The sequence below is a fragment of the Equus asinus genome, chromosome 11, assembly GCF_041296235.1.
Source record: "Equus asinus isolate D_3611 breed Donkey chromosome 11, EquAss-T2T_v2, whole genome shotgun sequence".
In the NCBI taxonomy this organism is placed as follows: Eukaryota; Metazoa; Chordata; class Mammalia; order Perissodactyla; family Equidae; genus Equus; species Equus asinus.
The window spans coordinates 27,973,561-28,248,466 of NC_091800.1; the positions used below are offsets into that span (position 1 = coordinate 27,973,561).

Here is a 274,906-nt window from a genome sequence, read left to right on the forward strand (position 1 = left end):
TTGGACAGAAACTAGATATATCACTTAGCTTCCAGATCTTAATTTATAAAAACAGGCCTCCTTGGAGAAAATGCTGATTCTAGCGCTGGGGCAGGCATAAGACTACAACATCTTGCTGCTCCAGAAAGTAAGAAATTGTTCAAAGAATGATGAAAATATGTCAAAAAAAATGGGAGCCGCTGGCAAAACCTGGGACAATTCGAGCATCAAAATAAATCATCTTAGTAATGGATTACATAATTCATTGAATAATAAAAATGCATGAGTACATTCTGAGATAGATAAATAAATGAATGAATAAATAAACAAACAAATAAATAAGGGAAAGCTCTTCCTTACAGTAGAATGTCAACTAATAAATATAGAAGAAATAATGGAGCTACAAAAGCATCAATGAATACTAAAACTAGTGCATAAGAGCTTGATAAGAACGAGGAGACCTACTCTGGTGGATGCTTGATGTGCTCTCAGATCCCAGTGTGGGAATTGAGGACTTTTCACCCCAGCTGCTGGAAGTGCTGTGAGCAGGCCTGCCTCCAGCTCTCCCTCAGCGGCCTTTGGAAACTGCCCCAACCAATGAGACCCATCTCACCCAAGGCCAAATCTTTTTTCCAGGGCACCTGACAGCCAATACCTAATCAATACAAAGGTATAAAAGCCCAGTCCTCTCGCTCCAACTCAGGACAGCTCTCAAGAGTCATCCCATCTTCAGAACATCTTCTGGGATCCTCTGAGGCTTCATTTGAGACTGTGTTGCAATTCGACTTCTCTCTGCCTGGTCCTGCATCCTTTCCTTCCTTTCCACAGATATTGTCCCAAGAGCATTCTCTGTTAAATCTTTTACATGCTAATCTCCATCTCAGAATCTGTTCCCCCAGGAACTCAATCTATCATATTTACATAGTCTCAAAGCATAAATTATTTCTTAAATGCCAAAGTAAAACTGTTAACTTTATAATGGAGAAACTTGGTGAACGCCAACTTAACCAAGGGATCAACATTAATCACCAGTATTGGAATAAACAAACACTACGTGTCTCCTGAAATGATGCACTGAGGATACAACTTATTTCAGAATTAGTTCTGCCAAAAAACAAGAACAAGAAAAAAGCCTGAATATCATTAACAAAATCCAAATTAAAGGATATTCTGACACTAACTGGCTTGTATTCTTCAAAAATATCAAGGTCAAAAAAGACAAAGAAAACCTGAGGAATTGTTCCAGACTAAAGAAGACTAAAGAGTTGTGGCAACTAAATGTGTTGTCCTGGACTGGGAGGGGTAGAATGCACACACACACACACAAACACACACACACTGAATAATCAAAGGGAAAATTGACAAAATTTAAGTATGAACTGTGGATTAGATAATAGTGCTATATCAATGCTAATTTTCTGATTTTGATAATTCTACTAGGTTATTTCAGAATTGAAGTATTAAGTGGCTTTGATAGAGCAAAAGGCGTAAAGAATGTACAGTAGTTCCTTGAATTATTTTTGCAATTATTCTATAACTTTTAAATTATGTCATAATAAAATGTTACCCAAAAATGATTATCCCAAACTTGCCGAAATTCCTTTAAAATTTTTTCTACCACTCTTGCGATATACCTCCATGAGACTGGTTTCTCCACTGTGGTGCTATTAAAACAAAACATAAAACCAGTTTAGATGTCCATTAACGTCCAACATGTGGGTAACATGGTTATCAATCCATCTTAGATTAGATAAAGTAACACACAAGAAGAAAACTCATTTGTCACATTGAAACTTTTAATATTGATATGCATCATGTTCATTCAAAGTATGCATGTATGCGTTTTACATGTGGGAATCACTATTTCATTCAAGTCTTAGTTTACCTATGATTGTGGAATAAAAAAAATTACTAGTGATTCTCTCTATTATTCACTTATAGGAACACATTCAAGAAACAACATTTTTAATAATTATTTTATTTTGTCCTCTTTGGTTCTGATTGTATTTCCTGAAATGTAATTTATATCTGTTAAATCTAATAATTAAAAATCAGAACTTGTATTTTTGCCTTTGTGGCTTTTTCATTTCACTTTATTAGAAATTCATTTTCATTATACTGGTCCATGACATTGGAAGTTATATATGCATAGTGATTCACCAGGCAGTTTCAGAGGCACTGGCTAAAGGACTGATTAATGCATAAACAACCCAGCCTCCCAAGGGTATTTGCTTTCTGAAAGAACCTGATCTCTTTCACTAAAAGAAGAAAGCATCCAATAGCTTAGTAGAGGTTTTCGTTTGTTTATTTGATTTGAACAAGTATTCCCAGTATGACTGAATTATGCCCATTTTAAAGAGTGGTACTAAAAGAGCCCAAATATGTGGGTTAAATCTTTGAAAGGATCAGCTACGCTTACTCACAGAGAAATCATTCAAGATCACAGACTGCACACACGCCTCTACAGTCATCTCACATATGCAGTAATTATCAGGGGACTGTCCACTTGGCTCAGTATTTCAGGAGCTAGGGAACGGGAAGTGGGGCACTGTTAGAAGGTTAAAATCACAGACTATTTACATCCAAATGGAAATTTATTTTTAATTTTGTTTAACTAGAAAAGCTTTTCTTCTTGCAAGCTCTCACTGAAAGTCTTAAAATTCCATCTCCAGTGGTACTACGCTAGGCCTTTCACCTGGCAAGCTAAACCCACACGATTCCTTATCCCTAGAAGTTACCAAGCCCAGACATATGACACCACTATAGGGACAAAGTACCGAGCACACTGATTAAATATATACTGTCAGAGACAATTATTTACTGCTGAGAAAAATTTCCCAATACTTGGAAACAGGCAATTACCAGGAGTCCCGTCAGTGGGGATCCGGCACTGTCTAAAGAACTCTCTGGGTATTATCTGACTCCATGGGATGTGCATCTGTGATGTTCTATTGACTAGGCTACTTCACAACTCTGTTAACAGTAGAGGTTAAGTTATAGAAAACTTACAGCAATGCAAATGATTCCAGTTAATAGCAATGCAAATGATTCTTATTCATAGTGATGCAAGTTAATTCTATGTAGCAGAGAATATAAATCTCTGTAACTCAAGTCCCCATTTGAACTAGTTTTAACACCTTACTGGTCTCTCACTTAATTAATGAGTTGAATAAAATCTTTGATTTATGTGCACTTTTTATTTGTATAAGCATCCTGCACATAACTTTTTAAAAATTACATTTAACAGTACCATGAGGTAATCGGTATTTCCTCTAAGAAAACCAATGAGGCAACATGGTCAAAAGAGGAGCAAGGGGTGACACCTTCATCAGTAATAAGAATTTCCTTGGAGAGCAGTCAGGCTTGTGGAAGGGAATGACATAGCCTAGGCACGTGTTGATCAAACCTCCACAGGAGGATGTAAACCCAGAAAGATAAAAAGTGAGAAGTATTTGTGAAATTTTGTGAAGAAAAAGCATTAGGACTTGTCAACTGACTGGAGAGGTAGAATAAAAAGCAATCAAATATAAAATTGCTTGGAGTTTTTTGTTTGAGAAACTGAGGATACCATAGTATTGAGACCTAAGATAGCCATTAAGGAAACATGAACAGGTAAGGACTTTATTAACAAACAAAGATTATGATGGTGTCTGATGCAAAGGGAACGTGACCAACAGTGAACTAGATGGATATTTCCCAAATTGTATTCCAGATGACACCACAAATCTATCAGAATGTTCTAAGACCAATACGGTACTCTATCCCTCAAGGGGAGATTCAGGAAGCACACTAGCACCTTAAAGATTCAGTGAAGTTTTGTGTTTAACCCACCATTCCCACCTTTAATCACAAAAACATGAATCTAAATAATACCCTATGGAATTGAAGTTTCTCAACAACACTTTCAGAAATGTGGGACAAAATTTATAAAGAAAGTCCATTTGTTAACCAAGTTTTGTCAAGTGATGGTAGAGTTTAAAGTGAGATATAAATTCTTACGTGAGCTTTGACTTCACCTAAGTGTATTCCTGAAAATCCTAGTCTATGGTTTTATATAACTTGTTTACAAAAATTCCAGAAATCTGGCAGTATTGCATGACCTTCTGTATACCAAGCAATCCAAATATAATAATAAAATTATCACTATTTTCCTTACCATTTCCAATAAGTTCAAAATGATCTTGGCATTTTCTTCCATTCCTTTCATTTTGAATCAAGTTCTGGTCTATAAAAATCTCTCTTATTCACATAGTTTATTCTCATATTATTCTTATTATCCACTAACTCATTTTACTCATATTTCAAAAAAATCTTCTCTCTCTTTCCCTTATTGATTCCAATAAAAACATTTTTCAATCTGGCTCATAACTGTTGTGTCCTACTCACAACATAATGCTTCTAGAGTGTTTATATAACATTTCTTACTTCCAGGTTAACTTAGTAGGAGGTAGATTGGAAAGGACCAGAATTTAATAAGAATCAGGAGATATCGGCTATTCTCAAGTTCAACTGAGCTAGTCTGGACTGAAAGCAATGGTCGTTTACAAACACTTATCAGATTCCAGTCTGTGGGACAGATGTTGCCTCTCTTGCAGATGTTGGTCTGCTCCAAGGAATTAAATTCACTCAGTGTTTGGGTTGGAACCAGATGACTTGGAGTCATAGCTATCTAACCTTAAACTTTTTTTCCAGCTGTGCCAATGCCTTGACTCAAGTCGTTTATCCTCTTGTGAATCAGTTTGTAACATGTAAAGACCAAATTAACTTTATCCAAAAACACTTGATTCTGATGAATTAGTATACTGTATAAAGGTTTGCTTTACTGAGATATAATAATATTTTTTCATGATTTTAGAAAAATTTGGCTCCATGAGCATAAACTTGGATTTGCCCATTTCTGTATTTCCAGTATCCAGAAAAGTGCCTGGTATCTGGTAGGTAAACAATAATCATTGGTAGATAAAAGAATGGATGAATGGATAATGGTATAAGTAGAGATCCAGAAAGTATGGTAAATGAGTTTACTTTGCCTAGTGATGCAAAATAAAGTCATGTCCTTACACCTATGTTTTATATTTCTAAAATCAATTGCTTATTGTTTTCATAGTTATAACTTGAAGATAACATTGATTCATTCAATCTAGAATGCTTTGATAGCAAAAATAAAGTTGAGCATCAATATCTTCCTCCTGACTGTTATTCAGAGGCGGTATGGATTAATGGTTAAGCACTCAAACTCTAGATCCCAACTAATGGGAACTAATCCCAGCCCTGTCACTTACTAGCTCTTTGGTTCCATGTTAAAGAAGTTCTCCGTGTTTCAGTTTCCTCATCTACAGAAACATAAACAGAAAAGTACCACTCTCATAACCTCATGAGTTAACGCACGTAAAGCACTAAGAACAGTACCTGCCCATAGCAAACACTATAGAAGTGTTCACAATTATTAGTGAACACCATTATTATTAACATCTGCCCTGTTAGCCTTCTTTCTTTTACTCAAGGACACCAAGTCCAAGCTCAGGGTCCTTCCACTAGCCTCACCCTCAACCTAGAATGGTCTTCCCCTGATCTTTACGGAACTGGACCATTCTTCTCAGTCTGATCTTGGCTAAGATTTAGTCTCCTTGGAAGCCCTTCTCTGACCAATGCTTCTCAGGTAGAGGCTTACTACTATCTCCCCTACTTAATTCTCTGATTAGCATGTACAACTAACTGAAATTTTCTCATTTGTGTACTTATTTATTTTTGTTTTATTTTCTGTCTCCTCCTTCTAGAATGTAAGTTTCATGAGATCAGGAATCTTGCCTGCTTGGTTCATCAGTTTATCCCAAGAATCATAAGTGGTACAGAGAAGGAAGTAGATAAATATTCATTGAATGAATGAAGAAGTGACTGAATAAACTTCAAACTCTTTGAAATGACTCATTGCTAAAGTCATGGGTAACTTTTATTCTAATTGTCTCATTTCTTGAAACAACATTTTTGAGAAGGGAATTACTGTTTAATTAGCTAAAGTCAGAACTGATTTTACACAGTTCATAAAACATTTGTGGAAGGGACATCGAATTAACTCAGTAGAAAAATAAATGTACATGTCACTATGAGACGTGGATCCTATTTTCCCATGATATTTGGAAATCTGACCAGTCTTCCATGTAACATATCAAAGCAAACATTTAATAATAGAAAGACAAGATCCCAAACACAGTAATGTTTCAAAAGTATAGAATCAGAGACACAGATTATTTCTGAATGTCAACTTACAGTTGCTTGATCTGTCGTCTTTATAAATGCAAAATGTTAAAATGTGCAAAACTCTAATTTATAGCTAGTTCTGTTATAAAAGAATCCATTAGATATTTCATTAAATATACTTTATAAAAACAAAATTAGATTAAATCTAAAATAAAGCCTTTGATTACTCCCAAATTTCTATCTTTTGCCAGGCACAGAAAGGTTAATATAACTCACATGCTAATTTTTAAACTGCTTCTAATGCATACACAAAAAATTAATATATATTTAGCTCAACCCTCAAATCATCTATATTACTAATGAAAGATATAATTTTTATCAATTAATTTATAATTTGACCTTCCCTCTTCATCTTCTAAAAATGATTCAAGGTAGATTAATTGCAGGAAGCGCTAAGCATTCCCAGAAAAGAGAGAAAAATAAGAAATAAAGGAAGAGAAAAATGTTATATTTAAAAAAATCTTAATTAAAGTGAACAATGTTATAGTAACCGGGTAAAACTTAGTTCTGATCATCCTAAAAATCAGGACAAAGAAGGAAGTACAAGACATAGCTCTCACTGATGGACAGAAGTGTACTAGTGTTTTGGGAAAAACAAACTTTTATCCAGATCCTTAGTGCTAAGAGAAATACTTAAAGGAGACTTTGTAAGAGGGTATTGAACTGCTTTATAAATACTATATGGAGCCATTTCAAATGTTACATGTTTTCATTTCAACTATTTATATAAGAAAATAATGCCAAAGCATCATTCTGTAAATGCAACTATAGTGGGGGCAGGAAGATGATGACAGGTGGTACAGTCCAGGTACTGAGTTTTCTATTTTCTTTAATACATGGTATGCATCAAAGAGATACTGCATTCATCAAAACATCCCACTCCTAAAGAATCATACCTAGAGAGTTATTCTATGTGATTTCTGAGTTCATATTGGAAATTTGTAGTGAAATGTGCTTCAGGTTATACATTACAAAATGTAAAGCGTCCCACTGTTGAAGAACCTTCCTAATGAAAGGAGCAGAAAAAGAGAATAGGACATGTTGATGGAAATATAAAATGGCATAAATATTCTATTTTGGCAATATGTATCAGGAGGCTTAAAAAGGAGAATAAATTTTCACTTAGCAATTCCACTTCTAAGACTGTGTCCTTAGGAAATAATGAAGAAAGTAGGCAAAGCTTTACTTATAAGAACATGCATCATCAAATTTTTTATAATAATGAAAAATTAGGAACAATCTAAACACCCAAACAATACAAGAGTGGTAAAATATATTACATGGAAAATTGTTTATCCATTAAAAATTCCTTGGTAGAAAAATATTTTTATCTTGGAAATATGTTAAAATACAGGTTAGTGTTAGAAAAGGGATAAGGAAATAGTTTCTTTCATATGCTAGAGGGCACGTAAATTTGGCAAAACCTTGTGGGAAGGATATTAGGTAGATTTATCAAAATTCTACACATGCATACCCTGTGGAGCAGCAATTCTACTTATGGTAAATACACCCCGTGGGCATCCTTGCTGTGTGCACCCAGATATATGTATGTTCACATTCATACTGCTGCATGGTTGTTGTGAACAAATCCCGAGATGGTCTGAATGTTCACAACAGGTGTAGTGCTTTTAAAATACATCCACAAATTCTTTGACACTTCTCCCACCAAGATATGAGGTCTATGTCTCCTTTCCTGAAATCTAGGTAGACTTGTGACAACTATGACCGATGGAGTCCAACAGAAGTGACATTATGAGTACTTCCAAGGCTAGGCCAGAGAAGCCTATGTAGCTTCTGCAAGGTTCTCTTGGGACATTCACATTTAGAGCTCTCAGCCACCATGTAAAAAGTGAAACTATCCTCAAGCTGCCATATTGTGAGGAAGCTCAGACCACATGGAGGGGTAGGTGCTCTAGACAAGAGCCAACATCAACCACGAGGTATGTGAGTGAAAATATCTACCGATGATTGCATTCCTCAGTTGTTAATTCATCCCAGCTGTTGGGTCTCCACAACCGAGGTCCCAGACATCATGTATCAGAGACAAGTCATCCCCACTGTGCTCTATCTGATTTCCTAACCCACAGAGTGAGCATAGCAAAATGGTATTTCTCATGACTAAGTTGTAGAGTAGTTTTTTATGTAGCATTAACCAGAATAAGGCATTGACTAAATAAAATATGGTACACCCACAGAACAAAACACTTTACAGCTATGAAAAAGTAAAAGATGGAGTAGTTTTAGAACAATACATATAATATGACCCTAGCATGCTTTTTATTTATTTTTATTTTTTCCAACTTTATTGACAATTATGACCCAGTTTGTGAAAGGGAGAAATAAAGGTAAAAAAAACATGGCACATTTTGAGTCTTACAAACTCTCTAGAAAGCAATTTGGTAATATATTTCAAGAACAGTAAAAATATCCAAAACAGTTGACCCAACAATTCCTCTCATAGGAATGTATCTTAAATTTACATTTTAAAAACTCATATGTAAATCTAAAAATTGTTCTTTGAAAAGGCCAACTGAAAAAAATCACCTCTGAATGAAAGAATCAAGCAAAAAAAAGAAAGAACACACTCAACACAAACAAGGGGAAAAGTGTGATAACTGCAGGTATGGAAATTTTTATTTTTTTAAAGAAAATGCTACAAAAAATATAAAATCTGGATAAAATAGATTACTTTTTTTGGAAAACAGAAACTGCCAAAATTTACCAAAAAGGAATTTAGAAATCTAAATAATCATTTTAGAAAGTGAAAAAAGTTTCACTGCTGCTTGCAAAAAAATTGTCAGCACAAAAAGTTTCACAGGCAAGTATTTTTGAACCTTAAATGAACAAATGACCTATCAGAGAAATTAAATTAAATTAAATTAAATTCTCTCTTAAATAGTAGGATTATTGGTGATTTAATTTTCTTTTTGCGCTATTCTATAGCTCCTGTGTTCTATTTCTGAAATATTTTATATTAATATAATTATTATATATAATATAATTAAAATTTATTAAAAATTGGGATGAATCTAATTGAAATCATGAAAGTGGGAATACCTAATTTTTACTTTATGACTCTTTGAAACCAGTGAAAGACAGGCAAGGAGAAGGTGGTATTAACTTGGGGATGTTGAGATCTTTAGAAAGAGATGAGAACAGAAATGCAGCCTGCCCTTCAGGCCAAAGCTGGGGGTGTATTTCAGTCTCTTTCTATGCAGTGCCCTGGGGGTGGGAGTCTGGCACTGTGGCCTCCAGAGCCAGGTGATCATGGGGCTGCAGGGCATCCCCTGGGCTGCAGCCACAAAAACCAGGCCACTAGACCTTTGTAAAAGCTCCCCTTCAGTAGTTACTGGTGCTATGGGTGTGGCAGAGAGTGTGAAGACCGTGGCTGCAGAGAGAGAGAAAAAAACAAAGGAAAAATGGCGCCCTCCAGGTTTAGCTAGGCCCTGGGAGAGTGCAAAACTGGCACCCACCAGAGTCTCGGTCCTGGGGAGAATGCCAACAGGCCCCTGCCCCTCTGGCTGTGATGCTTTAAGATTAAAACGCATCTCTTTCACACAAAGTCTGTGCACTTTAGAAAGGGCTGCTTCTGCACCTTGGGGCAAGTGAGTCCTCCTGGGAGCCCTTTCAGGGCCCATTTCTTAGCTCCTCCAGCTCTTTGTGTGTTGCAGATGCGGGCCCTGTTGGGGGCCTCCTTTCTGAGGTGCAGGTCTTAAAAGTTGGGGTGCCTGACATGGGGTACAAACTCTTTGCTCCTCACGGAGAAGCTCTGGGTTTGTGAGTTCCCTCCGGATTGTGGGTCCCTATGCTGGGGTGGGGTTTGTGGTGGTCTGCATCTCAGCCTCTCCCACCTGCATGTGGCCTTCTTCTTGTGTGCAGATGTGAAGCAGCTGCTCAACCAGTTTTCAGGTCTTTCAGAGGAAATTGTTCCATGTGTAGCTATAGATTTAATGTCTCCGTGGCAGGAAACAAGTTCAGGATCTTTCTACATTGCCCTCTCGAACCACCTCCCAGGATTTTTTAATTTTATAACTGGAAGTTTGTATCTTTTGATCACCATCATCCATTTTGCCCATACCTCCCCCACTACCCTGGCCTCTGGCAACCTCTCATCTGTATCTATGAGCTCAGAGTCTTTTGTTTTTGTTTTGTTTTTTTAGCATTGTAGGGGATCAGATTTAGTCACCCCAAAATGTTTCTCTTTGGCTTGATTATTTTCAAGGACAGAAGACCTTTCCCCTAGCTGCCCAAAAGAATTTAAGGTAGAAGCCCTGTCCCAGGACAGGCCATCACCATAGATAACTCTAGGATGACAGACTGGGAGGATCCTTGCTAAGCCTGTTTTCATCAAAGTTCTCTCTCTCTCTCTCTCTCCTGTCACATTGTCTATAGATGGCCCAGCAAACATTTGTTTACCAAACATTTGCTTTTCCATCTCTGTGTGAATTGCCCTCCCCTTTGAAGTCCCAAACCACTACACCCAACATGCTCCTTTGTCTTTAGCTGAAGATGGTATTTAAGGTGATGACTTTGGCCATCGTGGCGAATTACTTGGTTTTCCTGGGTTTAGCCCACATATACATGTTATTAAACTTTGTTTTATTTTCTCCTGTTATTCTGTCTCATGTCATTTTAATTTTTAGACCAACCAGAAGGACCTAGAGGGTAGAGGAATAGTTCTTTCTCCCCTACAGCATCTACATATAAGTGACATCATATCATATTTGTCTTTCTCTGTCTGATTCATTACACTTAGTGTAATGCCCTCAATGTCCATCCATGTTGTTGCAAATGGCAAGCTTTCCTTCTTTTTTATGCCTGAATAATATTTCATTCTATACACACCACATTTTCTTTATTTATTCATTTATCAGTGGACAATTAGGTTGTTTCTATGTCTTGGCTATTGTAAATAATGCTGCAGTGAACATTGGGGTGCATATATCTTTTTGAGTTAGTGTTTTCATTTTCTTGGGATAAATACTGAGGAATAGAATTGCTGGATCATATGGTAGTTGTATTTTTAATTTTTTTAGGAACTTCTATACTGTTTTCCATAGTGGTTGCACCAATTTACATTCCCACTAGCAGTGCACAAGGGTTCCCTTTTCTCTATATCCTTCCCAACACTTCTTATTTCTTGTCTTCTTTATAGTAGCAATTCTAACAGGGGTAAGGTGATACTCATTGTGGTTTTGATTTGCATTTCCCTGATGGTTAGTGATGTTGAGCACCTTTTCACGTTCCTGTTGGCCATCTGTATGTCACTTTTGATCTTTTTGAGACAAATAAGAAGCAACAGATACTATGAATCTATGATAGAAAAGAAATATGGGACTTAGGATTTAAGAAAGTTAAAAAAATTGGGAAATAAAGTGGAAATGAATCTGTAAAACTTGGACATTTGTTAATAAGTGTGAGACTTAGTCTTTGCTAAGGCCTGTCTGTACTCATTCTACTGCGCTATGTGTTTAGCATTAAGATCACAAAGTCAAGATGGGACTCTGGAACAGGGCTTTAAATTTGCAGTACTGGGTTGAGTCCCCATTATCCAAAATCTGGTCCTCAGGGGCACACATTCAAAAACTCAATTTTATAAGGTGAATATCACATTCAGGGGTGACCAGTCTCAGAGAATGAATCACCCCAATCAGATTCCGCAGAGACTAATGCATAATTAACCTAATAATAACCTAAACCTAAGTTTCTGATTTATTAAATAACAATGGAGGCTATTCTTTTCTGAAATGTCACTAGATAAGAATAGAATTAGAACAGAGTTTTGAAGAATGTTTATCTAGGCCAGAGATTCTCAAAAGGGGGCAGTTCCCCCGACCTGCAGCGGACATTTGGCAATACCTAGAGACATTGGCTGTCACAGCTTGAGGGTAGGGGGAGAGGAGGAAGTGCTATTGGTATTTAGCAGGTATACAGCAGGAGTGCTGCTAAGCATCCTACAGTGCACAAGATAGCTCCCCACAGCAAAGAATTATTTGGCCCTAAATGTCAGTAGAGCCAATTAAGAAACCCTAATCGAGTCTGTGGAAAAGCCACAGGAAAATTTCTCAAGTAGCACAGTGCTGATTTCCATTAGATTATATCATTCTTCAGGTATGGTGCCCTTTCTAGGCTCTCTAAAAATTATCTCCCTTCCCACAGGCCTTAAGCAGAGTTGAGTTTTTCTCACTTTCATTACATCTCTTTATCACCTCCCTAAGATTACATACTACTTAGTTTAGTTCAAACTGAGAGTCCCTAAATCTTCTCAGCCACGTACTTACAGATAATTTTTGAGCTATTTCTTCATCCATTTTTTACTACTAGTTTCATTATTAGAATCAACCTTAATTTCTGATTTCAGCTTACTTTGCTTTCATGCATATATATAAAATATTTTTAAAGAAGAAACAAATTTATTGGGTCTATTATAATTTTATTTATACTGAGTAAAAGAAATTTTAGCTCTAGTTATTATCATACTGCATTAACACAAAAACCGCTTAGTGAAAGACTTCATGTTCACAGTCATTAACTAGTCTGCACCCCACAGCAAATCAATTTTTAAATAAACACCCTTTAACTTTCTTCAAATATTTCCTATCAGTTCCAAATTACTTGCAAACCTGGGTATTCTATCTTAGTTGTGAAACTTAGTTTGAAGAAAATTCACTTTTCAGTGATTTATATTTTAAAATGGTAGAAAGTAAAAAGAATCTTTCACTTCAATGCTTTCTCAGAATAAAAACATTATTTTGATTAGATAAACATTATCTTCAGGTGGAGTCCCAATCGATCCACAGGTCCAAAGGTTCAGTCCACAGGTCACTATGGTAAAATGAGCCTGGGCCACAGGACAGATTCTGGCATTTATATTTATAATGTCGGTTCTTATAGAGTCATTTCACCTACTATTCCTTTCAGCATGATCAGCCATACAATCTGCAGGGCTCAGTGCCAAATGAAAATATGGGGCCCTTTGTTCAAAAATTATTAACAATGTGGCACAGGAAATAATTAAACCAAGTGGGGAATTAAACCAAGTGCAACGTCCTTCTGAGACAGGGACCTGGTCTACTGCACAGGCTACACGCCCATGAAACTAGCCCTGCCTTTCAGATTATGTCATTTACAACCTATCAGTAAAGCTGTTGGTTAAAAAAAATTTTTAAGCTTTTTTGTAATCAGATTTAATTTTCTCAACAAGCAAATACACTCACAATCAGTTCAGTTAAATCAAGTCACACCAAGGGAAGATTTGCTGTAAGTCATCAACCAGCAACTATTAATTCAGCTAATCTATATTGAGAGAAGGGAGAAAAAAGGACCTTGGTGGAGCTCTTCCTATGTGTCAGTCACTGGAGATGTTAAAATAACCCTTGTTTTACTCCTGCTACCAAGCAGGCGAATTGGAAGGATTTAGGGGGTGGAGGGGTAGACTTGATATTGTGTCCTGGTTTCTACGTAATTTCAAAAAGTTACTTGAAACCCTTTTCATGAAGTAAGTGGGGCAGACCTCAGGTTTATTCAAGCTTTCTGCCTTATCCTCCGGCTTCTGGGGAGAGTACGTGCCACCAGGCAGCGGGTCCTTGACCAAGGAACCCGGCCCAGAAGCAGGAGGAAGAGGTGCCCACCTGCCGGCTGCGGAGAAGCAAGAGGTGAGGGGGGGGGGGGCTGTGGGGGCGGAGCCTTCGGGGGACGGGACTGTAGGAGGGCGGAGCCGAGGACAAGCGGCTCCGGCGTTAGGACCCGAGAGTGGGCGGGCCCGATGGAGGGTGAGCCCTAGAGGGGGCGAGGCCCAGGCGGTGGCACCGGCGGCCATCTTGAGGCCCCGCCTTCAAGTTCCCACTGCTTCTCTTTCCGCCGCGGCCGTCGAGGTAAGACTGGGCCTGGGCAGAGGCCCGGAAGTCCGCGGTCCCCTGGGTCTCGGGCCGCACGGGAGACACCGCGGGTCCTGCTCCGGGTGGACGCTGAGGCCTACTGCGAGTTCCGCAGGCACGAGCACGGAGACAGCGGCCGCGTCCCGCATCCCTGTTGCCCACTGAGCTTCCTCGAGCGTGTAACCCGGGGGCGCGCTCTCCAAGGGGAAGCTGCGCGTTTCTCACGTGCCCGCTCCGATTATCTAGCTCTGTCCACCTTACGCAGACTCTTCTCGCCCTTGACCCCGCCGCGACTAGAGGTGTGTCCCGGTGTCCTGAGGAGACAGGCCCGCAGCGGGGGCAGCTCCCCGGGCGCCGGCGCTGTGGAGCGGGCTCGGGTGTGAACGCCGGGTCGGGGCTCTGCAGGGGTCTGCGGGTCGTTGCCGAGGGGGTCGTCAGGGAGGTGGGGTCTGAGCGGGCCGTGGAGGAGGGCGTTCGAGGTTGCGGAAATACTAATAGGTAATGTTTGAAAATGGTGCGTATTGCCGGCCGTCTTTTAAGCAGTTCGTAAATTAACTCCTTTCAAGCCGGAGCAGCCCTATAGAATTGGTCGTATTCTATCCCCACTTTACAGACGGGGAAATGAGGCTTGAAAGATTACGTAGTTTTCCCGAAGTCATGTAGTACGTGGGGAAGCCAGGATTGGAACCCGAAGGGTCTGGCTCCAGAACCTTCTCTAAAACCGTTATCCCACAGCATTGAGTGAAGACATCCCGTGGAAACATCCAGGCTATTCTAGAAGTATACGTAATTGAGTTTGACTACCTTAAGATGATACCAAGTGAGGCCAGAAAAATACTGTGGGACCATGGAAGACAATTTTGAGAGCCAAGTTGAGGTGTTTGGACTTCATGGATGCTATGGTTTTTTTCCCCAGGGTGGATTAAAAATTCATATATGGGCAAGCCATGTGAGTTTTTATGAAGGAAAAGAGACTATGCTTAGTACACAGTTAAAATGTGGTTGAAGTATATGTGGCCTTTTATTCATCCGTGTTTATCTTTTTGTCAGTTCTCCGTAGTTTCTATTTTAGGAAGTTTTAATGGCATCAAACTTGAAAAACTTATACCGCACAGTATAATTAATTGCATTGCTTTCCGTTTCAGCTACTAGCCTGACAGCGCAGTGGGATTAGCTCTCTGCACCTGTAGGAGCAGCCTGGAGGTGGTCAGGCATTTCTCATCTGTTGGTTAATGTGGGCAAGCCAACTATGTTTTGGTTTTTTTTTTCTTTTCCTTTTTTTTTTTTTTTTTTTTTTTGAGGCATATCAGCCCTGAGCTAACATCTGCTGCCAATCTTCATCTTTTTTGCTGAGGAAGCCTGGCCCTGAGCTAACATCCATGCCCATCTTCCTCTACTTTATATGTGGGACGCCTTCCACAGCATGGCTTGCCAAGTGGTGCCATGTCCGCACCTGGGATCCGAACTGGAGAACCCCGGGCCACTAAGAAGCAGAACGTGCGCACTTAACCACTGCACCACCGGGCCAACACCCATAACTGTATTTTAACACCACTGAACTATATGCTTAAAAATGGTTAAGACAGTACATTTTGTTATGTGTTTTTTTGTCACAATTTTTAAAAATAAAAAACATAACGACTAACAATATCATGTCGGCCATGTTGTGCCTCAAGATGTGAATTGTATGGGTATCCATTGAGCAGTACGTCAAATAGATTGAAGCCTTGGGCTTCCCTGCGGGATTGGTTTTAGTGGAAGGAAGGAAACAAGGTAGCAGGCTAAGTTTTAATTTCTTGTGTTTAATTAGGATAGTGGCAGTGGGAATTCAAAGAAGGGGTAACTTTAAGACATTTCAGACGTAGATTGGGTAAGATAAGCATGGGTGGAAAGAGAGGCAAAAAAGGAAAGAAAAAAATGGTTCGAAGATAGGAGATAAAAACTTAATTTTAGATGTGTTGGGTTTTATTAGCCGGTAGCATATTTTGTTAGAAGGGTCCAGCAAGAAATTTAAATTCTGGCACAAATGCTTGAAAATGATCTCGAGATGCAGATTTTGATTTTTCCACTCAGAAGATGTAGTTGAAACTAAGAGTTAGGAGTTAAAGTGTGTGTGTGAAGAGAAAAGGAGAGGGAGATGGGAGGAGAAAGAGAAAGAACGGAAGGGAACTCACATCCTGAGTTTTCACTGAGGAGAGAGTTTGAAGAAAAAAGCGTTGGTCAGCAGTGCCGTGATCCCGAGATGTTAGGGAGACCTGTGTAGGTTGTTAAGAGCGAGTGGAGTGGGACCCAAAATGAAGAAATGGATCAAGTGCAAGAAGTCTGAGAAAATGGTAACAAAAACACAGGCAGAGAGACTCATCAGAAAGAAGGAGGAAAGAATGGGTAAAAATACAGAGAACACAGATTTCTGGAGGTGGATGACATTTAGCTTCAATAAGCAAAGGGAAGAAAAGTCAGATTTGACCATTTGGCCTTTTGGGGGAGTGGACACTTTGTGAATAAAGCTGACTTTGTCTTTGATAGTTTATACCTGATTGGCCTGGCACGTACCATGCACTGAGAGAACCTTTCTTTTCTAAAGAATATTGATGTTCATTGTATTGATGCTCGAGGAAAATTGTGTAACTCGCACTGACACTGAGATTGTTCTGGATTTTTCAGGGCGGAGTGGGTGTTATTCTCCCCTCCTCTGTCACTCCATCTCTCACACCATCTCTCTTCTAGAACCTAAGTGAAACATCTGTCAGACAAATGACGCTTATAAGTTTCTATTTATTTAGTGTATCAGTCACTTCAGTGTCATTCATAAACTCAGTTTTCTCACCAGTTCATCCTTTCTAGCCAGTCAACCCAGTATTCCTAGGTCCTCGTCTCTTCCCTCCTTCTTCCTCCCTGCATTCCAAGTTTGGTCTTCACGCCTTCGTCAGGCAGGTCTAGGCTTTGTATCTCTCTCTGCTTTTCTAGTCCCCACTCCTGTTTTCTTCGCTCTCAGCAGTTGACCATATCTCATACTTCCAAATTACAGTTTAAAACGTTTTTAAAATTTTTTTTAAAACAAAAACTTTCTTCATAGGAATCTTACTCCAGCAAAAGTTTTTGAGCAACCACTAGGCCTTGTGGCAAAATGGGTCTTCGGGTAATTAGCTTAAGGGCCAAGGTGAAGTGGTGATGCTGTTCCCTCAGCTGTGTTTTCCACGCTGCCATATCCAGGGCAGACAGTCACCACCCTCAAGAGAAGATGATGTCTCTTTTGAGAGTGCGTAGTGTACTCTACATGTGTGCATAACCTTTGTTGTGAAAAGTATGTCCTGTTTATAAAGCATTTTTCTTTTTCAGGATCATCTACCCTTTGGTGCAGACAAAAAAAGGCAGTAGCAGTTGGATAGTGTCTTAGTGTACCTTATTATGTGTTTGAAAGTTGAATGAAAAAATCTAATAACTTGGTTTAAAATGTTATTTTTCACATAGAAAAATTTTAGTGAGAAAGGTAATCAGCTAGTCCATCATATCATACATATCTCATAGTATATCTAGTTGTTAGCTTATGTCATATTTTTTATTGAACCTAACTTTTTTCTTGATTTATAGTTGAAGGTGGTTTCTAAAATGGATGGTTGGGGGAAAAAACTTTAAAAGCTTTGATTTTATGTTTTTAGTTCATCCTACCAATTTAAAAGACATTATTTTAACTTTGTTTTCTTTGGCCACATGGGAAGTATTTGGTTTTAAATTTTAATTAAAGAACATTCAAAGAGCAGAAGAAATAGGCTAGTTGTGGTTTACTAATTTAGATGAATAACAAAATATAGAAGAACAGCAATAAAGGAGAAGCTAATTTTTAAAACTTTCATATAATTGATGGAAGTTAAAAAAATAAATTATTCATTAATTCAACAAGTAATTATTAGGACCTCTTATGTACTAGATATGTATTCATTGTACCATATTTTGGGAAAGCAGACATAGTCCCTGCTAGGTTTAAGAAAATAGGATTTCCTTGTAGAATAATTCAGTAAATAATTGTATTCCTTGGTCTCTTGTGTATATATGTTAAAATTATACATGTATCTCTGTTAGTTCCTTTTTAAGAAAGAATCATGAACAAGAATAGCTGAAATTTGTATTCAATAATTAATAACATCTTGTGAGCAATTTGTTGTTTAAGAATTGATCTTTTATAGATTAAAAGCATAAACCTGTGAATAGAAGGTAATTTCTCTGTGTGTAATTGAAATCCCCTAATCCTGTAAAATTAGTTAATCTTAAGAGTGTCTGGGGGAAAAAAAAGAATATTTAAAGACCCTCTGGGAGGCAGGAGAGCATAGCAGCAAAGAGTAGGGGCTCTGAGGTCAGATTTTCTGGTTCAAATCCCAGCTGTCACATGCAAAGCTGAGTATTTAGATTTATTGAGGAGATTACTTAAACATATGATTGAAACTAATCTTATTTAGAATTTTGCAAAGACATTTCCAAAATTAGCTTTTTAAGATTATTGTTACATATCTTTTTAGAGTAACTCTAACATTGCAACTCATCAGCACATGGTAGAATATTTCACTGAGAAGAGCACCAGAGTGGTAATCCCTATTCCTGATTATCTGAGGATTTTTTATTTAGTGTATACAGCTTACTGATTTTATAAGGAGGGGAAGGGAATCAGAATCAACAGATACTTATGATAAAGATGGTTTTCCAGGGGTTTTTTTTGTATGTATTATAAAAAATTAATGTGTGGCATTTTAACATTTAAGTTTAAATTATTTATGAAAATTTAAAAGATTTGTTGAAGAGAAAATAATTACCAAAATCGAGAATTTTCCAAGGACAAGCGGCACCTGCAATTCACTTAAAACAGCCTTATGTTTTACTTGTTGGTTTGTTTTAAAAGGAGAAATGTTGATCTGAAAGTCGCATATCACTTTCTCTGAAAAACTCATAGAATGAGAAATTCGATCTGGTTTAGCATATAGAAAAATGCCTGTCACACTGTAAATGTTGGATAAATATTATGTTATTATTATCAAAATCATTATTATTGCACTCCCATTTTCCTCCCATTTTAAAATCAACCGTAATCAGTCATATCAATTCCTTGACTCCTTTGTTACAGTTTACAGGTAAACTATTAACAATTTTTAATCTTCTAAGCTAAGTAATCAGTTAGTTACTTATTTTATTCTGCCTCTTTCTAAAAAGAATTTGGGGCAGTCCACAAAAGGAAAAAAGAAACTTTTTAATAAATTAGTGATAACATACCAAAGTACTAAAGGTTTCTAAAGTGAGTAACAAGTGTAAGTGTGTGTATGAAAGTTTCTTAATATTATTTATCAGAGAAAATTAACATGTGAAAAAATATTGTAGGTGGAAAACAGTTGTATGTTTGGATAAGTTGTCTGAAAACAGTTAGTTTTGTTTCAAATTTTTCAGGAACTAATTCTCTAGAAATTAATGAGATTAATCTTCACTAATAGGAGAAGAATGGCGTTGAAACAGATTTCCAGCAACAAGTGCTTTGGGGGATTGCAGAAAGTTTTTGAACATGACAGGTAACTACCAACAAGATAGGATTTTAGATGTATCTCATTCTGCTTCCATCTATTTGATTCTCTAAGCCCATGAAAGATCATTGTTGCGTGAATTACTGTTTACGTGGAAAAATTCCTGTGGTTTTATCAAAATTACCTAGTCGTGATATTAGTGATTGTAATAAGATATTAGTGATAAAGAACAAATTAAGGATGTGGTACATTTCAGTGCCCATTAGCAAACATGTAATTTAAGATCTTTAGAATTCATTTTTTCTAAAAGCCAATTTGTTATTTCATTCACCTCTTTAGAAATGGACACAATTTTTCTTTTAATAATATTAGTGCTACACTGAGGACATTGCATTTGTTCTCTTACTCTGCTCAAAATGACTATGTGCCATGCAGAGTATAGGCTCAGGTTGCTTAATAGATCAATATGCTAAATTGGCCGCATTCCTTCTTTAAGGGCTAAGGGATATTTCTTAAATGTTGGTAGAATCACTTATTCTGGACATTAAATCACTTATTTTATGTTTCCCTCTTGACTAATGAGGGGCATTGATTTTTTTATTGTGGCTGTTAAAATTACAGTGTTGAACTGAACTGCAAAATGAAATTTGCAGTCTATTTACCACCAAAGGCAGAAACTGGAAAGTGCCCTGCCCTATACTGGCTGTCTGGTAAGTGTTATGCATTTGAGTTTTATAAAGGAATTTCTTTTTCTTTTATCTTACTCTTTTATTTTGACTTATTGGTATGCTTTCTGAGCCATTTATAAAAGACTTTAGGCACCTGTCGTACTCTACTCTTACTTTATCCTGAGAATAATTTCAGACCTACTGAATTACATTTATTTCACTTCTTCTAAAATTAGACCAAGTAATTTAGCAGAGAATCTAAAGTTCTGGACTCAATGGCAAAAACTTAGAAAAGTTGTTTACCTATGTTGTACCTACTCAAGAATTTCTGGACTTTACCACCCAAATAGAATAATATTAGGTAAAACCAGAATACCATGATACACTAATTAGAAACCACAGAAAGTAACTTCTTATGGTCTTCTCTAGAATATTTTAATTGGAGTCCATGGATCTTCTCTGGCAATGATCTAGAAAATCACAAAAACATTTAACCTAAGACAGTTCTTAGATTAATACTGTTATAAATCTTATGAGAAAGGGAACTTTAATGTCTTCAGAATTATTTCTAAAAAAAAAAAATTTAATACCAAGCAAGCTTGGTTTTCTGTATTATAAAATGATGAGACTTTATAAATCATTCACAGTATAGCATGAGATAACAATATTTTTTATCTTCAGGTTTAACTTGCACAGAGCAAAATTTTATTTCAAAATCTGGTTATCATCAGGCTGCCTCAGAACATGGCCTTGTTGTCATCGCTCCAGATACCAGCCCTCGTAAGTGTTCTTGTTCCAGAGATCCTTTGTACAAATCTAAATCTTTAAGACTAAGTTATAAGTGGTATAATAGATACACTATATAATTCAGTTCATATTTTTGCTATTATCTCAATCTTTCAAGTGACATCATGACTCTAGAATACCATGCTATAATTTTTCTCACTGAACTTCACTCATGACATCTCTTAGGAGGGAACAGTTTTGCTATTCCCATTTTGTAGATTAAAACACTTGAAAACAGAGATTGAACAACTCAATTAATACATCATATTGGCACTAGTGTCAAAATAGCACTAAATGCATAAGAAATTTTTCTCTTCCATAGGTAAACTGTCTTGTCATATGGTAATTATGTCTTTTCTCGTCTCTGTTCACCGTCAATCAACAATCATAGTTAAAGTTTTAATATAAATAATTAGAATGTTTACATTAGAGGGATGAGAATATCCTATGTTTAAGAACTCAACCCATTAGAGAGTTAAAACTTATGTTGTGACTATAGAAGTGTCAGGGAATGGAATTTAAATGGCAACTAAAATTAACTGGAAGTTAAATGGCTGACCTTGGGAAGTAGTGCATTTTCTTTCACAAGCCATATTATACGAAAGTAAAACATGTCTCACTAGAAATGTAATAAAAAGCTTAATTCAAAATAGCATCAGAAATATAAAATGCCTAGGAATAAACTTTAAAAATATGAAGATTTATTTATTTTTTTTAAAAAAACATGAAATTTGCTAAAGATTGTAAATTCTGAAGACTTGAAGAAATGGAAAAATGCCGTGTTCCTGGATGGGTAGACGGAGTATTATGAAGAGGTCATTTCCCTCATATTACTCTACATATTACTATAATTGTATTAAAAATCCCAATGGTTGACTTTTTAACTATATGCAAGTGTATAAAATAAAACCTAATAAAAAAAAGAATATAACAAAATCTCGTTGGGGAATGAGTAAATAGGGGAAGTATGGATGAAATGATATTAGAGTACATAAGAAGACGTTTCCCTTTCAAAATAGTGAATTGAGCACAAGCATTTGTCTCCCTTCCCTTCTAAGACCACAGTGGTAAGGAGAATTCAAGAGGGTTGATGATGGGGGAGGGTCATCAGAGAAGGAATCTCAACACGTTTCTGAAAGATGAAAAGAGGATATAAGCCCTTTGACAGGTAAAACAGAGTGAGGGCACATACATCCAGAGTCCGTACGAGGGCACTTCAACAAAGAAAGCCAGTGTGCCTTTCCTTGACAGTGAATACCCCAGCCTGGAAGGGCATTCCCTTTCTCACCTCATTGAGTAGAACTACTCACATGGCCCCATTCAAGAGGGCCAGGACATAATGCACCCCAAAAGGCAGAGAGCCCACAATATTTGGTGAACAGCCCTAATGCAAATGAACTTTCAGGTTCATTTAAAAGTGTGTTATTAAACATGGGCCATCACTATCGAGTAGATGAAACCACAAGATTTTTCCTTGGTAGGTGGCTGCAATATTAAAGGAGAAGATGAGAGCTGGGACTTTGGCACTGGTGCTGGGTTTTATGTGGATGCCACTGAAGATCCTTGGAAAACTAACTATAGGATGTACTCTTATGTAACAGAGGAGGTAATTTAATTTAATTTTATTCTGTAATTATTAATTGATGATTGCCAGAAGTTTGATTTTGGACACAAAGTCCTTCCAGTACTGAGAATTTTAAACTAGGCTTTGGTGTTGTTGAATCTATTTGGTACATATTTATTAATTACTTTAGTGAAAATTCCTAAGTTTACTAGTACTATAGTCTTTTTTTACTGCAATTCAACTTAACATGAAGTACAATTTTAAAGAGTTTAATAATTATATCGATACCCATATGTACTACCCAGGTTATGCAAAGAAAATAGTATATGAAAAAACTTACATTTCTCTGGCAGCTGGTTCATTCAGACATATTTTACAGTGATTAACCAAGGCTTAGTCAGAAAGGATAAGTAAGTGATAAGCATTGCTTCTTTCAATAATATTTATATTCAGTTTATGCATTTTTCTAAATTTTATATGATTTTGTTAATTTTATGTGATGTTTTGTATATCATAAAATCTCAGAAACAATAATATAAAATTTTAATTACCCATAATTCTATCAACTCAAACAACAACTATGTTTTGTATGTTTTAGTATAGTCCACGCTTTTTTGGTATGACTAATTTTAATATAATTGTAAAACTTTTTGTTGTTCTTTTTTTAATTGTATAAAATATTTTCAAATCTAATCTATCTGTAACAGCTTTAATAATTGCATAATATTCTGTCATATGCCATAATTTACATTTTCCTAATGTAGGATATTTATGTATATACATATATTTTTTACCATAATAAATTTTACTGCATTGATTATCTTTGTGTATAATTTTTTTTCTATTCCAAGGACTTTCCCCTTAGAATACATTCCAAGAAGTGAAATTGCTAGGTCAAAAATTCAGAACAATTTAAAGGTTCTTTCTGCATCATCATCTTAAGTTGCTTTCCTAAGGAGGATTTACCATATATTCTCCAGTGATATATTAATAATCATGGTCTACCGGAGTTTTTTTTATCTTTACTAGTTCAAACTGTTGTAAGACTGTGATTTAGAAGTGTTAATTCTGTAATTATTTTATATGACTTTGTAAAAGTCTCAACTTATTTCTCTCATATCTTTTGTCACACTGTTAAATTCTCTCCAGCTTCCCCAACTCATAAATGCCAATTTTCCAGTGGACCCCCAAAGGATGTCTATTTTTGGCCACTCCATGGGAGGCCATGGAGCTCTGATTTGTGCTTTGAAGAATCCTGGAAAATACAAAGTAAGATTACCTAAGCTTCTTGTAATGAATATTTCTCTTTGATAATATAATATTAGGAACTTTCAAAGATTGAAATTAGGATATTATTGTTTTAGTATTGGGAGTAAACTTTTCTACTGTTGGAATTTCAAGGTGTTGTGGGGGAAGACTATTAAATTTGACCACACAAGGTATAATACAGAAGTAGGAACTCTATCACAGTGGTCTACTAGAAATATTATAAAGCAATTTTTGTTGCTTCTATTCAAACTGTAATTTTCCAGGTATTTTTTTTTCTTGAAGGTTATTCTTGGTGAACGTTATGGTGGCAGTATGTATCATTTACTTATATTTTTATTAGGAATATCTTTGTAAAGTTGACTGACGTTCTCGGGTACAAGAAGATATTTATGATTTGTAGAAGTTTAAGAAATCTCTGATCTTAATGCCTCTGATGAAAATTGGAATGCAACTTGATTGAAAAATATCACTTTCAGCCTTCTCATTCATTTATTTGAAACTTTATAGCTTTACATGTGTTTAATGAGCCACGTTGGAATAAGCACCATATGTAGAATGTCATAGTGGACAGAGCAGCATGCCATAGTGTTGAAAAAGGAAATGTTGAGGCAATGATTATCTTAGGGTTGCTTCTGTCTTTAAAATCACAGGGCTATCAGAAACCTCAAGATTTTTTTAAGCCATTTCCTTCCCTTAGGAACAAGTTCTTAATCATTTCAGGTGTGCCACTGAGAAATGAGAATATTTCTCATAGCAGTTTCTTGCTGTGGCACCAAATATTTTTCTTTGGTAAGGGTTATTATACAGTTAAATTAATTCATGGGATGACAGTGGGTTTTCAAAATAAGAGTTTATTTCCCATTTTTTTTATGTAAGGCAATCAATTTGTTGTGTTTGAGGGAGAAAATCAAATTTATTTGGAGTTTTTGTCCTTTAAGAAAACTATTAGACATTAGTAAACATATACATTGATAAGAACTCTGAAACTGAGAGTCCATCTCTGTACCTTATCCTGTAAAAAACAACATTGCACAGAACATAAAATTGGATTAACAGACACTTGATCCTGTCCAAAACGATTTGGCATAGACCAATATGTTCATGGACATTTTGAGCTGGACAAAATGTCCTGCAAGGGAAAATTGTATTAAAAATTCTGCCATATTTAAGCACTTTTCTCAGTACTTTCTTTGCACTAAGAGAAATAATGTGTCTCGGATTTAATAACGTGTTCACAAAGGTAGGCGTGAACTGTTTTATGTTACTATTCATCAATTTTAAGTGGAAAAAATGAGTAGAAAGTCTGATCATAAACTTTCATTTGTGCCTTATTTAATGAAAATGTAATGTATTGCTTCATATTATTTTAGCACCTAGAGTTTATTAGCTGTCTTAATCGAACACACAGAAGATGTACCTTGGAGAGGCCTACAATCTAAGCCTGTAATATAGCAGAAGGAAAATTGTTCACAGGGGTTTTCATGGCAAGTCAGAGTTTATAAACAAGGTCAAATAAACTTCTGAGTTTTTAAGCAAGTTGCAAATATCTGTTCACATTTGATTTAGCAAAATATAACTTGTTTTTAAATTTCCTTTGTTTCTGAAGTCTGTGTCAGCATTTGCTCCAATTTGCAACCCAGTGCTGTGTCCTTGGGGCAAAAAAGCCTTTAGTGGATATTTGGGAACAGATCAAAATAAATGGAAGGTATGTACTGGGTGGCTGTCTTCATACTCATTAAGTTTTCAGATTTGTTGAAAAGCAACAGACTACAGATGTGGTATTCCTAGCTCACTCAGGTTAAGGATCCAGAGCTAAAACTAATTAGCAAAAGTGTATACATATAACAATAACAAAAAAAAACATTTTCCAATTGAATTATGGCAGATATTCTGAGGCTACATTTTTTTTTCTGATAATGATTAATTTACATGTTTATTTCTAAGTTAACATTACCCAGAAATACCACTTATTATTACTAAATTTAGTTTTGCCTCTTGTTAAGTATGTGATCAATTATACAGTAGGAGCCACAAGGCCTGACTTTTTAATATTTGTGTGTCTGTTTCAAAATCCAGCATCTCTCAGATTTAGATTTTAAATTAAATAAAGACTTTAAAAATAGATATTGTGTAATGTATGTTTATATGAACATTCCCAGTGTCAAGATTGCTTTCTCAAGCAAAGGAGCAAATGCTTCAAAATGAAAATTAAAATGTCCCTTTCTCCTGGGACTCTTTTTACTCTTGTGCAGAAGTGGGCTATTTGCAAATTCCACCAAGAGTTTGAGTATTTTGCAGATGAACTCCTCATCACGTGCATGTTAACAAGTAGAAGATATTTGAGTGGAAAAATAAAACCTTTTTTTGTCTTATTGTTGTATGTTTAAGATTATTTACACATGGACTCCCATTTTATTTAAGATTGGTCACTGAAATTCTAACAGACTGGAGGGTTAATCCTTTAGTCACTAGATTAGAGTTTTGTTTTGGGTTGGATTTTTATTGTATTGGAAGAATGCTGAAAATAATTACTATTGAGTACTTTGAGAACTGACAGTGCAGGTATATCAGTGTTTTGAGCCCTCGCATGTGCAGAGTCTGTGAGGGGTTCTGAGACTTTATGTCATGAAGGTGATGACCCTTTCTCATCCACACGGGACTTATGGTCTAATGGTAGAGTTGGCTAAAAGACCAACTGATTGGAAGAGGGAGGGGAGAGGTAGAAGCATGGGTAACCTATAAAGGAATCTCATTATATAAGTTTTCTCCAAGTGACAGTAGATTCTATTATTTTATGCTGTGTTTAGGCTATTATTTAATTTACTGTTGGAATAAGGAGGCTATGCAGAATTATCAAATCAGAACTTAGAACTATTTGGACTTTAAAAATCCCCTTCCACTGTCCCCTTTTAAAATTAAAGAAAGCAAGTCGTAAAAAGCATGATACTTTAGAAGGAGAAATTTTTTGGTTTTTGTTTGTCTTGATTGATGCATCAAAGTTGTGGTTAGTGAATATATATGAATAATGAAGAATATTTAAAGATGGATGGTAAAATGTGAAATTTTAGCTCCTCAGATTATACATTTGAGGAATTGATAATATTATTCAGATTATTCAAATCAAGTCTTCCTGAAAGCTCGTGGCAATAGCAGAGTTTGGTGCCGTTCAAAAGACTGCAGAAGAGAGAGCTGAATGTGTTTATGTCTGGAATTAGAGCCAGAAGAAAAGAGGAAAAAATAAAATAAACTGTTTATTTGAAATAGAGAATATGTAGAAATAGAAAAAGCTAATGGAGTTAAAAGAAATAATTTGTGGAGAGATTTACAAACAAAAAAATTATGGGTATTTTTGGAGTTGAGAGGTGATTAAGAACTTTAAAGGTTTAGAAGAAAAAAGACTGTACTCTGAAGAATGCTTGAGATACAGAATTCTTGCCACTGGGCTACGACTGCTTGAAAGTGGGGAAGAGGCTATAATTGGGAAATAGAATTCTGAAGACCTTATAAATAAAAACCAGGCAAGCCAACGTAAAAGCATATTTCCAATTTAATCAGCCTTAGAGCTTAAATGACTTTAAATCCCTATTTGGTTCTAGTCTAGTATGTTGTGGAGTGGACACTTTTAAATTTTTTTTCAGTATTTCTCCTCTTTTTATAGGCTTATGATGCAACCCATCTTGTGAAGTCCTATCCAGGTTCTCAGCTGGACATACTAATTGATCAAGGAAAAGAGGACCAGTTTCTTTCAGATGGACAGTTACTACCTGATAACTTCATAACTGCCTGTACAGAAAAGAAAATCCCTGTTGTTTTTAGATTACAAGAGGCAAGTACTAGGAAACCTTAGCTTATTATAAATAACTAAAAAAGCAAGATTCTGCTGTACTTTCTTAATTTTATTTTAGATTTAGCAAGCCACCTCTAGTAAGATATTTTTTTAATTATAATAAGACGCTTAAAGTGAAAGCTTTCGTATTAAGTTAATGATACCTAAGAAGAAATTCCATAGAAATAGGAAAGGTTTGGGTATTGAAAAGTATTTACAATTTTCTGTCCCACTATAAAATCAGTGAATAAGAAATTTAATGCTTCAATAGTACTTGATCTTCAGCATTACTAGATATATCTTTCTTTACACACGCAGCTATTTTCGCAGTAGAATAAAAAGGACAAGCTTCCACCTTAACTACTCTTCACTTTATGTACACAGCTCACTTAGCCTCACACACACATATGCACTCTGTATTGTTTGAGTTAGATGCTAATCTATCTCTTGTGCTACTTGGTGTTTCTAGTTGTTTAAGAATAATTACTGAATTTTCATTTTAAATTTTCCTTAACTTAGGACTATTGACTACTACTCACCAGACTCTATGCTAATACAGTTATAATTAAAGAAATTCTGCTTTTATTTTTTAAAAGTTATTTATTCATAACCTTTAGAACATAATATAAACAAACTATTTCAGGATAAAAAGTGAACACAAAATTGTACATGATGGTGATTTTTAAAAACATTTTTATTTATGTTTAAGGGTAATGTCAAGCACGTTGATCTAAAACATGTAATTATAATGATAAATATTCAGAGTAATCTAGATCAATGTGCAATGTGGTACCTTTCAGTTTACAAAATGTTTTCACAGCATTAGCTCATTTTATCCTTGTATGACCAAATGAGAGACTGAATTTCCGATCCTGTCCATATGTTTTTTTTAATTCAACTTTTTTTATTATGGTAAAACACGATATATAAAATTTATCATCTTAACTATTTCTAAATGTACACTTCAGTGGTATTAAATATATTCATAATGTTGTGCAACCATCACTACCATCCATCTCCATAACTCTTTCCATCTTGTGAAATTGAAACTCTGTACCCATTAAACACTAACTCCTCATTCCTACCTACCCCCAGTCCTTGACAACCACTATTCTGCTTTCTGTCTGTATGATTTCGACTAGTTTAAGTATCTCATATAAGTGGAATCATACAGTATTTGTCTTTTTGTGACTGGCTTATTTCACTTAGCATAATATTCTTCAGGTTCGTCCATGTTGTAGCATGTGTCAGAATTTCCTTCCTTTTGAAGGCTGAATAATATTCCATTGTATGTCTATACCACATTTTACTTATCCATTCGTCTCAATGGACACTTGACTTGCTTCCAAATCTTAGCTGTTGTGAATAATGCTGGTGTAAACGTGGGTGTACAAGTATCCGTTCACATCCCTCCTTGCATTTTTTTTGGGTGTATAGCCAAAAGTGGAATTTCTGGATGAGATGGTGATTCTATTTTTCATTTTTTGAGGAACCTCCATACTGTTTTCCATAGCAGCTGTACCGTTTTACATTCTTGCCAACAGTGGACAAGGGTTCCAATTTCTCCACATCCTTGCCAACACTTCTTTTCTTTTCTTTTTTTGATGGTAGCCATCCTAATCGCCATGAGGTAGTATCTATCTCATTGTGGTTTTGATTTGTATTTCCCTGATGATTAGTGATGCTGAACATCTTTTCATATGCTTATTGGCCATTTGTTTATCTTTGGAGAAACGTCTAAGTCCTTAGCCCGTTTTTGCATTGAGTTGCTTTTCATGTTCACGAAGTCCAGTTTCACTCTTGTTGTTGCTTGTGCCTTTGGTGTCATTTCCAAGAAATCATTGCCAAGTCCAGTGTCATGGAACATTTGCTATACGTTTTCTTCTAAGACTTTTATAGTTTTAGGACTTAACATTTAGGTCCTTGAGCCCTTTTGAGTTAATTTTTGTCTAATTTAGGTTAGCTTAAGGATCCATTCTTTTGCATGTGGATATCTAGTTTTCCCAGCACAATCCGTTGAAGACTGTCCTTTTGCCGTTGAATGGTCTTGGCACTCTTGTCAAAAATCATTTGACTATATATGCAAGGATTTGTTTCTAGGCTTGCTGTCCCATTGATCTCTGTGTCTATGTATGCGAGTACCACACTGTTTTGACCACTGTAGTTTTGTAGTAAGTTTTGAAATCTGGAACTATGAGTCCTCCAGTTTTGTGCTTCCTTTTCAAGATTGTTTTGGCTATTTGGGGTCCCTTGAGATTCCACATGAATTGTAGGATGGCTTTTCTATTTCTGCAAAAAATGTCAGTGGAATTTTGGTAGGGATTGCATTGAATCTGTAGGTTGCTTTGGGTAGTATTGATGTCTTAACAGTATTAAGTCTTCTAATCCATGAACATGGGATGCGTTTCCATTTATTTGTGTCTTTAATTTCTTTCAGCAGTGTTTGTAGTTTTCATTGTACAGTCTTTCACCTTCTTGGTTAATTCCTAAGTATTTTATTCTTTTTGATACTGTTGTAAATGGGAGTTGTTTTTGTGATTTCCTGTTCAGATCGTTTGTTGTTAGTGTATGGAAATGCTCCTGATTTTTGTGTGTTGAGTCTGTCTTGCTGCTTTGCTGAATTCATTTATTGGCTCTAACAGTTTATTTTTGGAATCTTTAGGGTTGTCTACTATAAGATCATATCATCTGCAAACAGATAATTTTACCTCTTCCTTTCCAAATTGGGATGCCTTTATTTCTTTTTCTTGCATAATTGCTGTGGCTAGAACTTCCAGTTCTGTGTTGAATAGAAGTTGCCAGGGGCTGGTTCAGTGGCATAGTGGTTAAGTTTGTGCACTCTGCTTCGGCAGCCTGAGGTCCCAGTTTGGACCCAGGTACAGACCTGCATACTACTTATCAAGCCATGCTGTAGCAGGTGTCCCACATAAACCATGGAGGAAGATGAGCATGGATGTTAGCTCAGGGCCAGTCTTCCTCAGCAAAATTAGGAGGATTGGTGGCAGATGTTAGCTCAGGGCTAATCTTCCTCAAAAAAAAAGAAGTTGCTGATGTGGGCATACTTATCTCGTTCCCAAACTTAGAGGAAAAGCTTTCAGTATTTTACCATTAAGTATAATGTTCACTGTGGGTTTTCATATATGGCTCCTGTTGGTCTGTTTTACAGATGAGGAGACAGGCTCAGAAAAGAACCTACTTCTCTAAGGTCACACAGCTAGTTTATGGTAGAACCAGGACTGGAAGCAAGGTCATTTAACTGCAAATACTGTCCTGCTGTCATCTATTTAACTGTTCCCAAGCACGGTGGAGGAGTGCTCCTGAGGAGCAAAGGGATGGAATTAGAGCCAGCACAGGGAGAAATTGTGCATGGCCTGCTATCTGTCTTATCTTTTGTAGCAGATCTAAGCAATCTCCCTGTTTTTTGAATCTCCCTGATATTTTAAACATGTAAACAATATGTATATCATGTGGAAAAAATTTCAAAAACCAATACATTCTATCTACTTTGTTGTCTCTGAGTATCTATCCTTAAATAAGAATTTTTTTAGATTAATGTGAACATTTATCACTAGAATTACGTTTTAGATCAGTAACCCACTTTGAGAATCCGGATACCAATTTGATTATAAATACAGCAGTGGGTTTAACTATGGTAACTATAGCTCTATGTGAGGTAACAAACCATATTTTTTCCTAAATGACTTAACTTCTTGGCACTAGCAGTGTCAGATGCCTCTTCTGCTTTCCTCAAGGCTGTACCAGGAAGTTCTGTTGTTGCTACCAACTGCAAAGTTTCAGCTGCCAGCAAAAGACTGAAAGGTTTCTAGGGTTTGTCATAAAAATGCTGTAGAGTTAGAACACTGTTGAAATTCTTGGAAGGAAAAAAATAAATCAACTTTTTATTTCTAGAATGCTTATATCCCAAGCAACTAAAAAACACAGTTGGCTATACTTAATGAGGAATGAAACAAAGCATTCAATTCTTTTTTAAAAAAGTGAGAAAGTATTGACATCACTAGTCACAATCTTTAGATCAGGCACAAGTTTTCAGTCACTTTTGCTCCAGCAAGGTCAGGTTAAGGATGAACTGCACAATCTGAAGCAGATCGTGTTTAGGTTTGTTGTGATTGAATGAGAAACTCTGTGGACATGCCTGGGCAGGGGCTGCAGAAGGCTGCTTGCAGATCTTCAGGCCAGCTTCCACCGACTTCAGATTGCTCGGGGCTGAGAGTCTTATCATCTGCTTTATCATTTGATTCTAAGCACAGTATAGCTGTGTTTCTTTCTGAAATGGGAGCTGTGAAGAATTAAATAAGCTGAAAATAATAGAGGGTATATATAAGTAAATGATCTGAGGAGAAAGAAAGAAAATTAATACAACTATGTACATGGTTTACCCAACTTCATTCCTTTACCTCTATTTAATAGTGTTAAATGTCCACAATCTATATTTATACTGTCAAGTGTCAGAAAAAAATTGAGAGGGAGAGGTAGTGCATAGGGATATTTATTTGGTTGTTACTTCATATAATTTTTCTGTTTTGGCTTTAGTGAATCTAAATTGAAAAGCACTAGGTAGTAGAATTCTGATAGCTAATACGCAAAGATCCAACGTTAGTCTGAAGTGGAGAGGCCTAGTATGTCTTATTTTTAGTTATTGAAGTTACATAGTGAAGGAAAAATTTTAGTGACCTAATGCTAACTTCTAGAAACCTCGAAACAAGGCTGTACTACCTCCTTAAGTATTAGGCCCTTTTTGAAGAATCACAGATTGTTTTGGCCTCTGGGTCTGCCTGTTAGAGAAGAGTAAGAACATGGCACAGAATTCCAGAAATGCAGGGATCTCGCATTCATTTCTGTATCTTCATGCTTAGCTTAATTATCTAGCACATAGACTCTCCAGAAGTGCTTATTAAATAAGCAAATGAAGACCTTTCACCAATCCTCTTCTTTGTCCTCGAAAAGACTTGGTAACTGGGGGATTCATATTTTAGCTCTCCTAATTGAATCTGGAAAATATGTGGGAAAAGACTGCCTGTTAGAATAAATGCTCATCATAACTGCTGGAGCATTGCTGCTTTTTTGAGAATTGAGTGAAGAATAAAAGAATGCGTTCATTTATTTTTATACCCTAAGAGTCAGTGTTTTGCTACTGAGGATTTTTCCATTTCCAGTGTGAGGTAGAAGAGGAAAGTAGGGCCCTTTCAAGTGTCACTAAATAGACATAATTGCACAAGCCACTTAATGTACCAAACCAACTCAAAGAATTTAATGAAGGCAGCTTCCCCCATTTAATAATATTGGTAAATAGAACTTGAAACTAGTCAAGAATGACACAATTAGCTTTAACTATGTAAGCGTCTTCTGTCTACCAGAATGCCAGTACTTCAGATGTGTTCTCTTGCCTTTATGTTGACGTTTTAAAAAATCTTTCTTGGTCCCTCATGACAAGCATTTTCTATTTTCTCGTAAAGATGGATCTTCCGTTAAATATCATCATGGAAGTTAAGGACATTTGACTTGTATTTTAGATAAAATGCACTGTTATTCTTGCAGTTCACCCCTGAGAGGTCAAAACTGTCACTTTGGTTTAAACTGGGACTTCTCTAATATGATAATAATAATAATAAATAACAGTAATAATGGTGGCTACCCACTATGTACCTGAAACTGTGCAAGGCTCTGAACCTTCGTGAAACTAAGCATAAAAATACAGCATACTCAGTCACATTAGAGTTTTTGTTCCACAGGTGTTTTGAGGCATCTGTTTTCTTGCATCTGTGCCTATTTTCAGATCCATCTTTTCATGTGTGAAAAATGACAGGTACTACCTGGTAGTATATTTCACAGGTTTTGTGGCCTGAAAATCATGGGCCTGTTTAACTTCTTAACAATGCAAGAATTACATGAGTGAAAAATGTTTTTCTTCAAGTTTTTCTTTCTTTCTTTTTTTCTTCTTCTTTTTTTTTTTTGCTAAGGAAGCTTCACCCTGATCTAACATCTACCAGTCTTCCTCTTTTTGCATGTGAGTTGCCACCACAGCATGGCCACTGACACACAGGTGGTGTAAGTCCGCGCCTGGGAACAGAACCCTGGCCACTGAAGCAGAGTGCACTGAACTTAACCAGTAGGCCACTGAGTCTGGCCCTTCAAGTTTCTTTCTTTCTATAAGAGACTGTCCTTCAGCTCTAAATTTAATTAACTGGGACTGGTCTAATCACTGAGAGGTGTGAAACCAAATAATTCCAAGGCTCAGCCTTAATTTTGACAGTGTTCCCGTCAGATTCACTTCTGTTTGGTCACGAAGAAGAGGACAGATTGCTTTTAAGTTACTTTGATGACTTTAAGCCAGAACTCTTTATTAACTGCTGTTCCCAAGACATACATTGCATACCTCTGAAAGTAAGAGGTTGAGAACATTTACTGATTCATCAAAAACCTTAGGGATTTGCCCCGTTCCCTGAAACCCAGGTAATGTTTTTATTAGGTCTATTTTTGTTTCTTAAGTGCTTAGGAAAATGTCCGTTTTCTCCCATCAGAGACCATTCCTTAGATTAACATAAAACTTTAAAAATTTTTCTTAGACTTTTATTTCAGTCTGTTTCACCTTGTGTTTTAATTGTTTGGGGAGGTGAGGGGGTCCCAAAAACTATCTGTGTTTAACACCCTTACATTCTTCTCACCTTAACTTTTTTTTCTTTTTCCTTTGGAAGCTACTTGTTATCTGGTACTCAGAGGACACCCCAAGGAAGGATTGCCCCTCCATTTGCCTGTGTCAGGGGTTTTAATTGACTAGATAGATTGAGATCTCTTTCAGCTCAACTGCTTGGCACATTACGTCTTCTCTCTGTTACATGGTAGTTTTCAAAAGAATTTACTGACTTTTTACCCAGTTTGGTTTGTGGCTAAGGAATGTCAGGGTTTAATGAATTATTCCTTTTTCCTCAAAGATATGATAATACTTTTACTGTGTAGGAGGTGGAATTCTTAATGTAATTTATAATAGCTGTGTTTGACTTCCTGAACAATGGTGAAGCATTTTTGAGTTCTTTCTCTGTATTGTTAAATGTGTGCTTTTTTGTGTGTTTTGATGTTCTCTATCTTACTGATGTTAGTTTCTTTTGTGAGTTGGAACTTCTTGCCCATGTTTCTAAGCTCTCTAAATTCTGAATCTTTTAGTTCTTACTGATATGACCACGTTTACTCTGTGCATTTAATCATTGTGTTATTTCCTCTCTTTGCATGTTAATGGCAGCATGTAGAAACTAGGCTATGCAGAATGTTTAGTTTTTCTTCAGTTTTTGCTCTTCTTTTAATGTTCAGTGAAAATGTTGAAGTATAAGTATAATCTTGATTTTGATTAAAACCTTCCTCATAAGGTTTTGACTATTTACAAGCAAATTAAGTGACATGAGAGATATTTAATGTCCCTAATATTGATGTTTCTGAATGGTAGATAAATGTCTCACCATCTCTCTCTTTTGTCTTCTAGGGTTATGATCACAGCTACTACTTCATTGCAACCTTTATTGCTGACCACATCAGACATCATGCAAAGTACCTGAATGCATGAAAAACTTCAGATAAAAGAGTCTTTTCAAGATGATAAAATTGTAGTAAACATAATTGCAGGGGGAAAAGATTTCAAAACATTGGATTTCATACTGCTGAAAACGCTTCACTCAGTAGTTGAATCACCTTCTGATATAGGAAACCTGATTCTGATTTAAAAAGTTATTTTACCAGTGTTCATAAAATACTTAATACTTTACAGCTTTTTTGAGTTCATTTGGAAATCATTGTTATATTGACCTCAGGTCACAGAATATGAATGTAATCCCATTCAAATCATAGAATACAAACTCTGGAGCAGAGGGTTTAAAAGTAATTTAGCCTAAACTGCTCACCTTGCCAGACTTTAACCTATGAAGGCATAGACTGTTCTTCGTCATGTTCATTGTTATGTATAATCTCTAGTGTCTAGCAACTGCTTGGCTTCTAGTAGGCATTTAATTAAATATTTGTTAGTTGTTGAATAAGGAGGTAGGTTCAGGAAGGTTAAGTGAATTCCCCATCATTATACAGGAAATGGAGTTATTTGTGGGATGGCTAAGATTAGAAGCCAGATTTCTTAAACCCAATCCAGTGATATTTCTCTTCTTATCTACTTCGGTCTTATATATTGAGCCAAATAAATTTGTGGACATTGTTTTTGAGCATCTCTCAAGAGACAAAAATTAAATAATAAGATTCAATCTGATCATAGCTGGATGAGAAAATGTTTCATATGTTACTATAAACACAGATTTTTTTCCTTTAGTTACACACAGAAATTTAGCTCGATGAACACGCCAAGAGTAATCATTACAAAAGTAATCATTACAGAAGAGATTTGTAAATATCAAACTGTGTTCCTTTAAGAACATAATTGGCAAACTTTTGAAACACAAATAAAATCTGATTGTTTTAAAGAAATGTATTTTTCTGTTAAACAGCACAAAGGTTATACATTTTAAACATTACATAAGAATGCATATTACGTGGAAATTGAAGAAGACGTCAGGTTCTTAAAGTTATAAAACTAGTACTATTTAAATGTTAATTGGATTGTACTAAAAAATTGAAAATGAGTATGATTTAAATAGCAGTGGTGGAGACTGAGCCCTGTAATGAGCTCCACGCGAAGGGGTCTAGTCTAACCAGTCTGTGTCCTCTAAGAAGGAAAACCGCTTATGAATTTTTTGCATGTTGTTGGTAATCCTTTGTAAAGAAAAACATTCTGGTCCTGAGATGATTGTGTTAATCAGGGAAGAACTAGTAGGAGATGCATACATTAAGAGGAGTTGGCTCATGTGAGTGCAGTAAAGACAGAAGCCTTCAGTTACAACGCAGAATTGACTGCCAAGGATATCTAGGAGGCCAGTAAATTTGAGTTTGCTTTTCTGTGCTGCAAATACTGGCCTGGGCGGACATGAATTCTTACATAGGTCTAAGTGTGTACGATGTTTTCCCTCCCAGAAAAAATTCTCTCTCAAGGTCTCTCATGTTATAAGGAACCGTCTCAACAACTTCATAGTAAACAACCACCTAAGAATGACCTCCCCATACTAGTTTTGTCTGCTTCTGAAAGTCCCCTGACAGAATCAGGTATGAAAGGAGGTAAAGGAATTGACAGATTTCCTGGGTTATAAATGTTGTAAAACCCTCTTTAAGATCTCTTTAAGAAACAATACAATACAGTAAAGCCACCATTAAGAGTAAGAAGGCCAGCCATAAAGTGGGTGGAGATGCTTACAATATATATATCTGACAAAGAACTTGTATCTAGAATATATAAAGAACACCCACAAATTCACTTAAAAAAAAGATAAACCATCAGAATGAGCAAAAGATTCAAATGGGTACTTCACAAAATAGGATATAAGTATGAGTAATAAACATGAAAATGTGCTTAATAAGACCAGGGAAATACAAATAAAAACTGTAGTAAAATGCCACAACACACCCACCTGAACGGCTAGTTAAGATAGCAGAAATCCCAAGTATTAGCAAGGCTGTATGGTGACCTGCTAATGGGAGTGTAACTGGCAGGGTCTGCTGAGATGGAACACACACATACGTCTAACCCAATGATTCTCCTCCAAGGTAGGCCCAACAGAAACATGCATATAAAACCAGTACGAGAATGCCCATAGCACTACTCATAATAGCCAAAATCAAGAAACATCCAAATATCCATCTACAATTGAATGGTAAAATTGGAGTATATCCGTACATTATCCATACATTGGGACAGTCTACGTTAATGAAAATGAACACACCACAACTAGATGCAGCAACATGGAGGGGTCTCAAATATAATCCTGAGTGAAAGAATCCAGGCCAAATTATATACTGTATAAATTGTTTTATACCATTTCATGTAAGGTTCCAAGCCAGGCAGAACTGATCTGTGGCGTTAGAAGTCAGGATGGTGTCACCATAGCAGGAGGAGGAGTGGGGCCCTAGGGGAGGTGATTGCAGGGCAGCATGAGAGGCCCTTTGGGGTACTCTTCATCTGGGTTCTTATTGTATGAGTGTCTTCACTTTGAAAATTCATCAGGCCATAAACTTAAGATTTATACACTTTCATACATGTTAAACTTCAGTGAAGTTTACATTAAAAAGTAGTTATGCTGTGGAGGTCATAAATAAACTGCATGAAGAAGAAAAGATCCTGATGTTCTAGAAGGGGTACTTATTTAGGGGGATAAAATTTCCAGTGGCCACATCATTTACAGATTCAAGTAGTGTATCTCACTTAGACCAGTTAGAAGTGAGAGTGAGGTGTGATGCTTCAATAAGTGGCTCATGGAGCTGGCCTTGTGGCGTAGCAGTTGAGTTCCTGCACTCCGCTTCGGTGGCCTGAGGTTCACCAGTTCGGGCTCTGGGCATGGACCTACGCACCGCCTATCAAGCCACGCTGTAGCAGGCATCCCAATAGAAAATAGTGGAGGATGGGCACAGATGTTAGCTTAGGGCCAATCTTCCTCAGCAAAAAGAGGAGGATTGGCGACAGACGTTAGCTCAGGGCTAATGTTCCTAAAAAAGGAAAAAGTGGTTCATGATGTCTCTAATTTTCAAGATGTTTATGAAAAGTTTGAATAAAATTATTTCATGAAATCTTACAGTGGAAAATTCTAAATTGACATTTAAAATATATTTTTAATGTATATGTGTAATAAGCTGTGACAAGTGGACATGAATTTTGAGGAGTTCATAAACATATATCAAAATAGGCAAATAATTTTTTGCATATTCTCATCAGAACAATGCAGATCCCCTATTCAGGGTTGTCTTGTGTTTGGGCACGTTGGACATACACAGTGTATAACATAGGTTACATTGGTTTATGAAACTTCTGAAACCAAAATCACTTTATTTAAAACAAAACAAGGCCAGGTTTCTAAAAAAACTTTTGTTTCAGGATTGGGGTTTGAGTGAAGAAAGGAAATGCCATTGGTGGTGCTTCCATGGTGAGGATGGCAACAGCAACAGCTCCAAAGGAATTGGCAGCGGTGATGGAGCACATAAAGATGCAGCGACAGCCACAGAAGTGCAGGTGACCGTGAGGACAGCAGCTGCTACATTCAAGAGGGTGAACAGAGTATTCGAATCAAGGTCAACATCTCAAAATTAGTAATTTTCCTTTAAGCCTATAAATATCTAACAAAAAACTATAAAAGGAAAACGATCCCATTCATAGCACCAACATAAAACATAGGTACCCAGAAATAACCCGAACAAAAATTGTATAAAATTTTAACTACAGTAAGCCTTAAACAAATGAAGAGCAATATCATATTCATGGAATAAAAGGCTAAATATTGTAGAGCTATTAATACACCCCAGATTAATCTACAGCTGCAATGCAATCTTAAAATCTCAATATTTTTAATAGAAATTGACAAGCTAATTATAAATTTATATGGAAGAATATGCCAAGACAGTTTTGAAAAAGAACAAATTGCTTTACCAGGTGTCAAGACACATTATAAAGCTGTGATAATTAAAACAGATTTGAACTCAGAATTCTGAGTTCAACAGATCAGAAGTCGTGCTACAGACTCATGCAGGAATTTAATCTATGCTATTGGTAGTCTCTGAGTCAGTGAGGAAAACATAGGCATTTCCAGAAATGGTACTGCAAAATTATTTTTCAGCAGCTTCATGGAGAAAGACAGAAAATGAGAGCTGGGCAAGGATGTGCATTGCAGCACTGTTTGTAATAGAGAAAATATGAAAACCACCCAAGATATTTAAGAATAAAAGTAAGCTGCTGAGTAATGCACATAATTCAATACTGTTATATTTTAAAATCATCAAAACAATATGTATATTTTTATAGGTACAAATATTTCGTAGGAAAACATCTGGATGAAAATATTGGCTGTTACCTCTGGGAAGGAGAAGAGCTTTGGAATTGAGGATGATAGTCAAGGAGTTTAATTTTGATAGGTGATGTCATTTTTACAAATAAGTTATTCATGTATACTTTGAGGTATAAAGCATTAATTTTAAACATCAGTGTTTAGTAAAAGTTGAAAGCCAGGAAGAAAAAATAGTGCTTACATCCATGTGTGTCAAGGTGCAGACATGTATCTTCTTACTTTCTTTATACTCCTGGGAATTTAAGTTCTAATTCAAAAATGCTTTTTTAAAAAAGTAGAATTATCGTAATGTAGTCTGAGATGAAATAGAGTTTCTGAAGAAGAAAACCTGTGATGAGTACTGCCTTCATAAAGTATCTTGGGCAGGTCATTTCATCCTTATAAGCCTGATTCCTCATTTGAAAATGGTGTAGACAAGAGCCCCTGCACCGTCTAACTCACAGGCTGTGGAGAAAGCAAAGAAGATGCCCGTATGAAATCACCCTCCTGTCCTGTGGACGACCAGGTGCATTAATGCCAGTGGCTCCCAAGTGGAGGCGTGCTCTTCTCAGGTGCACCAGACCGTCCACTGGAGTGTGGTAGGGCTCCTACGTCTGTTATCATTTGATCTCCTGTTAAAATGTAGATTTTTATGCATGTCTTATATATAACATATTGATGCGATAACAGTTCATATGCTGTGGATGCATGTGCCACGTGTGAGACCCCTAAAAGTCTCCTACCACAACTTTTTGAGTAATAGAAAAGAATTTGTGAGGACCAACACACTGAATATCCGTGCTGTTAATTCGTACTCTGCCTGTACCCAGGCTGGTTGTCTGTAGAAATAAAATATCTTCCTCCCAGAGAACATAGTTTGTAAACTTGTTCACATCTTTGGTAGCCCTGGCCAGGCCAGAAGAAAATGTCCTTTTGGTCTTCAGAGAGAAAATAAAAAGAATCTCTACCCTTGTAGTATTTGGCCTGAGTCCAGGACTCCAATCCAAGAGCATTGAATTTCCAATTTCACTCACATCTCTTTGATGCCAGGTGTCAGCCTTCTGTCACTGGTGACGATGAGCAGTTCACTTTCTGGTAATAATCAGTAAAGAAGAGAATCCTAGCATTTCCTCTTTTGGATGATAATGGTTTATACTCAACCCATCAAACTAACATTTTCATTTCATTGGGTTTATTAGACAAATTCAAATACCACTGAAAATGAGGCATGGAGGTGGGAGCTGAGTGAGGCAAGAGATTTTTTTTTCTTTCAATTTATCCAGATAGTATTTTGGGCATTCTGGTTTGTGTGTGTGTGTGTGTGTGTGTGTGTGGTTAAACACTGCATGTAGAGTTGGGACATTGAGCACAGGCTGTTGGTGGACTGAAGGCGTACTGCGTTTTTGGTCAGTGCTGGTTAAGTACGATAATTACTGTTCTCAGAAGACTAAAGCCTGCTCCTTTTGAGTCTCTTCCGAAATCATTTCGGTAAAAATACTGCCATCCAGTGTCTTGATTAGGACAAGCACAGTAGACCACATACTCTAAAAATAAAGTTTTCCAGAATAAGTAGCAAATAACTCATTTTCTTAGTTATATGCGAATAAGGCCTGACAGACTGTAGAACACTTCCTGCCTTAAACGTGGACTGATCTTGCCGTATCTTGCTGCATAGTGAGAGAAGCTATCCCAGCTGTTGGAATGATCCTTTTGATTTTTAAATATGAATCCTAAGATAATCCTGCTAGTATTCCAGCCTTATTCAGTTGTTCTGATTTGGCTCATCTCACAAAGTCCAGCCTGAGGGATTTTCACAGTTTGGTTCCTCCCACAGCCTTTCTGCTGCAGTCACGTCCCACCCACCCCCCAAGAACTGATCTCAGGAACAACTCAAAACACCCTTATAAAGCAGCTCCCCGGTGCAGGGCCCACATCTGGAGAAACCTGTGTCCTGTGCCCCACCTCGGGAGGGAGAGGAGTTCGTTCCCAGTGCAGCACCTCCTGTCTGCCCTGCCACTCCACAGGCCAGGAACTCGGGGCTCAGGAATACATCAGACACCAGGCCCCTGAGTCAAAACTCCAGGGAACACACATCAGGTTTTCCAGATAGTTCTTCTGTGCCCATCTATCTAGGCATGAGGTAGAGCACCCCTCCCCTTTCCCAGGGCAGGGCAAGGCTGGGGAAATGCATGGCACCACAATATCTTCTCTGAAAACTTTTGGCCTCCGCAACTCTTCTTACACTCCTCACAGAGGGTGCTGGACAGAATTGGGTTTTGCATCCATCACTTCGTCATTTGTGTCTTCATCACTTAGTTGTTTTCTTCGCTTGTCTTCTTCATCACTTGTATCTATGACTACTGTTACTAGTAAAATTTCTACAAGAGAACAAATGAATTATTGGGGGTCTTTTTGTGGCCTTTTCCCTATTGAAATTATTGTTTTGTCCAATATGAGCTTGATAAAAGAGGTTTATTGGGAAATGAACATTCAAATATAGCAGGGCAGATTCTTTTTTCAGGAGTACCAAGGAGGAAGAGATAATCTGGAGGAGGTGGGGAAAGCATCACCAGAAAGGAAGGCATTGGCTGTAAGTCTTGAAGGCTGGGTAGCATGTCACAAAGTCAAGAAGAGGTGAGAGGACATTCCAAGCAGCAAGTGTAGCACAGGGGGACAAAGACGTCAGAACACCTGGCAAAGTGCAAGAGAGAGGAGACTGCAGTGGCTGAATCAGAGCCTGTCAGCAGTAAATTGTTAACATATTGGAAAGGCATGCATGACATCGAAATCTACTAGACAAGTAATAGTGAGGTACTGAAGGTGTTTCCAGTAGGGACAGGGCATGGTAAGACGTGTGTTTTATAAATATTACTGTGGTAGCAGGGGGAGGATTGTAAAGAAGAGGGAGACAGGGAGACCAGATGGACCATTGAGCGCTCATCCCAGAGAGAACTGATGAGGGCTGGTACTGAGGTGGTGGGGACAAAGAGTAGATACTGGGGCTGAGAGATGTTTCTGAGGGAGGATCTACATGACTTGGTGATCAACTGAAAGGGACAGAGATGCATCAGTGATGATCCTACAGTGTCTAGCTTGGGAGGCCAGCAAGGTGGTAAAACCATTGAATCAGGAAATGCATGAGAAGAAGAAGGGGGTTGGGAAGGTGGAAAGGGAGTTCAGTTTCAAATACATTAAGTTTGAAGCTCATACAGGACCTCCAAGTGAAGATACTCAGAGCTACATCATTCTGGATCTCAGAGGGGAAGTATGATCTAGAATCATGAAGATATCTAGATTTTGTAAGTCACTCTTACTGGTGGATACCATGAGACATCTTCAGCATGGATGGAAGAGTGCCAAGCACTCCTTCTAAAAAAATTAAGGAGGAGACTTTTAAGAAAATGGAAAAGGAGGGACTGACCTGGTGGTACAGCGGTTAAGTTCACACATTCTGCTTCGGTGGCCAGGGATCCACCAGTTTGAGTCCTGGGTACGGACCTATGCACTGGTCTTCAAGTCATGCTGTGGCAGGCGTCCCACATAAAATAGAGGAAGATGGGTACAGATGTTAGCTCAGCGCCAATCTTCCTCAGCAAAAAGAGGAGGATTGGAGGTGGATGTTAGCTCAGGGCTAATCTTCCTCAAAAAAAAAAAAAAAGAAAGAAAGAAACGGAGAAAGAACATGCAGAGAGATAAAAATAGCACCAGGCGAGAACTCGTGGGTTTCAAGAAGCAAGTGTACAACCATCCCAAATGCTACAGGAGGTCAAATAGAACAAGGACTGAAAAGAGGCCATGGGGTCTGGCGATTGGGATGGGACCCATAACTTTATTATGAGTGCTTTTATTAGAGTGGTAAGGATAGAAGGGAAAATGAGTGGAAAGTGAAGGTATTTGTTCAACAAATATTAAACACCTATTATATAGCCGGCACTGTTCTAGGCCTTGAGTATACAGCAGTAAACAAAACAAAGACCCTGCACTCATGGAGTTTGCACTCCAGCATTGCTTATAGAATTTACTCTAAAGAACATTCACTAAGGATTTGGGAAGACAACTAAACAGTGTTTTGAGGGGAAAGGTGATGTCAAGGTAAGTGTTTCTTACAGGCTGGTAAGGCTTGTGCTTGTGGCTTAATCACTATAGACAGAAAGGAGAGTTTGGAGGAGATGAAGGCAGGGAGGAAGGAATAGGGACAGAGACAGAGTAAGAGAGTCAGAGAGAGACCAGTAGCACAAAATCTCCCCTGAAGAGTGGAGTGGGTGTTTGACTTTGGAAGGGTAAGGGGTCATCTATTTCTCCAAGACAGGAAATAATTTGACAGTTCACATCTGATGGCCCCCATTTTCCCTGTAAATTAAGAGACAAGCTGAGAACAGACTGAAGGAGATTTGAGACAAGAATTTGAAGAACTGAAGCAGGAAGTAGGAAAGAGCCAAAGGGCGCGAGGTCAACGTTACTTTCCAAGCAGAGTTGTATCCAGTTAAGCAATGAAAGTATGTGACAGGGAGTCAGCTTAACTCACCACCGACACAGTCATCCCCTCAAAGGCTGTATGGTGTCTTCCCCAGGCGCTAGATAAGCCTTCTCCTCTGTCCGCATCCCCCGACTTTTGTGACCATAGCAAATATTTATGTGGAGATGAAATTCCAGGAGATCCAACACTTTCTTTTACTTCTCAAAAAAAAGCAATAGTTGTTAGGGAGAGCTTATTGGCCAAGTACTGAATCTATTGACTCTGGCATTTCTAATCACAGTGGAAAGCAGACAGCCCCCCGGACCTACTTTTCCACCCCAATCCCACACCCACCCAACCCAATTTATCTCACAGAAATACCAGCGAGTCTGCCCTGTTCCCCTCTATAAATCCTCAGCAATTTTTTTCATGTTGCTCAAGCAATCAACCTCTAAGTCTAGCATTCAAAAAGCACAGAGAATGGTCAGATGGATTTTCTAGAGTTAACTGCCTCCCATTCCTTTGGTCTCATCACCTCTTTGACCTTGTCAGAAAATGCCTCTTTATCTTCTTCCTTAGGATGTTTGTCCTGCGTTCTCAATGACACTGTGCTTAATGCAACAATCCTCAGCTCCAGACCTGCCTGACAGCACAGCGTCCTCTGTCCATACATACGTGTACTTCTTAACAAGATCTTTTGTGTGGACACAGCTGTCTTGGCCCTGGGTATATATTGACACAGATTTACGGAACCACTAGTGGAAGGTTCTGCTTACCCATTTAGATGGTCCTCTTTAAGTGTCTTTAATGAGCAGAACGCTTGTCCATTAGAGGGTAGGATGGAGAAGCCTGGGCTCTGATGACCAGGGGACACCTGGTCATGACCAGGCAACTCATCTCAGCCCTGGCAACTCCCCTCTGGTCTGAGAGTTTTTTACATGGAAGAAAAATAAATTTCTGTCTTGTTTAGGCCACTGCTACTTGATTTTTCTGTTATATGCAGCCAAACTTAATCCTATCTGACCATTTTTGTCTGACGTTAACACAGCTATATTGGCTTTCTTTTCACTTATATTTGTGGTACACAAATCAATGTGTGGTGTCACTTTCCGTCCTTTGACCTTCAACCTATGTTTTTTATTTTATTGTGTCTGTAATCATCATATAGTTGGATTTGTAAACCTGCCTTTTAGCTATCTAGTTCATTAATATTGATTGTGACTGCAGGCATATTTGGGTTTATTTCTACTCTGTCATTTGGGGCCTGCCCCTTACTCTGCTTCTTCTCTCCACTCCACTTCCGTCACTTCTGGAAGAGACTTTTTAACTTCATATTTTCTTCTTTACTGACTTAAAAGCAATAGACTCTCTTTTCTTTACACTAAAATTTTCACATTTGCATTTAACACAGTTCTACCTTTCTCCAAAACAGTACAAGGAACTAGAATATTTGAACTCCCATGATGCCTTCTCATCTTGTGTGATAAATGGCCAGTAATTTATTTCCACTATACTTTTTTCTTAGCAACCTCTACCTCAAATTAGACATTAATGTCATCATCCTACAGCCGATGTTCATTTGGATATGCCCACATAGTTATGTCTTTATTTCTTGGCCATTCTATTTTGAATTTTAGAACTTCCTTCTCCCTGAAATATATAAATCAGTGAATGTGAGCTGATGGTAAATTCAGTTTTTATCTCAAAATATTAATAGTTATTTTCTCTTGGTGCTTTACAGAGATACTCCACTGTCTGTTGGCTTCTGACTGTACTGTTGAGAAGTCTGCTGTCAACGTAATTGACTTTTTTTCTTTTTTTGTGTGTAATCTGTCTTCACTTTTAGGATTACCTTTGTCTTCATCTGCAGCTTCACTGCAGATATAGATATATGTTTACTTATGCTGCTTGAAATTTGTTGTGCTTCCTGACTTTGAGCATTCAAATGCTTTCTCAATTCTGGAAAGTTCTCAATCACTATCTCTTTATATATTGCCTCTCCTTTATTATATTTTCTCTCCTCTTAATAGTCACACTAAGAGGATAAATAAATACTTGAAAAGCTTCCTGCCAGTTCAGATCAAGTCTTGCTACCAAATAAGTTGCAAAATAACTTTCAGTCTTCAAGTTTCAGAGCTTATTTTATAATTGTGCATAGGAAGTTCCTGTATGGTTGAGTGTAACCCCAGGGAATCTGTGAGGCCTGAGTGGTGGGTACATTCCTGCAGTAAGGAATTGCTTTTTTTTTTCTCTGGTATCCTGGAGTGTGACCAACCTGAGACACTGTAAGTAAATATTCTTCATCTTGGGCTTTCCCAGACCACACTTGTAGTAGAAAGTCAAATCATAAATCTGTGGAAGATGAGACCTGTAGCGACAAAATCGCAGAAGATAATGTTTTCCTATCTACCCTCGGCCAAGGATGACAAGTTTCCTTGTCATCTCCCTTTGCAGACAGGCTGATTTTTCCCTCTATCCTCCCAATGAAGATACAGCCCTTTACAGATCCCGGCTTTGTGCAGAGATTTCAGATCCAACTCAGGACCCACCTTGAATAGGTCCATGTACTTGTCTCCATCACAGGGAGCTCATTAATACACCATCTTGTGGTCAAGAAGGTGGATGAATGCTCCCAGTACAGCCATGGCTTCACTTTCGTCTTATCTTTCTGGTCTCCAGCTCCTTCTCAGAGATCCTGGGGATTTCCTTATTTTCTTATGATACCCAAAGCATTTACATGTGTATGTCTATTTTTTTTAAGCATTTCTAGGCATGTCATTGAGGGAGGGTTTACGGGGATGTAAATACTTCAGTTCCCTCTTGGGAGTCTGGCTGGGATAATTCTGAGGTGTGAGATGTTCTACATCATTTCCCAGAGTTTCCTCCAGGATTGAGCTTCAGTCTTTCACTGTGGAGCTGGTTTAAGAATGCACCCCCTGTTGGCCACCTCCTCTTTCCAGCGGCACCTCCCAATCTCCCTGCGAGCTCCCTGTGCCCACCAAAGACCTAAGGGCCTTTATCCTTATTTCAGGCCTTTCTCCTTCTTTTCCATATTGCCCACCTAATACCACATGATTCTAGGAACTGGAACAAGCTTCTAGGTGCTTCTAGAGGAGGCTTCTAACACATCCTGTTAAGTGCCTGTCCAGTGAACTCCACTTTTTCTTTCAGCAAACAATACTATCCTGGGAAAAATGCACATACTCTAACATTAGCAAGGGAAAAAAAGCCAGTATATAAAGTTGTACTATGTAAAAATACATAGGAATGTCTCAAAGAAAATATTTCCAAAGTTTAACAGTTCCCAAGTAGGTAGGATTATAGGTGATCTTCCCCAACCTGTTTATAGTTTTCGAAGTTTCTGTGATGAACCTGTATCGCTTTGATAGACAGAGAGAAAAATTCCACAATTAAAAAAAAAAAGCAGTATTTTATTAAATTGGGAGAGAGAAATGGCAAGGAATCTGGAGGCTTCTCCCCAGACCTCATGTCAAGTGAGGCATTATTCCTTGCCACTGTGTCTGTTTTGTAATCTCTTTTTTTCTTCTCTCATTGCGCTGGCCTTCATCTGACTTAGCTGGCGTTTCAACTAGTCCCCATATGCTCAGCTTATTGGGTTTTATCACACCAATATGCTTTCTTTCGTAACTCTAAACATCCTGTTGTCAAGGACATTTTTCTTTAACTCTAGAAACTTCAGTTGGGTCAGCTCTGCTGGGAAGCCCATTGGTACAGTGAAAAGGACACAGGCCTGACATAGCTGAACTTGACTGCCTCCCTCTCTGTTACCTGCTGAGACCTTGGACAAGTTACTTGAATACTCGGCATCTCAGCTTCTCTTTATTAGTTTGCACTCTTAGAAGCGATAAGAAGCCCAGCTCGAATTGATGTGATGCAAATCATAGCCTCTTGGAAGTCCTCAGGGAAGGTTTGACTACACAGCTTCAGAAATACAGAGTTCTTTTACTACTGGCCCCAGAATGCAAACACCAGGGTTTGCTTTGCTGTCTCTTGTCCCTACTTCTTTCTGCATGTCAGGTTTATCTTCTACATCTTTTCCAAGTTTTACATCTTTCATCTTCAGTCACCTGGGAAAGAATCAAGATCCTGGGGAAGAGACTTATTGGTCGATTGTGAATAAAGTGGCTGCTTCTGAACCAATAGACAATAGCCAGGTGTGCAGCATCAGGTAAGAACCACAAAAATCTCATGGTATATGAGGCAGGGTTAGTTCCTAGATGCATGTGGTATTAGGTGGGCAACCCTGTAAGTGCCCACTCCAAGTCCCTTCCTGATAGCATTTTGGTAAGAATTTTTGAGAAAATGTGTGTAAAGTTCATTGATTCTTCTAACTGGCATCTCTTCAGTGCCTACTACATGATAAGCACTGTCCTAGGCAATGGAGAATCAAGAGAGAACAAAATCGAACAAGCAGCCTTGTTTTAACGGAACTTATAGTTCAGAAAAAACACTTGACCCACAGTAGCCACTCAGTAAAGACTGACCATTCAGGTGGTCCATTAGTGTGTGCATGTGGGGAGTAAGATAGTGGTTTAGAGTGGAACCTGGCTATACACACATGTCCCATGCTCAGGGAGTACCAGTTACAAAGATAACTCCCTGAGTTCATACGACCCAGACCAGTCTCCATGGACCTGATCTCTGCCAGCTGACCTCCTTGTGTGGAAGACAGGAAGATTAGATAAACAGCCCCATGGGGTCGTTGCTGCCTGGATCTCTCAGCCTCACCCAGGAAGAACTAGAAAGCCCCAGATGCAGCTGTTGGCCAGAACTCAGTCCCTGGGACAATCTCCAGCTGTGGCCAGTGCCACATGGCTGAACTGCATGGATGAGCATCCCCTGCGGGGCTCCCCCCAGTGCTCCTGCTCCTGCTGCCATCCCTCCCCCCTTTGCCCTCCACATGTTCCCACTTTCTACAGCCAACATGCAATGCTAAGTGTCTGTGAAGAGCTGGATTTCTGTTATGTGCACAAGGCTAAGATGACTAAGATTTTGGAGCTGGGCACAGCAGCAGCATTCCCAATTAGAACATATGGGCCACGCAGGGCTTCTTGACTCGGCAGTCACAAATCTTAAATGAAGGGCTGTGACACTGTCCCTGTAGTCCTTGCTCGGGCTATAGGACTCCGGGGCTTGTGTGCTGTGTGTGCAGGTTGGGGAAAGAAGACAGGAACAGTCCGTGACTATTTTCACTTGAATTCCTCAAGGCAGCTACTCTTCTACCAGAAGGAGGCTGGACCTGGGGGGAAAGCGATAACACTGGTCTGGCTCTATCGGAGGGAGGCGTAATCAAGGCAGCCACTTCAGTCTCTGAGTGTCAGATTCCACAGGAGGCAGTTGCGGAGGGAGGACCAGACCCTGCGGTTTCACAACATACCCTCAGCCCTTAAGGCTTCCTCAGAGACGCTCTGGAGCCACCATTCAAGGGATAGGTGGGGGATCCCGAGTCTACACCGCTGCCCCTCCCCCCCCACCACAGCAACTCTGCCTTTAACTGCTCTATGTTCTGTGGGTCCAGGTAAGATTTAGTTTGGAAAAAAAATTGTCCTGAGGTATGAATATATATATATATATATTTCATTTCCCTAATTTTATGTATATATTCATTCTCCTGATTTTACACACACATATATACATCCATACATATTTTAGGTATAGACATATGTATACACACACACACATATATATTTACACTAGATGATTGCTACAATCTGTTTCAGCAACGACACCTATAGTTTCTTTTGTGACCACAGTCAAACTTTGCACCAGACAGGTTAAGTCAATCAGAAGAAGGTTTGTACAAATTCCAAGTTTTAATGGCTGTTAAATAATAAAAGGAAGGATATTTGCACTATGTACATTCTGTCCACTTATGGTACTGTCAGCTGGGCATGCATGTTTTATTGCACATATAAACAGTGTACAAGGATCTGGAAGACGTCTTAGCCATACAAGGACTGCATTTAAAAGGAAAAAAGCCATTTTACAAAATATTGAAGCCATTTGTATTATACAGCCAACTTCAAGAAAATACTGAAAATTAATATCAAAAGAAATATTTTAATTTTGAAAAAAATCTCTCAAAACAAGGATTACAGAGCTTCATGTTGACATATATACATGTAAAAAAATAGTTCAGGACCCTGCATTCTGAATGCCCATCAAGGGGCAGCAATCGAAATTCCTATCTCTATAGTCAACCTTTGAATGTTGCTTACATGGAATACGCTCTTTGTTCAAAATGTCTTTCTTCTTTACACCATTACGCGATTTGACCAAACAGGCATTTATGCAGTACAGGAAAATATTAAAATATATTTTAAGTTAGGTTAAAGTGCACAGTACATTTGATAGAAAATAGCTGCTAGCTGCCAATCCAAATGACCATTTTCAGTCACCCCTCCCTCTTGCCTAGAGCTGGGGGCAGCGTTGGCATTGGCTGGTGTTAGTCTGTGTTCAATGTACACCGTCCTCCTGGTGTCTTTTCTTTTGTGTCTACCTTTATATTTGTCTGACAAATTGTGGCTGCTGCTCTCTAAAACTTATAATGGCTTTTCACAGAGGTGAGGATGCAGTCAGCATCCACAAGACTTTGAAAGATGAGTGACGGGGAGATCTGTAACAGTAGGGCCAATGCACACGCGTGCACCTGCCTAAAACAGGCTGTTGTGTCTGTGAAGCCTACGTGAATCTCTCAGACCCACACGGCTCCCTTTCCTTCGCTGGCTATTCTCTAGTCATTCTTTTGTTTGAACTTGCTCCTTCCTAGGCCACTCAGCCTCACAAGGGTCACTTACTTAACCTTCTCCTGAGCCCGCCTTGGTGTGGCATGCAGCTGCCCCACCAATTTACAGACTCACTTCTGCGGTTTCACACCAGAGACCATGAATCATGCAGTGTTTTATGGACTACTCTGAAAGCCACCAAGTAAGTTACAATAAAACGATCATGTCTGCATCTCAGAATCATTTCCTCTTCTAAGTGGCAGTTGAAGAAAGTGCTGGTTTCCTGATCCAGGTCCTACATGCCTTAAGTAATTCTTGATCACTCTCAGTTGAAGCTGCCCTTAAAAAACTTTTTGGTTAAACAATAAACTTTTTATCATCTCCACTTTCCTATACCATTTCCTTATTATCTACCTTTGGTGCTAGACTTTCTTTAATTACCCAAGTCACAGTGCAAAATTATACTTCAAGACACTTCAAGACACATGATGCTAACACTTATTACTTCTTCGTGTTAAAATGTGAATGTTTTGTGCATAGCAAAATAAGTATGAATCCAAAAAAATACTTGTTCACATTTGATCTTCAAGTTTAATATGTCTTTTTTTTTTCCATCACAGCTATTTACAAGTAACTTTGGGGTGCTCTCTTGATTTCAGTCAGTTCATTATATCAGAGGACAACAGGGCTGATGGAATGTAGGAAACCGGATGGAATGCAGAAATATAAGTAAGACCAATGTCTCATAAACCAAAGTGTAAATAATGCCTCCCCAGAAAACAGTTCCTGTCACAGAAGCACCTGTTTTTTGTTTAATTTTTTTTCTGAGTCATGTACACCAGAAAACATGATTACTGAGACCTAGAACTACTTGCACACCAAAGAGGATAGAAAATAACTCAATATTTATAATATTAAAATAAAGTGTTTAACCACAAAAAAGCAGTAATAAAATAGTTTCCTAATTTACAATTTGCATCCAAAGGATGAATAACAACTCACTAATAAATAATATTTATATAAATATTTTGTATGTCGAAAATAGTTTTTTAAAAGGCAATGGTCTCAAGAAACTTCTTGAAAAATTTGGTGGTGAAAAACCTGACTGAGTCCCCCCTCCCCCCCCACTAAATACACAATGAGTCTGGTTTTAATAAAACAAATGCATCTTGCTGTAAAATGGTTGTGCTTGGTGTTTGGTAATGGCAGTGGGTGAGTGTGGAAGGGATGACGGAGGTTGTACAAGGCATTGATGTGCTGTTCGGTTCTTCATGGCCAGCTCCCTCACTGGTTTTACGATAAATACCTGTCACGACTTAACGTCAGAGGTCAGTTCTGAAAGGTGGAAAATCTCTTACGTCCTTCCTTCAATTCAACTAGAGTCGGGGAACTGACAGGCAGTGAGTGGCTGGGGGGGACAGGTGCCGAGAGCAGAGTTCAGGATCTCTGATGGGAGAAGAGTCTGAGCTGACCCAAAGGAGAGGAGTTGCTTTCATGTGAACAGAGCCTTCGTTACACTTATGTCTAGTAACGCTTGAACGGTCATGCCCACTTTGACCAGGCCTTTCTCTTCAAGGATGTGATGTGGTAGGCACAGCTTGCCCTAAAAAGAAGAAGAACAAAACATTGATTTTTAGATGACCGGAATCTAATCATAAAGTCTTGCAACACCACTGACAGGAGTCAAGTAGAGCTCTGTCGTATGCCTGTCTGATCATCTCAGACGGTGCTCCCTCCCTTGCTTTCCACCCATTGCAAAGACCTTTTCTGTGTCTGCAGAGAAAGAATGACTTTCCACAAGTGAGAGATGTTCCAAAGATCCTGAAATTTGCAAAAGATCTAAACATTTTAAAAAGTTTTACACTAAATAACTGAGCTACACAGAGTCGGTTGGAAACCACACACCAAGGACATATTAGCTTACATTATTACAAAGCAAAATTACAAATAGCCTCTCACACATTTTAAAGGAACTCAAATACTCATTTATATAGACCACACAGTCTTCTACTGACCATAAACTTTGGTTTAATTCATTTTATTTCCTGTGATCTCTGGAAAGGAAGCCTGCTGTGGACTGGTATCCTTTCTTCACGGTTTATGAACAGCCTTGTAAATAAGTCATTTTAACCATAGCCTTTAATAGCCTCCCTTTTAAGACTCTTTTATAAAAGTGTCAAAGACACGAATGTCCTGCTACTTTCTCATGCTGTATTTTTGCTCTTGAGAATGTCCAGCACATACTAGTCGAGGAAAAAAGTCAATGCGAGTCACTCTCTGAGGGCAGCACCTTGCACACTCAACCCAACAGTTACACAAGAACATGATGAAACAATTTTACTCCTTTGTCATTTAACCCTGGTCTGATATAGGGGAATCTCCTTCCAGGGTGTGTCTCCTTGGCTGGGAAAAGACTCCCTGGCAAGCACTCCCTCTTGTCTACATGATGAGAGTGTGTTCTCCACAGCCCAACAACCGCTGTCTTTAAGGAGAGTTTAAGTGGGATCTGCTTCCAGCCCCAGGTGATGGACACAGTGTTTAAGTGAAGCTAATCAGGGCCTTTGGACAGAACTGCTTCTCTTGGTGTGACTCTTGCTTGAGGAACCAGATCTTCCTGCTGCCTCAGTGAAGGACTCTCCATAAGTTACCACAAATACAGGCATTCTTCTCTTAAAAAGATCTTTCAAGGACAAAGCATGACATTTCCAATAACCTGTTCCACTACCTCCAAATGTCAGTAGGTTCTACGTTTCCAGCATCTTGCTATCCCCTCTTCCTCCCACTTCCCTAACTTGTGGTGAATTTAGAGTGTCTCAGACTCTGATTCCAGACCTTATGAAATGGCCACATGTCAACATAAGACAGCCCATTCTTTAAAGAGCAATTTTAACCATTATTTCAAGTGGCTGCTGTGTATCATTCTGTGCACAGAATGTCACTGCATCATCTTGTCATCAATGGTATTTTAGGGGGGCATGAAGTTTATGCTGCTTGTCAACATACTAGCCAAATGTCAACCTGAGAAAAGGATGGAAAGTTCTGTCTGGGTTGTGAGTCATGAGCCATGCACGAGGCAAGGATGGACGGTGCTTCCTCCTTGTGCCACAGCCAGGTGTCAGTGTGTATCTTCCCGACACCATCTGCCACGGGCTTGTGAAACAACCTGAATCACATTTCATTGCTAAGCTGATTCCATGCGGGCAGGGACATGTTTTCCTCATTTTTAGGGCTCCTGCAGCACCCAAGTCCATATCCAGCTTGGTAGGAAATTATAAATGACTACTAATTACGCTTAAGCTCCTGGTACAAGACATTACTTAGGGGAAAAATAAATCTTCACTTTATACCATATACTAAAATCAGTTCGAAATGAAGTAAAGAGTTAAATGTTAAAAAAGCCCAAAACACCCTTCCCAATAAAATATAGATGAATATTTAATATTTTCTCTGATAAATGGATGGGGAAGGATTTTCTAAGCTAAAAAAAGATTAAAAAATCACAAAGGAAAAAATAAAATCAATTGATTGCCTAAAAGTTTAAAGCGTCCATGTGTCAAAAAACCCCAAATTAATTAAAAGATAAACAACAAACTGAAAAAAAGTATTTGCATCAAATTACAAAGGGTTTTATATGACACATAAGCCCAACAAATCAGTGAGAAAAACACTGAGATGCCAATCGAACACTGGGCGAGGATCTTGAATGGAAATTTAGCAAGGGATTTGCCTGAGGCATTTTGAACAAGACATTTTGCTTTTCGATCTCAGTGTTTACTTAGGTTTAGTCCCAAATGTTCCCGAATTCTGGTACTAATATTTGCACAGAGCCTAAACGCTGTGTACAACATGGTTTTTATGGGGCTAGGTGACCCATCCTGAGTCCTGTTTGAGAGGCAACATGTTTTCATTAGTGACAGCCCCAGTCCCATTGACGAGTGGTGGCTCAGTGGTCTGCAGAACTGAGGTTCCAAGCTAGTCATGGTCAGGAAGGGCTGCGGCTCCAGAAAGACAGGGATGGGAAGGTAATGAGGCCTCAGCCTTCTGCTAACAGGATGTTTGGAGATGTCACACACTGAATTAGCTTAAGGTCATCCTTTCTCCCAGGCATCTCACCTTCCTGGTCTCCTCATTCCTAAACCAGGTGCAGAGTCCAAGATTCTCCCTTCCGCCCTTACAGCTGGTGATGAGGAGTAAACAGAAGACATGAAAAGGTACCCTTTCAACCTTTCTGCCTTTATCTTTTTTTCAGACCCCCCAAGAAGCCCAGTCGTGCCTCCAGATTACTTTTGATGAGGTTGGAGGTACCTAAGAAGACTAGCCTAAGATAATAAAAATCTTAAAAAAACATGGCAGTTCTGGTTATTCCATCACAGGACTGGGATGCAGACTGATAGGCGCTGGTGAACAGGATGAGCAAGGAGAGCCTGCCAGAAATGAGGAGGGGTATTGTGGATGGCCAGAAGGCCACTGCCTATCACACTAGTCCTGTCACTGCATATCCCACAGCAGAGGGAAGCCCTGAAATGAGCTAGAAGTTGGGATGGGGAAGGAACTGCTATAGATTTATAGCTGGATGAGAAATGACAGAGAAGGGCCCCCTACCTTGTATATAAAGGATTAAAGCAGAGATGGCTGTACATTTACACTGACTTCAAATGCATTTAAATTTCATTGTTAGAGGATCTTAGTGGCTTTCACTGAGAATGTGGCAGCAGACTATTCTAGTACACCCATGAGCCCCTTTTAGTCGTGTTTCTTTTTAAGGCACAGAGCAGGGTCTGTCTACAAAGTAGTATCTTGCGTAAAAATAATGCTTCTGATTCCCTCTGGAGAACTCATGCTTTGCACTGCTTCTCTGATGGTGGAATCAATGATTTCCTCATATCCCCTCACCCTCTCCTCTTCTGAGCCACACCAAACAAGGCTGGAAAAGGCAGGCAAGCCATAAAGACTAAATCTTAACCCTGAAAGACTTCTGAGGCCCTCCCACATGCCTGGCACCAATGCTACAGATTTCTCTTGCTTATTTCATCATGACAACCTTGCCGTGGAGATATAATATCTCTATTTTACAGATGAGAAAACTGAGATGTAGAGAGTTTAAGTAACTTTGCTAACTTCACACAGCTGGTAAGTACTGGAACCAGGATTTGAACACGTTTCATCTTAGACCTGGGCTCCTTCCACATTATGCTGCTTTCCATAAAGTCCTTGATCTACGAGCAGGTCTGTTTCCTCTGTGCCCAGCAGACAGGAAGAGGCCCCTGGACCCTCGGAGTCCTATCCAGGTAAGTCCCATCAAATTCAACGTCAGGTGGAGATCAGAGAACCCTCAACTTGGTGAAAGGTGTTGGCTCTGCCACTCAGCTCATTTGGCTTCTCTGTGTAGCGAGGGACAGACATCTTGTTTTGGCAGAAAACGCCTCGCGGCAGTGGCAGATCACCACCACTGCCTGCCTCTCCTCTTTCTATAGTTTCTTATGCTCCCAAACAGTCACAGGCTTACTTCCAGGCCAGCTGCTGAACAAAAGGAAGTCCCTCAGGTCAGCACATTTCATTTTGTTCGGTCTGTTTCTAAAATGTCAAGTCCTGGCACTAAACTGATCTGCCACTAAACAAACTGTCTGCATTATTTTAACCTCAGAGAGCTTCAAGTTCTTGCTCTGCCAGCTGGGCACTCTGAGAGCCCATTTCTACCAGTGTAACATGGAGACCATGTCAAACTCCTACAGACCAGGAGGATTTCTTGTCACTCTTCATTTGATGCTCTGCTTTCCAGCCATGTTACCTTCCAGCCCTTCTTCTCTCAAGAACACTTCGTCCTCCACACACATCTACCCCTTCTTTCACCTCCCTAACCCGTGCCCCCTTCATCTGGCCCTTCCCACGCATCTCTTAGGTCTATGTATAAACATCACGTTCCAGGAAGGCTTCTCAGACCATCCGCTCCCCATAGGGTCAGGTCTTCGGTCCATGTATTTTAAAGAATCTTGTTTCCGATCAACTACAGGTCCTTATCACACTGAATTCCTCTCTTTTTGTCCACTAGAGCCACTAGATCAGGAATCCAAAAACTACAGCCTGCAGGTCAATCCAGCCCAAAGCCCGTTTTTGTAAAAGTTCTGTTGGAACACAGCCACATCCATTCATTTACAAATCGCCTATGGCTGCTTTCACACTACAACAGCAGAGTCGAACAGTCATAACAGACACTGTATGGCCCACAAAGCCTAAAATGTTTACTATCCGGCACTTTACAGGAAAAGTTTGCCAACTCCTGGTCTAGAAGGCAAATTTTTGAAGACACGGTTACATCTCATGGTCACCTTTTTCTCCCCAAGGCCTACCACGGGGCCTCGCACAACGAGTGCTCATTCCATATTTGAGGAATGAATGAATGAACCCAAGTGTAAACAAAAACAGTGAAAAGCCAAGGAACTAGAGCCTGACAGTCTTAAAGAAGGAAAAAAGGGCACATTCTATGTACCTAACTGATTATTTATCAAGAACTAATTTCAAAATCTGAAGCCTAATTTTAACAACTTAATCTCCTGAAATAAAATCACATTAAGATATTTTTCACCTAATTCAAAATCACTTCAGGCTCCTGAAATTTTAATCCATTGTTTGTTACTTTTACCATGTAGTTGAAACATCCTTTGTCCTTATGACTTCTTGCCCTTATGACAGGGACCAGCACGGATTTTAGAGAGAGGACTCTAGCCACCCTGCACTAAATTTAATTTCTTACTCACAAGTAAATGGCATCAAGAGATCAAGTCCCTTTCTTTCTCTACTCTCATTGATGAAATTCCTACTCAGCTGTCTTACTTTTGAATTCTGAGGAGCCCCTTTCCACCCTTTCGTAAGTGTATCTCCCCAAGGATGGCGAGCTGCCTAGGATCCACAAATCCGTAAATAGAAAGAACTAATAGATAATACTTAGTTGTCATATATTTTGGAAATCCTGACATTGAGTGGAAAGTTGCCACCAACTGGAAGAACCAGAGAAAGGAGAACTTTCTATTTCAAATGGACTTTTCGATTTTAAAAAGAAAATGTAAATAAAGACGTAGTTCTTCTTATCAGATATTGGAAGGAAGTACTGAAAAGGCGGGTTTTCTTGTGAGAGGAAGGAGATTTAGAATGCACGTATAAATCACACAACTAAATTCCTGACCACCTTTCAGACGACAACCACGTCCACCAGGGGTCCCTGGTCTCACTGGAACAGCAGGCGTCGCACTGGCATGTGAGTTGGTGCGTGGGGACCTTAGGGAAGAACCGGGGAGAGGCTTAATATTCTGAGTAGAAACCAACAGTTTGATAACGGGCAAGAAGGTTCATTCAAAGTTTTGCCTCAGGGTCTGCATTAATTGTGTTCTGCTAGTTAGCATACTACCTGATGAAAAAATCCCATCCAACAGATCCCAAGAGGAGCAGCACATTAGGGCACAGAGACATTAATGACACGAGAAATGAAAGTGCATCCAAAGAATCCTTCGGTGCCAGAGTTGAAACACGAAAGTCGCTAGAGAACAATGACAAGTCAACACTGAAAATTAAATCTGATCTCATATAATTGTTCTACACAGTTTTTATTGATAGAATTTTCTTTCAAGTGGCCACCCAGTAAGTCATCTCTCTTCTTCCCCATTGCCCCCCATAAAGAAGAAAATAAAACAAACAGTGGTGACCATTAAAGAGAAGCCTCAATGCACCACAGAACTGGAGGGAAATGCTGAGCACTGCTGTGAGTACACACAAATCAACGTATTCATGGCCCAATAAAAACTTGGACTAATCACCCAAAATGTGTTTATTAAGCAATTTATGGCTCAGGGTGCTCGTATGACATTGTACAAAGGGATTTTATTGTGTTACAGATCGAGGAGTACAAGATAGCACCAAAGGCAATCAGTACATCTGTGGGTTATTTATACACAATTGAGGTTAACTAGCTAACTTCCATATACCCTGCATTTCACCAATCAACACAAAATCAGGAGGAAAAAGCTCAGTTAACTCAAGATATTATCACATAAAGAATGTTTCCTGTTTTAGAATCTGATCTGATTCAGCAACAAAGAATCTTTATAAATATACTCTTCTAACTATGTGGGTTTTCCATATTGTCAAGTCCCCTGGATTCATGGAATTGTTCAGAAAAATAAAATTATCTTCGTAGTAGCCATCTGTGAAGACTGTCTGCATCTCAGTAAACTAGACATGTATCTTGAGGAAGTTAACTCCATCATCTCCCCAACTTAACAAACAATATCTGGCAACGAGATGTAGATTGAAGCACAGAGACTGACTTAATCTTGGAGCAGGGCCTTCTCGTATTGGAAAAAGACATTCCAGAACCAGGAATATCTTGGCCTAGATAAGATTCTAATTTTTTTTCTTTTAATTACAAATTGATTACATTGTTCCAAAAGCAGATACAGTTAATATATAATCCTTTAAGCTTATTTAAAAATAAAAGCGGCTTGCTAATGTTACTGGAAATCAAAGGTTACATGGAAATTTTGAGTCATTAGAGAAACTACATTCTTCCAAAATAAGAGAAATCTTACTGGCTCCTGCCATAGCAACCCAAGCACCAGGACCAAGAATGTTCCATGACTCATGGCTTTATTTGAAAATGAACACAGTCAAATCCAATACATTCTGGACCTGCAGTTATGATGTGATGCAGCAAAAAAGCAAAACAACCCATTACACTATTTAAAAATAGAAATCCCTTCTAGAAAACGTTTTTGCTAAGAGCTTCGGAGTAGACCAAACAAGGAGTAAGAAGTAAAAACACTATACGGACAGTGGCGTGCAAGTGAGTCCTCCAGGTGGCTCTCTAACAGCGATGGCCCCTTGCTCCACCAGCTCCCCAGCGCCCCTTCTGCACCCCTTCCTCTCCTGCAGCAGGGCAGAGGGCTGGCTCAGGGGGGAAATGGAGAGCAACCCTCCTGGGTGCCCTTCATGGCTCCCACTGTGGGAAACAGGGAAGAATCCAATCAAGGGACCAGCAAAGCAGTCATTCTCCAGATGGTATTTTTTAACTTGGTCAATAATGGTATTATTAAAGGCTTTTACAGACCAATTTGGGCCCCAAATGCTAGTTTTCTGTCTCCTCTGCAAGGTGGCCCCTCTACAGCTCAATTGCCCAGTCCTGAATTAGGATTTGACTTAAATACTGACCCAAAGAAAAGACTTCCATATGCTAAATCCCCTCTGCTCCTGTTCTGGAACCTTCCTCCACTCTACCCAGGGCAGCAAAGCTCACTGGGTAAGAGCAGAGAGGAACTGCATAGCACTGCTGCTGGCACCATGTGGATGAGGAAGCATGAGGTCTGGATACACTCTGTTGTCAATGTTTTTCAGTAAGTGAGAGAAATCATTTAATGGGAACTGCATTATATTTATAAAGTTTGTGCTTCTGGAAAATCTGATTTGTAAATGTTCAGCTTCAAAACTCAAGAGAGTAGAGATGCCAGGGATGGAAGTGTGCAAGGCAAAGGCTCAGATGGAGGAAGGACCCTGTAAGGGGTCAGGTGACAGAGCAGAGCGTCTGGAAGCGCACGCAGGCCTTACGCGGACAGAGCACTCCAGCGGTAAGTGATATAGATCAGCACTATAAAGAGAATATGGACAAGACAGAAGCTTATAAGGTCCCTGAAGCGGAGGGCAGAAGTTGGTTGTGGGGGTTTCTCCCCGAGTGCCAGCAGAGTGTCAACAGTCTTTCGAATGTGATGAAAATCCAACTGCAGGATGTCATACGGAGAGCAGAGGTCAGCCTATTCCGAGGGCAGCCATTAGAACAGAAAGAGACAGTGCATACAATTAAAAATACACAGAAGAACAGCTGGAAGAAGCACACATTTCTGGTTACTAGCAAACGGCAAGAGTAACCCCTTATTTTTAAGCAGGTATAACCCATTCCACCATCAAAGATTTTTTAATTCTTTACAAAAGAAAAGTAGCATATCTAGCGTGTTCTATGCAAACAGGACAAAGAAATCTTTCACCCAAAATCTCACTATTAAGGAATAGAATGTTCTGCAATGTATATGTCACTCTGGCATTCAAACAGTTTTAATATTCAAGTGGTATCATGTGCTCACCAATGGCATTAAAACAAGAGCTTTTCATTTGGGACTTTTAGGCGTTAACCTTACTAAAGGAAAAAATATAAACTTTAAAGTTGAATGCCCACCTTTCCTCACCATTCTCTTAATGCATTTTTTACTATGGTCTATGAAGACAATATAAAGTATTTCCCTCTGAAAGGTAATACATACACCTAATTTATCTTCCTTTTAGGGTTACCGATAAACTCCGAGGAACGACAGTTCTGATTATGTCCCTATATGTGTCAAAAATACATTAAATTTCACATTTTTGCAACTACATATAAACCAAAAGACTAGAGGAGGCTTCTCAGCCGTGTAGTTAGAATAAAGCACTCCCACATAGAGCTGTCATGTAAATTTCTTCACCCCTAAACAGGTATGGTTGGGGGGCACGGGCCTCCATGTTTTGGCTTCTTGACAGTCACATGTAAGGAGGCAGAATTCCTACTTCATCAACTAAATGCAAAAATAAGATACTCTGTCTTCTGAGCTGATGTCTGGATGCCCATCGCTGTCAGGAAGCAAATGGTTTTCTGATACACTGAATTCCTGAACTAGAAATGACCAGGGCTTAAAATTAATGGTGATTATAATTGATATGTCACTATGCAAGAAAAGTTGTGGCTTTGTTCCCAAACGGAACAAGGATTGAAAATATTTGTGACATATTGCATAAATGCAGCTTTATTTCCAAACTAGGCAAAGCATTTTAAAATATATATATAATATATATTTTATAACACACTTTGTTACAATATTGTCCTTTGTTTTAGCCTCACTGCTAAGCAGATGCAAATCACAGAGCAACTGAAAGATGATTCTAAGACTGAGGTTTTTTTCTTGCTTGTTCCCTCTGAAGGTGAGCTTGATGTCTTCAGGTGAGCAGGAATGCTACAATATCAAGTGAGTTGAATAAGATAACCATTTTAATCTCATTTTAATTTTTGAAGAGATACTCTTAACAAAAGATTTTGTTGTTGTTGTTGTTGTTGTTGAGAAAGACTGGCCCTGAGCTAACATCTGTGCCAGTCTTCCTCTATTTTGTATGTGGGACACTGCCACAGCATGGCTTGATGAGCAGTGTATAGGTCCACACCCGAGATGCAAACCCCAGGCCACCAAAGTGGAGTGTGGCAACTTAACCACTATGCCACCAGACTGGCCCCAACAAAAGTTTTTTTAAAGATATTAATAAATCATGTTATAGCTATTCAGATCATGCATCTTTTCTCAGTGGATTTGGAGGAACCAACCTACCACTGTTATTTTCCCAAGAATTACAACAGCTACTGGTAGACTGGATTTCATTGGGAGAGAGATGCTGGTCAAGGATTAACAGATTGGGAAACATCTAAGAGAAGAGGTTTCCCATTGCAATAAGAACGATTATTGCAATGTTGTGTTTAACCAGTGAAATCCAAGCGAAGCAGACGTAAGACAGAAGGCATCCGCAAACTGAAATGTGATTTTCACAAAAGTGGTATTTCCTTGTTAAAAGCAAATCATTCTATCTCCAGTCTATATTTTCCTAGAACCCTATGGAAAATGTCTGGTCTGCTCCCCAGCAACTCCATCAAAGAACTTGGGTCAGATCCTCTTTGCAGTTTTCAGTGTACTAATTTAGTACTGCACTTCTCACGTAAGTGAGCAACTTAGACCATTCTTCTCCTTCCAGAAATAATTTCATGATGCCACAGATTCTGGGCTTAATTCAGTTAAAGTGGACAGGGCCTAGATTCACAGCCCATGGTGGCTGGTTTAAATTAAATTACAATTCTAAAGAAAAAGGCATGGGTCTAAGATTGTCTGGTAGGCAAAAATCTGCATCACCATAATGTGTGGAGCACGGGCTGCTGTGGCTTCTGAGAACTGCTCTCTCATTCTACCCCGTGTCACCAGCCCACAGCCTCACAGCAGCCCCCGGCAAGGATGCTACAGTGGGAACCAGGGCAGAAATTGCTAGGGGAAACTGGGACCTTTCTGACCCTGTGCTTTCCAAATTTGAGTCTTAATGAGAGGTACTTAGAGATTAGACTTAATTTTTTCTTAAAATCAAAATAGGGAAATACTAAAACGGAAGGAAATTTAAAGAGGCAAAATTTCACCATGTGCTTACAGGACATTAGTAATTATCACAAGGCATTTGAAAAACACAGTTAATACAAGGACAGTCCCCAGAGGCAGGTGCAGATGCTGTTTCCCACCACAGTGAACAGAAATCCCAATCGCCAGAGATCACCTGATTCTCTTCGAGTCAACACAGGAGTGTGTGTCCTAAGGTTACTACTCAAGACTGGCTCAGGTTCCCCAAATATTACAGATACAAACAGAAACGCAGACAGACTTGGCAAAAGCTCTAATTTATAGGTGTTCTGAGTGTAACACAGACTAAATACTAGGAAATTTAGAATATATTTAATTTATTTAAATATAATTTTAACTTTGAAAGTCAATATGCTTACCAAGTACTTTTTTTAATCTAGAATATCATAGCATAGGAATGTTCGTCATTCTGAAAATTTAAAGCCCTAACTGACAGGGCGTAATGTAGTGGAGAGTGGACTGAAGCATGAAAGGGTTTCCAGAGTTTTCTCCAAAGATATAAAAACTATCGCCAATTTTATGGACTTGGAGGGTAACTTTAACATCGGTAAGCTCGTTTATCTTGAAATGTAATTTAAAACTTTTTGAAGATGCTGCTTCTAAAGTGTTTATTCTCAACCATGCATATACAGAAGGCCATCAGGGGTGACTCTGCCACCAGGAGACACACAGTGGCAAAGGATTCCTACATGAATGGTAAACACCTACTACCTGTTACAGATGATGGACTGATTTTACAAGCTAGAAACTGGCTCTTTTTAATAAATTAGGAATTTAAAAATTGATGTTGTTAAAACAATAAACATATCAGTTTTCACTTCTGGTTATTCAACCTCAGAATTAACCAATATAAGTAGAAAATTAAAATTAATTCATAATAAAAATCTCAACCCCTCCAAATGTGTTTATTAGTTATAATTTAAATTCATACTAAGTCATTGATTTGGGAAAGAAAAAGAGACACAAGGCTCAAAGAGGAGAAGGAACTCCTTTCTCCTATCTCAAGATTAAAACAACAACAAAATAGTAGCTTCAATTTACAGAATGTCTTTCAATAACAAAAATTCAGATCAGTTACATATGTATAATTTCCTAAACCTTCACAACAGGTGTAAAGTAAGAAACTTATTACTATTATATTCAAATATAATATCTCACTATAAAAGACAAGAAAATGCAAATTTTACAAAAGGTACTGAAAAGAAGACTCAGTCCTAATTCCACTTACATCAACACAACTCTTGTTAGCGTCTGAATGTACCTTAGGGTTTTATTTTTAACCCCATTTGGCTGACGCAGAAGCTGAGGGATTCCAAGTGACCTGTCCTTATGGACACGGAATGAAAACCCTCCACTTCCTACATTCCTGTAAGGATCCCAGGCCTCTGTGCTGCCCAGGGAGGCAGAAGTGGCCCTGAAAGGCCAAGGTGTCTACCACTGTCGATGGAGAAACTGTCCTTAATCCTCTTCTCTATTTTTTCTCTGGAGACAGTAATGAATATGAAGGGCTGGGCAGCAGGAAAACGACACGCATTTCCAGTCTAAGTTCCCTCCTCATCTAAGGAGGGCAAGTGTGTTAAATTAAGAACCTTGCTCCTTACAGAGGTCTGGGGCCAAGGCTACTTGTTTAAAATCGAGTAGAAAAATTTCCCTGGTAAACCAAATAAATATCTATTTTCTAATATTTTTGATGCTTCATAAATCAGAGAGTTCTCTCGACCTGAGACAATAAGAGCCCTAAAATAGCCCTAAATTTGGATCAATTTGGAAACCCCCAATAGCCAAACATGAATTCTCTACATCAAGGTCAGAAGCCAGGAATGGCCAAGCTGACTCAGAGAAGGCAAAGGAAGCCTCGGTATGTCCATAAACAGCCTCATGACCCAACGCTTAACTGGACTCAGATTCTTGCATGAAACAAAAAATATATGGTGAAGAATTTGGAAGCCCACCCAGGGTAGGGCTGTCTTCAAGATCAAGTTGATGCTTGCACCAGAGGTCACAGACAACTTCAGATTCTGACCACCAGCATCAACACCACAGGGGGCTCTGGGATGGTGCCAGCAATATCACCCAATGCTCAGATTTTCCAGGGTGCCATGATGCATGGCTGTGTAGCTGATGAGGGGGGAAGGCAATTATGGAGCTGCAGGAGGTAACTGAGTTTTCATGGAATATTAGAGCTCAAAGAAACCTTAGGGGTCCAGTGATTTGCAAACTATGTTTAGCAATAGGACACATTTCCATCCCCCAAAGGAAATCTTAGCTGGAAAGCCAATATATGCCTCAGGCAAAAGAGAAACTGCTCTGGCTGAAGCAAGGGGGTAGGAGTGATCTGTAGCCTTTCCACCCAGCTTTCCCTCACCTCCTGTGCAGGCCATTCAAAAGAATCAAGGGCTCTGGAGAATGGGGCTTAAATCCACTGCTTACGTCCAACACCCTCAGTTTGCAAAGCAGGGAACTCAGTCCCAGGGAACCTATGCGTGTGCTGGAAAGAGGGTGGGCTCTTGATAATACAGACCTGGGTTCAAATGCCAGCTTGGCTGCTCACCAGGAAATTGTTTAACCTCTCTGGGCCTCAGTTTCCTCATCGTATGGTAATGAAACATTTATTTCCAATTCTCAACAGTGAGCGTTTGTGATGAAGCATGTGTAGGAAGTTCTCAGTAAATGGTTAACTGCTCCTAGTTTTAGGGGGTTTGCCTTGGGGCACGGAACTAGTTAACAGCACAGGTGGGGCTAATTCACCCCAAACCTCTGCGTCCCCTCCCCCTGCTCACAGACACTCTTCCCTCACTCACTCTCATGCTGATTCCCGATTATGTTCACTCAATTTGTGTCCCTTTAGTTGGGGAATTGGCCCCAAACAGAAAAACACCAAAACAAAACCAAAAAACCAAAGCACTGGAAATGGGCAGCAGGAAAGGGAAGCAACCTGTATTGAAAGAACTATCTGAAGAAACATCATCCCCCACGCTGAAAGAGAAACTTACCAGCGAGTGCCATTTCTGGTTTGTTTTTAAGGATCTTTCACTGGTATTCTCATTAGCAAACCTCTCCCTCATTCCAGAATCCCTCACAGTTGATGCTAACTAGGCCTGCTGTCACTCTAACAGAATTGCTCCAGAACCCCATCATCAACTTCTTTCCATCAGTGGCGTCTGCTGTTCCAAAGCCCGTCTATTTCCCTGGACTAAGATTCGAGGGCATGGATCCAGTCTTATCCAAACATCACAGTAACAGACAGAGGTCTAGAGTTACCCTACTTGTCTAGTACATACTCCCATCTTCTGCATAGAAACTAGGCTGCTTCTACTGTCGGCAGTTCTGAACACAGCCAGTTTGAAGAAGCCACCTTTATAGGTAAGCCACGCCAGAAGCACTCTATAAAGCACACAATAAAATGCTTCATGAACCTTACCAAACCCGAGGCAGACACCTGGCATTGTGTCCAGGGGGACTTCTAAAGAAAATATAATAAACTATAGCAATTGGAACAATTTTAAAATTGCTTCCATCCCATTGTATTACTTTACATGTAATAATCTAACTAAATCTGCTCAGCAACCAAATTCCACCCACAGGAACTTGATAAAATCATATAAGCTGCCGACCCTGACTTTGGCTTGTAGTTTCAAACGGTGATTCTATTACAAGGGGCAATAAACTTCAGCTTAGAGCACAGCTGTGACTTTTCAGGCTCTACAGGATGATTCATCATTGTCAATTAGATATTTAGCTTAAAAAAATACAGAATTCAAGATCTCCATGACTTATGAGTGTATGCAGATAAGTTATAGATGGAGAAGAAAGCAGGAAAAGTTGGCAAATTAGGAGGAATTAACTATTTTTGTTACTGGGAAATGAATGAATGTTTTGTTACCCAAATATTAAGTTTGATGCACATAAGAAAATGTAATGTTATAAGGGTCTCTGTTTTTAGGTACCAGGCTTTCAAAATATCTGATTGCAAGTGGAGAATTTCCGCAACTAGATTTGTGATATAACTATCTTTTTAGTGGAAATATCAACTGTGGTGTGCCACATATACACTCAAAATATCAACCCTCTTAACTAGTGATAGAAGAGTAACTATCTAAGTGAGGGGAGTCATTTCACCCCCTCCCCCAACTTAGCAATGTGTTCCTAGATGAAAACATTTCCTCATTTCCAATAACTTATTCCCCATGCATTCTGTGAGATGAAAGCATGCTCCTCTGCGCATACAGAAAGATTTGCCAATTGCCTTCCAATTGGCAATTTCTGGTTTACCACTAGAATATTCCTTCCTTCCTTTAACATATCTCATTAAACCAGTTCAGCTGCTACCTAACCAACAGACTTTTTCTAGTAGCAATGAATTAATGTAACTCTAGTCACGAGTAAAATACCATTGGATTGCCCATCAGGATGGATATAGATGTATACACACACACACACGCACCCATATAGACACAACACAAACTTGAAAATCACCTTGGATCGTACAAATAATTTCAAAAATAGCCTAAGTGATATAATTCTGACTAAGCATAGTTAAGTGGGACACGAGCAAAAAAGGTCATTTACCCCTTGTAATTCAACCTTCTCAAGAATTATAAATTGCTTACTAGTGCTAGGGGCATAATTCAGAAATCACGGTAAAATTTTCTCTGCATTTTTATGGTAATTTAATTTCCTTTTCCTCACTTTAAAAGGAAATTATAATTACCAATCTTTACTCACAATAAATGCCTAAGGGCATTTCCATTTCATTTTGTATCACCGTAAGCCAAGAAAACTTCGATGAGTTTAAAAATATCACAGGGAATTAGGTCATAACTCATCGGTGTTTTCTAATACAGACATGAATAATTTATCCTCTGAAACCTGGGATGATAGCTTTGAGTCACACATGGGAAATCTTATTAGCCCATGACAGAGTCAAATCATTAAAAAACGTTTGTGTGTAAGAATTTTCACAAACATTTGAAGCCAAGAATGTATATGCAATATTAAAATGTACACATACAATATACACACACAGATTAACATTGTTGAAAGACATTTAGATTGATCACAAAGACATTTAGTCCATATATAAAGATAATGCTCTTTTAAAAAGTGAACTTATAAGCTTCTTTTTATTGGCGAAGCTCTGACTTAAAGATGCTTTAATAATTTTCTCCTTTTCTTCAAATAAGATCGGAAGCCCACAGCTAACTCCTCCCCTTCAAAGGTCCCAAGCTAAAAAACAGGAAAGAAGGAAAGAAGGAGGAAGGAGGAAGGATAGAGAGAAGAAAGGAAAGAGAGGAAGGAAGGGAGGAAGAGGGAAAAGCCTTTCTCACTTCCAATAACTAACACCTATACTGAGTAGAATTATGGGGAAATGTAATTCCTCCACATACTCAAACACAGCATCTCGTGATAAAGTTTGTAGTTACTATACTCCTGGAACATTAGAAAAGATAGAAGACAATTACAAGAAATAGAATTTCTATCCACTTCCATTTATCACATTGATGATACACTTCTCAACTTACCCCCAGATTTTGAGTGGATTGGCTTTTGTCTCCCTAAGAAATAATTTTATGTTATTAATAGCACAGTCTTCAAAAGCCCAAAATCAGCCATCTGGCTGAGGATGAAGATGGGAGAAAGAAAAAGTAGCAAACTATAGTCGGTCTGGCTACAGGGAATTGACAAATAGGTGTACAGTGGACGAAAGGGGAAAATGTAAATGCAAATAGTTAACAAACCATAAAGCAACATACAAACATTGTTATTATTAATAATGATGAATGATAATAATAACAATCATTACAATATTTTCAATGTTGATTATTTTGATCCACATACCCAAAATGCAACTACAGGGAATGGAAATCAACAAGTGACTAGTCAACTATAGGTCTGCTTTGTGTAAGATCTTTGGATAAAGAAAACCATCAGCTCCAAAATTCTTTCCTGTGGAACCTAACAGAAGGCTTACGGAACCCTCAGTAATTTCTGCCTTTGGCGTAGAGAATCAAGCTGACTAAATTTTTTTTTCAAGTTTGAAATTTCACATTTATTTCAAAACCTTAAAGAAATTATATTCCCTTTTTCCTCAGAATTGAACATACTGGTTTAAGCTACTTTTATTTCACTGTAATAGAGCAATTTAAACTAAAATTTTATATAACTTATTTAATATTATTCCTCAAGAAAGACTGAGACTAAAGAAGTTGTACAAAGCTGTACATCTATTTACTGGGTTCAAACAGATATATTAAAGAAAATCTTTACTAAAACATAGTTATTGGGACAAGCTTAACGTTACCTCTGGTACTCCTAATTTTCGGCATGCTTCCAAAAAGTTTTCCACATTTCTTCTGCACTTGGCCATGCTAAGTTTGGGCTATAAATGCAAATATACAGAAATAATGAATTATTAAAAGAGAAATAACTTTAATAACAGGTTAAATTCTAAACGTTCTAATTTTTAAATGGCACAAGTAATATATTTTATTGAAGAAAAACACATGAGCAAATAGAAGACAATAAAAACATATCTAGAAACATCCACCTATAGCTAAGAACTATTAATATTTTCATTATATTTTTCCAGACATCATGTGCGCATGTGTGTGCATATACAAAGATATACATATCTATGTGTATACACAGATATGTGTATATATGCAAAGTTTCTGCATGTGTGTGCATGTATATCTGTATCCATGTATATACCCGTATGTGTGCATATGCAGAGTTTCTGCATATGTAGGTTAGTGTCTGTACACACACATGCACACACATATACATACATACAATTTTTATGAGATCACACTCTTGCATAACCTGCTTTAGTTCACCTAAAAATACACCACAGGCATCACCTTTTCCCATCAGCAAATATATTTCTAGATGAAGGGATAAATTCACCAGGCCAATTAATCTCCTTCCCAGCAAAGCAACAGGTTTAATTAGAAAGAGGCATCATGGAGGTAAATGACCCCGAAAATGGCGGGACTTAATCAAGAGCCTCTCATGATCGAGCTGATCCTGGCTAGGTGACCTCTAAGGTGTGGGATGGATAACAGGTACCTCTGACTCACATGTTTTAATTTTCACATGGTAAGTTTTAAAAGCTGTGCACATGCTAAATTTTAATATTCCACTATAAGTTCTTTTAAAAAGGGAAGCAAGAAGCATGACTGACTCCAACAGCCTAGGGGCAGGAGCAGTGTTTCATAGACCGACCTTACCCTGTTAATGAGCATGAAGCGACCCTTATTCCATCTTACAGGGAACCACACCAAATCACCATAAAAACCTAAATCTGCACAATATTTATTAAAAAAAGGGACTTTCTCTATGTCTCCCCCCACCCCACCCCACACAAAAAATAGAAAGAAAGAAAGACTGCTGATGTGGAACAATTTAATTTAGAGACTAAACAAACATTCTCCGTGTTGGCTAAAGTGGAACTGGTGCCGCTCAACACGAGGCCTGCAAAGGGTGGGCAAGAAGCTGCTTGGGTGGCTTTGCCCACCCCCTGCAAGACCACTGCATTAAGCCTCATGCAAAGAGAAGGAACACTCACAGGTAATGTGACATGGGGATAACGGAAATAGGTCCCAGCCTAGAAGATAGGGCACCAAGAGGCATTTCATCATACTGAGACCCTAACATTTGTCTCTCTGATCCTCTAAGCCATTATCTTCCTTCATCTACTCATGATTTAGGAGAGTCTGTTCTTAAATTCCAAAGATGCCCAACATCATTCAAAATATTTAGGTCAGCCTAGTAAAGTCAACATGTTTCAAGCTACATAAAGAAAATTTCCCATCTCTGGAAGTGAGGGAGGGCCCATTCTAAGATTGTTGCCTACTTTGAGTTAGAAAAGCGCTTGTTACGAATACAATGACTTGATTCAACCTCACCATTGGTCAACTAATCAAAAATTACAGCAAGTGGACCAATGGGATGCCAGTGTTCAGCTTACTAAACTGTCAAAGACTGGGGAAATCCAACTTAAGAGACTGTTCCTTAGCATACTGACAATGATAGTGATTCTGTTTATGACTACCTTCCCTTAGCTTGGCACAAAAAATGGACAATATTAGTCTCATGAATGAAAAATGAGAATGCTTAACGCTGGCCATAACCCAGGTAGAAAAGGCACTCTCATCTACTGCTGATGGTGCAGATATGACTGTGTTTAAGTTAAAGGAGATCATAGTATAGTATAGTATATAGGTCTTAGTTGAGGGGAGGTTGCTATAGGAACGAAAAAAAAAAAAGAAAAGAATCCAACTCAGTGCTAAGAATGGCTTGCCTCTTGTCAACACTAAAGTAGAGGAGAAATGGGAGCTCGTGATGCTGCAGGTGAGCAGCTCTGGAGGCAGGTGGGAGCCGCCCTCTCGTGTCGAGAGAGCAGCCTGTGCAGACACTGGGGTGGAGAGTGATGGCACAGACCAGAGACGGGAGCGGGTTCTCCCGCCGCAGCGTGGCTGGGCCTGGTCACTGGGGGCTTCTAGACGCTCGCTGAAGAATTTCTGAGAAGCAGACATCTAAAAACAGCCTGCATCTCTAAAAAGGAAAACTACAATGTAATGACATAAGCTAAAATGTTAGAATCATTAAAATGGATATTTATGAAGAGTTTTAATGATGTGGGAGAATATTTAGGTCTTAATAATAAATTTTAAAAACAACTAAATAGTATATAGGAGATGCCCACAATTAAAAAAAAATGCAGAAAGAAGGCTAGTAGTATAGAAGACAAAATGTTGACAGTGATTGTCTTTGGGTGGTGGGGTAAAGGATGATTTATTTTTCTTCTGCATTTCTCTATTTCCTCTTTTTCTCCAATCAGGCGCTATTTCCCATTCTATTTTCAATTAAAAAAATTTACTTAAAGAAGAAAAAAAGCGACAACCAAAGGATTTCTAAAAGAATGTATCATTTTCCCTGAAGAGCTAATAAGATATACAAATGTGTACAGATGCATGATTCATAGCATCCTATCACACCTTGTAAAATGATAACTGTTCATTCAAATTGGAGGCTGAGGAGTCACAGTCGCTCTCTTACAATTCAGGAAAAATTATTAAATGGAAATTTGGCACACGGCTCAGACAACTTCATAGCAGTTTGGATCCCATTCATAATTGGGATCCCATTTATAATTAAATACTGGAAAGTTTCACACTGGATTATAGGACAAAATTTACTGCTCAAACTAAGGCAGTTACAGACAGATTTGAAGGAGAAGACAAATTGATCTTCTTTCCCCTATGTTTTCTGAGGCAAAAAAGGGGTCCGACTTTTCAAAGGAAAAATATGTTCCATAGTATAGACAGGAAACAGACAGTCGAAATGGGATCATCAGCTAATTTTTCCTGCTGCCAAGAGAAAAGAAACTAGGACAAACGATGTGAGGCGTTCCTGAGGGGCAAGGGAGGGTGCAGAGGGACTTCACTGAGCCTTTCACCCGACACACTCATTACCAGATATGTATGAACATCGTACCTTGAGCTTAGCGGTTCTGGCTTTTGAAAATCTGCTCTATAAACTAATGATAATAATGGCTTACATTCATGTGTCTATCACGTGTAGTACCTCATTGCATCCTCATAAGAATATTTCCATCGCAAAGAAGAGCAAAGCAAATTAAAGAGAGGTTAAATAACTTGCCCAAAGTCGGACGGCTTATAGGAAAATCTGAGATTTGCATCGAAAACCTACTTTTTTAGCCCCTAAACTCTTCTGCCTCTCCTAGCAAAAAGCAAATAGTGTGGAGAGAAACTTCTTTCTTCTCTGCTTGTCTGAACCCGACATAGGCTTCAAAGACAAGCTTGTTCCTGATTCCCCCACCCTCATCTGAATGGCCATAAAACTGACGCAGTGGCTTTCTTCTGGATGGTAACACGCTCCATGACATATAGGAAGAGGATCACAGCATACGTGCCAGCTTGTCCCCCAACACAGGGAAGATGAGGATTTTTAGGGCATTAATGGCAACTCTCTCATCTCCACTTTCCCCATTGTTCCCCCAGTATCGCCAACACACCCTTGAGAACAGTGAGCGATCAAGGAATTGTTGAATTAATGGCTGGCTGAGCAACCGCTGGCCTGATTGGTTATTAATGATATTTCACAAAGAATCCACATCTTTTCAGCACTCTCCTAAAATCCCCAATGACTGATAAAGGAAAGAGAGTCCATTTAGAAGGGAAGCCACCAATCAAAAGAAGCTTTCCGAAAAGACTTCTCACTGTTCAAATAACACCTTGTGGGAAGTGAATCTTTATGCCCCTACAGTCTTAAAGTTAGCACTCCAACCAGTAATTTTTTCATATGATTTGCTCTATATCTGAAATCAATTCTTTTTCTGCCATTTATACCTTTATTTAAAACAGTCTCCCTTTTCCAGTGAAAATGTTGCTTCATTCAGACCTGTGCCTTTTTTGCTCTCCTAGGTGTCTGGGGTCCTGGTGATCCCACAGGCATCTTTAACCACCAACACTGTCCCAAAAGAGTTTGTTTTATGTCAATTAGTTTCCCTGTCTATGGCGCTACTTACAACTGCTGGCGAGGGGACGTGGATGCTGGCAACGGATCGCGGGCGGATGTGATTGACCAGATGGCAGAGGACGACGCCGTCCATGAGCGCGGCGCCCAGGTCTTCGTGCAGGCTCACCTTCAGTCTCATCTCGATGCTCTGTTGGGCAAATCAGAAGGAAGCCAGTCGCTATCAGGCAGCGGAGGCTAAAATACAGTTAACGGGTATTTATGAACTGAGACGTCCATTTCACTGTGGGGGAGAAGGATAAGAAAACCTGGAGAACACTGACATCATTTAAATCTTTTCAAAGGACATTAAAGCAAAAATCTCTCTGTAGACAAACAAATTGAGTTGTGTCTAAAATTTTTAATTAGTTGAATAAAAGGAATAATGGAACCACTTCTGGAGTTCAATGTTGCCTCAGCCTTGGCTATAAAAAGAGAAAAGCAGAAGAGTTGACCAATAAAAACCAAACCCTAACTGGTTCAGACAGGCTGCAAGGGGCAGAAGAGGGATTAAGGGACGCTTTTCTTTTAGACTATGTTTTAGTAGAGAAATGGATTTTTCCCTCTTTTCAAAACATTAGACTTTTTATTTTGAGATAAATATAAATTCATATGCAGTTATGAGAAATAATACTGAGAGATCCTATGCACCCTTTGCCCAGTTTCCCCCAAAGGTAACAACTTGCAAAAATACACTACAATATCACAACCAGGATACTGACATTGATGGGGTCCAGATAGAGAGCATCTCCATCCCCGCAAGGAGTCCGTCTGTTGCCCTTTTGTGGCCACACCCCCTTCGCTCCCACCCCCAAGCACCTCTTCAGCCCTGCCCTCTGTCTCCTTTCCTTCCACAGCTCCCAGGATGGGAATGTGTATCATTTGTTATACCACCACAGGTCCCGGGGGCTCTGCCCATTTATTTTCAGTCTGTTTTCTCTGTTGTTCAGATTAGGTAATTTCTGTCGTTCTTTCTTCCAGCTCACTGATTTTATCCTTTGTCATCACCATTCTTCTGTTGAGCCATCTACTTTTTATATGGCCTTTTTATTTTGAATAATGTATTTTTCAGCTCTAAATTTACATTTGGCTCTTCTTTATATCTTCTATTTCTTTGGTGAGGTGTTGTATTTTTTCCTTTGTTTCAACCATGGTTTGTAATCGCTCATTGAAGCATTTTTAGCATGAAGGCTTTAAATCTTTGTCAGATGATCCTAACATACTGCCACATCAGGGTTATCATCTGTTGATTGTCCTTTTGCATTCGGTTTGAGATATTCTGCTTCTTGGTAGGACGAGTGATTTTTGGTTGAAGCCTAGACATTTCTGGTACTATGTTGAGACTCTGGATCCTATTTAAATCTTCTGTTTTAAGTGGCTTTTGTGGACACTACTCTAACAGGGAAAGGGGGGTTATCACCTTGTTACTGCTGGTGTATCCAGAAATCCAGGTTTTCCACTTGGTCTCAGTTGACTGGGGCGGGGGGTCGGGGGGAGCTGTACTGCTAGGTGGGGTGAGAATCCAGGCTCCCTATGTGGTCTCCACTGATGCCATGGAGGAGGCAGGCTTGCTCCCAGTTGTGGGGGTGAAATTCCTGGCTCCTGTCTTGGCCTTCTCTGATTCCAGCCCAGCAAGGCTGGAAATCTAGCCTTCAACCTGGTCTTTGCTGGCATGGGTAAGGGTGAAGCCACCATTTTTTCTGTGGTGTTTAGCTGGAGTACAGCATTTATTGTCTAAAAGTGTTCTGTCTCACTAAGCTGCCCCTTTCCTTGTCCTCTGACTAAAGAAAGCAAGCTTTTGTTGGGGGTTTTTTTTTTGGTGAGTAAGAGTGGTCCTGAGCTAACATCTATTGTCAATCTTCCTTTTTTTGCTTGAGGAAGATTCGCCCCGAGCTATCATCTGTGCCAGTCTTCTTCCTCTATTTTTTATGTAGCTCACTGCCATAGCATGGCCACTGACAAGTAGTGTAGGTCTGCACCTGGGAACCAAACCCAGGCTGCCAAGGCAGAGCATGCTGAACTTAACCACTAGGCCACAAGGCCAGCCCCATTTTTTTTGTTTTAATTTGTGCCCAATAACATTTCTGAGTTTCTGGCTACTTCAGCTCCAAGCCTGAAAAATATGAGGCAAAAAAGGATCCTACAGAACTCCCCACTATGTCATTCCTAGTCCCAAGGACCCCAGCTGGTCTACCTCCTTCTCTTCACCTTTCAAAGCATTCTCGTGTTTATTTTATATAATGTTGGGGAGTTTGGGTAGTAACTAGTAGGAGAAATAGCAAAAAGTACATCTACTCCCTCTTCTCAGAAGCAGAAGTAGAGAAATCAAATTTTCTTTTTTGAGGAAGATTGGCCCTGAGCTAACATCCGTGCCAGTCTTCCTCTATTTTATACATGGGACGCCTGCCTCAGCATGGCCTAACAAGCAGTGCGTAGGTCCACACCTGGGATCTGAACCCCAGGCCATCGAAACAGAGCATGCAAACTTAACCACTGCGCGACTGGGCCAGCCCCAAGAAATCAATTTTTAAAACTTTCAACACAAGTTTCTGCTTTACAACAGAACCTCCTTTTAAATGGCTAATAGCCTAAAAAAGGATTAAATTTGGAGATTGCAATAAATGAAGCACTTGAAAATGAGTGCATAGCACAGTGTTATATAATTCTCTTTCAGGACTGTCCTGTGTCTAAACACCTCATTTTTTTCTAAGTACTCTTTCGGTCTCTAATTTTACATCACTAAATTAAAACGTAAGGGATCAATACGACCCAGGCTTTCAGATAGAATTGTATCACTCTTTGAGAGTCATCTCTCAGCTTCTGATCGTCTTTTCACACATCTCTGAAAGCTCCTCTCCCAAGTTTACAGCACATCCAATGCTCTAGGCAAATGATGGAGCTCTGACTATCCCCATGTGACTGCTGACTCAACAACGTGGCTTAAAGTGGTGGTGAGAGGCTCTAAGGTTCTAGTTCTTTCCTCCTGACGACCTGCTAAACCGTCTACAAAGTATCAGCTGCAACTACAAAGATGCAGACCTCCCTCAATGTCACTTTATTTATAGATTCATCGCTCATTTGTAGAACTCATTGCCATCTGAAATTGTGCATTTATTTGCTTCCTTCTTATTTACTATCTCTTCCCAGCAGACTACAGGCTTCAGGAGAGCAGGCACCTTTTGGTTCTCTCCTATAGCCATCGCCTAGAAAACCACCTGGCACACAGTGGCAGTCCACAATGATCTGCCAGTGAAAGAAGATGTAGCATAAAATCTCTCTCTTCCAAGAAGCTCCTTATACTCTTCCAGCTCCTGGCTACAGTATTTCTCTTTGAAGACAGAATTTATGTAGCAATTCACGATGTGCTGCCTTTAATAACTATTACCAATGTGTTCTTTGGCGATTGACCCTCGTATTGCTATTGGACTCTCCATATATTTATGTGTGATCTCCCTAACTAGACACAAAGACCACGAGGGTAGACAAAGACCTACAGAGTATCCACTAGGAGCTGTGTGGAAACAGAAACACAACAAGGAATAAGACAGCCATAGTCCCTGCCATTGCCAAGCTTAAAATCTTCCATGGCACCCAGCACAAGACTTCATCCCTGGTACGAAATCAAAAGTTTTGCCTATTAAATTATTGATTAAGAAGTTCTGACCAGTTCGGGGGACAAAGTAAGGATGACTATAAATATCTTTAAATTAATGGACTATTATTATTAAGCAAATGAATAAGTGCCTTAGTTTAAAGGAAACCTGAATTGAAATAATACTAGCTTTTTGGGGCTGGCCCCGTGGCCGAGTGGTTAAGTTCGCACTCCACTGCAGGCAGCCCAGTGTTTCATTGGTTCGAATCCTGGGCACGGACATGGCACTGCTCATCAAACCACGCTGAGGCAGCATCCCACATGCCACAACTAGAAGAACCCACAACGAAGAATATACAACTATGTACCGGGGGGCTTTGGGGAGAAAAAGGAAAAAATAAAATCTTTAAAAAAAAAAAAGAAATAATACTAGCTTTTATACACATTATTATTTCTGCTTACATTATCTCATATATTTCTCAAAACCCTACTAAGGCAGAACTATTTTTTTAATACATGAAAAAACTAAAACTCAAGGATGTTACGTGACCTGCCCAACATCAGACGGTCAGTAGGCGACCTGGCTAGACTTGAAACTAGGTCTGTTTGCAGTGCTTCAAAGTCTATTTTTTAAAAATATAGGATGCTGCTTCAATTCTGAAAATGATTGTTCAGTTATAGAATGTTTCTTGGGTACCTCACGGAGTTGTTCCACCACCTCTTTCTCTTCTCTCATCTGTTCCATTTTCCTCCGAATTGTAAACTGCGGGTCTATAGATTCCAAATTTCTCTGAGGTCTTAGAAACACTACAATAGAAAGGAGAAAAAAAAAAGCCTTATGGAATGCCAGGTACCAGTTGCCATTTAGAGCTATTCATATTTAAATTAAACAAATAGTTTCTTTATTTATCCCAAATAATTCATTTACCACTCACACAAACAAAGAAATTCTGACAGCATGAAAAGCTTGATTTGAATATTCTAAAGAAGATTATACTTTAAATTATACTGCGTTGAGTGGACTAACAAAGCTGCATCTTTTGGTGATAAACTGAATCCAGGAAAGGGTCTCCGTCATCCCGGGAACCATTCCAGACCATTTCTCTGACAGCTGTCCCTTCTCTCTCATTTTCCCACAGCTTTCCTTCTAAGTTTTCATTTACACTCGCGTTTTCACCAGCCTTTCCTTAAATTCAGATAATGTGTTTCAAATAAGAAGACTCAGAATTGTTTTACATATTAAAAATAAGCACAGGTTAATGATTTTCTTGGTTAAGATTTTTCATAAGCCTGGGTTAAGAACTAAGTGATGATACATAGGATTACATATTTGAGCGTGGAGGGGAAAAACTCTGCCTTTTATCACGTCACTGACACTGTATCCAGAAAGTTGGCTCTTCAGAGATGACCATAGACTCCTTTTAAAGTTGGCAAGATTACAGGCAGTTTAAGAGATCATCCTTGGCTTCAGGTCCTTAAAATTATGAGCTCCAAGAATAGCAACGAACAGTGGCGCTCCCTCTGAACGGAGTTAAGCTTCTGGCTCCAGAGAAAACGTATGTTCTAAAGCTCTGAAGGATGACATCTTTTAAAGACTAATAAAGAAGGTATAAAATATTCTACATATGACAGAGTGATTATAGCAAGGGCTTTAATCAATTTTTATTATGATACAAAGCCCAGGGCGGATTTAAACTTGAACTGTTTTCTTGCTAGAGACTTTTATCCTACTAAGCCTGTCAACTTTCCACGCGCACCAGCGGGAGCAAAGGGCTGGGAAGAGCCGCCTTTGGACACCCGTCCCACAGACTTTCAGATTGCATGAGTGGTTTCTTTTCCAGAGGGTGGGGGATCCCTTCAGGAAATTTTGGGCAGAGAACTCCAATTTTAAAAATCAATACTACGTAGAAGGCTGCACTGACACACTAGCAGCTTCAATCAGCATATTTTAAACAATGTAGAAGAAGATGATGCAACTTTTATTCTTTTCTGACAAACATTTCCTATAAGCCACTTTAAAAGCTGTTTCAATTTATCGGTTTTTTAAAAAAATTTAAATATGGTTTACAAATATACTTCAAATAAAAAAACTTGAGTCTACTCCATATAATCAATTATCCCATGCTCACCCAACCATGTCATTTTAATCTCAGTGTCTATCTTCGGACCAAATCAACTTAGTAAATGACTTGCACTATACTTCTCACATCTCAGTGATTTCTTTCTAAATCAGTTCTAGGATGTTTGAATCAGCATTCAATGCTCTGTGGAAGACCAGAAAGTTGACACGTCTTAATAAACCCTTGACTTACAGTTAATGGGGAAAGTGGAAGATCTAATGTACATAACGCCTCCTGGAACCCCAGAGAGGAGCCAGCCTGGGGCCTGGGCCTCTGCCTCAAGCCACCCAGGGAAGTCACAGGCAGAAGGAGCCAAAGGCATGTCACCAAAGGGCTGTCAGCAAGACCACAAAAACCAAACCCGCAGGAAGTGAGACCAATTGTTTCCAGAATAAATACAAGGCTGCCAAAGGAAGAAGGGTAGAGTAACCCGGCAGGGAGAAATGAGAAGCTCACAGAGCAAAGGGAAATGAAGACAAGCTAGCCAAAAAGAAGCATAGAAGAAACTGAAAATGCATTAAATTTGCCTTTACACCATATCAAGCCCAACAAAAAAAATCTACCCACTTAAACACAGCAACCAGAAGAGATACATATTAAAATGTAAAATGGAGAAATCATCCACATCCTCAAAGAAAGTAAATCAACCGAATTTACCAAAAAAGTCAAGGAATGCGGACAGAGTTGAGTAATACACACGGTAGCCAGCCGGGGGCGTCCCAACACTGTTTGACCAAATCGAATGTTTTCTTTGGAGGTTTTACTTTCCTTTGCCTTTTTTTCTGGGGGCAAGCTTATCTAAAACTTCATGATTAATATTTCCAATATGTTTTTATTGGCAGATTTATTTCGGAATACGAAATTATCAAGAAGTTAAATGAACCGTGAGCTTCTGTTTAACAGTACACAATGCAAGTATCTAGACCTTGTTAGAGCCCTATGTGAGATAAAATAACGCAACAGTGTCTAGGTTTTAATTTCCTGGCATCGCTTTTCATTTTAAATTCCTATGCGTCTTAAAAATACAAAATGCATGCTTGGGTATTTGTTCTATGAATGTTAAGCAATCACAAAGTGTTAAAATACATATGAACTGTGGTTTTTTTAAATGAACACTTCAAATGGTACATAAAATTACTGGAAACCAGTGACTATAATGCTCCAAATTTTCTAATGGATTAATATTGTGGAATATATTAGAATTTAAAACAAACTCTTTAGCCTAATAATAAATCTACGGAGCACATCAGTGCTTATTTTGCTGGGTTTGGTAGGACAGAATAATTTTAATGGAACCATTATGGAAGCTCTGATTATATTACCTACAGTTTTTTTTTCTTTCGGGTCATATTTAAATAATAAAGGCAGTGACCAGCCTGGGTCAAAGCTTCAAGAAATTGATCTGTGGAAGAATTATTCTGGTTCTTCCTTAATTTCATATCACTAAATCTCAAGAACTTTCTCACTTAATTCAGGGGAATACAAGTTTAACTTGAGGCTAAAAGACAATATTAAGAAGAGCCGTGCTGTTAGTATCTGTTTTTCAAATCAAATGCCACCTTGACTATTTAAGTGTAAATAAGAAGGAATAAAGAGGGACAAGGGAGCACAGTGGGTGTGTGTACATGTGCGTAGCCTAAGGAATAGAAGAGAAAAGGAGGTGGGTGATTTAAGATGCAGGAAAACAATCAGTCCTACTTAACTGTTTAATTACTAAATATCAAATAAACAACATTTCAAGAATGAAAAAGACAATTTGCTCCTATTTGTAATTTATTTAGCAGAAGAGACAAATTTCTAAGAAAAGACCCTGCAGAGAATGATGCATATGCTTATGCAGAATATTAAATTCATCCTTGCAGGTACAGGTCAAATTCCACTGATTTCCCCATTATCTCTACCTCTTCCTTCACTCTCTTCATCCTCATTCCAGACCTGGGAGTGATGTGTCTGCTATGAACGTACAAAATTCTTCATATGCGTCTATCTCAATGCACTCATCGCTTTCTGTCTTACAGTGTAGACCTGTTTCTTTCCATTCTGATTTCGCAAGCGTTTAAGTCTGTTTCCAACTTGTACCTCTACCCCTCCCCACACAGCAGTTTGTTGGATGAATAAATGAAACAAGTGTTTCAAAAACTCCCTCATTCAAAGATCAGTCTATTTGGAGAGTATCTTTGCAGAAATTATCCTACTCTGATAAACAGGCACCTGAATTCTTCTTGTCACAAAAAGTCTCCTAAAACTTAGTTCCCAGGTCTGAACACATTAGACTCTGAAATAAAAGTTCCATGAAAGCAGAAATCTGTCTGTCTTTTTCAGAGCTGTATCCATGGTAATGAGCATCATGCCTAGCACATAATAGGCACTCAATAGATATTTAAGGACATACACAAGAAACCAATTCTCTAATAGTTGTAAGAATATCTTTTAGTTAAGCAAAGAAAGCCCACTGCTCTAAAAACTGCCTGAAATGCTACTTATTTAATTATTATGTGAAACGCACTCTTCATACAGAAATTATCAGTCTATATTATTAACCTTGATTATCTAAATTTAACTCAATGAGAGGAAATTTGTGGAGGCAAATCTCTGTGGATGCATGAAGTTTTGAAATTTAGCTCAGTTTCTGCCTGGAAGTTAAGAATGTGGACTGAGTGTGATGTTTCAGATATACAGAGGCAAGGGCAGCAACATGATGGCTTTGAAAAATCATCATGGGCTTTAGATCCAGGACAATGTGAGTTAGGAATCTGACTAGCTCATTCATTTATTCCCTCTTGGCGTCCAAAAATGAATTATATAAATTCTCTGCCCTTAAAATGCTCACATTTCTCTCTATGGTCTTGGAAAATTGACTTCACTCAGTGACTTTCACCTTGTTCAACACAACACAAAGTCAGTAAAAAACATAATCATGGCTAAGACCCCAGGTTACACCAAATAAATCAGCATCTCTGAGTGCGGGGCATAGGCAGTTATAGTTTAAAAAATGTCCAGGTGACTCTAATACGAAGCCACGGTAAAGAATCACTAAAATACCCCTCATGGCCTCAGTTTCCTCATTTTTGTAATGGGGAAAATAATACCTAAAAGAGCAAGATTATAGTAAAAATTAAGGAAAATGTCTGTAAACTAGCCCAAGACAGATATGTCCGTTCATTCGTTCCCCAGTGATAATTTAAAGATCAATTTTAAATAAGCACAAATTACCCCTCACCAATTCATTGCAAATGAAAAAGGGAAAATGATTCAAAGAAGATAGGAACAGCTTTAACGTGAAAGCAAAGAGGAAAAGGAAGGAAAGATGCAGAGTAGTGAGAAGCACGACAGAAAGAGCAGAAGTGAAGTTTTTAAGTTCAGAATAACTTGAAGGGAAGCCGCCCCAACCAGCCCCAGGGACAGACAGACCTACACACACTTCCAGATGCTCCCCATTCAGCTCAAGAGGCAGAACTTCGGGGACTGTGGGAATTCAAACTTCCAAAGACCTTCTAGCCAGCTGCCATTTTCCAATTTCTTTGCAGAATGATTTTAGAGAAAATGGGGAATTTAAAATGAGATCTATTTGGAATGGAATATTGGAAAGAATTTAAGTAAAGGGGCATTTTAATATAAAGTGAGACAGTGAACAAGGTATAAAAAGGCCAACTTGACCAAAAATAATAACTAAAGAATATAAATGAAAGGCAAGTAACATGACGCTGGGTTGAGTCGGTAATAAGATGCCATTTATTTACAAAGGTTAAGATAGCTGCAGATACTGGATAATAGAGAAAATACGAGGAAACTAAACTGATGTGGTAATCAGCTCTGAAATGCCAAGAGAGGCCTCTGAATAGAATCTCCCGCTTAAGAGGAACCAGTAAGAACAAGAAAAAAAGTAGGCTGTATTCCTATTGCAACAGTAGCCCGTACACCTGCGGATGCAAATAGTGCAGCTTCATTAATTTAAAAAATGTATTAGAAAATGTATTCAATCACAAGCCAAGGTTTGGCACAAAGAGAATGAAGACTGTGCATGAAAAAATCAGATCTGAGAAACTGCACAAATATTTGCAAAGATTTCTGCACAGAAAATGATCTGTTGCCCGGGGCTTATTCTAGACACATTGCAAGCAGGAAAAAATGACAGCCGCCAATTGTCTGACGTGAAGGACTGAACCACATGAATATTGAAAACAACCCCTTCATTATTATCATGGTACAGCCTGATAGTTACAAGTGAATCCCTGGGATTTTCACGCATACAAAAAATACCAACTGAGTATTATAAGGTTATTTTATTTGCAGAACGATTTTTCACAATGATTATTTTCTATGGAAATCTTAGGATTTTTAATAAAAAGAAGGCAGTCTGGCTTAGGAGCTTGCCCAGAGTCCTCAATAAAGAGCCAAAGAATGAAGGGGGTTGTGGTGGAGTCAGAGCCCCGGGCGGGGCCCCACCTGAGCTCACCCTTCTCATTCGAGTGGTTCATCTGTAAAGACAGAAATTCTACTGCTACAGAAGATGCCTAGATCGTCCCCAGCTTAAAAAAAAAAAAAAAGTCCTCTGGATTCAGATATCGCTTCTAAGGAAATACCAAGTCACACACAAATCTTTCATTCGAGGCTTTATTTCCTTTAAACAACGTCAGACCCATAAATAGCTGTGATCTCTGAAAAACAAAAATGCCTCTCCCCTCTTTTTTCATTTTTAAGTAAAGGAACAGTTAGTTTATCAAGAAAGTTTCCATTTGGCCTTTTTCCACTTCCAGAATTTAAAATAGGCTGATATAAGGAGGGATTTTTGTTTCACGGTTGTTCTTGTTTAATCATACTTATTTTCAGTTAAAAAATTGAGAAAGGTATGAAATAATAAAATTCCTTTTATAACTAACCTAACAAAATATACATTATCTTTCTACATAAGGAAATTGGGAAAGCATTTTTGGTTGAATTTTGACCAAAAATCACAGCACATAAATGTTTTAAATATATATTTTTATGTATTATGTATAGCACAATAAAAAAATAAGTATTGTCAGAAAATATATCTTCTTATTGTGTTTTCATTATGGTTAGACTTCATATGTCACTTCTCTTCCCTATAAATCATACTCTGTTTCATTTAACATTACTTTTATCACTCTGTATCTTGAAATAAAATGTTTAAAATCTGAATTAACATTAGACTAGAATGGAGATTCAGATGTACATGGTATGTAGATCTAATTAATTATATTTACTTTATTTTTGTCTCTTATGCTATTTAAAATATTTAATGGTATGAAATTAAAAGATATATCCACACTAATCCTAGACAGGTGTCCTCAATTTTTTATTTGCACATTTTATTCTCAAGCCAAGTTACTATTTTTGAATATTACATAGATGAATTTACACTCAACAAGACAGAAGGTATCAAAAGTCAAAATGTACAAATAGTTTGCAAAAAAATTAAAAGGGAGAAAGGAAGTGATTTCTCCTCATCTTTAGAAACTTCTCAATATTAACATTATTTTCAGTGCGCCACTCTAGGATCAGCCATGGAACATCTTAATTACCTTAAAAATCTCATATGGTAAACTAGATAATGAAAGCTCAGACTCTAAGGGCATTTAGTTCAGACACAGGAGCAAGCAGAGATGATCGAAATGTGCAAACCCCAAATTTTTGCAAATAAAACAAAACCCCAAGCGAAAAGGTAGAAAAGAAATTATTATAAAGTCCTCGCAAAATTCAGAATATGCAAGATAATTAAACACAGTTTGACAAACTGCTAGAGCAGAATCCACATGCAATTTTCTGGACTTCACTTTCCAGGCTTACTCATGATTTCTTCTGTCAGGCATGCAGAGGAAAACACTCTATCTTCAGCTGCACAGAACTGAATGTTCAGTATATTCATTGGTTTATTAATGAACACATTGAAGTATAGGTACAAAGCCACCTACCATTGTCACTGTCTCCTTCAGATGGAACACTGTAGCTAGAGTTGTCCCATGTTTGTGCCTGTGTAAGTTTGTTGAAGGAGATAGGAGGAAGAGTGAGGGCGGGGTCTGCAGGAGAGCGAGAGAGCCAGTCCGCGTACAGTTGCACAAGGACCCAGGAAAAACCAAAGGGGCAGCAGCATTTCACAAATGGCATAAGATTGTATGGAAATGAAACGAATTTCATATTATGGGGTTTAATTTCAAATGTACAATATAGGAGAAGAATGAAAGATGGCGCATGGAATAAAAAGAATGATAAAAACTGAGTGTTAGTACTTATCAATCATATACTCTGCATGCAGTTAATATCGTTAATCTTAACAGTTCTGCAAGCCCAGATTTAGAGTACTAATGAATCGTGTCAGCAGGAAGAGAGAGTACCCACAGATTATGCAGATAAAAAGCAAGAGACCTACCAGATACCTTTTCAAAGACCTTCTAAATAACAACTTTAGCAAATATGATTCACACAAAAAATTTGGTTACACAAAGCTTAATACGTGTAAATATATCTATTATTTAGAAATAAAACTATTATAACATCAGTGTTTACCATTCGTGAACTTTTTTCCCAAGGCAATGTAAAATTTCCCTTTGAAGACATCTGTAAGTCTAGCGGCATGCTTTACGATAGTTCACTAGTCCACACACCTCCCAATAACGTCTTCGATGTTAACCAGTATAAACACAGTTTTAGACACTAGTAGAGTCTCTTTAACGTTAACCAATAGATGTCAATCAATTTCAAGCACTTCTGAGTTAGTCATTTATGAAAGGATAATATCTCTTTTTTTCTGCACTAAATATCCATAGAGTAATTTTATATGTTTAGGAACTATCTATACAATTTTTATTCATTCGTAAGACAGCACCAGTAAAATAAATGGACATGGTTCTAGGAATGAATACTCGGGTATATTCAGTGGTCTTTCTTTGGAGGAAAACACAGAAGCGAAAAAAAAAAACTTTCTTTAAGAAAACTATCAGCCTGCTTTAAGACTCTAAATTCTTATTCCAACTGGCTCATATGAGTAGTCTGTTTTTATCTGTAACACAGAAATCATATAAATCCATGTACTTAACTTTAAAATAAAAATTGTCTTTCAAAAGTTCCAAAGCTACTCAATCGAAAAGAATTTCTATCTTCTTTAATCACTAATTTTCAATTAAGATTACTACATATATTATTTTCTAGAAAATGTGAAAAATACATACTATAATATTTTTAAATTACTAAATAAAATGAAAAAAATTCCTAATACATAACGTTAGTTTTTAAAAGTTTCAACATGCTACTTGATGTTCCTGAAGATAAATCACATTATTTACAGCAATCAAACTCCACAAAGCTTTCAACACTAGAACAATTTCCACACTGGTTAGTCAGCAGGATAGAAAGGCTGGAAGGTTGGAAATTATCTTTGTTTTCTGCTATTCAAAATAATACTCTATTTATTTTTCACCACTACAAAGAATTTGAAATGGTTTAACAGTGCAAGTACAATATTGATAAGCCGAGTTTGGACTCCATAAAGGAATAAAAAAGTCACTGAGACAATTTTACAATTAAATTGCTAAGATGCGCATTTAAAAGAATATTGTTCTTTGGCGATTCACTGAACTTTTGATTTGCTCAATTATGACCTATTTTTAAATTATGTAAAACTGCCTGTAAGAATTAGAAGAAAGCCTATAGGGCAATATGAGGTCCTCAGTGTGTAGAGACAACTCTCCTGGCGGGCAGTCACTAAAGGCACTAAAGGATGAGATGTACCCCAAGCGACCTCCATTTCTCCCAGCACACACCTGCGACACGGAAATAGAAACCTGGCCCAGCCCCAGCCCAGAGCTGGCAGAATATGCTCACTTCCATAAACGAGGAGGCCAGCCATTGAGTTTTATTTCATGAGCTATTTGGCTTTCCATAAAACACTACCAACCCCTGCCACGCCTAAACATTGTCTCAAATGGCTTTGTCTTACAGCCCATTCAAAATGCTGGGAAGCAGGTTATATGCAACCACATTACCCATCAGTCAACTTGCTCCCAAAATGAAACATTTTCCATAAAAGAATCATCTTTGTTTTTTTCTACGGGTACCCTTTTGCAAAATATACACATGTATAACTTCTGTTGACAAAATGCTTTACTGAAAAACCCAAGAACATCTGAGTTCTTTACTAGCTTTTTTTTTTTTCAGTGAGGAAGAGTGGCCCTGAGCTAACATCTGTGCCCATCTTCCTCTATTTGGTATGTGAGTTGCCACCACAGCACATCTTGGTGAGTGGTGTAGGTCCACACCCGGGATCCAAACCTGCAAACCCAGGCTGCCAAAGTGGAGCCTGCTGGACTTATCCGCTACACCAATGAGCTGGTCTCCAGTTCTTTCCTAGCTTTTGCTTAAAAATGTCTGAGTCCTCTCTTAACACTTACTTAGAAGCATTAGCATTAGTACTGAGTGTATGTGAAAGACCGAGGAATCAAAAATGTTAAACAAAGAAGGACCTAAAAGAAGGTAGACAGTACCAGAACTTTAAATACATGGAGAAAACAGAAGAACTAAATCTTTCAATACATAGTCCTTCTTTTTAAAATCAATAGTTATTTTGCACATTGCTATAATTTACTTTTGTGAATATACTAATAGTAAATTAAAAGAAAGTAGGTGATAGAAGCAGAAAGGCTTTTTTTCTTAAGTGACTCCTGATGGCTCAGGTGAGCCTTGAAATGATCACCCTGTTATACGAGTAAATACACAGACCCTCCCAGGCTCAGAAAGCAAATGAGGCATGTCTCAGCAAAGAGTCACCCTCCCAGAGGCCTCCTACCCCAGCAGGGTACCAGGAACCATGGGGGAAAGGGGTAGTTATTTTCTCTTCCATGGGTAAAAAAAAACTTAAGACAATATTCCTTCCCCACTTACATGCCCCATCAGCTTTTTCTCTTTGCTCTGATTCAAACGGAGGTAAGCTCATCTATTACTGATAATATGGGCTTAATAGGTGATTCACTGAAAAAGAGGCTCCAAAATCCAGCCTCTGCAAGCTGTAGCAAAGTTTTGATGCAAGGACTCCAACTCGCCAGAGTTCACAAGGACCTTCACACTGTAACGCGTACTTTTAAAAGGCTAAAGAAAAACCACTGAGTTGTTGACAAGTGTAAGAACGCTGAGGTTTTAATTTACCTGATCGAGGCTTCAGGCCAAATGGAGCTGTGCTGTTGGCGGTGGGAGAGATTGCAGGGGAGTCCTCTCTCATCTGTGGTGTGAGGAGGAAAAGAAATTTTTAAAAACCTGAAGCAGAACTATGCATGCTTCTCTCTGTCCAAGGATGATAATAAAACCACAACCTTGTAGCTTTTGCTGCTATGTGATGAAGGCTTGGCTAAAAAGTCATAATACATGCACCTTCAAATGCTTGAAGTGGCATAATCGACAGAACGTTGTTTGGGGAAGAACCATGCAATTTCTTATTTGCTCCTTATAAAAATATTTTACAATCATGTGAAACTGGCCATCCTTTTCTGCTCCGGCACAGATGCCTGCATGCGTGTGTGTGTATGCACACACGCATGCACACACTCACATCCATCTCACAGAAGGCACATCTGATGGAGAATCTCATAACATAATGAGATGAGGAAACAGAATAACACTGAACAGATGTCTCAGCTACAGGGAAACCGCACGCTGAATCATTTATGGATAACAAGGCATTCAAAATGTTGCCTATTTGAGCTCTTTTCACTCTGTTTTCTATAAAGATGTTCCTATATTTGGTTTTCAAAATATATCTTATAAAATTAATCTTTAATTACGGATAGAGCCAGATAGGGCTATGATAGCTAATGAGAGAGATTCCCCTAGAGAATCTGGAATACAATTAACTCATTAATCATGCCAATCTTAGATATTTTTAAGGCTACTCCAATTCAGTCTTCACAGAATACCTCAGCCTCCATTAATCTTCAGAAAACATACCTCATTTGGCGAATACTCGCTCCCATTACTCTGTAATGTTAGATCATTTTGCACCTTAAAGAAGAAGAAAAATGCACAGTATGTTCTATTAGCCTGTAAAATTACTGAGGCAAGAACTGGGTCTCTCTTACTTCCATCTTATCCCTGGCACATAAGCACACAATAAATACACACTGAATTAACTAATTCATGTGTTAAGTAGCTAAGTAGGTCATACTTAAATCACCTAAAAGCATGCAGCTGTATTCAAAGAAAAATACATCTAAAGTGTCACAGAAACTAAGAAAAGGGATTTCCCAGAGCAGAGAGTTCAGCCCAAAGTTCCTATGAATGTCAGCTTGCTTTGCTAGATTACCAAGCTGCCTGCCACTTCCCACCCCTATTTTAATACAGGGTTTTAGAAATGCTCTAAGGCAGCAATTCCCAAATACACAGAATCTCATTGGGAGCTTTTAATAAGTACACATGCTTGACCCCAAATTACCTGAAAAAACCTTATGCTGTCAATTCAACATCAGTTTGCTTTGGCAATCAATGGTTAAGAGAAACCTTCAAGAAATTTTTCTAGCAGTAAAATGTGCAGGATTGATAAGCAGTCACGGAGGAAGGTCAAGATGACATCCTAGTTTCCAGCTGGAGTGGCTGGGTGGGTGGTGGCACCACCGAGTACCAAGAAAATGGGAGCGTTCAAGAGGGACTTGATAACTTCAGTTTAGGCAGGTAGAGAATGAGAAACTTATGGGGCAGGGAGATGCAATATGAATACTAGAGAGAGGGAGGGATTTGGGGCGTGAGCTATAGATTTGAAAGTCATTATTATTCATGAGGTGCCTGAGTCCATGAGGGTGAGCAGATCCTCCAGAGAGAGAATATGGAATAAGGAACCAGGGCTGAGGGCAGAATCCTAGAAAACCAGTATGAAAGGGACACACAGAGACAAGGGACCCACAATGGGGAAACTCTAGCTTATTTTACCCAGATCTACCTTCTTTATGTGGTAATCAACAACCCATCGATGCATCCTAATAAAAAAGCTGGTGATAGCTAATATAAACATCTTCACATATACCACCAAATGAGCACAGATTGAAGATGTCTATTCCGATTCCTATTGTTGAGAAGTGCTATTAAAAAATATTCCCAACTCTGACAAATCCAAGGGAAAAACGTATTTTTAGAATAAAATGTCATTAATTTCTCTATCCAATTAAATGGCTTTGTTAGAACTGCTACCAAGCAACTCCAGGTTTGATTCTCTTTATATGCAACTCTTTCAACTAATTTTTCCTATTGTCCCCCCAACCCCCTCCCCCATTCAATATTATTTGCATATGAGAATGGAATTGGCAATTCTTCCTGGACAGATGCCAATGTGACCCAAGCTTGACGTAGACTGTCATCTAAAGTGTGCTTGAAATCAGATAACATGATGTGCTACCGATTTCAAACCACTTCATCATCTTGGCCTCACCCAGCTAGTTGGGCGTCACCCCATTCCTCAGTGTCTCTGCCCAGTTCACACACCTTGGCCAGGGCCCTGCTGTCTTGCTTCAGCACGGCCTCCTGGGACCCATCCAAACCCAGATCACCTCCCAAATCTAGGTTTACTTCCCTTCCTTGAGTTCTCCAAGCCAGCCCCAGTCTCCCAGAGCACCTCAAACACTCATGACTACGGACTGCCTCATATCCTTCTCTAAATCTTTTCAGTATCGAATTCTTCTTTCCTCCTCAATTTTTAAAATGCCATAAATGTGAGGGCAACTCATGTCCTTCATATCCCAATCCTTGACACCAAAAACAAAGCTGAATCCAGAACAAGTACTCAATAAATACTGGATAATTGCTTTTAGACTACGCTAAAGATATTTCTTCCTGAATGAGATAGAAGAGAGAATATGACAATAAGCAAACCATAAAAGAAGATCGCATTTAAGGTCTGCAGAATCATTAGCAGTGGACTTGCTGATCCACTACTTTCTTTTCCTCTCTTCCTGCTCATGACTTCCTTTTCCCACCACAGTCAGCTATACCCCCTCCATTTTCAAAATCATGGAGACGTGTCTGTGATGGGCAGAGAGCTGCCCCAGAGAAGGAAGACAATGAGTAGGAATTCCTTATACTAAATGTGACTCCTCATTCAGCCAAAAGAGAAAAAAAAAATTTACATTAACACAAAATATTGTAAATCAAAGTTGGAGTGGAGGTATCTTTTTTCTAGAGGTTTTGTGTCCTCCTGGTACTCCTGAAATCACGGACACAGTTATATTCCTTTTTAAAACTCTACTCGAGTGAAAGTTCCAGGATGTTTTAAGCAGTGTGCTTAAATGAAGGCCCCAAGGTGGCTGGGTCTGACACATCCTGTGTGACCGTAACAGGAACACAGTCTGCCAGTGTGAGCAGAAAATGCACTCGGAAGAAAAGTGTGTGGTTGCTGGCTTCAAGGCCCTCACAGCACTGAGCTCAGGGCCTTGTGCTGAACTGCAGCTCAACACTTACTGGCTGAATGTCCGGCTGACTGATGGAAGAGAGGCTCATTGTTAGAGGCAAGCTGGGGTGACTAGACTGACCGACTGATCAGTACGTTACGTGGAAGTCACACTTGCTGCTTTAGGACCATGCTAGGCTTTTCCACATTAATATCATGATTGCAAGCAGGGTAAAAGCACAGGAAAGTCCCATGAAGTTTTATGAGCATGCGAAAAAGTGTCAGATGAGTTTCAATTTAGACAAGCATAAGAAACTGCATTTAGAAGAACCTAATATACATTTTGTCTACATGATGGAGGGTTTCAGCGATCAGTTAAGACCCCGGAGTCTCTACATTGAAGATGTAGCACATTGACGTTGTCCTTACCAAAGCCAACTCTTTATCATCTCATTTTCTCTTTCTTCATAGTCCTTCCTCCCTTTCACAAACCCTCACTAAAGGCTCACCGGGTCCTAGGGACTGGGTTAGGTCCCACTTAGAGTGAAAACACTAAAGTGTTTGTGCCATGCAGTGGGAGATAGACAAATAATAGGAGAAATAGAGATCAATAAATAGAATAAAAAATCCACTTCTAAAATCTAGAATTTATTGCAGAGATATAGTTCAGCTTTGCTGATGGGAAAATGAGAGGAAGTCCCACATTAAAATAGTATTGGATTGACCAAAAAAAGTCATATTTCGCACATCCCTTCCTAAAGCATGCTTACTGCTTAATTAATGAAATGCTTAATGTCAGCAGCAATTCTTAACAGCCATTGGAATTGGCATCGACAAGAAACACCACCCAATGTATAGCTACTGGGATTAAAAGAGAGGATTAAAACTAGACTGAGACAAAACTGCGAACTGGGCTCAGCCTACATTTGGTATATACCCATCCATGTACTTTCCATACCCCATCCACATTCCTGGAAGCACTTTTCAAGCACACACAAGGGTTACCCCCTCTCTGCCTTTGCCAAGTCCTGTTCTTAAGAAAAGGTTTGGTGCCTTCAGGTCCCACTAAGGTTTGTAAGAAGGACAAGACATAGTGTGTCACCTCTAGTCTACAGCATGGAGAAGGACTATGCTGAGTGGAAAAGCAGGGCCTCGCTATTTACCATGCAAGTGACCTGGCCAGTCCCCTGACCTTGAGTTTCAGGTCCTGCACCTGTAAGTCGGGCATGATAACCCCTACCTTTCACTAACACCTTAACTGAAATGAAAACTCTAAGGGGAAGGACCGTTGTTTTGGTCAATACCACTTCCTTAGTGTCCAGAATGGTGCTGACACATTGTGGGCACTTGATGGATAGTCATCAAATGAATGAAATAATGATAACATATATAAAATACAAACACACAGTCTGGCATATAGCAAGGCCTCCTATTTTTTTTTTAAGTCAGGAATACTTGGTATTTTAACAGAAGATAAAACTGTTGGAATGACCCTCCAACTGACAAATAGAAATGGCAAGCAATAGGATATATTGGAGTATACGAGGAAGCCCTTAATTTGGGCTGACTTTGTTTTTCTAAGAGGGCCTGACCTGGCCTTTGAGCATACATTTATATCTGCTTTAAGCATTTGCTATGTCCCAAAGACAAGAACAAAAGGCCCTAGGATAAAGGTGCAACTTCCCCCCACACTGGCATTTCCTTAAGGATAAGCATCTCTCCCTAGGCTAGGAACTAACTGCTGTGCTCACCTGTGACCACCCAGCTTGAGACAACAGATGGGCTACCTGCTGTGTCCACCGAGACAGTGGACCTACTACCTGCTATGTCCGTCAATCACTGTGCCGACAGAGCAGTCTTGCAACTATTGTAAAAGGGACATTTCAATCATATGTGATACATGCTCTTTGAGGGTATATAACCACTCTGTACACCCCACTTTTTTGGTGCCCTTCCTTCCTTCCTTCAGGAAGGCCTCAGGCCGTGGTCCTCACATTTTGGCTCAGAATAAACTCACCCAAATTTTCACTTATAGATTGGTTATGGATTATTTCAGTCGACAAGATGGAGTGGAGATATCTTTTTTCTAGAGGTTTTGTGTTTTCCTTGTACTCCTGAAATTTATGCACACAGGTGGTCACCTATTTTACTAGAAATGGGTCGGCAGCAGGACACTAACATGGTCTTAAAGTGCCTCTTTACTGGCTGCTTATTAGTTGCAAGGGAAAAACAGAACCGTAATTATACAGTGAAGAAACCAGGTTACACCTCAATTGTGTGGTCACATTAACAACAGCAATGAGGCCCAGATGGACATAGTATGTCCGTAAATGTGATACCCCGAGAAGGACACAACATCAACATCCTCTGTGCAGTAACCTAAAAAAGAATGCACAACTCAATCGAACCATGAGCGAATTTTGTCCCACAAAATAAGGGGGCATTCCATTGAAAGAAAAAGAGGAGGGCTATACTCTTCAAAATGTCATGGTCATAAAAACCAAATAAAGGTTATGGAAATGTTCCAGAGTAAAGGAAACTACAGACACCTGACAACTAAATGCAACATCTGCCACTAGACCGGATCCTCCACTGGAGAGGAAAAAAAATGCTATGAAGGATGTCATCAGATCAACTGAAATCTTGAGAATATGGATGGTAGATGGAAATGTTTTATCAATGTACATTTATGAAGTTGATAACTGAAACGTGGTTATGTAAGATAAAATCTCTATTCTTAGAAAAAACACACTGAAATGTTTAGGGATAAAGGACTATGATGTATGAAACTTACCCTCAAATTTTCAGAAAAAGAAACATGTGTGCAGAGAAAGAGATAGAGACAGAACAAATGATACCGTAAATGTGGTAAAATGTTAATAATAGGTAAATCTGGATAAAAGGTGGTAATTTTTTGTAAACTTTTGTAATTTTTTTCAAACTTTTATAAAATTCTTTACAAATAAGAGGCTTAAAAAAAAAAGTGAGTCTGCCCAGAATCAAAAGCAGCGCATCTTGGGGCTGGGCTGGTGATGGTGTAGCGGTTAAGTTAGCGCACTCTGCTTCAGCTGCCTGCGGTTCACCGGGTCAGATCCCAGGCGCAGACCTACGCGCCACTTATTGGGCCACACTGTGGCAGGCGTCTCACTATAAAGCAGAGGAAGATGGGCACAGATGTTAGCTCTGGCCAGTCTTCCTCAGCAATAAGAGGAGGATTGGCAGCAGATGTTAGCTCAGGGCTAATCTTCCTCAAAAAAAAAAAAAAAAAAGGCAGTACTCTCAAAAGGAGAGCTTGATGAAATAGGCCCAGGGCATTGTTCACATAAAAGGCTTCCTGCTGTTCCACTATTGGGGAATTTGATGATGCCTCCACTGGGAAGAGGTGGTGCAGAGATGCTGTCTAAGGACCACACCAATAATGATAATAGACTAGTGGAGTAACAGTAGCAGCTAACACTTAGGTGCCCTGGGTTGTGACACGGATTCCAATTTACAGAAGATGAAGGTGAAGTTCAGAGAGGCTGCCCATAGTAGCCCGCAGTCAGCAAGTTTTTGAGATGGGCCTGAAACTTATAATTCCAAGTCACTGCTTTTAATAATGCAACCTTACTCTGAGAACACGGGTTTTTTTATTACAGTTCTTTTCCCTTTATTTAACACAGAAACTTAGCTAGGCAAGAGTGTGAAACTGCTTTACTACAGTACATGTTCAGACACCCTGGGGGCATAAATTGTTTGGTGCCGAAACTACCCATCCTAAGCCCATTTACTAAGAAGGGATGAAATAGGATAAAATCTATGTTTCACTCCCAAGTCACCAGCTCAAACCTCTCTCTCTACGAGTGTTTCTTTGGGACCTTCTAGGCTCCTCTCCAGTTTTAAGTCAAAATTGCTTTAGAGAGCCACCCCAATTTCACCCAATGTAACTCTGTCCTTTACTCTGTCCCCAAATACCCCCACCAGTTTCTCTTCATTAGACTCTCTTAATCCTCCCAGGCATTTCCCAAATCGTTTGTTCCTCTCTTTCAAGTCTTTTCTACTGAATTTTCATCTGGCCAGTTCATAGGCTTCTTCCGTGGCTCTAAACTCTGCACTGAATGGTCCTGCCTCCAGTTTCTGACACGAAGCAGGTTCCCAGTGCATCCTAGTTGCCATCGCCTGACTCAGCAAGAATATCCGACAAAAAAATTTAGGGACTTTAATGGCGACAGCCAACTCTCATCTTTACTGGGAGGTGAAGTATACAAGATAAGCAGGAAATATAAAGAGGGTAAAAGCATAAAAAATCTGAGAAAGAGATCTTGAACAAATTTGAATACTGGTCTCACTAATGAATGTTCTACCCCCCATGACAAATCTTTACGGAACATGGCGCCACTATTCTGAGGTTCATCCAGGAACATCATTACCTCACTCATCGGAGATGTTTCCAGCTGTATTTGACCACTGTAGAAAGGAAGAAAAAAAAGATAAAAAGTGGAATTTAAAGCATAAATATTTCAATGCAAAAAAGAGAAAATGTACTCAAGTTATAAAAAGGTCAACATACTTTAGTGCAGAATCTTGTAATTCTAAAGCTTCTCCTGATTCCATAGGATAAAAGTTTACAACACTTCTCTCTGTAATATCTGTGCTCAGTCTAAAGAGTAGGAAAAAAAGATGTTAGCAAATTTATTAGACTTTTAATAAATCCTACTGCTCTTGGGCATATTTAGTTTAAAAATTTAATATATTATAAAGCTATGTTAATCATTATGATTAAGTAATAAAATGTTTATGGTAGAAATTCCAAACCACACAGTATTTTCCCATCATGTGCCAAATTTAATATAATTTTAACGTAAGAGTTTTGTATCTGCTATTGGTATCGAAATCCAACTTATTTGAAATATAACCGTAATGTCTGATAAAGTCATAATATTCATAAATAGAACACGCTAAATTTTATTCTAGAACTTTATTAGTTTACAGAAGCAAGTAAAGTTGCCAAGGTACTAGATTATGGTATATGAACCAAGGGCATTTTGTTTTAATAGGAAGATCTCTCTGATACACGCTAACACCCTCAGTTAAAAAAATAAGAATTCCTGGGCCAGCCTGGTGGCATAGTGCTTGGGTTTATACACTCTGCTTTGGCGGCCTGGGGTTCACAGGTTCAGATCCCAGGCATGGACCTACACACCGCTCATCAAGCCATGCTGTGGTAGCATCCCACATATAAAATGGAGGAAGAGGCTGGCCCCCTGGCCCAGTGGTTGAGTTTATGCACCCTGCTTTGGTGGCCCAGGGTTCCACGGTTTGGACCCTGGGAATGGGTGTAGCACTGCTCATCAAGCCATTCTGAGGTGGTGTCCCACATAGCAGAACCAGAAGGACTGACAACTAGAATATAAAACTACGTACTGGGGGGCTTTAGGGAGAAGAAGAAAAAAAAAAAGAAGAAAATTGGCAACAGATGTTAGCTCAGGTGCCAATCTTTAAAAAAAAAAAATGGAGGAAGACTGGCACAGATGTTAGCTCAGGGACAATCTTCCTCACCAAAACAAAACAAAACAAACCATAAGAAATCTGATATGCATTTTTATTTATTTATTTTTTATTTTATTTTTTTCCTTAAGATTGGCACCTGGGCTAACAACCGTTGCCAATCTTCCTTTTTTTTTTCCTGCTTTATCTCCCCAAACCCCCCCGTACACAGTTGTATATCTTAGTTGCATGTTCTTCTAGTTGTGGGATGTGGGACGCCACGTCAACGTGGCCTGACGAGCGGTGCCATGTCTGCGCCCAGGATCCGAACCCTGGGCCGCCGCAGTGGAGCGCACGAACTTAACCACTCGGCCACGGAGCCGACCCCGCATTTTTATTTTTGAAATTGTCTCACGGATAGTTTCTGAATTTCTGAAATTTCAAGTGTTCAACTTTTTTTAAGATCTATAAAACCAGGAATTTCTGTAAGTCATATAAAAGTTACAAAGCCATCTTAAAAGGTGGAGATGAGTTCGTGTTATACGTGCCTATTGAAAATGATATCAAACCAACAATCAGAAATCCTTATGAGGAGAAACCAAGACAAAGGTAAAACAGGATAGCAATATTCAGCTAGGTTTTTTGATGTGAAGGTTGAAAGGTAAACCTCGAAATGTAATCCTACCATCGATGGCTTAACTAAAACACAAATATCTGGATCTATGACATATAAGATAAAGGAAAAACCCAATGTGTATGGAAACTTTTTATACTAATATTCAGTCCAAAGCAGCGGGAAATAAATGACGTCTTGATGCGCCCTCTCCTTATCACAAGCAAAAACAGGCCTCTTTCTCTACCTGTGACACTGGCTTACAGAAACATAAAGTTAGAACTGTCATATTATAATTATTTCAGGATGAACAACAAAGATCTAAAGCAGCCAAAGCAGTGAATTATTTTAGGGAGGAAGTGAAATCCACAGAAAGTCTTACAACATAATATAATTTTATAATAGCACTTCATAAAGATGCAAATCAACTATCACTTGGAGGGTGCTCAGGGCTGTTTTCGTCCACAATTCGGCACACACCCACGATTTCCACTCACTCAGCATCCTTGGCAACTTATTGCCTCAGACATTTCCAGGCTGGAGAAGAATCTGGAGATCCTCAGTTCATCCCACTTCTCAGGAAGGATGAAAAACACTGAGACCCAGAGGGGGGAGCCACTCCCTCCAGGTCACCGGATCTTACTGCTGGGTTCCAGCCCCACAGTCCCACGCCACTGCTATTTCCACCAAACTAGGCTGTTCTGTTTTGCTTTGGGGCTCCTATGTTAATCAATCTAGAATTTGTAAGAAAAGTGTATTGGAAAAGTGATACAAAATGTGAAAGGCAGAACTGTTAAAACAATGTGAAGTTTGATCCCAAGGGGTTTGAGCCTTCTCTCTGTCACGTCTCGTCTTCAAGGCTCTGTCCTGGGCTCACGTTCCCTTCCCATTGATACGCTCGTCCATGGGAACCTCATCCTCTTAGACAGCTTCTGTTACTGCAGCACCTGGCGAAAATGACTTTCAAGTCTAAGTCTTGAAGCCCCAAAACTAAAGGTCTAGCAGCTGAATGGACACTGCCACACTGCCACCTTAGACTCTATTCAGCAGGTCCTACACTGACCCCAACATCCTCCTCCTCAAACCTGTTGTCCCTCCTGGTTCCTCATCCCAGACAGAGCTACCGGGGGCTCGGGTCTAAAACACCTTGACTGTCCCCTCCCATCCTTCTCACCACCCACTTCAAATGGTCACCAAAGACCTACAGCAGTACCTCCCACTGAGCATCTACAATATTTAAAAGTATAAAGAAAAATAGGAATTTAGAAAGACCTACAGCAAAACATCCATCTTAATGTATTTCCTTCTAGTTTAAATTTTCTAAGCTTCTTACACAATTGGATCCTAATTCTATCTACATAAGTGAGATCAAATTTTATGCACGTATATACTTAAGTCAACATTATATAATGAGCATTCTAAAATATACTGGAAACTTTAAAAACCATTTTATTGGCCACATTATATTCCATCTTATTAACCACCAAAATATACTTAAGTATTTCCAGATTGTTAGATCATTTTCTTTTTTCCAAATATTTGCTATTAAACACATCTTCCCTCTCACAATCTTTGTTTGTATCTCTTCATCCCTTAGGATAAATTTTTAGAATCTGTTCGAAAAGTTTATGTATTTTTTAAATTGTGGCTCCATATAACGAGGATGTCTTCTGGAATGGTTTTGCCAATTTACCTTCCCACTAGCAGTTTATATATTATTTCAAATCCTCACAGTCCTAAAAGGTAAGAACTTGGAACCCATCTCATAGAGGAAGAACCTGGGGTGCAGAGAAATTATATAACTTACCCAGATTAACTGGAGTTGGAGATGGGCTCAGAACCAGTGTCTAGCCGATTCAAAGTCTGCTCTTCACCAGCCATGCTACCTGGCCTGTTTCCTTGGGTGCATGAGCACACGCACACACATGCACACACCCCCCCTCACACTCACACACAAGCTCTCTTGTCCCTGTTTCCTACCCTCTCGCTGACCACCCTGGTTAAGGATGTGAAACCCAGCTCTTTAAAGAACGTGCCTTGATTAGGTACCTACTAATGAGCCAAGCTCTGAGCCAAACATTAGGGAGAACTAACAACATGAATCATCACATTTTAAACCATCATCACCTCCCTCTACACATAAAATAGTCTCGGCTCCTCTGCATAGCAATGGAAGTCCTCCTTTGCTCACTCCAAACTGCCCCCCGGTGATTCTCAGGTCAGGCTGTCTATCAGCGGCACTGGCAGGACTTTCATGGAGATGCCCAGACCCTGAGCCGCAGAGGTAGTGACTGTCAGGGTGTCTGTGTTACTGCCGCACAGTCAGGATGGAGCCCATCTCATCTATGTGAGATTTTCCAAGCTTGCTCCATTCTTTTTGACCTCCACGCCTTTGCATGAACTTTTAATTCAATCCAGAAATTTGCTTTCTCCTTGAAAATGCCAGTTATTAAAGGGTCCAGTTAAATAACCCAACCTTCAGGAAGGCTGGCCCAGCCATTTGCCCTTTTCCATCTGGGGTCAGGCATTCGCTCTGATTTATCACTTTTTACCTCCACTTCAAGCACCTAAATCAATTACACTTACAAAAAACTGCGCAAGGCAACCTCCATCTACTATAGTTTGGAGTCTTAGAAGGCAAGAGCTGTGTCTTGTTCGTCTTTATATCTCCCAAGGTGCACACTGGAGATCTTCCCATGCTCTAAGCACTCACTTAATGTCTAATCGAAATGCTTTTGAAATCAGTTGCTAAGGATTTTCAGCCACACTCAACCTGGCCTGTCATTATTCTTTAGAGCCAGACAACATTGGTGGTGCACTCTCACCAATACTCTGGGACTCACTAACCATCCTTTTCATAAATTCCAAGAAAGTGGAGTGATTTCCATGTCACCTTCATCTTCATATTTAAATTCGCAGGACCCCTGAACAGTTTACCAGGGATAAGCTCTAGATCTATTTCTCTAGCGATAAGGTAGTTATTACCTGATACCAGGTATATTGTCATACTGAAAAATGTTTTGTCCATGGGAATTCATTATCCTTAGAGAAGAAACAAAAAAATATGACTACTGCATATAGTGCCTATTATTAACAATGGCCAATTCCATTAAGAAATTATCTTGGGGCGGGCCCCATGGCTGAGTGGTTAAGTTCACGCGCTCTGCTTTGGCGGCCCAGGGTTTCACTGGTTCGGATCCTGGGTGCGGACACGGCACTGCTCATCAGGCCAGGCTCAGGCGGCATCCCACATGCCACAACTAGAAGGATCCACAACTAAAAAATATGCAACTATGTACTGGGGGGATTGGGGGAGAAAAAGCAAAAAATATATATATATATTGGCAACAGTTGTTAGCTCAGGTGCCAATCTTTAAAAGAAAAATAAGAAATTATCTTGTAACCTAAATTTTTAGAAATATATTATTTAGTTAGCATATATTTGGCACTATCAGAAATAAATAAGGTAGTATTTGATATACCAAATCTTCCCTTTTTGGAAAATCTCCCTTATATTTCTATAAAATAGGGGTTTAAACTTTAAACAATACAAAATATGTGCTTTTGCTGTATTTCTGTTTTCTAGGAATTATACTAAGAATTCCCATGTGAATTTCATAAAGCATGAATGAATTTCATTAGGAGTAGAGAAAGGGGAAACTGATCTCAAAATTCCTCCAGAAGTTAGACTCTTTTCCTTTATGAATCTTGGGAAAACAGGCAGTTAAAATGACTTTTGTTTGTTTGTTAGTGCTTAGGCTGAGCCAAAACCTGTGTGTATAAATATTTTTTAAAGTGAGATGACGTACTCAGTAAATTAGTATGCATTATTCACACATGAAACCTGGGCCAAGGAAGACACGCGTACCTGTTGGGATCTTGCAGCAAATCTACTGCCTCTCTCAGCTGTTCAATCATTGCTATATCCATGTCCTGGTCTTTGGATGAACTTATTCTGCAGTATGAAAGCAAGCAAGAGAACCAAAATGATCACTAGAGCACAAATATCGTCTAGGTTCTTAAGAGCAAACTTATAAAAATCCACCTAACATATAAAACCGATTTTAACAAATTCAACATTATAAGGAAAACATGTCAGTACCCTGCAGGGTGGGTTGACAGAATGTGGTGGAAAGAGCCCATGGGTGGCGGAAGCCCAGCTCTGCTGGAAAGCAGCTCACACGTCACAATGCCCGTGGGCCTCCATCTGCTCAGCTGTAAAACCAGGGCAAGGGACTAGCTGGGTGGTTTTCACACTGCGTTTTCCTGAGCCCTAGGGGGATCCACGGGGATGCTCAGCTAGGGCTAGCCTGCACTGCTTCCAGACTTTCCAAACCCAGTTCAATGAGCATGGCTTAGTTTTATTGCTTTCATACAGCATGAGACTTCAACGGGGGGCAGTGGTTCTCAGTTCAGGCTTTTTATGCAGCAAAATCATCTGTGGCGCTTAAAAAAATCGATGCCAGGTCTGACATCCCCAAGTAGGTCTGACTGGGGCTTGGCCATTTTATTAAGCTCTCCAGATGATCCTGATCTGCAGGCAGGGCTGAGAACAACAGATATAAGATTGAGAATGAGGTTTCCAAAGCTTTATATCGTTTAAAAACTCTTTCGCTATAAAATCTCTTTCCTTGTTATTCTGTGAGTCTATCATCAAATTAGTCCTCCTTGGCATCACAGAAATATGCCAAACGAATAGGTGGTAATACTGGTCAGTGATGTGAAAGGAACTTTGCAATGTTTTTAAAAGGCAAGAGAGATTTGATCATGATTACTCCTTCCCACTGCAGAACATAAGCCAATGTCTTTCTGGAAGTGGAGAAACTTTCTAACAACGTCGTAAATCCTCACTAAAGGGAAAAACTCCAGAAGGAATGAATGGAAGGTCCAGGCCTACATGCCAGATCACGGAAAACAAAATCCTAGAAGAAATGATGGAAGGTCCAGGCCTGCATGCCAGATCATGGAAAACAAAATTCTAGGAACCAAAAATCTACTCTATGCCACATGGTCCAAACTCAATTCCCCTGGAAATGGTTTATCAGCTGCTAAACCCTCCCCTATTAGGCTGGCCAAGTAAATCTTTACAGACAATCCAGCAGAGGCAATATCTATCCAGTGTAAGGTTTTTGGGTTTAGTCCTTGGGGCAAGATAATTAATCTCTCTGTGCCTCAGTTTTGTCATCTGTGAAATGGGGGAAAATAACAGAATTTACCTCATGGGATTGTTGTAAAGATGAAGTGAATTACTATCTGTGAAGCATTTAGGACAGTGCCTGGCACAGGGCATTTCATAAATGTTGGCTATTCCAATTAGGAGACTTAGGACCAGAATATTAGAGATACACGGTTTTCTCGGACCTTGAACCTGAAGACTCTAGGGAAAGAAGGGGACCAGGACTACATAATCACTTTGGGTTCAGTTGTCAGCTTCTTCAGACAAATGGAAGAAAGCGAGAATCTCCAGCCTAGATATTCTATCTAATTCTCTGAATCACAGTTCCACCCACAGCCTGAAATCAAACAAAACTCAAGGAAGAGGCATGACCTTCCTTTGTATTGTCCCAATACTGAGACAATAAGCATCAGACAGAAGAAAACTTGTAACATCTTATTAATACCATTGGGTAAGAATATCAGCTTGCCCATAGAAAAGGGGATCAAAATTCTATCACAACAGGGCAGCGATTCTGCTTGAAACATGAACTTTACAGGCTGGTGTCTCATAACCAGGCCCTTGGTACTCACCTTCCCTCGGGTTGCCAGTGTGCGTCCTCTTCTATCCGTAACAGTTCTTCACAGTCCCCTGCCCTATCCTGTGGACAGGACATATGGGTCTTCTGAGAGCCACTGGCTAGCAGCAGTCAATAGTCAAAACCCACCCCAGCCCATCTTCAGTGCAGCATTATTCACAATAGTCAAAAGGTGGAAACAACCCAAGTGTCCATCAATGGATGAATGGATAAACAAAATGTGGTCGATACATACAATGGAATATTATTCAGCCTTAAAGGGAAGGAAATTCTGACACATGCTACCACGTGGATGAATTTGAGGACGTTGTGCTGAGGGAAATAAGGCAGTCACAAGAAGACAAATACGGTATGATTCCACTTATATGAGGTACCTAGAGTCATCAAAATCATAGAGACACAAAGAAGCATGTTGGTTGCCAGGGATAAGGGGAGGGGGGAACGAGGAGTTATTGTTTAATGGTGACAGAGTTTCAGTTTGACAGGAGATGGTGGTCATGGTTGCACAACAATGTGAATGTACTTAATACCACTGAACTGTATACTTAAAAAAGAGCTAAGATGGTAAGTTTTATGTCATATGTATTTTACCACAATTAAAAAAAAACAACTTGGCCCAGGACCACAATACCTGTTAACTTGGAGTTCAGAAATTTAAAGCTTAACTCTATTCCTTATGGCCCTCTTAGCACCTCCTGATGTTGACAGATTCCTCCATTGGGCTTGTCAGTCACATGAGTATGTGCATTCTAGCGCTTGCAAGATGAGGGGTATGAGTGTGTGTGTGTGTGTGTATGTGTGTGTTGTTGGGGGAAAAAAGTGTAAAAGACAGTATAGTTTCTGAAAGTATAACAACAGAAAATGCCTCAAATTGCATCTAATACTTTTCACGTGTACAACACCCAAATTTCACTGAAATGCCCCTCCCGCATTATTTTCCCAAAGAAACACTATGGTGGGACTACTTAGAAAGGTGTGTCCCACCACAGGAACTTCCAGGTGTTTCTTTGCACTTTCACCTGCGACACAGAGAAATGCTGCTTTAAGTCAGCTGACAGCTAGAATGGAAGCCACTCCTGAGTGGGGGCATGGTCCCCAGGCAAGGAAGAAACAACAGGGAAAAGAACTGTTTTCTGTGTCAAAGTTCTGACATGTTGTTCACTTACTCAAGCCCAGCCAATCCTATAGATATGTCACTGAGAACAAGTTTTCTTCTGAGGAGGTGGCTAGCTGCCTGACACCAGCCTCTGGGTTGGAAAACACTCAGATTTTTCTATATTGATTATACTTTTAGTGCATAATAAACCAACATATAAGTTACTGTGCCACCATTCAAATAATGAAATTCATAGTTGAAAATATACTACCAGAAAAGGACAAGAAAACACATTCTTATGTCTTCCTGTTGGGTTTCAACTATAGGAGCCAGGAGTATTTCCTTCTAATTTTCAGTTTCGTAATAAAAAATAACTAATAGTATAAAACATCTATTTTTTTTTCCAGTAGGTAAAATGGGGCTTACTGGATTTCTTTTGCTAAGTTAGATGGTTATAGAGTTGATCCTTACTTGTGGATTCTGTACTTATGAATTTGCTGACTCACCGAAACTTATTTGTAACCCCAAAACCAATACTCATGGTGCTTTCAGAGTCACTGGCAAACATGCACAGAATGGTGAAAAATTTGAGTCCCTGACATGCACGTTCCCAGCAGAGACTGAACAGGAGATGCCAGCCTTCTTGTTTCAGCTCTCAGACTGCAAACAAGTGCTCCTCTCTGAGTCTATTTCAGAATGTTACATTTTCATATTTTTGTGCTTTTTTTGAGTGATTTTGCTGTTTAAAATACCCCCAAGCATGGTGCTGCAGTGCTGTCTGGTGTCCCTAAGACAGGGAGGCTGTGACGTGCCTGATGGAGAAAACACGTGTTAGACAAGCTTCCTTCAGGCATGAGTCACAGTGCTGTTGGCCATAGTTCACTGTTAATGAATCAACTATATGTATTCAGTAATGCGTCTTTAAACAGAAACACAGATAAAACAAGGTTATGTATTGATCAGTTGACAAAAATGATGTGAGCAGAGGCTTGCAGGAACCTAATCCTGTATTTCCCTTAGGAGCAAAGGCTCAGTATTGAATAACTCAGTGTTCAAAGTGACTTTCCAGAACAGAGCTGCTGCGAATAAAGAGGATTGACTATAGTTACACAAGCACAAGATTCTAATTCAGTAAAGGAGAGAAGGAGGATATAAAACACAGAACTCTTGATTGCCAAGAGACCAAGTGGTTCAGCACCATTGCGGGCTGCCAAGCACACTCTCACAGGCTTTGAAAGTGATGCAAGTCACGGCTCGCACAGTCCTGATTTCTAATGTGTGACTTTTTGTTGTAGATTTAGGTTTTATTTTATTATATAAAATGTTATAAGTGTTCTTCCCTTGACTTTCCAGGAGAAGCCTCTTGAGGGAGTGGGCATTCAGGAAACATGTGTCAAGTACATTTCTACGCCCCTATCTGCTCCTTTAGATTCTGCCCACAGGATCCATTCTGCAAAGCAGCTGTTTCCATGGAGCCGTCTGCTTCCCAAAATCTCTGAATCTAGGGAAATTTGCTTTTCTGAAACAAAATGTTTTATTTTACTAATTGCTTTGATTGTTTTCCTTCAGGGTTTCCATCTTTAATTTAGATTCTCAAGATGAACTGTTTGTGAAATAAAGACGAAAGCCCAATTTTCCAAGTTTTCATGACAGATTTATCCCAGAGTTGATAGACAAGCGTCAAATCTGGGAGAGCCTTGTGAGAACCACCAGCCTCAGATTCATGTCACTAAATTTTTACTTTAGGAAAATGTCTGTGGCCAAACATAAAGCATGTGTGTGCGTATGTGGGCCTGTGTGCGAAAAAGGTGGAATGTTGAGTGAGAAGTTTGGGTGGGAGGGACTCCTGCAGTCATCAAAATGGGAAATTATGGGGGCTGGCCCAGTGGCACAGCAGTTAAGTTGACACGCTCCACTTCAGTGGCCTGAGGTCCACCGGTTCGGATCCCAGGTGTGGACCTATGCACCACTTATCAAGCCATGCTGTGGCAGGCGCCCCACATATAAAATAGAGGAAGATGGGCACAGATGTTAGCTCAGGGCCAATCTTCCTCAGCAAAGAGAGGAGGATTGGCGGTGGATGTTTACCTCAGGCTAATCTTCCTCAAAAGAAAAAAAAAGGGAAATTATGAGGCTTAATTGAAGTCATGTCAATGGAGGTAGAGAGGAAAACAAAGCAACAGGTGTAAGATATTTTGAAATAAGAACTGGTGGATTATTGATGGATTAGATAGAGCAAAGAGTTAAAGCTTTCTGTGTTTTACCCTTCTATATAACTTTAGTAATCATTTTAGTTGGGTTTCTACAAAAGTATATCATATTCATTATTTTTGTCTTGAGGGCATGAAGACCTCTTGAGCCCATGAGGGTCTCGTACAGTGTAAAATTTAGCTGTTTCCCTCCCAGTTCCCTAGCAGGTGATGCCCAGAGATGTTAGTTTAGATAGAGTCCAGCCATCATAACACAATCCTCAGGAACACGAGTGGGCACTTAGACACCTCATGGTTGCCTTTAGCATAGTAACTCAGAAACCCTCATCTCTCAGAAGCCATAGTGAATCAAAGTTTTACCAAAAAGATTATCTTCGTGATTGTTGGGTGCCACAACCTGAACCAAAAGGACTGGCAGAAATTGACCAAAGCACCTACTCATGTCTCAGCGTGGAACCTGAACTACCAGCTTTAGTAAAAGGCTGGTTTTCCTCCCTTCTTTTTGCTGCTATGATGATGAAGCTTCTCCTGACAACTCGGTGACTTCACCAAACTTTCCACACCCCAATGCAATGACAACAGTTCAGGACTAAGTGTGCCAAGAGTGACCTTTCCAAAAAGGGAAGACACACATCTCCAGATTTTAGAGTCTCCATTTTTCTCTCTAAACTATGGATATACTTCCAAGAAAGGCACTCACCTAGAATACACTGAAAAGCATGTGAAACTTTGTCTATTTTAGCTTTTACTGGATGGTAAGGGTAATTCTGACAAGTTGGCTAATTTATACAACGCACCGGGTAGTGGAAAGCTGAGTAATTTCTGAATAGAAAAGAAAATCATACACACATGCAGACAAGTGGAGGGGTATGTATGGCAGGGACCAGCTCCTAACATCAGAAAATACCCAGGCTGCGCTTTGAAAAGATGTTAAAAAGGCCTGAGAAAGGTGGCAGTCAACTGACATTTAAGGTGATGGATTAGAATCTTGAACTTAAACTCTAAGGTGTTAACCAGAGAAAATAAAAAAAAAAAATGAGTTGATCCTCAACTTGCCTTAATATAGTTTATAAATTCCGGATGGAGAACATCTGTTCCACCAGTAAATTGGTCTCTTTCTTCTCCTGAGTTGTCATTGTCACCCAGAAGGGAAGGCTCTGGTTGAAATTCCTGAGGAAATTCCCCTATTAGGAAAATACAGAGAAAGGTAGAAAGCACGACTTCATGCACAGAGGACCCTCAAACACGTCATCTAATTATTTCAGCCTTCTCTCTCACCTCTTAAGGAGGCACGTGAGTGACCCGAGTTTTCTCTTCCCCGAGGGTGTGAGGAAAAGATGAAAAAGGAGGAAGAAGAGGCAGAAAAGTAAAAGAAATGGAGAGCCCCAAACCGAACTTAAAAGACAAGGCCTGTTTATGGCTTAGTTCCTCATGAAAGAAATGAAATGTCCTCTGACTTTTTTAAGGAACAGAGAAATGCAACGATCAAAGAGGGCTTTGGGGCTCTCAGTAACGTGTGACAAGTAACCATTCCAAACTCAAAATTGAAGAAATATTATTCAACAATTACTCAATGGCAGGTGTTACGCTAAACATTTTAGGGATGAAAAAAAAATTAGTCAAACCTGACTCTCGTCCTTAAAACATGAACAATCTCAAGAAAAAGTGTGGGAAGGAACTAAGACAATAAGCCCAAATCATAACAACAAACTGAGTGACTAGATAAGGGCCACGTGGAGGGAAAAGCATCTTGAGTAGAGCACATCTGGCTGGAGGGCGGTCCAGAGGGTACGAGAGCCCAAAGGAACACCAGGCGGCTCTCTCCTCTGACCCAGAGACTCAAAAGGACCAAGTAGGGCCACCTTTAAGGACTCCTAGCCAGAGAATACCCACTTCAGAACAGAAGGGGAAAGACCCATTGGTAAGAAGTTCTATGATTCTATTACTTTACACATGTGCCTAAAAACACTACCTCCTATACTGCGCAATGTTACAAAACTTATCTAAATTAATAAACTTGCAGTTATATCTTTGCATATTCATATTTTTGGATAACGTGTGGTTCCAATCATAATCTCGGATGAACATTAAACGTTAAACTTAAGTCCTGAACTTAAAAACAAACGTAAGAAGAGAAAGCGAACACTGAAGTCTGAGTTGGTTTCAGGCTCGCCCATCACTAATGAGCAGATTCAAACTATCAAGGAGAAAAATCCACAAATTCCTCTGGCTCTATTCATATACCATGACATAGTCTCTGCCACAAATCAGCAAACACTAAATTTGGTATTTTCTTTAAAAGTCACTGAATAGATAGAGTCAAAAATACTGTCATAATGTAATCAAGTGAGGCTTCTCACTTCTCACCGACATATGAAATATATTATTAGGATTTTGAAAGTATGTAAGACATAGAGTGCTTACTGATTATTTGGTGATTTTTAAAGAACCACAGGATTTTAGAGCTACAGAGGAACTTAGAGGTTACCTAACCTCATCATCTCATTTACAGGTGAAAGAATGAAGGTCAATTGACTTGTCCAAAGTTAAGCTGATTCCTGGGCACACGTCTCCACTGCATGTCCTGCCCTTGCATATAGCTTCTCGTAGCCACGGAACCAAGTCTAGCTTAGAAGCGATGGGCACTCCTAGGCCCCATCCATAAAACCTCCTTTGAGCAAAACTCCACACTCTTCCTCTTCTGGTTTGAAACTGATGGGCTTGGAAACGCTGGAGGTCGTGTGTTAAAGATGGTGGAGTCACAGGATAAAAGGAGCTTGGGTCCTTGAATCACCACTTGGAAGGGAATTACCTGGTCATCATCAGCTCCCATGGGGACTTAATTTGGACTGTGGTAAGCCAACGAGATTTGGAGATTTTACGTGTTAACAGCAGCTAGTGTTGTCCTAATATATGTACATATCAATATTTTTCTTTCTGAGAATGGATTTAAGGAATCTTATCTAAATCTTCAGAATGAGAACAGCTCTACTACTGACTAGCTGGGTGACTACTGGCAAGTTACTTAAACTCTCTGAGCCTCAGTTTCCTCACCTATAAGAAGGAGATGAGTAGATTATCCATCACAGAGTTTTGAACTTTGAATGAGATCGCCTTCACAGATTAGCACAGTGCCTGGTGCACAGAAAATGTTCAAAAACTATAAACTATTATCCCTGCCATATCTGTGCATATTATAAACACAGCATTTGAAACTTCAAAACAAGCACTTTCTCCCCATCTTTCATTCTCACACCTTTAACTGGGCTAAGGCGATGGCATGAGTCTTCCTTGAGGATCTGTTCTTCTTCCATGATGTTTGACATTGGCACGTTGAGGCTAACAGTGTCTTCATCAGAAGGCTGAAAAGAAAGCACACGGCTTCATTCAGAGGAGAAGTGTTATCAATGTAGATTAAGAGAATGCCATGTGATAAAAAAAATACCATGACTCTCAAAAACATAATGTTGAGTACAAGATGCCAGATACAAAAGACAATTCCATTTACACAAGTGCAGAAATGGGCAAAACCAACCCACAATGTTTGAAGTCAAGATAATGGCTGCTGTCAAGTTGGGGGGGGCGGTGCATGAGTGGGGCTTTCTGGGCTGCTGGGAAAGTTCTGTTTCTTGAACTGGGTGCTGGTAACATGAGTGTGCCCACATTGTCAAAATTCATTGAGCTAACACACTCACTTTCCTGTACGTATGTTTTGAGCTGAAATGTTGTCAGGTACCTAAGGATATTTTCTAACCTAAGAGCCATAGTCAGGGCACTAAGAAGGACTGTGTAACACCTGACAGAACAAAGGAATACTTGTAAATACACTATCACACTAGCCCTATGTCTAGACAATCGTTTCAATAGTAATGGTACTCTGAGATCAGACAAGAATGCTAATTTACCAAAACTGCATTAAGATTTCATGCGGCTGGTCACAAAAAAGCAAGCAGTCAAACTCTGTGACAATATCTCACTTATTTACAGTGTGTCTTACGTGCGACATTAAGTTTTGGTTTATACTCCTGTTTTAGGCTGAGGAAGCTTCATTAAATATATAAAAGTGCTAAACCACTGCAGTACTTAAGAGAAACATGGGTTCTGTGCAATTTTCAGAATAACACTTCAATTCAGCTATTGGAGTTAGTTCTTTCGGGGGGTCTTGTTTCCCACACTGGCTGATGAAGTTTCGTCAGAAAATCTATGACTCTGTCACAAATGTAATATGAGCCTCATTTATTTTCCTGTATCTCCATTTTCACGTTGCTATTTGGTGAAAAGCTTTCCAAATCACAGGACTCGGAAACCTGAGAACCCATTTCAGGTGACTGTGGCTTGCTCCTGAATTCCAGAGGCTACAACCTTCAGAGTACAGTGTTCGTTTACTTTGGGACACGTGCACAAAATGTTCAGAAACCGGCAGAAAACAAATGTGCATTTCATTCATTAAACAGATATTCATCGAGTCCCCAATCTTTTTTGCTTGTTTATCTTGAGAAAAATACGTTTTTAACTTCTTAGTGACAAATGCTAAGTCAATCAGAAAATGGCAATAGCCAGAGACAGGGAATGAGCTGTGACTTTTGAACCTAACAACGAGCTATAAGCGGGGAGCAAGGTCAAGTGACCATAGATGGTAACGAATTTGCCCAGCAAAGTGAAAACAGAAAGCTACGTAGGATAATTCAGAACCCTTATGATTCTAAAAACTGAATTTCTTGGAGGTGTTCTCCGGTAATAAAGCTACAAAGTGAGGCTTTATTGTGTTGAATGTAATCCACTCTGTCTGTAGTCCTTCCTTCCAGCCTCTTCCCATCTTAAAACTTAGCAAAATGCCACCGATCTGCATCTAGTTAAACGAGAGAGAAGAGACCCTTGGCCTCCTTTTAGAAGAATGCTATTAGCATCCTACTTACACTAAGTGAGAACAAAAGGATAATGGAGTTCTTTGTGTAATGTTTTATTAATGAACTTAATTATCCTTAGAAGACAGATAAGGATAAAGCAGAGTCTGTTTTAATTTAATAGAATATAAGTGAGGGTGAGTAATTTCTGAAACAATGGGATATTTCAGGGAACTTATGAGTTTTAATAAAGCTAAGGGGGTTGAATTAAATACAACTTATAAAGCGATGTGTTGAGCGTTTTCTCCCCCAGGGAACCATAGTAAACTATTCATGCGGCTTCATGAGGGTAATTTTCTTATATTGATACTGGCCCTCTTTCTCTGCCTACTAACTCCTCCTCCTTTTGAAATGTTCTATGTTAGAAAGATTTTAGGTGTCCCGATTTTTTTTAGCACATTTCTTTATAAAAGCATTTTGTGGAAAATAAATTCAAATATCTTAGCTACCTATTAAACCTCAAAGACTTGGAGAGAACAGGGAAAAGGCGTTTTTCCTAAAGTCACACATAGTAAAAATGCAGATTCCTGAAATGTACGGGTAATTGTCCTATTAATTATATCTTCAAAGAGCGTTATAATATTTCAAAACTCAATAACCACACAACCTCAATAAATTTCCTCCAAAGGGAAGATCCGCTAACATGCTTCCCCTCCCCCAGCTATCCCTTCCAGCTCCCTTGGTTGAGAAACTCCATTTAATGGTTTATTAGTGAAAGATTTGGGGGAATCTAATAGACTATAAATGAGATAACAAATGTGCTAAATCAGTTATTTATAACCACTCTTAGGAAACTCTAGTGCAGAAGGACTCTTAGTTTACAAATAACCAAACTTTGAGCCAATTACCTGAAAAGAACACAATCTAAGAGTTTCAGGAAAACAAATATTGCTATAAAAATTATGGCAACTCAAAAATGCATTTCCAGTGGGCAAACTGCTAAAATGCAACGTACATTTCATTCCTCAACATTTATGTGTGCATATAACAACTTTTTCCTAAATTACTTTGTGACTTAAAAAAGAACATATTTATAAAAATGCCTCATGGGTACTTCGACACCACTTAGTCATTTCATAATATTTATTCAGCTTCAAGAACATTCTAGATAAAGTGAAGGGTGTGGTAGGAAGGGAAGGAGATAGGGACCCTCCTCTTGAGACATTTACAAAATATTAAAGATGTAGAAAAAGCTAACAACAGCTAATATTTATATGATACTTGGAGGATTTCAAATTGCTTTCACAAACATTATCCTGTATTCTCATGCAGTGGGGATTAATGCCCTTTATCAGAAAGGAGTTCAACAACAGATCTAGATATATTTAGAAGCACGGAAGAAAAAAAATCTGATCACTAACTTTACCTCTGTGGCAGATAATCGCTTGTCTCCATTATCACTTCCAACGCCAGAGTCAGAATCCTTCTTGCTGAGATAGACGCCATCAATATTGAATTCATTTACAAAAAATTAAAATCACAAAGTTCAGAAGATACATCAATTTATATTCAAATAATGACTCTGCTATACAAATTTTTATTGTTACCAGAGGCAACAAATCCACCCACTATTAAAGGATATTAAGACAAGGGCCTAATGAAAATCAGATACTTGTACTGTCTAAATATTGCCCAAGATAAATTCTTTATGTTCAGGGTTTCATGAATTTGCACTCTAACCAAGTGGCCTGTTCTTTGAAACAGGTAATGATTTTCTTATTTTATTGATTCTAGCATATAAAAAAGCAGAAACTACCTAATTACTTTTACCTCTTACGTTATCAGGTGCTTTTTACCTCTTACATGGTTATTTTCAATAATTCTGCAAACTTTTATTTAGTGACTAAATAAATTTCACAGGATGTTTCCAAAAAGAAAATAATGAACACATATTTTAAGCATTATATAAAGGTACCATTAGGGTAGGCTGACATTTTAAGTCACCATATTTACTTTTTTAGTAAAAAGTTAAGGAAAAATTTCTGCAGTGAATTCTCAAAAACGACCTGCGTTTCTCTAAGTGTGTTCAGTGTGGGAATTTCATTCTCTGAAAATTCAAGGCCTGATTTATGCCACAAAAAGGCCAAGGACGTATGAAAGGATTCTACATTCCCATTCTAAACAGGAAACGGCAAAAACTATGCACACTGCATTTTTAAAAGACAATTGATAAAAGAAAGCCTGTAGTTTTTCTTAACAATGTTCCGGAAGCACATTGAAAATTAATAATTAAAAAGAAGGCATGTTTCAGCTTGATATGGTTGTTTTAACTGGTAAGTAAAATATACCTACATTTCTACTTCTTATTCATAAGGATACATACAGGGATATATAGGGACACGTATAAGGATAGACATAGATACGAAGTATCTATGTATGTGCATATATGTGTGTGCGTGCATGCACAGACACATACATATACATATAGCACTAAGGAAGGATTGATTATTGATTAGGAGAAGGTAGATGAGATTTGAGAGATGCCAACATGTTATCAACAGCATCAATTTTCTCTTTCTTATTCTAAAAGTTGTTGTAACTCGAGTTATAAATCTGCATTGGTTGAGTGAAGCAAAGGAATTGTGGGAGTTAGTTCCCTGGAGCACCTTGGCCTAAGCAAATTCTGAACAGGGCCCTTGAGTGACAGCGGTTACACTCACCCATCTTCCACGTGCTGGTGTAAATGTGGCCTCTCCATCGTGTGGAGATAAAGGGAGTCGGTTGTCTTAATCTGGCATGCCTGTATGCTCAGATACTTGAATATGTGCACTTTGCCCTTTGCGCAAATCTATGAAGAAATTAATAATGCCTATTTATTTTTAATGGGACTGTATTTTAATTTTCGCATTTCATTTTAAGTGACATTTTAACAATGCCCACCCAATTTGATCTCTCCAAAACTCATGAGAATTTAGGCAATTCTATCCTCCAAATTCTACTTTGAATAAAAACCATGCTTGAGCAACTTCTAGTTTTTCTTGCACTAACCTGCAAAATTCTAACAGCAGTGTGTTTAAATATAAATAATGTAAACAGTATAGAAATCAGATAGTTGACCTGGTAACGTCCCAATTCTGAAAGCATATGTACTTCATTTTTTCTCACACAGTTTAATATTTCAGTTTGAATCTTGTCTCTAAATAACCAATAATCATATTTCAAAATATTTAAACTCCCTTTTCCAGCTGAAATTTAAAGTAAGGGATCTATTACTCCTCTCTAAGTCATATACTCCATGAAAATGTTTCAAATGTATTTACAATTGATCGAGTAATCAAACATATGATTCTGCAATGGCAGTGATGAGAGTAGCGAGGGAAATGCTGGTAATGAACTTGATGTAGCAGGAGACAATTTACTGTAGTCAGATTCACTCAAGGTTTCATCTTTTTTAGAGACTGTAACTGCTTATGATCGTGTCTAACACAATATCAATTCAGCAAATTATAGAAAACTCGGCTCTGCCAAGAGCTGCCTGGGGCTATTGACAGCACATCCCGCGGACGGAGGCTGTGCTCGGAGACCCCTCACCTGTGCTGGAGGAGACTGCAGAGGGTTATTCTCAAGCAGTAATACTTGCAGCTGCTTCATCTCTCTAAAACAAATGGGAATCACGAGCACTTTATTGCAGGAAAAGTCAAACTTTACCAAGGGAAGAGCTACTAGTTCTAAAAGAACAGAAAAAAAAAAAAAGAAAGAGAAACACTCAGAAAGCAACAAGATTAAATGGCTAAACATTCAAAAATTAATTTCTGCTTATCGGGAAAAATATCATTCAGCACAATCGAAAGCAAGTTGTACATTATGAATATATAGTATATGTGTACAATATTTTCACCAAAGGGGAAGGAGAATCTTTCATTGGGAGCCCAATAATTGAAAATTGTTGTTAGTTCTGATAAGAGCTGGAAACGTTGACATTTACGTCTATTGTTTAAAACGATTTCTTACAGCAAAACAATCACATAAGCCACACTACACAGGACATGTTTATGTTTTAATTTCAAAATGTTTTCAAGCAGTACTGGCTAATATGAATAATATGCTAATTACAAAATATTCTTATCTAGTCAATGTATCTGGGCTGGCATAATCTCGAACTAGTTACAAGAAATGTGTTCAGGATCTTTTAATTCCCCTTTAAAAATAATTGCTGTCTAATTCAGAATTCTGCAATGGACCCTGTAATCCCGATTTGATGAGGATTTATTGTGCTGCTTTTAAAAATCTTCTGTAGCTCCAGAAACAAGACAGAACATTATATTTAGCTTAAAATCCCCACCCAGTGGCATAGTAAACACTCAGTAATTTCAAGCATTCCAACGGACATTGGCAGCTGCAAGAAACGAAGTCAAATATATTCCATAGAGCAGAGAGGCTGAGCAAAGCCAGACATGTAGGGTGACACCGGGCGAACCACCGAGATCTCTGTGTGAGAGGCTACAGAGGGTTCATTTCAGAACCGGGCCCCGCCTCGCTGGTTTTCGGACCTGGTAAGGAGTGAGGTACGGTGCTTTCAAATACTCAAGGAGTTCCAAAGTGGAGGAAGGGGAGGTGCTGTATAAAGGAACCATATAAAGAAGAGGGGCTGATGACAGTGGCCAGAGTAAGAATTAACACTATTCTCTGCCGCACTACCCAAGGGTTTTCACTTCACTCAGATACACTCCTTCAAGTTCCACCAACAAAGATGCACTTAGCAACCAGTATCTCTTCTCTGATTTCCACTTGCTCTGGGCATGCAAGGGACTTTCCTTCTTTCACACCTTAGTGAACTGCTCTGTATTAAAGAAGTCATGGGACTGAAATGCTAGGAGGCCGAAGAGCATTGAACTCAGCGGATTCCAAACTCAGGTCTGTGCCAGGCAGCTTTGTGGGAGAAACTCAGGGAGCGTATTTTTTAAATCGCACTGAGGAATTCACTACTCCAACTCAGCTCTCCCTGCACAGGAAAAGTGATTTGCCACAGGCCACCCTAGTCCTGGAGGTCACCTTGAAGGCTCTTGGAGCAGCAGGAGATGGAGGAGAGACTGAGGGTGTAAATATGAAGGACAGCACGGAATCAAGAAGGCGGAAGGAAAAGGGAAAACAAGATCCTTTTATTGCATAGTTTGTTTCTAAAACAGGGGTAACAGTTAGGGAGATTATATATAAGAGGACTCTCTCGTTGCTGTAACCGCTAGTAAGATTAATCTGTCTCTGAGATGGTGAACTTTGCTCACTAAAGTTAGGTCGGCAAATTTTAACTGGACTCTGGATCTTCAGCAATTCTTTGCCAGTCAAAAGGAAGACGTTTTAAAGCAAAACTAGAGGGCTAGGTTCCTGGAAGACACAGCAGGAGGGGGAGAGGCTACAGGTAAATAAAATACAAGTAAATGACCGGGCAAATAAAATAAGCCATGGTTTTCATGATGACTATTCCTTTTAGCGCCCCTTTGGAACACAATTATCATCTTAGTTTGGGAAAACTAAAACCTGACACTTTCACAACAAGAAAATGGAAGGGGAAATGATTACTCCAGCTCAGAAAAGGTCAAAAGAAACAGAGCAGAAAAAAGGAGTAAGAAAAAAATAAAAATAACAAGGAATCTGGCTTCTCTCTCTCCTTTGCATAGAGGGGCAACAAATGGCTACTTCAATCCTCTGTCCATTCTGGTCCTAGAAAGAACAAAATATGGTCTCCTTGATGCAGAAGTTGTAGGAAAACCACCACAAAATTGACACGGGTAATTAGGCCACAGACCTTTTTTTTTCCTCCTCAAATTGGAAGCATATGAGGAGGGGTACTCAAGGAGGAGACACAAGTATGGAAATTTGGAAAGTCTTTAAATTCACTGCCTGAAAGCATTATCAATGCTCTTTTGTGAATAGCGTTCTCCAGATGGAAGCAAAAAAGAAACTTGACATTCAGGAAATTATTAAAAAAAAAAAAAAAAGATTTTCCAGTAAACTGAAGTTTTAGCTTTGAGTGTATCTAAAAATATTGAACCTGAGAAAACATAATTATGGAAAGTATAGAAATTTGTAACTGATCTTTTTAGGAAAGGAATGCTTTTAAGGTGAGAGAGTAAGGAATGGTGAGAGAAATAAAAACCTGCAGATGCATTTTCTTTCCACACATTGCTAAATGATTCCAGACAACTGTAAAATGATTAAATTAAACTCCCTCTTGAAAATGAGAGTTCAATGATTTGTGATGATTTCTCAATGATTAACATGAGAGCTTAAATCTAAATGAGAGTTTTCTTTAATGCTAGGAAAGTTTATATGCTTATAAATTTGCTTTGAGTAAGTTCTCCCTTTGTACTTGCTTAAACCAAGAAAAACAATTCCATCCATTCAAAAAATGGGAATGCACAATGACAAAGTGAAAAATCAGTGCTTTCATACTAAGTCATCTCAAGTAATAAAGCAACGAATCTTCATGCTGAGATAGTTTCTAATTCAATTCTTTAAAATGCTAGTCAGCATGAGAAGGTGAAGATGGCCGGCAGACCCCTCACCCTCCCATCTATGAAGCACATTCCATTTTATAAAGTTCTTTCCCTTTCATGAGCTCCGTCTGTCTACCTTCAATAACGAAGTATTTCAAAGCCAAGATCAAGAAGCAGGAACAGAATAATAAAAATCAGGAAGCCCTCAAACAGCCGCATTAGCATCACATTAAGTGAATGCTCACTGTTTCCAAATATATGCTTTTGCTTTGAGATACCTTTTTAAATATATGTTTGAAATAGAGCATGCCTAGTGTCCTTAAACGAAAACGATGGAAATCAATGTGATCTTTGAAAATCGCAGTATGCTTTGGAGAAAGCATTCTGAGTTCTATAGCTCATCCACTCATGCCTGATTCAGGCCCAAAGGAGGATCCCAAAATATGAAATTCAGATCCACCACCACCGACAAGGCAGCTTGTCAAAGCTCCTAATGGTACAAAGTTTCTGAATAAATATATTTTTTTACTCAAGCTCCAACATAACGTATCAGAGGAACACACTGTGGAAGCCCACGGCTGCAGAGAAGTGTTTGCCCGAGTCTGGCTCCTGCGCAGGGCTGCCTGGGGGCGCACCAAGTCTCAGAGCTGAGGCTCTGGAGACATCCTTGCTTCTAGACTGGGAGAAATTCACCAAAACTATGCGATTTCAGTCCAAGAATCACTTCAGCAGGGGCAGTGCCCTCGCCTGAGGAACAGATTTTAGATACAAGGGGTTCCCCACCAGAGCTCCCAGATCCGCAAGGCCAGAACCCCCAACAGCTGGATCTGCAGGACCAAACATGTCAACTAAACTTTTGGCTTGATGTTCCAGAAAATCATACATCCATCCCCAAAACCATTCACTCTGCCTTCTGCTATGAGCTGAACTGTGTGCCCCCAAAATTCATATGTTGGGGTCCTAACCCCCAGTACCTCAGAATGTGACTGTATTTGGAGATAGGGTCTTTAAAGGGGTAATTAAGTTAAAATGAGGCCATTAGGGTGGACCCTAATCCAAGATGCCTGGTGACCTTATGAGAAGAGGAGACTAGGACACAGACACAGAGGGAGGATGACGTGAAGACAGAGGGAGTAGACGGCCACCTACAGACCAAGGAGAGAGGCTCAGGAGAAACCAAACCGGCCCACACCTTCATCTCAGACTTCCAGCCTCCAGAAGTGTGAGAAATAAATCTCTGTTGTTTAAACCGCTCAGTGTGTGGTACCGTTATGGGAGCCTAAGTAAACTAGTGCACGCACACACACACACACACACACACACACAGTCTTACCCAGGGCAATGACTGTGTTTCTGTACCCTTGGCTAAAACTAAACGCAATTTTTCTGTTGCCTACACGTGAAACTCAAATTATACTGAATATTAATAGGCATACATAAACATGACTAGACCCAACTTCACAAAAGTGAACAAAAAATAATGTCTCCCATTCTATTTATTTTTCCCCTTTCTCTTTTACCTTGTGGTAAAACTTTAAGGTAATTTCTTCTGACGTTCAGTTCTCGGAGAGATTTCAGCTGCCCTATCTGCTGGGGCAAGGCTGTGATCTCGTTGCAGCTGACGTCCTGTATGGGAAGCAAAGAGAGAAAGAATAAACGCCTTTCCCCAGGAAATCAAGCGCTTAGTGTGAACTCGCCTGAAGGAATTTAAATGTGAGGAAGGACAACGACACAGGTACATTCTTATGCTGGTCTCCAGGTCCCGCACCAAGTAAGGCTTAGCACAGACAAGAAAAGGAAAATGCAACATCTTCTGAGGAGAGAAAAGAGACAAAAGAAGGATGTTAGTAGCATTTGGTAGTTCCTTGGCTCGTCTTTGGCCGCTGCTTTCACATGTTTCAATCTTACTTAATTCTCATAGCAAACCCATGAGGCAATATTACTATATTACTAGTCTAATATTTACAGTTCGGAAAACTGAGGCTCAGGAAAGTTAAGTCAGTTGTCTAAGGCTGCAGGTGCCAGAGTTAACACTCGGCACCAACTCCCTGCCCACTGTTCAGTCACTATCCCACAGAGCCTCTAAACAGAAGACAACGCATTCTTCATTTTACAGTGAAAAACTACGCATATTAATACACTGTTCGGATGCACTATTTAAAATGGACTTCTCACCAGAGGGCTGGGAACCTTGGACCTATAGACACATTTTACAAGCAAGACTATAGGGTATGAGGATGGTGTCTTCTTTGCTTTGGAAGACTAGCACTCTATTAATGGTTGATTGGAACCACCTCCTGACACATGCACAATGGAGGCCGAGACATTTTTAATCTTCTATAGACTTACTGGCCCTGCTCGTCCTTCTCCTGTCTTGCTCTGGAAGTTACGCTCTGCTGCTCTCCACCCCCACCCCTCAGCTCCTCCTCTAGTCTAGATCAGCATCATCTCTCACCTAGACATTGTAACGGTCTCCTGATTGGTTTCCATGCATCAACCTCCTCCTCAGACCCATCCTTCACGGAGTGATAATTTACAGAGTGTAAATTTCACTATGTCATTCGCCGGCACAAACATTTCCAACAGTTCCTCAGGAACTACAGGATAAAGTGCCAAGCTCGGCAGGAAGGCCAGGCTCTACGATTTGGGTCTGCCTATTTCTCTGTGCATGCCCTCTCTTGCTCCTAGACTCAAGCCGTTATCTCTGCTTGCAGTTTCAATGTGTACCAAGCTCTTTCACAGTCCCAAAACTTGTTCATGCTCTTTCCCTTCCGGGTATGTCATTCCGCAATATTGTCCTCCTGCCCCACTTACTCATCTTTCAAGATTTAATTCAAGCCTTGCCTCCTGTCCAAAACCTTTCTCAAGGCTTCCACCACCTCTCGTGCTCTGATCTAACACCCATGGAGAACTGACCACTTTTCCATGTGGTCCTACAGTCTGTTACCGTTACTGCTCAGATGTTTGGTCTCTCCTATAAGCCTGTGTGCTCTTAGATGGAAGAGACCATGTATAATTCACTCCATCTTCCTGGTGCCAAGCAGAATGCTAGGCAGGTGTAAAGTAAGGGATTAACAACTATTGGATAAAATTTCTAAAGTCCTCTTACGTTGATGCTCCATAGTGCTGCATTTTATTCCAGCTCACAGCTGGGACCCCAAGATGCTCCAACATACACACCAAATCTCTTGCAGGTCCTGCTTGGTATCACGGAAACTACAGATATATCTGCACTACACATGATCCCAATGAGGTCAAGTCGTTAAATATCCCACATCACTGCCGATCCTGCAGAAACTCCCCCTTTTAGAAGGCACCAAAGCCTGGTTTCAGAAATCGTTTGCACATTCGCTCAGAGGAGATGCACTCACCGTTGACCAATCCCCTGAGACCCCGGGCTTCAAGTAAGAGCAGGCTATACAGAACACAGGGCATCGCTGCCCTCGAACTGCATCTCATCTTAAAAGTCCCCAGGGCACCTGCCAAGCTGTCAAGGCCAGGAGAGTGTAAATGAATATCACTTGATGAAGAGGAATGATACCGCTCCTGCTAACAGGAATGAAGCTGCGATTTATAAAGGCTGAGCCCACGCCACACAACCAGCCGGCCGTCCTGTTCTGTACTCAGCTGGATGACAGTGGGGTGTGGCATGTGACGGGGTAGGAACACTAGGTGTTCAATGGCATCGCTGCCAGGCTGGCTGTTGCTGCCTTGCTCTTGGCCCAGAAACGTCACACAAAATTTTATGAAAAACATCCCTAGAGTTAAAAAAAAAAAAAACAAAAAAAACACCACAAGCACACGTGCAGAGACACAAAAGTCTAAGGAAGTAATTACAGAATTAGGAGGTCCAGCGATCTGTCTCGTCACTCCTAGCCCCTCACCGAGGCAGTGACCTACTCTGCCTTTCTGAATATACTTCCACACATGAGAAGTGAAAAGTGAAATGCCATCTTTTCCCAATTACTACAGCATTTGATCTGGCACAGATGTCAAGAGCAAATCCTCTCAGTGAAAGCTTATCTTTCTTTGCCTTAACCAAGCTACAAATAACCAACAGGTACTGTTCCATTCTCTTTAAAAAGAGCCCTCACACAAAAGGACCGTAGGTAGGCTCTAGAAATATATTAGATTATTCTATTGGACTCACGACCATGCACAGTCACGTTGACGATGGTCAGGGGAGGGGTGTGGGGGAAGAATTAGAATTATTTTCCGTCTCTAGAGAGAATTTATGTCATTGACATCTAAAATAAGTTTTTGTAAGTTTGTGAGTGACAGCATGAGAAAGACCCTTTTGTAGTTCATGGGAATCACAGATTTTTCAATGTGAAAATGACAATTTTCAGAAGTTTCAAGGACATAATTTTTAAAAGTCTGTCTCTTAAGAAAAGGCGGGGGGAGAGGGAAGCAAAAAGATAACACGTATTTTTATGCAGCATATTCACAGCATGAGCTCTCATGATGTGAAATTCAGCCTGATGCCATTTTTCTGTGTGTACTATATTCACCTGCTCTTGACTACTCCCTGGTTAGCCAGAAATTACAGTATGCTGTTAAATATAAGGTAATTTTTTTCCAACATATATTTCTAACAAAATGGCTTTATCAAAGATAAATTGCCCTCAGCTATATTTAAATACTTATTTACCAGTAGGGAAAACAGTTACCCAATTTACTTAAAAAAAAAGAACTTTACAAAATGATAAAAACAAGTTTTTCCTTCTGACTCACAGGACAGAACATCTGTAGACAATTAGAAACACAAAGTCCAATTGTCCATTCACATTTAGAAGGGTATATGGTGAAGGTCAAATTGTTTTAATAGTTCTCTGCACTGCTGTCAGTTACTTCCTGTTCTGCCAAAATAATGGGGAAGAAATGCCCAGGCAGATCTAGCGTACAAGCAAGATAAAGATTTTTCACTATTGTGTAATCAATGTTGGTAGAAAATTGTGCAAAACTCCCTCCCAGCTATGGAACCTTGCCAAATTTTAAAGAGGTCATGAATTTCATCACAAAAATAAAACCCCAAAGGTAATTATGTTCTCCATTAGCTGGGGAATGGGGAGGAGGAGAGAGGGTAATAGTCCAGGTGTTCTGGGATAAGATATTACAGTTTCAGTACGGTAAGAGCAACATTCCTAGGATGGCCTGGTTCTCTAGAACATGTCTGTCCATAATTAGCCTAAGATAAGGTATGGCTTTCGTTGGAGTTCATTTAAAGTAGACATGATTTCGGAAAATAAATCTTCAAAATAAACAATACTAGTGGCTCACACTTCTGAAATGAGCGAGAATTTACCAAGCTGTGAATTCCAGACTCAGTGGCGTCTTTGAATAGCCACATGAGTCCCTCCTGATTTGTCTACTAGCCTTAAGCTATGTCTTACACATGAATTATTCCAGGCTACCGTGAAATCAAATTACCATACATTTGGTGTTAAAATATTATAAATATACAGGTAGTCCAAAACAATCATCATAAACATTTCACAAATAGTTAGTAATTCTATGCTTTTTGATACAGACGTGAATCTAATTCTTATCAGAACAACAAATACTCAAAGTCAAGTTTTTATGGACCAGCCAGTCTAATTTTGTCATTTAGATAAAAAACAAAATAGAGAATTCTAACTAGAACTCCAAATATGCGTATTTTTCACTGGTTTAATCAACTTGCTTTTAAGTAATCAAAAGAACAACTGTGGAAGTTAAGATTCTCATTTCTTCACAGCCCTTGCAGGCAATAAAGGAAGTCTCTAGAAGTGTTAAATGCACACTGGAGATTAACACATTTCTGTTGTTCAGTGCTAGTTGCTAGCTTACCTTCAGAGCGCAATGATTACAAAGATTTAAAGCATCAGAGTAAATTCAGGGATTATTAAACTAGGCGATGCTCACTTTCAGAAAACAGCATTGTTAAAAAAGACTTCAAGTGTTTTTTAAGAAGTGACCTCTAATGAAAACCAACACAAATACAGTGCCAAGATGATTTTGGTGAGAGAAGATTTGCAGTAAGACCAGGCCACACCGTGGACCTGTATGTGGTGTTCTCAAGGCTACCTCGCTCTGACTCTCAGGTTTTCAACAACTTCGTGTGGTTAAACTAGGGCTTAAGTTGTATTTTTGTAATAAATCTAGCTCTTTATTTAGCTGGAGGAAATGCAAACATCCTGACAGAAAACACAAGGTATTAAACACTGGTCTCCCATTACGTGACCATGCCCTTTTGTCGAGTATGTCTTCTGTATGACTCACTGTGTAAGTTAAAGTAAATGTCTTAACCTCTCTGTGCCCATATAAAATGAAGAGGCAAGACTAAATAATTCTAATTTCCTTCCAAAATCAGGAAAATCCATCTACCACATCAGAAATAAGGAAGAGATTTTGTTTGAAATATAGATCTTAACTGAGTACTAATGTCAATTTTGATTTCTGAGCAATCAAAAACCTCAACGCCTATAGTAAGAACTTCTTTTGTGTGTGTGAGGAAGATTGGCCCTGAGCTAACATCTGTTGCCAATCTTCCTCTTTTTGCATGAGGAAGATTGCTGCTGAGCTAACATCTGTGCCAATCTTCCTCTAGTTTACGTGGGATGCCGCCACAGCATGGCTTGACCAGTGGGGCTAGGTCCGCGCCTTGGATCTGAACCTGTGAACCCTGGGCCGCTGAAGCAGAGCACACGAACTTAACCACTATGCCATTGGGCTGGCCCCATAAGAACTTTTTAAAATAAAAATCAATATGTTCATTTAAACCTGAAACTTTTTCCAACACCCTCTGGTTTGATAAATTATTACCTCTCAACACTTACTGAGCATCTCTTTCTGGTATAAAACTTTACTTCACACTCCTCCACATCTGCACAAACACCCCACCCCATAAGAAAGGCAGAGACAGAAGCAACAAAGGAGCCTTGAACAAGCCATGGGTTTCCGATTGTCTCACAGAAACCAGAGGTGAGGAGCCATCTCCAGAGACCACGAATGGACAAATGCGTATGGCAGACACATGAATAGACGTCTCCACTCTACCCACCTCGGAGATTGGAATGCTAGGCCTGAAGATAAGGAAGAAGGGATTTCCCTCAGAAGCTGCCCAACACAGCCCATGTCTATAATCAGTCCCTGAATTCAAACTCTCCACACATCCAAACAGTTCATGAAAAAAGGATTAAAAATAGTGTGTCTAGTCAGGTCCAGGCAACACGCCTTCCCATCAGTTATTACTTGAGTCAGGCTCTGTGAGATTTTTGGTTGTACAAACAGGTTTCTGAACCAGTGCTATTGTGTTCTCTTACAAGAAGGTCATACCCGGAAGATGCAATTTTCATACACTGCATGAGTTGCATGAGGACAGCATGGAGAAAAACCAAATAAGAGACAGGCGACCTCTGGACCCCCGGCATGTCAGCATGCACAATCAACGAGAAGACCCCTAGATCTTTGGCAAATGCCCCATAAAAGGTTCTCAAATTTATTGTGTTCTAACTTAGTGTGTCTGTCTTCATAGACGTCAGTTAATTATAACATGTGACATTCACACAGTCTCTCTTACCAACTATCGAACATACCTCATCCTTCAGGTGTGATTGACAGTTAGAGAACCATGTTTCCAAGAAGTCAGCATGGTTTAAATGAGTGAAATGAAGTTTAGTCAACACAAGAGAAGTCTACTGACGCTCCTGCCTGGCTGTGGTTCCTCAGGGAGCAAACCTTCAGACAGACGCTGCCCACTTGGACCACACCCTATTTTCGTAACATTCTCCGATTCACTGTCAGCTGGTCATGGCCTGCCACGACTTTGGTGGGAAAACCACTTCAAGTAGAACCAGGCAGAAATCAGGGCCACTCTCCATGAGACTCTTACAGCCTAGATGAGGACACATCAGCACAGCTGCACTGTGCTGCAGAAAGGGTGTGGGTTTTCATCAGACAAACCTGCTTTGCATCCCAGCTCCACCATTTCACAGCCCCACGGCTTTGAGTAATTCTGAAATTCAATCTTGTTTGTAAAATGTAGATATGATACCTCCCTTGCTGGGTTTTTGTCAAGAGTATATGAGGGGCCGGCTCCGTGGCCGAGTGGTTAAGTTTGTGCATACCACACATCAGGCCATGCTGTGGCGGCGTCCCATGAAGAACAACTAGAAAGACTTACAACTAGGATATACAACTGTATACTGGGGCTTTGGGGAGAAAAAAATTTTAAAAAGGGGAAGATTGGCAATAGATGTTAGCTCAGGGCGAATCTTCCTCACCAAGAAAGAAGAAAAAAATGCATGGGCTCTAAAAAAAAAAAAGAGAGTCTATGAAATAATACATGTCATGTACCTAGCAGAGTGCCTGGCATACAGTAGATGCTCAGTAAATGCCACTGCTTTGTTTCGTTCCCTGATAGAAAGAAGACACAGATACAAAGCAACATACTCAAGCAGCAACAGTTCTGAGGCAACAAGCCGTATAAAAGTAATTCAAAGTGGCCAAGGAGGTCAGAACATTCTGGATCATTCCCATCAGAAATGACCCTGGAGGGCCAGGCTCCATGGAGCTAAGATTCCCTAAGTTCTCCTGCACCTGAAACAATGTGGAAATACATCCAAGGACAGCTCAGTCGGGCTTCTTCATGGAAGGAGGCACGACTGCTTTTCCATATTCCCAGCACAATCTCAATGGCTGGACAGGCCAATCAAGGAATAGGAATGCTTTTCGTTTTAAGAGTCTTAGGTAACCGTGACACATTTAAAAAGGTAAGATACTGTTTTCCAACTCTGATTCCTCTCAAAAATGAGGAAGGACGACTCCTTTCTTGTAGATGGCTATGGGGCTTTTGTTTTTTAAGCCAATGATGACTCTGGAATGCTCGGCTCATGCTTGGAAGAAAACAAGAGTTTACAAGTCAGTTTCGGGTGCTCTTGAGTCTAACGTGAAAGGTTTAAAAATATTTCTTCCAAAATAGTTCCACAATGCTCAGAGCCTAATCGGCGGAGAGAGTTTCTCAGCACTCAGGTGGCTTACCGGACGCTGAAGGCTTGGGGAGCGCCCAAATTTTTTAACAAGGTGGTTACCATGTAACCACAAAACAGAAGCCTCTCATGCAATTCTACAATGACTTCAGGCTCTCCGGGGAATTTTTTCCAACGGATCGCTAAAAATCCTCTGATAGGGTTACCTATAGTAACACTACTATTTTAAGCAAAAAGATCAAAGATAAATAAGAACAAATGGAAACTAATCTTTTTTTAGTCTGTGACCTTAAGCAAGGCCAGTCACCCCTTGTGTTTAAATAATGTCAGCTTACTAAATTTTTACCAACCTCACAAATAAATGCTTTCTACAAAGATCAAGCTTGCTCGTACACATGGGTCAGCAGAGCAGAAAGAACACAGGCTACAGCGCTGCCCCGGCCGCTGGGCTGGCCTCTAGCCACATGTGGCTACTGAGCATGAGGAATGTCGCTAGTCCAATGCGCCTGTGCTGTCAGTGTAAAATACACACTGGATTTTGAAGATCTGGTATGAATAAAATGAATAAAATACCCCATTAATTTTATATTGCATACATGTTGATGTGATAATATTTTGGCTATCTTGGGTTAAAAAAATATTAAAATTAATTTCACTTGCTTCTTTTTTTTTTTTTTAATGTGCTACCGGTACATTTAGAATCACATTTGCCGCCTGCATTATCTTCCCATCAGACTGCACTGAGCGAGGCTGTTTCAGCTTAGGTTACAAGTTAGCCTCTCCAGGGTTACCTTCCATATGTCACTCACCATCTCTCTGCCTTGAGTCTCTTCATTTGTAAGATGTCAAGAGCTTGGACTAGATGCCTTTTAAAACCTCACTGGCTCTAACATTCTAGGACTTGAGGGTTTAACGGTCACTGCTGGGGGAGAAAAGACACAAGGACTAGCAGATGACAGTGCTGTAAATAAGGGGCAAGGCAGACTTCCCGAGAGCTGGGCTCTGCACAGGATGCCTAGGAAAGCTCAGGGCGCCCCTCATAACCACCCAGCAGCTCGTGTGTCCCAAGGCTGGAGACGGTGCTGTTCCACTTCTGCTGAATGCCAGCCGGCAGCTGACAAGGGTATTTGAGGAAAGCCCTGCTCTGGTGTGGGGCTGGCTTCTGGCCTCAGCACATATGCCACCTATTAACTGATGAGCAGATCTGTGGCTCGAGAAGCACAGCTGCTGGATGGCATGCTGTCGGCTTAAGCCCAGGGTGCAGTGGAATAGAAACACATTCCGGCTGCCAAAAGGTTCCAGAAGTCTGATCTCACCAGTGTGCCACCCATGGGAGGGAGCCCGAGAAGTGGAAACAAAACCAACTTGCTATTCATATTGTCTGCAAAGCCCAATCCAAATTTTAGCAAACCTGGATTTTGTGGCTTATCAGACTCACAAAAGAAGTATTTTTTTCTTAAGCATGTAAAGATCAGTTTCATCTGAAGAATTATTCTGTATTTTTTGCTTTGTTTTGTTTTCTGGAACCAGTTAAAATGGCACCTTCTGAATTAACTTGGACTGCAAGATAAAGTCATTCCCCCAACGTGGCACGGCACTTGGGAGTCCTCCTCGTCCATCCCAAGCCACCTTTCCAGGCCCACTTTCCACCATTTGACAGCAGCATTCCATTTTCAGCAAACATTTATTGGGTGACAGGCACTGGGATATGACAGCAAGTCAGACGCAGCTCCTGTCCTTAAGCAGCTTTCAAGGTGTGGGGGGAGCTGGCGTGGAGGATGGCAAGTGAGAAGACAAATGTGACTCCATGAAAACTCCGCGACAAGTACAGGGTGCTTGCCTCAGGAGCACTGACTCGGGCTGGAGGATCCGGGAAGGCTTGTTGGAGGAAATGAGATCTAACTTGGCTAAGAACCAACCCAGAGAAGAGGAGAAGGAAGAAACAGGCCATGTAGAAAGAGTGAGGTGTCCCAAAGTCCAGAAGTGAGGAGGAACAAGGTCCATTCCCAGAAGGCTGGAACTCAGAGACGGAAGGGACCAGGGGCAAGAGAAGAACCTGGAGCTGAAGCAGGGGCCTGACTGTGGGGGCCGTAAATGCCCTGTGAAGGAGTTGACGCTGGCTTAAATCTAAGGCAGCGGCCAGGGGAGGGAGCATCCAGCCCCATTCCACCTGGCCTCTGCAGGAGGGTTGTCTTGCCTTTGCATAAGCTGTCCCTTCTCTCTTGAATGCCTCCTCCATCACCGCCTTCTTTTTTCCATCAAGGAAATCCCACAAAGACTTCTGTAAAGGGCCTCTCAAAGGTCTCTTCCCCTCTAATGCCTTCCCAATTCCAAGACTGAATCAACCATTTGTTACCCCATGCACACGTGTCTTGTAATAGAGACTGTGTGGGTAGGGGGTGTCTGCCCAAATTAATATCCATCTTCTTTCAGAATTGCCCTCCTGGTGGCAGCCGAGCAGCCGCATCTAGGTAATGTGACTGTGTGCCTTGGGCATCAGTGGTTGTGTCAGCAGAGGACACCGGACCCAGATCTTGCCTCTCTCACTTAGAAACTGGGACTGAGAGATGCTAGTAGGTCTCTGCTAAGTGCTTTAGCTGGAGGACATTTAAACTTGGGATCTGTGGGCTGGGCAACCTCTCCACTGTACAGAGAAGAACAGAAAGCTGAGCGAGAAAACAAACTGCTGTCATGGTTCTTGACAACTTCCCAGTGTCTTGTTCTAGTCACTCACGATCCCCCAGCAAATGTCCTGATGCTGAGTGATGGGAAGACCCCTGCATCCTTATAACCAATCCCAACTCTCAGTGTGACCTAGTTGGAACAGGTTTCAGATATCGCTATCACGTAAGTCCTGAAAAAGGCACCCTTTTTAAAACTCTAATGTCTTTACACAACAATTACTCATGTCTATACTAAGATCAAAGTTCATACACATATGACACGGGTGCTGTCACTTTCCTAGCCAATTCCCACTACAGACACGACTAGGGGATCACAGCACCCTCTACCTGGGCCTCACAAGCCGTCACCGTGGTGTTCCAGGTGGCCGCAAAGAAATTAACCGGAGTTGGCACACAGGAGAAGAGGTACTGGCCACCTTTTCTAGACTGGAATCTACCTAAAGAAAGGTTCTGTGTCCTTTTCATGGTTGTAATCACAACATCCAGCTCTCTGCTTGACACAAGGTCGGAATGGAATAATGCTCGCTTGGAGAATAAATTATGACTATTCTATTTTAGCCTGATTGCTCATCCTTGTCTCTTCGTTCACCCATCTTGGCTCAATGGAAGTCTAGAAAGCATTCATTCTTTCCCATTCTAGAAACAAGGTAATTCAATTTGTAGTAAAAGAGCTGAAACAGAGCAGTGCATCCTGGCCTCCCGTACACACTTACAACCCATCTCTGCCCATCTACAACCCGTTCTTTCTTATCTCTGGGGATATGGCCACATTTTAATGTTACATCAATTTAGGGCAATGGTTACTAAAATCCTTACAGAATCAGAGCGTTCTGTTCCTTCCGACTTAATTATATGCATTCATAGAGTGTGGCCTACTAACTTATTTGTAGGCTATTTTGCCATTTTATCCATAATTTATCACCAACTTATAAGCAGTCTAAAAAAAAAATGACCTAACTACCATACGTAACCTGTAAACCTCAGGAACTGTAAATCCTGTGAACTTCAGAAAGTATAAACTACAGGAAACCTGTAAATTTCAGGAACTCTGTGTGTCACAGCCAGGCCAAGATTACTCCTTTCCTTACATAACGCCTTTATCAATGCCTCCCACAACGTTGGCTCCTCCTCCTCCAACTGTAGCAAAAAGTCTCTCTGACCACCTTGATAAGCTATGATTAGTAAACAAACAAAAAAGAGCGAGTTAAAAATCAGTAACATACCAGCTCCATTAACTGTTTGAGCTGACCTATCTCTTCTGGCAGCGATCCAAGTTTGTTGTTACTTGCGATTAGGACTTTGAGAGGCAGACCACACAGGCAGGCGGGCAGGGCGGACAGCTGATTTCGACTGCAAAGACAATACAACAGGAACATGCGTAAACACACCGGCCACTTCATACTGTTCGCGAACATGTTTTTCACAAGCAGAGAGAAAGGAGTGATCTGAGAAGACATTTTACAAATACAGAAAGCCCAATAAAGTTTCTCTATATGTAATAACTCAAATCCCCAGTATATAAGAAAATAAAATATATTTAAAAAATAGAGAGGCATAGGCAGTTCGAGGGAAACTCCCAGCACAAGGGACTCCTCATCAAGCCCCCTGTAGAAGCTGAGCCCTGGGCCAGCCAGGAGGCAGAGGGGCAGCCCCAATAGCAATGGGATGCTGGTACCAACTGTTCTCCTGCAATGTGAGCAGGAAACTAAGTGAGGACCAAAGCAAGCAGCCCTGTGAAGGCCTCTCTCGTCCATTTTAGTAGTGGTGGGGAAGATCATTTTGTTGCAACTCACAAAACCACCGGGCCGATTTCCAACGTTTTGACTCAGCTTCCTCTTATTAAAGTGAGAGCTGCTGTGGTTAAAGTCTATTTGGGTATCTGTGAGAGAGCTAATTAAAAGAAACAAATAAAGTTGGCCTTCTGGCAAAAACGAAGCTGGAGCCCGGAGGGGTTCAGTTTTGCAGAGTGGCCAGAAAAGTCTGAGTCCAGGTCTCGCCTGGGCTCTGCACGAAGAGGTTCAGAAGTCTTTGAACCTCCTGTCATCAAGGTTCAGTTTTCTGAGAGATGGGAAAATATCGCATTAATGAAATCTATGAAGCATCCATATGGATATGTCCTCCCTCCCAAGGAGCCCTTTTCCTGCTATCAAGTAAGGAGACAGATGGTTTTCGGTTTCCTTTGATTTCCTGGCCATTCCACTGATGAAGCCAACAACCAGGCAGTGAAATTTCTAAAAATCTGTATGTCATGTTATTTGCAACTATTTAGAACTTTTTGGGTATGTGCACACATGCATGAAGCTTCAGAGGTTGTGGTACTGTGTACTTGTATTTATAGGCACACACATATCTGTGTACGTGACAGGGAGGGACAGACAGACTGGAAACACACCAAAAAGTTATCAGTGGTCATTTTGGGGAGAGTAGGTACAGTGAGTGCTTTTTATTTTGTTTACTATACTTCGCTGAATATTCCAAAATTCCTACACAGTGTTTTTATAATTAGGAAATAAATACCACTATAAAAAGAATTCATCTGGATAATGATTACATGGGTGCTTCTATTTGTGAAAACGCCTTGAGATGTACACTTATGACCTGTGCCCTTTTTTCTATGTAGGTTATAGTTTAATGAAAGATTTTACTCCTCCACTCCCCCACAGGAGGGGGCAGGCCTCTGGCTAGCCAAAGGGCATCTCTAGCTAATAGGCTAAGAAAAAGCAGGTGTTGTGCTCAGGAAAGAACCTTTCTAATGTGGGTAGCTCCCCTGTAACCACCCTGACATCTCTCCTGCTGCAGGTACCCACTACCTGGTGACTAGGTTTTAGCAAGAAAAGATACGGCCGTGTCTTCTCCCCATTGCCCAGGTCCACAAAGAAAGTGACTTTCAGAAAGAGGCAGCAGGAGGAGAGAGCTTTCTCTAAGAGGGAAGGAGGGAGGAGGCTGAGAGCCCTACAGGGGGTTCCCGGCACAGGAAGGGTCAGCCGGCTCTTCACTCCCCCTGATTAGGGTGACACGCAAGACAGGGGAGATGGGCTTGCCCTGGCACTCTCTCCTGATCTCTGGGAGCAGCAGAAGGGGGACTAGGGCTGCCAGCCTGTCCTTCTGTCCCCTCACATCCCTCCCGCTGCTCTGTCTCACCCTCAGGAGCCCAGAGGGGCTCTTCGGGCAGGATGAGAGCCTTCCTGGTGCCCTGCTGGGAGAGCTTTCTTCAAGCTCCAAGAAAGGCTCCTTAAGAGCTGGTCCAGTGGCATAGTGGTTAAGTTCGCACACTCTACTTCAGTGGCCCGGGGTTTGCAGGTTCAGATCCCAGGGACGGACCTACACATTGCTCATCAAGCCATGCCGAGGCGGCATCCCACATACAAAATAGAGGAAGACTAACAGAGATGTTGGCTCAGGGCCAATCTTCCTCACCGAACAAAAGAAAAAAAGAAGGCCCCTTAGACACTACCTCCAGAAAAGAGAACTAAGTATTAAAAGGAGGCAAGTAAATAATTTGGAATGTAATTTGTGGTTATAAAATATTTATTAATATGTAACTTCATAAGGTGAGGATTGGTAAATTAAAATGTTAATAAGGCAATTCTATTATATTGGAGCCATATTTAAACTTCCTTTTAATGAGAAGATTAAGGGGACAAAGATTTAGTATTTTCTGAAATTTCTATATTCCTATCTTTCACAGAATTAACAATCACTGTTGGAGAGCTTTCCTGTGTTTCTTCGAGTAGAAACTCAGATCTAAATGACCCCCAGCCTCACAGCCTTAATGCAGGCATCAAATCAGATTAGCAGAGGCTGAATTGGGAGAGCCATTTACCCCACACTTAAGCAATGCCACGGAGGCTCTGCTCATTCAGAAGCATGCGAGTATTTGAGACCAAACGGGATTATTCTCACTGGGATTCTTCCAGACTGGGTACCAATTTAGAATAAAATAAAATTTAAGCTTGTGAAAGCATTTGTGGTTTCTTTGATGGGGATGCATGCTTTTTATGCTAAAAGTTGCTGGTGGAACAGCCTATTTATTTATGCCTTCTGAAATCCTCTATTTAATGTAGTTAATCACCTGTAGACAATCCCGGATACCCAGTCTTTAGTCATATACAGCATGCCAGAGACGCGGGGCTCATTTCTTTCACTTCATCCACCCATTCTCTCAGCCTGGCTTCATATGTTTTATCACAGGATGTTCCTGTATTACTTGTAATTTCCCCAAAGGAAAAGGAAATACACATGCACACAAAAACCCATTAGCGCTCCAGCAAATATTTATAAAGGAGAGGAGAAACTGCATACCCTCTAATCCGATCCCCACTAAAGACTACATCAGCAGCCGGAGCTTTTTGAAACCACTCATCTGGCAGCAATTTTTCTCAAGCAAATCAGTGCCCCAGGCAGCAATCCACTATCCTGCCCCCCACTTGTCTCCTGCAGGCCTCCGTGCTATAAACAGGCCCTTCGAGAGAAGCGTGTTTAAAAATAAGACATAGAGTATCTGATAAGGTAAAGGCCAACATTTATTTTCAAATGTGGCCTGTGAGCCACATCTGAAAGCAAAATTTAAAAAAAAAAAAATGTTTTTTCAAACTCACTCATTACAAAAGAGTAAATTAGTGGGGGAAAAGGGCCACTCATTCAGAAGTAGAAATTATGGATTCATGGTGGCCTGAGCCTTCCTGCCATCACAGAGCCGAGCCTGCCCAGCACCTCATGTCACTCTCCCTGCCCAGTCTGGGTTGAGGACGGCACGAGGAGGAGTGAGGAGGTGTTACTAGTCCCTTTTATTGCTAATGCTGCTTCTTCCATCTTTCTCAGTTGAATGTCTCCCACTAGACTTATGGTTTATTTCCTTGTTTCAAGATGAAACAACAATCCGGACATTTTTGATAGTCTAAGTTTGCAGGATAAATTTCTAAGTTCAAGTACCACTATCCCTCACTTAACATAATTCCTAAATGAAGGAATTCACAAACCAATCACTTCTGTGTGGTTTTACCTTTTAGAGACTTATTTTAATGTATTTTGACTATGGCACTTATGAATATCCATATTTTCAGACTTAATGCTGGTATTTGACATTTGACATCGGTTTATCAGAAAGTTATTTTCCTTAAAGTATGTGACAATAAAACATGCTAAAGTCTTACATGTGACTTTATTATCAGGGCATCATTTATATTTTGTTAATTCTACTGGAATATAACTTTTTTTAGTATATGGGTTCACTTATTAATAGAACATAGAATTCACTTAGAAAATAAGTTATAGAAAGACTCCTATAACAGATGCACCTAATCGATCAGTACAAAGGTCACCAACTGTGGAATTAGAAGACCTGAGTTCAAATCTCATCTCTCCCACAAATCATCTATATGATTTTAGGTAAGTCATTTAAGCTCTCTGGCTCTGTTGTCTATAAAACATAGGTAATAATACCTGATAGGTAGTATCACGATACATGAGATTATAGATGCAAAAGTGCTTAGCCCAACACTAAATCTAAATACAAACATTAACCCTACCCAGCCACTAATGTGGCAAAGCACTGGGGAGGTGACCAGAAAGAGCATATGTGTGCTTGGCTAGGCTTTAGTTATTTATTTTATTTCCTAATTGCTAAAACTTCAGCCACTTTTAAAATACAGTTTCATGTTTCATTCGTTGAAAACGTATACCAACAAAAAATAAAGATGACCACTCGGAGGCAGGCTGAGAAGAACCAGGCTGGGCTATAAATTCAGGCCCAAACAAACCAAGTAATTATTTCCAATCTGGAGGATCAGGACTAGGGCATATAATCACATGAATGACTTTTTTCTCTCCCATCTTCTGGGAAAAGATGAATACCTGGGGATCACCATCTCCATTTACTAGTTGGTTTCCAAAGAGTAACAGAAATAACGATGCGAAATCATTAACCATCACAAACCTATTAAGAAAATGTCACAGCGTGCATCTAAAGGGCCACTGAGAAAGCAGGGCAGGTTTCACAGTGTGAACAGCCCATGCTCACCCTGTTGTGCGTCTCTGCCAGGGAAGGGACCGAACAAGCATGCAGTAGTTACTGTTACTGCCTGTTTGGGCGGCCCTGTCCGTGCTTAGTGCGTGACCTCCTATAAATAGTTATTTTACTTTAGCCAAGCAAGTTTCCTTTTTCACAGGATATCTCACCTAATTTTGTTTTCATGGGTTTTTTTGTTTTTTCGTCTTTTTTTTTTTTTTTTTTGCGTACCATGTTCGCCTTTCATTCAAGGAAGAGTAACTTTTTTTCTGTTTTGCATACGACGCTTGCCTGTTAATTGTCTTCATGCACACACAACAACAATATCCGTAAAGAACCATTTCCTTTTTCCTGCTTGGTCCGTTCTGAAAAGCCCACCAGGGCAAAATCTCTCAGGCTCACTTCCTCTAATGACTGAGGACTTCCCCTTGGTTGCCAGCCCTCCCCCTGCATGCCCGCCATCATCGTATGTCTGAGACATTACCAACAACAAGATCATTGCTTTCAGTTGCCTGCTGATATTTTGGTCGACTTTAATTTTATAAATATAAAAATTATAAATATAACTTTAATAATATTTTACATGAAATTTTTAATCTTGATTGAGATTATCTATGTGCCAAAAATCTGAGAGTCCATGTTTAAATCTAACTTTGAAAGCAGTTATGCCTCCCACAACTTGAATATAACAATCTTTTGGAAACTTAAAATGTTTCAAAAGTAGAAACAGGGAATCATCATTTCAACTGAATCTTGAACTGGTTCTTGAACACTATACCCGTCATTTCGCACTCTATAGACGGAAAGGCCATATTTTGAGAAGGTAAAGGGTCAACTTTGGAAAAGAGAACTAAAAGAAAAGCAAGAAGCACAAAGTGAGTGTCTACAGCAGAATTCAGGCAAATTGCTGCACCAGCCCTTTCACTGTGCATTTCCCTGTGCATACCTGCACCATATTTGGCTACTGTAACGGAACTGGTTTCCCACAATAACAGCCTATCAGTCTCCTCTTGAGTATAAATAAACCCTTGCTTAAAATATTTCATTTTTTACACCCGTAACCGTCAGCAACCACCACTAGCAACGTCTGTAATTAGATTTCAAAGTGTGGTTATTGATAACTCACCCCTTCTCAGCTATTTCGTCTCCTTTTTTTCTAAGAGCTTTTCAATTCTAAAAGGACAAAGCTCTAAAAAGTATTACGTTTAGTTTCCTCTATAATATTTATTACGCCCTTCTTTCATTCTAAAAAGGAGCTAAATGTTCAAAATCAAGGAAGTGTTGGATGTTCAAAGAGAACTCAATATCTGATACTAGCAAGAATATTAATCTGCCAAACACCTTCTGAGGCAACAATGTAGATTTGGGGTTTCAAGTATTAAGACTGCAGAGGCCTGAGCTCTATGTCCTAAAAAATACCACTGGGCAAAACACTGTTGCTGGCAACAGACAAACCATCACTAAATGGTAGGAACCATGTATTGACACAGAAGATAATCCCCCCACTTTGTGGAGCCATGTTCCAGGTAGAATGGACACTAACTTCCTGTTATCAGGAAGGTGTGCGTACCTAACTGCCTTCTCCTCTTGCACTCTCCCAAAGGCGGGAAAACATATATTTTTTTACTTTAATATTTTTTTCTCCAACAAAAAAGAAAGGGATATTGGTACTGACTTCAATGAGGACAGGCCGCTCAGATCAAGCTTTACCCAGGGACACTGAGTTAATAAAAGAAATTCATACTAAAAATTAGGATGCCTGAACATTACTATTTATCACTTGAAGACATGTGTCTTTCCATCTATTTCTAGGAATTTTTGAATGTGTAATATAAATTGACATGCATGAATACAAGTCTATGTACATCTCTTTTTTTGTGTGTGTGAGGAATATTAGCCCTGAGCTAACATCTGCCACCAATCCTCTTCTTTTTGCTGAGGCAGATTGGCCCTGAGCTAACATCCATGCCGATCTTCCTCTAGTTTATATATGGGACGCCTGCTACAGCATGGCTTGATAAGTGGCACATAGGTCTGCACCCAGGATCCGAACTCGCAAACCCTGGGCCATGGAAGCAGAACGTCCAAACTTAACCGCTGCACCACCGGGCTGGCCCCATGCACATCTCTTTTTCCCACTTATCCTTCCAAGGAAGTGAGTCTTGAGAGAGCTCCTATCATGTAACTTGGCCACCACTAGTAACTCGGCTCCACTTAACCGCTCTAACACTTTTACAAATCAATAGCATATCCTCTTTCTATCAAATACTATAAAATCCACTTACTTTACCCAAACACTAGATCTTGTGCCACTATTTTTCTTAAGCCATATTGCAATTTGTATGACACAGCATGCCACAAAACGTGATTCAACCATTCAACAAACATTTCTCCGGTAGTTATTACATATAAGGCACTGTGCTAGGCACTTGGACAACTATCACAACAATATTCACAACAATCCTGTAACATAAGCATTAAACCTCCTACTTTTCAGACACTGAAATTGACATTGTTCAGAGAATTTAAATCACTTTAAATTGCCTGGCTAGTGAATTGCTCTGTGCTAAGGTTTGAAAACAGGTGGGTTGAGCTTCAGATTAAAGTCTGTGGTCTTCCCTCAACACAACACAGCCTCTTCTCACTTACTTTGGAATGAAAAGTGAAGACAGAGCCAACCCTGATGGCCTAGCAGTTAAAGTTCGGCGTGCTCTGCTTCGGCGGCCCAGGTTCAGTTCCCAGGCGCAGAACCACACCACTGGTCTGTCAACTGCCATGCTGTGGTGGCGGCTTATGTAGAAAAACTACAAGGACCTGCAACTAAACGATACAACTATGCACTGGGACTCAGGGAAGGAAAAAAAAGAGAGGAAGATTGGCAACAGATGTTAGCTCAGAGCAAATCTTTCCTAACAACAAAAAAAAAGTTAAGATAAAGCAGGAAAAAAGTAGGAGGAGGGCACTGAGTTCTGAGCAGGAGGCAATGAGACGCTAGACTGGCAGTTCAATGACTGATTTATAGAAAAAAGGATGGAGGAAAGGGTCAAAGATCATTTCTGAGATTCCAAGTTGGGACGCTGAAGGAAAACAGGAGCACGGACAGGAACAAGGACCCAAAATACGCTAATTTGGGAAAGAAGAAAATGGGCTTGGTTGAGCACATGTTGAATTCTGAGGAGTCAACAGGCATTTAAGAGGAACTGAATATTTTAGGCACTTGGGGAAATGAGGCCTAGTGCTCAAGTGAGTCAAAAGGACAGAGAATATATCTGACACATATGTGGCATGAGCTCTGTGAGAGAAGATTTCAGGACCAAAGATTGAGCTTTGGGGAGTTCTAGAATTAAGGTGCAGGAACAGAAAGAGCATCCAGGCAGGGGAATAGAGAAAAACAGAAAGAGACAGAAAAGCGAGAGGAAAGTATGGGACCAAAGTCAAGGAAGGAAGGTGCTATGTGTCAAAGACTGAAAGGAAGACAACTGTCTTCTACACTTAGTGAATGCCCACTCTGGCCAAGGAGCTGTTTTAAACTTGGAGAAAATATGAAATGTACATGAATCCTGAAACTAACCCCCTCACAAGATTAGGCAACATCTCTCTGAGCTGATATCACCCACATCCTACCTGAACATCAGTCATATATTTTAAAACTGAAAGAATAAAGAAAGTGAGACTTCTTTTATGGATCTTATCACGTAAGGTGGAAGGAAAGGATTCCAAGCTCGTCTTTTTTTTTTTTGAGAAAGATTAGCCCTGAGCTAACTACTGCCAATCCTCCTCTTTTTGCTGAGGAAGACTGTCCCTGAGCTAACATCCATGCCCATCTTCCTCTACTTTATATGTGGGATGCCTACCACAGCGTGGCTTTTGCCAAGCGGTGCCATGTCCACACCCAGGATCCGAACCAGCAAACCCCAGGCAGCCGAGAAGCAGAATGTGCAAACTTAACTGCTGCGCCACGAGGCCGGCCCCCGCAAGCTCGCCTTAATAACTCTTTAAACAAGTGTCTGCAGACTTTGGGCATTGCTGTCAAATGCCCACAGTTGCCTCTGCTAAAGATCCCAGGTCATTCTCTGCACCCAGTACTGAGGTCACAATGGTCTCCTGCTGGGACTAATGTATGGGAGGGGCCACCACTCCTAACAGTTTACGTAAATTTCCTGAAGCTCACCTGTCCCAGTTATTGCCCAAACAAAAGTAAATGTGCTGCCCTCCAAGCACATTCCCTCCGTCTTCGGTTCCCGCCCCCACCACCTACACACAAACAGCCTCTCACGGGCTTTAGGACACAAGATCTGAAAGGAAGAGTTTCACAATCTATACTGAACACCACTGCTTATTTTTCTCATCTACCTATAGTCCCATTCAAATAGTTCACAAAGCTGCACAATTCTTGTATGTGGTGATAAAAATTAAATGATTTGGTATATCAGGAAAATTGTAAATTGTTTTGAAATGGGCAAAACCACTGCACATCTCGCACATCCTTCCAGGTCCTCTCGGCCCTTCATTGCCTATGAGTTATTTTACAACTCTGTCATATGTAGAAAACTGATAGTAATGCAAATAATTTTTGTCCACAGAAATGCAGATGAATTGTCACGAGTGCAGCAGAGTTGCAACTGATCACTGCCCTTTGGATATTAACCAGTTCTGCAACTACTCGTAAATTCCGCCAGCCCCCTAGCATGTGTGTGTGTGCGTATGTGTGTGTGAGTGTGTGTTGAATTCTCCTTTAAACAGGTTATAACATCTGACTGTTTCCTTCATTAATTAATGAGTTAAATACAATCTTTGATAGATGTTCATTTTATATCTGCATGAGAGTCATGATTTTACCTTTTTTTAAAGAATTACCCTTTAACAGGTGATTCGTTTTAGCCACAGGGACTCTAGTGTTTCAACAATGAAATCTCAGTGCTGACAATTTAAAGACTCTTTCAGCTGCTTTAGACTTTTAGTCAAGGTCATTCTTTTCCCCATTACACAATACAGAGCTCTCAGAACCTCTGAAAAAATCCTCCCACCCCCTCCAAAAAACAGATCACCTTTATAAAGAAAGGAGTGGGGAAAAGAAAAAACCTTATAAGCAAAAGTCAGAAAAAATTAACAGTTGTTGAATCCAGATACTGGTGAGCGATCGATACATTCTTTGCACTTTTCAGCCCTTAATTTTTTCTCAAAATAATCACATATTTTAATAATAATTTAATTTGTAAATCATAATAAACAAATAAATAAAGATTTATACATTTAAAAGGTGCTAAATAAAGAATAAATCAGCCTGGATGGCAGCTCTGTGCAACACATTTTATGCTCCAGTGTCTCCCGGGCCTCTCTCTTTTCTATTTACATTTCATCTGAGCTTTCAACACATCCAGCCCATGTAGATTGCCTGACCTCTGAAGATGCCATCGTGAAGGCACGTACTTTTTAAGCTCATCCTTTTTCAGGCGTGGGGACAGTTCCTGAAGGATTCCCTGGGTGATAGCCATTCTTCTAAACCAGTGTTTACAAACTGGTGTTCCGAAAAGCACTATTCTAGGAGATGCTAACAGGTAGGCCTCACAAAAAAAGGGAGAAAAGTTCTCTGTTCCTTGGAGAGTCACAATACTGGTTAGCACAATACCTGGACTTCTTTCTTTTTTTAAAAAAAGCATAGCTATTAACATCCAACAGAACACTTCTCCATAGAATAGACTTTTGGGAAATGATATTCTACTGACTCAATAATTGAGCCAATGGCATCACTGAGGTTAACATAAGTAACTTTTTTTCTCCTATGGAGTCTTGCAGCTAAGCTTTCTCTGGATTTATTCCTTATTCATGAAGAGATGAATTAATCACCGAGCAGAATGGATCTATTTTCTTAAATTATTATCACACTCCTTTCTGCCATGGCTTGCCAGTTACCAAATGGAGTATTAGAAAAACACTACCTGATTTCATGAGATTAAGGTAGATAACCTGAGATTATAACACGGTTCCACATAATCCAACTCTAAAAGTGACCCACATCTTCTGGTTACTTGGATCTCACCATTCAGAGAGATCATCTCATTCCATCTGTCTTGACAGTTCATCGGGTCCAGAGAAGGTCACTCCAAGAAATGACAGGAGATGAAAAAAAATGCCTTACAGAATAAACTGCTCTCATCACAAATACATCTTTTGTCCCCTAAACACCCAATCTCTTGAATCTTTCTAGATAAAGAACCACAGAATATGTATTTATTCTTGACGTAATTTCTCTTCCCTGGAAAAAATGCTATTTGGGATTATTACACATGCTTAAATTCTTGGCTACATTATTTTATCAAGATTTCCCCTCCCTGAGTTCTCAGAGCACAAGCATTCCTTTCAGAAGTAGGATAATATTTTTAACATCATATCCTGCAATTTTCCAGCCACTACAGCATATGTTTTATTACTTTTGAAAATAAAGCGATGCATTTACGTCTGGATTGGGAAGCTGAGAAATCCAATACTGTGTCTCTTTTCTCAAAAGTAACTCTTATAAAAATTTCTTTATTTGTCCAGTTTCTGTAATTGTTACTAACAAGCGAATAAGAACACCAGGAGAACCAAAGTGAAGCCCTGGCATGGCCATTATGTCTCAGACTGTAATCGAAACCTACTTGCCTAAAGCCCTAATTCCATCTGGACCTTAATTAAAGGCACCAGGGAAGAAGGTATGGAGGATGCTGACAAGATATAAAAGGCAGAGCTCAACAAACAAAAGACTGAAGAATATGAAGTCAACTTCTCAAACTCCAGTTTAATGGGTATTCAAGACGAGTTCTTGTACAGTTTTATAATAAAATAAATGACTCATAGAAATTCAGTTTATCAAGTGAAAGTTTGTTTTAGCCAACCAACAAAGTATATTATTATAAGGGTAAGAGAGTGCATAAGATTTCACTAGTGAGTCAAAAAGTATAGTTCCTGTGCTACACACTCCAGTCATGGAGTCTTTTCAATTAAGAAATCCCAAGATTCTACAACTTTTCTTGCTTTCAAAGTATTACTGTACTTTCACTCCCAATATCTTTAAAGGCATTCTCATGTTTGAGAATTACCCCAAATGTAAAGAAAAGAGAACTAGAAAAGAGATTTAAAAATGTGAAGGAGACTGCAGCGTCCAACATATAAGCAACAGGGTGTACCCAACGAAGATAGAAATAATGGATAAACGGAGGGAGGAGCAAAATTAAAAAAGATACTGATGAAAATTTTTCCAGAGTTGATGAAAGATATGAATCTTCATACTCAAGACACAAAATAAAGTTTATAGCAAGGTAAGTTAAAAATAATACATATCTCTATATATCATAGCAAAAAATGCAGAAGTATCAAAGACAAAGAGAAGATATGGAAAGACATCAAAGGGAAAAATATGGAAGATCTTCTACAAACCTAAAACATTTAGATTAGCAAAAGATTTCTCTATAGCAATAGAGAGGCCAGAAAACATAATGTCTTTAAAATACAACAGAAAAGAAGTACCAACTTAAAATTTTATATTAATACAACCTGATACTTTATACCAATAATTGAAACTTCTTTCAAGAATGAAGGGTAAAAGACATTTCAGAAAAAGACTGTATTTACCACAAACGTATCTTACTGAATGAAATTCTTAAGAATGTATCTTATAAAGAAGAGTAAACCCTAAAATGAGTGAGATGAAAAAGCAACCGCAAGCAAAGAATCTAGTAAAAATATGGGTAATACAAATAAGCATCAATTGACTAAAATCAAGGTAAAAAGCAAGGTGGACCTAAAATAAAGAGTAAAAATAATGTATAAGTGTGGAGAGGAGTGCTTACAATTAAAGCTTTCTATGAATGTTAATACTTTTGAGAAGAGGAGAGAGAGATTTTTTACCTTTAGAATTTTAGATTTTTGTAAGTCAAGTATTTATGTCAATGATTTATAGATAATCTTTCTATTAAAAGCATAAAAATATAATGACTAAGCTCTAAACCAGAGGAAGAAAAAAATAGAATAAATAGAGTATTAAATAGAAGGCAGGAAAAGGCACAAGAAAAAAGCAAAGAAAATCTTGATAAACAAAATACAAAATAAGGAAATATAAATCCACATACATAAGTAATTAGAATAAATGCAAATGGATTAAACTGACCTATTATACAATAGAGATGATGAGACCGCTTTTTTAAAAAATTCATCTGAATTCTATTTGGAAACACATCTAAAACTAAGGTTGAAAATAAAGGAGTGGAAAAAGATATAGGAGAGTGAAAATCACCAAAAGAAAGCTAAGATGTTAAGTATTAATTTCATATAAAAGAGACTGTAAGTCAAAAAAAAGCATTTTAGGGACAAAGTACATCACTATACACTGATAAAACCAGCAATTTGCCAGAAAGATATGCAACTTTGAACTTGGTCTTAAAATACATATTTTAAAAATTCATGGAATTACAGGGAAAACCCAACAAATCTACAACCATCCTATTTTGCTTAAAACACATCTCTGAGTGATTGATATATATTAAGCAGACACAAATTGTGTTAAAGTAGGAAAGATGTGAACATCAAAATTAAGAAGTTACATTAATGGATTTACTAGAACCCAGTGTACAACACTTAGAGAGCATACATTCTTTTCAAGCACAGCTGGAATATTTTAAAAATTAACTATGCATAGGCTACAAAGCAAATTTCAATCAATCTAAAGAATCAATATCAAATAAATATTCTCCAAACACAACGCAATTAAATTAAAAATCAATTTTAAAAGATAACTATCAAAATCCATTCTATAGAAAACTTATGGGTCAGGGAAGAAATACTAGAAATTAGAAACAATCTAAGAGTGATTAAGAAATACTACATATCAAAACGTTTATGAGTCAGCTAAAGCACTATGTACAGAAAAATCCATGGCCTTAAACGCTCCTATAAGTAAAGAAAAAAAACTAGAAATTAATGAGCTAAATATCCAAAACTCCAGAAATTAGAAAAATAAACCTATAAAAAAGAGACAAAAGGAAATATGACAGATAAAATCATAAATTAATGAAAAAGAAAATATCAATAGAGTTGGATACTAAAATTAAAACCTGATTTTAAAAAATTCACAATAAAAACAGACACCCTTCTGAAAAAATGAAGAAAAAAAGGAATGCATAAATTTATAGTATTAGGAATTAAAAAGGGGAACCAATTACAGATACAGTAGAAATTTTAAAAAGTACAAAGGCCCTCCCTTATTTAAATATTTAGCTTGGCCTCCTGGACAATTCTCTAACAACTATTTTTATGATTATGAAACTGGCCTAAGGGACATGGAATGCAATGGAGCATAATGTTAGACAAGTTAACAGAGGCCAGAATGCTAAGCAAGCTATAAAATGCCACAGAAATTCCACTAATCTCAATTATTCTTATTTATGAAAAAAGTGTGGCCGGGATAAATCACTTTCCTATTTCCCATCTAAAGTAAGAACAGCTGAAGGACCCAAATATGATGGTGTGACAGCTAAATCCTCTTTAGCTATTAAGAGGTGATGATGATGATGATGATGATAATGATGGCAATGATGAAGATTATTCCAAAATTCGACCCCTTCCTTCACTTCTGTACGTTCTTTTTTCTTTCTCTGTCCTCACTAACAGTACTTGTTATAAGACTTGGTAAACTGCAATGTTCTTAGAGTAAATATAATAAGTTGTTTATGGATGAAATGGTAATGTTTCAAAGAACTTTTATTACCTGTCTAGTTAGAAAAATAAACGTAATTTGCAGCTTGTTCATTTGAGGAATGAAAAACTTTTTTGCAGAAAAAGTTTTTTTGCAGAAAAAACTTTGAGAATTACTATAAACAAAGTGTCCATACTATGAATTAGGAGTAGGTATTTACCCCATTTTCAGAAAGAAAATCTGCAGCACAAAGATCTTAAAAACTCTAAGATCAGAAGCAGAACTGAAGACAACACATTCTGACAGCACTCTAGCTATCAAAGCCATAATGTCCCTTTTGTGTCTCTTTTTTTTTTTCAACACAAATACTGATCTAAGACAACATCTGTGATCAGGTGATGTGTATAATGGAAAAATCCTCTTTGCAAGTCTTGCCAAGTATGGGCTATACTAAAAGGAATGGAATCTGATAAGAAATATCCTATTATTAACTCATTCACACTTAACAAAACCCGTCAGCTACCAATGCCAATGGACATAATTTTACAGACACAAGAATTTATATTAAAATTTTTAGGGACCACTGACTGTAGGTTCCACGTTGAAAACAAATGCCCATTGGACACACTAGGAAAGACAAAGTTTAAACCATATGCTCCTGTTCGCGCAATGGATAGCCCTGATGGCCACTTCTAACTCTAACATTCTGTGAAAAGTATTTCCAAATTTTAAGGTGATACTTCCAAATTCTAACATGGTTCACTGTGTTTTGGTGTCTTCCTGCTGATCGGTCATTTCACAAAGCATAACCTAGCTACCAAAAGCCAGTTTCAAAATACATTTACTAAAATATTCTCATTTTCCCTTTGAATGAGATAAAATCTTCATAAAAGGATGTGAGATACAAATTTGCCTTAAAGAAAACTTCTCACCTTTTCCTGTTTAGGAAGACACCATCAATTTTCTCAGTTTCTAGAAAGAAGAAATGCTATCTTATAAATTGATAGTGTTTTCAGAAATGTTAATGAGAGGATGCATTTCTTATGGATAAAACTGAAAATCTTAGAAACAATGAAAATTAGCTTTTAGTTCACAAGAAAAATATAAAATCTGTGCTTTCTAAGGCAACCCTAGCATGCAGGATGCTTCTCCTAATACTTCAAATAGAGAGCTATATTCTTGAGGATTAAAGATTATTTCTCAGAATGACCCCCCAAAGGAATGTGGGGATACAGGTTTTACAGCCATCAGGAAGTTGGCTCTCTCTGTACATTGTTTAACAGCCAAAAAGGATGCCAGGCTTCAGAAAAGGCGGCCAAAACAGATTCCTTTTATGTTGTGATAACATTTTGTTCAAGAGCCTGCCCTCTTCTTTACAGGCAATGCCTCAGAATCTACTCCTAGTGGATTGGGAGAGATAAGGGCTTCCATGGAATAAACCAGCTCCTGGTTCTGTGTGTTTCACCCTAGCAAAGTACAACCACTCACCAAGAGTTCTGGAAGCCATACGATCAAATGGTGTAGAGAACTTTCATCTTTTGGCAGCCTCTATTCCTGAACCTCTCTGAGATGAAAGTTTAAGCTGAGGTCCCTGTTCTTCGATTCACAACACCCCTCCTGTTGCCAAGAGTTTTGCTACTCTGGATTATTCTATCTTCCTAAAGTACATTTTCTTCATTAGTCTCATCAACAACAACCTCTCCAAAAACTTAAAATAGATTTTAAACTTTGTGAGGCTTTCCTGTGTGACTGAAGTTCAAAGTGTTTGTTCCTATATAGGAACAAATCCTGCTTAATCATTTTTATTGTTCTTGGCCACAGTTCTTGGATTAAGACACTTTATAATAGGAAGAGACACAGTGGCACATATACTAAACGAACATAACCTTTTGTTGTAAACACCAAGAAGCAAAGATTAAAAGCCCAGATCCTTCAAATACAGTCTACATAAACAGCAATAAATTAATGTTTTCCACAAATATGACATTTCTATCATGTGAGAAAATGTAGAAGACACTGAAGTGTTTCTAACTGCATTTCACAGTGAAGATTTTTTTTTCCCGTGTGCTAATTAAACCCATCTCTAGTCTAGCACAGGAATTGGGTAGCTGGAACCAAGCAGCCATTTGACATTTAAAGATAACATCACTAAGAGATCTGTCAACCAAGAAGCTGGGTAAGGCAGTGACATATGACCACCACCACCATCACCACCACCACCATCTTTGTCGTCTTCATTAATACCATCACCATCAAATATTTACGGCTGTTTACTCTGCTGGAATATGCAATAGATCTCGGAGGGTATAATCAACTTTGAATGCTTCCCATAAATTCTAAGCAGCTTCATATGGCATCTCTCCTGTTTTGCAAATATCCAATTAGTAATTTCTAAATGTGACTTATTAAAAAAGAGAAAAATATTTAAAATACCGTAAGACCATGTTTAATTTTAACCATAAAAACATAAAATCTGTGAAATTTGAAAAGCAGCTTCTTTGTACTACTTCAACAACTCTTTCTCCCTAATTAATAAAAATAAGAGGAAAATCCTAAGTACTACAAAAAAGAAAGTATTTTCAGGTATTTATTTATAAAATCTGATGAACTTGCCTATTTGTTGAAGTCATTTCAAAACAAGCTATATTTGATATAGTTTACCTTAAGTATGTGCTCAAAAGTAATTGATATTTCTTTAATTTTCTGAAATTTATAGAGACTCCCCTAATACTTTTAAATTAGTGACAATGTCATGATTTGATTATATACTTCAGCCAAGAATACAAGTTTTTTTCTTTGGCATAATATCCCATTTATAACTATCACAGAAAAAAAACTGGATTAAAGGCAATTCAGTAGTTGTACAAGGCAGCAGGTTTGCAGCATCTTGGGTCCCTTGTTTCCTCCTCAGGGAAATGGATTGGCAGCCTCCCCTCCAAAGGCCAGAAGTCAACAGAAGTCCACCATGCCTCTTCACCACACCCAAGAAGGAGTATGTTTTATTTTGTTGACTTAATTTTCATGAGGGGTAGAAAAGACAAGAAAAGGCCACATTGGCCAACTCTGGCTGTTGTGGACGGAGCATATGTCATGATCACACACAAGCACAATATTGTAAATTCCTGCCGGTTACCAGCTTGGGGGGGCTGGGAGGAGGGTGGCAGTTTGAGGACAAGAAGAACTCACATACACATATACAAACAGCACTACAATCATGCGGGTGATATTACTCATCATCTTAGAAGACTTACAGTTTAATTAGATGCCACTAGGATTCTCCAGATATTATTACATATTTGCAAATAAACAGACTTGACGGTCACCTACTATTTCACAAGCTACAAACAAATCTTTTAGGCAAACTTAACATTCTACCTCAAATCACTCCCAAACTGAGAAATAGCTCAATTTCAAAAGGTCCAACTCCTGGAAGATATGTTTCAACCAAACCCAGTCATCAAACAGGAGATGAAGTTCTTGTAATTGAATAAACAAGATGATCATCTCCTGGTCACTTTAAAGTTTGCCCTATGTTACTACTTTATGTTACGCATTTATATTCATGAAGTAATAAACCTGATAGAAGGTATCAAAAATAATTACACATGTATATATAGTACCTGGTTTTCAAAGAGTTTAAAGGATGTCCACACACTTTTCACATACCTTGATATAACACCTCTGAAAAGTAACGGACATACTTTTTCTTAATTTCTCCATGTCGTTATCAATTCTTTCAAAGAGTCACAATTCAGCACTAACGAATAGGTCTTAAACATGGCAATATTCAAGCAGCAGATGTGAGCAAAGAAAAACAAAACCGAATGAAAACGACATATATAAATGGGAGAAAGGATAGAGGGAAACCAAAGGAAACAATTACAGACAGAAAACAAAGGTTAAAGAGTTGGGAGTTTAACAGTCCCTTTATTTCTTTCTCCCTTCCATTACCTGAGAATTCATCACAAAATTCTGTTTACAACATACCACATGGGTCCTCTTCAGCATCGTCAGTCTCAACGACCCCTCTCTGTTCTTGCCTTACAGAATCCCGAGATCCATACTCCAATATATTCTTTCTACCATCTGAAGATAGCAGTATTACTCTACTCTCAACTAGGCTCAACATGAAAATCACCATACCAAAACCAATTTTACTAATGCTTTTAAAACATAATATAATTTTAAGATTAGATTATCTGGTGTTTGTAGAATTTTATAGTTTATATCATCCCAGAAGAGATATGTCCCCTATACCCAAAAGTTTCTCAGTGCCTATGGACTTAATGTAACAATAGTGAAATCTATTTACCTGTTGCATGCAGGACTACTAGAGGTGAAAATGTCACAGCAGGACAGGAGCAAGTAAGCAAAGTAAACAGACCAACTGCATTTGTTCTTGGGATACTTCCGCTATGCGAGCTGGGATTAGAGGACAGATGTCTTAGAGAGATGATGAACCAAAATCTACAGATACTGCTGTGCTGGCTCCATCAGGCAATTCCAAGGTAATTAACATTCTGCTGTAGCAGAAACAGCTTGGCCTGTTCTTATCCAAGAAAACTCAGAACAATGGTCAGATGAACCAGAAGGCTGGAGAAGTGAAAGTTAGATATATGAGCCTTTAGTTTATGCTAATAGCAACCTACATCTCATTTCCCAAAAAGAAGTTAAGGCCACTTGCAAACATGACTAGGATTTTTTTCCACTCCCAAGGAAGATATGCACTCCTAATGAAAGGCAATGGAAACCCATTTTTGACTGCAAAGAAAGCAGAAGAAGACCTGTAACTCTTGGTGGCCAACTAAAAAGAACTAAGAAATAAGTGACACTAGTATCTATCGTAAGTTAACGCTCTACCTAGTTCACTGCGAATTTTACTTTCAAGTTTGGTTTATTTGTTGCATAGCAAAAGGCTTGCTGATCAGGTGTTACCCTTTGCACACGGATATAACGCAACTGACACGAGTGAAGGCTGTGCCCAGGCTTGAACTGTGGAACCTTGCTCTTAGAGTAGACAGAGATTTGATAAAGCAGCTCCCCTCTCTCTCCTGTCATCCCAGATGTGAGTAAAGGATTTCGAAGACAAAGAGCCAAAGTCCAGCCAGCCCAGCTGAGAGTCGCAGCAGCAAAGCCTAAAACCCCGGGCCTTAAAATAGCTGAGTTCTTATCCTCAGGACTACTCAGGAGCACTGATATGTCACACTGCGCTGTGCATAATCAGATAGTCAATACAGACCACGGACCCATCCTCAGCGAATACTGACCTAATTTAAAGGGCTATAAAGACAGCAAACTTCGTATGTTGCTGGAGTTGCTCAGGGCTCCTCCTGACTTTCTCAGGTGGCCTAGAGTACACAGGCTCAGTCAGTGCTAGGTAGCAAATCCCATGGCACCAACAACTCCCAAAGACCAGCAAGGCCCCAATTTGTCCCAACAACAAGTTCTTTTTCACTTCCTTTAGGTTTCCTCCTCCAAAATCTCCAAAAAATCCAATACCTGAAGACAAAATACCAGCAAGCTTCCAAGCACCAAATGGACAAAAAGTATAAATGATGCCATATAAATTATCTTGAAAAATCCAAAAACATCTTGTCATATTGACATTCAGAGAAGTCTAGCACCAAAAACAATATTAACCACACTAAAAATGTATTTTAAAAGAGATTTCGTTTTTTTTTTTTTTTTTTGAGGAAGATTAGCCCGGAGCTAACATCTGCTGCCAATCCTTCTCTTTTTGCTGAAGAAGATTGGCCCTGAACTAACATCTGTGCCCATCTTCCTTTACTTTATACGTGGGACGCCTGCCACAGCATGGTTTGATAAGTGGTGCATAGGTCCATGCCCAGGATCCGAACCGGCAAACCCCAGGCCGCAAAGCAGAGCATGCAAACTTAACCACTGTGCCACCGGGCCTGCCTCTATAAAAGACAATTCTTAAATGATCTTTGTGTGATTTACTTCAAAGGGTGATCAGGAATTGCAAAAAGGAAAAAGAAAACTGATAGAAACTAAAGCATAATCATTCCGCGATTTTTTAACTGAATGTGATTACAATCTTTATAATAGTCAACCTACCTCAAATTTAAGTAAGTCAGCATCTGCAGATTAATGATGGCCTCAGGAATGACTCTGATACAATTATGATACAGATTAAGAATTTCCAGTGATACAAAATGGCACAATTCCATTGGAACTTCAACCAGTCTGTTTTTAGATAAATCTACAAGAGAAGGAAAGAATATTTTGTCAATAAATCTTCAACATAATCCAGTACAATCTTATCAACCATCAATACTTTTTTCTTAACATGTTTTAAAATAAACATTATAATCTAAATTTAGCTCCACATTATCAGTTTTTGCACCGCTGTTACTAAGGTGCTGTGATTTCCATTTTCTAGCAGATTAGCTCAATTCATATGGAAAAGTAAAAATACTGCAGAAACAGTTTTAGCTCTCTCTGTAAATTTGTAAATACAGGCCACGTAAAAGGGTAACTGAATCAATATTTACTTTTCACTCTATCTGAGAATTATTTCAAAGTCATCCTCCCCTAGGCAAGTATGTAAATTGCATCCTTTAATATATCTGAGTACGTATACTTAACATAACATTTAACTTATTTAATTCAATTTTGCATTCATAACGTGTATTATCTTTCAAACACATCTTTTATATCCTCTGCAAACAAACACATAGTAGATACTAAACAAATATTTCATTCACCGAAATTACTGAGTACCTATATGCATAAGACCGAGATAAACCGATTGTGTCCGGTTAAGGACCGACCCGGTGTCTGTCTTGGCAAAGTGTATCCCAGACCGTAGTAATGGTCTACAGAGCAACGTAAACACACAGCACGGTTTACGATATCACCATCTCAACAATAATAAAAGAAGAATAGTCCTTAATGTCTAAATCTGGGAACAGCAGACATAATTGTAGAATACAATAAAACACTGAATTTAAGAAAAGAGCCACTACTCTCAAAAACAATAGCAGATCACCTCACTCTATTAGGAGGGACTCAATCGGTGTGAATCAAGGACGTTCAGTAAATAACATTTCACACAGTCTTAAGGAACCACACTCTAAAGAAAAAAAGATAGGAAGCTCACATAGGCAATACTCTAATGAAACAGAAGAGCTACTTTCCTGAGTGTCTTTCCAATAAATAAAGACATAAATAAATAAAAATAGGCATAGATGGCTTTAGAGGGGAATTCTAAGAAACTTTAAAGGGATAATTCTGATAATATTTAAACTATTCCAAACTATACAAAAAGAAGGAAAGTTTCCAAAGTTTATTTAAACAGTACGCTCTTGATACCATCACCCAACAAAGAAAGTACACAGAAGGGAAATTACGTACAAATCTCCCTTTTAAATATTGATGTAAACCCTAAATTTAAAAAACAGTAAACAGAATTGAGCAGTACGTAAAAAGATGAACATACTATGACTAAGTGGGGTTTATTTTAGAACCAGAAGGATTTCATATTATTTAAACAATTCACCATATAAATAGAATAAAGGTGAAATAGCATATGATCATCTCTATAGATATTTAAAGATATTTGATAAAATACTGCGTTCAGACTTTTTCTAAGACAACTTTACTGAGTTATATCTTAAATATCATAGAATTGGCCTATTTCAAGCGCACAATTCAATGATCTCTAGAACTTTACTAAGTGATGCATTCATCACCATAAATCAGTTTAGAACATTTATAATCATTCTTAATGCAATTGCTTAATAAAAGGAGAATAGTTGGCTATTTCCTTCCATAATTTACACACATGCGCACGCACACACATACACACGCATATGAGAGAGAGAGAATATTTTCATTTACTGCTAAATCATGAATGATTAGAAACGTTACCATTAAAGTCAAGACAAGACATCACTACTACCTAGACTAATATTACTATTTCTTACTGTTCGGGACTACTAGCCAACGACTGGGGATGAGGAAAGGAAAGAAGGACCAACATTGGAAAGGAAAAGATAGAATTATCACTATTCACAGATATTCTGACTGGTTTCCTGGAAAACCCAAAAATATCAACAGAAAAACTATTACAAATGTAAAAAGGTACAGGGTAGAAAAGCAATATACTTAAACAACAGCCTTTACACACAAACTAGGAAAATTATACAACAGAAGAGACCAAATTGATGATAATAACAAAAGAGTAAAACACCTAGAAAATTTTAAGACACAGACAAAGTTTATATGAAGAAAATTTTACAGTGCTACTAAACAACACAAAAGAAAAGTTAAAACAGTTCAAAAGATATCCCATAATTTTAAATAGGAAGATAACATCAAAAAGGTGTCAGTTCTCTCTAAGTTATTCCTATTTAATTTAATGCACTCCCAATTAAAAAATTACTTGTAGGATTTTTTTTTCAATTTGCTGAGGTTATTATACAAGCTGATTCTAAGTTCACATGGTAAAATAACAATGCAAAAATAGCCAGCTATCTCTCCAAAAAGAGGAGCTATGAGAGAAATCAGCTCTCTTGGACATTAAAAACACATCATAAAGCAGCGTGGTAGATAGATGGGAAGGTCATGGAACAAATTTCAAAGATGGGAAACAGGTCAAAGACACATACATATGGAAATCACGTATGCAACAGAGGTGGCATTTCCAATCACGAGGGAAAAGATGTAAGGTCAGGAAAGAGTTTGAGAGAACTGAATAGCCATCTGAAACAAACACACACAAATAGGATGACTATCTACTGCAGACCTTCTATCGCAATAAATTCTAGGTGAATCAAATAATTAGCTGTAAAAAGTGAAGCCGTGCCCGCACTAGGACAACACACGGGAAGGGTGTGTTTATGATCCTAGCATAGAGAAGGCCTGCCTCTGAGTGACACAAAGCAAGCTTGATACATTTGACACATAAAAACAAAACTCACTGCATTTTAAAACAAACAAAACCTCCACCAAAAAACATAAATGAGCATTAAGGCATGGGGGGCAGTGTGGGAAGGTGGACAATTCATAAACCCAATAGGCTAATTTTTTATACATAAAAAAAGCCCCTACAGTCAATAATAATAAGACAAAAAAAAAAGAAGCAGAAGAAAGAAAAACGATATGAACAGATGGCTCACAGAAAAGGAAATACAAATGGCTCTTCAGCATATGATAAAAATGGTCAACGTCACTCAAATTAGAGCAATGCAAATTACAACTACATGGATAATATTTTTCACCTATTAGATTAGCAAATATCAAAAAGTTTGATAAACAGGTTGTAATGCTGAGCACATGGTGATATAACTGAAAGAGATTTTAGAAAAATCTATCAAAACTACAAATGTACAAACACTTCAACCTGGCAATCTTTCTCCTCTACAGATAAACTCATACATGTGCAAATGACATATTTTTTAGCATGATTTGAAATAGTGAAAAATAAAAAGCAATTTAAATATCAGTGGAGGTCAGGTTGTATATTAATTTGCCACTAACAAATGTCATAAATAATACTAAAATTAAATCAATCAATATTAACATAATATAAATGATATTTCATGCGATGGATGTAATAGTAAACATTATATTCCATAATGAAATGCTAATGTTATGCAGCCATTAAAATGAATGAAACAGCTTTATAATGTGCTAGTATGGAACAATCTCCAAGATATATTATAAATTTTTTTTAAAAAGCCAAGTACAGAACAGTGTATATAGTATTTGTGGTTTTTAATGAATATTTACATAATTGTTTAAATATAAATAGATTATCTCTGGAAGGCTACACAAGAAACTGGTAAAAGTAGTTGTTTCTGGAGAGAGGATTTCTTGCTGGAGGACAGGAGTGGCAGGGAGATTCCTCCATTACAGACCCTTTTGTACCTTTAGGAAACTGAATGCATTGCTTATTTGATTTTATATATGTATATACATAAGCATATATAATATGTATTATTATAACATATATAGTAACCCATACATATACACACATTTTCAACAACCTCCCACCAGCATTCTTATTCTTTCGCTACACAAAGAAGTTCATTTCATTTGCAAAGAGCTAAGAAGCCTAAGCAAACTGTGAAGTCCCACATATTAAATTAAGGGAAATACAGAGGCGAGCTTCTTTTCAAGAATGGTTAGAACCCATACAGAAAAAAATTCCAGAAAACTCTTGCATTCTTTCTTCCTGAAACTCTTTATTAGACATGGCAAAATTCATGTGCTACAATGTTAGAAATTCGCACAGAAAACTTCTATGTACTGTTTCCTTCAGGTTCAACTCAAACAAAATTCCACGGAGGTTCCAGTTTACATTCAAAACTTTATCTTTCCTGAGAACTGCCAGAACTATATTACCAGGTTGAATGTTTCGATAACTGTTTTAAGTAATAATAATGTTTTCATTAGTTTCAGGGACCCCAATGCTTTTGAAACCAAAAAGTATAGGGTTTTTTGTAGAAATGCTGTTATATAACTACCAGCCTTTTAAAAGATAATGGACATCAAATTAATAATAAAAACCTCTCCAATCCGACAGCAGAAGACTCCAGTTCTAAGGCTACAACCATCTGAGATATTTGAGAAAGTTACTCAATTCTCTAGGTTTCTGTTTCTAAATAGGCAAAATTAGAGTATGTGCAACTGATGAATTCTAAGATTCTTTCCAGATCTAAGATTTCTGTGAATAAGTAAACAGTATTCAGAAATCAACTATTTTCTGTCAAAAGTATTCAGAATCCAAGTGATTTTGTTTCATCATCATAACGAATAGCAGCACTTAAGTACCCCAAAAAGCTATAAAATACAAACCCACATGGAATAAATACTGACACACTCTTTTAATGAATTTGTCATTTCATTGTAGAACCTATATTCTATCACATAAGGTGAATTTTAAAAGTGCTCTGCTTTCAAAATTGGGGAAAATGTAATGGTAGGAGAAGAAATTATAAAATAGCTTATAAATTAAGCTAATATTCAATCCTGGGCTAAACTTATTAACGGCATCATTATTAACAATCTGCTAAAAAATGCTCGAATAATGTTCTAATTAGTGTATGTCTGATATTTTCATTGCTACTTACAATACAGATGTCACTTGTTCTCCTCCCTTCTTATTTTCTCCTCCACAATCTCCCGATTGGAGGGGAAACTTGTGCCCTTTCCTCCCTGTGATCTCCTCCCTGGCCATCTAGCTGTGCATCCCAGAGCAGGAGCTGTTCGAAGCGCTGGTCAGGGCTTCGGAAGAGATGGAATTAGTCCTGTCTACTGAGAGGAAAAGGAAAGACACCTGGCAAAATCTAAATTTCGCCTCATTTTAAATTGTATCTGATAGCTCCCCTTTCATCTTTGTTTTTAATTGTGCAATTCTGCAAGTATTTTTTCAGGAATCCTTTCTTTTGAAAGGAGTCAGGCTATCCATAATGCATAAATAAAGTTATAAGGTGTTAACTGTGGGCATCTGCGGTGCCCGAGCCTGCACTGTTAGCCAAATGAGCAGACCTCTGTGTCCACAGAGTTAGTGAGAATCTACCTGTGCAATGTGCCCCCTGCCCTCCTGGGTTTGTGTTCCAGTTTCTACACAAAAAGGGAAGAAATTGTATTACAAAATCTACACATTGCTTCGACTCTTCCAATGCCTATACAAAAACAGTTGCCTAGATCAGCGCTGGTCAAATTAACAAAAAGCTGAAAAACAGAAAAACAAAAATTTTCCTCTTTATTTTAGATTCATTACCCATATGAAGAATTACATGTATTCATCAATATACACTGACCACATGGTTTCTGCAGAAATGAAAAACACATAGGCCTACTTTTAAGGAATTGATTTGAAAAGTGAGACAAGGCAAACCCAGAAGAATCATAAGATAAGATGTTCTAATTGTGCTTTAAAAAAAAAAAAAAAGGCACAAACAAAGAGCTGAAATCCTGTTGGGTAAATAACATTACCATCTGCTGAGCGTTTCCATCGTGCCAGACACTATATCTGGAGGTTTGCATCTGGTAGCTCACTTAAACCACCACAAGGAGCAGTGTCACCACCAATCTGAAGACGAGGAAACTAGGTGCAGAAAGCTAATGTGACTGCCCAAAGCCACAGAGATAAGTAATTACACTCACACCTAAGCACGTCTAACTCCAAGGCCTGACTGTGTCCCCACATGAGACCACTCTTTCTCCATAGAGTAATGGCCAGGAAGACCATGATGTGTCTGGCAGTTCGATTATCAGGAAGACATAGCAATTACATCTTTACTGCATTTTATTTGTCCAAAATGAAATCAAAATAAAGTCAATACATTCTGTGTAGAGACCCTGACGGTAGGAAAGTTATAAACATTACATTCAAAAAAATATAGTACTGGGGGCCAGCCCTGTGGCCTAGTGGTTAACTTCAGCGAGCTCCGCTTCAGCAGCCTGGGTTCGCGGGTTTGGTTCCCGGGCGCAGACCTACACCACTTGTCAGTGGCCATGCTGTGGTAGCAATCCATATACAAAATAGAGGAAGACTGGCAGAGATGTTTGCTCAGGGCAAGTCTTCCTCAGTAAAAAATAAAAAATACTGAAACAGTGTGTCAGCTGATGAGCTAAATTCTGGACATGGATACAGGAAGCTTGGTTAAGTAGGAACCCTGGCTTAAACTGCAAATTATGCTAACCTTACGTAAGCACTCTCTTTCACTGAAGAGTTTAGAATGGGTTTCCAAATACATGACTTACTTTTCCTACTCGTCTCTGAGTATCATTTAATTCTCAATTAAGTTTATTATTGGAAGAGAAAAAGAGGGTGCAAAAAACAGGCACATGTGCTTGCTTTACTTAAGCTACTGCAGAAATCACCTGTATCTTTAGGCATCCACTAACCCGCCACGGGAAAGATGCCCAGAAGGGCAGGGGAAGTCAGTGTGGATTAAGATGTTTTGACTTTGAAAATCCAGAGTGGATAATACGATTACAAATCATGGAAAAAATGACATACAAATTTGTTCAAAACTTCTCCTGTGAGCTGAAAGCAAAGAAATAAAACAAGGCCTGGTCCCTCTTTTAAAAAGAAGAAGGAGAAGAAAGAGGAGGAGGAAGAGGAGGAAGAAACCTACGACTCAGTTGTAATTAAAGAGGACGGTCGGTTCACAGTGTGCATACAGATGTGGGTGGCCCTGCCTCGGCCCTTGAAAGGGAAGGTCTCTGCCAGAAGGCAGCCAGAGCCCAAGTGGGAGCCTGCTGTCTCACCGACAATTACAGACAGACCATGTGGGAACAATGAAGCTTTTCCAACTCAGGAAAGACAGAAAGAATAAGAGCTCAGAGGTGACAGGCCAGTGTCAAGAAGGCAGTTAGCATTTTTATCTTGAAATGCAACCCAAATGAGCTGGGCAAATGGGTCAGGAGCTGAGAAAGGACCCAGGAAGGTAGGAGTGACAGAAAGATAAGCTTTGAAAGCCAGCGACAAATATAGATGAAGGATCTGTGTTTATTTTTGTTGTTTCTTGCTCTAATTCTGTTATAAATATAGAGAGGTGTCAACAAATTGGCTTATGAACTATTTTCCTAAATAAGACATTTGCCTAGTATTTCCGAACCTTGCTGGTACACCGAAATCACCTGGAAAGTTTTCACAAATCCTAAAGCCTGGGGCCCACGGCCAGAAATTTTAGGGTGTGACGTGGGCATCAGGATTCCTGGGATGTCCGGTTGCCTCTCTGTATTCTAGAGGAAACAGGTGAAGAGATGATCCAAGTGCTCAGCTTTCCCGCCAGAAACCAAGCCTCACCGGCAGGTGGCGCTCTCCTAGGGGTAGCAGGGGTCTGGTTGGGACATCCGGCTGGTACCTTACCAGGTATCCTAATTTGGGAAAGGAAACCTGCACCAACCCAGAGCTAAGAGTTGTTCAATTAGCTTCCTTACTCTTAACTCCTCCTCAACTAGTTTTTGATACAATCAGAGCAACAAAAATCCGATCTGGAATGGAGTTTTACATATTATAAATTAGCTATGATCACAGAAAATCAAAGTTTTTTCCACATTTAAATCCTCACCATACCCTAAGGAGACAGGGGCTGTTATAACTCCAAGTTACGTGTGCACTCCAAGGCCCAGAGAGGTTAGGTAACTTGCCTGATGACACGGAGCTAGTAAGTGGCAGAGGCAAGAACCAACCTGTAGGTAAGATCGCAAAGCCCCTCTCTAAACCATTACTGATTCACCCTCAGAGGACTGCAATATGGGGAAAGTCAGTTCTTCAGGTGGGTATCTTTTGTAAACAAACAAAACAATTTCATGGATACGTTTCAGATGCCTAGTCAGGAGGCATTACATGATCCCATAGCTCTGGACTAAAGGTAAGTGACCTTTGACCGGGTCCCTAATATTTTCTCCAGGAAGAAGAGCATGTGTCATCGACGCCTCGTTTCTTCCACCCACCCCCAGCTGGCCCCGGTCCTTCCTGGCTGCAGACCCGCCCAGAGCGCAGCCCTGCACGGGGGCCCGGGACACCCCACAGCTGCGTGCTGACACAGCGGGGCAGCAGCCCTGAACCCCAGAACCCGGCCTCCGCGCAGACGCTGCTTAATTGAAGCGTTCACATGAAAGCCGTGCAGCCAGAAATAAAACAATAAGTTTCGCTATGGCCAAAACAAGCTTTACAAATCCCTAAAATAAAGTAGCCAAATGAATAAAAATAAGCAGGGGAGGGTAGAAAAACAGTCAATGGAATCTGGTGTGCAGTCAGCACCATCGGAGGCACGATGTTGTTTTTGTATAAAAAAGGAAAGTGGTGCCTCAGGAGGAACTGGAGGAGGCCTGGCGCTCCAGCAACAACATCCTGAGTTCTCAGGCACGACAGCCACGAAGCAGAAGCGCTGACAGCCCCGTACAGCAGGAACCTCATTTGCAAAGTCTTGCTTTCTGGTCAGAAGAAAAGGCCCAGTCTTGGAAGTTGAAATCATGCCCAGTGCCAGCAAGATCAAACGATATATTTTTTAAGCTCAATGATAAACACGTTATCATGAAAGTTTAATTTTAGAATATTAGCACTAATCACGTTTCAGTAATCGGGTGAAACGTGAATTCATACGTAAATCTAAACCCTGACCCGCTGTTTTCCTAACAGTGAGGAGTGATGCTCTGTGCCTGGCCATCTCCACTCTCTTGCTTGGTCCCTCCTGTGACCACAGGTCAAAGATAGTCCTCGGGTGGAAGGATGGTCTGGGGCCACCTGCCCTCTCTGGACAATCCATATGCTTCTCCACCTCGGTAGGCAGGCTGTGTCTAGAAAAATCTCACCTATATCTTTCTAGCCCTCCTGAACTTCCTCCCTCTGCTCTGCAATGTCCCCAGCATCTGTCTGCCCCTCACTTCAACCCTCTCTCAGCACAGACACCCCGCCCAGCACCATGATTCAGCACCCATGGGGGACCCCTGCACACTGGAAATGCGCTGGAGCTGGAAGTGACGGCTGACTCATCCTTGACTCTGCAGACAGAGCTACCCGACACTCTAGGGTTAAACAGCAGAAATAATAAGCGGATTCCTAAAACTTCTGAGTGAGTCAGTCAAAATCTCAAGCTACATCTCTGAGATCAACAAAAAAAATCATGTCAGAGAGTAGAGATTTGTCAACTAATTCCTCAGCATGAACTGTAAGGTCTTTCCTGACCACCTACTTAAAATTTCAACATATCTGTCTCACCTCCTTACTCTGTTCTACGTTTTCTTTTTTTTCTCAGCAGTTAGATAAGCTTCTAACATAGCATACAATGGATTCATGTATTATGGTTGTTAATTTTCTCTCTCCCTTACTAGAATGTCCGTTCCATGAAGAGTGGGATCTTTGCATTGCTCACTGGTACACAGTAAATGCTTAATAAATACTTGTTAAATGAATTGAATGACTGTAGTAGAAAAGTAGGTTCTTCGGTCAGGCAGTTTGAGTTCAAATCCTGGTCCCACCACTTAGCTGTGTGGCCTTGGAAATAATTACTTAATTTCCCTGTGCCTCGGTTTCTCCACCTATAATACAATGATAACAATAGTACTGGCCCCACTGAATGACCAGGAGTAAATGAGATGATACGTATACAGTCCTGAGAGCAATGCCAGGTGCAGAGTGAAGCTCTCTAATAGTCTCTGTCATTATGTGAGCTGATGCTGGCTTCCAGCGGGAAGGAAAGCCTGGGCTAGGAAGGAGCTGAAAATCGAACTGACAAGCACGGGAAGCACATCATACATACAAAGACCTCAGGATAACGACAGAACTTAGAGGAAAAAAATAGAAAAAAAGAATTTTGTATCATGAGTGAAAAATGTCTAAGTCGATTTGAAGGTTTTCCTTTCCAAGGCTGGAGGAAGAAATAAAAAATAGGATTAATTTTGGTAAATGCCAAAAAGCGTATCATGACAGATTAGAACCTTGGCCCAGAGATTTTATTAGCAGGTGATACCTATTAAGCCCATAAAGTGCCAAAGAGGTAATTACATATAGATGGCCTTTTATTGAACAAATGCATTTTTGAAATATGGACAGCAAAAATGGATTTCTTTATTGTACCTCTCCTATCCAAAGCACTGCCAAAAAAATTAGAAAAAAAGATTTTAAAAGACCAGCATAGATGTGAGGGGAAAACAATTCCTGTCCCAATGTATAATTATTTTACTTAAAGAACCTCTAAAATGTTCACTCAGAGGCTTTTTACTCTTAAACACAGTTCTAACAAATGCTATTACTGACTGTTCCAGCCCCACAGTATTTTAGAAGCAACAAATAAATAAAGAAAAAGGAAGTAGCCATAAGAAACCACACTTCTAGCAAAAAATAGTAACAGATAGTGATATATATATATTTTTTTAATTTAAGTACTTTAAACTAAAAAATTTTTAATGTAACGTCAGGGCCCATTTAACTGTTATGGCACAATACAGTTATAGCACAAAAATAATACTGACAGCTCTGAACACTCTAGTGAGAGTTAACATATTTGAGGATTAAATTGTGTTTAAAATGTTCTGTTTAAGAGACCAAAGAAGGGTGTAACTAATTTTATAATGTTTTCATGTAAAATTACTCAAAACAAAAACATTTTAGGTGGTTTTAGCTTCTCTGTAATGACCTTCTCCCTGGCAATTCTGTTTAGCTACCGTTTCACTATATGATGAGTCACTTCCCACTTGCTTAAAGAGAATTTTGGCTCTGAGACATAAAAATATTAATCATCTCTAAATTTGGAAATACTAATTTGAAGGGACAATACTAATTTTCTTATAAACCACGAATGCTTTAAGTAGCATTATTTGCAACAGCCAAAAGGTATCAACAATCCAGCTGTCCATCCATGGAGGAATGGATAAGCAAAATGTGGCCCACACATACCATGGAATGTTATTCAGCCTTAAAAAGGAAGAAAAGTCTGCCATATGCTACCACTTGGGTAAACTTTGAGGGCATTATGCTAAGTGCAATAAGCCAGTCACAAAAAGACAAATACTGTGTGATTCCACTGATATGAGGTTCCTAGAGGAGTCAAATTTATGGAGACAGGAAGTAGAATGATGGTTGCCAGTAACAGGGGGAAGGCAGAAAGGAGAGGTATTGTTTAGCAGGTACAGAGGTTCAGTTTTGCAAAATGAAAATAGTTCTGTGGATGGATGGTGGTGATGGTAGCCAACAGTATGAATCTACTTAATGCCACAGCACTATGTATACTTAAACATGGTCAACTTTATGTTACGTTACGTATCGACAATAAAGAACGCACGTTTTTAAAAATGGTCACAAGATACAAACATTATCCTGGAATTTAAAAGTTCCCAGAATAGGGGCCTGCCCAGTGGTGCAGCAGTTAGGTTCGCACGTTCTGCTTCGGTGGCCCAGGGTTGGCAGGTTCGGATCCCGGGTGCGGACATGGCACCGCTTGGCAAGCCCTGGTGTGGCAGGCGTCCCACATAGAAAGTAGAGGAAGATGGGCACGATGTTAGCTCAGGGCCAGTCTTCCTCAGTGAAAAGAGGAGGATTGGTAGCAGATGTTAGCTCAGGGCTAATCTTCCTCAAAAAAAAAAAAAAAAAAACTCCCAGAATAACAGACATGACTAACCCTCCAGCGCAGAAAGCCTGAGTGAAGGGGACAGCTTTGCGGATGCACACGGGGAGAGAGAGCACATCTACACCATGAACATTATGATGCAGCACTCTGACCAAGTGCCACTAAATTAGCCTCGCCTTACCCAACAGTTTTCCCTAGCTCCATCCATTGATCAATATACATATAGGCCCTCACTCAGCACCGCACCAACCCTGTGTGCTTGCTGCACTGGCACCTCCTAAATGTTGGGAAGAAGAAGTGAAATGATGCGTACAAAGCAGTTAGCAGTGCCTGGAAATCAACAAATGACAAGCTGAGAAAAGAAACATAATTAGAACATGACTTCTGCCCTAACAACCTCTCTGAGCAGAAAGGAAGAAAGACTCAGAGCCAATAGTTAAATTCTAGAGAGGTGTGAAAACAGGCACAGTTACAGATTACCGAACAGGAACGGGGGCCCTCAGGGTGCAGAGGAGCCCAAAGCAGACACAGAGCAGGGCTCCGCTGGGGACAGGAATCCTGAGACCCTGGAGTGTGTGGCCAGCCCCTGGCAGGGCAGACTAAAGGCAGCTGCTCAGGGGGTGTGAGGGGAGGGCAAGAGACTCTGGGTTCAGGAGAGAGGACAGTCTCTGAAACTTTTCCTGTGAGGCTATGGAGCCCAAAGGGCCCTTCACTAAAGCACATGATTAAGTATTTAAACTGTAACGAATACCTTGTTGCACGACTAAAGTTGAGCAGCTGATGACAGTCACTCACAGGCCAGTTCATGGAGAGTTTCTGACATAATGTAACTAGAGGAAGACTAGTTACAAGTCATTACGGGATCTAACAAGTGCAGGATGAGTAATTTCGGGAAAGCAAAGAAAGTGAGTCCCAAGGGCTCTAAGGAACACTGGTCTCCCGCACACCCAACTGACACGAAGATGCTGCAGCCAGAGGAAGGGAGTGGACTTTCCATAAACAGAGCTGGGAGAAGACAGAGAAGCAAACTATGAACTCGGTGGTCTCAGAGCTGCCGGAGTGTTGTTATCATTCCAGGCTCACCATCAAGAGTGCGACAAGGCACGGTTGTTGAGTTGATGATCACATAAATATTGAAACTCTCAACCATGAAAGAAATGGGATTTGCTGGAAAGAAAGCCCTTTATAATAAAAATGACCAAACCATAAAGTTTTTCCAAGATTTTTCCCTTGGTTGGAAGCGTTTGAAATCAAATAGACTGTGAAACAGTCTTTTAACTTCAGTTAATCATAACCATCAATTAATTAGATTCTTTTATTATATACGTTAAAAATAGCAAATAAAAACATCAGGAAAGTTAATACTACCCCCCAAAGGTAAGAGGATAGAGGGCTTTTATAGTTTACCCAGCATTTTTACATGTATTATTGATTTGGTCTCTCCTTTTAAAAAGAGCCTTTTACAGGCAAATCAAATATTATCACTTTTTTTACAATGTTGTAAATAAGCTCAGGCACGAGACCATGTAAGATCTTTAATTCTCACAGATAAAATTATTGACCCTCCAAGGGACCCTCTAAATGGCATGGAGATGTATTAATACATTGTAAAACAGTTCCAAGATAAAGAAAGGAATCTTTTATTAGGTGTCAAGTAAATCATAGTCCCACTAGCCAGATAATCCGTTATTCAGGTTTTGCAAATACTTGTGTTAAACATAAAGTAGAGTGAGGGTAAAAGCCATCATTTTGAAGTAGAAATGATACAGAATTGAACATTTATACCATATGGTGTTAATTGCCCTGGTAGTTGATTAATCTCAAATGAGGCAAAAATTTCAAAAGCTATCCACAAATTCTGTGCCAGTTTTGACATATTGCTGATAAGGTCAAAGGAGGAATCATGACCACAAATTTTATCAAAAAATCTCAAAGATATTGTCAGTGATATTTTTAAGTAGATGTAATTTAGGAAACCTAAAGCTACTGTCATTTAAATTTAATATTCCATAAGAAAATGAATTTTATATATCAGTCCATTTGAAAATCCATATTTTCTTGTACATAATGAAAATGCTAGTTTCACCACTAGTGACATTTTATGTGGATAAAAATGTTCAAAGTGGCCTAAATTATGATTTCGTTTGTATGTCCTTCTTTGGAAATAGACACACTGTTTAGGGGAATTTTAAAATCAGCTTTTTTATCTTTTGGATAAAATAAGAACTTAAAATTTCAAAAGAAGCCTATAGGGCCAGCCTGGCGCAGCGGTTAAGTTCTCACGTTCCACTTCTCTGCGGCCCGGGGTTCGCCAGTTCGGATCCCGAGTGTGGACATGGCACTGCTTGGCAAGCCATGCTGTATTAGGCGTCCCACATAGAAAGTAGAGGAAGATGGCCATGGATGTGAGCTCAGGGCCAGGCTTCCTCAGCAAAAAGAGGAGGACTGGCAGCAGTTAGCTCAGGGCTAATCTTCCTCAAAAAAAAAAAAAGAAGAAGAAGCTTATAGTGTTTTGTTTTGTTTTGAGGAAGATTAGCCCTGATCTAACATCTGCCACCAATCCTCCTCTTTTTGCTGAGGAAGACTGGCCCTGAGCCAACATCCGTGCCCATCTTCCTCCACTTTATATGTGGGACGCCTACCACAGCATGGCTTGCCAAGCGGTGCCATGTCCACACCCAGGATCCGAACCAGCGAACCCCGGGCCGCCGAAGTGGAACATGCGAACCTAACTGCTGCGCCACCAGGCCAGCCCCAGAAGCCTATAGTTTTAAGAGAGGGAAATGGACCATTAATTATGCTTTTTCTGTCTGAGAAAGCTTCTCTAGAGTCATTCAACAAATAATTATTGTGCACCCACGATGTGCCTGGAAGGGTTCTGAGCGGTGGGCAAACAGCAGTAAATGCTGGCAAAATCCCCACCTTCTGGAGCTCACATTCTAGTGGGGTGAGCTAAACAAAACTAACAGGTAAAATATATAGCATGTCAGATGGTGGTCAGAGAAAAAAATAAAGTAGAAAAAGGAAAGGGGAAGTATGGAGGAGAGGAGTGCAATTTTAAACAGGATGACCAGAAAGAACTAACAGATAAGATGACAGTGGAGTGAAGAGCTGCAGGAAGGAAGAGAAGAAGTCATGGGAATGTCTTGGGGGATGACCATTCTCCCTGGGTGAACAGAGGATGGGCAAGCCCTAAGGTTAGGGCAGGCTGGCATCTTGCAGGGACACCAGAGAAGCTTGCATGGCTCCAACAGAGGGAACAAGGGTGAGAAAATAAGAAACTAAGACCAGTGAGTCTATGGGGTAGCAGATCAAAGAGGGCTTTCGGCCGCTGTGAAGATTTGGCATTGACTGGCCACTGGCTCACCTCTTAAAAAATGATCTTACTAGATGTTGTGTTGAGAATGGCTTGTGAGGAAGCAATGATCAGGGCAGGAAGACCAATGAAGAGGCTACTGCAATAATCCAGGCAGGGTAAGATGGTGGCCAGACCTGAGTGGTAGAGTGAAGTGGTGAGAAGTGGTCAGATTCAGATTATATCTTTAGAAAGGAGAAAAGTAACCAAATTTCCTGAATAGATGTGATTTGAGAAAAAGGAGTAGTCAAATATGACTCCAAATGTTGACTGCAGGGGATGAAAGAGTGGAGCTGTCATCCCGAGATGCGGAAGCCTGGAGGCAGATACTGTGGGGAAGAGAAAGAGTTCATTTTGGAGACATCAATCTTGAGATGCCTGTTAGATATGCACATGAAGACATCAGGTAGGGAGGTGCACAAGTCTGGAGCTTGGGGGACAAGTCTAGGCTGGAGATACAAATGGTGGGAGTCGTCAGAGTACAGGTGACACTTAAAGACATAACTATCTAAAATCACCAAGGGATTCCATGAAGGTGGAGAAGAGGGCCCAGCACTGAGCCCTGGTCACCCCAATGTATGAAGGCAGGAAAAAGAAGAGAAGACCAAGACGGAGTGATCTGTGAGGAAGGAGGAGAACCCAGGCAAGCACGATCTCCTGGCAACCAAGTGAAGAAACCATCTCAAGAAGGAGGGAGTGGATCCATTGTGCCCAGTGCCACTGCTGGGTTAAATAAGCCCGAGACTGAGAAATGACGGTTGCATCTAGCCAGGTGGAGGTCACAGGTGACCTTGAGAAACATAGGGGGAATGTAAGAACAAAAGCCTGATAGAAGTGGGTTCAAGAGAGAATAGAAGGAGTAGTTACAGTGGTCAAATTCATAAAGACAGAAAATAGAAGGGCAGGTGCCAAGGGCGGGGGGAGGGGAAATGGGGAATTATTGTTTAATGGGTAGAGAGGTTCAGTTTCACAGGATGGAAAAGTTCTGGAGAGTGGCTGCACAACAATATGAATGTACTTACTACTGAACTGTACACTTAAAAATGGTTAAAATGGGAAATTTTATGTTATGTGTATTTTACCACAATTAAAATTTTTTTTAATTTAAAGAGAGAGAGTGTGGAAGGAGAGGAATAGGTTACAATGAGTTTAGGCAAATCAAGGCACCTGTGGAAAAGGGGAGCAGAGAAGCGGAATGGAAGCTGGAAGGGTCATGGTATCGGGGGACAAATATCAGCATATTTGGATACTGATGGGAATTAATTGGTGGAAAAGGGGAAACTGATGATACAGAAGAGAAAGGAGACAATTGTGGAGTGATGTTCTTAAGAAGATGGGAAGCGATGGGATCTTGTGCTCAAGTGGAGGTGGTAGTCTTCCATAGGAACATAACAATTCCTCTCTAGCAAAGGAGGTGAGGCAGCAGGTGTGGGCAAAGATGCAGATAACTGAGTAGGTGGGGCAGTGGGTACACAGAGAAGTTCCCTTAATTGTCTGTGAGCCAAACAGCTGAGAGGCACGGGGGTAGGGGAGAAGATGTTAAAGGTTTAAGGAGAAATGAAAGTATAAACAAGTCAATAAGAGAGTAGGAAAGTGAAGGGCACTAGAGAAATGTAGAGTGAATGCCAGGTGACACTAAAGGCCCACTTGAAGTTAGTGGTCATGAACTGGAAGTGAGACCGCCAAGATGGCTGCAGTGCATACAGAGAGGCCTAAGAGAGATGTGTTAATTGGTTGTGTTCAACCTTAGTACCTTTGCTATCAAAAAGCCCAACCTGGGGGCCAGCCTGGTGGCATAGTGGTTAAGTGTGTGTGCTCCCCTTTGGTGGCCCAGGATTTACAGCTTCGGATCCACAGTGTGGACCTATACACCACTCATCAAGCCATAGTGTGGTGGTGTCCCACATACAAAGTGGAGGAAGACTGGCATAGATGTTGGCTCAGGCTAATCTTCCTCACCAAAAAAACCCCTCAACCTGGAGATGATAATAATAAAATAAAATATTGGCTTATATTTTGCAGCTCTGGTCCCAGAGCACATATCTAACTGGGGAGAGCCAAGCAAAATCACCACATGTAAGCCTGCTCACCAGTAAGTCATAGATGTTAGAGGAAGACTCTCAGGCACTGTGTGGCAACTTCCCAATTCCTTCCCACCTAGAGAAAACCATCCAAATGTTCACTCACTCACTCATTTATTGGGTGTCTTCTATGAGCCAGACATACCATGCCAGATATTGTATATAGTGACATAAATTTAAGACTCAGTTCATAACTTCAAGTAACTCAGAGTATGACAGGGGAGGCAGAGAAATAAACAAAAGAAAGTGTACAATGAATTAGATCTACGTTTATCAGCATGGTTAAATACCAACTCTGTCTGAAAGGTTAAGAAAGTCTTCAAAGAGGCATTGACCTGTAAGCTGAGTCTCTGGACAAGTGTCTGTGAGATTGTCACGGGCAGAGTGGATAACTCACGCCACACTAACAGGCGCAGCCTAGATGAAGAATGGAGGGATGGGGTAGCTTGTTAAGGAACTGTTATTGGCATTACGGCTGAGGCACATGGCACTGATGGTGAGCAGGGATGCATGGAATCAGTTGTTAAAGAGAGTGATCACAAAAATGGAGGTGAGAAATGAGGAGGGCCTGAAGTAAGGGGAAGACAGTTGATTTGGAGGAATGGGCATCTCCATCATCATCATCCTATCATCAGGAGGGAATGGACAGGGGAGACATTTATGAGGTAGAATTGGTAGAGCTCAGTGATCAGTTAAACACAGAAAGTGAGGAGAAAGAAAGAGCTAAGGGCATCTTGGGGTTTCTGGCTTGGGTAAATGCCTGGAAGCACGCTACTTGCTCAAAAGGAAGGCAGGAAAAGAAACAGCTTTTTGGGTAATGGTGGGAGAGTCATGAGTCTAGTTTTGGATACACTGATTTAAGATATCTTTGGAGCAACCAAGTAGAGTGGTCTGTTGGCCACTGGATTGCGGGTCTGGAGCCCAAGAAAAAGGTCTTGACTAAAATGTAGGTTTGGAAGACATCAGCATATAAATGAGTAGCCAGACATGATGCCACCCTGGAAAAATGTGAAAAATGAGGAAAGAAAATGAGCTTGAAAAGAATCTTCCAGCAGCTGTTACCATGAAGCCAATGCTTTGCTCTTTCCATCACAACTTCATAAAGGCTTGGCTCCATGGCCCAAGGGCTCTGGTGAGTCCTGGAATTCAGACTTCTTGAACCAAAATCCAGTGTTATCTCCACTATAGCACCCTGCCCTATGTGTTTATTACACAATTCAATGATAATGGTGGTATTATACTGACATCCTGACCAAGTGTGTGTAATATACTGACAGTATCTAGTTACTACATTATCACTCACTTTTTAGGAACCAATCCTGATCCATGCTTTAGAAATAAGTATTTTTCAGTTATACTTAGGGTCACTATCAATTCCTAACACAACAAAAATATTGTAAGCAAACTACCAAGGCAATTGAGAAGCTTGACTCCTTCCAGAAATACCTCCTTGGGCAATTTTTTTTTTTCTTAGCTTAAAAATATGAAACAAAGAAGGAACTGTCTACAAAGTGCCTGGTTTTCCAATTTTTAAAGTTCACATTTAGCTAGGGCAGCACTGATAAGAAAGACATTTTTGTGACAGTGACTGAATATAGTATATCCCATTGTAGGAACATGAATTTTAAGGTTAGAAATAGTTTATTTATTTCAGACGATTTCTGCATCCTTTTTTACATATCTAGTTGGAAGCTTCTTGTTGAACTAAAAAGTAGTAAGATTGTTGATAACAGTACAAAAATTGTTTCACTTATCACTTACTAGAAACTATAACAGAAATGCGGTTTATCCAAATCATTTAAGAAAATATATTCAACTAGTATATTATTTTCAAACATATTGTTTCTGGAAGATTTAAATGTAAACAAATTGCTTATTCTCTTGAGACTTCTCTTTTTCCTCTCATTTTGATCACATGACTTACTCATCTAGAGTTCATGAACAACAAATAATCATTGCTCGCATTAAAGCAAGAATTTTTACCAAAGGCTCTGAAAAGAGCTAGTGTTTATGGAACATACTCAGAAGTCTACCCTCTTTAAGCCACTTGCATTATGCTTTAAGTTTGAAGACTAAATAGGTTTTATCTTCTCATTATCAATTGCTTCAAAAACATTCGAAATCCAAATCTTAGAAAATCTTTTTGTTCCCTGAAGTTCAAATTGCACATTAGTCCCATGCTAAAGTGGACACAAAAATGATACAAAATTATCCAGTATTTGCAATGAGAATTCTCTAGGTTTTCATGCTAGTTCAGTGGGCAGTAATTGCCACCAACTATGCATTTGACTATATGCACTATACATATGGCACCAGCTCGTCAAGGGTTCCTACCAGCAAATGCAGGCGGGCCTGCTGGTACTACAAGTTGTTGAGGCCACTAATCATTATTGTGCACTTACTGTGTCTTGGGCGTGCAGAGTGTTTTCCATGAATTAACTCATAATCTCATAAAAACTTCATGGGAGTGTTATCCCCCCTTGCAGATGAAGAAATTGAGAACAGAGAGGTAAAATAATTTGACCTTTAACGCACAGCTAAGAAGTGGAAAAGTTGTGATGTACTTAATGCCACTGAACTGTATACCCCAAAATGGTTAAAACGGTAAATTCTACGTTATGTATATTTTACCACAATAAAAAAAATCATTAAAAAAATAAATTGCTAGATCCAAACTTGGCTGCTTATACCAAAATAAATTCCAGGTAGATTAAAAATTTAACAGTAAAAAAGAAACAACAGAAGTACTAGGAAAAAAAATGTTGAAAAGCTGGGTTTCAAACCCAAGTAATCTACCTTCAGAGTCCATACTACATGCTAATGGTCTTCCACGAATTGCTACTTCATGGGTAAAACCTACCCAAAATGCTACTTTATAGACCTCGTTCACCATCATCAAATCAAGTTTCATAAGTCAATAGTACTCCAAGTCTTGCTGGGAAATCTGTAATGCACTGGGCATGTCTGGCGCTCAACAATGATGGGCAAACCTCAAGACCAGGTTGGAAGCCACCTAGAAACCCTCAAAATTGCAACAAGTTGTTCGCTGTAGAGACAGTCACTCTCGATAAGCATTCGAAAGGAGACTGCATGCCAAGTGCACTCAAGAACCCACTTTTGGAGCCTGTAGTTTAGGGGGAAATGTTTGCCATGGAAAAGATGCAAAAAATAATCACACTCGTGTTTTAAGAAACCACATGCATACAGCAGAGAACAAACAAAATTACAGTTTTCCAAAATACCTCAGAGTTGAAAGCTTGCAAAAAGCCTCAAATCTTTACTGCAGATCTAAAATAGAGTTCAGAGAGGAAGGAGGGGGCAGATCCCAATTTTGAGGTCTCCCAGTGGCCTGCAGACAAAAAGATTCCCAGATCTAGGGAGCACATTTCTTCCTGGAGGCGGGACTAGAAGGGAGCCGGGGAGAAGTGCAGAAAACCAGAGAAAACCAGATCTCCCCAAAGCCCGCAGTTACAGAGGGAAGAGTTTATAAATGCCTTACAGCAGTGACGGCTCACCTCGTCTATTTCACCACCTTTCATTTATTACATGAACGATTGCTTTCTCACCATTGTTCCGACTATCAGTTTGACTGCATTTTAAAAAGGAAGGAAAGTCAAAATGCCCCTCTCCCCATGCATTCAAAGTCTCAATGTTGAGTTTAATTTCCATTTAACAAACAATGCAGTCCTTGCCCAGTCCCAACTTTGTAGTGCACACAAAAGCTTGGCAGAGAACTACTGAGAGAGAAACAGAACGGACTGCTGGGCGGAGCTCTCATCCAATTGTGGGACTGCAGAGAGGGAGAGAATGGACCTTGCATTCTTACACAACGGGTCACGGTAAAATAAGACACATCCTTAGATTCAGACGACCCTGATTTACGAAAGCCTTAAGTCCAACCTTGGGAAACCTGAATAATCAATGTCATTCTTTGATTAGTTTGCTGAGGAAGTAGTAATAATAAATAGTAAAAACCTTCAATAATTTTGGAAGCTAGGACCACAAGGAGAATGCTCATTTTTGTAACTTACAATCAACTGTCCATTGGTAAGAAAAAAACAATATTCTTTCCCCATCCATTTGCTTTCCACCCACCGATTATGCTCCAGGGACCCAAATTGTAGACAAGCTCTGGGACTTTCCATATGGCCGTTATCATCAATTTTCAATAGGCATTCATTGAGTGAGTGGCAAGAGTGTTGTTAAAAAAAAAAAAATGAAAAGAAAATCATCTGCCCTGGGATTCTAGGAATGAGGCCCACGGACATCACAATTATCATCCTCACAAGTCTGAAGGAATCGCTCTGTGTCTTTCCTTTGTCCAGAATTTTCCCTCAGCCCCACTTTCCTTCCCTTCCTTCACACTACCATCTCCACGTAGAATCCTGTCCACTCTTTAAATACCTGCTCAATTACCACCCACTGGGGGACACCTCTGCTCCATCCAGCTTTAAGGGATGTCTGCCTTTCCTAACTCCTGCAGGGTGGAACAGGTAAGTGGTTCTTACTCAAATATTCCTTATACTGTGGTTAGTGTCTGTTCAAGATAATGGGCATGAAGAGAGCTACTCTAGGAAGTGACGTGGGACACAAATTGCAACCTGCATTGCTGACTCCTAATGCATATTTCTGCTCTCATTTCCCTCCATTTCCCAGTCTTTCCTGACACATCCCCCTGCAACTCCCCATTCCCACAGACTCAGAGAGGCATAGACAGTCCCCCAGTTTACCCAGCAGAGACCTCCATGAAGTCTAGATCTCCACTGAGAACCCACACGATGGGCCCAGAGGATGGGAGGAAGCTTGATGAGGACAGAATCGAAGGCCAAGTTGCTATGGAATCCTGGTCAATAGCCCATGGACAACTTCAGCCAGCTGCTCCCCATCATTTTCAAACCTTTCATGAACCATACAGTTAGAGACATTAATGGTGCTTATTTTTATTTTGATTGGTGCACAGATGACACAAAATGCATTTTCATAGGATTAATATAGAAAAGTTAAAAATAAAAATAACAGGGGCTGGCCCCATGGTACTGGTTAAGTTCGGGGTGCTCTGCTTCAGTGGCCTGGGTTCCGACCCCTGGCACAGACCTACACCACTCATTGGCAGCCATGTTGTGGTGGCAACCTACATACAAAATAGAGGAAGACTGGCACAGATGTTAGCTCAGGGTGAATCTTCCTCAAGCAAAAGGAGGAAGATTGGCAACAGATGTTAGCTCAGGGTGAATCTTTCCCAGCAAAATAAAAAATTAAAAAATAACAAAGGCCAGCCCCAGTGGCCTAGTGGTTAAGTTCAGCACACTCTGCTTTGGTGGCCTGGATTTGGTTCCTGGGTGCAGACCTACACTGCTCTGTTAGGGGCCATGCTGTGCTGGCGGCCCACATATTAAAAAGTAAAGGAAGACTGGTACAGATAGTTAGCTCAGGGCAAATCTTCCTCAGCAAAAAAAAAATAAAAAATAAAAATAAGTGAGATGTAAAAAATAAAAGACAGAAATGGGCTACAGACCCTGGGAAGACAATCAGTGTTCACTGGCGCTGTTTTATTAATCAGGGAAAGCTATCTTTCCCCCCAATAAAGGATTCTATCCCAGCCTCATCAGTTTGCTCTTCTGCTCCCTGATTTCACCCCAGGTTCTACACCCTTGAGACACTCTGCAACTTTGCCCTCGGCCTTTTTTCATGTTTTCTCTAGCTTACCAGGAACGTGGCATCAAAGTTCTTAGGGAAAATCCTCTGAGATATCTTTATTTAATTTCTAGTATTCAGGGATATTTAGTGGGCCACTGTCACACTCAGAATGAATAATACTTGAAAATAATTTTTGAAGATTACTATCTGGGCAATCCAATGGGTGTGTTCAGGGATGCTCAGCAGCAGCGGCAGCAGCACTAGGTATTGTCTGTTTGTTGAACAGCATCTTCTGTGATACGGACTAGACTGGAAATAGGGGACTGACTGCAGTCACGCTGATCCATACATGATGTGCCCCACACCCCACTGCTATGCCCCTCCAGGTGACAGCGGCTGGCACATAGTGAACTGACACTCACGTAGTACCAGAGCCCCCCATGGCTGTTCCCCTCATGGTCTGGGCCTGTTGGGCCCCATGTCTTAGAAGTGCCCTCTGCGCAATTCACCCTGCATGATTCTCGCAGGTCTTTGTCAGTGTCGCTCCTGTCCCAATCCTCACCAGTCTCACAGCCTTCCTCGCATCCCCTTCTATCAAGCAGCCCCACATTTTTTAAGAAGTTAAAGTCATATTTACCAAAGTGTGCACATATACAGTAGGAACTTACATCTTCTGCACTGTGCTACTGTTCTTAGTCTGGTTTTTATTGTTTGTGTTAGTGCTCTACTTGCAAAGTGGCCTAGATTTAGAGTGGTCGGCCCCAACCCTGTATTTCCCATAAGTTGTGTTCTTTTGACTGCGTGATTTTGTAGAAGGTGAGGTTTTCCGGAATGGGTATATCAGGTTATAGCAGAGACACCTGTAACAGTAATTCACGCCATGAAAAGTGAGCAAAAGAGAAAACAATGCGGGTACCTCAAGGATATCACGTGGGTCCGAAAACTATGAATAAAAAGGAAAACCTAGAAAGACGGAGCTACAGTTAGCCCTTCAAAATATGCTATTGCTGTAAGTGATCAACAGCCGTGAACCAAGTCCGGCCAGGGACAGTGTTGGCAGGATTCCTTCCGTGGAAAAGGAGCCTGGACTCCACATCCTTCTTGATCTTTGCCATCCAAGTGTGTGTGTGTGTGTGTGTGTATGCACGTGCGTGCGCTCACGTGCACTAAAGTAGTGTGGACCAGGGTTGAGAAGGAGGGAGAGGGGGAGGGAAGGACTGAGAAAATGGTAGGACAGGCGGTGACAAAACAATGCAATAAAACACTGGACAAAGTCTCTAACTCTGCCTCCTGTGTGGTACAGAGGCTTGCATAATTCATTTAATCCTCTGGGCCTCAATTTCCCCACCTGTCAAATAAAAATCCAGCTGCATCTAAAACTCTATGATACTAACCAAAAGGAAAGGGGTAGAATCAAAACCATCCCTTTCACTACCTTGGTTTCCAGGAAGATGGAGGATTCAGCTTTCATCACATTTACATTTACAAACACCAGCAGACACAGAAGCACACAGATGCCCATGACCAAAATGTTACTATCACATTTTATATATCACATATACTTTCAGACACGGGTCAGTTGGGTTGAACTGAATCTTTCCAATTAACCAAGACATCACTATTCTCATTTCTACTTTTTCCAAGTAGTACATTTACAAATAAATGACAGAACCAAAATCCAAACTTATGCCTATGAGACTCCAAATCCAAAGCTTCCATTTTACCATACTGTCTAAATAAAAGATGGATGAGGCATAGGAAAACTCCCAACCATTCCTCAAGCATTAATTTGAGGAATACACATGAAGAAATTAAAGGAAAACACTATCTGGTGTTTATCTCATTTATAGTAAAACAGAAAGTCAGGATATTATGATCACTTTCGTTTTTGCTTTTTGGGGGTTTTCTTTCTTTCTTTTGTTTTTGTTTTTGGGTTTTTTTTGCATAACCTTACTGATGGAAGTGGATAATGAAAGAAGACAAAGAAAAGCAAAGGTGGCTGTTTATTTCCTATATTAACATATGCCCTCCTTCCTCTCTGGTATTTAAATTTAAGTAAAACAGAAGGGCAACACAGCCTCAGTACAAATTTTATCATGAGCCACCATGCCATCGGCGGTCGCTAACAGTGTAAACCAACCAGAGGGACTGCACTTTAGAAACAGCTGCGACCACCCCTCTCTGCGCATGAAAGGGCTAAAACTGATCTAACAAAAATCAAGCCTAATATTACACAGTTTGCACATAATATGTCTTTATCAAGGTTGTCAGGCTTAAAATGTAATTAAATAGAAACTAATCAACACACAAAGGAAGTAGTTCCACTTCACAACTCCTTGAATTACCCAGAAAATTACTCCATACAGCACCACTTTTGAAGTACAGTAGAAGACATAAAATGATGGAAAATTACCAAAATATCACCTTACAAGCTCATAGCCCATTTCCCAATTGCAATTTAACTTAACTCAACCCACGTTTATAAAAGGCTCACTCTGTGCCAGATGCTATCCAATAAGTACATTAAAATAACAGAACAGAGAAAGGCAGTGACTATCTTTAGGGTACATATCATAGGATGACTCCATCTTCAATATATTCAATATGACACAATATGGCCCTTGTCACACTTTAGAAAAGAAACCTTCCATTTTCTTTTCTTTTTTGTTTTTTTGAGAAAGATTAGCCCTGAGCTAACTGCTGCCAATCCTCCTCTTTTCGCTGAGGAAGCTTGGCCCTGAGCTAACATCGTGCCCATCTTCCTCTACTTTCTATGTGGGACGTCTACCACAGAACGGCTTGCCAAGCAGTGCCATGTCCACACCCAGCATCCAAACCAGCGAACCCCGGGCTGCCGAGAAGCAGAACGTGTGAACTTAACCACTGCGCCATCGGGCCAGCCCCCCATTTTCTATATATACTTATTACCAATCCATCTATCCATCCATCCATCCATCCATCCATCCATCCATTACTCATCCAACAAATACTTTTTGTGCCTGTGCTGGGCCCTGGGATTTAAAGATGGAAAGTCACTGGTCCTGCTCTCAGGTGTTTCCCGTACAATGAAGAAAAGGACCCAAAAAGACAGAATTAACCATAATAGAATGGTGATTTTAAAACACATCTTCCACTGTACAGCCATGTTCAGAGCAGCATTATTTACAATAGCCAAAAGGTGGAAGCCACCCAAGTATCCATCAACAAATGGAAACAAAATGTGGTTTGTACATACAATGGAATATTATTCAGTCTTAAAAAGAAAAGAAATTCTAACACGTTACAACTTGGATGAACCTTAAGGATGTTAAGCTAAGTGAAACAAGCCAGACACAGAAAGACAGCTACTATAGTAGTCCACTCATAGGAAGTACCTAGAGTAATCAAATTCATAGACACAGAAAGTAGAATGGTGGTTGCCAGGGGCTGGGGGGAGGGAGGAAAGCGGAGTTGTTTAATGTGTACAGAGTTTGTTTCGCAAGATGAAAACAGCTCTGTGCATGGATGTGGTGATGGTTGCACAATAATGTCAATGTACTAAATGTCACTGAACTGCATACTTAAAAACAGTTAAGATGATAAATTTTACGTTATGTATATTTTACCACAACTAAAAATAAAAATTAAGAAAACATATCCCCTAATTCTATGACACTCCTCGCATCAAGAGGTGGGGTCTATGTAACTCCCCGAAACGTGAGCAGGCCTTTGTGACTGCCTCCTTGAATACACTGCAGCACAACTGACCGCACACGACTTTCAAGGCTAGCCAGGCTCTGCCAGTCTCTCTTGGGACACTTACTGCAGGAGCCTTCGGCCACCACAGGGGAAGTCCAGCTACCTGAGGTGGCCATGTGGAGAGGCTATGTGGAGCAATGACAGAGAAAGAGAGACAGTTGCCCCAGGAGCCCCAGAAGTTCCAACTCGCAGCTGGAGAATTCTTCCAGGTCCCAGCACCAGACCTGTGAGCAAGTACACCTCTGGGATGAACCGCCAGCACCCTCTGACTATGACTGCATGAGACTCAGCCAGAACGCCCTAGCTGGGCCCACTCAACCCTCCAGATTCATGAGCAAAAGAAATGACTGCTATTGTTCTAAGCCACTTTTTTGAGGTGATTTGCTCCATGGCAATAGAGAGCTGGAACACGGAGTTATGCAGAGGATGTTGGGGGAGTTTGGAAGAGGGTAGTCAGTCCTGAGACTGAGGCAGTTGGGGAAGAGGAAACACTTAAGCTTAAACCTCAACATGCCAACACGGCATCACTGAGCATTTGGGCCAGAAGAGGGCTGGGCATCCAACAGATGAAATCGCACAGCCGTGAGAGTAAGGAGGTAGGTATGGTTAGAACACAGTCAGAAGAGCTGTAATGCTGAAGATGAGGCTGAACAGATTGTCAAGGGCTTCTGAGCACATGACCCAGAGGCTCTGGGAGTTCCTGAGGGTTTCTAAAGCAAGAAAGTAACAGGAAGAGTTTCAGTGGTAGGAAGATTACTGATCATATTGAATCTGCCTAAGACAACGTTCCACTCCACAAGTAAATGCTGTTGTAAGAGGGTTAAAATACATCTTGAAAACGTAATTCATATATTTGGAGTCGCTGGATGAAGCTCACAATATTATTTTCCCATCAGTAATATCTCTAGGTCATTCATGGTGTTCATGGTGTTTTTCTTTTTTGTGTCACCAGGATAAGCAGCTGAATTCCGACTTTGCAAGGAATTCCCCCGCACCTGCCCAGCCCTCCACTTGTCCTGGGATGTTCTCACCACAAAACCCCTCCACGTGCCACTGATTCCCTGCAAGACTTTCCAACTCTGTGGATCCCCTAATATTCTCAGCAAATTCAAACCACCCTTTTAAGAGGCATTTATGTTCCCTCACCAAAGAAAAAGGAAAGAGTGCGTTCCACTAAAAACGGAGATTTCTTGGCTGCATTAGCCCAAGTCATAGTGAGTGGGGATGGGTTAGGGACGGGGAGAGACTGAGGGACTGCCAGAGCCTGGTCATTCTGAAACTAAGTGAGGCGGGTCCTGGGCGGTCCCCCAAGTGCTTTCCTCAATAAGGCGGAGAACACGGCCATTCTCAAACTCCACACCAGTCAAATCAAGCACCAGAGTACAAAAATGAATGGAGGAGGCTCTTATAATGGAGTGTTCTCTTTGGTCCACAAATCTTATAATCTTAGATAAATTCAGTCCTGCAGAAAATTTATTGCAAGTTAAAAACAGAGATGTGGTTGCATAAATTATTCAAATCAAGCAAAGGGGGCAGAGCAGCAGGAGCAAAAAGAATGATCAAATTGGCACAATCACTAATGGGAGATGATGGGCTTAATTAAACATATCCCTGGAGGAAAAGGCTGACTTTGAACAACACAAAAAGGGACCTTCCAAGGAGGGGTAGACTTTTACAAGGAAGCTAGAGATTGGACACTGCCTTACGGTACTGAAAAGCTAACATTTTATAAATATTTTATTTAAGACTCTCAAACTGATCATTTATTTGTGGCTTTCTTTATCCTGTTAAATATTTGCCTTCTTCTCATCACCATCCTTTTATTAAATATTTGCCTTCCCCCCCAACACCACCTTTTTGCCAAAGCCCCTCCTCAGTCTGCACATTCTAATAACCACAAACATTACCTGTCACCAAGAGTGCGCATTATTATTATTATTAGGTCTCAGAAATGGCTCCCAAGATGAGGCTGGATTGCATTAAACACACCAGATGATAGGTCCCCGGCTCACATGGAACTTGCAGCTCTTCACCAGCTGCTCTCGTTGGAAGCATAATGTAAAGCTCGGTCTGAAATCTCTTGCTCGATTTCAATGGATGCAAATGACAGACCGGCATCTTTCAACTACACTAAAAGCTTCCAGCCCTGCTCACTCTGGGACACGTGCCAGTAACATCAGCTATTACACCATGGGTCTCTCTCCAAATGCTGTTTCCCCAAAAGGCTTCAGCTCAATGAGCAGTATGACACAAGCACCAGGCTGCTTTCCTGAAATTACTAATTGCAAACTTTTTACAAAAATAAAGCAAATGTAAAAGAATCTCGACAGAAATGCCAGCCTTACCACGGTGTTCTTGAATGTTGCTGGAAAATTCTATAGGCTGTCAAGTTGTTCAAATTAGAAAGTAATTTTCTTAGCTTAATTCATAGCATAAATTCATTTCAATAAATAAACAATCTGAGAGTTTCTGTTTCCCTCTCATTTCACGGGTTCTTCGGTCCTGAGTCAGTTCCCCATGGCTTTATTTAAAAATCAGTATTATTTGAGTGATACTAGTCATACTGAGTCTCCCAGACTAAACTTTCACGGCAGCATGAACAGAGTGAGGAAGTTTTCTGACGCTGGAAATACAATTCCCTTACAAGGGTGCTGCAAGTTAATGCCTGCTGCTGGAGACGTTGTCAGGATTTGCACTGATTTTTAATGAGCTTCTGCAGGCAAAACCCTTGCAGATGCTTGCCTGTTAGGAAAGATGCAAATCACACCCACCCAAGCTGAAGAAAATTAAAATCTATTTAACAGCAGAGACTGTACAACGGCAGATTGCTTTATTTCCTCTGGAGGGCTCAGGGTCACTGACTTAGTTAATGGTGTACTCTATTAACCAAGCAGGTGGTTGGCCAACTGGAGTTCAATCAACACGGAAGATGGAGAACACTGCCTTGAGGAAAACCATAGAAAGAAGAGTGTGTTTATTTGGATTTCAGTCTTTAAAAGTTCTTTATTTCAGAAAAGTTTCATCACACGCCTTCTTTAAATAGCACCTTCTGTTAGCACATTCCATTTGGTTCCATTTACTCAGGACGGGTTTACACACAACCTTGCATAAACATTTCTATTACGTCAGGAAGAATAATGCAATATTTGTTTTATGTTTGGAGTCCAACGACTGAAACATAGACATAACAACCCCGTATCTTATCCATCTTTTAAATCTTTCTAGCTTCCAAGAGCACAGAGGAGGGACGAGAGGAATGTCTGCAGGATCAAGAGAGAAAAGCAAACTCTCAAAGCAACACTCTTACCCACTTGAGGAGTTTTCTATTCTGTTACCATAACGCCGTGCACAAAAATATCAACTGTTTTAAAACATATTATCCTTTACTGATTACAAAGTGGTTACTGACTCTCTACATTCCCTTATTATACTGGGCTTTCTTTAATTTTATAACACCATGTAATGCTGGAGGATCTTCTGTGGGGACGGGGAAATGGGGATGAAAAGGCTGTTATCTACAAGAAAATCTGCTCACACACAGCTCTGCTTCAATGACCCTAAGATGTCATGGGTGCTGAGGTGCAAAACATGAAGAGAAGGGTCTACTGGAGAGAGGCAGCATGTGTGGGCATGGCAGACTAAGACTCAGTCCCTGTTCTCACCCCAAACAAGCTTACCTTGAACAAAGTATGAACTCAGTGAATTACACTGCATTTCTTACAGAAGCCAAGAAAGGTAATAAGTTCCCCATAACGTTTCAGCATGTGATATAACCTAGTTAATTATCTTCAGTTAATTATTTACGCGACGTCCCTGTAAAATGGAAGAAGAAAGAAATTCTAATTTAGTACAGCCATAACTAAAATTTAAATTAAATGCATAGCATGGAAGCATCCAAGTCCAAAGGCAAAAGTCTCCATCAATAATAAGGCAAACAGCAGCTTCCTGCAGACTTCAGCTACACATCTCATCGCGGCTTCAGAAAGATATGGGAGATAATGCACAACTCACTTCACCACCGCACAGTTCCACGTTCTGACTACCTGCCTGACCAAGGTTTTAGCAACGATTAGAACACTCCATCCTTTGAGCCCCACACCTGTTTCTGGTGGAGAATACTATACATAGACTTTCAATTTACTCTATACTTTTCATTTTTTTCCCTCAAGAATTAACTGAATATAAATGCATGTACCACAGAACACTGGACATAGTGTGTCATCATTAGTGTAAAAACAGGAAGAGAAAATGTTCTTTTGTATTTGTTGGTATATAAAGAAGGATGTGCAAGAAACTGGTACCACTGGTTTCCTGGGGGAGGTGAACTGGGTGTCTGGGGACAGACCCGGGAAGGAGTTTGTACCCTGTACCTCTTCATAGCTGTCAAACGAGAAATGTGTAAATGTGTTACTGAGTCCAAATATCTTAACAACCAAATGAAGACACAAGAATTACATTATCTCCATTCATGATTTAAATTATTACTGAACCAAAAGGAAATTAAATGTGGTCTGTCTCTTGAACATATATTTAATCAATAACAAAAGAAGTAAAATATAAAATGCAATTCTGGCCTTTTGAAAAATGTAACAAGGCCGTAACAAGGACTGAGCATTTGGGTGTAGAACTTAGGAAACGTTTCAACATAAGGATCTATTTTAGCTAAAACTCTCAACACATGAACTCCACAAGGCTCACATTGTTCCATCTTCCAAAGGAAAAATAGTAGTAAAAATCATGCCAATCTTAGAGCCTCTTCACCCAAATGTTCACTTTCCTTTCTTCTGACTTGAAACATCAAGCTTTGTGTGTGATTTCTTCTAAGAATAAAATTACCCTGAGGATGATTTCTGTCCACAGTATCTTCTCTTTACGTAACTTGCCCATCTCCTTGCCTCTATCCTGCAAACCCCAGCCCTTGCTTTGAGCCTGTTCTGCTGACGAATTTGTTCCTTAATGAATTCTCTGGAAATATGTGGTCACTGCTTCAAACCCAACTTCTTAAACTAAAAGAAGTCAGAAGAAAATGTTTTAAATGGGAACTTAAGACATGAAGCTAATGACCCCAGGAATCTGGCAGGACTTTTCTAAAATTATTTGTAGGGGCCGACCCTGTGACCGAGTAGTTAAGTCCACGCACTCCGCTTCTGTGGCCCAGGGTTTCACCGGTTCGGATCCTGGGCACGGACCTGGCACCGCTCATCAAGCCATGCTGAGGCGGCACCTCACAGAGCACAGCCAGAAGGACCTACAACTCGAATATACAACTATGTACTGGAGAGCTTCGGGAGAAGAAGGAGAAAAGAAAAAGACTGGCAACAGATGTTAGCTCAGGGTCAATTTTTAAAAAAAAAAATTTTAACTGTGAAGCACCGTCCATATGATAGTTATTATTTCATCTAGTAGTAATAAAATAATAAAACCCACACAGGGAAAACACAACAGAGGAGCAGCTATGGAAGCAGCAGAGTTCTACTAAGCTATTAGCAACTCAGCTGAGCCTCCTCACAGGCAAAACTAAACAAGAAAACATGACTGATGAGGGCGAAATGTACAGTGATAAGGGGAAAAAAGCCCACAAGTTACTCAAGGTACAGTAAGTTTTATTATTGTTTTGCTTTATATTAAACTTCAGCTTTGAAGAAATGCCCACCGAGGGCCTTCCTAGCGGGCCGCTCTAGCATAATGTCCAACATCCTCAATATCGTCTCCATCGCAAATGCAGAAGATAGCTCTATATTTTCTTTTTTTGCAGCAACTTTTCCTGTAAGTTGAGGAAAAAACAGCAAAGCAAAATTCAGCGCAGCCAACCCCAAACAATCGTTTTCCTGCATACCAGGCTTTGCTAAAATTTGAAGTCGCTCTAATTTCATATTCATGAACACACATATACGGAGCTTATGTAACACATTGAGGGCATCACTGCCAGGGTGTAAAGCTTCTCGGAGATCGGGGCTCTGTCTGATTTACCCTTTTGTCCAAGAATCCAGTAAAAACTGGTGCTCAGCAGATTCTCAAAAATACTTATTGAATGAATGAGCAACCCCAAAAGGAGGAAATGACACCCTATCATGATGAAAAGAAGTCCTGGGGCCTATCATGGATGAGAGCTTCCACTGTCCTTCAGGATCTTTCTTAAAAACTATCATTCTCTAAGGAGAACCTGAGTCAGTCAGGCTAAGATTGAAAGACCGCTTAACTGCAACAGAGAAAAGGCTTGATGTGTGTCTTTTAAATAGAAGGGTTAGGCAAGGACCACTGATGGCCAAGCTTCTGAGTGACTTGAAGCTGAGACTTGTCCCGCAAGAACGGTGCTCTGGGTCACACGGCACCTTCTCAAAGCCTTCCTGAGAGGCAAGCAGGAACGCACAGCTCAGACGGCCCTTTATGAGTCCCTGCTTCGAAAGTGCAGGCTCCAACTCACCAAAACATAGTGTTGGGAGGGACCACACAGATTCGCCGACATCCTGATTTTACAAAAGAAAAAAGGGAGGCTCAGACAAATGAAGTGACTTACCCACACAGCCAATAACTAACTGGTCCGGGATGAGAACCAAGTTCTCCAGGTCCCTCGTCCAAAGTTGTGTCTAATTCACCACTCTCCTTTGCCTGAAACCAAAGGCTGACTCCCTGACTATTCCCGTCGAAAGCATTCAAGTATAAACACCCAAAAACACATCTGCAATCAGCCAGAAGCCCACCAGAGAGCTATTCACCTGACACAAACGACCCATCAGTTTCAAGGACTGTGTTATGCCAACTCTGAAAGACACTCAAAATAAATATTTCAGGCGCCTGGCCCCGTGGCCAAGTGGTTCAAGTTCCACATGCTCCACTTCGGCGGCCCAGGTTGGTGGGTTCAGATCCCGGGCGCAGACCTACTCCTTTTACCAGCCACACTGTGGAGGCATCTCATATACAAAAAAGAAAAAATGGAAGAAGACTGGCACAGATGTTAGCTCAGGGCTAGTCTTCCTCTGGCAAAAAAAGAGGAGGACTGGCAACAGATGTTAGCTCAGGGCAAATCTTCCTCAGCAAAAAAAAAATTCAGATCAGTTACCTTCACATGGAAACAAGAGATTTATTCTGAGGTTTTTTTTTTTTTTAAACAAATGATAGTTCACTCCTGTTTTTCAGTACTATACTACTTAAAGTTCTCTGGGAAGAATCTGCGAGTAAGTGACTCAAGAAATTACACTTACTTCCATTTTTAGAAACTCACTAAATAATGGATAAACATCAGCTTCCACTGCCGCTAGGCACTTGCACCCTGCGATGTTGTTATTTTTTTACAAGTCAGGCTTACAACTAAGGACGGAGTGAGGGATGCTGTCATCTTAAGGGCAGAGGAAAAGCCATCTGTCAGACAGCAGGTCTGTTTTCAGCTTATTTTGATAGCAAATAAATTATTTTTATGGCGCTGTAACATAAAAACCTAGTTTATGGGCTCTGTTTCTGTTTTGTGCCATTTACTTTCAAGTTTTGTTTGGAAGTTGGTCTTGTGCCCAAGTAGACTCAGCTGGGAAGAGAAAGTACTGACATCAGGGCACAGGGTCCTGTATTGTTCTAATCTGCTAAATAAAGCCAGTTTCCTTATCTGCAAAACTGAAACTTACTCCAGGGTATTTTTCTTTTCCCAATACACAATTCCTCTGCCAAATGCATTACCACAACTTAATTCTAAGTCTCACGTTTACATTTCCAAGAAACAACGTTTAATTACTCTAAGAGGCAAATATAAGAGAGCCGCTCAAATTGTTTACAAACCATAACTACAAGAGTTGCCTTGCAGGGGGTGCAAACAGAGAGAAAAGTCAGAGCAGGGACCAGGGACTGTACCTCACCTGGTGAGTTCTCCTCACCAGCACTCAAAGCTAAAGCTTCCTGGAAAATTTGCCATCACCTCTTAATAATGCTCATTCATTTTTAAGACCATCCACACAGAATACCATAGCTGGGCCTGTCTGTACATGTCACAAATACTCGAAGAAAATACAAGTGAAAACTATCCGATCTTGGGGACAGAAACATTCCTGAAGTTCTTGTTTTAGTCTCAGGAAACAATGAGACAAAAGCAGGTCCCCATACATATCCACAAGGAAGGTCCAGATGAGGGAACAGAAGGCCATTAAAACCTGGGTTTTAAAAAAGCAAAAATTGCTAGAGTTGCATCTTATGTCTCTTAGCCATGGAAAAAAATGTTTTAAGAATAAGAACTAAGTCATCAGTAGCAATAACTCAGGCTCATTGCTATGCAATGAATTCATCAGTGTGGACAAGAAACTAGCCATAGCCCTAAAGAAAACAGCACCCTCAACAATTAAATTTATAAGAAGGTGTGGCCATGGAATGAGGTCAGAGTCCCAGATGCCTAAATGTTAGAAAGTAATTCTGAAATGGTTTCTTACAGCATCATACATCTCCAACAGGATTTTCTGAGTCACTGTCATCTCTTCCTGGGACAAAATGTTTTGATGCTGCACTGTGATATACAATAGATAAGCCTCCCTTATTATTCATCCCTAATGTCATAACACCCTTCATCTGAGTGTGGCAGCCCCCGGCAGAGTTAGCACAATAATTTATATGGGAGTTGAACCAAGGAGAATCCACATTATTCACTTTCAAACAAAAATGTCAACCAGAAAACACGATTCAGGGTAAAATTGTAGATGCGATTGGGAAATAGCATCTGCCACTAGAGATCAGACTTTATTAAGACTTTCTTTTTTTAAATGTTTCCTTAATTGTGCATGCTTTTCCCTCTAAGAACAGTTTGGCTATTTAGCCTTTTATGAATTCTTATGAGTATTTCTTTTTTATTTTTTCTTTACGTGGATTCCTTTGGCAGATGTTTATGACTTCAGTTTTACAATGTTGTTCATGTATCGTCTTTAAGCTCTTTCCATATTCTTTCTTCTAATCTTTCTCTAACACTTTCCTCTCTCTGGAACCAGAAAAAAGGATCCCAGAATTCAGCGATGGCCGACTACCACAGACACTACCTCAAACGCATAATTAATGAAGCCAGCGTCAAGAAATTAAAACACATGCAACCTGGCTCACCTAAGAAAGAGGATGAAGTGTTGAAAAGTAAAACAACCTGCTGATGTTTTTGATGCTGGAAAAGAACATGTTTGGACCAAGCCACTTGAAAGTCTGAAGTGGCAGGTAGGTATTTAGGGGACATTTAAGAACATATCAGAGTTGAATGATAAACTCTCTGGTCATCTTACTTAGGCTCTACCTATTCAAATGCTTCCGGCTACAAGTTACAAAGAACTCATTTCAAAGTGGCTTAAGCCAGGTCCTGCACCAGACCAGTTAAATCAGAACCTCTATGGGGAGAGCCCAAACATTTGTATTTAAAGTTCCCTGAGCGATTCTAACGAACTGCCAGAGTTGAGAAATCACAGCTCTGGCCAATCATGTTTCGGCCTTCAGGTTTTCGATCACTTACCTAAAGCACATGGAGGGCAGAGGACTGAGCAAAGCTGGGGTTTTATTATCAAGGAAGAAATGATGGGGGTGTGGACGATGGCTGATGGGGAGGGAGCAGAGAGTGCTAAGTAAAAATGTAAAGGTTCATGGGTTGTTTTTTTTTTTTGAAATTGAAAACCTGGTAACATCTATTATGGTGATCTGAAATAATATACAAATTACAGGTCTCTGCAGCTTTACATTGGCTTTCAATAAATTACATTATCCATCAATGTACATATATACATATATATTTAACCAAAAACCCTCACAATTACTTAATCAATCTATTCTATGATTTCAATAGGTAAAAATGAAAATGTTTCCTAGGGGCCAGGACTGGTGGCTGGCAGTTAAGTTCACACATTCCACTTTGGCGGCCTGGGGTTTGCCAGTTCAGATCCTGGGTGCAGACATGGCACTGCTTGGCAAGCCATGCTGTGGTAGGAGTCCCACATGTAGAGTGGAGGAAGATGGGCATGGATGTTAGCTCAGAGCCAGTCTTTCTCAGCAAAAAGAGGAGGATTGGCAGCAGATGTTAGCTCAGGGCTAATCTTCCTCAAAAAACAAAAAAAAGGAAAATAAAAGAAAATGTTTTCCTTAAATTTTGGTTCTTAATTAACCAAATGCACAAACAATAAAATACACAGCCTTAAAGATAAGTAAGGAAACAAATCCGCTATCTTCAAAACAATATTATAGTGTTTTCTTAGAAATTATCTCCTTCTCGAGCAAAACATGCATAAAGAGTACAGAATTTTCCTTTTTCTGTGATTTGGCTTTGAAAACACAAAAATAAACCTACTTAAAATGAACAGCTCTTGCAAATTAGTTATACATTTTCCCCGGAAAACACAGAGGTGACAGTAAATTGATTCTCACAGTGACCAAACTGGTTTCCTGCCAAGAGAGAGTGCTCCAAATCAACAAATACAAGCCAATCTCTCTGAAGAGGTGAGAGTTTCAACAAAGCCGTGAGCGCCTTTTATGAATTTATACCTATATAATATAGGTGTAAACACCTATATAATATAATATAACAGGCTCGGTACCAAAGCATTATGGCATGTCAAGTTATTTCTTACTTAAACACATATAAAACTACAAGAGAGAAAGACAGAACTATTCAAAATCATTCTACTCATTAATATGTTCACACCTTTGTAAACGTGTATATGAGATACACACATTTTTATTGAAGTGAACCACTTTAGAAAACAGCAAACATAAAAGTCATTTCTCAGAAGACGTCTTTTATGTCATTGCATAACAATTAAAGCCTCATTTATATCTTGTAAGTATTTTCATACACCTTTTATCCAGTTTTATTTTGTTGAGGAAAACTGAGGACCCACTAAGGACAAGATTTGTCATGTTGCATTTTGGTGATCTTGACATTACAGAATAGAAAGGGCATCTACTTTGCCTCCTAGCATTTAACACCACATCCAGGCTACCATGGCAAATGGTGCCCTTGTATCTTTTCTTCAGTAAGCTCTAGGTCAGTGCCCAATAACAGAAATATAATGTAAGCCGTCTATGTAATTTAAAATTTTCTAATAGCCATGTTTTTTTAACAAGGTAAATTATTTTAACAATATATTGTATTTAACCTAATATATCTAAAATGTTATCATTTCAACAAATAGTCAACATTTTTATAATACTGAGTCTTTGAAATATGGTGTATATTTCACACTTATAGCACATCTCAGTTTGGACACTAAATTTTCATTGGAAATACTTGATCATGAAATGTACAGTTGAAAAGGTAAATTCACATCCTCAAGTTGTTCCAATCACTGATGTAAATGTCAGTTTTAAAGCTTAAACTAAAGTTAATTAAATTAAATTAAAAACTCAATTCCTGGGGCTGGCCCCATGGCTGAGTGGTTAAGTTTGCCCACTCTGCTTTGACAGCCTGGGGTTTGCCGGCTCGGTTCCTGAGAGCAGACCTACGCACCACTCCTCAAGCCATGCTGTGGCGGCGTCTCACATAGCAGAAGTAGAATGACCTACAACTAAGATATACAATTACGTATTGGGGCTTTGGGGAGGAAAAAAAAGAGGAAGATTGGCAACAGATGTTAGCTCAGGGTCAATCATTAAAAAAAAATTCAATTCCTCAGTCGTCCCACCAGATCTCAAGTGTTCTTTAGTCAAATGGCTATTGGCTACAGTATTGGACAGCACAACTGTAGGGTGTGGGAGTGCGATGTTGCTTGGATAATACACTGGTGTTCTCCAGAAGGTCTGGTCCATACCCCAGCCACCTTATGTCTAGGGGAGCCCAAGGAAGGGAGCTGTGGTAGCTTGGGTCCAAATAAGGTTCACTCCAACATGGGTGGGCTGAGAAAGGCTGGCCCTCACTAGCCTGAATGGATGCTGTCCAGGAAGACCCTTGGAGGACCTGCATGGGGGCTTAGAGGTGGGAGATCCACCTCATTCGGTGACAGCTGCAAAGCTGGCTCCCAGAGGCAAAACCCACTGAGGACACAAGGACCAGCTTCTTTTCCTAAAGCTTGCTAAAGTACGGGCTGTAACTGAGACCAAAACTCTAAGGCTCCTAAACCCAGCACCCCTAGAGCAGGTTCGAACTCCATTCATCGTAAAACCACCTCCCAAATGACATTTTAACGTTACAATCGCCTCTTGAATACCCATGTTAACAGGATCAACAATTACCCAGATAAATTACATTCTAATTTTCCTAAGCCACTTCCAGTAGACTTTGTAAATGTTGCATACTTAAATGCCTGCAGTGCGATGGGTGGCTGGAATGTGTGAAATGAACTCATATCTGAAAAGACATTATGTTACCTCTGGGGAAGGAGATTTGGGTGAATGAATTAATAAAATTTTACAAGTTTTTAGAGAAAAAATATAAATATAGTGACCATATTTTTTCCCAAACAAAAAAACCAGGATTATATGGTCTGAAAGAGGCAGAATAAATCAGTATTAACCTAGGAAACCTGCCGTTGAACATAAGGCAGTGGGCAAAAAAATACCAAACTGGATATGAATAAGTGTTAAAAACAAGGTTTAAACCATTAACTTCTACAGACATCCAAAGGGAGAGGTCATTTTGGATCATCATTTCAAACTCTCTCCCAAATAAATCTGCAAGAGAATTAAGAGTCAGGCCTAAGAAGTGAGCGTTCCACTTCCTTCTTTTTTGTTTGATGTTGACAATAGAGCCAGTGAATAGTACAAAGGTCCAACTGCCAGCCACGAAAGAGAAAAAGGAAATGGAGAAACTAGCTCCTGGCCATCTTGATGACCACAACTCAGAAAACACCACCTTTCTCCTTTCTTCACATGGCTTCCTTCTATAAGGCCGCTTGTTTAAGACTTCAAGAAGGTCCCTTTCCCAGACTGCCAAACCCTTAGGTAGCTGTGTGTGTGTTTGACAGTGTGAGACTCGATCCTTCTCCCTCCCTTGGATTAATTCCCCTCATCCTCCTGATCTGTTGAAACACCCACTGCCCCACTGCCCCAAAGGGTAGATCTGGTCCCCTCCCCTCATACGCTCTCAGGGCTCCCTCTCCTAGGATGGAATTGCCATAGTTTAAGTTTACAATTAGAGATTTTTTTTAATTACTGGAATATTGTCTACCCCAGACGGTGACCTAGATGAGACAGGGACCACCTCTGTTGTGTTCAGCATGTAAGCACATTTCCTAGCATATGATCCTTCACCCAGTTGGTGTTGGATAAGTCTTTCTGGTTGAAGGGATTAATTGTCTATTTGGTTAGTTAATCCAAAATCCCTTTTCATTTGGAAATTCTAAAACTCTGTATGAGACCTTCTTTAAATAATGCTTTCACCTTCAAATAAAGAGAAAAGATCAGTAGCCAAGTGTTTATAAAATTATGAGATTTTGTTTTCCTTGTACGCTTGTTGCCGGCTTTCTCAAAATGCAGTTTTTAATCATAGAGCTTATGCAACTGAATAGCAGGGGAGACAAGTGGCACACAAACTTAGAGAAAACTGGTGTCCAGGTCCTTTCAGCAAAACCATCACCCTCTAGGGGCCAGCCCAGTGGTGCAGTGGTTAACTTCGCGCATTCCTTTCAGCAGCTCGGGGCTCCCCGGTTCGATCCCAGGTGTGGACCTATGCACCACTTGTCAAGCCATGCTGTGGCAGGCGTCCCACATACAAAATAGAGGAAGATGGGCACGGATGTTAGCTCAGGGCCAGTCTTCCTCAGCAAAAAGAGGAGGATTGGCAGCAGATATTAGCTCAGGACTAATCTTCCTCAAAAAAAAGAAAAACCACCATCACCCTCTAAGGATGAAGAATGTCGATGTTTTGTCCAAGGAAGCAGCCCTGGAACTCCACCCCAGAACATCACGAAATGAGGAGGCACATGCGCCTCATGCCTCCTGTTCATACCCAAGTGCAGAGCCTGTGACAAAGGGGCTGACCTGGGCTGACATGGTGGTGCTCGATGCCCCCTCTGTGCATAAATACTGACCCCATTTTAAATTACAGTAACAGGTTAAAGGTCACCTAAACAACTAACCTGAGGTCAACGAGGCTCTGCGGACACTGAGAAACAACTGGGAAGAGCTGCCTCTACCTGGTTCACTTGGGTGAATTCCACAGCTCGGGTCACACAACTACATGCTACACGCTTCCCTTTAGGAGATGAGCAAGTGAGGGAAAGCGAAGTTCATTCTGCTTAAAACAGTGATGCATACAATGTATAGCAATTTCTAGAAGATTTAAATCACTGTAACATGATTTAAGTGTTAACTGATAATTACATGGAAAACAAATCCACTGCATTATATAAAAATCAATCCAAGTCAGAAGTTCACTTTATTAACTCTTTAACAGCAGACTGACAAATGTCACTAAATTTTAGTGGTATCCACCTGCAACTCATTGCCTTCTTCAGTGTAGTAAGAAAGGAAGAAACGGGAGGAGGGAGGAGGTAGAGGTTGCCCTGAAAACCCTCCAATCTGTAGACCCAGCAAGGGATCTAGGTTCGCTTTCTTGAAGCACGGATAATAAACACATGTTCATCAAATACGTATTATGAAAAGACTGCAGAGCACTCTACTAAGCATTTACTTCTTTTTTCCAGAAATTACTCCAGTGGTGTCTTATGGTCTTTTCCTCACACTAAGTGGAAATAAAAGTCAAAGTTATTGCAAGTGACACAAGGCACTGTCAGTGGAAAATATGACCAGCAACAGACACGTGGTGCATAAGTGTCTCTTTAATTCCAAAGGAAATCAGCTCTACTGCTGAGAGGCCTGTCTTCCCACTCTGTTGGTACCACATCTGGAGAAGACATGGGGACAGGGCTGCACTTTGCTTCTGCCCTGTGACGACTATTAATGTAAAGGATTAAGAAACAAACCCGGACTCAGACTAAGAGAAATACTTGACCGCTGGGCCCCAAATTGTAGCAACTTTGGAAAGACATTCGTGACCTCTGACCCTCCCTACGCAAATCCATGACTTCTTTGATTGCACCACGGGGTCACGGTGCATCCACCCTCACCTCCTGGCCTTCAGCTTTGATCACAGAGTGAGTGACTCATTACCTTTCAACTCGGGCTATAAAACAAGTATCTTGTGAGGAGGGAAGTGGAGACTGCCCCCTGAGCAGACAAAGGCCCTGCCCTCAGCTCTGCTTCAAGCCGACTCAGTAATTACGAGCTGTATCAGAAGTGAACAGATGCCCTCGGTGGGGCAGGTCCTTCTCCTGGAGCTGAAATTCTTCATGATGAAGGGAACTGTGCTTCCCTGCCCTTCCCCGCCACTCCCCAGCCCCTCGCGCCAGCTCACCTGGTTAGTAGACAATAAACGACAATTGTTCTCCTAAGGTGTCTGAGGACATTTTATAGTATGCTTTAAATATCAATAAAAGTGTTTAACATGCCAAACATAATTTAAATGTTTGAGTGGAGAGCCAATATTTTAAAAAGGAGGGTTGGTTATTTCTGACAGAAAATGTCTGATGTTGACAATTGTAAATGAATGGTTTGGGCCTCAACTCCAGGGAGGCAATGGCTGTACCTTCCTTTACGGGAGCATCTTCCAGACTCTGGGCAGCATCTGCACACCGGAGGCATTCGGTCAGTTGAAAGCAAGAGAAATAAGCATTCCTTCTCTCCGCTATTATTCCCACTTAAGTATGTGTGTGTGTGTGTTGCTGCAGAGACTATGGGGGAGTCTCTGTGTTACGGGTCTTCTCTGGATCCCTTGAGAATATACAGAAATCCCAAGTTGCTTTAGCCTGCACCATGTGAAAACCTTCCTCTCCATTCAGTCCAGTTCTCTGGGGCACCCACAGCCCAACAGGAATTAAGAAATTAAAGATTTCTGACCTTGACTGTATTAGTTTCCTACTGCCACTGTAACAAATTACCACAAACTTAGCATCTTAAAACAACACAAGTTTATCATCTTGCAGTTCTGGAGATCAGAAGTCAGAAACGGGTCTCCTGGGGCTAAAATCAAGGAGTTAGCAGAGCTGGCTTCCTTCGGGAGGCTCACTCCTTGCCTTTTTCCAGCTTCTAAAAGCTGCCACATTCCTTGGCTTGTGGCCCTGCATCACCCCAGCCTCTGCCTCCATCCTGTCATCACATCTCCTTCTCTGACTGATCCTTCTACCTCCCTTTCTAAGGACCCCTGTAGTTATGTTGGGCTCACCAGGAAAATCCGGGATAATCTCTCCATTGCAAGGTCCTTAACTTAATCACAGCTGCAAAGTCGTTTCTGCCATGTAAAGTAATATACTCACAGGTTCTGACGACCAGGACCTGCACATCTGTGGGGATGGGGGTCATTATTCAACATACCATACTGATGAATTACCTTTCAGTGTTATCCATAAAGCCCATGGCAACTGGGATTTTCATTCACATAAAAATATAGTTTCAGCCTACTAATGGATAAGCTTAGGTTGAAGTCTTTCTGATTCAAGATGTTTCATTATACGACCTTGGTTACCCAAACTCCCTTTCTCTGACTCAGTTACTCCATCACGAAAAGCAAGATTACCCCATTAGTCCCAGAAATGCTAGTCTAATGTAACGCCTTGTAGTGTTTTATATGTTTAGACACATTAACATGTATTACAGGCAGCAGTTTCTTACATTCCTGAAGTTGCTCAGCAGACAGCTTCAATTAGCAAGACAAATCTGAAATCCAGCAGGGAGGCAACAACAGCAGATGACAAGCCATCACTGATGTCATTCAGCAAAGAGTTACTTCTGGGCACCTACGAAGTACACGACTCAGCACTAGACACAAGACCACGCCTAGTCGAGGAAAGAAAACGCACACAGGGAAAAAATTGAAAAGTGGTCAGTGCCACATTAGAAGTAGAAAGACTGCACTTTGCAGTCTGAACTGACAGAGGTAGTCGGAGCGGGCTATGCAGACAATGACATCACAGTAAAGGTGGCACTTGGGCTAAGTAGTTTAAAATATACATAGAATTTCCCTACAGAACCTCCCCAATGAAAAGAAAAAAAAATGAATCATGGGGCCCAGGGAAAGAAAATCCTCACTCAGAATCTATTTATTTATCACTTACTTACACTGTGTATCCCAATAAAAAAGACTTGTTTCTAATTATAAACATCCAGTCTTTGTTTTAAAAAAAAAAACCCAACTTTATGGAAAAGCACAAAAATAGAGTAAAAATGCATCCCAAACTCCATCAGTCATGAAAAAGGTACCCACTCTTCCAGATATCTCTCTCTGAAAATATACACAAAATATACACAATTCCAAGAGATTTGGGAGTTTTTTGGTTCATCACAAAAATAAATGCAGCAGAGTGTGACTGGGAAGCTGGGAAATGCTATTATAAATATCACCACTGAAGGCAGCAAAAATCGACAATTGACCATGAGGAAGGGTACCAAGAAGTGATAAATTCAGATCTATGCACCCCTGGGGCCTGTCAGGCTGGAGCTGTAGTATAACTAAGGCAAAGAGTTTTATATATTCATAGTAGCAAAGCCATTTATGTATTAAACCACAAACAGGACTGATGCTCACAAGACAATGTTGATAATTATACAACTGAAAGAGGTTGAAGTATGTTCTACACAGTCGATTTAGACTTCAGAAGATAAAGCATTTCAGAATGACTTCCACCAAAAACTGTCAAAATTAGAGTTTGGGCACTTAAAGGAATATTTCAATAATCTGAAAAGTTAAAGCGTACTGAACTCCGTTTTCTTCAACAGTTGGGAGAAAGCTCTGCTCTGGAGTTAGGTCCTACTCTCAGCTTTACCACTAACTTTGCTGTGTGACTTTCAGGAAGTCACTTCCCGTCTCTGAGTTTCCATTTCCTCTAATGAGGGAAAGTGTTGAACTAGACCAAATGTGAGATTCCTCCTAGTTCTAGCATCTTATATTTTATAAGTGAATCATCACTATTAAACCTGAAATGTGAATTCCAATCCCATATTGCAGCCTTTATCGCAAATTATAGCTTCATTTTTGCCTTATAACCAGAAGTGTATGATTTTTAGACAGCAATGAAACTGCAAGAAAAAAGAAAACTCAAAGGTCAAAACTACTCAAATATGTCCTTAAGGAATTTATCTCATGAAGAAATACCCAACTTCCCCTATCAGGATGTTTAGAAGTCCCAGTGAAGAATGCCCAACAAAAATATTTACAGGCACATGATGAGAAAAAATATGCTCATGATTGTCTTTAAATAAAAAAGGAAGAAGAAAAAAGGAGAGGGAAGGGAGAGGGAGATGGGAGAAGAAGGGGAAGGAGGGGGAAGGAAGAGGAGGAGTGGAGGGGAAGGAGGAGTGGAGGGGAAGGAGGAGGAGTGGAGGGGAAGGAGGAGGAGTGGAGGGGAAGGAGGAGGAGTGGAGGGGAAGGAGGAGGAGTGGAGGGGAAGGAGGAGGAGTGGAGGGGAAGGAGGAGTGGAGGGGAAGGAGGAGGAGTGGAGGGGAAGGAGGAGGAGTGGAGGGGAAGGAGGAGGAGTGGAGGGGAAGGAGGAGGAGTGGAGGGGAGGGAGGAGTGGAGGGAAGGAGGAGTGGAGGGGAAGGAGGAGGAGGAGTGGAGGGGAAGGAGGAGTGGAGGGGAAGGAGGAGGAGGAGTGGAGGGGAAGGAGGAGTGGAGGGGAGGGAGGAGTGGAGGGGAGGGAGGAGTGGAGGGGAAGGAGGAGGGGGGAGGGGAAGGAGGAGGAGGAGTGAAGGGGAAGGAGGAGTGGAGGGGAAGGAGGAGTGGAGGGGAAGGAGGAGTGGAGGGGAAGGAGGAGGGGGAGGGGAGGGAGGAGGAGGAGTGCAGGGGAGGGAGGAGTGGAGGGGAGGGAGGAGTGGAGGGGAGGGAGGAGTGGAGGGGCGGGAGGAGTGGAGGGGAGGGAGGAGGGGGGCGGGGAAGGAGGAGGAGGAGTGGAGGGGAAGGAGGAGTGGAGGGGAAGGAGGAAGAGGAGTGGTGGGGAAGGAGGAGTGGAGGGGAAGGAGGAGGGGGAGGGGAAGGAGGAGGGGGAGGGGAAGGAGGACTGGAGGGGAGGGAGGAGTGGTGGGGAGGGAGGAGTGGAGGGGAGGGAGGAGTGGAGGGGAGGGAGGAGTGGAGGGGAGGGAGGAGTGGAGGGGAAGGAGAAGGGGGAGGGGAAGGAGGAGGAGGAGTGGAGGGGAAGGAGGAGTGGAGGGGAAGAAGGAGGAGGGAGCGGAAGGAGGAGGAGTGGAGGGGAAGGAGGAGTGGAGGGGAAGGAGGAGTGGAGGGGAAGGAGGAGTGGAGGGGAAGGAGGAGGGGGGAGTGGAAGGAGGAGGAGGAGTGGAGGGGAAGGAGGAGCGGAGGGGGAGGAGGGGGGAGGGGAAGGAGGAGGAGGAGTGGAGGGGAGGGAGGAGTGGAGGGGAAGGAGGAGTGGAGGGGAGGGAGGAGTGGAGGGGAAGGAGGAGGAGTGGAGGGGAAGGAGGAGTGGAGGGGAGGGAGGAGGGGGAGGGGAGGGAGGAGTGGAGGGGAAGGAGGAGTGGAGGGGAAGGAGGAGTGGAGGGGAAGGACGAGGGGGGAGGGGAGGGAGGAGTGGAGGGGAAGGAGGAGGGGGAGGGGAAGGAGGAGTGGAGGGGAAGGAGGAGTGGAGGGGACGGAGGAGTGGAGGGGAGGGAGGAGTGGAGGGGAAGGAGGAGTGGAGGGGAGGGAGGAGGGGGAGGGGAAGGAGGAGTGGAGGGGAGGGAGGAGTGGAGGGGAGGGAGGAGTGGAGGGGAGGGAGGAGTGGAGGGGAAGGAGGAGTGGAGGGGAGGGAGGAGTGGAGGGGAGGGAGGAGTGGAGGGGAGGGAGGGGTGGAGGGGAAGGAGGAGTGGAGGGGAAGGAGGAGTGGAGGGGAAGGAGGAGGGGGAGGGGAAGGAGGAGTGGAGGGGAGGGAGGATTGGAGGGAAGGAGGAGTGGAGGGGAAGGAGGAGTGGAGGGGAGGGAGGAGGGGGGAGGGGAAGGAGGAGGAGTGGAGGGGAGGGAGGAGTGGAGGGGAAGGAGGAGTGGAGGGGAAGGAGGAGGGGGGAGGGTAGGGAGGAGTGGAGGGGAAGTAGGAGGGGGAGGGGAAGGAGGAGTGGAGGGGAAGGAGGAGTGGAGGGGAAGGAGGAGTGGAGGGGAAGGAGGAGGGGGAGGGGAGGGAGGAGTGGAGGGGAAGGAGGAGGGGGGAGGGGAGGGAAAGGGGGGAAGGAGGAGAAGTTCCCTCATCCTCAGCCCACAGCCCATATGGACTACGGAATCTCTCAACAGAAAATATTCCACAATTTTTGTACCTCTGCTCCTGCAGGACACAAGTATGTTTTCCAAGTGGATATGAATGGATAAAAGGCACAAGACTGCAGTAAAATAAATACATAAAGTAGCATGGAAAGAAACATTATTGTTCAAGAGTCAGGAAGCTTTTGGAGCCCAGCCCAGGAAAACACTCTGGAACCGAAGGTCTGTCCTTCCAGGTCTTGGTCTATTTGTTTATAAAGGACTCAGACAGATCATTCCAGACACGTGTGTTTTTATGTCAATCCAACTTTCCTTAGAGAAAAACTGTTTTAAACTCAGGATAGTTAAGATCTGGGAGGGGTAGGTGAAGATTACTATTTCAATATACGTCTCCATGCTGCTGTGTGCTAAAAAGCAGACGCCTCCTGGATTGCCTCTGCTAAGGGAGAAGTTAATGGGTTGGTTTCTTGAGGAAAAAGCACTATGATGCAATTGCCTGAAACTCAGCTCAACATTTCTCTCACTCATCTGAGTTTTTACTCATCGCATCTCAGCCAATATCCAATATGGCTTAAACCATTCTCAGATGCACCTTTTCCTCTCATCAAAGCATGAGGATTAAGAGTTTGCCTCTTGATAATGTGATAATGGTCAGTGCATTGTCTGGTTCCTGAGAACAAGGGTTGAAAACTCTGTGGATAGTGCTGTGATGAGATAAAGGACCTAAAAGTACTTAGGCTCTAACATCTAGCTCAAAGTGCTTCACAAATTCCCATCAGATTTTTCTAGTATATCTCAGTCCTTGGGTCATAAAAAAAAAAAAGAGAGGAAGAGACAAACCTGTAGGAAGTCACAGACTGAAAGCAGAACAAGACCAGCAAAGTTCTGCCTGCTCTGTTCCAGCTGTAATTCATGCTTGCGCAGTACCATGGGGAAGAAAAGGCAGACAATGAAAATTAAAATAGCACTATTGCTAAGTAAACGTCCCCTGGAGACTGGCCACTGTGTTCCTTCAGAATTAAGCTATCCCGTTACCTCGAGCCATCACCCTCATCCTATTCTGAGTGACACAGGCGAAGGCACAGGGCTGTAGACTCAGAGTGAGGCCCCCACACTGCAGCAACCTCTGGCAGCCACAAGAACCCACCTGAGTTTCGGGGACCTCTCCTCTAGCCACACTCAGGACCCTCCTCACCACGCCCTACTCCAGTTACAATTGCCAGATAAAACAAGGGATGCCCAGTTAGATTTGAATTTCAGATAAGCAACCAACATTTTTTTTTAGTATAAATATGTCCCAAATACGGCATGAGACAACTTAGACCAAGAAATTTTTCCTTGCTTATCTGAAATTCAAATTTAACTCTTGCATTGGACACACTTACACTTTAAAAAATCATTGTTCATATGAAATTCAAATGCAATTGGGTGTCCTGTACTTTTACTTGCTAAATCTGGCAACCTCTCCCCCAGTTCTTTCCATACTCCTCCATGGTCTTCTACAATACAAGAAGGAAAGTCAACTGCAGCCAGCAAAATAAATGGGGGAGGGAGGGCAATCAACAGGCTGACTTTAAAAGGAAAGTTCAACAACAGGAAGGACAAATGATTTTAGATACCATCACTGTATCCCCAAAAATCTGCACATCATTCAAATTAAAGGGTTTATTATCATTCTTTGAAACAAACAAAGGCATTGGGGTCTGTAGAATATAATGCCTTCTCATAATACTTTGAATATTAAATCACATGATTAAAAAGTTGAAGGTAGAGTAAAAAGTGTTTTTAAATGCTTTCAATTCACCAATACTTAGAAAGTTTTCTAAGACAACTGGCTAAGTCGTCTATATAATTTTTTAACTTATTGATGGCATTCAGTGTTAGCATCCACTATTTTCCACTTAATTTACTTGCTTCCTCCCTACGTTCTCTTCTGTTAGACACAGAACACCTCTGCGGACACCAGCCTTGGACACAACCCATGTTGGTTATGTAAGGAGGGCGGCTGACGGCAAGAGAATGGGGCTGACGCTGACGGAAGGTTTCAGGGAAGACTTTAGGCAGGTCAGGAGGAAGCTGGATGGCTTCCCGGCACCTCAGATCTCCACAGTGCGGCTTTGTTATTCCCTGAGAGATCAGACGCACCCTGCTCAAAACACAATGCCACGCCAAAAAGAAGTCATCTGGAGACTGTCCATATCTCTGTTTGAGGCATATAACAAAGCACAAGGAGCCTTCTCCTTCCTAATCAGGGAAACTGCAAGAGGTACGAAGTTATTTAACAGATGGAGCCACAGAACGCAGACATTTTATTATAAAAGTTTAGCCATTTATTCAGCAAGAAACGAATTTATTTAAATGTACTTCCCTACTATTATTTTTTTAAGTATTGAGCAATGGCCAACCATAACCAACTCTCTGACCCTACAGGATTTTAGCCTGGTGTAGAGAGAAGTGTGTTGAAGGATCAAAAGTAATGCCCTTTGATTAAGAAATCATAATTACGCTGAGCACTTCCTGGGTGCCAGCCGTAGTGCTAAGAGATTTGCATAAACTTCTCTCACTCAATCTTCACCACACCCCTATGAGTTTTTTTTTAAAAAGGATTCTTATTTCTATTTAATCTCACAAGAAGACTAAGTCTGCAAGGAGTTCAGTAGCTTGTCTAACTACAGACACAGTAAAATGCAGGGGAATAATTCAGACTAAGCCCAAACCCATGCTCTTGACCCTGAGTGGAGACGCTATCCCAGAGTAAATGACACGTGTTCTGAGTGGTAATCGTCACTCTACCATCGACACAGTAAACGGAGGAAACGCACTTAAACTGCCCTGGCTCTCAGTTATACAATGAAGCTAGATCATCTCCAAAGCACTTCCCATGTCCAAAAATCCAGGTTCTATCCAATTTGAACCAAAAATTCCTCAAGGTCAGCTGTACATAGTCACATTTCATCTCCTTGACACGTCTGAGGCATGGAGAGGTTACGTGGCTTCCTCAAGCCTACATAACTAGAATGGAAACAGATGAGATTCAAATTCTTATCTTGTGAATCCACATCCAGGCCAGTCACCTTTAAACCATAGCTGAACCTGTAAGTCTCTAATTTATATGACAGTGTTGCAAGTGGGTAGACATAAAAACATCCAGGTGATAAACTCAACTACAACACGCCATCTATTAATCCTTAGGTTTATGAAACAGACTCTTTCCTCCCAAGAAAAAAAAAAAGGAGCTGAATACACAGACTCAGTAGTTGGATTTCAAGAGTTGGGCGGCAGCACTGATGCCATGATGCACACCTAGCCTATGTTCCTAACTCCCAGGCACTGGGGACCTTTTGCGGAGACCTGCCACTCCACGGCCCACCCACAAAAAGCAGCTTGGTCCTACTGGGTCTCCACAGAGTAAAAGGAAAATCAACAAGGCTGGGCTTGACAGGCATTGGGTAGCGGGCCAGCTAAACAGTGCTATGGAAATCCAATTACACTTATTAACCTAAGATTTAATTTATTTAAGGTTCTGTGATGCTTCCGATGGAGGCAAGCTCCATCTGGACTCAAAAGGATTGGATAAGAAAATTCAGATTGCAAGAGGACGTGAGATTAACCTTAGGGGACAAGTCATTTAACCTTTTAAAAGCCTCTATTTACTTGAGATCTATGAGATAATTACTAATCATTCTCCTCTAGTCACCAAGATATTTTTAAGAATTTTGTAATCTTCCTTTTCCTTAATTTAAAGAGTCTTTTCCCGCAATGTGCCTCAAACACAAGCTTTTTCCTACAGGCAGTCTCCACCTCCCAAGCGAGGCACTCCTCAGGCCATTCCGCACAGCCTGGCTGTCTCTTGCTGGATATAATTCTCTGTTTTCTGCAGGGCGGAAGAACAAGCAGTGGAGGAAAGAAGAGAGAGAATGAGGAGACTCTACCAGACCTGAGGCTGATGCATTTTCTCCACACGAGGCATTGTCGAGCTAAGGGTTGTTTGAGGAACAGAAGGAGAAACGAGACACACTCAAAGCATCCACAAGGTAGGTGACAGTGTGCTGTTCCCAGTGGGCATGAACCTATGCTTTTAAGGGCTAGGGTGGCTGACATGTGATTTCCGTCCTGCTGAGCCGTCTTTTGTGAACGCTCTCCCCACCCCCAAGTATAAAGCTGTTTCTATGGAATATTCAGTCTGCAAGGCAGGTCCCACCTCCCAAGCAGCAGCCGCCTGTACAGGTAAAACTGAATGTATAACCTGAGCTAGCGTGAGTTTTACAATCAAATTGCTTTAAAATGCTGACAGAAGGCCAAGGCAATAGGTGATCAGTCATAAGCAGAAAGGTTGACTGTTGCTATAGAAGATGAATGACAAAGTTCTACGACGCCAGTACTCAGCGTTTGCCAAACTCTATGACAAAATAATTCAATATTGGACAAGCATTTTATGTAAAGAAAATAGAAACACATATCCTTAGAAAGAACTGTACGCATTGCAGCAAATACCTTAGGTACAGTTGTGTGAGTATGTGTGTGGGTGAAACTGGTCAAAATGTAAAATGTATTTCTTACTGGGAGTCGTGATTTTAAAAGCTTGGAAAATGCTGTCTTAGGCTCAGTAGAAAACCCAATTTTGGGTAATAACAGCAAAACGGACCCAAGGAAAGGATAACAAAAATGAATAAAAATAAATACTTCCTTGGAAGGGCTGACCATACGGTTCACAGTCTTGACCCCCAACTCTCTGTTATTCTTGGCTTAAAGGAATCTAACTGTAGAGAAAACGACACAAAACACCTAAGAGATTTCCAATGCAGGTGTTTAGAAGGCACATGCCAAAAAAACAAATAACATCAGGTTTTGAAAGACAGGAAGCCACATTTCCAAACCATAAAGACATTACTAGAATTAAAATGTTTATGTTTCTAGGGTTAAAAGCCTGGACAATGTGTATGGCAAAGCCTGAAGGTGGCCCCTGGGACACCACAGAGGCAAAATGTCACACAGGAAATGCCCTTGTGTGGGAAAACAGGACAAGATCATTTTCTTTTAAAGGACTAACACATTTAATATAACTAACACATTTAACATGGAGTAACATTTACTCAAATTTTCTTTTAAATCTACTAAATGTTTACCTTGGGATATTTAAAGTGGATATTTCCATGTTTTTGAAATAGCTAAAGAATTAACAAAGGGGGGCTAATACATTTCCCCTAAATCTTTGTCACCCCAATCTGTATCTCCATGACAAAGAACAGATTAACAGGCTTCAGGGTCACTGGTTCATTTACGTAACAAAAATTAATTGAGCATCTACTAGGCAGCAGCCACAGTCCTAAGGTTATGGAAGGTAAACTGGTTCTACCTGGTTTACTTTTAACCTACAGAGGGGAAAAGCTTCATGACATTGGATTTCACAATAATTTCTTGGATAAGAGACGTAAAGCACAGGAAACAAATGAAAAAAATAGATAAACTGTACTTCGTCAATGCTAAAAACTTTTGTGCGTCAAAGGATATTATCAACAGAATGAAAAGGCAACCTATGGTATAGGAGAAGATATCTGAAAACCATGTATCTGATAAGGAGTTATTATCCAGAACATAAACAGAAATTACAACTCAACAACAACAAACCCACCCAATTAAGAAACGGGCAAAGAAGTTAAATAGACATTTCTCCAAAGAAGATACACAAATGGTCAACAAGCACATGAACAGATGTTCAACATCATGACTTATTAGGGAAATGCAAATCAAAACTACAGTGAGATATCACCTCATACCCATTGGGATGGCTATTATTTTTTAAAAACCCAGAAAATAACAAGTGTTGGCAAGGATGTGGAGAAATTGGAACCCTTGTACACTATTGGTGGAAATGCAAAATTGTGCAGCCACTATGGAAAACAGTATGGTGGTTCCTCAAAAGTTAAAAATACAATTACCATATGATCCAGCAGTTCTACGTCTGGGTATATACCCAAAGAATTGAAAGCAGGAACTCAAACAGATATTTGTACACCCATGTTCACAGCTGCATTATTCACAAGAGCCAAAAGGTGGAAGCAACACAAGTGTCGACCGACGGAGAAATTAATAAACAAAATGTAGTATATACATCCAATAGAATATTATTCCGTCTTAGAAAGGAAGGAAATTCTGACACATGCTACAACTTGGCTGAACCCTGCAGACATTACACTAACTGAAATGAGCCAGACACAAAAAGACAAATACTGTATGAGTCCACTTTTACGAGATACCTAGAGTCATCAAATTTATGGAGACAGAAAGTAGAATGGCGGTTTCAGGGATCTTGGTGTGGTGGGGGAGGCAAGGAGAATGGCGAGTTAGTGTTTAATGGGTACGAGTTTCAGTTTTGCAAGATGAAAAGAGCTGTGGAGATTGTTTTCACAACAAGACAAATGTACTTAACCCTACTGAAGTGTACACTTCAAAATGGTTAAGGTGGGAAATGTTATGAGTATTTGACCACAAGTAAAAAAATATATATCAGCCAGTATTAAGCTCTGGGGTTTTATACACCACAGTGTTACCCGCAGTTCTGGAAGCAGAGAACAACTTTTCAAGGGCTCTGTAGAAGCTGGACCCCAGCCTCTGCAGCAGCACACATTTCCCTTCCAGAAAGCCATCCCGGAAGTTCTGACACTTTAATTCATTGTCTAACCAAATAGCCTCACAAAACCATTTCCTCCAAACACAGAACAGGGCGGTTTTGTTTGTCTCCTTCTTGTTTTGTTCAGAGGTGGGGAGGTGGAAGGTGTGAAACTACAAAAGAAAAGGTCATAGAGGGCTTAGAAAGGGAGACCACTTTTTCCCTTGGATTTTTTGAACCTGGACTTTTTCTTGTGCCTGGAGAATTTCATCCTCAAATTGGATTTTTTTCTGGAGCCTGTAGAATTTCATCCATTCCTATGCCAGAGCTTCTATAAATTGGCGACGATCTCCTCCCCCAGACAGGCAAGTTCCTGTGTTGCCTATTTTTATACTGATTGTATACTGACCTGGGGCAACCCGCTCAAGAGGAAACCACCCCAGGGCTGCTCAAGAGAGGCCATTTTTACACATAAAGAAACATGGTGTTTCTGGAACATGTGGAGAACAGAGTACGCCACACCCTGATTTACTTTGAAAGTGCCTCAGAAACTGTGAGGTTTGTTTATTTATTAAAGTTGATGTCATCAAGAAGTTTATTATTTGGAAAGTGCCAAACTTTAAAAACGATGTGACAGTTTCTCATGCTGTCATGTGAAAGTGCCTTTGAAATTAAATCCACACAAAAAATGCACACGTTCCACAGAATTTTCAAGCTTTCTAGCCTAAACGCACAAATAAACGTCACTCTTTTCTTAAGGGAAAGTGATGGAAACAATTTTGTTAAATTACTGAATTTAAGAGGTGTAGGAAACTGACGTTGAAATTCTGTTGTCATTTTACTAGGGCTGTGGTTCCACAGAAGCACACCAACATATACCCACACTTGCGGTGACAGATCAAGTAGAACATGGCATCAAGAACCTCCCAAAAGTTCCCGAACATTTGGTTCTGTTGGTGAGGTAATATGGTTTATGATCTAACTATGCTGTTACAAGTTCTGGAGGAAACAGGTGGGATGGAAGGAAAAGAGCTCCCACATAGGGCTGATCCTCATTATTTGTGGTAGTTCTGTTCCATAAAAGTCACCTCCAACACAATTAGCAAATACCGGACCACTATTAGTGGAGGAAAAACACAGCGTCGGTTCCCACATACCTCTGGTCACAACATTTTCATCCATCGACGAATACATAACCTTAGTTCATGTGTTTCTGTTTAAAAAACACCTTATCTGATGTAAGTTGTTGATTCATTAACACTGCACTCAACGACCAACAGCACTAGAACTCAGGCCTGAACCAAGCTTGCCTAAACCAGGCATTTTCTCCCTAAGGCCCATCACAGCCTTCTTGCACTTAGGAACACGAGACAGCACTTCAGCGCTAGGCTTGGGGGCGTTTTAAACAGTGAAAGCAGCAGCCAAAAGCAGAGAAATGCAGAAAGTGTGTGACGGCTGCAAAAAAGGATGTGTTTACAGTAAGGGAGCTGAAACTAGGAGGCAGGGCATTGCCCTGTTCGACCTCAGCCTCCAGCGATTCAAATTTTTCGCTGCTCTACACATGTCCACACATGACCACGCTAGCACTTGGAGTATTGACTTGAGAGTTACAAATCAATTTCAGCAAGTAGTGAATTCACAGATAGAGAATCTGAAAATAATGAGGACCAACTGTATTAGGCAACTTGAGAATTTTCCCAGATTTAAGCTTATAATATAATAAACATGAAGTCTATTCAAACCTATTAGTGGTGACCCTTTTAAAAGCCATGTGAAAATTTAAGTGTTCTGAGCTGCATATACTGCGCACAGTGACTGTCCGCTGGAGGCAGTGGAAATGCTCCCCTCGCTCCCCCCAGTTCAGCAGGCTTTTTTCTGGACAAATTGCTAATCACTAAAGACCCAGCAGTCAACTCCGGCATCTACTGCCACAAGGCTGCATCACTTCCATCCAATCACCAGCCGCCTGTCTACCCACCACGGGATTTCCCACCGTCTCCAGAAGGCACTTCCTCAAAATCCTTCCCTTTGTCTATTCATGCTTTTAAAGTCTCATCTGAATGTAATTTCAAGTTAGAACTCACTGGCATTCTTTCACACTCTAACAAAGATATCTCTGTTTTGCTGAATATTTCATTTCCATATATGTGCTGAAGATAAAATCCAAGATTAAAAAATGCCAACTTTTTCCTGTTTACTATTCATGGCAACACCAAGTGTCTCACACTATAAAAATGGAAACATATGACAGACATAATGCAACTAAAACAGGATCCTTGCGAAATAACAAATGATTTTTTTATCTCTCTGGAAAAAGTAAAGACTGATTTATCGTCATTCTATCAGATTGCACCAAATCATGCTGCTTCCTTGAGGCAACAAATATTTACCGGCACAGGTTTCCCTGGGAGTTTATTAGGATCATGACATTTCTTCAAAGTTGCACGGAAAGTTCAAAATCCATCAGCCCACACTCTCGTGGAATGAAACAGATAAGCACTCAAGACGTGCTTCCAGCGAAGGAACCAAGTTTGATTGCATCTCTTCTCCTTCCCCCATCACAGCCATTCAGTTCTCAGCTCCACCTTCTTTACAGTCAGATACTAAAATAGGAAGCGCCACTCTCTAAAACTTCTGCTTTTCAGAAGTCTCAAAACTGGTTACTTTTTTAATGCCTTTTTGACATGACAACTAAAAAAGCTTCTGAGCATTAAAGTTATGATTTACTACGTTTAATTTTTAAAGATATGTTTGCCATTCTTAATTACTTTCTCACCTCTAATATCCCTTTCCCACATACAATATTCAAAGAAAAAGTGTTGGGCCGTGCATTGGATTTCACATGGCCCATTTTGCTCTGTGCCCATCACCAGCGTAATTCTGTGTCTGGGCCAACCAGTGTGTGCCTTGGGCCTTTCCTGTTCTTTCTGTTTCCTTGAGTCAATTCCTGTCAGGTGCAAATGCTCCAGAAATGTAGAATTATGACATAGGAACTCACCCTGAGTCATAGTTGGAACCCATCTTCTCTTCTGAGTTCAGAACTAAAAACAAATGAAATCTAAAATTACACTTAAAACAAAAAGGTAGGTGGAAGTTGAAAGTGCAGACATGGCCTGAGCTCCAGCTAGATATGTTTAGGCAAAACAGATGTCAGTAATTGACCTAGGGGAGCTACAAAGGTTGGTCTACATCCATCGCGAGTCTTAAGTGCCAATGCTGATACGGATATATACCGGCGTGGCTCTCCCACCCATTCTGTGTGTGCAGGATGGAGAGATACAACCTGGAGAAGAACCCAAAAATGTTATGGAGATGCAAGGCAGGTCTGTCACGTGAGTGGCGAGAAAGTAAGAGTGTTACATGATTAGGGCAGCTTTACAGGCAGCACAAGCAGGAAAGTTATGGTTTCTTCTAACAGCTGCCACCAAGCCTATTCATCCTCTGAGTTCCCCAGAGAAAGAAAATGTGTACCCCACTGTTCCGTTCATTCCAGGCTGCCATGAAGGAATATGGTTCTTGATGGAGTCTGGGGAGATGAAAGAACAAAACTATAAGACCAGGAGTGGTATAAAATGAAACCTCCAGTGACCAGGAGAAAACGTGAACCCAGGAATGATCTTCATGAAGATGGTAATCAAATAAAGACTGCAAACTCCGAATAGATAGGAGAAGACCCAGAGCCTGAAAACTTAGAGGCAGCAGTAATACTGAAAACAGTGTGAATGTGACTTCGATAAAATCTACCAGGGAGACTTTCTTTATAGATCTAGACTGGATAGCCATGTAAACTCGAGTCAATCAGGTTTTCCTAAATTACACTCTTGTTATGTGACCTGGGCACGCTCTTCACATTTCGGAGCTAGGTATGTTTTATTTTTAGAAGGCACCATCTCAAAAGTAAGACTATCTTTTTCATATTTGGCAGCCATGTAATTTGGTGAATTTATTCATCAAGGCTAAAGGAAGCAGTCACTTATGAAGTCATGTGGACTAATTTAGTCAACATAAGGAACTTTAAACACTGAATTCCACTGTAAAACTCAGCTCGAAATCATCTCTCCCTCCACCAAACTCCCAAGGCACCTGGTGCCGATCTATCCTAGGGCCCTACACGTTGTCTTCCTCAAGGAGTCAGGATGACAGTGGCGTTAAGTCAAAAGGTTTTTACTTCTCCAGGGAGATGAAAATTCATTTATTATTCTATAAGAATCCCTTCACTAAATTTTTCTTTGGGTCAGTAGCACTCATCAGAAAACAAGGGTCCCACATCTGTCCCATAGTGACTTTCTTAAAAACCTCATCAGCAAATAATATTTTTTGAACAATTCTCTATTACCTTGGAAATGTACTACAGTCTATGCTTATTTTGCTTAATTGTTAAGTATGCATTTTCTACTTTTTTTTTTCCCTGAAATTAAGGAAGGGTCCAGTACCAAACAGTGAGACTATAAATAAGAAAGGAAAACACAAGGATTGTCTTGTCAGACTGCCTGGGTTTCAATCCCATCTCTGCCACGTACTGGCTGTGTGATCTTGGCCAAGTTACTTAAGCTCTCTGTGCCGCAGTGAGAATAATAATAGTCATGACTCATGGGATTACTGTGAGAATTAAATGGATCAACCAAATATGTAGTAAAGCAGTTAAAACTGCTCTTGCCACATAGTAAATGCTGTTTGAGGGTTAGCTCTTATTTTATTCTATTACTATTATTATTATTATTTGCATAACTATATCATTCCAAATCCTGTATCATTTGAAGCTGTAACATTTAATCCATAATGATACCTTTAAATTTTACCATATCAAATTGAAATTAGGTTTATATAGGAAATGATGCCTGATAAAAATATCTAACAAAAAATGCACTGTTTTTTCTCTATCGTTATTTTGCGGGCCACAGGAATCAAAGTTACTACAGTGAACAAACATAAAATCAGACTAAGCACAGAAAGTACTGCTGGCTAGGAAGTTTCGCCTATTCTGATGGTTTTAAAACAAGATTCTATTGTTGGTTCAAACACCTCATGAGACTAGGGAAGCCTTGAAAACCAGGGACATTGTCCACCAGGTTCCATCACAAGGTTCAAGAAGGACTCCATGGCAAAAATACTTAAGCTGCAAACTGAGGCTTTCTCATTTCTCAAACTGTAAATATCATTTTCCTTGATATTAATCTAATGAACTGAATTAAAAGTAAAACCATTCTTAGAGAAAGAAGTGTGTGGTAAGGCTCCAGTCCCCTGTTCTCCTTCATTTGTTCAAAACACCATTATTGCTTTCAAATTCTCACGAGGGAACAGGGGTTAATATCTTACTTGTCTAAAGGCAAGGGGCTTGGTCAGCCAGCTTTCTGCAGCCCTTCGAGGTCTCAGAACTCTAATTTAATTAGGTTTGCTAGACTGAGAGCTCTCCACAATCCTGACTCTTGTCTTAATTGCCTTCAGGACCCTGGTGGCTAGCCTGGAGCTCTGGTTGAATAAATGATACTTAAAAGTGAATGCTGAAAGTCACCTTTCTTGCTTATCAAGTGCACATTCAGAAAACATTTCTTTTTCTTCAAATATGATTAAAGTCTCCATTCCATTGTGCCTTTTCAGAAGCAAGTCATAATGAAATCATAATAATCCTACTGGAATCATTTCCATTCCAACAAATTTGATATTAACGAAGATTTATTCTTACAATTGAGGAAAGGAACTAATTCATTATGAAAATGAATAACACACATACATGCTTATCAACGACCCGTAAAATAAATATTTTCATATGAAAGCTGTGTTTTTATATTCCAAAATTATTTCCAGTCTTTGGCATGGAACCACAGTGATTCAGTATCTTTGCCATTTATAGCAAAGTTTAGGCTAAGTTGCAGGGCACATACAAAAAAGTATACTTGCTTGACATTTTAAGGCCATAGAGCCAATCAAAATGTCCGTGCAAGAAGGGACTTTCGTCTCACTGAGAAATCAAGCCCTGTGAAAGTGAAAGACAGTCCACGTGTGCCGGCAGAGCACTTAGAGAAAAAAATGCCATAGGCAACAGAAAATTATGTTCAGAGAAGACACACATCAACTCCTCAAAACCAGGACATCCACTGGTATACACACCTACCTTCTCACTTCACTTCGGAGTACCTGAAGCCTAGATATGACTGAAAATAGCTAACTAAGGACAAGAGAGGGTGAATCCATCCAGCATTTGAGAAAATATCTACATACCAAGCAGAGACAATTCAGTCGTGGATCCAGAAAACTGCTTTCCCCATCCAATTTAAGAAGAAAGTTTTAAACGGAAATAAATTATCCCATGGCAACACTGAATTATGTTGGGCTTCAAGAAATTTTGGAAAAATCAACACTGTCCCTGCTGTCAGGATCTTAAGGGCTGATGGGCAAGACAGGAAAGTACAAATGACAGTTGCTACATTGTGTGAAAACGATGCTTCAGTGACACACACTTATGGCGCCATGCAAGCCCAAAGGAGAGGAGACAGGAAGGGACGGGGAGGCGAGGTCAACTTTTCCTTCAAGTCTTAAAATAAGCAAGAGACGCTAATCAGAAGCTTACGAATATTGCCTTCCTATAAAGTAATTATGCTTCTCCGCTTTACTCAGTATCACAGAGGCCCGTGTTTTAAGGAAACTTGCTCTGAAAAGACAACATTTACTTTTCTTAATCTCCTCCACCCTATCTCCCAAAACAGTAAAAGAAATAACAACCTCCAAACTTTTGGTGTAACCTTCAGTTGATAGGAAATACAGCGGCGAGAGGAAACAGAACGGCCCCAAGAGAAACAATCCATCAGACACATCCTTAATGTGAGACATTCTCCAAGGCAGGTGGGCCGGTCTCTTTCAAAAGTCAATGTCATAGAAAAAGTGTGAGAGGGCTATTCTAGACTCTATAGTAAAAGTAAGAGACTCGAGACTTTATGCAATAACATTATTGCAATGCATGAACACTGACTGGATCTTAGCCCAGGGGAAAACATAAACAGTCATAAAAGAGATTTTGGAGAAAATTGGGGAAATCTGAATATGGACTGAATATTAGATGTCATGAAAAAATTACTGTTAATTTTCATATTTTGAAATGTTAATGTGATTTTGTATTAGAATGCCCTTACTTTTGGGAGATAGATGTTTAAGAAAGTAGGGGTGAGCATCGTGATGTTTGTTTACCCCAATTTACCTCAAATTGTTCAGCAAAAAATATACATGTGGGGGCTGGCCCAGTGGCCTAGTGGTTAAGTTTAATGCACTCTGCTTCAGCAGCCCAGGGTCAGTTCCCAGGCACGAGACCTAAACCATTCATCAGAGGCCATGCTGTGGGGGTGACCCACATACAAAATAGAGGAAGACTGGCACAGATGTTAGCTCAGGGTGACTCTTCCTCAGCAAAATAACATATATACATATATGCATACATGTAACCAACCTCACACACACATATAAAGAAAATGCAGCACAATGTTAACAATTAATGAATCTAGGTGTAGATATATGGATGTTCAAAGTGCTGTTCTTTCAATTTCTCTATGTTCGAAATTTTTGTTACAGTAAAAAGCTGGGCAGAGAAGAAGAAATATTCCTAAGACCTTAAACATGTAGAAAAAAAGCAAATATATCTATAAGGAAATTTGCAAGAGTGAACAAGGAAACTTATGTATTATTTATCACGTAACTAGCAGGGACATTTTATCAGACTAATAAGTTACTTATTTATCTCTGAAAGTTGCTACCACTTTCAGTATCTGATTTGTAAGGGTTTTCTACTATAATCTATCTCAGATTTCCTATGTAAATAGCAAACATTTTATGACTTCAGGTGGTAGCAAGACTGTATGGTTCTGGTTTTCATGCTTTCATGCACAGCATGTTGTAGATATAAAATACTCCAAGATAAGCGAGTCAGGAAAGATCAAATAACTTGGCATTTACAATTCTATTGGAGATTGACTGAATTTACCCATAAGGGAGAAATATAGCCTCAACTTTGTATATTGTTTTGATTTTCTCATATTAAATTAAGTTTAAACATCCCCATAATGCTAATAATCATAGCCCCATCATCCCTTAACTACTCTATGGTACTAAAAGTGAAATGGAAACACTATGATTAATTTCAGCAACTGAGGGGGGAAGCGAAGAGATTATTAATTTTATGCACTGTGTCTAATGATGTAAGTGATATATGTATTTTCACAGTTTCTCATAGCTCTCTAACCTATGCTAAGATTATAATTTCAAGTCTATATTATCACAGATGTTAACAATAAGGAGATTTATTTCAACTTTTCACCAATGAAACCAGTGGCATTTAATGAAAATCATCTCCAAAAGTTTGTTATAAAAACTACAGTAATAACAATAAGTTATTCTGAAATTTGTTGCTAATTCCTAACTAATCATAACTGCTAAATAAAGCATTTACTGAGACCCATTCATAAAATTCATAAAATCAGAGACAATCTAATTTGCCTTGAGTCAAACAGTTCCTCTCAGGCAACAATAATATTTTCCAACACCCTTAGTAATCTTCTTCTCATCTTTCTTCTAAAATATCTTTCACATACTGCAAGCTTATCAGAAAGGCTGTCTAATCTGCCTTAATTCATCATTGCCAAACATCAATTCTCAAACTTCAACATTTTTTCACATAATCAGTATTATAATCTGTACATACTATTCCACTGCAACCTATCAGGCCTTTGCAGAAGGCACAGGACGTGTTTGAAGACAGTGTTCTCTTTCCAGGAATTTGCCATGCCCTTGTCTAAAGAAAGTGTGGCCCATAAATAGAGTCAAGAACAAAGATGGCACCTAAGCCAACCCTCCACTCTTCTCTAGAATGAGGGCTAATGGAGAGGAAAGACTTCAGCTCCAGCAAGCAGCATCCTTAGGGTGCTGTTGTCAGAACATTTACAACTCAAGCAACTTTGGATTGGTAAAGAAAGGTCTAAACTTATAAGCCTCTTCTAATATCTATCATGAGCTGTTGGATCCTTAGCAAACCACACAACATCTCAAGGGTCTGAACTAGAAGCCACTGTTGAGGTCATTTAATGGCCAACTTCTCATTTTCCTGATAAATGAAGACCCAGTGAGATTCACTGTCTCCTCTGCTGAAGCTAAGAGAAACCCTGGGAGAGATGAACCACAGCTACAGAAAATGTCTAACAATCCTTTCTGCTTGGGGACAGCCAATGTAGGAAAAGCTGCTCATGACAACAAAATATGGCAGGATGTCTCAGGACCCAGCTTGACCCCCAGCACAAACCATTACAGCTACAGTATAATTCCTTAACCCTGGGAGGGAATTCAATAAAAGTTAGCTGAATGGAAAAACAAATGGAGTTCGCCTCTGCCTTACTGGGGCGGTTCTTGGCTGCCAATCACATGTGATGGTCAGCCTTTGACCCCATGTGTGGCCCTTCCTACGACCTCCCTGGGCAACAATTACAATGTTGAATTTAGCAAAATGTGCCATCTTGGTGGTCATATCCTCTGATCTTTCTCCCTGTCTGTCATTCTTTCTTCTCCTCTCTCTCTTTATTTTTACAATCATTTATTTTGTATTTCCTCTAAGTCAAGCTATTTCCAGATACCGGACTGTCAGTAAACATGTTATCTTGGTGCCAGGGCCTGTGAAAAGAATGCATGATGCTTTTAAGGTTTAAAAACTCAAAATGAAAAGTAAAAATAAATTTAAAAGTGCAAATTTTTTTCCAAGTACTGGCCCGATTCATGCCTGAGAACTGGGAGATCACAAAGTCATGAAAACTGTAAAAAATGACACCTGCGAAGCACAACCAAATATAAATGTATGGTTTAGATTTAAAAGGAGGAAAAAAAAACATTTACAAAGACTTAAACCACAGTCTCTGTGGTTTGTTCCTTCAGCTGGAAAGGATTTCTTAGTACTGGAATTACATTTGTCATACCAACATCCTAGGGGGAAAAAAAATGATAACGTTCACTCTTATCCCCACCCAGTAAATTCAGTTACAACCAAAAAGATAGAGAGATGTAACCTAAAGTATGAAAATTACTTGAGTGACCAACACACATGTAGATAAAGCATATTCAGGGACAGTAATTTCAGATCACACTCATTTCCATAAAACTGTTGTAAGTTACAGAAATTCTGAATGCATTCTTATGAGTAGCAGAAATACAAGTGCCAACTGCTTTTAAAACATCATACTTAACAAGGAGATTCAAAATGTTTTGAAATATATGTCAGAAATTCGACCAAGTTGTTCCTGCTCATTTCCTCACTAATCATGAGAGAAAAAGACATCTGTTCATTTCAAAAGCTGGAAATGTTTCCAGTTACCTATGGAAAACACAGTTCTCTTAAAGAACTACTTCTTCTCAATGTCACTACTACCCCATAAATCTCCCTTTGCTTTTCAGTAGTGAAGCGAGTTGAGAATTCTCCATGCTTTCATTGCTTAGTTGGATGGAAGCAGTTTGAGGAAGGAACTTTTATAGCAAACCAAAATATGCTTCTCCATCAGTTCCCAATTGACACACAAATTCCATCCATATTTTACATATAGCTGCATCTCAGAAGATCCCTTTTTTTTTTTCGTAACAAGTGGTGCTTTATAAAACATTATTAAATACATACCATGTGGATTTTGACTACAAAATTGTCACCAGACTGAAAAGCCATGTTAAAATTAAGAAAGGAAAACTACTAAGAAGAAATCAAAGGCACAAAATCTTAAGCAACAAAAGCACACGGGGGCACAGATCAAAAGCCTAACAAGAGAACACGGGGAGCAGGGACCCTCAGAGGCCCTCCAGTGGCCAAGGGGGCTCTACATCATTGTGAGAAAGAAAGGAGTGGGCATCTCAGCAACATCAGCTACACAAGCCACGCAACCCAGACTCGGCGGGAGGTCGGCTTGCCGAGTGACACCAGGAAAAACAGTTAACTTTGGTGTCTTGAGCAGTAATTTTTAAACTTTAATGTGCTCAAGTCATCAGAAATCTTGTTAAAATACAGACTCTGATTCAGGAGGTTTAGGGTGGGGCCTGAGAGTCTGCATTTCTCCCAAGCTCCCAGGTGATGCCAACGCTGCTGGTCCAAGGACCACATCTTGGGTAGCGAGATCTTAAATCCTATGTGAAAAAGTGGGATTAACACAGCATGCTATGAGAAGGAACGAGGCTGTGTGTGTAAAGAACTGTAGATTCCCCAGTAAAAAGCCGCTCTGGGACTAAAATTAGAGCTACCCCAGTGGTGAACTGAATAGACTATAATTTAAGTGTCTTAATTATCTTTATGTCTTTGAGTACCGGTCCCATTGCTTAGAATCTCAGAGTTATACATACTTTGGATAAAGTTATAGAGAGATTAATTTTTACTGACAAATGGAATGGTTTTCCAACATAAGGTGGTCTTTCTGATAGCTAAAATAAATTTCTAATAAAAGATGTGTGTTTTCCCTGAGCCTGGAAAACAGTTACCATAGTTTCTATAATTTCTTTTTTTCTTTTCTAGGCTAAACATCCAGTTTCTTCAACCATTCTCTGAATAATAAGGTTTTGATTTATTTCACTATTTTAGTTGCTCTATTCAGAAAATCATTGCATTGGTCTACATTGCGTCATTCTCCCATTTACTATTAAAAAGCTGTAAAATAACAAGAAATAGAAATATAATAATATTAGTTCACATTTACTGACTGTTTACTGTTGGTCAAGTGGAATATCTCACTTAAATCTCCCAGCATTCTACTGTCATCTTCATTTCGCATAACAGGCAAATAGGGCCCAGAAAGGTTAAGGAATTTGCCCAAGGCCACAAAGCTATCAAGTGGCCAGGCCAGGATCTATATAAGATGAGGAAACTTCAGAGGTCACAACCTCAACTGCCACCCATATAGCCTCTAAAAAATACCTAGAAAATATTCTTCTATATGAAGGGAAAATGCATTATGTGAAAAATATGTTTCCTGACCTCATGAAGTTTAAAATCTAGGTGACTGAAAAAACCAAAAAACCTTAGTTGAAATATTAACAAATAACACAAATACAAACAAAAGGTTAACGTCAATAGTTTGTAGTAATCTAGTCAGATCGAATCACATCGCTCACATTTCCTCTATGAAAGAGAAGAGAAACCTAAGGGGTTTAGTTGCTCTCAATTGCCTGGAACCTAAAAACTAGTTATCCTGCCCAGAAGTGATACTGACGTTCGCACATGCAGCCAGGAATCGGAAGCCATCTTTGGAGCCAAATGCTCGCGGAGCCATTTCTGAATTATGAGCTTTCCATGTGAAAGAGCGGAAGACTCGTTGTGCCACAGAATGAGGACAAAACTCCGCTACCATATTCCCAACCAAGACCTCTAGTGCAGGACACAGATCATTGACTTAATTTGGCAAGGAAGATGTCTTGGTACAATGAAGCTCATTCTTTTTTAATTTAGCCAGTATGCTCACTGGCTATATTTCTTTAGCACCCAGAAAAGAGCAGAAATGTTAGTGCTTTCAATATGGCTGATTGAGGACTGGCATAAGGTTACAGCAAATTTCACCACAACCTTTAAAACAAGGGAAGCTAGAATGGATTTGTCTTGGTAGCTCTCAAAACTAAACACTTAACGTAAGAACTGATTAACTTTTAAAAGATAAAAAGGTTTTCAGTTTTATGACATTAAGATCAGTCTTTGGAGAGTCTGTGGCATAATATTCCTTGAGATTGCTATATTCAGACACTGGATGATCTCTGGCTTTGATCATAGTGGATTTCTTGGGAACACATTTTTGAGAAATTTACTATGTTCTTGGCTCCATCTTTGGCTGAACAGAACTGTCACTGGTTTTCTTTCTGAGAGAGCAATTCTCTGAGGTGCAAGGTGTTACAAGAGTTGGGATCGGAGCCTTTATTCTTGAGCCCGATAACCTCTGTGAAGTGCCTGGTAGCACTTACTGTCTAATTTCATCAAATGGCAACACGCTCCTACCCCGTCAGCACACCCAAAGAAACTCAAACACGACCACAGAGAGTCTCTTACTGCCCTCAGCCCCAGGAAAGATGAAATGATAAAAAGATGAGAGCAACAGCTGTCTTCCCATTGGTGGAAAAGCCTGGCAACAAGGGTCCTTTGGATCTTACAATGCAGTCAGATTTTCAAAACTGCCAGGGTCCCACAGAAGGAGTAGTTTTTAGCTATACACTTCACTTTCCTCAAATAATTTTTAAAAATTCTTTTGGATCATATAAAGGAAGGGGAACCAATTATGGAAAGGAAGGGAAAACAAAAAGAAGAACAGGAGTCGGTGGGCATGAAAAGGTGGAATACTGATGCAGGGACAGGAGGGTGGGTGGAATAAGCTGAAGGACTAAGCCACCTTTACTTGCGACTTTGGTCCCTCCCTTTTTCTACAGTTTAACTAAGGGCATAAACTAGAGTCAAATGGCTGACATTTAATCCCTGAAAGGGCCACCTGGCAACTAAATACTTAACTCATTTGTGCTTTAGGTTCCTTATACCTAATCTGGGGATGATAATGACAGCAGCTTGCCTTAGAGGATTCTTGTGAGATGCAGACAAAATCATGAATCTCACGTGCCTGGAGCCTTCCCTGGCACCGGGTACGTGTTCAGCGGATGCTGGTGAGTCTTACTGTCTCTCTCTCTCCATTCCCATCTCCAAATCCTGTGTGTCCCATTTCCTCTATGCCATTTCCCAGTGCCCTTTGTTGTTGTTGTTTTGCATGCATTTCTGTGTCTGCCCTTCCCACCTTGCCTCGCTTTAAGCCTTTTCCTAAGATGCTCCAGCACAGTCAACACCATGCTTCACTGAGTGCACAGAGGTTTGGGGGGGCGGGGGGAGGGGGTGCAGGTTGAGGTGAGAGACAGGAGGCAAAGCTCTCCAGCTGCAGTGGGGTTCATCGAGGCAATGAAAGAAACGAGGAGACTGAGAAAGCGAACCAAACCCCACCTGCGAGGCTCCCCGTGTCAGGCTGGAGTTGACACGTGAACCCACCTTCTGGTACAACAGTGCCACAGGGACTGTGTCTTCCTTTATTTCATTAAGCAAGGCAATGCCAGAACCGTTGGTGAAGTAGTCTAGAAGCTTACCCGGTGATATGTGATTTTGTTAATAAACAAAAGAGTGTGTTCCAGCTATACATGGATATTAGTTCCAGCAAATATCCGAAGTGACATTAAAATATTACTACTACTCATAATAATGATAATAACAATGAGGATAATAGAGGTCTACAGTCAGCCTTTGTGCAGAAATTCCCTTTCCTAGAGCTTCACTAGAACTGAGCCAGCACTGAAAACTTTGGAGTTTTTACCAATTCCCCTCGTGCTCTGCTTCTCTTTGGTAAGAAAGAGAAAAAACGCTGTCCCTTCTGACATCACTACAATGCACAGAAACTTTTCCATCTTGGCCCGCTGCATCACAGACATGTCTCACAGGTGACAGTAGGATTCTCCAATATGTCAGCACTAGTTAACTCACTTCTTATAGGATCAGGAATGGCAAAAAGGGAAGGGACTTTCCTTTTGGTCTCACAAACTAGTTCATCTTACAAGTCCTGCTGCAAATGAGAATCAACAGGCAATTTACCAATCTTACAGATTTGTCCCAGAACAAGAAGTAAGTGTCCCCAGGGAATGGCCTGGTGGAATAGTGGTTAGGTTCACATGCTCCACTTCAGAGGCCCAGGGTTCGAGGGTTTGGATCCCAGGCATGGATCTATGCACTACCCATCAAGCCGTGCTGTGGCGACATCCCACATACAAAATACAGAAAGACTGCTCCAGATGTTAGCTCAGCGACAATCTTCCTCAAGCAAAAAGAGGAAGATTGACAACAGATGTTAGCTCAGGGCAAATCTTCCTTACAGAAAAAAAAGGTAAGTATCTCCAATTCCAACATTAGTGCCCCTGGAACAGAAAGCAGTATGCACTACCCCTAAACACTGTCATTACAAGAAGACATGGGTTCCTGTATGTTTCTTAGTGGTTTTACTATTGTCGTTTCAACAGCTGGGTAGGATGCAAATTGTAAATTATGCCTGGGACAATTTCATATCCTCATTCTAATAACACAGGATTCCGGTAAGGGGGTAAGAAGAAAAGAGCCGTGTAAGAAAAAGTAAAATAACTAAAGCTCTTATATTTTATTTTATTATTATTATTATATCTTATTGACCTTTAGATACAAGTGTAAAAATGCCTTCTTCATTGGAAATCGTTTTATAAAGCTTTTCCAGAGCTGGCTCACTATCAAACAAGATTATTTGAGTTAAACGGGACTTCATTTTTTATAAATTGGAGGCAATGGGGGGGGGGGCCCTGGGAGAGGGATAAATTCTATAAAAGGCCATGCTAGAAACACGAAGCAAACGTTCACGGCAGAGTACTCCAAGAGCTTCCCTTGCCATCCCACCTGCCTGAAAGGTTTCATCCTTCAAGAAGCCACTTTCTAGACCTACCTTTCTGAGGGACAGCCTGCAAGTCTTCTCAAATTACTCGGGAGCTCCACAAGGTTGACCCTGTCACAATGCTGAGGTTCCTAAGATCAGGCACCTCAGGCTTCAACATTTGAAGTTGCCAGGTTTCTGAAACCAAATTTTTTTTTAACTGACAGCCATTCTCCAAGTTCCGTTGCTCAGGTATTTGGGGACAAAGCAGGCAGCTGCCTTTAGGTGAGTTTACAGAAAAATAAACTCTGAAACGTATGAAGATGGTAAAAAGGGAAAACGTAATTTAGGAAAGAAGCTGAAGATTATCTGCTTTGTTGTGATTATTGAGATGTTATTATCTCTTTATTGTCACATCATCAGATCGAGAGTGATAAACCCCAGAAAAGGAGCCGACTCTACCTTCTGCTCAACTCAGTTAAAAAATGGATTAATAGAGGAAAAAATAATCTTTGTTCCCCACTAGCTACAAAGTGGGCATGTACAGAAAAACTACTGCCAAGAAAGAAGAAACAACCATAGGCAAAAAGACACAGAGCACATCAACCCATCTCATACTGACATCTTGCTCCACGGAGTTCTAAGAAGCCAAATGGACAGTCCACTTTTCATAGTGATTACTATTTCTCCAGTGAGTAAAGAAACAAACCCTATTACTGTTGACAGTCAGAGCTAGAGTTGTGTTCTCTGAGTCAATATCAGGCGGCAGTCCAGTCGGCAAACTCTGCCCATTAGACGATGCAGTGGAGAACATGACGGCACTCCTGTTCGGTCGAGTCAACTGGACCAGAGTTTCAAAAGAACAGTCCTTTGGCATATTTTGTTTTTATTCCAAGGTCTACATACAAATTCTTGAAAACCCAGTGTTTTCCCTGCATACAGTAAGCCCCCCAGCTACATATTGGGGAAAATGTCTCACTGTTCTTCAGGAGGGAGGGAACTTTTATCAGCCTTAGGCTTTCCATGCAGAGTTGGGAGGCTGCAGTGTGGCTCTACCAGTTAAAATTATTCATAAAAGTAAGAGAATGCCAACCCGTCCCCGTCAGGAGCTCCCCCAGTGTGCTTCCCTGTTCTTTCTGGCAGGAGGGCCAGGCCCTATGCTTCCAGCTCCCAGCTTGTTAGCATCTGACTGCATAATTCAGATGTTCCCAATGCAAGCTAGTGACTGCTGAGTCTGCACCAGCTTGCAGAGACCGTCCTGGCCACCAAGCTATTTCAGTTCTCAAGGGAGACCAAAGGACCAGCATATTAATTTTGGAGGGAATAAGAGAATTGAAAAACAGGGATACGCTATTCTAAAGAAGAATGGTGCTTCTGGCTGAAATGTTGGTTCTTACCATCTAGAAACTGCACTCAGAATGTATCCGACTGTTAATCAGATCAGACAAAGAGTCTTTCACTGTTTATACATTACCAGCCTTCATATTTTCCTCCGAATTTTAATGAGATCCTCCAGCTGCTATTAATGTGTCATCCTTCTGCCTCTGTGATGCACTAAAAGCAGTCATGTTTACACAAGGTGGCACCCAGGCCTGGGAACTGTCAGGGAAGCAGGGCCATTGTCTGCACAGGAAACTCCTGAGGCTGGGCAGAGTGGTATTATGTCACAGGGACTTTTATACCATGTGGGCGCCACCAAGCACACATCCTTTCTGCTCTTCCAAATTAAACACAGACGGCCACGGTTCAATTTGATTTGTAAAGCCAACTGCAGCCAGGAGATTTGAAACTAAAGTTTCCTCTCCACACCTAATGCATCTCAGTGCCAGGAGGATTCCAAGGGGATGCCGCATGTGGTTGTGAGGCACTGAATAAGGACTCACACTAGGCTTGCCTTGATCTCTGGAAACTAAAAACAAAGCTGATGGGGCTTCCTTTACTGGGTGTCTCCGCCCTTCGATGTCCACAGTGGCTGTGCCCAGGAGCAGAACTGAGGAGAGACTCACAGCCTGCCGGGGGTTGAGCTACTGGGAACTGCGACCTGAAATCAGCCCGAAATTTATGATTTCCTTCTGCTTCTCTTTTTCCTTCCTTCCTTTCTTGCTGTTTCTTCTCTGCTTTTGCCCCTATAATTACCAGGAAACAGCTCACTGATGACAAAGAAACTGCTTGCAGGTGCATTTTGCAATAAGGAACTCAATACCTTCTCTCACTCATTGTACACTAAAGCTGGTTGCTGTATTGCCGTCTATCCGAATTCATTCATTTATTCTTTCAACATAATTGAGCATTCTGGCAGCAGAATTCTAAGATGGCCCCCACAATATCTATGCTGTTGGTGATCATACCCTGTATAAGCCTCTGTCCTTGACTGTGGGTGAGACCTGTAATACGACAGGATATCACACCCACAATTAGGTTACATAATTAAGGCCCCTAATCAGTTGACTTTGAGTTCATCAGAGAGATGATCCTCAGTGAGCCTGACCTAATCAGGTAATACCATTAAACGAGGACGGGGACCCTCTTTAAAAAAAAAAGCCACCACGAGTTCTGAGTTCTAAAGCCACAAAGAACTGAATTTTGCAAATAACCTCATGAACTTGGAAGAGGACTCCGAGCCTCAGATGACAGCAGCCCCCACCAACACCATGATTACAGTCTTGTGAGACCCTGAGCAGACAATCCAGCTAAGCCAGGCCCCGACTCCCGACCCAGGAAAACAATGAGATAATAAATGCATGTTGTTTTTAAGCCACTATATTTTTTGGGCAATTTCTTATGAAGCAATGGAAAACTAATACTAAAACTAAAACTAATACTAAAATGCCAATGTGGGTCTAGCACTGTGCTGGGATGCTGGGCATAGAGAAACAAAGAAGTGCGATATGATGAGATGCATGTGATAAAGGGTAACTACAAAATTCAAGGGAACCAGAGAGGGAGCCTCTACTACTAGCTGGGGGAAGATGAGAACACATAAAGAGAAGCAGCCTGCACCCCAGCTTTTCAAAAGGCACCAAAGTTGACAGCATTTAAAACTCAGAGCTCTGATCCACAATAGCATCGTGACCAGGTTGTGAGTGCCCTCCTGGGTCTCGAAACCTACACAGATGAACAGAATAAAGGATGCAATGATTTCTGTTGAGTCCAGTAGCAATGGACAACTTCAGGCAGGACTCCAGGTTTTCAGAAGGAAGGGTATTTAAATTGGTGCACTCAGGAATTCCAACAAGTTTTACACTGATAACCCAAATCCTATAGGAAAAAAAAATAGGAAAAGAAGTTCTCATTTAAGGCCCGCATAAAGGGAGCACTATTATTAAAACATGCTGCCAAGTGTGAGAACCTCGCTAAAGGCATCTTTCCGTTTCTTGTTTCTTTGGCTTATGGAGGAGTTACATGAACACAAGGTCCACACAAATGTCTGATTCAGATGGCTGTCGCCTGGTCACCAGCATGCCTCAAGGCTGCCACTTGCTTTGGCCACAATCAGCATGTGCCCAAGGAATGCGGACTAATTCCAGTGTTTCTCCAGGCAGAACACGGAAGTAAATCCACTGCCGAAAATAAAAATTCATTCCAAAGTCAAATATTAGTTACTTTCGGATGATGGACTGTTTCGTATCATCCCTGCCAGGGCTTTCCTCCTGCACTCCTGTCAATTGTGTTCATTCCCTTTGAACTTCCCAACAGATGTTCCTCATGATTCAGAGGCAAGAGCTGCAGGGCTCCGTAGCTGGCTTTACTCTCATTTCAACCAAAAAGAGCTTCCTGCGTGCACCTCAGGGAAATTTTAAATAGAAAGAGAGTGAGACAGAAAATATGATGTACCTAAATATAAATTGGGTGATGGTTTCTGTATCATTCAGTTCAATTTAAACGGATCCCATGAGCACACACTGATCTCCAGCAGTCGTCAAGGCACTGACTGGGCAGGGCTCAAGAAGCAATGCTGACGTTTAATCAAAACAAGCCCTATGCAAAGCTTTGAAAACCCCTGCCTGAGGAGTTTTACAAGGAGGAACAAGACCACTCTGTACGCCCTCCCAAACACACGCACAGCTTTTCATTTTGCAGATTTATGCTACAGAGCAATGCCTCCTTCACCTTGGAGAGAGAACCACTCGTGCACTCTGCCCGCCGGAGCACAGTTCTGGGGTCATAACCACGAGGCCACAGTAAGAATTCTTTATTTAGATAACCATAAGCACATCCTGTGGTTCTGCGAAGTTAAGCCATACAGCAGTCAATCTTCACCAAAGTTTGGGGTGCATAGCTGAGTTTAAACTCCTCGCCTAAAAAATTACTAATCTCCGGTGGAGAACGCAATCCTTCGTGATGGCAATGATCAAGAGAAGCAGCAGCACAGAGCATTCCAGCAGTTCTCTGCTGCCCACAGTCAGAGTCATTCCCAAGGTAGGACAGGAGTGGAAAGAAGAGTGGACCCTAGTGAGGATTTCCACCTAATAAAAGACGGTGGTTCTTGTCTATCAGTCATATTTTGATTCGATTTGATTTTTTTCGGTTATCTCACTATCCACTGGCCAAAAGAACCTGTTATTCTAACATTCAAGAACGTCTTGTAAATATTTAATGTAAACCTCATCCTAAGACTAAGCAGAATCTTTATTATTACTGCTGCCAAAAGAATTCTGCTGGCTAAAATTATCCAAGCGGACAAGGAAAAGATGAAGAAAAACCAATAAATATCCCGTACACCAAAATGGGGGGGAGGGGGACACTCATTCCAAGCAACCAAAAGTGAACAAGTGAGTATTTCATAATCAGTTTTAAGTTGCATGGGTTGACTTTTTTAAATCTTTTAAATCATTAAAGTTTGTGTGACTTCCTTTTAAAAACTTTAGAACATGCACATAATGCTTTATATACTTGAAGAAAGGGAATAATTGAGAGGGAAATGCTTTAAAAAGCAGGAGGGAGAACCCACAGAAAATTATTTTAAGTCTTCAAATGGATGAAGGGAAGAAGTGTCCTGTTTATCAGTCAAGCACACAACGCAGTCTGCAATGCCCCTTCTTCCCTGACCATGCAACCCAAAAGAGTCCCACTTGGTTCTTTCCCTGCATGAGAGGCGCACAAACTGCCCCAAGTCGCCCAACTGAAAAGCGAGGAAGCTGGAATTTGACCTTCATCTGTTGGACTCCAAGCCCATTACCTAAACAGCTATCATGGTTTTAAACCTCTTGGATAGTCACAGCAAGAAAAGGATGGAAGCCAGTGACAAAGATGTGGGGATGTGAGTACTTTGGTATTTCATTCTGGAAGGGCTCTCATATCACGTACAATTCTAAGAAGCTTGACAGCCCTGGGAGATGATACACATAGCACACCCTGAGAAAACCCAGCTCACACAGCCAGCACTGCTCCAGTTACCACAAGCACAAAAGGCCATGTGCTGGAAGACCGAGCTGGTGCCCATTATTCAAGAGTCTACACTTGAGTCTCTGCTGGCATGCATGCCAACACACACCACTGTGAATGCCACTGACAACTGTTCTCCTGGCGCGCAGCACACTCAGTAGAAACACTCTGCTGATAAGAATGAAAGTGGAGGACACAGTCCAAGACCAAGGAACCACACTTGATGCAGACCTGTCTTCTCATCGCGCTGGGTTACATGCGCTAACGGCAGAGATGCACAAGGTGTGGTGGGCAGTTAGAGAATGTGTATTTTGATCAACAAAATTCTAACATATTGTAACATATTTTTAAAATTTAAAGGGGTTCCTTGTTTGTTTGGGTTTTTAAAAAAATGGTTAATTACTCTTCAGGGTGAGCTCTAGGGTGAATTTCAATGGTCTACAAATCCACCAATGAAAGAGCCCAGAGCAACTGGCTATTAGTTTTTAATTCTGTCTCTGAGAAGGGCAGCTAGAAGTGGGGAAGTCGGCTGATTGGAGAAAGCCAACAGCAGAGCAACTTCAAAATTTGAATAGGAATACTAGGTCATCCTCTCCCAACTTGTAATTTTAGACATTCCTGCTCCACTATAGTAAAATTCAGGGAAGTATAAAGAAAATCTCTCAAAAGATAAACAAAAAATTCTGTGGTTGCCATGCTGTTCGTGAATCTATTCCACCTCATCTTTGTTCTTACTTTATCTCTTCTAACATTCTTTACGGGTTCCACTCTTCTCTACTGGAATATTTCTTATATGCACAGGCTTCTAACAGAATAAAGGGAACTTTAGGTTTTTTCGGTCAACCTATAACTAATTGTAAAGTTTCACTAATATCCAGCATTATGGCAGGCCCTGCAGAGAGTAAAAAGCGGAATACAGAAGGAGTTTTTCATGCACAGAGGGGGCGTCTATAGGAGCAGAAAGACCTGGTTTAATTTTCATGCCTTCACTTATCAGCTCTGTGACCCTGAGTAAATTATTTAAACTGAGCCTCAGTTTTTTGGAGATCATGATATCTGATTCTTAGCATTAGGGTAAGGATCCTGTGAGATAATATGTCACACCATCTCTCCTACATGCTGTAGTAAAGGCACAGGAAATGTCAGTTGCCTTTCTTTTCCACTCTCTTCAATGGATGTGTGAGGAGTCAATAAAAAGAAGGACGTGACCACCCAAGTCAAATTGGATTTAAATTTCAGTTTCTCCAGTAGCTATGTGATCTCAGGCTTTTTTTCTCTGAGACTTGATTTTCTAATCTCTCAAATAGGGAGAAAACATGTACTTACCTCCTAAGATTATTCTGGGGATTAAATGAGAGAAGACATCTCAAGTACATAACACAATCCCTGGCTCAATAAATAAAGCTATTATCATTCTTATTATTAATCGGAAAGAAAAGACATGAAATTAAAGAACAACGAAGGATAAACTCAATCACTTAAACTACCTGTGATAAACCAAAAGTCTAAAGTTCAGAAAAGATGGAGGTGAATGTGGGAGAGGGAGGCTGGGCTTTGGGGCATCATAGAAGAGACAGGATGACTGACACAGATTAGAGAACCAGAGTTTCATTTTTTGTTGTTTTGTTTTCTGTTTTATTTTATTTGCAAATGCAGGGAGGAATGGAAAGGTATGATCAAAGGTGAAGTAGAGGCCACTTAATCTGGAACATACGGGGACAGCAAAGAAAAAGGCAGCCGGAGCCACGGAGGCCCATGAGGAGGGTCAGAGGCAAACCTGGTGGCACCACATTCCAGAGGCCTATTAAATCCGCCATCAGGCAGCCGACACTGGGTGAGGACCAGGAGGAGACTGAGCTGGGAGTGGGCCAGATCACAGGAGTGATGTAGGAAGTCTGCAAGTGACATGCCACATGGTCTTGGTGCTAGAGGATTCAAACAGGGAGCTAGCCAAAGCGCTCAACTGTCCCCAGTAAAAGGCAGTTCTTTCTAATGACAGTGCGCTCGGTGAGAAGGGCAAATGCTTTATAGTCAGGCAGCTGGGGTTCAAACTCTGGCTCCTTCACTTTCCATTCGGGGATCTTAGGCGAGCTGTTTAACACGTATGAGCCTTAGTTTCTGCACTGGACAAAATTTACGGTAAATGACACCTATCACAGGCTGACAGGATGAATGAGATCATGTCTGCAAAGTGTCTGCCACCCAGTAGGTGCACAATAAATGCTCCTAAGCTTTGGACTTCATTAGCTAACATCACCCCAGGGATCCTAGAAAACCTGGCTTGGTATCAGTTTTTTCTATCAATAAAATAAAGTGCCACTCCTAAACAGAATAAGAATATTTTATTAGTATGACTACATAGGCAGTTACCAAGCTGTTTCAAAATAAAGAAAATGAAGATCAAAGAATCTGTCCACTAAAATAGAAATATCAGTCTTCTAATAGTAGGCACTGATTCAGCCATGACGCCCCAATTATTCTGTTTTAAAACAGCTTGTCAATCAGGGATATGCAGCATGCACAGAGCTAAAAAAGTATTGGAAATGTTCTACTTTTTAAGTTAAATAGTGGGTACATAGGTGTATTTTTAGTCTACTTCATTAAGGTATAATTTATATACAACAAAATGTGCCCATTTTAAGCCTAGAGTTCCACGGGTTCTGACAAACACGTAAGTCTGTGTACTCACCGCTACGGTCAAGACTTAGAACATTTCCATCATCCCTTGTGCTTTCTCAGGCAATAACCTCCCCACCCCCTGTCCCAACTTCTTATCTGCTCTCTGTCCCTATGTCTGTTTTACTATCATCATTTAAATCATGCCCACATTTTGTATAGACTTCTTTCTACATATGCTATTATTCTATAATTTAAAAATAATGCTCTATTTTTCCCACTAAAATTAATGACTAATGCCAAAGGCCTTCCTGAGAGAGTTTCCTAGTGTGAAAGCTAAAAGGAGAAACCAGGGGCCATTGTGGCTAAGTTCACGTGCTCCACTTCGCAGCCTGGGGTTTGAGGGTTCGGACCCTGGGTGCAGACCTGTACACTGCTCATCAGGCCATGCTGTGGCAGTGTCCCACATACAAAACAGAGGAAGACTGGCATAGATGTTAGCTCAGGACCAATCTTCCTCACCAAAAAAAAAAAGAGAGAGAGAGACAGAGAAACCAACCAAGCACTGTAATTCCTTCAAAGGGCAGCAGTAGGGGAAGTTGACAGAGATGACCTCAATAAGCTGGTTGGGGTCTATTCTCCATCTGACAGTAACTGGCTGGGGGGCGTGGGCAAGTCACTTTGCTTGCCTCTATCTCAGTTTATTCTTAAAAGATGGTGTCTATGATCCCATATGAGTCAAGTGACCATATAATTTATCATCTGAATGGGGATGTGTTAAAAGAAGGTGCTATTATTAATTAGGCCAGGGCAAGAAGTATAAACAAGACTGCCCAGCAAACCCAGACTTAGGATGATGCTACTTATGAGCATCCTAAAAGAGCACCTCTTGTGATGTTCACCATGACCTAAGGTTCTTGAAAAACGAAAGAATGTTGCATAGAATTATGCAAAGCGATATGTCTGAAAGCTGAAGTCTCTCATCTAAAGGTGATGGGGCTTGTCCAACCCAATGTACCACGTGGTATGAAGAGCTTACAAACTCTCTTCAGCCCTGGAGAGCAGGGGTCTGAGACACCGAGACGCAAGAGAGCACACACACTGAAACTATGAAACCACGTTCAAAAGATCCGGGTTGCCTGATTATGAGAGTACTTAGCTGGGTTATCTTGTCTTTGTCACTCACTCTCTAAGAGGCAGACATTAAGGGCTCCATCAGGGCACATTACCTCAGAACTCCCACTGTGCGAATTTCATATTGAGATACCGAGTCTTCATTAACATACTGATTCCAAGGACTCTAGGGGTGGGGGTGGAGGGGGGTGGGGGAGCAACAGCACGCCCGCACAGCTGCCAACTGAATTTCATAAAAGAGATCAGACTTAGGCACACTAGCACTCCTAAAGTCACAGTGCAGCTTCCTGTAAAGGACTGCACAGAGGCAAGAAAGCACTAACTGTAAATATCAAACAAACCACAGCGAAGAGTTTATTACAAGACTATAACCACTGGAATGACTGGTACAACTAAAATTAACTTTGATTTATCCAGGCTTTCTAAAGAACAGAAAAAAACACATAATTGCCTTAAATTGCACGCAGAGATTATCATCCACACCTCCAAGGGAACTGCACAAAGAGAGAGCTATTTGTCTTCAATTGCACAATCAGATTCCTTTGAATTAGACCAATTTGCATAAACACAAAAAATTTCGGTTATTTAGCCATAAACTGTGCTGCCATTTTAACCAAAATGGGCTGCTGTGTTATTTCATTTATAAGATTGTAAAAGCAATTAATTAATGTATTGAAGAATCTTTATTACAAAATAAAATGCATTTTTAGAAATCAAATTGATGATCATTATTTAATAAAACAACTTTTAGGACGTAAGCACTTGTATTACAAAGGGAATATTCAGAAAGTAACTACTTGGTCACTCACCCAAAAGCTGTTTATTCATTTCTTGTTGGAGGGCATCAAATCTAGTAAATTTTAAATGGGCTGTTCCATTAGGTTACAGATTAGAAAGTCTAACAAAATTTTATACCAAAACTAAAAACTCGAATGTGTATTTACATTTTTAAATAATAGACACCTTGAAGGATTTTTAAAACTAATAATTGTCACTTGCTTTAAAACACACTTCTTAGAAATGGAGCTAACTGGGCATGACAAATAGGTGAGGATCAGGACGAGAACCCCCTGTGCATACACCTGGGTCGCCCGCATCCACTTTCAGCTCAGTGGGAGAAATAACACGAGTCCAGAACTTGGGTCCTACGGGAGGATCTGCTCCTCAGTCACTGAGTCACCCCAAGGACTGCTGTCGAAATGCTTCCAGCTTGATTCTCATTGCAAAATCTCCTCCTCTGCTCGGTTGCTCCAGCTCCGAATATTCAGTGACACTACAACAGAGCATGGCAGGAGACACGCACTCTTTCCACAAGAGCTCTGATTGCAATTTTGGCTCTGTCTTTACTGGATCTACAAACGGGCTCAGCTTGCCTAACTGGTAAGTTCCCTTCTCGGCCACAAGGACACTATCTACCCTGCAAGGTAGTCTTGAGGACTGAATGAGGAAGTGTGCTCAAGGACCCTGGGCCTGGACCATATCCCCCTTTCAGTTCCCTTATCAGTAAGCTAAGGGTGATGCTGAGCCTATCACAAAGCTCTTAATGAAATAACTTCTGATTAAAGTGCAAAATAAATGCTGGATACCAGGAAAATAGTAAGAAAAGAAGAGATACATTTAAATTTATATATTTGCTCTTAAATCTTTGCCTCCTCATAGACTTCTTCTTACTTCTTATAAAAGAATTATTTGCTGGACCTCTTCAGAGCATTTGCCAAAAACATAAAAAGATTCACAAATTGTTTTTTGCCAAGAGCATAAAAAGGTGGTCAATTTATTTATTTAGTTATGTTAATCTGGAAAAGCTCTTAAATCAATGGCAGGCCTCTGCAGAGGGCGACAACCGCCCTCGGAGCCCTCGGGTGAGGCCCTCCCCTCCTTCCCAGTCCTAGATCCCAAAGCCAAAAACAAGCCCTGGTCCCCAGCACCCTCCCCTGAATTCACAGTGTGGCAATAAGATCTGGCTCCCATTCTCCACCGGGAAAATCCCCAACGCCTTCTCTACCAGCCTCGTCCTTCTCAGGATTTCTTTGTCCTGGTAAAATCAAATCAGACCTAAGACCGCTGTTATATTGAGGAATGAATGGAAAGTGCATTACAACGCACGGTCCTGGCTGGACCACTTACTAGCAACACAACCCAAAGAAAATCATTTCACCATCTAGTCTGGATTTCCTCACATGGAATTTAGCTCTGGCTATTCCAAGCTGGTATAATAAATATTGCCTACTCGACCATCCTCCAAAGACTGTCAAAAGAATATAAATAACGCTTGCACGCACTGAAAGCACATACACTCAAGTCTTCTGGTATCAAGATGATTTTATTAATGTCATACTATTTCTAGGAATCTAACTAGTCTTTCTGTGCCTTATAAGACTGAACCTCTTTACTAATGAGTTTAATAATAATAATGGCAAACATCAGTGTCAGACATTGACCTAAGCACTTTACACATATATTCATTCATTTACTCCTTATAATAATCCTATGATTACTATCCCCCACTGTTTGATGAGGAAACTGAGGCACAGGAAGGTTAAGTACTAGCTCTGTCCTGGTGGAGCCAGGATTAGGACCCAGCCACAGTCTGTGCGCTCAGCCACTATGCTAATGATATGCTGACAACGTCCAATTATTTATTTTATTGAAGAAAACTATGACACATAACCCCATGGGACTCCGGGAAGGCAAGTGACGTCTATTGATTACTCCCGCTGGACCAGACCCGAACTGTGCCCTGGGTTCTGGACCTTACCTTGTGAATCCTCACAACCACCCTGAGGGGGAAAGTGTATTTTCACTCCTAACAAATTACAAACCTGAAGTTCAGAGAGATTCGGCACCTTGCTTTAAATTCTAAAATTAATAAATTGAGGCGATAAGATATGAGAAATACAAAAATTAAGTAGAGAAGTATCTAAATCCCTCCCCGTTTCCCTCAGGGGGCATCTCCTGCACCTGCTCCTCCTCAGCCTGCAGCCTCAGAGGCCCAGCACTGACTCCCCTTGATTTATGCCAACCTTTGCACCCTGCACCAGTGGGAAGGGACACCCACTCTGCTGGGCCCACTGACCATGGGACCTGCAAAAGGGGAGGGGAACTTTCTGACTTCAGGTAGGAATAGCAGGAGGGGAGAGAATTATCCCCAGGAGGCAGGAGCTTCATTCACAGCCTGATGCCAAGATCTCCAGATTCACAATTTCATGTCAGAACTGAGGCTGCATGTTTCCAAAGAAACTACCATTAACATGAATCATCCACAGCTCCTTACACATCAGTGCTCAAAAACTTTTAGTCTTACCTTATTTGCTAATTTCAAGCAATATTTGGTATATTAAAATCTTCGCCCAGGGGCCGCCCCGGTGGCACAGCGGTTAAGTGCACACATTCCGCTTTGGCAGCCCAGGGTTGGCCGGTTCAGATCCCGGGTGCGGACATGGCACTGCTTAGCAAGCCATGCTGTGGTAGGCATCCCACATATAAAGTAGAGGAAGATGGGCATGGATGTTAGCTCATGGCCAGTCTTCCCCAGCAAAAAGAGGAAGGTTGGTAGCAGATGTTAACTCAGGGCTAATCTTCCTCAAAAAAAAAAAAAAAATTCCCCGCCCATCTCCTTCAGAATTCATTATAACTCACCTGACCAATGGATGTAACATTGCTTATCAAACACTTGCAAATGTTGATGAGAGGCAACTTCACCTTTGTTTTTACTATTGTTGAAAAAAATGAATGACTCTAGGAACCCGTCAGCCACCAAAAAGGAGATTCTGAATGTATGAGAGATGGTGGGGTGGAGGGGGGCCCAGACAAGCCAGTCACCAACTTTTAAGTGTAAATGGGGCTCCTTGCCCTTTTCACAGCACATTCCTATGCTCAATAGCATTTATGGAGCCCAGGCAGGAACAGCGCGGGCGCTGGGCTAGATGCTGGGGATGGGATGGTGAACTAGACGGGCCTGACCCTGGTCTTGTGGAAGGGCAGCCTTGTGCAGGTAGAAAGTCAGTTTACCCAGGCTGGGGGAGCGGCTGTAGCTGCCAGATACACCAGGGGCGAGCGAGCGTTGGGCTGAATTGTGTCCCCCTAAATTCATATCTTGAAGTCCTAACCCCCAGTACCTTAGAACGGTGAGTGTATTCAGAGATCAGGCCTTTAGAGTGGTAATGAAGGTTAAATGAGCTCAGAGAAGTGGACCCTAATCCCATTTGACTGATGTCCTTTTAAGAAGAGGCTATCTGGACCCACAAAGAGACACCAAGGGACATCCAGCCACAGAGGAAAGGCCATACGAACACACAGGGTGAAGGTGGTCATCTATAAGCCAAAGAGAGACGCCTAAGAAACCAACCTGCCCATGCCTTGATCTTAGACTCTCAGCCTCCAGAACTGCGAGAAGATAAATTTCTGTTGTTTAAGCTACCCAGTCTGTGCTATTCTGTCGTAGCAACCCAGACCGACGATACAGTGGGCGATGCTGAGAAGTAGCAAGATGCTGTGCAAGAAAAAATAAGGTCAGCACCAAGAAAATGGCAGCAGTTCAGCAAAACGTGCACACAGGGGACGGCATCACAGCAGATCCAAGATGATGAACTGAAGTGTAGACTAAGAGTGAGCCGTGAGTAGGAAGGAGGAGACCAACAGTCCACTGAGGTTAATCTAGCACTTTCTGTGATCGGCATGAAGGGCACACACAAAAATAAGGAAAACCCGGGGCCTAGCCAGATCTCGCAGGTCAGTAAAGGAGGAAGGAGCTTAAACACGAGGAAAGTACCAAAAGAGGAAGGCAATAATTAGGAAAATATGCCCTGAGGAAATAATGCAAAGGTGCCTTAAGGCTGTGCATGATTCAGTGCTCAGATCTGCACGGAGGGGCTGCGTGGTGTTTGGAGTAGGCTTGGGGACTGGATGAAATGAGAATGGGTAAGTCGACTTTTACACGGCAGGGAGGAGGGGAAGTAAGGGAAATGACCTGCAAAAGCAAAATGAAGGCAATCTAGAGGAAGGCCAAGTCAGGCAGTGTGCGGATGATGTTATCTTTGAACTTGTCACTGTTGCCTGCAGAGATAAAGTGAGTCAAATCAGAGCTGAGCTGACGGAACCAGGTCAGACGCACTGAGGCTACCCCTAACGCTGTATGGCACCGACATCAAAAATATGAAAGAATATTAGAGGAAAGCATTGTGTAGCAAAACTCCATGTCCTGCACTGCAGGGGTCAGCTGTCAAAAGCAAGGCCACAGGAGAAGCCAGAGGATTAAAAAAAACTAAGACAGGGCCTCTTTCTGCGCAGCTGGGGAGAACATGAAGTGGAAATTCAAGACTCACTGAGCTGGAGGGCTCCTGGCCCTGTTTCATCTCACAAAGTCTTGGGTACCCGACCTCCATCCCTCCCCCCGGAACAAAGAGTAGAGGAAACACAGCAGAAGGAAGAAAAGCGAATCTCAAGGAAGATTCTAAAATCATATAACCTGACTCTGGTGACTTAAAAATGTCCTGCAAGAGTTTCAGATGCCACACATTGAGCTGGCTCAGAATGAACACCATATTAACACAGGAGCAGTAATTTCACGTTAAGCAAAAAGATAAAACATTTCTGTTATGCAAATCAAACACTGTTCTCTAATCTTTTTTTCCCCCACCTATATGCTCCTTTCTGGCCAGTAAAAGAGGATACACACGGGAAAAACTATGAGCATGCACAGAAATTGACTATAAAGGCGTTTCCCTTCTCTTGCGTTACTGGAGTAAGCGCGAGAAGCCAAATTCTCACAGTTCGTCAACTTTCTGATCATGTAAACAATCTCACTTTATTTCTGAATCACTTTGTGGGAACAGATGGTTTCCAAATGTATGACTTCTTCCTACAGTACATGGAAGCAATACTACTCAACTCTTAAATTAAGATGAAGGAAACACAGCATGCTTCAAGCATGCGTCTAGATTGGTAGGCCTACTTTTCCTAAACTAAGGTTTACTTGCAATTCTGACCTTTCTTTTTTTTTTTCTTTTTGGTTAAACAATTCACATCACACACAGAAAAAAATCTATCTGAACTATCACAGCAACTGAAAATTCTGGTGCAAAAAAACCTTCATGTGACAAAAAAATAGCACCAAACAGAAGCCTCTAGACTTTCTACAAGTTATACCTAAATAAAGCCATCAGATAGGTAAACACAGCTGGGTTTTGTGTTTTACATACTTAAACTTTTTATGGTGGATTATAATTTTATAATTTGAAATAAACACGGCAATTAACACCAAATTACCTTAATTCCAACAACTGACACAATCACTGAACGAGTTCACGAATGGTGATCTTGGCGGCATTGCCAGATCTAAGCCCAGGCCAGCTTCCCCTTGTGTCTCTCTCAGGCAGAAGTCTAATTTTCCACACAGCTAAATCAAGTCTGGAAAGCAGCATACAAACAGTACAAAAGCTCAAGTTCTGTGGCTTGACTGACAAACCCATAAGCGCCTGAGGCAGAGCTGACAGCGGTTCCGCCATGTAAGTTGCGAAAGTGTCTGGAAAAGCAGAATCAGGACAGCACCTGCGGGGAGATGATTTTGGGGAGCTACTAAGAGAAAGCAAATGCTGCTCAGCCTAAACATAAAAAGACTTTATACCTACATCTGTGTCTATATCTGTGTCTATAAATTATGTCTATTATGTGGATAGAGAGAGAGAGAGAGATAGGTAGGTAGATAGATACATAGAGAGATAGATAGAGATAGATATGAAAAAGGGGAAAATCAGAAAGGTACACAAAAAAGAGGGAAACAACTTATGTTTAAACAAACAATGATGAAGTTGAGTAACAGGATAGAAAAAGTCTTTGTAGACACCAGAAGGACAGCAAGAGTAAAAGGAAATTGACCTCTGAACTGACCAACATCAACATGGATTTCAAAAGGTACCTACCCTTTAAATGCTTACCCCAAAGAATTGCTAAACCACAGCATGGAAATTTAAGTTTGCAACAGAACTCAAAAAAAAATTTTTTAGTCAATAATTTAAATTAAAACATTTAAAATTGTGGGGTGTGCCGAATTTTGGCCTAATAACACACACTCACCAAAAATCAAATATGATGTCACAGTGACTGACAACCTATCCAGCAGAAGCATTTCAATGACGAAGGTCAAACCTTGGGCTGTCCTTTATAAACTGGCACAGACCAAAAGTTCCCAGAGGTTTTGCGGCCTATAATAGCATGCTATTATTCTAGAAACATGATTAGTGTGTTCCTGCCTTTTCAATAAAGAGCAGCCTACAATGCAGGCAATGAGAATAGCAGAATGTTTGTGGAGATTGTTTCTGCTATACACAAACACATCTGGACATGATTCAGAGCACCATATACATCGAGTCTTAGTTGTTTTTAAAAGCTTTTACTATTAGAAGTCCCCAATACATGAACAAGAAAGAAACTGATCAACAGAAGAAAAAAATAATAATAGGAAGTAGAAGGCGGTGACTAATGATTTATGAATGCAGAAGTATTCAGAATACACGTAATGAACATAGACATTTATATGATAGTGACTACCACCATAAATCATAGTTACAGCAATAACTAACAAATTTAATTCAACAGCAGAAAAATAATTTGAAACTAGATATAACTATAAAAGAACATACATTTTAAGAAAACACGTGATTTCCAAAGTTCCATTATATTCATAATGAAAAATCTTTATGGCCAAAATTGTGGAACAGAACATGTTCTTGAGAACGAACAGATTTCTTTATCAAGTCCTGTGTGAATTCCAAGGAGTACAGAGAGCTAACATCCTATGGACTCAGTCACTATAGGATGGGAGTTGGGTGGGGAAAGCCAGCTTTCAGCAGACAAGCCTGCCCACAAATCTCAGAGAAGATTCTCTGAATCTGTACAGATATTGGAAAGAGCCAGCTCAGACAGATTAGGGTGTTAGTCCCACAGATTGACAAATCCCAGTCGTCAGCCATCTCTGGAGTCCTCAAAAAAACGGTCCCTAAGAGCCCTGTGGTCTGTTACTCCATTACATAGGTACACGCTGAGAGTGGGTGGGGCGATATGACCAAAGGCACAGGCTTAAACAACCTCTTATTGTTTTATTTACAGATATCGCTCCACATCATCAAACCATCTTTCCAACCACAAAATGGTCATGGGCACTTCTATCCCAAATCTATCCATCCCACAAAACCTGAAAGTCTTTCCTAAATAGCTTGGCCTTTTCTTCCAAAATCGATGCCTATCTGTGCTACCTGGCATCTCACCTTGACCTGCCATGAGGCTCCGTGGCTTCCTGGATCTGTGACTTAGCTTCGCATGCATTCCTGTCTTGTCTTACCCTTTGCGCCTCCTCCAGTGCTCCGCACTCACACACATAGAGCCTCAATGAGTATTCTGGATGCCACACGTCTACATTCCTACCTGGGTAAGCTCTTCCCATACATTCTTTCCTGCTTCCGGCCACCTCAAAAAGATACTGGCAAGGATAGACTCCACCCTCTCCTTAATGAGTCCAACCTTCAACAACTGTTCTGCACATCAAAGTCCAAGGGCTTCCTTTTCATTTTCTAGAACCTCCTGTGATCAGCCTGAGACAGACACTTTCTTTTCTTACTCCTCTTTTCGATTCCCTTTATTTCAGTCAGACAAATACCCTTTTGAACTCCTTCATCCCAAAGTGACATTGGTTAATGAATCAGCACTAGAAAAAAAGTTTGCTTTCCTGATACACATATTTGTGTGCTTCTTTTTACCCAGCCCAATGTCATGCTTTAGTTTATATTTATTACTAGTCATTGTTAGTGCTTTTGCTGTTACAAGCCACCTCTAGTCACCTTTAACACAAGACACCATGTATATTTCTAAAAGAAAGATATTCCATCTATACTATAACTCTTCCTACTCATGCTGCACAATCTATTTCTTCATTTATCTCCCCATCCCCCTCCAACTAGAATGAAAACTCGTAAGAAGGGATACAGGGATTCTCCGCTGGTCACCGCTGTATCCCCAGTGCCTAGAACAGAGCGTGGCGCTTCGTGCTGCTTGGTAGGTACTTGTGGAATGAATGTTGGTTGAATGAATCTCCAGACAGCCTCCCAGATTCTGCTTCTCTCCACCCCTTCCCTGCTTAGAAGGACTATGGTCAAGAACATAAACGCTAAAGTGAAACCATCAGAGTCCATCCACTGGTTCACTATCCCATTGGGGGTATGATCCTGAGCATGGTACCTCACTTGTCTCAGTCGCAGTCTGCTCAGCTGTAAATGAAGAACTGAATAGCCTTCTCTTAGGAGCGGGCAGGACAGTGCTGATGACGTACCTGGCACAGAGCAAAGCACACACACCAAGGACTAACCGTGCTCTTTCGTTCACGCTTCCTTTCAGCCACTATCACCTGTGCCACCATACCTGGGTGGATCAGCCTTTCTTTCCCCTTCTCACCTGCAAAAACACTACACCCTGACAACACAACTATTCTGACTCAAATATGAGTAAATCAATCACCTCAAAGTGTGGGCCTGAGAGTTTTTCCCTATGAAAAATGTGTAGGCATTTGAGCGACAGCTTAGACATCTACTGAGTGGCCCAGGGCCTCTATGTTTCCGTGCTGACATCTCGGTTTCCAACTCCATTCAGGTAAGCTACATTGCCCAAGAGGGCGGTTCTGCTCAGGTGGCTGCCAGAAGAGTTACTTTTACAAGGTATAGACCAAATGGCCTCTATCATACAAGTGAACAGTGAGGAAAAGCTTTCTCTGTCACTCCCTGTATTACAAAACTTATGAAAAAGTGCACTTTACATCTTAGGTCTTTAAGGATCTCATGGGGCATTCTGATTTTAAGAGAGATTCTGTAAACTAAATATTAACACAGGAGATATCACTATCTTTATTGTACATGTTATTACTCATACTCTCCCCTCTGCTAGAACTCTTTACACGCAGGACATGTCAACACTGGGCAGACTGGAGGTGATTTTAACTCCTGCTTTATTTTGATTTCTGCTTTTCCAAATAAGGAACGGTGCTCAGTAAATACTTCTGAAGGAGGAGCAGAATACATTGGGTTTACACTTAGTTTTAGATCTGCAACAAAGATGTTTTGCAGAAGCAAATCCTTAACACATTTGTCCAATTTCATGTAAAATAACTGGCTACACTGAATATTCTTTATCTTTTTTGAGTTGTCCTAAGTTTCTGCAAACTTTGGTGACACTCCCTCCACCCCATAATTAATACTGCATTTTTTGATGGGGAGTTAGCGTTACGTCTCTGAGTTTTAACTAGAGAGAATTTTCTGAGCATTAAACACGTGCAAGTGAGGTTCATAATTTAAAACTTGCAAAACTCACAACCTAAGCTAACCACAGGTAAGCAAGAGAGGAGAACAGGAATACTTTTTAGCATCTACCTCACAGGGCAATGTCTTAACTGACAGATACGGTCCTTGCTTTTAAAAGCACAAGTCTTCTCAGAGAATGCCAACACAGCAGACACATCAAGTTCACCCAACTTTGGAAATAAACACTGGCGAAATTGAAGCAGAGGAACAACTTTCAAGGCCCCCTGCTGAACGTGCAAACACATATTATTATTGGTCACGCCAGCTCCATCTTCTGCAGTCATATCCACCCCTCCCGGAGTTCATGGGACACTCTACCGCAAAGGGAAGTAGAACTTAAGGGTTTTTTTTTTTTTTAAGTTAATGATTCAGGCAATTCTTGGAATAACTTCCACTTGAGAAAATGTAACTAAGAGGTCCTAAAAAAGAGACTCTCCAGCTGTTGACAGCTCAACTCTGGAAATTCCCTCCTTTTAGCCCATTCCTGACTCTCCTTAAATCCAAATTACAAAGTTTAATGACCCTGAAGAGTCCTCTCTGCCTCCAGTGAACTCAGAACTCTGTCTGAATATTCATTAGGACTCTTGATAAATGTTTACTGAATTAAAGGAGGGGGGAGCACTGGAAACCAAAAGCCAACCAAGGCTCCCTCACCGGCTCCCCCCCCTTAGCCCACAAGGGGAAACTGGGAGATCCGGAAGTGAGAGTCGAGTCATTCAGGATCCAAGGGGTCTGACTCTAGGCCCATGAGGTGATGACAGCCAGGAGACCAGGGCAGAGGTTCCAAAATGGGGCACCCACTGCCTTGGGAAATGTTGGGCGCTTGCCAAGATAGAAACCCTCCCCCAGGAAACTGAACCGGATGGTCTGGAAACCAAGTCAGTTCTGTAGGGATCCCGAGGCCCGAGTCGCCTTCCACCAACCCTCCTTCCTGTTTATAGATCTCGCCCCAGTCACTCCAACTACCAAAGAGAAAGCAGACGTCTCAGAAATATGTCAACACATGACATAACTTGAAAAAGCTGGCTGCTCATTGGCGCGAGTTACAACTTGTCCGGCTCACACAGGAAAACCGGCTCACTTTAATTACTCTTCTTCTAATACACCATGCCGACCCTTCCAGGGCCCCCGCAGAGATCGGGTTACTGAGAACTAGGTAGCCTCGGTGGTAGGAACCAAACCGTATGGGCGGTTAGCTAAGGGCAAGTAACGAGGGAGCCGAGTGCCTGCGAAGTGGCTGCCCATTCGGATTCTCAACAATCGCGGCGGCTCTTTCCTCGCACAGGCGCAGGAAGAGGAAGCCCCGGCGCCTCCTTGCAGTCGGCACCAAATTGCCGGATCGCTCGGTGGGGTCGCCGACGGGGCCCTGGCGGCATCGCGCCGATGCCCTAGGGTCGGCCAAGGGCGCGCCACCTTTGTCTGGGTTTCCCTGTCAGCGGGGCGACGCCTCAATGCCAAGAGGGCAAGCCCTGGTCGGAGGCGCAGACGCGGCGCTCGGGTTCCCAGCCCCTGCGCGGGGCCCAGGAAGCCGACGCGGCCGCCTGAATCCTCCCACTTCCACTGCGGCACGCGGCGCGCCCGCAAGTCCCAGCCCGGCAGCCACTTCCCTGGCGCAGCCGCCTCGGGGCGGGGAGCCCGAGCCCCGCGCGTTCGCGGGCGCAGCGGCCAGGCGCACCCCAGCTCTCCCGGCGCTGCACCACCGGCCGCCGGGCGAGGCAGCGGCCACTGTGCCTTCTGCGGGGTCCGCCTCTCCTGCATCCATGCAGGTCCCTTAGTCGGGAGAGCACCGGCCGATGGGCCCCCAGCGAGGCCAGATCTCAGACCGGCCACTGCGTCGGGAAGGCACGACAGCCAGCCAGACAGCCACCCACACCCATTGCCTACCCCTCGCCCTCTCTCACCTGCCTGCACCGTGTCCGAAAGGTCGTGCCCGGGGGCCGCGGTCCTGGGAAATTCCTTCAATTTCCTGGCGCTGAGGTTCAGCCCCCCAGAGTTGGCCGCTTCCTCCAGCGCGCGCTCCAATCCCCGGTTCAAGGGCAGGTTGAAGCCCCCGCTGCCGCCGCCGCCGCCGCCTCCCCCGGCCCCACCGCTGGCCCCGGTTCCTCCGTGGTGCTGATGGTGATGGTGGTGGGGATGATGTGGGTGCAGAGTAGCCACCGAGAGGGCAGGGACGAAGGGTTGGGGTTCGCTTCCCGGCGTCGCCATCTTCTCCCGGGCCCCCCCACCCGGCCCCGCCGCTCCTGCGGGGGGGGTCACAGCTTTCCCCTGGGAGGGGGAGACGGCACCTCGGGCCCAGTCCCTGCACTGCTCCACAGAAAGATGCTGGAAGAAGGGGAGGAGGGTGTGGCAGGCGCGCGGAATGGGGGGCGGACGGGGAGGCGGCAGTGGCAGCTCGGTCTCGAAGGTTTCCTGTCCCCGAGAAGCTAAGCACTGCGGCGGCGGCGGCGGCGGCGGCGGCGGCGGCGGCGGCAGGCAGCGCGCATGTGTCTCCTCCCGCCCCTGCTCCCTCCTCTCCGCGGCTCTCCCCTCCTCCGCCGCCGGCTCTCTCCTCCTCCTTCCCCCAAGCTGTCAGTCCAGCCCCGAACCTTCCTCCGCGCCCAGCCAGGCTGGCCGCCGCCGCTTCGCTGCGCTTGGCCCGGCAATCTGGGGACGTGAGGGGACCGGACGCCTGCACCGGGGTCACTTTCATTTAGACGCCGAATGCCTTTGGGTTTTTTTGTTTTTGTTTGTTTGTGCTGCCCAAGGAGTTTTAGGGGACAAGAGGTTTTAGGGGGTCTGAAAAGACGGTGGCGAGGCAATAGATGGGATTTGAAATACAGTGAGATCACAGGGAGGTGAGAGGTTATCTCAACTCTGCGAATTATTCTGACTCTTTGACCCAGAGTTCCCCAAGAGGCAATTTTTCACTGTGGGGTCAGGCCGACAGATGACCCCTGGCATTTGGGCGCCTACAATGAGCCAGACACTGGTCTAGGTAGTCTACATTAATTATCTATTAATCCAGGAACCCTATTTGGGGAAAAATAGTTTCCCCAGTCTACTGAGGAAGTTAAGAAACTAGTCTAAGGTCACACATGCAATCAGAGGCGGAGCTGGATTCGAACTTGTGGCCCTCAGACTCCAGGGTTGCCCTCCTTCCTGTACACTCCCGGGCCCGGCCCCAGCGCGGACTCACAGATAGGAGTAGGGCAGAAGGTTTTCTGAGCGACAGTAGAAAGCTTCAGACGCAGGAAGGACTATCAAAACGAGCGTAGTTTTTCTGGCAGACAGAATCCATTGTCCTATGAGGGAAAGGGGCTGGCGATGGCTGACTGAGCCCCGGAATTGGGCGGTGCGGGGAGAGGTTAGAAAGCCAGTGACCCCAACTAGCCAATAACTCAGTCACAGTTTGAGCCTGCCCACAAGTACAGTCAAAGTGACCTCCTCCAGCTTCTCCTTGCCCCTGTGGGCCATGGGAACTGAAGTGTTCCCTTGCAAGCGAATTCACATTCTGCCCAGACAGACAAAGGCTGGCACACCACAAGTGACAGAATATCTGACGCCATAAGGGGAGATCAGCTGGAAGACTGAGAAACTCCCACCCCTTTCCGAAGTTTCAGCTCCAACTCTTTAGGGCCTTTATTTTTGCTCTATACCCGAGGCTGATCGTCACTGTAAGCGACTTGACCAGAGGAAATGGGATGCGGGTCAAATATGAAAATAATACAAACCTTGGACTAGGGGAACCAGTTTTTTAAGTGGCCATGAAGAAAGGTGATGGCCTGGGCAACAGGCTGGAACTTGTGACTTCACGGAGTCGTCGCTAAAATACGGCATGATGGATGTCGCTTGCACTGAATGCCTGTTTGGTCGCCCTTCGTTCCTGCAGCGCTCTAGGCTGAATCAAACATTCTCGTCTCCTCGGAGGAGACAAGCGCCACCTGCTGGTACCCTGCCTCCAACCTCCCCGCTCACCAACCCTCTTTTTCCCCTTCAGCCTCCCAGACTTTGAAAAACCAGGCTTGGAAATAATTGTAATAATAATAATAATAAATTAAGGTATGCTTACATCACTTATGAAAACTAACCTACCTTCCCCTTTCTTCACTAGTCCTTCCCCAAAAGGCAAGTGAGAAGCAGAGAGAGACACAGTAAAAAATACCAACAGAAAATCTTCAGCTGAAACCAAGTGACCCGTCAGTGTGGTCAATATGCAGGGTATGGTTGAGGACATCTTCTGGCAGCCTGCAAATTTAGTTCAGACCACGAATTGTAGCGATGCACTCTATAGAGCGCATTTTTTTTTAAAGACCACAAATTCTTTTTAAGAGAAAATGATGGAATATAAGTTCAGAATTTGCTTTCTAACAAATGATCGATCCTTATGTTAGGTTGATAGTCACCATAGCTTGCTTTACTGTCTACAGCTTGCTAAGGGGGAAACTCCTTGAGGGAGGTGCCTACTCTTCTTTGCAACTCCCTGTCCATATCCAAGAATCAAGAAGAGTACATAGTATATGATTAGTGTACAATGAATTTCAGCAATTAAGCTTCGCACATAGGCCAACTGTTTTACAGGTTGCCATTTGTTGATACATCTTTCAAATGATGTCCTTGAAAGAAGGAATTTTTCCTCAGAATGGGAGAGACTCCTGACCCTTGAAACTGATCTTGATTATTTCTAAATATTCAAGAGTTGTGATAAGTCATTTTCTCTCGCTGTCTTGCTTCTTCGCTATATTTTCAAAAGGTGGACCTCTCTCCTTTGTTTAATATCCTTTTTACTGCTTCTAAAAACAGTGCATACGTATAGTCCTCTGATAGCAGCCGTGTTACTACAACGACTCAGGGGGCCATCTTGGTTAGTACAGAAGTGGACTTCTGACCAGATGACAGAGCACCCAGAGGACCAGAGGACCCTGATTGTGTTCAGACCCTAGATGCTGACTGTTCCTGATTCACATCTTTGGTTTTGATGAGATGTCCAGTATACCTATAATACATTCTGCTGTTTGCTTCAGTCAATTTTCTTTGCAACCAAGGGTTCTAATTAATATATCCAATTTACCATATTTTGGTCCTTATTCCTGCTTATTTTCCTATATAGCCTCATTTTTGGAGGGTCCACAAATAATCTTTTACGAGCTCTTTGGATGATCGCAGCAGTTTTTTTTCATGCTTTGTCTTTAGTTATCTCACAAAGTTAACAGAATTCAAATGATTGAGAAAATAGGGGAAATAGACATATTCTCAGCTTAAAATACTGGCTATTAGAAGAAAAGTGATCAGCTTCGCCAAAAAATCAAAAAATTTTAGAACGCTTTTTTTTTTTAAATTCTTCTTGTGCTCAGAAAAGTTACTGCATCATAGACTCTTACACATTTAAGACCAACCAGCCCTTTTATTCTTGCCTGAAACATGGAGCTGTGGACAAGTGTATAAAGATCAAACTTATTAAGAATGGCAGATAGATCTGAGCATGGCTATTCAGCCCACACGACCTTCTCAGCAAATCAAGAATTCTCTTTTGGTGGGAACTCAAAAGGATTTGCTGAAGAGGTGGGCATGGTCATCCATATGTGTCCTTCATGGTCCTGACTGCTGCCTCAAGCCACAGCTAATTGGACAAGGGGGGCTGACACACCTTCCTGTCAGCCCCAGCAGATAAGTTCACCCATCAGCCTCTCCTGAAAATTTAAGCAAACCACACCGAGACGGTAGTCCAATAACAACAGGCATTTGATCCCAAAGGCAGGCAGAGTCAGTGCTTATTTTTACCTTGATATTCTCTCACCTCTTTGCTTCAGTTTCCTCTTTCCTAAAAAAGGAGCCAGAATATTTTCTGGTTAACACCCCGCTTTTCTGGTTACTCCCTCCACATGTTCTCAGTACTAAAGTACTCTCTTTGTACTGTATCTGTAAACATTTCTTAGTAAATATTATCTGTCAATGATCAGGACATGTTGTATTCACTAGCTTTTAAGTAAGTCAAGGGCAGAGCTCAGGCCTTTTGTTGCTAGAAATTCAATAAATAATGTTGTCTGTCTGACTGAGATATTTGTATATTGTAAGGCAACTAATAAGACAAACATGAATTTCTCTGAAGATAATCAATAATACTATAGTGGATACGCTTAGGAGATTTTTCTAATCTGAACCAGTTGGTTAGTGACAACGTGACCCTGGCAAAATGAGAAAAATTAGGGCAATGTCTGGAGTTTTTCGTAAAGCTGAATGCATTCCATTTCAAGAATTGTACGTAAATGTTGGACTGTGTATGTAAAAGTCAGACTGTGTTTTTCCATTTTTTTTCCTAGTGGAAAAAAAAATAAAACAATGGTAATAATACATTTTAGTCAAATAAGTCTATTGTTATTTGAAAGAAAAAGAAGGCTACTAGAATCAACTCCCAAATTAATTTTTTTTAATGTGACTTATCTATGACATCAAAAAGCTTACAAACTACTTGCCCAGACTCTTGGTTTTCTTAAAAGGTAGTTAGTCATACTCAACCCCAGTTCCCTGCCTTCGAGCATGCTCTCAAGCCCTGTTCACGCCAACTGTAATTTAATGTGCTGCCGACACATCTTTGTGAGAGCGTGTGGTGTGTTTGGGTCTCCGTCCCCACCCCTTCTTATTTTCTAGGCATTCTCATTCCAGAATTTATCATAAACCTCAATAGAAGATATTGCCCACCTTTGGATTTTGAAATATTTCACAGCGGACTATTGTCCAGATCCAGGTTTTTGCCCTCTCTATTCCAATGCTCTCAACAAACATCCTCCACCCCCTCACAGGGGCTCATTCTTACCTTTCCTGGAGCAGAGCAGCAGCGGCTACTTCCATGGGACCAGGCCCCGATCTAACTCTTTCTCCCTGTTCTTTCAGAGACTAAAGCACAGTTCAGGCTCCTAGACCAGGCAGACTTTATTCGCGTCCTCCTTTCCATTGCAGCTCCTGTTAAATAAAGAAACCACAAAAGCTGGACCATCAAGATAAGATTCTCAAAGAGGCTGCCTTCTAGAACCATTCTCTGAATGACAATAGAGGGCTTTCTGAGAATGAACGAACTATATAGGCTTTAATCTTTGTCCTGTTTTCATAAATATACTTGGTCTCATGATAAAATGCCAACTTTGTGTGATTTTTATTATTTTTAAACAATAATCTTTAAAAGTTATATATATGAGATATTATGACCAATTGTGTGGCAGAAGAACAACATTCTGACCTAGTACTTATGAGAGAGAACAGCATTTTGAAAGCACCTATGAGAAAAATATATGTTGGACCACTCAGAGTGAGAAGCTGATTGTAAAGAAAGGCATTTCTTTGGCTTAATGGGATTGATATCTCCTCAAATAAATTGTAAGAAAAAAAAATCTCATTGACCAATAGCTGACCCTCTGGTTCCTGTCAGAAGTTTCTTAAGAGGCTATAGGGCAAGACTCACTGGAAAATAAGGTCTGAAGGGCACCAGGTAACAGGACTTTAACTTCTAAAGAAATGCATTTGTAATTAACAGACTTTTTAAAGATATGAATGTAAATATTAGGTCATAGATAATATTAGATAATAGCTTCACTATTAATAGATAATAGCTTTACTGTGTTTGGTTCCCCTAAATATTTCACCTATTCCTTATATTATGTTATTGGTTTGTAATATAACAAATACATGAAATATTTAGGGGAACTAATGATTTGTTTATAAATAAATGGCTTAACTTGCATGGATAAACTGAAGCGGCGTTATCCAGTATGTGTTCCTCCGCACCTTAGTTCTTTAGGCTGTTAATAGGCATTGTACATAAAGGATGTCATTGCCAAGTAAGTTTGGGTTAATAAAAAAGTTTAGAAGTTATTTTACTCTGAGATGTCTCAGAGTCTTTGATAGGCTAATATACATTGTGAATATGCAAGAGGGAGAGACGGTTTGCATCCAGCTTTTCTCACATACATTTGACTAATAAATCTCTTCTTACGAGACTGTTATCCTTGGACCACACATTGAAAAACTTAGATTGGGGTAATCTCTCTCACTGATGTTACCTATGATATATCACAGTTTAACGGATCAAAATTTACCTCCAAATCAATATTTAAAATGATGCCATGTATCCCTAATGTTGCAGGTCCTCAGCAAATACCATTTTAGTCCTGTTGCTCATTAGGTGCATTCTAAAAGAACAAAAACTTCATGCTATTTGTACTTAAGTACTTTTCGTCCAACTAAAACAGTAATTTGTATCTTCCACAAAGGCAGTTTTTAAGACTCTTGATGTCACTACAGGGATATTTTCTGAACCCGAGGTCATCCTTGCTGTTTAGTCAGATGCAGAACTAGAGAGTGGCTCCTGGAGTGACTGTTCTCCCAGGACTTGATAGGAAATGCACCCTGGCTACAATGACATTAAGGTTTCTACACCCAGATGCTATCACTGTTCATGTACACAGGGTTTAAACAGTAGATGTGGAGAACCTCAAGTTATTTCTCAAATCATTCCAGTGCATCCTTTGGAGAGGGGTCATGCCTGGACTTAGGAATATGGCTGGACAATGAAGGATAGTGCAGAAGCAAAGAAACATGGCCATCTCATTCTTATCTCCTGGCAAACAAGGTCACCAGTTAGCACAACCCACCATGGTTCAGAGGCAAAACCAGTTAGAACTTTCTTCAGTTTCTGGTTGGCACAGAAAAAGCAAAGTCATGATTAGTGGGATCGGAATTGGGAGACTGCAGGAAGGAGGTTCACCCCAATGAGGGTGGACAGCGCTGGAATCCCTCACAGCAGCCACAGGGTAGTGTGTTGTCTGCAGGTCTATCGCAGCCAACGGAAGCCCCTGACAATATAGTAAGAGCAAGGATAGTCTTAGGCCCATGTGGGTTGAAGCAAATCACAAACCAGTGATTGGTAATATGTATGGTAGAGCCCAGCTATGGGAGAAAGGTCCAGCAGGTGCCCAGGACCCCAGCCTTGACTGGGATACAAGACAGGGCCCCAGGCACAGTGGTGAGCTACAGTCCAGTCAGAAAGCACTCGTATGGCACAGACTGTCTCTGCCAGGATGTATGAGAAACTGCTAACAATGATTGCTATGGGAAAGAAAACTGGGAGAATGGGGTGGGAGAGACCTATGTTTCTCTGGATACCTTTTTGTTCCGTTTAAATGTTTCACTTGTGCATCTGTAACTCTTTTTTAAGAATTAATTAATTACATTTTAAAATTGAGGAGATTGAGCTTGGATCAATAGTCACTGGGGAACTGTTGGTGAGTCCCAAGGATGATTTAAGTAATGCATAATGCTCTGCGGGATGAATTAGAAGTGAAGGAGCAAGCCAAAATGTTGTTAGAGTGACAGGAGGTGAGATGAGGAAGGCTTGGGTTACAGGGAGGCACAGGGCACGCAGAAGAATGGATGCATGAGAAGTATTTGGGAGGAAGAGATGACAGAGCTTCAGGATTCAGCCAAGGTCTGCGGAGCTGCTGCCAAGTCACAATCAATCTCGGTATGGGAAGTCGATGGAGGGAAGCTGTCTCTGCCCTGCAGTTATATCAAATGCCAGAGACAAGGAGAAGGGGAACAGGAGATACCCTGTCTTTGAGAGCACAGTTCCAGGACAGCTTATGAACATCCAGACTGCAGAGGTCAAAAGGCAAAGGAACAAGAAATAGTAGGTGTAAGCTACTTACTCCCAGGATTTGGGGCTCAGGAGGAAGGAAAAAGATTAAAAGGGACTAAAAACAAATAAAGAAGAGAAAAGTAGTTTAATGTTTAAGATAAGGAAGATCTGAGAAGATATGAAAGGAAAAGAAAAAGCCTGTGAGGAAGGTAAGATTGGAGCACCCAGAAGGAGAAAGTTGGGGTGAAGGTGGCATGGACGATTGGAGGTGTGACATCCAGGAAAGCAGAGGAGACGAGAAGGATGGAATCCAGGAGACATGGAAGGACCCAGATGCCTCCTCTGATCCTGGAGTGAAAAAGTCAGGAGACCTAAGAAAGAATACGAATATTAGCAATTCAGACACCTTAGGGATTGCATGCGGAAGGGTCAAGAATCTAAATGTATACCATCTGCTAAAAGCAGCACTGGAGTTTGGAAGTGGGACAGGAGATTTATGAACAATATTTTCAAATCAGAAACCACAGAGCAGACACCCAATTGTAATCAGAAATATTCCATCTTTGGCTTTCAGGCCTAGCTAGCACATTAACCTATCACTGAGATCTTGATGCGGCCTACAAGTCATGTTTTCCTTCATAGATGTGTCTATTTGCTTTAATCCTTCTATGAATTGCAAAATCCAACATGTCTTAGAACATGTAGGTTGGTTGAAATTAGAAAAATAAACCGGTTCCTAATTAAAGACCAACTCTGTCCCAATACCTCTCTGCAGACAGGGCCACACTGTAGAGTTTGGACACAGCCTGTCACATCCTCAGCCAGGGAACCCTCAGGAATCTAGCCTAACTTCCCCGTTCCACAGATTGGGAAACTGAAACGAATGAACGACAGTGAATTACCCAATGTTATGCAGCTGGCCAGAGCCAAATGTGGGCTAGAACTCAGGTCTCCATTTCCTATCCATTATATTCTCCTTGTCTCTCATGAGAAGTCACTGACTATGCCACTCCCTGCCATGTTTGGAGGTCTATTCCTGTCCTTCCATCAATGTGGTTCGTTTGCTTTCTGCCTGAGGATGGCTTTATTAAAGGGAGATCATCTAGGGTACTGGCTCACAGGGCTGATGCTGAGTGGTGCTATGATGGGAGCTGGTCTGAGGGACCTGCGACTTGTCTTTGGAACAGGACAGGCAGCGTGCCCTGAGCCAGCTGAGGGGTGCTGTAAGTACCCAAGGACCAGAAAAAATCCAAGGCCATGAGCTCCCTAATGTCCACTTCATGCAGTGACCCCTCAGGTACCCTGTCTGCCATGCTTAAATAGCCTGGAGTCCCCTGGCCTCTATACCAGTGGCTACAAAATATTTTGGGGTCACAGACTCTTTAAGGTTCTTTGACAAAAGATATACCATCTTCCCAGAAAAATGAACATCAAATCCTACATTCACCATTTTGTATACAATTTCAAAGGTATTAGAGATGCTCTGAACCCTCCAGGGCTGGTCAAGCATCATCTAATCAACTCTGACTCTGAACAAATCTTTCTTATCATAAAACATCTCAAGAGAAGTAGTTTGTCCCATGAGACTATTGCCAGTAATATTCTACTTTTTATGTACAGCAAGGTTTTCTCTCCTGAACCCCTGAGCTGTCCTTTGGGCACAGAAGGAATCATGTGTGGCATTGGAACTGTCAGCACAGAAGTAGAGGTGGAAGGTGGTAAGGGTGATGCTGATGATGAAGATTCACCTATGCTGACCACAGGCCCCGTCTTTAACTCTTTAAACTCCTGTTCAGGCTTCCACAGCCACCTCCAGCTTTGATCTCCGCCCAGCCTGGCCTAATCGCCTCCTACAGCCCAGGGTAGATTATTCCTGTATGTTCAGGCCCTTTCCAGCCTTTCTGCCATCTGGCTAATGATGGGACACCATATGTCAGCAGCAGGATATGGGCACATGCCTGTGGGCTGGGGCACAGATCTGCCCTCATCAGCAGCATGCCTTCCCAGTGTGTGGCTTACTCCCAATGACACAAGGCATCTCTTTTGCATGAGTCTGCAACTAGGACACAAATGACTGAGGTTCCTCCCACTCTGGGCTGAGTTCCTGGTAAATGGCATAAATGCTTTCTGAGTTACCCTTAAGTCACCCGTTACCTTCCATCTACCCAGCAGCTTAGAGCAGCTCGAGTTGTTTCACACATAGGTGCAGACATTATCTAACTAAACAACCCATCACTCCTGCAAGGTTACATATCAGGAGACAAGGGCTTTGCCCAGTGTTCCATGGATGTATTAAACAGATTTGCACCCAACCCCATTCCCAAGGGGTTCCAGATTACTCAGGTCACTCAGTGAATTATGACTGAGAGGAAAGACACTTTCATTGCTAAAAAATGCTAAAAAAAAAAAAAAAATACTATATATCTGTAACAGAAGCCAGTGCTTTGTCTTCACGCTTCATTAGATAGGAAACTGGTAAGCATGTAGATTACCTTGTGTGGTTGGCACGTCTGTGTATAAATTGAGGAGTGGGAATGAGGGACCTAAAGGTGCAGATCCCATAGATAGGAGATGGTAGCCTCATGATCAGATAGGAGAGAAGCACACTTCTCTTCTTGCAGGTCCTTGCTACTGATTAGCTCACGCTGTTCTCCACTGGCTGTTTCTGATTATATGTGCCTCTTTCTGTAGACAGGACCCTTTGTGTCCAACTGGCCACATTAAGCAATACCTGCTTCTCTTTATCATGCTTTTTTTTTTTAACATCTTTTTTTACTTCTTCTCCCCAAAGTCCCCCAGTACCTAGTTGTATATTCCAGTTGTGAATGCCTCTGGTTGTGCTATGTGGGACGCCGCCTTAGTATGGCCTGATGAGCAGCGCCATGAGATCCGAACTTTGGAAACCTCGGGCCACTGAAGCGGAGCCTGCGAACTTAACCACTCGGCCACAGGGCCCACCCCACTCTTTATCATACTTGAAAGGCCAAGAGATCCTCTAGGCTTAAGGTTTTCGAAAAATGAGGCCAGGCTCTTACTCGCTTTTCCCCCCCTCAAACTTCCTTTTCAACTTAGAAAATATTTTGAATGCAAATGAGAGATATTAAATGCAGGGCTTTTAATAATGGACTGTTTTCTTAGTCATTAACTATTGAATTAAGTAGACAAACAAATATGTGTTCAGCATCCATTAGCCAAGCTTACCTAACTTAAACAAACTAAGGGAAAAACCCAGAGGGCTTTCACACATGGAGGGAGGAGGAATGGGTGGCAGTCATGTGACCTAGTCCAGTTAGTGAGAACAAAAGTGAAAATCTGGTATTAACTTAAAATTTATTTTTGCAGTAATTTAAATGCAAATTTGCTACCATTGACCTTGCCCTTGATTTTTCCTTCAAATGAGTAAAACAATAAGCTTTTATAAATGGCATGATTTCATAAGACCGGAGAAGTTCAGGAAAATAATGCATGCTGTATTTATTTCTTAACTACGGTGCTAATTAGAGCTTTTGAAGGCCAAGGTCATTGCAATGCTGTATGTCATGGAAAAAGAACTGAACTGGGAGTGAGAGTGCAGCCTTATTTCTAGCAAGCCCACCAGTCAGCTGTATTACAGCGGCCAAGTCATTTAATTTCTCTGGACTCTGTTTTCTCATCTGTCAAATGAAGTAATTGGATAGTTTATGACTAAGATCTTTTTCCTCTGAAATTTCATGACTCTCAAAATTAGAGTTTAATCAATAACTTCAACTTTCTGTTCTACCAAAGGTATTCTGACGGTACCTTTCACCCAGGGAAAGACGTATTTGTAAAGTGTCCCCTGCCTCGTCAGAATAGACAACACTATTAATGGTGTAGAGCCTGAGGCTGGCGGGAGGAGAAACTAGTGTCCCGAATAATCCACAACACGAATATAATCTGTCGCACAATCGGGGGGTGAAGAACTGCAGGCAAACCCAATTCTACAATTCTTCTTAGCTGGGCTACAGCTGGATACTCCCCTTCTGGTACCACCTGACTTCCACAGTCTCAGTAAGCAGAGAAACTTAATTTTGCAGAAAAAGAGCAAAAACATTTCAGTGGGAAATGAGAAATAACACAGTGGCAGCGTTAGAGAAGGAATTGAGAGAAGGACCATCTCAACCATCAATTTCAAAAGGTAGCTAGTCAGCCAAACGAGGTTAGGGAAAGTCCACAGTGATGAGAATTTTTATGGTGCTTGATATGCTGATGTTGTGGGCGCCTAAGCATGATAATGAAATACGCTGACATTGTTTCTGCTTGTATTGTTGTGCACACACAGTACATTCTGTTAAAAGATTGTTTTTTTAGAGTAAAGTCATGACTGTCATCCAAATATAAAATAAACACATGGGAAGGAATAAATTTAACTCATCAATTAATCATTGAACCAGTAAGATATTACAGCTAGTTCAAAGGAGAATTTGAATTAATACACATGTATATAGGCAGATATGGAATGCTGAAATGAATTTACAAATAGACACAAAAAGTAGTCTATCCAAAGGGCAATAATCAATTGCACTCCACCAGACACAACTAATTTGCAATTCTGCAGACGCAAATCATTTGCATTATTATTAGTTTTCTCCAATTTGCAGAGTTGTAAAATAGCGGTGAGACAGTGACAGGGGGCGATAACTCAGAGGGGTGCACCAGAGAGGACACCCAGTAATCCTTTTCTTTCGCCCTTCAAAGTCTGTCACAATTTTTCCTGACAACTCACAGTGAGGGAGTGTGCTGTGGTGGAGTGCAAGGAACCCAGGATATGGCTACAGACAGCCCTGAGTTTGAACTCCTTTCTCATCTCAAGCAATATATTTGACTTTTCTGAGTCTCAGTTGCCTTTTCAGTAACACCAGTAGGACAATACTTACCTTTCAGGATTGTTATGAAGGTTCAATGGGATAAATATATAAAGAAATTGGGGCCGGCCCGGTGGCACAGTGGTTAAGTGCGCACGTTCCACTTCAGCAGCCTGGGGTTCGCCAGTTCGGATCCTGGGTGTGGACATGGTACCACTTGGCACGCCATGCTGTGGTAGGCGTCCCACATATAAAGTAGGGGAAGATGGGCATGGATGTTAGCTCAGGGCCAGTCTTCCTCAGCGAAAAGAGGAGGATTGGCAGCAGTTAGCTCAGGGCTGATCTTCCTCACTAAAAAAAAAATAAAAATAAAAAAATAAAGAAATTAGTGCAGCTCACCAAATAGGTTATGAATAAGGGGTAGCCTTATTTGTTGGTAATAATTATACAGAAAAGTCCATAGTGTATCAAAGAGATAATATGGCTTTACTTTTGAAGAAATATGTCTTTTTGTGATCCAGGTACAGTTAATACAGATAAAAGTGCTTTGTAAATTATAAAATAATGTATAAAAATTAATTATTTCTCATTCATTGCTAGGGTAATGCAAAATGGTACAACCATTTTGGAAGACAGTTTGGCACTTCCACAAAACTAAACATACACTGACCATATGAAACAACAGTAGTGCCCCTTAGATTTACCCAAATAAGTTGAAAACATGTCCACACAAAAACCTGCACAAGAATGTGTATAGTAGCTTTATTCATACTTGACAAAACTTGGAAACAACCAAGATGTCCTTCAGTAGGTGAATGGATAAACTGTGGTACATCCAGACAATGGAATACTATTCCACGATAAAAAGAAATGAGCTATCTAGCCACAGAAAGACATGGAGGAAGCTTAAATGCATGTTGCTAAGTGAAAGAAGTCAAACTGAAAAGGCTACACCCTACAATTCCAGCTATATGACATTCTGGGAAAGGCAAAACTATGGAGACAGTAAAAAGATCAGTGGTTGCCAGGGGTTAGGAGGAAGGGATGAAAAGGAGAAGCACAGAGGATTTTTAGGGCAGTGAAACTATTCTATGTGATGTTATAATGTTGAACACATTTTATCATGCATTTGTGAAAACCTATAGAATGTACAACACAGAGTGAACTCTAATGCAAACTATAGACTTTAGTTAATAAAATACATCAATATCGGCTTATGCAAGATGTCAACTGCACTAATACAAGATGTTAATAACAGGGGAGCCTGTGAGGTGGTATATGGGAACTCTCTACATGCCACTCAATTTTTCTGTAAACCTAAAACTGCTCCCAAAAAATCTATTAACTTTTTAAAAATTAGTTACTTCCCTGTACTGTCTGTGTGATCTTTGGCAAGATCTTATAACTCTCTAAGCCCCCATTTCCTTACCTATAAAATGGATATAGATGCAGGATCTTCCCTCCCAGGGTTGTGGTGGGAATAGGAGCTCTAGAATGGGGCCTGGCAGCACTGATATTAGCGAGTGTACCCAGGACGTCCGCACCCGTTGTTCAAATGTGGAACACTTCTATATACCAGTTAGTAAGTAGCTGCCCTGAGCATATCCCCTCCACCCCAGGCTCCCACATCGTCTGCCCAGCTCCTCCCCCTGGATTTCTCACACTTCCTCATAACCCAGCAACTGAAGCGCTAGTGCCAGCGTGGCCACAGACCTGAGCCATTCTACTGCAGAGTTAAGGCCAATGACGGTTCTCATTGGTCAGTCTCCATGTCACACTGTTTGTTAAATGCTTTTATACTATTCCTGGTACCTGGTGAGTAGTAAGCCCTCAAGGACAGTTAGCAACTGTTATTAGCATAACTATTTCTATTAGATTTTATGCTTTAAGAACAGTCTTGTTTTTATCAAAAATGTCAATAGCACATGGCTACTAAAGGAATGTGCGTGCCTTAAAGGAATTTTCTTTTCAGCTATGGAAGAACACTATACCCAGAGTGGAAGCTTTTTATGCCAGCTGGTAGTCTGGGCTCAAAATGCATGCTACAAAAATTTAACCGCAGGATGATGAAAAGCAGTATGTTGACTGATATAATCATGCTACATAATTGCTTTATCCCTAGGGCAGCATTCAAGAACTTTGGGGCGATCACTGGAAATGAGAATCTTGTTGATCAATTGACATAAGTGAACAGCACCATACTAATTTGGACGCCTGTTCTTAGATAGAACCCAGATGCTGCCACCATCAAGAAATAATAAAAAAGGGACCAGTCAGAGCTTGTGACTTCCAAGAGAAAGATGAAAAGGGAGAGGTGAGCCACTATCAAGGGAAGTTGATTATCTGAACTAGACTATCGAAGAGGTATGGAATATGATTTTCCCTAAGAAAAGCTTGTTTAGCCCATGTTTTTGAATCTGAACAACTACCCAAACCATCTCTTTTACATTGTCTGTGCTGACCTCAGGAAGGAATAAGGGGAAGTGACACAGGATGATACTGTCAGCAGAACAATGGGACAGTTTTACATGACTGCCCACGCCAGCATTATGGTAATCAAAGTACTCTCTTCATTCCTAAACATTAGTGAGACATTTTTGGTTATACTTGTAGAAATTAATCCACTGTGTAGTTCAACCCAATTGAATCAACTCTTCATCCAGGAGAGCAGCTCCAAAATGATGGGGAGGAAACCAGCTGAGATTCCTCACAGGCTGGCTCACCCAGGCAGCCCTGTTTAAGGTTGCAAGAGGTTATCTGGTATGTTCTTAAGTTCTCCAGATAGCCATTACCAAGTAGAGTGATATCTTCACTTCACACATGCATAGCATTTGTGTGGCCCTATCAGACAAAGCGATTTAGCTTTCATTCACCCCTACCTTCCAATCTGCATTCAGAAACCCACCAAGGAACACAGCAGAACAAAGGCCTTTTCAAGAGCACCAGCTATTTTTCTGCAGAGCCCAACACAGTTTCAGGGGTAGGGTGGGAAAAGCATAGGTAGTCATTTTTTTTTTTCTGTTAGGTCTACAGATGGAGAAAGACAGACAAACACAGAGGTGCAGACTCAAGAGAAACAGAATGTCATCGCACAACTACATTCTTCCCAAGGTCGCTCCACCTGTGTCACCAGCCTTGTGTCCGCTTTTGGTCCAGCTGTCATCCCCACTCCCCACTCTGCCTGAAACCTCTGTATTCTCTCCTTCCTTCTTTCTCTGACACTCATGCAGGCCATCATCTGGGTATTTTTCTCTCCTAGCTTTTCAGCTGGCACTGACACACATTCCCGAACAGGAAGACTGCCTTCCAGGACTGTAGGGGAAACCCTATCACATTATGATCCGTTATTTGTCTGTCTGAATTTGTTTTGTTTTGTTTCTTTTTTCTCACCTACAAGCATCGTCCATTATTTTCTAATACGCCTCTTGAATAGGCTTGTGTTGAAAAGGATTTTGCTGTAATGTAATCCTAAACTATGAAATAGAGTCAACAAATGCATTGTCTAAGAGATAATTCGTAGGTCTCTTTGGAGGTAGCTGTGCCATTTGGGGGGGGTGTGTGTGTTCATGTGACTTAGCAAAGGTGACCAAGGGGATCTGAGCCAAGAGCCCCTGTGGTATGTTCTCCAGTTACCTAACTTTTTTTTTTTTTTTTAAGATTTTATTTTTTTCCTTTTTCTCCCCAAAGTCCCCCGGTACATAGTTGTATATTATTCGTTGTGGGTCCTTCTGGTTGTGGCATGTGGTACACTGCCTCAGCATGGTTTGATGAGCAGTGCCATGTCCACGCCCAGGATTCAAACCAACGAAACACTGGGCCGCCTGCAGCGGAGCGCAGGAACTTAACCACTCGGCCACGGGGCCAGCCCCTCCAGTTATCTAACTTTTAAAGGTAAGTGCCAGCCCACTTGTGGCTGTCTTCTCACCAAAGCCACATTGACAGAGGTTATTTGCAGGCTACCAATCCCATTAGGGGGCTAATCTTTGCTATACTATCACATTTAATATCTGATAGGAGTAGTCACTCAATTATTCTTCTTTTTCTAAATTTTCTTTGATATCTTTATCTATCAGTTCTTCCAAATATACTTGAAAATAATTTTGTTCCCCCTGTCCCCAGGATATTTGCTATTTTTAAAGGCAAAACCTCCCCCACCTTTACAACGGAGAGATCCGGCAGTCACTACCCTGTCCATCTCAAGAACTGCAGGACAGCTTGAACCATATGCTTACGCATGTGATGCAATATGGAATATACAGCTGGACCCAGCAAGTGCTCTCATTAAAAATGTTTACTCTGAACCTAATCGAGCCTTTTTAGGAGGTACAGAGACTGGAAGAGAGAGTTAAAGTATATCATGAAGAGAGAATCAGACACACTCAGGCCAAAGGATTGGCCTGATGTTTTCAAAAGATCAAAATTGTTTTCAAAATATCTCACAACTATTTTCAAAATAACAAAATTATTTTGAAAAGCCAAAGACATGAAAAATGAAATAGAGAGACTGTTTTCTACAATAAGAGTAAAGAGTCATAATAACGCAATGTAACTTGTGAGCCATGATTAGATTCTGATTTGAAGGGGGAAAAAACAGCAATAAATGACATTCTCAGTACAATTAAGAAATTTAAACATGGAGTATTAAGAAACAACTGTTAATTTTCTTAGATATGATCATGTTACTGTGATTATACAGGAAAATTGATTTTGAGGGGATGCACATGAAGTATAATGATGTCTGCAACTTAGCTTCATATAATTCAGCAACAATACAAAAACAGTATAAATAGTTATTTATGTACGGTATGTGTATATAAATCTATATGCAATGTGCATATGTTTGTGCATACATGCACATTCACAACGTACACATGTAAACATACGCATGAAGAGACAATTATAGAATCTAAGTGGTGGATTTGCTGTGTTCTTTATACTATTTTTTTTCAATTTTTATGGTTGTTTATAAAGTTTTCATAATAAAAAATTGAGGGGAAAAATAAAATCATTTTGTGAAGTTTCCAAAATATTTCATTGGGATTTTAATTTGAGCTGCATTAAACAGTAAGTTAATTTGGGAATAATGAACATGCTTATAGTATTTAGTATTCTTTCCCGGGAATGTGGTATTTCTCCATTTATTCAAGTCTTCTTTTATATCTCTCAATAAAATATTTTTAGTTTTTTTCATAGAGGTCATCATATTCATAAGCTGAATGTTAACAAAAAATGGAAGTCACTTTGCAACATGAACTGTGGATTTTTTAAAATATATATATATATATATTTGCTTGGGAAGACTCACCCTGAGCTAATATCCATTGCCAATCTTCCTCTTTTTTTCTTCTTTTATGTGAGCTGCTGCCACAGCATGGCTGCTAACAGACAAGTGGTGTAGGTCCACACCCAGGATCCAAACCCAGGCCACCAAAGTGGAGCATGCCAAACTTAACCGCTAGGCCACCAGGGCTGGCCCTGAACTGTGGTTTTTGTTTAATCATTTCAGGTTGCACCTCAGAAGTCGGAGCTAAAGGAGAACTTAGAGGTCCATCTTGTGACTAAAATACTGCACTTTATGCCCTCCATAACATCTTGCAAGTAGAACTGCCTTATGTGTTTTATGGGACGTGGAAAAGAACAGAAGAGGAAAAGGGGTCCCCAAGATCCACATGGCTTTACTCTTCCAAGCACATATTTCCTCAGGAACTTGGTATCATGTTATTACAGTAACCTGCTTAACTCTGCCAGTTCTCTTAAGTCCTTGGTGTATGTTTGGGATCTGAAAGGAGCTGATCATACCTATTACCTAGATCCTTCTCTAGATTCTGAACCATCAACAAAGACACAAGAAGCCAAACTCAGTTGCAATACAATATCACCTATATTTCAGGTGTAGCTGGTGGCTTAGAGAATATGGCTTGACCCAAGACTGAACTAGAACTTTCTATTCTGCCTGACAAATCTGCCAGTCACAAATTGAAAAGCAAAGGACTCAAGGCTTTCCTTGCAGGTTTCCCATCCTCTCTGTTGAGCTTACTGATGGGGAAGAGGAGGTGTGGAGGAGACCTCTGCTTGCTGGCAGATAAGAGAGGCTGAGCCATAATCTCGCCCTTCCTATTGGTCTCTTTGCTGTGGTGAGGAGCCAGTGAGAGAGAAAGCTTCCTATCGGTTCTTCCCCAAAAGGGTTGAAGGGCTGGGGCAAGCTCATCAGCATCTTTTAGAGAGGGCAGGAGCTCCCACTCTGTAGCCAAGGTGGAGAGCACTGGACAAGCATGAAGAGATGTCCCCCTCCACTGTGAATGAGGTTTCATTCACATGCTTTCCTTCTTGGCTGACTGATCCCCTGGCAGATGGACTGTGGACCTCCACGAGAAGAAGTTCCTAAAGGGGGAAAAAGATTTGGATGAACCATGTACGAACACATAGCATGGAAATGAAATGAAATCTAGCCTTTTTTTTTAACGTAACTGACACCATAAGAAGGCTAATTATCCACGTTGTAGCCTCTGTATGAAAGGCTGCCTGTAAAGTTAACACAAAGAAATACAAGGATTCAGAAAAGCCTGGAAGCAAGCATCAATCTTCCCTTAGTCTCACTGAAATGGTATCTGGCTGTTTCAGCTAAAATGTGATTAAATGGGTAATCATTGTGATGAAAGCCAGGCATGTAAAATGAATATCAAATGGACAGGATTGTGAACTTAAAATAGCATGAGAAAATCCAAGCAGATTTTTATCTTGAAAAAATTCTCTCTTTCCGCTCTTTTTTTTCTCTTCCTATTTTTATTTCAGGAAGAGGAGCGATGTGTACAGGGGAACTGCTTAACAGAGGGGAGGAGTTTACCAGGTAAATTCAATTCAGTCTAAGGGACAACACAACTATGAAAATACAGTTCTAAGTTCTTCAAATCCCTAACAAAACTGTGGATGAAATGAATCAACAAATGGTTCATCAAAGAGCCCCGTTTATTCAAGAGTCTGGAAGAATAAAATTGCGAAGTTGACTCAGTAAGGGACTTTAAACATTCACCAAAGAGAAGACTTAAGCACATTCAAAACATTTAATAAATGTCGTTTAATAGTAAAAATGTGATTGTTAATTTTATGTGTCAACTTGACTGGGCCATGGGGTGTCTGGTCGTGTGGTCAAACATTCTGCGTGTGTCTGTGAGGGTGTTTCTGGATGAGATTAACGTTTGAATCGGCAGACTGAACAAAGCAGATTGCCCTCCCTCATGTAGGTGGGCCCCATCCAGGCAACTGAAGGTCTGAGGAGGACAAAAGGCTGACCCTCCTGTGAGTAAGAGAGAATTCCTCCTGCCTGACAGCCTTGAGCTGGCACGTTGGGTTTTCCCTACCTTCGGACTTGAACTGAAATACTGGTTCTTCTGGGTCTTGAGTTCCTGGCCTTCAGACTAGAACTACACCATCAGCTCTCCTGGTTCTCAGGCCTTTGGACTCAGGCTGGAACTATACCATCAGCTCTCCTTTGTCTCCAGCTTGACATCTGCAAATCTTGGGACTTATTAGCCTCCATAATCACATTGGCCAATTCCTTATAATAAATTTCTCTCTCTCTCTCATCCTCTCTCTTTCTGTATCTCTCTAGATCTATTTATCTAGCTAGCTAGCTAACTAGCTGTTATCTACCTATCCTATCTCTCTATATATCCTATTGGTTCTGTTTCTCTGGAAAATTCTGACTAATATAGGTTCACATTGATATGTGTGTCCATTAGGACTCTATTGGTGACAAGTGATAGAAAACTGTGCCCAAATTGCCCTCCATAAACAGAAATTCTGGAGGTAGATGGCTTGGTTCAAATAATGACATCAGAGTCAATTTTCCTGATCTCTGCGTTTCTCAGTTGTGCTTTCTTTGAGTGGACTGCATTCTCATACAGGCTTTTCTCTGTTAGTCACAAGGTGGCTCTTCTACATCCTCATCTGAGTGGAGTGGGGCAGGAAGTAAAGTGCCTGTTGTCCGAAGAAAAGCTTCAAAGGTTTCATTTCATTTCAGTAGTTCTGGTTGGGTCATGTGCATGTCTCCGTATATGCCCAAGCAAATATGATACTATTGGGAGGTGCATGGTCCTGAGCATCTTGTATGTACCTGCTGGGTGTTCCAGACTGCAAGGCCTGTCCTTCTCCTTCTCCTAAGCACCTCTGTGGCTAGTCACAAAGACAACTGGGTAGGTCAAGGCTCTATGGTTTGACTACAGCTTGCGTGGGGGCCACGGGGAAGGGAAGATTGATTTCTTCTTGTTGGCTACCGTGTTCTTTACTTGCTCAAAAGGTGCTGGGCCCTCAGCTCTGAGTTTCTCTACTATTTCACAACCCACTACGTCTGCAGGTGGCATCTGGCCCTCTTTGTCACCCTGTGGAATTGGAGCTTGGGGGATCAGTACAAATATGCTGACACCCTGGCTACTGCTTTTGCTATGAGCAATACATTTTGTGTGTGTGTGTGTCTCTGTCAAGGAGTGTTATGTTCTCTGTCAGCCTCCATGAAATAGTAGCAGGCTAACTTGCTTTCTTGCAAATGGGGTAAAATCTGAGAGCCTTCACAGTTCTTTATAGATATGCTGATTGACTGAAACCTCGATCACCTCCTGCAGTGCATCTCCACAAGGAACATGTCGACTGAGAAGGGAAGAGGAGGTCTCCCAGAGAATGACTGGTTAGAGATACCAGAAGAAGGGCAAAGAGATGATGCACAGGGAAAAAAAATGGGAATTCTGCCAACTTGCCCACAAGTGTCCTACGTCCATGCTCCCATCTCTAATGAAGATGCAGTATTTCTTAATCTCTCTCAACACTGGGGAAATTCACCTCAGGTGTCTTCACTGGGCCCAAGACTCCACGAAGACTAACAGAATTCCTTAGGACTCAGGCAAAGGGCCAAGAATCCCGTGGCTGCCACAAATTGCCTAGAAGGACACTTATGAATGATGAGAGACAAAACAATTTCTTTCTTTCATTTTAAAGAGGGACTTCTTAAATATATAATTTCCAACACAGACAAGACTAACAGAAATTAAACTAGAAGAAAAAAATTTACCCAACTCTACCTCCTCCAAAAAACTAAAGTGTTTTTATTTGAGCCCCCTTACTAGTTTTTTTACATGCATACATATTATTTATAAAATTATAGCATAAAAATATAACATTAATATTCTTCATTTAACCTGTACCACACTCAGTTCCCATTTTTTAATTTCCATTTTAATTATTGCAAAAAATTTAATGCCAAAATGCAAGTAGTTACACAAAACTTGTTTACCATTTCCTGCTAAATGAGCACTTCAATTATGTTCTATTTTCCCCTAAAATAACACAAGTAAATAACATTTGTATAACTTTAGGCTTTCCACACTTTATTTCACTTGATTCTTCTGGCAACTCAGTAGGGGTAACTTTGTTATTTATTCCCTTTGTACAATTGAGGAAAGAGAGGCTCAGAGAGAATAAGAATCCACTCCTGAACACAGGCCTGGGGCCACAGAGTGATGACTTGAACCCAGTGCTAACAGTGCTTCTAGATTCCATTTGCTTGGCATATGTTGGTGCTGACAGATTTTTCTTTTTAGCACCTAAATGCCCAGTAACTTTTACCTATGACAGAGGTACCAGTGCCAATAAGCAGAGCCGTCAGTCTTGATGAGTGAAAGACCTTCACAGCTCCCTACGTGGGGTCACTGGAAGACTCTGGAGAAGGATTTTATGCCTTTAAATGTCTCATCCATCAGGGCCTGTAATGCCTCTTGTAGAAAGGTATTTCTCTGAGTTTTGGTGACCTTTTGGTCTTTAAGAGGCCCTTATTAAAATCTCCAAAACATTGAGAGGGATGACTGCATAAATAAGGTTTTGCTAACCCCAGTAAGAGATTGTTTATCAACCCTGGATGTTAGCGGACTGCAGTGGACATCTGTTGTTTTCTTTGCTCGGCACCCCCACACCCACTCTTGTTTAATGGAGTTGCCCCTTCCTCCCAGTGACGTGGTTATTATGGGAGCAGCATGTCAGAATAATGCGATTATTGGTGGTGATCATTCCAGTGCCAGAACTGAGTTGATCAAGTCCTACCTTGGGACTTTGGGATTGAGATGCAGAGAGAAAGCGCTCTCTCGCTCTCTCTCTCTCTCTCTCTGGCTTCTCTTTCTCTCTGTTGTTAAAGGCCAGTTTCAAAGTCCATACAGAAGACAAAAGCAGCAACTCTCTGCCCAAAGGATTGTGAAGACAAGACCTGAGCCCTGTCCTAAGAAAGCTGCAGAGGCACTAGTTTAGAACATTTTGAATTCCATGGAGATGTTACATAAATGTTAGTGATCACACATCATCATAACTTGTGCACATTTATTTCATCATTTATTCAATAAACACCGAACGAGAGGCTACTATGCCAGGCCCTAGAGGCACAAGGATGAAATCAGTCCCATCCCCAAGAAGCTCTTGGGCTAGTGAGAGAGCCAGACAAGCCAACAAATTATTGCAAAATATGCGACCAGCACTCTAAGAACGATAAATGTGTTAGGTCCTGTACCAAGGAAGGTATGGTTAGAGAAGAAGAGGGGAGTTGGCATGAGGTCATGTGGACTTCAGGAAGGAGTTAACTTTTGAGTGGTCTTTGCTGGATGAGTGGGAATTTTCCCATGGAAAGACATTGGGCATGTATGATGCTCCGTGTGAGGAGAGTAGGGTGTGCCAATGCAGGGAAGAGTAAAAAAGTATGGTGTTTGGGGGGAAGCCTTGCAGTCTGTGGGGCTGAACCTCAGGGTGCATGGTGGGGAGTAATAGGGCAGGGCACATAAAAGCAGAGAAGGGCCATCCTGGGATAGGCCTCATGCTCTGGGCTAGTGGATTCCATCCTGTGTTTGAGGATGATCACTTTGAAAGCAGAAGAGTGAGGGGTTAAGCGCATGGGCTCTGGAGACATTTGGGCCAGAGTTCAGAGTCCCATCTCTGATGCCCAGTAGTTGTGTGACCTTGAGCAAATTGAGGATCCTCTCTAAGCTTCAGTTTCCTCCTTTGCAAATTGCTGTTCTTAATGGTAGATACCAAAAATGCTTCTCGAGAGAATTAGTTGAGTCATGTCTTTAAAGCCCTTAGCACCAAGTCTGACAAACATAGTGATCGCTTAATACAAAGTAGTTACTGTTAGTAATTTGAGTAGCAGTAAGTTGATGGCTCAAAAGGGAGTAAAGAAATTTAGGGTGTATCTAAGATCTGTCAAGGAGGAAAAAACCATCACATCTCCTGGAGAGAAAGCTTAGAGATCTTGTTCACAGGAAACCACTTCATGTACTCATTGTTGATTATCTGGAAAATGTGTTTCCAGGTAGCAGAGTAAGATAAAGCGATCAGGGAAAAACAGTGAAATAATTTTCATTGAATAGTCTGTGGAAAGAATAGGATATAAAACTAAAGACATTTGAAAATTGCTAAGAAAGTAAATCTTAAAAGTTCTCAACACAGGAAAAACATTTGTAACTATGTATAGTAATAGATGTTAACTGAACTTATTGTGGTGACCATTTTGTAATATATACACATATCGAATCATTACTTTGTACACCTGAAATTACTACAGTGTTATATATCAATTAGACCTCAATAAATAAAATAAAATAAAACCAAAGACAGAGTAACGGAGGTTAAAACGTTTTGCTTACATTCGTTTGGGCTTTCTCACACCAGGGAAAACCAAGATTTTCTTTTTTCTCTCATAACTCAACAGAAGAGCATGTTGGCCTTTGATGCAGATGTGTTTAGCTGATTAAACAGTTTGCAAAACATGGGGAACTTTATTCTTTTTGTCAGATTGGCAAGCAACATAAAAAGATTTGTGCACTGGAAAATAGCATGGGGAACTTTTGTTGTGGGATACTTTTTGGAAGCTGAAATATTAAAATCTAATCACTTCTAAGCACATACAATGTCTGCAGGATGCTAAAACATTCTGCAGCTGATTGATTAGACAACAACAGAATATTCCGCCAATGAATCAAAGTTTTGTTCTACGTGATGCCAAACATCTGGCTATTTGGAAGCAGCTGTTTGGCATCCTGTGGACCAAATAGAAGCATCATTGTACCACTGTACAATGGTGAAGGCCCTAGATTGCCTTCTGTCTAATCTGCTCACTGTCCCTAAGATCCAGTCCAAGGAACCCTGGTGACGGAGCAGGGGCTGTTCTAGTTTGGGCCCAGATCAAACAGAAAAGTTGATGGAGACATCATTTCTCACTAGACTTCAGATCTAAGGAGTAGGCACGGGCCAGGTGTCTTAGGAAGGCTGAACCTCCTAAATGCAGCGGTTCAGGAGGCCGTGGTGCACGGAAACAAGATAGGAAGCAGTGTGGAAACCAGGCTGAGAGTGGTATCTCCTTGTGGTCCAGACAAAGGCACTTGGGGAAGGAGTCTGCATCAAGAGCAACACGTTGGTTGAGTTTTCATTTTTCACTGAATTGATAGCAAGATGTAGTGGAAGGAGCCCAGGACCAAGAGTGAAAGGAGCTGGGCTCTGCGTCTGGTTCCACCACCAGGTTACACATGTGACTACTTGCAAACTCTCTGAAACTCAGCTTTCTAGTTGGCAAAATAGAGATTGCCATGACTACCTCACAGACCTCCCGAGAAGCTCAATGACACGCTTTGTACATGATAAAGTGGTATAAAATGTAAATTACCATTAATAGTGTTTTCATTCCCATTTTTTTGATATGACGTAAAACTTAAAATGACCAGCTAACATTATGGGGGCTACAGGTAAGAACATTTCAGATAGTTCTTTGTGGGAATGGATGGTCCTGAAAGGTGCTGGGAGACTTTCATGGAAAAAAGCTTGGGGTTTGGAGAAAAATAGACCTGGGTTTGAGCTGCTGCTTCAGTGCAGTTCAGCTGTGTATTCTTGGGCAAGTTACTCCTCTGTGCTTTGGTTTCCTGATTTGGGAAGTGGGGCGAATTCTAGTAGCTACCTCAGAGAGTCATGAGGACTAAATGAGACACTATCTGGCTGAAAGCACATGCCGGGGTGCTGCGCATATTAGCATCAGAGACCTTTCCGTCATCAAAAGGGTTCAAGCGGAGGCCGAACCCCAGTATCTCCAAGGTATCAAAGATGTGTGAGGCAAAACGACCTCTGAACTCCCTTCAAATTCAAAACTTCTATGAGTTTCTGACATAAAAATACACAATTGTAGGAAAGAAACAAGAAATGAATTCGAACCTTGGAAAAGATCATTTGACTGATGTGCAGAATGAGAAATGATGTATGAATAAACATCAAAAACTATGCTCCAAAGCCTTTTACTGGCACTGAATCCACCCTATTATTCAGCAAAGCCCAACACAAACAACTAGCGGGCTTGTTCACAATGTCCTGTGCTTTGAAGTGTCAGAATTTCAACGTCTCCGCTCTCGTTGGGTTGGCCCCACTACAAGATAAGGGACCAGAGGATCTTGTTGGCAAGTTAAAGAATGAAAACAGTAACAGCAGTTATCAGTGTAACTATGCCATTAGTTCTAACTTAGGTTGTAATCACTGGCTGAACAGACAAAGTACTTTGGGGCAGAGCTATCAATGTTTCTTGCTTTGCAAACAAAACACCATTCTTCACGTGAAACTCATCTTTTAGGAGAGAGGAAGAACAGCCCAGCTTTGGACACTGAACCCTTGTTGAAAAATCTGTGTTGTGGAGAGAAAAATTCTGCCTAGCAAATGTGAATGGCTGTTTGTGGTAGGTAAAGTAAATTGTGAAAACCTCAGTAAACATAAGCAACTTTTAAATATTTTTCTTCATGCATTCTTGACATCTTTCATTCATTTATTTTAGTGCCAACGATGTGCTCAGCACATTGTTAAACCTTTTGCTTCTTCTGCTGGACCTTCTCCATCTGCTGCTCTGGGTCCACTGTCCACCCTGTCCTGGGACCCCAGGAAGATGGCCTTGTACGGATGGCATTGCCCAGGTTCCCTGACTTCTGGTTTCTGCTTGAGCTTGACCACTGGGAGGCAATAGAAAGGGTTAGAAAGATAGGAGGAGAGAGAGGTTAGGCTAATTATTCCTAGCCTCCCATTTCACATCCCCTCCCTGAGTTTTAGGTACTGAAAATCCAGGACCTGGATTGAGTTGTTGGCGGCCCTGAGATGTCTCACCATCCCTTGTGGTATCTCTTAATCCTGCTCATGCTTTTGTAAATAAGCTATTTATTAAGTGACCCTTTAGAGTGTACCATCCGTTTTTGGCTGGGACTCTGACTGGTACACATGCTTATTTCCAATCGACTAGAAAGGGCATAGTTATTCTGAAGACAAAGCAGTAAACAGCCAACGTGGTTCCTCCATTCATAAGGCAGCAAAGACTTCCAAGATGTCAAAGTTGCTTTTTGGAAGCAGGCCGGGTCCTTCCTTCCTCCCCCTTGGAGGAAAGCCATCTGCCCCACCTCAGACTGTGACATGAGCAAGAAGTAAACTTTTGTCAGAATAAGTCACTGACATATTGGGGTTCATCTGTTACTGCAGCAGAACCTATCATATCCTGACTAATACTCTTATCTAATTTAAGCCTTGTAACCACCCTATGAAGTAGATACTAATATTAATCCTCTTTTTATAAATGAGAAAGCTGATGCAAAATGCTTAAGTAACTTGCAACAACACCAGAAGCAGCAGTGCTTTCTGACTCCAAAGCCCAGCTCTTACCAGGACATAGTATAGTTTTCCTCTAAACTGTACTCCTTTCTATGGGATAGGGGAACTATCCTTTTGATGTGTGCAAGAAGATGTGTTTTCTGTGCATGAATCTTGCAAACGATAGGAGCCCAGGACAGGCCTGCTGGCCAGGCCAGCAGTACCTCCAGCAAATGTTGAGGGAACTTTCCTGAAGCTGAGAACCCCTTAATACTCTTGCTCAACTTCCCTACCTGGAAAGGAGGAATATAAGATTTTTTTTCTTGCTTAGGTTTATAACATTATTCCCATAGAAGTATCACATTTTTCCATTCTTCTCTAGAATGAAAACTATAGCTCTTTCTTTGTTGCCTATATTGGGTAAATTTCTTCAGAGAGATTAGGGACCCACTTATAGCTATTTTATTTTTAAAATATGATTGTTAATGCACATAATGCCACTGAATTGTACACTTAAAATGGTTAAAATGGTGAATTTTATTATGTTATGTGGATTTTACCACAATAGAAAAAATTGTTTAAAAATATGATTCTTCACTTCTGTTGCTTAAGGTACGTACGGGACTGCTTCCTTGCCATGGATTATTTGCTTTTGAGATGCATGTCCAGTGCATTTCCAGAGTTTCATTACCAGCTGGAGGAAACAGGCTTCATCACTTGCAGGAAGAAATCATTGACTCCAGGTCAGATCAGTTCCTTGCATTGAACAATAATGACTGTTTTTTCTATTACCAAAGGAAATTCAGCAACACAGTGACTTCTGAAATTTTGTACATAGGAAGGAAAAGCCAAAGGAGCGCTTGGTGACCCAAGCCGGAAATGTGACCTTTTGAGCTTTTCTGAGGCAATGAGATCAGAGAAATCTTTTATCCTCTTAAGCTGGATGTGCTAAGCCTCAGCAGTTTGCATTCTGTGGCTCTGCTGAGGATGAACTTGAAGGTAAACTGCTGATCCAAATGTCCTCTGTGTTTTCCTGTACTCAGTTTGCCCTGGCTTCCTTGACTGGGCTTTCGACGCATCTGGAACAGGACTTGGTGTGTGAAAACCATTCACCCCTACTTAGGTTTTCTTAGACATGACAGTGCTCCTTGGAAAAGAAAGCAGGCATTTACCTGGAGAAGCCAGCCACCTTATCTAGAATAGTGTCTGAGCCAATACATATTTACCCAGAGTCCTTTAAAGAATTGATTTGTTGGGTAAAGTGGGAGTTTGGAGTCAGGTTCTCTGTGTGGTCTCCAATCCTCTTCTTGTTCTGCTGGAGCACATCCTCCCTCCACAGCACCTCTCTAGGCTCTTCAGCCCTGGCCAGGATGGGGGGTAGGATGTGGCTGCCCCAGTCCACATTTCTTGAAGTTCCCAGACGTAGCACATAAGACTAGTTTTTGAGTTTTCTCATCACTCCCCGTAGGAAATAAGAGAAGGGGAGGAATTAGAGCAAGAACAAAAGTCGTCTTTTGTGTAGTATTTCTACTAGAAGTAAATCGATTTTCTAAACGATTCAGCTTGGCATTTTTCCTGGACACCACAAGGGTCCCCTGGGAATTAAATGGGAAAGGAAGCTTATGTTGGCTGATCGTACTGAGGGTAAAAACAAAGGGAATCCTAATAATGAAAATGATGTGATGCATTTTCTTCCTGGATTCATAAGTTGCTCCCTTTTTGTTTCTTTCTTTTAGCTTTGTTTTCTCTTTGTATTTTCTTTTTTTTCTTTATTCTTATTTGCTCTTCTCTAGGGACCAAATCTTGACTCTTGTACAAAATCCCATGCAAGGAGATCACAGTCTGTGAGGTCTCCTCATTGCTCTGGAAAATGAAATCAGAGACTCCAACCATAGGTATTATGAACACAAGGTTATAGAACTAAGATAAACAAACTCCAAATGCTGCCCTGCACATGATGAATAACAATTCCTTACGCTAAACTGAATGTAGGATTTATGTGACATTTCATGCTGAGAAATAAAGTGTCACTAACTAGGCAAATGGCTTGTGGTTTCTCCATTTTTTTCCTCAAATGATAATAATATTCATCTTTTCTCCTCTTTTGACAAAGAAAGAAAAAATTTGACCATCTGCCCTATAGTATTTACCCTTTAGCCTCCCTTAGAAGACTTTGTGCGGTACAAAGTAATGCTGGCATTCTTTTCAGTGAAATTCAGTAATTAAAAGACTAATCTGAGCAGTTGCACTCAATTAGCCATCCTTTACCCTCAGTTCCTAGAGCAACCCAGGCAAAAGCCATTTCTCTTGAATTTATCAGATTGGTGGTTGTAATGTGATGATAGTTTCTTGAGAAGGCTTCTGGGAAAAATTCCTTGGATTTTTGAAATTAGAGGCAAATATTGCCTTTTATATTTGATTGCTAGAGATAACTGGTGGACTTCCTCCTAAAAGCAAAAATGATCAGTGCAGTTTCTTTGCATGCATTCACTCAATAGCATTCCTTGACACCTATGATGAAGACATATTATGCTTGCTGTGGAGAGATCCTTGCCTTTGGGAAATCCACTCTGTCAACAGAAGACTGGTATGTAGGGATGATAACAATGTCAAGAGTGATGTCATAGAATTATGTAGAAAGGGCCGTGAGGGCATGGAATAGAGAAAGTTCTAATTTTGTGGAGAGGAGAGGGGATGAATGGAAAGCTTCATAGTAGAGGTGACATTGACACCCGGTCTTGAAGAATGAGTAGGAGAAGGGCAGGTAGCATGGGCAAAGTGAGCGGAGTGAGAAAGGCATGGCTTAAGGTGTCTGTGTGTTTAGGATATAGGGTATATGGGGGGAAGGAAAGGGAAGTCTAGGACCAGATTGTGACTGCCCAGTGGGCCAAGCCTGGAATTTAGATGTAATCCTGCAGGTAGTGATGAGCTGTTGAGAAGGTTTTAATTAGGTCACTGCTGCTTTCTTGCCTTTTCGAGAAAACATCCAGATCCCCTATTATTAAGAATTATAGGACAATCCCCATGGGATCGTATTCCCTAAGGTTTACCTTCACCTTTGATTGGGTCCCTGGTGGTCAGTTCCAACATTACTCAGGTCTCAAAGAGATCTCTGGACCAAGCTGGATGGAAGGCTCTTTCAACGATTCAGTGATTCCCCAAGATCTGATAAGGACATTAAACAAGATTTTATTAAATTTTTGCCCTACAGAAATAAACAGAGTAGGATTATACAATTTATAAAATGCGGCTTGCTCTCAGGATGTGAAGGTCTGGACTTATCCAGCTCCAGGTCTACCCTTTTTGCTTGTAACTAAGCATACTCACATCTAGTAGGGGCGGGATGGAGGAGAGTGGTGATGCCCCCGGACCACCTACCACCTAGACATCTAACCTCCTCAAAGTCTACCAGCCCTTCTCAACTGGGGTTCCCCCAAAACAATAATCCTTAATGCCTTAAGGCAGCCAAAGAATTTTTATTGAGATATAATTGACATATAACATTATATTAGTTTCAGCTATACAACACAATGATTCAATATTTGTATATATTTTGAAATGACCACCACAATAAGTCTAGTTAACATCCATCACCATATATAGTTACAAATCATTTTTCTCGTGATGAGAACCTGTAAGAGCCACTCTCTTAGCAACTTTCAAATATACCATACAACATAATTAACTGTAGTCACCATGCTGTACCTTATATCCTTAGGACTAACTAGAAACTGGAAGTTTGTACCTTTTGATCCACTTCCTGCCTTGAGGAATCTAATATATTTTTAATAGGTCAACTTCTCTCCCATGCTTCTAGAATGGAACTAGCTATGCACTTGGGAGAACTGAGAAAATAGTCCCTCAGATCACTTTCTGTAGGGCTTAATTCTTCATACTCTTCCAGTTAAGAAAGACTGGAGAAGGGCCCAGCTCCCTCACCTGCTTTCTTAAGGCCCATCTTCCAGGTTCAAATTTCATGCTGATTGATTCTAGAAAGTCCACCTCCTTCAGGAAAGATCACACCTAATATCAGAAATGTGAACTTGCACTAACAGTCCCAGAAAGATTCTCTTAGATAATCTAGGGGTAGCAAGAAAGATGGATTACAGAGGAGAGAGACTAGAGATGGGAGAAAAGTTAAGAGAGTACTGCAATGGCCCAGGAGTTGGATGTATTGTTTTTGTGTATCTCTCAACAAAGGGACAGGCTCCTAGTAACAACGTCTGTGCTGTGCAAATCTGTTCCCAGCCAGAACTGACCATTTTAAGGGAAAGCATCTCACTCAAGTAAACCAATCAGATTCTCTTGCTGGAGAATGTGAAACTTGGAAAAGGCACAAAGACTGGAGATCCTTTGCGCTGATTCAATAACGGCATGACTTTAGAGAGATGCTGTTGAGCTTCTCAGGACTTTCTTGCTTTTTTGCCCTCTAGGCCTGATTGTTAATTTCTTCTTAAGCTTCCTTTAGAAACATTAGCGTCCTTCCAAAAACCTGCATTGCTTACTACTTACTTAATTAATTTTTACTGGGTAAGCAGTAGAAGGTCCTATATAAATCTATGGAACATAGGGATGGACATATAGATCAATGGAATAGAATGGAAAATCCACAAATAAATGCTCACATTTATGGTCAATTTATTTTCAACAAGGGTGCCAAGACAATTTAATGGGGATAGAATAGTCTTTTCAACAAATGGTTCTGAGATAACTGGATATCTGCATGCAAAAGAATGAAGTTGCATGCCTACCTCCCACTATATAGAAAAATTAACTCAAAATTGATAAGACCTAAATGCAAAACCGTAAAACTCTTAGAAGAAAACATAGGCACACATCTTCATGGTCTTGAGTTAGGCAATATTTCTTAAATATGACACTAAAAGCACAAGTGAAAAAAGAAAAAATAGATAAATTAAACATCATCAAAATTTAAAACTTTTGTGTCTCAAAGAACACCACCAAGAAAGTGAAAAGACAACCTATAGAATGGAAAAAATTTTTTGTAAATTATATATCTAATACATTACTTGTATCTAGAATATATGAAGAACTCTTACAACTCACAATAAAAAGATAGCTCAATTAAAAATGGGCAAAGAATTAGAATAGACATTCCCCAAAGAAGGTGTAAAAATGGCCAATTAGCACATAAAAAGATGCTCAATGTCATTAATCATCAGGGAAATACAAATCAAATCAACAATGACATCCGCTTCATACCCGCTAGGATGATATAATCAAAAAGACAACTAATAGCAAATGTTGGCTAGGATGTGGAGAAACGGGAACTCTCACACACTGTTGGTAGGAACATACAATGATGCAGCCACTTTGGAAAACAGTCTGACAGTCCCTGAAAAGACTGGACATAGAGCTACCACAGGACACTGCAATTCTACATCTACGTATATGCCCAAGAGAAGCGAGAATATATGTCCACACAGAAAATTAAACATAAATGTGCATAGCAGCATTATTCATAGAAGCCAAAAAGTAAAAACAACTCAAATGTCCATGAATCAAAGAATGAATAAGTAAAACATGGTATATCCATACAATGCAATATGTTTTGGCAATAAAAAAATCGAACCACTGATACATGGTATAAGATGGATGAACTTTGAAAACATTATGCTAAGTAAAAGAAGCCACTCACAAAAGGCCACATATTACACAATTTCATTTATATCAATTGTCCAGAATAGGCAAATCTATAGAGACAGAAAGTAGATTAGTTTTCACCCTAGGCGTGGGGGAAGGAGAGAGAGATGTGTTGGGGGAAACTGGAAAGTGACGGCTGTGGGTTTCTTTTTGGATGAA

At 40.5% G+C, this 274,906-nt stretch overlaps 2 protein-coding genes across 12 annotated transcripts; one reads left to right on the top strand and one right to left on the bottom strand.

Annotated features, from left to right (window-relative positions):
• The first annotated feature begins 13,457 nt into the window (after positions 1 to 13,457).
• ESD (esterase D) lies at positions 13,458 to 36,203 on the top strand. Of its 6 annotated transcripts, none has more exons than XM_070520675.1 (9): positions 13,458 to 13,892; positions 19,589 to 19,663; positions 20,237 to 20,325; positions 20,965 to 21,063; positions 22,551 to 22,675; positions 23,783 to 23,902; positions 25,509 to 25,607; positions 27,561 to 27,728; positions 35,221 to 36,203. In XM_070520675.1, the coding sequence occupies exons 2-9, from the start codon at positions 19,596 to 19,598 to the stop codon at positions 35,299 to 35,301; spliced, it is 849 nt and encodes a 282-aa protein (XP_070376776.1). In that variant the 5' UTR covers positions 13,458 to 13,892; positions 19,589 to 19,595; the 3' UTR covers positions 35,302 to 36,203. The 6 variants fall into 6 exon arrangements, with proteins under 6 accessions (XP_070376776.1, XP_044635919.1, XP_044635921.1 ...); XM_044779984.2 differs by lacking the exon at positions 13,458 to 13,892 and adding an exon at positions 13,919 to 14,111; XM_044779986.2 differs by lacking the exon at positions 13,458 to 13,892 and adding an exon at positions 14,025 to 14,111 and having other exon boundaries at positions 19,592 to 19,663.
• A 13,705-nt stretch (positions 36,204 to 49,908) lies between these two features.
• LRCH1 (leucine rich repeats and calponin homology domain containing 1) lies at positions 49,909 to 243,305 on the bottom strand. 6 transcript variants are annotated; one of them, XM_014838909.3, is made up of 20 exons: positions 241,927 to 242,459; positions 151,587 to 151,731; positions 131,055 to 131,181; positions 119,699 to 119,804; positions 115,276 to 115,412; positions 114,405 to 114,532; positions 113,111 to 113,174; positions 110,097 to 110,202; positions 107,897 to 108,024; positions 103,530 to 103,597; positions 101,650 to 101,736; positions 96,252 to 96,341; positions 96,112 to 96,148; positions 89,278 to 89,331; positions 88,483 to 88,555; positions 85,260 to 85,364; positions 77,901 to 78,010; positions 73,625 to 73,762; positions 69,374 to 69,451; positions 60,325 to 60,633 (listed from the first exon to the last, which is right to left on the bottom strand). In XM_014838909.3, the coding sequence occupies exons 1-20, from the start codon at positions 242,228 to 242,230 to the stop codon at positions 60,427 to 60,429; spliced, it is 2,292 nt and encodes a 763-aa protein (XP_014694395.2). In that variant the 5' UTR covers positions 242,231 to 242,459; the 3' UTR covers positions 60,325 to 60,426. The 6 variants fall into 6 exon arrangements, with proteins under 6 accessions (XP_070376781.1, XP_014694393.2, XP_070376780.1 ...); XM_070520680.1 differs by lacking the exons at positions 60,325 to 60,633; positions 85,260 to 85,364; positions 241,927 to 242,459 and adding exons at positions 49,909 to 52,442; positions 243,201 to 243,305; XM_014838907.3 differs by lacking the exons at positions 60,325 to 60,633; positions 85,260 to 85,364 and adding an exon at positions 49,909 to 52,442 and having other exon boundaries at positions 241,927 to 242,474.
• Positions 243,306 to 274,906: the final 31,601 nt, after the last annotated feature.

Bases quoted from the DNA above. Each gene is read 5' to 3' on its own strand.
- LRCH1 (XM_070520677.1), bottom strand. From the start codon at position 242,714: ATGAAAGTGACCCCGGTGCAGGCGTCCGGTCCCCTCACGTCCCCAGAT. The intron at 101,737-103,529 runs GTGAGTACCAAG...TTCATACTGCAG, and splicing joins CACTGGCAACCCGAGGGAAG to AATAAGTTCATCCAAAGACC. The intron at 96,149-96,251 runs GTATGTTGACCT...TCCTTTCTACAG, and splicing joins TTACAAGATTCTGCACTAAA to TGGTCAAATACAGCTGGAAA.
- ESD (XM_070520675.1), top strand. From the start codon at position 19,596: ATGGCGTTGAAACAGATTTCCAGCAACAAGTGCTTTGGGGGATTGCAG. The intron at 19,664-20,236 runs GTAACTACCAAC...TTAAAATTACAG, and splicing joins AAAGTTTTTGAACATGACAG to TGTTGAACTGAACTGCAAAA. The intron at 20,326-20,964 runs GTAAGTGTTATG...TTTTATCTTCAG, and splicing joins TGCCCTATACTGGCTGTCTG to GTTTAACTTGCACAGAGCAA.